This window comes from Chiloscyllium punctatum, chromosome 5 (assembly GCF_047496795.1).
Source record: "Chiloscyllium punctatum isolate Juve2018m chromosome 5, sChiPun1.3, whole genome shotgun sequence".
NCBI lineage: Eukaryota > Metazoa > Chordata > Chondrichthyes > Orectolobiformes > Hemiscylliidae > Chiloscyllium > Chiloscyllium punctatum.
This window is the reverse complement of record NC_092743.1, coordinates 88,842,574-89,130,931: the sequence shown is the minus strand read 5'-3', so window position 1 is coordinate 89,130,931 and position 288,358 is coordinate 88,842,574. Positions and strand designations below refer to the sequence as shown.

General features: G+C 43.3%; 2 protein-coding genes across 14 annotated transcripts in view; one reads left to right on the top strand and one right to left on the bottom strand.

The window, feature by feature from the left end:
- LOC140477215 (neurocalcin-delta) overlaps positions 1-81,336 on the top strand; it is a 437,252-nt gene extending 355,916 nt beyond the window's left edge. For 8 of the 13 annotated variants that reach the window (XM_072570713.1, XM_072570715.1, XM_072570712.1 and 5 more), the window contains 3 exons: positions 48,203-48,601; positions 75,309-75,414; positions 78,138-81,336. In XM_072570713.1, the coding sequence (XP_072426814.1) occupies positions 48,203-48,601; positions 75,309-75,414; positions 78,138-78,235 (603 nt within the window). In that variant the 3' untranslated portion in view covers positions 78,236-81,336. Of the gene's footprint in view, positions 1-33,732; positions 33,846-48,202; positions 48,602-75,308; positions 75,415-78,137 lie in introns of all 13 variants that reach the window. The other 5 variants (XM_072570721.1, XM_072570719.1, XM_072570717.1 and 2 more) reach the window with 1 other exon arrangement.
- A 16,316-nt stretch (positions 81,337-97,652) lies between these two features.
- grhl2b (grainyhead-like transcription factor 2b) lies at positions 97,653-250,917 on the bottom strand. Its single transcript, XM_072570711.1, has 16 exons — positions 250,521-250,917; positions 228,545-228,731; positions 228,352-228,419; positions 220,317-220,731; positions 198,764-198,819; positions 196,495-196,651; positions 186,706-186,817; positions 133,783-133,877; positions 119,866-120,024; positions 117,655-117,742; positions 117,411-117,550; positions 114,903-114,940; positions 112,912-113,000; positions 101,929-102,014; positions 100,270-100,334; positions 97,653-98,828 (listed from the first exon to the last, which is right to left on the bottom strand). The coding sequence occupies exons 1-16, from the start codon at positions 250,538-250,540 to the stop codon at positions 98,714-98,716; spliced, it is 1,890 nt and encodes a 629-aa protein (XP_072426812.1). The 5' UTR covers positions 250,541-250,917; the 3' UTR covers positions 97,653-98,713.
- Between the last annotated feature and the right edge of the window lie 37,441 nt (positions 250,918-288,358).

Sequence of the window (288,358 nt, the reverse complement as noted above, 5' to 3'; positions counted from 1 at the left end):
GTGTATGTGGTGTAGGTGTGTGTGTATGTGGGTGTGGGGGTGTGTATGCATGGGGGTGTGGGTGTGTGTGTGTATGTGGTGTTGGTGTGTGTGTGTGTATGTGGTGTAGGTGTGTGTGTGTCTATGTGGTGTAGGTGTGTGTGTGTGTATGTGGTGTAGGTGTGTGGGTAGTTGTATGTGGTGTAGGTGTGTGTGTGTATGTGGTGTAGGTGTGTGTGTGTATGTGGTGTAGGTGTGTGTGTGTATGTGGTGTAGGTGTGTGTGTGTGTGTATGTGGTGTAGGTGTGTGTGTGTATGTGGTGTAGGTGTGTGTGTGTATGTGGTGTAGGTGTGTGTGTATGGGGGTGTGGGGGTGTGTATGCACGGGGGTGTGGGTGTGTGTGAGTATGTGGTGTTGGTGTGTGTGTGTATGTGGTGTTGGTGTGTGTGTGTGTGTGTATGTGGTGTAGGTGTGTGTGTGTGTATTTGGTGTAGGTGTGTGTGTCTGTATGTGGTGTAGGTGTGTGTGAGTATGTGTATGTGGTGTAGGGGTGTGTGTTTGTGTATGTGGTGTAGGTGTGTGTGTGTGTATGTGGTGTAGGTGTGTGTGTGTGTGTATGTGGTGTAGGTGTGTGTGTGTGTATGTGGTGTAGGTGTGTGTGTGTGTATGTGGTGTAGGTGTGTGTGTGTGTGTATGTGGTGTAGGTGTGTGTGTATGTGGTGTAGGTGTGTGTGTGTGTGTATGTGGTGTAGGTGTGTGTGTGTGTATGTGGTGTAGGTGTGTGTGTGTGTATGTGGTGTAGGTGTGTGTGTGTATGTGCTGTAGGTGTGTGTGTGTGTATGTGGTGTAGGTGTGTGTGTGTATGGGGGTGTGGGGGTGTGTATGCATGGGGGTGTGGGTGTGTGTGTGTATGTGGTGTGGGTGTGTGTGTGTGTATGTGGTGTAGGTGTGTGTGTGTGTATTTAGTGTAGGTGTGTGTGTCTATATGTGGTGTAGGTGTGTGTGAGTATGTGTATGTGGTGTAGGTGTGTATGTGGTGTAGGTGTGTGTGTGTATGTGTATGTGGTGTAGGTGTGTGTGTGTATGTGTATGTGGTGTAGGAGTGTGTGTATGTGTATGTGGTGTAGGAGTGTGTGTATGTGTATGTGGTGTAGGAGTGTGTGTATGTGTATTTGGTGTAGGTGTGTGTGTGTGTGTATGTGGTGTAGGTGTGTGTGTGTGTATGTGGTGTAGGTGTGTGTGTGTGTATGTGGTGTAGGTGTGTGTGTGTGTATGTGGTGTAGGTGTGTGTGTGTGTGTATGTGGTGTAGGTGTGTGTGTGTGTATGTGGTGTAGGTGTGTGTGTGTGTATGTGGTGTAGGTGTGTGTGTGTATGGGGGTGTGGGGGTGTGTATGCATGGGGGTGTGGGTGTGTGTGTGTATGTGGTGTTGGTGTGTGTGTGTGTATGTGGTGTAGGTGTGTGTGTGTGTATTTAGTGTAGGTGTGTGTGTCTATATGTGGTGTAGGTGTGTGTGAGTATGTGTATGTGGTGTAGGTGTGTATGTGGTGTAGGTGTGTGTGTGTATGTGTATGTGGTGTAGGTGTGTGTGTGTATGTGTATGTGGTGTAGGAGTGTGTGTATGTGTATGTGGTGTAGGAGTGTGTGTATGTGTATGTGGTGTAGGAGTGTGTGTGTGTGTATGTGGTGTAGGGGTGTGTGTGTGTATGTGGTGTAGGTGTGTGTGGGTGTAGGTGTGTGTGTGTGTGTATGTGGTGTAGGTGTGTGTGTGTGTGTGTATGTGGTGTAGGTGTGTGTGTGTGTGTATGTGGTGTAGGTGTGTGTGTGTATGTGGTGTAGGTGTGTGTGTGTATGTGGTGTAGGTGTGTGTGTGTATGTGGTGTAGGTGTGTGTGTGTATGTGGTGTAGGTGTGTGTGTGTGTGTATGTGGTGTAGGTGTGTGTGTGTGTGTATGTGGTGTAGGTGTGTGTGTATGTGGGTGTGGGGGTGTGTATGCATGGGGGTGTGGGTGTGTGTGTGTATGTGGTGTTGGTGTGTGTGTGTGTGTGTATGTGGTGTAGGTGTGTGTGTGTGTATGTGGTGTAGGTGTGTGTGTGTGTGTATGTGGTGTAGGTGTGTGTGTATGGGGGTGTGGGGGTGTGTATGCACGGGGGTGTGGGTGTGTGTGTGTATGTGGTGTTGGTGTGTGTGTGTATGTGGTGTTGGTGTGTGTGTGTGTATGTGGTGTAGGTGTGTGTGTGTGTATTTGGTGTAGGTGTGTGTGTCTATGTGGTGTAGGTGTGTGTGAGTATGTGTATGTGGTGTAGGTGTGTGTGAGTATGTGTATGTGGTGTAGGTGTGTGTGTGTGTATGTGGTGTAGGTGTGTGTGTGTGTGTATGTGGTGTAGGTGTGTGTGTGTGTATGTGGTGTAGGTGTGTGTGTGTGTATGTGGTGTAGGTGTGTGTGTGTGTGTATGTGGTGTAGGTGTGTGTGTGTGTGTGTATGTGGTGTAGGTGTGTGTGTGTATGGGGGTGTGGGGGTGTGTATGCATGGGGGTGTGGGTGTGTGTGTGTATGTGGTGTTGGTGTGTGTGTGTATGTGGTGTTGGTGTGTGTGTGTGTGTGTGTATGTGGTGTAGGTGTGTGTGTGTGTATTTGGTGTAGGTGTGTGTGTGTGTATTTGGTGTAGGTGTGTGTGTCTGTATGTGGTGTAGGTGTGTGTGAGTATGTGTATGTGGTGTAGGTGTGTGTGTGTGTATGTGGTATAGGTGTGTGTGTGTGTATGTGGTGTAGGGGTGTGTGTGTGTATGTGGTGTAGGGGTGTGTGTGTGTATGTGGTGTAGGGGTGTGTGTGTGTGTATGTGGTGTTAGTGTGTGTGTGTATGTGGTGTAGGTGTGTGTGTGTGTGTATGTGGTGTAGGTGTGTGTGTGTGTATGTGGTGTAGGGGTGTGTGTGTGTGTATGTGGTGTTAGTGTGTGTGTGTGTGTATGTGGTGTAGGTGTGTGTGTGTGTGTATGTGGTGTAGGTGTGTGTGTGTGTATGTGGTGTAGGTGTGTGTGTGTGTATGTGGTGTAGGTGTGTGTGTGTGTGTATGTGGTGTAGGTGTGTGTGTGTATGGGGGTGTGGGGGTGTGTATGCATGGGGGTGTGGGTGTGTGTGTGTATGTGGTGTTGGTGTGTGTTTGTATGTGGTGTTGGTGTGTGTGTGTGTGTATGTGGTGTAGGTGTGTGTGTGTGTATTTGGTGTAGGTGTGTGTGTGTGTATTTGGTGTAGGTGTGTGTGTCTGTATGTGGTGTAGGTGTGTGTGAGTATGTGTATGTGGTGTAGGTGTGTGTGTGTGTATGTGGTGTAGGTGTGTGTGTGTGTATGTGGTGTAGGGGTGTGTGTGTATGTGGTGTAGGTGTGTGTGTGTGTGTATGTGGTGTAGGTGTGTGTGTGTGTGTATGTGGTGTAGGTGTGTGTGTGTGTGTATGTGGTGTAGGTGTGTGTGTGTGTGTATGTGGTGTAGGTGTGTGTGTGTGTGTATGTGGTGTAGGTGTGTGTGTGTGTGTATGTGGTGTAGGTGTGTGTGTGTGTGTATGTGGTGTAGGTGTGTGTGTGTGTGTATGTGGTGTAGGTGTGTGTGTGTGTGTATGTGGTGTAGGTGTGTGTGTGTGTGTATGTGGTGTAGGTGTGTGTGTGTGTATGTGGTGTAGGTGTGTGTGTGTATGGGGGAGTGGATGCATAGGGGTGTGTGTGTGTGTATGTAGTGTAGGTGTGTGTGTGTGTATGTGGTGTAGGTGTGTGTGTATGGGGGTGTGGGGGTGTGTATGCATAGGGGTGTGTGTGTGTGTGTATGTGGTGTAGGTGTGTGTGTGTATGTGGTGTAGGTGTGTGTGGGTGTGGGGGTGTGTATGCATGGGGGTGTGGGTGTGTGTGTGTATGTGGTGTTGGTGTGTGTGTGTGTGTATGTGGTGTAGGTGTGTGTGTGTGTGTGTATGTGGTGTAGGTGTGTGTGTGTGTGTATGTGGTGTAGGTGTGTGTGTGTATGTGGTGTAGGTGTGTGTGTGTGTATGTGGTGTAGGTGTGTGTGTGTATGGGGGTGTGGGGGTGTGTATGCATGGGGGTGTGGGTGTGTGGGTGTATGTGGTGTTGGTGTGTGTGTGTGTATATGGTGTAGGTGTGTGTGTCTGTATGTGGTGTAGGTGTGTGTGTCTGTATGTGGTGTAGGTGTGTGTGTCTGTATGTGGTGTAGGTGTGTGTGTCTGTATGTGGTGTAGGTGTGTGTGAGTATGTGTATGTGGTGTAGGTGTGTATGTGGTGTAGGTGTGTGTGTGTATGTGTATGTGGTGTAGGTGTGTGTGTGTATGTGTATGTGGTGTAGGGGTGTGTGTGTGTATGTGGTGTAGGTGTGTGTGTGTGTGTATGTGGTGTAGGTGTGTGTGTGTGTGTATGTGGTGTAGGTGTGTGTGTGTGTATGTGGTGTAGGTGTGTGTGTGTGTGTATGTGGTGTAGGTGTGTGTGTGTGTGTATGTGGTGTAGGTGTGTGTGTGTGTGTATGTGGTGTAGGTGTGTGTGTGTGTATGTGGTGTAGGTGTGTGTGTGTGTATGTGGTGTAGGTGTGTGTGTGTATGTGGTGTAGGTGTGTGTGTGTATGTGCTGTAGGTGTGTGTGTGTGTATGTGGTGTAGGTGTGTGTGTGTATGGGGGTGTGGGGGTGTGTATGCATGGGGGTGTGGGTGTGTGTGTGTATGTGGTGTGGGTGTGTGTGTGTGTATGTGGTGTAGGTGTGTGTGTGTGTATTTAGTGTAGGTGTGTGTGTCTATATGTGGTGTAGGTGTGTGTGAGTATGTGTATGTGGTGTAGGTGTGTATGTGGTGTAGGTGTGTGTGTGTATGTGTATGTGGTGTAGGTGTGTGTGTGTATGTGTATGTGGTGTAGGAGTGTGTGTATGTGTATGTGGTGTAGGAGTGTGTGTATGTGTATGTGGTGTAGGAGTGTGTGTATGTGTATTTGGTGTAGGTGTGTGTGTGTGTGTATGTGGTGTAGGTGTGTGTGTGTGTATGTGGTGTAGGTGTGTGTGTGTGTATGTGGTGTAGGTGTGTGTGTGTGTGTATGTGGTGTAGGTGTGTGTGTGTGTGTATGTGGTGTAGGTGTGTGTGTGTGTATGTGGTGTAGGTGTGTGTGTGTGTATGTGGTGTAGGTGTGTGTGTGTATGGGGGTGTGGGGGTGTGTATGCATGGGGGTGTGGGTGTGTGTGTGTATGTGGTGTTGGTGTGTGTGTGTGTATGTGGTGTAGGTGTGTGTGTGTGTATTTAGTGTAGGTGTGTGTGTCTATATGTGGTGTAGGTGTGTGTGAGTATGTGTATGTGGTGTAGGTGTGTATGTGGTGTAGGTGTGTGTGTGTATGTGTATGTGGTGTAGGTGTGTGTGTGTATGTGTATGTGGTGTAGGAGTGTGTGTATGTGTATGTGGTGTAGGAGTGTGTGTGTGTGTATGTGGTGTAGGGGTGTGTGTGTGTATGTGGTGTAGGTGTGTGTGGGTGTAGGTGTGTGTGTGTGTGTATGTGGTGTAGGTGTGTGTGTGTGTGTGTATGTGGTGTAGGTGTGTGTGTGTGTGTATGTGGTGTAGGTGTGTGTGTGTATGTGGTGTAGGTGTGTGTGTGTATGTGGTGTAGGTGTGTGTGTGTATGTGGTGTAGGTGTGTGTGTGTATGTGGTGTAGGTGTGTGTGTGTATGTGGTGTAGGTGTGTGTGTGTATGTGGTGTAGGTGTGTGTGTGTGTGTATGTGGTGTAGGTGTGTGTGTGTGTATGTGGTGTAGGTGTGTGTGTATGTGGGTGTGGGGGTGTGTATGCATGGGGGTGTGGGTGTGTGTGTGTATGTGGTGTTGGTGTGTGTGTGTGTATGTGGTGTAGGTGTGTGTGTGTGTATGTGGTGTAGGTGTGTGTGTGTGTATGTGGTGTAGGTGTGTGTGTGTGTATGTGGTGTAGGTGTGTGTGTGTGTGTATGTGGTGTAGGTGTGTGTGTATGGGGGTGTGGGGGTGTGTATGCACGGGGGTGTGGGTGTGTGTGTGTATGTGGTGTTGGTGTGTGTGTGTATGTGGTGTTGGTGTGTGTGTGTGTATGTGGTGTAGGTGTGTGTGTGTGTATTTGGTGTAGGTGTGTGTGTCTATGTGGTGTAGGTGTGTGTGAGTATGTGTATGTGGTGTAGGTGTGTGTGAGTATGTGTATGTGGTGTAGGTGTGTGTGTGTGTATGTGGTGTAGGTGTGTGTGTGTGTGTATGTGGTGTAGGTGTGTGTGTGTGTATGTGGTGTAGGTGTGTGTGTGTGTATGTGGTGTAGGTGTGTGTGTGTGTGTGTGTGTATGTGGTGTAGGTGTGTGTGTGTATGGGGGTGTGGGGGTGTGTATGCATGGGGGTGTGGGTGTGTGTGTGTATGTGGTGTTGGTGTGTGTGTGTATGTGGTGTTGGTGTGTGTGTGTGTGTGTATGTGGTGTAGGTGTGTGTGTGTGTATTTGGTGTAGGTGTGTGTGTGTATTTGGTGTAGGTGTGTGTGTCTGTATGTGGTGTAGGTGTGTGTGAGTATGTGTATGTGGTGTAGGTGTGTGTGTGTGTATGTGGTATAGGTGTGTGTGTGTGTATGTGGTGTAGGGGTGTGTGTGTGTATGTGGTGTAGGGGTGTGTGTGTGTATGTGGTGTAGGGGTGTGTGTGTGTGTATGTGGTGTAGGGGTGTGTGTGTGTGTATGTGGTGTTAGTGTGTGTGTGTGTGTATGTGGTGTAGGTGTGTGTGTGTGTGTATGTGGTGTAGGTGTGTGTGTGTGTATGTGGTGTAGGGGTGTGTGTGTGTGTATGTGGTGTTAGTGTGTGTGTGTGTGTATGTGGTGTAGGTGTGTGTGTGTGTGTATGTGGTGTAGGTGTGTGTGTGTGTATGTGGTGTAGGTGTGTGTGTGTGTGTATGTGGTGTAGGTGTGTGTGTGTATGGGGGTGTGGGGGTGTGTATGCATGGGGGTGTGGGTGTGTGTGTGTATGTGGTGTTGGTGTGTGTTTGTATGTGGTGTTGGTGTGTGTGTGTGTGTATGTGGTGTAGGTGTGTGTGTGTGTATTTGGTGTAGGTGTGTGTGTGTGTATTTGGTGTAGGTGTGTGTGTCTGTATGTGGTGTAGGTGTGTGTGAGTATGTGTATGTGGTGTAGGTGTGTGTGTGTGTATGTGGTGTAGGTGTGTGTGTGTGTATGTGGTGTAGGTGTGTGTGTGTGTATGTGGTGTAGGGGTGTGTGTGTATGTGGTGTAGGTGTGTGTGTGTGTGTATGTGGTGTAGGTGTGTGTGTGTGTGTATGTGGTGTAGGTGTGTGTGTGTGTGTATGTGGTGTAGGTGTGTGTGTGTGTGTATGTGGTGTAGGTGTGTGTGTGTGTGTATGTGGTGTAGGTGTGTGTGTGTGTATGTGGTGTAGGTGTGTGTGTGTGTGTATGTGGTGTAGGTGTGTGTGTGTGTGTATGTGGTGTAGGTGTGTGTGTGTGTGTATGTGGTGTAGGTGTGTGTGTGTGTATGTGGTGTAGGTGTGTGTGTGTATGGGGGAGTGGATGCATAGGGGTGTGTGTGTGTGTATGTAGTGTAGGTGTGTGTGTGTGTATGTGGTGTAGGTGTGTGTGTATGGGGGTGTGGGGGTGTGTATGCATAGGGGTGTGTGTGTGTGTGTATGTGGTGTAGGTGTGTGTGTGTATGTGGTGTAGGTGTGTGTGGGTGTGGGGGTGTGTATGCATGGGGGTGTGGGTGTGTGTGTGTATGTGGTGTTGGTGTGTGTGTGTGTGTATGTGGTGTAGGTGTGTGTGTGTGTGTGTATGTGGTGTAGGTGTGTGTGTGTGTGTATGTGGTGTAGGTGTGTGTGTGTATGTGGTGTAGGTGTGTGTGTGTATGTGGTGTAGGTGTGTGTGTGTGTGTATGTGGTGTAGGTGTGTGTGTGTGTGTATGTGGTGTAGGTGTGTGTGTGTGTATGTGGTGTAGGTGTGTGTGTGTATGGGGGAGTGGATGCATAGGGGTGTGTTTGTGTGTATGTAGTGTAGGTGTGTGTGTGTGTATGTGGTGTAGGTGTGTGTGTATGGGGGTGTGGGGGTGTGTATGCATAGGGGTGTGTGTGTGTGTGTATGTGGTGTAGGTGTGTGTGTGTATGTGGTGTAGGTGTGTGTGGGTGTGGGGGTGTGTATGCATGGGGGTGTGGGTGTGTGTGTGTATGTGGTGTTGGTGTGTGTGTGTGTGTATGTGGTGTAGGTGTGTGTGTGTGTGTGTATGTGGTGTAGGTGTGTGTGTGTGTGTATGTGGTGTAGGTGTGTGTGTGTATGTGGTGTAGGTGTGTGTGTGTGTATGTGGTGTAGGTGTGTGTGTGTATGGGGGTGTGGGGGTGTGTATGCATGGGGGTGTGGGTGTGTGTGTGTATGTGGTGTTGGTGTGTGTGTGTGTATGTGGTGTAGGTGTGTGTGTCTGTATGTGGTGTAGGTGTGTGTGTCTGTATGTGGTGTAGGTGTGTGTGAGTATGTGTATGTGGTGTAGGTGTGTATGTGGTGTAGGTGTGTGTGTGTATGTGTATGTGGTGTAGGTGTGTGTGTGTATGTGTATGTGGTGTAGGGGTGTGTGTGTGTATGTGGTGTAGGTGTGTGTGTGTGTGTATGTGGTGTAGGTGTGTGTGTGTGTGTATGTGGTGTAGGTGTGTGTGTGTGTATGTGGTGTAGGTGTGTGTGTGTGTATGTGGTGTAGGTGTGTGTGTGTGTATGTGGTGTAGGTGTGTGTATGTGTGTATGTGGTGTAGGTGTGTGTATGTGTGTATGTGGTGTAGGTGTGTGTGTGTGTATGTGGTGTAGGTGCGTGTGTATATGTGGTCTAGGTGCGTGTGTGTATGTGGTGTAGGTGCGTGTGTGTATGTGGTGTAGGTGCGTGTGTGTATGTGGTGTAGGTGCGTGTGTGTATGTGGTGTAGGTGTGTGTGTGTATGTGGTGTAGGTGTGTGTGTGTGTGTATGTGGTGTAGGTGTGTGTGTGTGTGTATGTGGTGTAGGTGTGTGTGTGTGTGTGTGTGTGTGTATGTGGTGTAGGTGTAGGTGTGTGTGTATGTGGTGTAGGTGTGTGTGTATGTGGGTGTGGGGGTGTGTATGCATGGGGGTGTGGGTGTGTGTGTGTATGTGGTGTTGGTGTGTGTGTGTGTGTGTGTATGTGGTGTAGGTGTGTGTGTGTGTATGTGGTGTAGGTGTGTGTGTGTGTATGTGGTGTAGGTGTGTGTGTGTGTGTATGTGGTGTAGGTGTGTGGGTAGTTGTATGTGGTGTAGGTGTGTGTGTGTATGTGGTGTAGGTGTGTGTGTGTATGTGGTGTAGGTGTGTGTGTGTGTGTATGTGGTGTAGGTGTGTGTGTGTGTGTGTATGTGGTGTAGGTGTGTGTGTATGGGGGTGTGGGGGTGTGTATGCACGGGGGTGTGGGTGTGTGTGTGTATGTCGTGTTGGTGTGTGTGTGTATGTGGTGTTGGTGTGTGTGTGTGTGTGTGTGTATGTGGTGTAGGTGTGTGTGTGTGTATTTGGTGTAGGTGTGTGTGTCTGTATGTGGTGTAGGTGTGTGTGAGTATGTGTATGTGGTGAAGGTGTGTGTGTGTGTATGTGGTGTAGGTGTGTGTGTGTGTGTATGTGGTGTAGGTGTGTGTGTGTGTGTATGTGGTGTAGGTGTGTGTGTGTGTGTATGTGGTGTAGGTGTGTGTGTGTGTGTATGTGGTGTAGGTGTGTGTGTGTGTGTATGTGGTGTAGGTGTGTGTGTGTGTGTATGTGGTGTAGGTGTGTGTGTGTGTATGTGGTGTAGGTGTGTGTGTGTGTATGTGGTGTAGGTGTGTGTGTGTGTGTATGTGGTGTAGGTGTGTGTGTGTATGTGGTGTAGGTGTGTGTGTGTGTATGTGGTGTAGGTGTGTGTGTGTATGGGGGTGTGGGGGTGTGTATGCATGGGGGTGTGGGTGTGTGTGTGTATGTGGTGTTGGTGTGTGTGTGTGTATGTGGTGTAGGTGTGTGTGTGTGTATTTAGTGTAGGTGTGTGTGTCTGTATGTGGTGTAGGTGTGTGTGAGTATGTGTATGTGGTGTAGGTGTGTATGTGGTGTAGGTGTGTGTGTGTATGTGTATGTGGTGTAGGTGTGTGTGTGTATGTGTATGTGGTGTAGGTGTGTGTGTGTATGTGTATGTGGTGTAGGAGTGTGTGTGTATGTGTATGTGGTGTAGGAGTGTGTGTGTGTGTATGTGGTGTAGGAGTGTGTGTGTGTGTATGTGGTGTAGGGGTGTGTGTGTGTATGTGGTGTAGGGGTGTGTGTGTGTATGTGGTGTAGGGGTGTGTGTGTGTATGTGGTGTAGGTGTGTGTGTGTGTGTATGTGGTGTAGGTGTGTGTGTGTGTGTATGTGGTGTAGGTGTGTGTGTGTGTGTATGTGGTGTAGGTGTGTGTGTGTGTATGTGGTGTAGGTGTGTGTGTGTGTATGTGGTGTAGGTGTGTGTGTGTGTATGTGGTGTAGGTGTGTGTGTGTGTATGTGGTGTAGGTGTGTGTGTGTGTGTGTATGTGGTGTAGGTGTGTGTGTGTATGTGTATGTGGTGTAGGTGTGTGTGTGTATGTGTACGTGGTGTAGGGGTGTGTGTGTGTATGTGGTGTAGGGGTGTGTGTGTGTATGTGGTGTAGGTGTGTGTGTGTGTGTGTATGTGGTGTAGGTGTGTGTGTGTGTATGTGGTGTAGGTGTGTGTGTGTGTATGTGGTGTAGGTGTGTGTGTGTGTATGTGGTGTAGGTGTGTGTGTGTGTATGTGGTGTAGGTGTGTGTATGTGTGTATGTGGTGTAGGTGTGTGTGTGTGTATGTGGTGTAGGTGCGTGTGTGTATGTGGTGTAGGTGCGTGTGTGTATGTGGTGTAGGTGTGTGTGTGTATGTGGTGTAGGTGTGTGTGTGTGTGTATGTGGAGTAGGTGTGTGTGTGTGTGTGTGTGTGTGTGTGGTGTAGGTGTGTGTGTGTGTATGTGGTGTAGGTGTGTGTGTGTGTATGTGGTGTAGGTGTGTGTGTGTGTATGTGGTGTAGGTGTGTGTGTGTGTGTGTATGTGGTGTAGGTGTGTGTGTGTATGTGTATGTGGTGTAGGTGTGTGTGTGTATGTGTACGTGGTGTAGGGGTGTGTGTGTGTATGTGGTGTAGGGGTGTGTGTGTGTATGTGGTGTAGGTGTGTGTGTGTGTGTGTATGTGGTGTAGGTGTGTGTGTGTGTATGTGGTGTAGGTGTGTGTGTGTGTATGTGGTGTAGGTGTGTGTGTGTGTATGTGGTGTAGGTGTGTGTGTGTGTATGTGGTGTAGGTGTGTGTATGTGTGTATGTGGTGTAGGTGTGTGTGTGTGTATGTGGTGTAGGTGCGTGTGTGTATGTGGTGTAGGTGCGTGTGTGTATGTGGTGTAGGTGTGTGTGTGTATGTGGTGTAGGTGTGTGTGTGTGTGTATGTGGAGTAGGTGTGTGTGTGTGTGTGTGGTGTAGGTGTAGGTGTGTGTGTATGTGGTGTAGGTGTGTGTGTATGTGGGTGTGGGGGTGTGTATGCATGGGGGTGTGGGTGTGTGTGTGTATGTGGTGTTGGTGTGTGTGTGTGTATGTGGTGTAGGTGTGTGTGTGTGTATGTGGTGTAGGTGTGTGGGTAGTTGTATGTGGTGTAGGTGTGTGTGTGTATGTGGTGTAGGTGTGTGTGTGTATGTGGTGTAGGTGTGTGTGTGTATGTGGTGTAGGTGTGTGTGTGTATGTGGTGTAGGTGTGTGTGTGTGTGTATGTGGTGTAGGTGTGTGTGTGTGTGTATGTGGTGTAGGTGTGTGTGTATGGGGGTGTGGGGGTGTGTATGCACGGGGGTGTGGGTGTGTGTGTGTATGTGGTGTTGGTGTGTGTGTGTATGTGGTGTTGGTGTGTGTGTGTGTGTGTATGTGGTGTAGGTGTGTGTGTGTATTTGGTGTAGGTGTGTGTGTGTATGTGGTGTAGGTGTGTGTGAGTATGTGTATGTGGTGTAGGTGTGTGTGTGTGGTGAAGGTGTGTGTGTGTGTATGTGGTGTAGGTGTGTGTGTGTGTATGTGGTGTAGGTGTGTGTGTGTGTGTATGTGGTGTAGGTGTGTGTGTGTGTGTATGTGGTGTAGGTGTGTGTGTGTGTGTATGTGGTGTAGGTGTGTGTGTGTGTGTATGTGGTGTAGGTGTGTGTGTGTATGGGGGTGTGGGGGTGTGTATGCATGGGGGTGTGGGTGTGTGTGTGTATGTGGTGTGGGTGTGTGTGTGTGTATATGGTGTAGGTGTGTGTGTGTGTATTTAGTGTAGGTGTGTGTGTCTATATGTGGTGTAGGTGTGTGTGAGTATGTGTATGTGGTGTAGGTGTGTATGTGGTGTAGGTGTGTGTGTGTATGTGTATGTGGTGTAGGTGTGTGTGTGTATGTGTATGTGGTGTAGGAGTGTGTGTATGTGTATGTGGTGTAGGAGTGTGTGTATGTGTATGTGGTGTAGGAGTGTGTGTATGTGTATTTGGTGTAGGTGTGCGTGTGTGTGTATGTGGTGTAGGTGTGTGTGTGTGTATGTGGTGTAGGTGTGTGTGTGTGTATGTGGTATAGGTGTGTGTGTGTGTGTATGTGGTGTAGGTGTGTGTGTGTGTGTATGTGGTGTAGGTGTGTGTGTGTGTATGTGGTGTAGGTGTGTGTGTGTGTATGTGGTGTAGGTGTGTGTGTGTGTATGTGGTGTAGGTGTGTGTGTGTATGGGGGTGTGGGGGTGTGTATGCATGGGGGTGTGGGTGTGTGTGTGTATGTGGTGTTGGTGTGTGTGTGTGTATGTGGTGTAGGTGTGTGTGTGTGTATTTAGTGTAGGTGTGTGTGTCTATATGTGGTGTAGGTGTGTGTGAGTATGTGTATGTGGTGTAGGTGTGTATGTGGTGTAGGTGTGTGTGTGTATGTGTATGTGGTGTAGGTGTGTGTGTGTATGTGTATGTGGTGTAGGAGTGTGTGTATGTGTATGTGGTGTAGGAGTGTGTGTGTGTGTATGTGGTGTAGGGGTGTGTGTGTGTATGTGGTGTAGGTGTGTGTGTGTGTGTATGTGGTGTAGGTGTGTGTGGGTGTAGGTGTGTGTGTGTGTGTATGTGGTGTAGGTGTGTGTGTGTGTGTGTATGTGGTGTAGGTGTGTGTGTGTGTATGTGGTGTAGGTGTGTGTGTGTGTATGTGGTGTAGGTGTGTGTGTGTGTATGTGGTGTAGGTGTGTGTGTGTATGTGGTGTAGGTGTGTGTGTGTATGTGGTGTAGGTGTGTGTGTGTATGTGGTGTAGGTGTGTGTGTGTGTGTATGTGGTGTAGGTGTGTGTGTGTGTGTATGTGGTGTAGGTGTGTGTGTATGTGGGTGTGGGGGTGTGTATGCATGGGGGTGTGGGTGTGTGTGTGTATGTGGTGTTGGTGTGTGTGTGTGTGTGTGTATGTGGTGTTGGTGTGTGTGTGTGTGTGTGTATGTGGTGTAGGTGTGTGTGTGTGTATGTGGTGTAGGTGTGTGTGTGTGTATGTGGTGTAGGTGTGTGTGTGTGTATGTGGTGTAGGTGTGTGTGTATGGGGGTGTGGGGGTGTGTATGCACGGGGGTGTGGGTGTGTGTGTGTATGTGGTGTTGGTGTGTGTGTGTATGTGGTGTTGGTGTGTGTGTGTGTATGTGGTGTAGGTGTGTGTGTGTGTATTTGGTGTAGGTGTGTGTGTCTATGTGGTGTAGGTGTGTGTGAGTATGTGTATGTGGTGTAGGTGTGTGTGAGTATGTGTATGTGGTGTAGGTGTGTGTGAGTATGTGTATGTGGTGTAGGTGTGTGTGTGTGTATGTGGTGTAGGTGTGTGTGTGTGTATGTGGTGTAGGTGTGTGTGTGTGTATGTGGTGTAGGTGTGTGTGTGTGTATGTGGTGTAGGTGTGTGTGTGTGTATGTGGTGTAGGTGTGTGTGTGTGTGTATGTGGTGTAGGTGTGTGTGTGTGTGTGTATGTGGTGTAGGTGTGTGTGTGTATGGGGGTGTGGGGGTGTGTATGCTTGGGGGTGTGGGTGTGTGTGTGTATGTGGTGTTGGTGTGTGTGTGTATGTGGTGTTGGTGTGTGTGTGTGTGTGTATGTGGTGTAGGTGTGTGTGTGTGTATTTGGTGTAGGTGTGTGTGTGTGTATTTGGTGTAGGTGTGTGTGTCTGTATGTGGTGTAGGTGTGTGTGAGTATGTGTATGTGGTGTAGGAGTGTGTGTGTGTATGTGGTATAGGTGTGTGTGTGTGTATGTGGTGTAGGGGTGTGTGTGTGTATGTGGTGTAGGGGTGTGTGTGTGTATGTGGTGTAGGGGTGTGTGTGTGTGTATGTGGTGTAGGGGTGTGTGTGTGTGTATGTGGTGTTGGTGTGTGTGTGTATGTGGTGTTGGTGTGTGTGTGTATGTGGTGTTGGTGTGTGTGTGTGTATGTGGTGTAGGTGTGTGTGTGTGTATTTGGTGTAGGTGTGTGTGTGTGTATTTGGTGTAGGTGTGTGTGTCTGTATGTGGTGTAGGTGTGTGTGAGTATGTGTATGTGGTGTAGGTGTGTGTGTGTGTATGTGGTATAGGTGTGTGTGTGTGTATGTGGTGTAGGGGTGTGTGTGTGTATGTGGTGTAGGGGTGTGTGTGTGTATGTGGTGTAGGGGTGTGTGTGTGTGTATGTGGTGTAGGGGTGTGTGTGTGTGTATGTGGTGTAGGGGTGTGTGTGTGTGTATGTGGTGTTAGTGTGTGTGTGTGTGTATGTGGTGTAGGTGTCTGTGTGTGTGTATGTGGTGTAGGTGTGTGTGTGTGTGTATGTGGTGTAGGTGTGTGTGTGTGTGTATGTGGTGTAGGTGTGTGTGTGTGTGTATGTGGTGTAGGTGTGTGTGTGTGTGTATGTGGTGTAGGTGTGTGTGTGTATGGGGGTGTGGGGGTGTGTATGCATGGGGGTGTGGGTGTGTGTGTGTATGTGGTGTTGGTGTGTGTTTGTATGTGGTGTTGGTGTGTGTGTGTGTGTATGTGGTGTAGGTGTGTGTGTGTGTATTTGGTGTAGGTGTGTGTGTCTGTATGTGGTGTAGGTGTGTGTGAGTATGTGTATGTGGTGTAGGTGTGTGTGTGTGTATGTGGTATAGGTGTGTGTGTGTGTATGTGGTGTAGGGGTGTGTGTGTGTATGTGGTGTAGGGGTGTGTGTGTGTATGTGGTGTAGGGGTGTGTGTGTGTGTATGTGGTGTAGGGGTGTGTGTGTGTGTATGTGGTGTAGGGGTGTGTGTGTGTGTATGTGGTGTTAGTGTGTGTGTGTGTGTATGTGGTGTAGGTGTCTGTGTGTGTGTATGTGGTGTAGGTGTGTGTGTGTGTGTATGTGGTGTAGGTGTGTGTGTGTGTGTATGTGGTGTAGGTGTGTGTGTGTGTGTATGTGGTGTAGGTGTGTGTGTGTGTGTATGTGGTGTAGGTGTGTGTGTGTATGGGGGTGTGGGGGTGTGTATGCATGGGGGTGTGGGTGTGTGTGTGTATGTGGTGTTGGTGTGTGTTTGTATGTGGTGTTGGTGTGTGTGTGTGTGTATGTGGTGTAGGTGTGTGTGTGTGTATTTGGTGTAGGTGTGTGTGTGTATTTGGTGTAGGTGTGTGTGTCTGTATGTGGTGTAGGTGTGTGTGAGTATGTGTATGTGGTGTAGGTGTGTGTGTGTGTATGTGGTGTAGGTGTGTGTGTGTATGTGGTGTAGGTGTGTGTGTGTGTGTATGTGGTGTAGGTGTGTGTGTGTGTGTATGTGGTGTAGGTGTGTGTGTGTGTGTATGTGGTGTAGGTGTGTGTGTGTGTGTATGTGGTGTAGGTGTGTGTGTGTGTGTATGTGGTGTAGGTGTGTGTGTGTGTGTATGTGGTGTAGGTGTGTGTGTGTGTGTATGTGGTGTAGGTGTGTGTGTGTGTGTATGTGGTGTAGGTGTGTGTGTGTGTGTATGTGGTGTAGGTGTGTGTGTGTGTGTATGTGGTGTAGGTGTGTGTGTGTGTATGTGGTGTAGGTGTGTGTGTGTATGGGGGAGTGGATGCATAGGGGTGTGTGTGTGTGTATGTGGTGTAGGTGTGTGTGTGTATGGGGGAGTGGATGCATAGGGGTGTGTGTGTGTGTATGTAGTGTAGGTGTGTGTGTGTGTATGTGGTGTAGGTGTGTGTGTATGGGGGTGTGGGGGTGTGTATGCATAGGGGTGTGTGTGTGTGTGTATGTGGTGTAGGTGTGTGTGTGTATGTGGTGTAGGTGTGTGTGGGTGTGGGGGTGTGTATGCATGGGGGTGTGGGTGTGTGTGTGTATGTGGTGTTGGTGTGTGTGTGTGTGTATGTGGTGTAGGTGTGTGTGTGTGTATTTGGTGTAGGTGTGTGTGTCTGTATGTGGTGTAGGTGTGTGTGAGTATGTGTATGTGGTGTAGGTGTGTGTGTGTGTATTTGGTGTAGGTGTGTGTGTCTGTATGTGGTGTAGGTGTGTGTGAGTATGTGTATGTGGTGTAGGTGTGTGTGTGTATGTGTATGTGGTGTAGGTGTGTGTGTGTGTATGTGGTGTAGGGGTGTGTGTGTGTATGTGGTGTAGGGGTGTGTGTGTGTATGTGGTGTAGGTGTGTGTGTGTGTATGTGGTGTAGGGGTGTGTGTGTATGTGGTGTAGGGGTGTGTGTGTATGTGGTGTAGGGGTGTGTGTGTATGTGGTGTAGGGGTGTGTGTGTGTATTTGGTGTAGGTGTGTGTGTCTGTATGTGGTGTAGGTGTGTGTGAGTATGTGTATGTGGTGTAGGTGTGTGTGTGTATGTGGTGTAGGTGTGTGTGTGTGTATGTGGTGTAGGGGTGTGTGTGTGTGTATGTGGTGTAGGGGTGTGTGTGTGTGTATGTGGTTTAGGTGTGTGTGTGTATGTGGTGTAGGTGTGTGTGTGTATGTGGTGTAGGGGTGTAGGTGTATGTGTGTGTGTATGTGGTGTAGGTGTGTGTGTGTGTATGTGGTGTAGGTGTGTGTGTGTATGGGGGTGTGGGGGTGTGTATGCATAGGGGTGTGGGTGTGTGTGTGTATGTGGTGTAGGTGTGTGTGTGTGTATGTGGTGTAGGTGTGTATGTGGTGTAGGTGTGTGTGTGTATGTGGTGTAGGTGTGTTTGTGGTGTAGGTGTGTGTGTGTGTGTATGTGGTGTAGGTGTGTGTGTGTATGGGGGTGTGGGGGTGTGTATGCATGGGGGTGTGGGTGTGTGTGTATGTGGTGTAGGTGTGTGTGTGTATGGGGGTGTGGGGGTGTGTATGCATAGGGGTGTGGGTGTGTGTGTGTGTATGGGTGTGTGTGTGTTTTGGGGTATGGGTGTGTGTGTGTGTTTCGGGTATGGGGGTGTGTGTGTGTATTGGGGTATGGGTGTGTGTGTGTGTATTGGGGTATGGGTGTGTGTGTGTGTATAGGGGTATGGGTGTGTGTGTGTGTATAGGGATATGAGTGTGTGTGTGTATAGGGGTATGGGGGTGTGTGTGTGTACAGGGGTATGGGGGGGTGTGTGTCTACAGGGGTATGGGGGGGTGTGTGTCTACAGGGGTATGGGGGGGTGTGTGTGTACCGGGGTATGGGGTGGTGTGTGTGTATCGGGGTATGGGGGTGTGTGTGTATCGGGGTATGGGTGTGTGTGTGTGTATGGGTGTGTGTGTGTATCGGGGTATGGGGGGGTGTGTGTGTATCGGGGTATGGGGGGGGTGTGTGTGTATCGGGGTATGGGGGGGTGTGTGTGTATCGGGGTATGGGGTGGTGTTTGTGTATCGGGGTATGGGGGTGTGTGTGTATCGGGGTATGGGGGTGTGTGTGTATCGGGGTATGGGTGTGTGTGTGTATCGGGGTAAGGGGGGGTGTGTGTGTATCGGGGTATGGGGGGTGTGTGTGTATCGGGGGGTGAGTGTGTATCGGGGTATGGGGGGGTGTGTGTGTATCGGGGTATGGGGGGTGTGTGTGTATCGGGGTATGGGGGGGTGTGTGTGTATCGGGGTATGGGGTGTGTGTGTGTGTATGTGGTGTAGGTGTGTGTGTGTATGTGGTGTAGGTGTGTGTGTGTATGTGGTGTAGGTGTGTGTGTGTATGTGGTGTAGGTGTGTGTGTGTATGTGGTGTAGGGGTGTAGGTGTATGTGTGTGTGTATGTGGTGTAGGTGTGTGTGTGTGTATGTGGTGTAGGTGTGTGTGTGTGTATGGGGGTGTGGGGGTGTGTATGCATAGGGGTGTGGGTGTGTGTGTGTATGTGGTGTAAGTGTGTGTGTGTGTATGTGGTGTAGGTGTGTATGTGGTGTAGGTGTGTGTGTGTATGTGGTGTAGGTGTGTTTGTGGTGTAGGTGTGTGTGTGTGTGTATGTGGTGTAGGTGTGTGTGTGTATGGGGGTGTGGGGGTGTGTATGCATGGGGGTGTGGGTGTGTGTGTATGTGGTGTAGGTGTGTGTGTGTATGGGGGTGTGGGGGTGTGTATGCATAGGGGTGTGGGTGTGTGTGTGTGTATGGGTGTGTGTGTGTTTTGGGGTATGGGTGTGTGTGTGTGTTTTGGGGTATGGGGGTGTGTGTGTGTATTGGGGTATGGGTGTGTGTGTGTGTATTGGGGTATGGGTGTGTGTGTGTGTATAGGGGTATGGGTGTGTGTGTGTGTATAGGGATATGAGTGTGTGTGTGTATAGGGGTATGGGGGTGTGTGTGTGTACAGGGGTATGGGGGGGTGTGTGTCTACAGGGGTATGGGGGGGTGTGTGTCTACAGGGGTATGGGGGGGTGTGTGTGTACCGGGGTATGGGGTGGTGTGTGTGTATCGGGGTATGGGGGTGTGTGTGTATCGGGGTATGAGGGTGTGTGTGTGTATGGGTGTGTGTGTGTATCGGGGTATGGGGGGGTGTGTGTGTATCGGGGTATGGGGGGGTGTGTGTGTATCGGGGTATGGGGTGGTGTTTGTGTATCGGGGTATGGGGGTGTGTGTGTATCGGGGTATGGGGGTGTGTGTGTATCGGGGTATGGGTGTGTGTGTGTATCGGGGTAAGGGGGGGTGTGTGTGTATCGGGGTATGGGGGGTGTGTGTGTATCGGGGGGTGAGTGTGTATCGGGGTATGGGGGGGTGTGTGTGTATCGGGGTATGGGGGGTGTGTGTGTATCGGGGTATGGGGGGTGTGTGTGTATCGGGGTATGGGGGGGTGTGTGTGTATCGGGGTATGGGGTGTGTGTGTGTGTATGTGGTGTAGGTGTGTGTGTGTATGTGGTGTAGGTGTGTGTGTGTATGTGGTGTAGGTGTGTGTGTGTATGTGGTGTAGGGGTGTAGGTGTGTGTGTATGTGGTGTAGGTGCGTGTGTGTGTGTATGTGGTGTAGGAGTGTGTGTGTGTGTATGTGGTGTAGGTGTGTGTGTGTATGGGGGTGTGGGGGTGTGTATGCATGGGGGTGTGGGTGTGTGTGTGTATGTGGTGTTGGTGTGTGTGTGTGTGTGTGTATGTGGTGTAGGTGTGTGTGTGTGTATTTGGTGTAGGTGTGTGTGTGTGTATTTGGTGTAGGTGTGTGTGTCTGTATGTGGTGTAGGTGTGTGTGAGTATGTGTATGTGGTGTAGGTGTGTGTGTGTGTATGTGGTGTAGGGGTGTGTGTGTGTGTATGTGGTGTAGGGGTGTGTGTGTGTGTATGTGGTTTAGGTGTGTGTGTGTATGTGGTGTAGGTGTGTGTGTGTATGTGGTGTAGGGGTGTAGGTGTATGTGTGTGTGTATGTGGTGTAGGTGTGTGTGTGTGTATGTGGTGTAGGTGTGTGTGTGTGTGTGGGGGTGTGTATGCATAGGGGTGTGGGTGTGTGTGTGTATGTGGTGTAGGTGTGTGTGTGTGTATGTGGTGTAGGTGTGTATGTGGTGTAGGTGTGTATGTGGTGTAGGTGTGTGTGTGTGTGTATGTGGTGTAGGTGTGTGTGTGTATGGGGGTGTGGGGGTGTGTATGCATGGGGGTGTGGGTGTGTGTGTGTATGTGGTGTTGGTGTGTGTGTGTGTGTGTATGTGGTGTAGGTGTGTGTGTGTATGGGGGTGTGGGGGTGTGTATGCATAGGGGTGTGGGTGTGTGTGTGTGTATGGGTGTGTGTGTGTTTTGGGGTATGGGTGTGTGTGTGTGTCTTGGGGTATGGGGGTGTGTGTGTGTATTGGGGTATGGGGGTGTGTGTGTATTGGGGTATGGGTGTGTGTGTGTGTATAAGGGTATGGGTGTGTGTGTGTGTATAGGGGTATGGGTGTGTGTGTGTGTATAGGGGTATGGGTGTGTGTGTGTGTATAGGGATATGAGTGTGTGTGTGTGTATAGGGGTATGGGGGTGTGTGTGTGTACAGGGGTATGGGGGTGTGTGTGTGTACAGGGGTATGGGGGGGTGTGTGTCTACAGGGGTATGGGGGGGTGTGTGTGTACCGGGGTATGGGGTGGTGTGTGTGTATCGGGGTATGGGGGTGTGTGTGTATCGGGGTATGGGGGTGTGTGTGTGTATGGGTGTGTGTGTGTATAGGGGTATGGGGGTGTGTGTGTGTATCGGGGTATGGGGTGGTGTTTGTGTATAGGGGTATGGGGGTGTGTGTGTGTATAGGGGTATGGGGGTGTGTGTGTGTATCGGGGTATGGGGTGGTGTTTGTGTATCGGGGTATGGGGGTGTGTGTGTATCGGGGTATGGGGGTGTGTGTGTATCGGGGTATGGGTGTGTGTGTGTATCGGGGTAAGGGGGGGTGTGTGTGTATCGGGGTATGGGGGGTGTGTGTGTATCGGGGGGTGAGTGTGTATCGGGGTATGGGGGTGTGTGTGTGTATCGGGGTATGGGGGGTGTGTGTGTATCGGGGTATGGGGGGGTGTGTGTGTATCGGGGTATGGGGGGGTGTGTGTGTATCGGGGTATGGGGGGTGTGTGTGTATCGGGGGGTGAGTGTGTATCGGGGTATGGGGGTGTGTGTGTGTATCGGGGTATGGGGGGTGTGTGTGTATCGGGGTATGGGGGGGTGTGTGTGTATCGGGGTATGGGGGGGTGTGTGTGTATCGGGGTATGGGGGGTGTGTGTGTATCGGGGTATGGGGGGGTGTGTGTGTATCGGGGTATGGGGGTGTGTGTGTGTATCGGGGTATGGGGGGATGTGTGTGTATCGGGGTATGGGGGGATGTGTGTGTATCGGGGTATGGGGGGATGTGTGTGTATCGGGGTATGGGGGGGTATGTGTGTATCGGGGTATGGGGGGGTGTGTGTGTATCGGGGTATGGGGGTCTGTGTGTATGGCAATTATGTGTATATTGGGGTCTGTGTGGGTGTTTAGGGGTATGGGGGTGTGTGTGTGTACAGGGGTATGGGGGGGTGTGTGTCTACAGGGGTATGGGGGGGTGTGTGTGTACCGGGGTATGGGGTGGTGTGTGTGTATCGGGGTATGGGGGTGTGTGTGTATCGGGGTATGGGGGTGTGTGTGTGTATGGGTGTGTGTGTGTATAGGGGTATGGGGGGGTGTGTGTGTATCGGGGTATGGGGTGGTGTTTGTGTATCGGGGTATGGGTGTGTGTGTGTATCGGGGTAAGGGGGGGTGTGTGTGTATCGGGGTATGGGGGGTGTGTGTGTATCGGGGGGTGAGTGTGTATCGGGGTATGGGGGGGTGTGTGTGTATCGGGGTATGGGGGGTGTGTGTGTATCGGGGTATGGGGGGGTGTGTGTGTATCGGGGTATGGGGGGTGTGTGTGTATCGGGGTATGGGGGGGTGTGTGTGTATCGGGGTATGGGGGGTGTGTGTGTATCGGGGGGTGAGTGTGTATCGGGGTATGGGGGGGTGTGTGTGTATCGGGGTATGGGGGGTGTGTGTGTATCGGGGTATGGGGGGGTGTGTGTGTATCGGGGTATGGGGTGTGTGTGTGTATCGGGGTATGGGGGGGTGTGTGTGTATCGGGGTATGGGGGTGTGTGTGTGTATCGGGGTATGGGGGGATGTGTGTGTATCGGGGTATGGGGGGATGTGTGTGTATCGGGGTATGGGGGGGTATGTGTGTATCGGGGTATGGGGGGTTGTGTGTGTATCGGGGTATGGGGGTCTGTGTGTATGGCAATTATGTGTATATTGGGGTCTGTGTGGGTGTATGTGTGTGGGGGCTTCTGTGTATAGGGGTATGGGCCGGTGCGTGGTGGTGTGTATGTATAAGGGTGTGTGGTTGTGTTGTGGTGTTTGTGGGTGTATGGGGGTGTGGGTGTAGGGGTGTGGGTGTATAGGGGTGAATGGGTGTGTGTGTGTATATATAGGGGTGTGTGTGGGTGTATAGGTATGGGGGTGTGTGGTTGTGTGTATGGGTGTGAGGGTGTGTATAGGTATGTGGGTGTATAGGGGTGTATGGGTGTGTGTGTGTGGGTGTGTATAGGGGGTGTTTGGGTGTGTATAAGGGTGTGTGTGTGTCTAGGGGTATGGGTGTGTGGGTGTGTGTGTATAGGGGATAGGGGTGTGTGTGTATAGGGGTGTGTGTGTATATCGGGGGTGTGTATATTCGTGTATAGGTTGTGTCTGTGTGTATAAGGGTGTGTGTGTATAGGGGGTGTGCATGTATGTATGGGGGCGTGTGTGTATATGTGTGTCAATAGGGGTGTGTGTGCGTGTTCGGATGTAGGGGTATGTGTGTATCGGGGTATAGGGGTGTGTGTGGAGAGGGGTGTAGGGGTTTTGTGTATATAGGGTGTGTGTGTGGAGAGGGGTGTAGGGGTTTTGTGTATATAGGGTGTGTGTGTGGAGAGGGGTGTAGGGGCTTTGTGTATATAGGGTGTGTGTGTGTATAGGGGTGTAGGGGCTTTGTGTATATAGGGTGTGTGTGTGTATAGGGGTGTAGGGGTTTTGTGTATATAGTGTGTGTGTGTATAGGGGTGTAGGGGTTTTGTGTATATAGGAGAGGTGTGTGTGTTTGTGTGTGTGTATAGGGGATGTGTGTGTGTGTGTGTGTGTGTGTGTGTATATATATAGGGAGTGTGTGTATAGGGGATGTGTGTGTATAGTACAATGTTGGTCACCTGTAGTGTGACATGAACCCAAGTTCCCAGTTAAGGCCCTCCCTATGGGAACGGAACTTAGCTATCAGCCTCTGCTTGGCCACTTTCCGTTGCTGCCTGTCCTGAAATTTGCCTTGGAGGATGGTCACCCGAAGGTCCGAGGTCGAATATCCTGGACTGCTGAAGTGTTCCCCAACTGGGAGGGAACCCTCCTGTCTGTTGATTGCTGTGCGGTGCCCATTCATCTGTTGCCGTAGTCTTTGCTCGGTTTCACCAATGTACCATAGCAAAGGCTACAGCAACGGATGAATAGGCACTGTACAATAATCAACAGACAGGAGTGTTCCCTCCCAGTTGGGGAACACTTCAGCAGTCCAGGATATTCGACCTCGGAACTTTGGGTGACCATCCTCCGAGGCAGATTTCGGGACAGGCAGCAGTGAAAAGTGGCCAAGCAGAGGCGGATAGCTAAGTTCCGTACCCATAGGGAGGGCCTTAACTGGGAACTTGAGTTCATGTCACACTACAGGTGACCAACATTGTACTATACGCACACGCACACACAGGCACACGTATACACAGACATGCACACTCCTACAGACACACACATCCACATGCATCCTCTCTCAGACTTGGAACTCTTTACACTCACTCACACACGCATGCACACACACATACACTTTCTCTCTCAGGCACTCACAACCCCCTACCCCAGACACACACACACACTCCCACTCCCACACTCTCACATGCACCCTCTCACAAACTCAGACACTTTATACTCTCATACACACACACACATACACTGTCTCTCACGCTCACAACCCCCCACCCCAGACACACACACACACACACACACACACACACACACACACACACACATACATACATTTGTGGGGTGAATTTGTACTTGCAGTTACATTGTACTTTGCTTAAAAACTGCATGAATCCTTGTAAGAATCTGTTAACACTTTTTAAATTAGAATCAGTCTAAACATTATGGCAAAGACAGGGAACACAGAGGGCTAACACCTTCAACATATTGTCTGGCTGACACCAATTGTTACAGTTAGCCTGAGAATGTAACTTTTAAAAAAAAGTTTTGTGATTTACATATGAAAGAAGTGAAACTATCATGGTCATTCTAACAGATGAGAGACTCAACAAACAATCAAGGTATTTTTCGATGTATAATTTCAGTTACATCACACTGTAAACTTTTGCTATAAATTCAGTGTCTTACAATTGTGTACTCCACAACCACCTGATGAAGGAACGGTGCTCCGAAAGCTAGTGCTTCCAATGAAACCTGTTGGACTATAACCTGGTGTTGTGATTCTGGACGCTGTTTTTCTAAAATGTTTGGGCTTAAAATAAAGAAGTGAAAGCACATCTGTTGGTTTGTTTCTGTAGGTGCCATTTGATTATTGTTTTCCAATCAGGACTGTTCTGAATGCATTTGGTTGACTCAAATTACTTTCAATTTGAAATATACAGTCTGTAAGACACATCACAACCCACTGACACAACTGCATTTAGCAAATTACGTTCCCTGGAGCATCCGTCATTTCAATTGTTCCACCAATGTGGCTGTCCCTTCAGCTGCCTATGTCCTAAACTCTGAAATTTTCTTATTTAATCTCCAATTCCTGATTTCACTTTTAGGATACTCTTGTAATCCACCTCTTTTACCAAGTTTATGGACATTTGACAAAACATCACCTTAAGTAGCTTAATGTTTAGTGTTGGTAACATTACTATAAACACTCCTATAAAGTACCATGGACCTTTGTACGATGTTGAGGGGGCTAAATAATTGTATGTTATTGTTGACAACAGGTGGATCAATGGAGAATAGGGAATCCTCTTTGCCATTAGAAATCAGAAATCACATTTATAACGGTGTTGTGAATTGTCCATTTATAAAAACCATATGTAAATAAAACCGTATTTCTATAAAGGGCAGCTAGTGCCCAGTGTAAGTTGCAAATTTACCTCTCTAGAACATAGAACATTACAATGCAGTACAGGCCCTTCAGACCTTGATGTTGTGCTGCCCTGTGAAACCAATCTGAAGCCCATCTAACCTACAGTATTCCATTCTCAACCATATGCCTATCCAATGACTGTTTAAATGCCTGTAAAGTTGGTGAGTCTACAACTGTTGCAGGCAGTGCATTCCACACCCCTACTACTGAGTATAGAAACTACCTCTGACGTCTGTCCTATATCTATCACCTCTCAATTTGAAGCTATACACCCTTGTGTTAGCCATCACCTTCCCAGGAAAAAGGCTGTCAATGTCCACCCGGTCCAACCCTCTGATTATATTATGTCTCAATTAAGTCACCTCTCACCCTGCTTCTCTCGAACGAAAACAGCCTCAAGTCACTCAGCCTTTCCTTATAAGACCTTCCCTCCATACCAGGCAAGACCCTAGTAAATCTCCTCTGAACCCTTTCTAAAGCTTCTATATCTTTCTTATAATGTGGTGACCAGAACTGTACGCAATACTCCAAGTGCAGCTGCACCAGAATTCTGTACAGCTGCAACATGACCTTGTGGTTCCGAAACTCAATCCCTCTACTAATAAAAGCTAACGCACTGTATGCCTTCTTAACAGCCCTATCAACCTGGGTGGCAACTTTCAGGGATCTATGTACATGGACACCTGCTCATCTACACTACCAAGAACCTTACCAGTTTCTCAGTACTCTGCATTCCTGTTACTTCTCCTAAAGTGAATGATCTCACACTTTTCAGCATTGAACTCCATTTGCAACCTCTCAAACCAGCTCTGCAGCTTGTCTGTGTCCCTCTGTAACCTACAACATCCTTTGGCACTATCCACAACTATACCGACCTTTAGTGTCGTCTGCAAATTTACTATCCCATCCTTCTCTCCCTCATCCAGGTCATTTATAAAAATGACAAACAGCAGTGGACCCAAAGCAGATCCTTGTGGTACACCACTAGTAACTGAACTCCAGGATGAACATTTCCCATCAACCACCACCCTCTGTTTTCTTTCAGCAAGCCAATGTTTGGTCCAAACCGCTAAATCACCCTCAATCCCATGCCTCTGATAAGGTTCCCCATGCTAAGCTCCTGCACAAAATACAAACGCCTTACTGAAATCTATATACGCCACATCAACTGCTTTACCCTCATCCACCTGTTTGGTCACCTTCTCAAAGAACTCCGTAAGGTTTGTGAGGCATGACCTACCCTTCACAAAACCATGTTGACTATCTGTAATCAACTTATTCATTTCGAGATGATTATAAATCCTTTCTCTTATAACTTTTTCCAGTATTTTACCCACAACCGAAGTAAGGCTCACTGGTCTATAAGCAGAGCGGTGCTGGAAAAGCACAGCAGTTCAGGCAGCATCCGAGGAGCAGGAAAATCGATGTTTCGGCCAAAAGCCCTTCATCAGGAATACAGGCAGAGTGCCTGAAGGGTGGAGAGATACATGAGAGTAAATGAGATTTATCTCTCCGCCCTTCAGGCACTCTGCCTGTATTCCTGATGAAGGGGTTTTGCCCGAAACGTCGATTTTCCTGCTCCTTGGATGCTGCCTGAACTGCTGTGCTTTTCCAGCACCACTCTACTCCAGAATCTGATTTCCAGCATCTGCAGTCATTGTTTTTACCTCACTGGTCTATAATTACCAGAGTTATCTCTACTCCCCTTCTTGAACAAGGGAACAACATTGGCTATCCTCCAATCTTCTGGAATATTCCAATATTCTCCAATATTCTGGAATTATGATGACATAAAGATCAAAGCCAAAGGCTCAGCAATTTCCTCCCTGGCTTCCCAGAGAATTCTAGGATAAATCCCATCTGGCCCAGGGAATTTATCTATTTTCATACTTTCCAGAATTGCTAACACCTCGTCCTTGTGAACCTCAATCCCATCTAGTCTTAAGGCCTGTTTCTCAGTATTCTCCATGACAACATTGTCTTTTTCCAGGGTGAATCCTGACAAAAAATATTCATTTAGCACTTCCCCTATCTCCTCTGACTCAATGCACAACTTCCCACTACTGTCCTCGATTGGCCCTAATCTTAGTCTAGTCATTCTTTTATCCCTTATATACCGATAGAAAGCTTTAGAGTTTTTCCTGATCCTATCTGCCAACAACTTCTCATGTCCTCGCTTGTCTGAGCTCTCTCTATAGGCTTTCCTGGCTACCTCATAACTCTCACCCTAACTGAGCCTTCTCATCTCATCCTAACATAAGCCTCCTCCTTCCTCTTGACAAGAGATTCAACTTCTTTAGTCAACCATGGCTCCTGTGCTTGATGATTTCCTCTCTGTCTGACAGGTACATACTTACCAAGGACACACAGTAGCTGTTCCTTGAATAAGCTCTACATTTCTATTGTGCCTATCCCCTGCAGTTTCCTTTCCCCATCCTATGCATCCTAAATCTTGTCTAATCGCATCGTAATTGCCTTTCCCCCAGCTGTAGCTCTTGCCATCCGGTGTATACCTGTCTCTTTCCATGCTAAAGTAAACATAACTGTATTGTGGTCAGTTTCACCAAAGTGCTCACCTACTTCCAAATCTAACACCTGGCTGGATTCATTATCCAGTACCAAATCTAATATAGCCTCGCCCCCTATTGGCCTGTCTACATACTGTGTCAGAAAACCCTCTTGCACACAATGGACAAAAACTGACCCATCTAAAGTACTTGAACTATAGTATTCCCAGTCAATATTTGGAAAGTTGAAGTCCCTCTGCTCTTTTTTTCTATTCTTTTCTTTTTCATGTCCATCCAGCTTTTAGAATCATAATTTATTTAACTGAAACTGTTGTATAGAAGGCATTCACAATGACTGGAGTTTTGCCATACTTGCCTACCATTCCCTTGCTTTCTTATTCCTCTCTCAGATTAAAAAAAACAAGATGACAAATGAAAATGCCAGATGCTACCAGTATAGTCATGTAGGTGTCAGATCATAATTCTGAAGTGGGAGATCATGATCTGACTGTGAATATGTCAGTAAAACTGATTTTATTGTTTTCTTTGTGTTACTGAACAGATTAAAAGTAGAAATATCATTAACTAACTGTAAAGGAAGAATGACATTCTTGTCAAGAGATTGGAGGTATGCTGTATTGATGCAAAATGAACACTGAGTTTATAAACATTGTCTCTTCCTCTCCTGCCCTCCCTACAAGCTTCGCACACACCATTCACCCTTGTGCAGCTCACCTAACTGGTCATTTTCACAGCAAAACTTTGAACAGTGATTTTTGAAATCCATTCAAATTCATATTTAAGTTCACTAGCTCCAACTTTATTATGTGACAAATGCATTTTATTGGACATTACCATTATGCAATAACCTCCCTGATATATTCCTATCTAGGAACCATACTGCACAGGTAACCCGTCCTTAGCCTTATCCCATTTTAGAACCTGGCCTACTGTTTCCCCATTCCCACTGTAGCCTATCATGTTCTGTTTATTCAACATTGAACCAATACATTTGGAAAAGTCTTAAAATAGCTAAAAATATTCACTTTTTTTCACCTTTGCTGGTTCTGAATAAAAAAACAAAAGCTGCATTTACTTCTCAGAAAAGAGGGAATTTTTGCTTTTCATACTTCGACAAATTTACAGTCAATGAACGATTCCTACACCAGGTGACATCTTTTAGAACAGGTGTCAATTAATTTCTGTCTAGATTGTTGCATCTGACGCTTCATCCCAAGGTAATGTTCCTCCTGCTCAATGTTCTCATCATCTTCCTCAAATGATTCTCCACCTGTTCAGAGTCCATTACATCCCCACTTGCCTGCTCAGGTCGTGCAGCGCACAGCTTATGCAGTATACTGGCTGGGCTATGCTGTGAGGCCTCCAGATCAATTCAGACATCAAGACGTCTGAGGAGGTATGGTTAGTCGGTTTGTGGATGACACCAGAATTGCTAGTGTAATGGACTGTAAAGGTGGTTATCTAAAAGTACAACGGGATCTTAATCAACTCGGCCAATGGGCTGACACGTGGCAGATGAAGTTAAATTTAGATAAATGTGAGGTGTCGCATTTTGGGAAAGTAAACCAGGCAGTTAATTGTAGGGCCCTGCAGAGTGTTGTTGAACAGAAGAACCTAGGTATGGAGATTCATATTTCCTTGCAAGTACCATCATATTTAGACATGCTGGTGAAGAAGGTGCTTGGCATACATGCCTTCATTGGTCAGAGCATTGGGTATAGGAGTTGGGACGTCATGTTGCAGCTGTACAAGATCTTGGTGAGGCTACTTTTAGAATACTGCGTACAATTCTGGTCACCCTGCTATAAGAAGGATGTTGTTAAACTACAAAGGGTACAGAAAAAGTGTTTTCCCCCTGGACCGTTGGAGACTGAGGACTGACCATATGAAGGTTTATAAAGTCATGAGGGTCATAGGTAAGGGAATAGCCAAGGATATTTTCCAAGGGTAGGGGAGTCCAAAACTAGAGGGCATAGGTTTAAGTTGAGAGGGGAAAGATTTAAAAGGGACCTGAGGGCAATTTTTTAAGACTGAGGGTGGTACATGTATGGAAAATGCTGCCAGAAGAAGTGAAGAGGCAGGTACAATTACAACATTTAAAAGACATCTGGAAAGGTATATGAATAAGAGAGTTTTAGAAAGATGTGGGTCAAGCACAGGTAAATGGGACTAGCTTGGTTTAGGAAACCTGGTCAGCATGAACAAATTGGACCAAAGGGTCTGTTTCTGTGCTGTATGACTCTAGTGGGCTTATCATCTACTCCATTATGGCCCTGGATGACAAATGTAGTTTGTGGTTTAACAGACTCATCAGTCCCAGAGAGCCCTCATCAGCTCTTGTCTCCTAAAAACCATCCTTGTAAGATGTCAGGCCCTTGAAACAAGATAGAAACACAAGCCTTCTCAGAAATATAAGCATTATGGCAATTCCAACTGTATCTCCTGCAGGCTTCTAAGCTGTTTTATCACAGATGACTTGTACACTGATGAAATTGACTCCTTTTCTTGTTGTGGTTCTGTTCGCCGAGCTGGGAATTTGTGTTGCAGACGTTTCGTCCCCTGTCTAGGTGACATCCTCGGTGCTTGGGAGCCTCCTGTGAAGCGCTTCTGTGATCTTTCCTCCGGCATTTGTAGTGGTTTGAATCTGCCGCTTCTGGTTGTCAGTTCCAGCTGTCCGCTGCAGTGACCAGTATATTGGGTCCAGGTCGATGTGCTTATTGATTGAATCCGTGGATGAGTGCCATGCCTCTAGGAATTCCCTGGCTGTTCTCTGTTTGGCTTGTCCTATAATAGTAGTGTTGTCCCGGTCAAACTCATGTTGCTTGTCGTCTGCGTGTGTGGCTACTAAGGATAGCTGGTCGTGTGATTTCGTGGCTAGTTGGTGTTCATGAATGCGGATTGTTAGCTGTCTTCCTGTTTGTCCTATGTAGTGTTTTGTGCAGTCCTTGCATGGGATTTTGTACACTACATTGGTTTTGCTCATGTTGGGTATCGGGTCCTTTGTCCTGGTGAGTTGTTGTCTGAGAGTGGCTGTTGGTTTGTGTGCTGTTATGAGTCCTAGTGGTTGCAGTAGTCTGGCTGTCAGTTCAGAAATGTTCTTGATGTATGGTAAAGTGGCTAGTCCTTTGGGTCGTGGCATGTCCTTATTCCGTTGTCTTTCCCTTAGGCATCTGTTGATGAAATTGCGGGGGTATCCGTTTTTGGCGAATACTTTGTAGAGGTGTTGTTCTTCCTCTTTTTGCAGTTCTGGTGTGCTGCAGTGTGTTGTGGCCCTTTTGAACAGTGTCTTGATGCAACTTCTTTTGTGTGATGGGGTGGTTGCTTTCGTAGTTTAGGACTTGGTCTGTGTGTGTGGCCTTCCTGTATACCTTTGTGGTGAATTCTCCGTTCGGTGTTCTCTGTACCATCATGTCTCGGAATGGGAGTTGGTTGTCCTTACTTCTCTCTAGTGAATCGGATTCCTGTGAGTGTGGCGTTGGTGATGGTACAGAGAACACTGAATGGAGAATTCACCACAAGGGTATACAGGAAAGCCACACACAGACCATGTCCTGAACTACGAAAGCAACCACCCCAACACACAAAAGAAGTTGCATCAAGACACTGTTCAAAAGGGCCACAACACACTGCAGTACACCAGAACTGCAAAAAGAGGAAGAACAACACCTCTACAATGTATTCGCCAAAAACGGATACCCCCACAATTTCATCAACAGATGCCTAAGGGAAAGACAACGGAATGAGGACATGCCGCAACCCAAAGGACTAGCCACTTTACCATACATCAAGAACATTTCTGAACTGACAGCCAAACTACTACAACCACTAGGACTCATAACAGCACACAAACCAACAGCCACTCTCAGACAACTCACCAGAACGAAGGACCCGATACCCAGCATGAGCAAAACCAATGTAGTGTACAAAGTTCCATGCAAGGACTGCACAAAACACTACATAGGACAAACAGGAAGACAGCTAACGATCCACATCCATGAACACCAACTCGCCACAAAACGACACGACCAGCTATCCTTAGTAGCCACACACGCAAATGACAAGCAACATGAGTTCGACTGGGACAACACCACTATTATAGGACAAGCCAAACAGAGAACAAGCCAGGGAATTCCTAGAGGCATGGCACTCATCCACAGATTCAATCAATAAGCACATCGACCTGGACCCAATATACCGGCCACTGCAGCGGACAGCTGGAACTGACAACCGGAAGCGGCAGATTCAAACCACTACAAATGCCAGAGGAAAGATCACAGAAGCGCTACACAGGAGGCTCCCAAGCACTGAGGATGTCACCTAGACAGGGGACGAAATGTCTGCAACACAAATTCCCAGCTCGGTGAACAGAACCACAACAACGAGCATCCGAGCTACAAATCTTCGCACAAACTTTGACTCCTTTTCTGTTCATGAATCATCAACCATGTTATGAGATGGCAATCTTGATGCAACATATTTGCAGGTTATGGTGCTCTGCACCTGAGGGAAGCCAGCTATGTTGCCAAAGCCTACTGCCCGGCAGCAGTACTGACTTTGTCATGGGAAGATGAGATGAAGGGGTGTGAGGTGGCGCAAATTAGTTTGTAACATTTATGTGTTGAGGATTGTGTGATCACACACAGGTGGATCCAAGTGAATACTTGGAAGCTGACAACTACATAAAGATTTAGCACAGCTGTAACCTTAAGGCAACTGTTAGAATGCCACCCATTCCTTCATGTGGCTAATTCCACTCAAGCAGTTGGCATTGTTCTGTGATCATGCCCTGGAACATCCTCAATCTACAGTGACGCTGCATCTTGCTTCTCTGAGGAAATGGCATTAAGGATGAACAAATCTAAGCCTGTTGTGTCATCTCTATATTCTGAAGGAACCTTTAGCTGCAACTACTTCATAAGGAGGCTAGTTGCCATCAGCTGGAAGTTGCTGTTGATGCTGAACTTTTACTTATTCACCCGTGAGACAAGAGTATCACTATTTATTGCCGGACCCTAGTTGCCTTGAAAAGGTGGTGCTGAGAAGTGCACATGCTGGTGCATCTAGTTCTCATCCATTTCTCTCCCCTTTCATTGCACTGCAGCAACAATGACAAATACCTCTTCTGTAGCAAGATCTATCAGTCACACCTACAATCAAACTGTGTGGGGAATTTCAGAAGCTGAACAGGTCATTAGTAATGTGGCAGTCAGCATTCACATTACTTGGAATAGCATGGTGTTCCATACAATGGGACATGGAGCCCCTGATGAAGAAGGCCATGGTATGAATCTTTCACATAGGGATTGATGCCACCCTCTGTGGATGGGAGTCCTTTAGTGCTGTAAATTGCTCTGTATATCTGCCAGGTGAAGTTCCTGAGACATTGTGGCTGGCAGATGCCCCAAATTCTGGGCTTTGTCCTCTGTGAACCTCAAAACTCTACCCAGAGTTGCTGTCATATTCAAATACATTAGTGTGAGATTATTTGCTGAGGTCAGGTAGCTCATTCTTGCAGTGATCACTGCAACAGTTGCAGCACCCATAATGTTACTGCCTAATTACTGGAAATTAAATTTTCTTTGCTAGGTATTTAACATTAAACAGTAATATTGAGAAATTCTCAGTAAAATATTGGAGGGAGCAGAGTGAAGGTTTACCAGGCTGATTCATGGGATGGCAGGAGTGACGTGAAGAGAGACTGAATCAGTTAGGATTGTATTCACTGGTTTTTCGAAGACTAAAGGGGGAGTCTCATAGATACTTACGAAATTCTAACAGGACTAGACAGGGTAAATTCAGGAAGAAGACTGGGGTGTCCAGGAACCAGGACTCGCAGTTGAAGGATACATGGTCAGCTGTTTAGAACTGAGATGAGGAATTTCTTCACCCAGGGCATGGTGAGCCTGTAGAATTTTCTGCCACTGAAAGTAGCTGAGGTCAAAACATTGAATGTTTTCGAGAAGGAGTTCTTAGGCCTAACTGAATCAAAGGGTAATCGGCAAAATTGGGAACAGGATACTGAATTGGATGATCAGCCATGATCAGATTGAATGATGGAGCAAGCTCAAAGGGCTTAATAGCCTACACCTGTTTCTATTAGTAGAGATAGTTATTGAAAATGCTTGAGCAAACCATAGGTATGGAGATCATTAATTAAGGAACAAAAATGTGTAAATGGTATAAAGATACACATCAGTCAAGATCCTACTGAATGGCAGAAGAGGTGTGGGATACAGTTGGATCAGATGCTCTGCAGATATCCTCTGCTCTCATGGTATGTCTGCAGATTCAAGTACACGCCTTGTCTGTCTACAGGTACCTGAGAATGAATTGGGATGACTTTGTGCCCCATAATTGTGGTGAAGCCATGCTTGGACCGTAGGCACCTAGGAGGAACTAAACGTCCTGGCGGGATATCCTTCAAATAGGTGAGAGTGTCATTTCCAGTTTAGCTTGAAAGTGCCAAGCTTATTAATCCCAAAGCTGCTTTATTTTAAGAGCACTCCCCCACCTCCCCTGGAACCACACTGTGCGATTTGCCTTGATGCGACAGTAGTTCCATGGAATGTGTCCAGATGACCATGTGGTATCGCAGCAGATGTAGGCCATTCAGCGTGATCATGGCTGATCTGATAATCCCCAATTCCACTTTCCTGCCTTTACCCAGGCAGACCCAACAGCTCTCTGTGGTACAGAATTCCACAGATTGACTACCCTCTGAGAGAAACATTTCTGGTCATCTCTGCCTTAACCAAGATTTTGTCCTCTAGTCAATACTCTTTTGATTTGTCATAGGGGACCTGCACAATGTAATTTGCCCAATCCCCACAACTCCTCCTAGGATAGCTCTACATGCATCTCATTGTGGAATGCTACGTATCACAGATGACCAGATGGTACAGAACCAACCACTTCATGGGCTTACATTCATTGAGTGATGAATTTGTAAAATATGTAGCGTTTTGTGTTTTTATGGTGACTTTATAATGTAAAGATACAGCAGGCATGTGTCATCTCTTTAAACTTCTAAATAAAGTTAGATTGTAATTGTGGGCCCTTCATCTGAAACCATATCTTCAGAAAGAAAATCCAGCCGAACAAACTGATGTCATGCTTTCCAGTTGTGGGTGTTTCATGCTGGTGGTTCTGTTTTGGGGGCCCAGTTCATGTGTCACTATTTTGCTGCTAAAGAATCCACAGAGACTTGAATGGATTCCAGACACAGCATACTACAAGAATTCTATTTGTAAAAATTCCAAGGCGAATACAAGTCCCTGCTGCTTTTATGTATTGATACACTGAGTGTGTTATGTTGCACTAAATGATGGAACTATTTGAACATTGTCATACAAACTTGTTCAAGGTATTTTTCTTGTAATGTGCCCAAATGCTGGAGCATAAGATAAGCCAAATCAGTCATAAATTGGCAAAATATTTTAAACAGATTTTGGTAATTCAAGAGGAATACATGAATTTAATCAAATTATGGCAGGATTAGCTTTTAATCCAATCTGCTTTTTCAGTGTTAGCTGCAGATAAAGGAAACCTTTACCATCCCCCATCAGTCCTGTTCAGAAGACAATGAGAAATTTGAAAAAAACACTCTTAAACTGAAACTAAAACATGAAATTGGATGGACTATTGAAACAGTGTTTGAGTGCACCCTGAGGCCAGCCTACTTGTGCATATGACAAACTAGTTTTGTTCAGTCAGTTGCACTCAAGACAAGAATGCAGGTCACCTTGGTCTGTTAGTCATGTAAGTGAGGCCACTTCTCATCCAAGTATACTTCATGTGTATCTTCACACATACCAGGTCAAAGCAGCATGTTTGGCACCCTACTCCCTCTGCCACAGATGTGGTATGGCAGCAGCATTGCTACCTACAGGATACACTGTAGCAACTAACTAAGGGTCCGTTGACAAAATCCTCCAAACCTCTATTGACATCTGTTAGCCAAAAGTTGCATTTGAGCAACCACCTCCAAGTTATATCGGAAAAGTGTGGTGCTGGAAAAGCACAGCCGGCCAGGCAGCATTTGAGAAGGAGGAGAGTCGATGTTTCGAGCATAAACTCTTCATCAGGAAAGCTTGGAACATCGATTCTCCTGCTCCTTAGATGTTGCCTGTCCAGCTGTGTTTTTCCAGCACCACACTTTTTGACTCTGATCTCCAGCAGCTGCAGTCCTCACTTTCGTCTCCAAGTTATATGTCATCCTGATTTGGAAATATATCATTAGCCCTTCACTGTCACTGAGTCATAATCCTGGAGTGCCCTTAATACCTCAAAGACAGCTCATCACCACATTCTCCGTGACATTTAGGGATGGGCAAATGCTGGCCTTTCAAGTGAGCTCACATCCTAGGAATGGTCTTTAGAAGTTTGGATTTGTCACTTGAGTTGTCATTGTTTTTAGTCGCTGTTAGGGACATGGGCATTGCTAGCTGATCAACATTTATTTCACATCATTAGGGCAGCACAGTAGCTCAGTGGTTAGCAGTGCTGCCTCACAGCACCAGAGACCTGGGTTTGATTCCAGTCTTGGCTGACTGTATGGAGTTTGCACGTTCTCCCCGTGTCTGCGTGGGTTTCCTCAGATGCTCCGGTTTCCTCTCTCAATCCAAAGATGTGCAAGTTAGCTGAATTGGCCGTGCTAAATTGCCCATAGTGTTGAGGATGTTTAGGTTAGGTGCATTAGTCGGGGTAAACATGGAGCCGGGGAATGGGTCTGGGTAGGTTACTGTTCAGAGGGTCAGTGTGGAATTGTTGGGCCGAAGGGCCTGTTTCCACACTGTAGGGATTCTATGATTCTGTTAGTTACCTTTGAGAAGTTAGTTGTGAGTTGCCTTCTTGAACAGTGAAGGAACGGTGATATATTTCCAAGTCAGAATGGTAGGTGGCTTGAAGAGGAATTTGAAGATGGTGTTCCTATTTATCTGCTATGACCCTTGTCCTTCTAGTTGGAAGTGGTCTTGGTTTGGAGGATACTGTCAAGGATTTTGGGCGAATTCCTACATTGCCTGTGATGCATTGTACACACTGCTGCTACTGAGTAGTGGAGGAAGGGGATGCCTGTGAATCAAAGGTGCAGATCAGACTGTAAGTCCATAATTAGAAATGTGATCTATTTCAAAATTCTCCAATGTAGAATAACACAGATGTTGTCATCCTGAATCCACAGCATGTTTATAATCATAATATATAATTTGTGTTGTATTAACATTTAATTCCCCACTGCTTGCCAAAAAGAGGCAGGGGAATAGAAAAAATAAATATCCTTTGATTTTAAACACAACTCCAACACAGTGGGAATTCTTTTTTAAAAATCTTATTTTTATAAAATGAAGCTGTAAAAAAAATGATATTGGATGGACATTGGTATCAGTGTTTGGGTGCAGCCTGGGCCCAGCCCACTTGTGCAAACAGTAATGTCTGGCACTGATTGAATCTTAATATTTCAGTAAGAAAAGCTAGCTTGCTGTATAAATTGCAACAGATTGCAGAGTATAAACATTACCAATCTCAATAAGGGGAAATGGAGCCAAACATGTAGTTCAGAGAGTGACAAGGTACTTAAATACTATATTCTACATGTTCAATGACTTAGCGGTAACTGCAACTTGATTTAGCCCATAGCAACACACCTTTAAGAGAAGGAGTAAATATTTAAGATGGTGAATAGGATGCCAACAAATATGCTGCTTCACATGGAAGGTGTGAAGATGCATGTGCTATGTACTTGGATGAGAAGTGTGCTCAGTTAGGTGACTGTCGGGTCAGGATGAGCTGCACGCTTATCTCGTGTGCAACTGACTAAACAAATTCTGCTTTAAATGTGCACAGCTTTCCAAACTACCACTTAATGTCCTTTTGCCCCAGTGTATACCTATGTAGTAAGTCTCAAACTATTCATTCTGGCAAATACTTAATTTAATGTAACATTCGAAACAAGGTTCTTGCAATATGAAATGTACAGAATATTGTGTTTAAAATGTGTTATCTTCTTGAATAAAACCCTTAATATTAACTATAATTTGTATTTTAATGATCAATTAAAAATCATCTAAGCAGTTTTCAATCCTCCCAACAATCATGTCCCAATTACTGATAACCTTCTGTCTACTGAGTAAATTTGTCTTGCTATTAAAATAAGTATTGTCTTGTGTTGTGGAAAGAAGTGTTTATCAATATCTTTGGATGAAATTGGTTTGTTATGTTTTAACAAAGGTATTAGCATTTTTGAAATAAATGAGTCATCACCTCTGTTAAAATATCTGTCAGAGAGAGTGTGTGTAAACGTGTTACTAACTTCACATGGTGAAGAATCGACTCAAAAATGGGATTCAAACCAGTCATTATTCTCTGATTTATATCAATGTATGCCAGCAATGTATACCACTAGAGGCAGAGCAGTGCTCAAAATATAAATGTATCAGTTCATTCTGAGCCCATTAATCACCTTTTAATATTTGCTGCCAGCATGAGCTCCTGTTAACCAATTGCTTCAAATTGGTGGATTTTTGATGGTTACTTCAATCATTATTTCCTTCAATTTACTTTTCATTGCATGTTTTATATTGGCCCATAAATATAAAACTCCCTTCCCATAACTTGCTGGTAGAATTTAATAGTTCATAATTGTCTCTCATCTCAAGGATCAGATGACATTGGAAGCTGTCAGTTTGGCTTCTTAATGAGAGCTTAATGCTGATAATTACTTGCCTTACTCAGGTCTTGAGATTGCACTTTGTCAGGAATCTATGTGCAGTTTTACATTTAACTTGGCACAGGAGGCAACCTTATCATGTCCTAAAGATGGAACAAAAGGGTTACTAATTCCATAATGTGGAACATTCGCTTTTCAGAACATACTGAAAAGTAACTGCACAGCTTTACAAGGTTTTCAGTGAGACTCACTATTTTATATGAACTGTTATTTGAAGGGCTTCTTCTCCATTCTAAGTACTTTACACTGATTCATCTACTGTGACTCTACTCTGCTTCTGAGTCACTTCAAGTCTTACAGTAACTCTTTTCAGCCTCCAGTCCATCCCCACACTGTGAGCTTCTGACTGTATGCCAGTGAACTGCTGATTTCTCAGTTTCATTTTGCTGCTGTGTAAATGCTAGACAGAAAACATTCTCTCCTGGATTGAAGTTCCATTTCTCAATTGTGACCTCCAAATGTCATCCCTGTTGACTTCTTGTGATTCTAGTTTCTGACATATTCCTCAATCCTTTGCTTTCTGCTCTCCATTGGAACTAATAATAACAATTTCTTCCATCTCCTATGTTTAACACCTGAATACCCTCAGTCACTAACAATCCTTGGATTTTGTTCTAGCTGCAGTCCAAAGCGTAAAATTACAAAAATAGAGTTTACTACAACACTACACAAAACAGAATCCCTTGTGCCTTTCTTCTGTGAAGGTAACCTATTTTTGTGTTCTTAACAGATGGCCTCCCAATGAGAGGAGCTTCAGAGCTGGAAGTTGGTTGAACCTCTGCTGAGAGCAGTTCTGATGGCTGTGTTGAGCTGGCTCAGGGAACTTTAATCCTAGTGACCCTAACTGCTTGGTCCTGGGGCCCAAGCATCATGACTTACCTGTCTGTCGAGCACCAATAAAAGAACGCAATTGCTCAAAAGGCTCCCTGGCAGTCCATAAGGCACTTCACGAGACATCAAACAGCTTCTGATTATGCATGAAACAAGTTTAAAAAAAACGACATAATTTTCCCTGGGGAAAAGATCCATCAAATGGACAGGATCCACAATGATCACCAGATGGAGTTCCCATGAATTGTGCCCATTTAGGCCTTCGAGGCTTTGTGTCCAGCCGGTCGCCTTAAAAAGAGAGTAGTTGATATCAGTAATTTTTAAGATAATGAGATACTGAAACATCATTATGCATCCCCAAAAAGCAGGACAGATACATTTGACATATGGTTTCCAAGGCACTTGTATAATTTGATGAAAGAAACCAAAAGAGAAATGGCTGGAAAAACACAGCAGGTCAGGCAGCATCTGTGGACAAAGCAGAGTTAATATTTTGGGTTCGGTGACCCTCCTTCAGAACTGTTCTTGTTAACAATGCTAAATATTTAGGTGGTGTATATGAATAGTGGAAGGAGTGACAATTGATCTTTTGGGGAGAGGAGGCTGTTGTTCTCCAGAACTATACTACTTATCTTCTCCCTAATGATGCTGCTGAATATGGAGGAGTGGTTGTTCTTTGGTCATCAACTCTCAGTGGACGGGACTTCTGACCCCAAAGTCCTTGGTCCCTAGGGAAAGGTTCTTCATTGATCTGGGTAAAAACAAGGACTGCGGATGCTGGAAACCAGAGTCTAGATTAGAGTGGTGCTGGAAAAACATAGCAGTTCAGGCAGCATCCGAGAAGCAGTAAAATCGACGTTTCGGGCAAAAGCCCTTCATCAGGACTGAACGGCTTTTGCCCGAAACATCGATTTTCCTGCTCCTCGGATGCTGCCTGAACTGCTGTGCTTTTCCAGCACCATTCTAATCTAGACTCTTCATTTATCTGTCAAGAGCCTAAGTGATACATGAAATGATGGGTCATCCCCATTACTTTCACGTGACTCCACCTTAGTGGCTTCACACTTTAAAGAGTTGTGAACAGAACAGCAATAGCTGGATTGGTTAACATGACTTCTGTGGTGTCTTTGTCACTGGCAGTTGTTATAATGACAAGTGGTTGGCACTGCTTTCTCAATCATAAGGTGGTGCTCTAGAATTTGGACTGCGAGATCGGTGGGCTCTATAAAATGCAATAGATTAACAAAATCGATATTTCTGATGACCTTGGTATCTTTTGAAGGAGCTTGTATATTTAAATAACTGTCAGTAATACCAAAGAGATAGAGTAAACATAAAGCGACAGGAGTACGAGTAGGTCATCTGGCCCAATGAACCTGCTCTGCGTTTTAGTATAATTACAGCTGATCATGAGCTTCATTTTCACTTTCCAATGTGTTCTCAAAACCTGTGTTTCCCTGAGAGATTAAAAATATGTTTATGTCGACCTTAAATATATTTGATGGTGGGGCATTAATAACCCCTTGGGGCGGAAAATTCCAAAGATTCATTATTCTTTGCGTGAAGTCTTTTCTCCTCAATGTCAATCCAGATGATTGGTGTATTATCCTGGCACTGTGCCCCTATGTTTTAAATTCCTTGATCAGCAGCTGCAATCACTTAACATTAACAATACAAGCCCCTTCAGAATCTTGTGTGTTTCAATGACATCACACTTCATTCTTTTAAACTCCAAGGGCCCAATTTATTCAGCCTCTCATTATAGGACAATCTCTTCCTCCCATGAATTTATCAAACCTTCCATACAAATTTTATCCTTCCTTAAGTATGGAGTAGTAGTAGTAGTAGTAGTCTAGATATGGTCTCACCAAAACCCTGCACAATATTCAAAAGATTTCATTATTCTTATACTCCAATCGTTTTGTAATAATAGCCAGCATGCTGTTTGCCTTCAGAATTGCAAGCTAACTTTATGCATTCCTGGTACGACACATCCAAGTCTCTCTGTTGATCAATAATTACAAGTTTCACAGTGATGAAAACATATTTCATTTTTCTATTCTTGCAATCAGAGTGAATAACTTCACAGTTTCTACATTATAATCCATCTGCCAACTTGTTGCTCACTCACCTCCTCTGTCTATGTCTCCTTGATCCTTCTCTGCATCCTTTCCGCAGCTTGACTTACTACCTAGTTTTGTGTCATTAACAAACATACATACATCACTTTCTCTTTCCTCATCTGTTATGAATATAAATAGCTGAAGCCAGCATGGAACCATGCAGCACTCCCTGACAATCTGACAATTTGAAAATGTCTTGTTTGCATCACTCTTACCTCCATTCCATTCCTCTATTTATGTCCCATATTACCCCCAGTCTGAGCCATTATCTTGACTAATAACCTTTCATGTGGCATCGTATTGAATGCCTTTTGAAAACAGGGGGTGTAGAACAGCTACTTGTTTTCCTTTGTCTACTTGTTACATTCCCAAAAATCTTTAATGAACTTTTCAAACAATGGACAGGATCTTCCCCTCCCTGCAACTGGTTGGAAAGGTCAGGCAAATGATCAAATGTGTTGGCTCTAGATAGATACCCAACCCTTGCCAATACATCACTGACTAACATCTGGGTGGGAAGGATCAAGGGCAGCTAATGAGCACACAGAGTCTCAGCGTGCTACTGGCCCAGTTACCTGCCCTCCCAGCGGGCCAGGACGGGCTGCCTCCCTGATATAAAAACAAGGCGGTCTCTTTGCTGGGTTGGTATGTGGTTTTCGTCTGACCCATCTAGGGGCAGTTGAAATAGAATGGCCACTGAAAGCCACCAAAAGAAAACACACCACTTCACCATCCCAGTCTTCAGAACATGAATAAACATAAAGCAAATGAAGAGTCTGACGAAGGGTCGCTGGACTCGAAACATTAACTCTGCTTTCCACCAAAAGATGCTGATAGATCTGCTGAGTTTTACCAGTAATTTCTAGTTTTGCTGCAGGCTGTGCAGTCTGGGCCTCTGATGCTCCTGGTGGATGCTAGTGTCTGATTGGCTGGCAGCTTCCAGCAGGCCTCCTCATTTGTGCGGTCTGAGAGTTTGCAATGCTGACGACTTCCCTCCCTGGTGGCAGTGGGTTGGGGTTTCTCACCTTTAAAGACTCCCGCCTCACACTTCAAACAAAACAAAGGAAAATAACAGCCCATGTTATGCTGTGTTCTGCTTTCCGAAGTGTATTATTAAGATTTCCTCAATTGATTTCAACATTGCCCAGTGTGTTATAGTTTCTGGTCTGTCATTCTCTGTTTTCTCTCTCACTTCCTTTCTTGAAAAGTGGTGTTACGCTTGACACTATAATTTGATGCGGCTAAATCTAAGGAGTTTTGGAAAATCTTAGCTAGTACATCAATAATCCCTGCAGCTATCTCTTTCTAGTGTATCATGTTTCAGTGATTTGTCAGGTTTATTGTCATGATTTTCTCTAATACTTTGCCTCCCCATCAATAATATCAATAGTGACAATGATGTAGAGCCATAAAGATGTACAGCATGAAAACAGACCCTTCAGTCCAACTTGTCTATGCCGATAAATCTGGTCCCATTTGCCAGCATTTGGCCCATATCCCTCTAAATCTTTCCTATTTCTATACCCATCCAGCTTCCACCACTTCCATATACACACCATCCTTTGTGTGAAAATGTTGCCCATTCGGTCTCTTTTAAATCTTTCCCCTCACACCCTAAACCTATGCTCTCTAGTTCTGGATGCCCCCACCCCGGGGAAAAGAGCTTGTCTATTTACCCTATCCATACCCCTCATTTTATAAACCTCTGAAAGGCCACCCCTCAACTGCCAACGCTCCAGGGAAAACAGCCACAGCCTATTCATCCTCTCCCTATAACTCAAATACTCCAACTTTGTGGCAACATCCTTGTAAATCTTTTCTGAACCCTTCCAAGTTTCACAACATCCTTCCTATAACAGGATGACCAGAATTGTACACGGTTTCCAAAAATGGTCTAATTAATGTCCAGTAAAGCCGCAACATGACCTCCCAACTCCTATATTCAATGCACTGACCAACTAAGGCAAGCACACAAACAACTTTTTCACCATCTTATTTAACTGTGACTCCACTTTCAATGAGCTATGAACCTGTACTCCAAGGTCTCTTTGCTCAGCAACACTCACCAGGACTTTCCCATTAAGTGTATATGTCCTGCCCTGATTTTCCTTTCCAAAATGCAGCACCTCATATTTATCTGAATTAAACTCCATCTGCCACTTCTCAGCCCATTGGCCCATCTGATCAAGATCCCATTATAATCTGAAGTAACCTTCTTTGCTGTCCACTACACCTCCAATTTTGGTGTCATCCGCAAACTTACTAACTATACCTTCTGTGTTCACATCCAAATCATTTACATAAATAACAAACTGCAGTGGACCCAGCACCGATCCTTGTGGCATACCGCTGGTCGCCAGCCTTCAGTCTGAAAAACAACGCTCCACCACTATCCTCTGTCTTCTACCTTTGAGTCATCTCTATATCCAACTGGCTCGTTCTCCCTGTCTTCCATGTGAGCTAACTTTGATAACCATGAAGAACCTTTGCAAACACCTTACTGAAGTCCATGTAGATCACATCCATCCCCCTGCCCTCATCAGTCCTCTTTATTTCTACTTCAAAAAACTCTATCAGTTTAGTAAGACACTATTTCCCACTCACAAAGCCATGTTGACTATCCCTAATTGGTCCTTGCCTTTCCAAATACATGTGGATCCTGTCCCTCAGAATTCCATCCAACAAACTTGTCCACCACTGATGTCAGGCTCACTGGCTACAGTTTCCTGTTTTTTTTCTTACCATAGTGGCTCAGTGGTTAGCACTGCTGCCTCACAGCACCAGGGTCCCAGGCAACTGTCTGTGTGGAGTTTGTACTTTCTCCTCATGTCTGCGTGGATTTCCTCTGGGTGCTCTGGTTTCCTCCCACAGTCCAAAGATGTGCAAGTCAGGTGAATTAGGTAAAAACAATGACTGCAGATGCTAGAAACCAGATTCTGGAGTAGTGGTGCTGGAAGAGCACACAGACGTTTCCATTTTACTGCTCCTCGGATGCTGCCTGAACTGCTTTGCTCTTCCAGCACCACTAATCCAGAAGTCAGGTGAATTGGCCATGCTAAATTGCCCATAGTGTTAAGTGCATTAGTCAGAGGGGAAATGGATCTGGGTGGATTACTCTTCGGAGGGTCGGTGTGGACTGGTTGTGCCGAAGGGCCTGTTTCCACACTGTAGGGAATCTAATCGAAAAAATAAAACCTTTCTCAAATAGTGGCACCACATTCGCCCACCTCCAGTCTTCTGGCACCTCACCTGTGACTATCAGTGATACAAATATCTCAGCAATCTCATTCCTCACTTCCCACAGAGTACTTGGGTACACCTGATCAGGTCCCTGAATCAAGGGATTTATCCACCTTTATGCATCCATGTTAAGCCATCCAGCACCTACTCTTCTGTAATGTGGATATCTTTCAAAATGTCGCTATTTATTTCCCCACATTCTATATCTTCCATATCCTCCTTCACTGTAAAAACTGATGCAAAATATTCTTTTATATCTTCCCCCATCTCCACACATAGGTGGTCTTGCTGATCTTTAAGACGCCCTATTCTCTCCCTCATTACCCTTCTGTCATTAATGTATTGATAAAATTCCTTTGGATAATCCTTAACCCAATTGCCAAGCCATATCATGTCCCCTTTTTGCCCTCCTGATTTTCCTCGTTAGTATACTCCTACTGCCTTTATAGTCTTCTAAGGATTCACTCAATCTCTTCTGTCTATCCCTGACATATGCTTACTTTTTCTTGATCAAAACCTTGATTTCTCTAGTCATCCAGCGTTCCCTACACCTACCAGCTTTGCCCTACACCTTATCAGGAATATGCTGTCTTTGGACTCTTGTTATCTCATTTTTGAAGGCTTCCCATTTTCAAGCCATCCCTTTATCTGTGAATGTCCACACCCAATCAAATTTTGAAAATTCTTGCTTAATATTGTCAAAATTGACCTTCCTCCAATTTAGAATTTTTAGATCCAGTCTATCCTTTTCCATCACTATTTTGAAACCAGTAGAATTATGGTCGCTGGCCTCCGAGTGCTCCCCACTGACACCTCAGTCACCTGCCGTGCCTTCTCTCCCAAAAGTAGGTCAAGTTTTGTACCTTCTCTAATAGGTATGTCCATGCACTGAATCGGAAAAGTTTCTTGTACACACTTAACAAATTCTTCTCTATCCAAGTCCTTAACACTTTGGCAGTCTCAGTCTATATTGGGAAAGTTAAAATCCTGTACCAAAAGCACCCTAATATTCTTACAGATAACTGAAATCTCCTTACAAATTTGTTTCTCAATTTCCCACTGACTACTGGGGGGGTCTACAGTGCAATCCCAATAAGGTGATCATCCCTTTTTATTTCTTAGTTCTACCCAAAAACTTCCCTGGATGTATTCCCAGGAGTATCCTCCCTAAGTACAGCCGCAATATTATCCATCATCAAAAACACCACTTCCCCTCCTCTTATGCCCCCTTTTCTATTCCTCCTTATAACATTTATACCTTGAAACATCAAGCTGCCAGTCCTGTTCATCCCTGAGCCACATCTCTGTAATCGCTATGATATCCCAGTCCCATTTTCCCAACTATGCCCTGAGTTCATCTGCCTTACTTGTTAGGCCTGTTGCATTGAAATAAATGCCGTTTAATTTTATCAGTCCTAGCTCATTCTCTAGTTTGTTCCTGCCTGCTCTGACTGTTTCACTTGCACCTTTTTCCAACTTACCAGTCTCAAACTGATCTCTTTCCTCACTATCTCCCTGGGTCCCACCCCAGTTTCCCGAACAGCTCTGGCAAAACTCCTGGCCAGTATTAATCCCCTTCCATTTCAGGTGCAATCCGTCCTTCTTATACAGGTTGCTTCTACCCCAGAAGAGAACCCAATGTTACAAAAATGTGAATCCTTCTCCCCTGCTGTACCAGTTCCTCAGCCATGCATTCATCTGCTGTATCCTCCTATTCCGACCCTCACTAGCTCGTGACACCAGGAGTAATCCAGACGATGCTACCCTCAAAAACCTACTTTAAGTTCCTTCGTAACTTCCTATATTCTTGCTTCAGAATCTCATCCTTTTCTCTTCCTATGTTGTTAGTTCCAATGTGTATAACAACTTTCTGTTGGACCCCTCTCATTTGAGAATATTCTGCACCCTCTCCAAGACATCCTTGATCCTGACACTAGGGAGGCAACATACCATTCTGAAGTCTTGCTGTAGTTCGCAGAAACGTCTGTCTGTGCCTCTGACTAGAGAGTCATTTGCTTGGAACCTGGCATACCCCTCGCTACATTACACCCAGTCTCAGTACCAGAAATCTGGCAGTCAGTGCTATATTCCCCTTAGAGTCAATCAGCCCCTACATTTTCCAAAGAAGCATACTTGTTTGAGATAGGGGTAGCCACAGGAGACTCTTGCACCACCTGTCTCCATCTCCTCCCTTTCCTCAAGGCAACCCATCTACCTGACTGTATCTGTGGTTTTTCTCACTTTCTACAACTACCATCCGTCACAATCCCTAGCTCCTGTAACTGCAGCTCCAACTTATCCATGTGATCCAATAAGATTAGCAACCAAACACACATCCTACAGACATAATCATAAGTAACATGTAAACTCTCCATAAACTCCCATGTCTGGCAAGAAGAACACACCACTATACTGAAGGCCATTTTCGATCCTCAACAATCTACAGACCCAGAAAATACAACAGCCATACTGCTCTAAAAAGACACTGCACCAGGCTAACTTAGTACCTATGTTTTATATTTTTAATCAAGAGACAGATCTCAATAAAACAAACAATCAAAAAAGAGCTGTCTATTGTAGCGATACAGAATAAACAGTAAGGTTATACTTTAAAACACACTTAGCTGCTCCCCTACTGTGAACCCTCCCACATAGGTTTCTCCAAGGTGTGCTATGAATTTCGCTGTTGGTTAATTTATCTTGGATGAAAATCAAACAGCAGAGGCAGTAGCTATGCAGATTTAGTGTTGCGTCAGGCAACAGTGTAGCTTTCTTTCCCTTTTGAATCATTTCCCATGTGGTCACTATCATTATCTGTCTTCTTCCTTTTTTAAAGTGCAATTGTTTTCATAATGGAAACATCACCACCTTGAGGTACTCCTCCAAGTCACTCACCATCCTGACTTGGAATTATATTGCCATTCCTTCAGTGTCACTGGGTCAAAATCTTGGAACTTTCTAACAGCATTATGGATCAACCTACAGCACCTCGACTGCACTGATTCAAGGATGTGACTCACCATCTCCTTCTCAAGGGCAACTAGGGAAGTCTATAAATGCTGGGTTGTTCCAGCAATGCCCATATTCCATGAATGAATACAAAACGTTCTTATCAATCTGATTGTCCCAGACTTGTATACAATTTAAAGTTCCTTAGAATTACCTTTGGTAATTAATTCTACAGCATTTATCTGCAAACAAGATCGTTGAAGAAACTAACAATGAATGCTTTTTGCTATAACTCTTAAGAGAAGTGAGAATTTTTTAAAAAATTCTACTGAATTGTAGATATTTATAATCAACCTGATCAGATGTGTGATGCTACACCTCTTGAATGGATGGGACTTCAGCTTAGGCCTTCTGGCTCAGAGGGAGGGTATTCACCTCCATGCCACAAGAGCTGTCTCCTTTGAATTATTATCTGGTGATATAAATTGGATTGGAATAGATCATTACATTACATGTGTTTGACTTGATTAACAGCAATGATGAACTTTTTTGTGGTTTCCTCAACAAATAAAGCATGAAAATGTTTTGAGAAATCTACCTCATTAATTCAGTGCCTTTTTGATCTCCAGTAAGATGTTTCTGCTGATGTGAATACGCAAGAGTTCTTATAGGTAATACTTTAGAAATCTCTCAAATAAAGATCATTCTTTGGTTCACAAATATGAGATTAACTTACTTGTATCCTTCTTTCATTGAGTGGCCCACGGATTATTTTGAGTATTTTTGGTTTCAATTTCTTATTAATCTTTGAAATCATGCATTTACACGTCAGAAATATCTTTTTCCTTGGCAGATTAAATTGGCTCCCACTCTTAACTCTGATTTAAGTCAATGTTCTTTTGGAATTGTTCTGCAGCTGAACATTTTTAAGTTCAAGATGGGGAAGCAGAACAGCAAGCTACGGCCTGAGGTGATGCAGGATTTGCTGGACAGCACAGACTTCACTGAGCATGAGATCCAAGAGTGGTACAAGGGCTTCCTCAGGGATTGTCCCAGTGGGAATTTATCAATGGAAGAATTCAAGAAAATTTACGGGAACTTCTTTCCTTATGGAGACGCTTCCAAATTTGCTGAACATGTTTTTCGCACTTTTGATGCTAATGGAGATGGGACAATAGATTTCCGAGAATTTATCATTGCACTAAGTGTTACATCAAGAGGCAAACTGGAGCAGAAACTAAAGTGGGCTTTCAGCATGTATGATCTCGATGGAAACGGATACATCAGCAAGTCAGAAATGTTAGAGATTGTTCAGGTAACTCTTCATTGCTTCAGATTTGTTATACATTGTAATATATGCTTATTGTATCGATGATTTTGAACTCATTTAATGTCCTTGTGCTCTTTGTCCCTCTTGATGGTCCTGAGCTGGGTTTAGACCTTATGCTAAAACAGCCATATTATAATGCTCCAAATCATTAAAAGGTGTGCTCTTCTTGTTAAGTTAAGACTGTGTGTGTGTGTGTGTGTGTGTGTGTGTGTGTGTGTGTGTGTGTGCGCGCGCGCGCGCGCGCGCATACGCGCCAGATTTGTTAAGGATATATGAACCTCTTGGAAATTCATTTATCCATAAGCATCATTGTCTGATACCCATAGAGATTACTATGACCTCCCATCTTTCATTATCTCTGTTTGAACACTACACTCAGATGCTGAGCAGCAAAAAGAATTAGGGAAATAGAATAAAATGACAGGCGATTGCTTGGTTTAAGTTGCTCAGTAGGTAATTGCTTGAGTTCAGGCATCAAGTTGGTATTGAAAAACATTGTCTCAGTTATGTATGCTTGTAGAATATGTAAATAATAGCCAGAAAAGGTAGGGAAGGTATAAGTGACCAAAACAAAATCATGTAGTAAAGGCTAGGGCTTATTCTATTACTGGTGACAAATAGGCAATGTGAATTGACCCTCCCCCATCTTACAAATGCCAGCTATCATTCCAGGCAGGATGTAAAACAAACTATCAGTTCACTATCATCTGGTTTCAATCCAGTGGTAAATGTTATAATTATACCCAAAATGTGTAAACTGAAATTAAAAATTACAGTAAATGTTTGCTGAGTGTCTGCTTTTGAGATTCAAGTTGAGGCACTTTGTCAGGGCAAATTTGATGGAGCATCTCCTCAGCACATGGCAGTACACCTTACACTGTGTATTCGAGACAGATGTCTGGTATTTTTAAGTTCCCTACTATTACCTCCAGAGCCAGAGTAGGGAATGTGGACTAGGCCATTCTTAATAGCAGGATTTCATTCGGATGTTTTTGATCGAGTTCTTGAATACAAAACCCAAGCAGGAGGAAACACCAGCAGTGGCAGATCGCAGGTCACAACCCTGTGGCTGTTCCCCACCAAAATGAACTGTGAGAAGATACTACCATCAGAAGGGAGTTGAGAAACAGGAGGGAGGAACTGGGTCTGATTGTCTGAGGGCGAGGGCATGTATGGAAAAATTGGCAATTGGGAATACTGGGGGTTTGGAGAGAATCGAGGCTGGAATTACGGGAGACTGAGGAAATGGGTGAAACACTCCAATCGTTCAGGGCCATAAGCAGTGCTGTTAAAAATCACTATCTATGGGGTTGCTGGCTGCTCATGTCACTTTCACAGCTGGGTTTCTTGGAGATATGTGGGGCAGCATTCAGTTTTAAATTCAGCTCCCAGTTTTACTTTGGAGGCTGGATTTTAAATATGCTTTTTCATTACAGGAGGTTCAGTTGACATTTATCTATCAGGATAAACAATAGTCAGAATGTTGGAAACATGGTTCAAGTAAACTTACACTGATCCCCTTCTACTGATGTACAGGGATTAGCATACAGGCCCATGACACCATTGAGCATAAATTTCTGTGTTTTGCTTTTTTTCTGATTGTTCACTGCAATGCAACAGAAATTGCAGAGGGAACTGTCATTTATGCCATTTCTTCAGGATCTTAGTTAATATTTTGACACAGTCACAGTGGACCAATCAAGAGAACTCCTGAGAGAGTTTCCTCTAAAAGCTTGATGTTAAAATTCCAATCCTATTCCCAAAATAAAAAATATAGCAGTCAGGGAGGGCCTCATGTCACCGTACAAGAAACACAGCCCAACCTTTCTATGTTTGTTAGGACCAACAAGGTAATTGACAATGAATTTCCTTGTGGCTTTCTGTGTACATTGTCACAGCCACTAAAGTTACAGCAGTGAAAATATCCTGTAGAAATTCTTCACGATCATTGTTTAATCTACATTAAGTCCATTGTGTTTGAATTGTTTCAATGATCCAATAGATCCTCAGTCTTAACTTTGGGGATGAAGCAGCTTGTAGCTTTAAAAAATACTTCTATGTGAGATGTGGGCTGTGCTGACAAGACTGCATTTATTGTTCAACCTTAATTTCTCTCTGAAGATGATGGTGGACCATACCTTGAAACAAAGCAGATTATTGGGCTGATGGAACTCCCAAAGTTGGGAATCCTAAGAAATTTGACATAGTGACAGGGAATGGAGAGTGATACAAGTTCACATTGGACTGCTTTGTGGCTTGCAGGGGAACTTGGAATTGACGGTGTCCTCATGACTTGGCTGCACTGTCCTTCTCTGAGATAGATGGTGCAGTGGAGGAAGTTTCTGGTGAAGAAATGAATGGAGCACAGTATAATAAAGTTCATTCATGCTTGTTCTTCATGAAGATTTGGTAAAATTGCCATTTAGTTTAGTCTTCATGGCAATTGCAGCCATTGTCGTCTGTTCTTTGATTCAAAGATGATTTCTGTCAGTGTTGTGAGTTTCTGCTGTGGGTATTCATGTGACTGAATAGGCTGATTTTCAACACATGTCTTTAGGCAAATGGGGCAGGATGTCCCACAGATGCATGGGTTCCAGATGCAGGATTTATTTTGTGTCCTTTCCTCCTCTGCTGCTGCTCTGCTGATCATTGAAACATTTGGACTCAAAATATGTTGCAACTTGATAGACAAGTTGTTGCCATTTTGAACAATTGGGTAGTGAGCTCCTCTGAGTTATTAATGCCATGCTTCAAGGAGAGTTTCAATGTGTCTTTATGGTGTTTTCTTTGTCTGCCCCAGAACATGGGCCATCTGGAAGTTGAGAAATAGATACTGGCAGGAAAATACATCTCAAACATCTGGATACATTATTTGGTAGTTGGTTTTATTGGAGTTTTGCCTCAATGCTTGTAGAACAGGCTTCAAGAAGGACACTAGTATTTGATCTATGATCCTCCCATTGAATCCGGAGAATGTAGCAAAGCTATTGCTGATGAAATTCCTCTACAGTCTGTAGTGTAAAGTTTCACTGCTGCACAGAAATGTGATGATGATCATTAATCTGTACACTAGAGCATTTAAAGAAAGGTAGAGAGATCCTTTTTGTAAAACAGTTGTAGGTGGCTGGGCTAGCAGGGCTGATCTGGTATTGGGTTCCCTTGATCATGGTGACATTCTAAGAAAGGTTGCTGCCAAGGCCTGGAAAAGGCTCACTATATTCCAGAGTCTGCCCTTCAACACATGTGGGAGGTGAAATATTTGACAGACCAGGTCTATGCTAATATGGGGTTTGTTTCTCTTTATTCGAGGGCAGGCTAAGTCTCTCCTGAGCAAAACTGAAGAGCTTGGGAAGGCTTGCAAAACCAATGCGGACTGACTAATGACACTGCAGTCATTATGTGCTATAGGTCATGTATGTTTGTGGTGGTCAGTTTAGTTTTAACTGAGGTTAAAGAGTTTCTACCTAGGCAGTGTCTAATAGTCTCACTCGGGGCCTCTTTGAATATTAATAGTCAGAGAGATTGTAAATAGTATGGGGCTACCTCTCAGCCTTAGTTGATACCAGTCCAGACTTAGAAGTGCTCTGTTTTAGGTGTCCCACTCCCAACAGTTGCAGTCATATCATCGTGAAGCAATTATAGGATTGTGAAGAAGTTTCATGGACATCTAAATCTCTGGAGCACAATCCACACAGCTTTGTAATTTACTGAGGCATCGGGGATCAGTTAAAGTGTGTTTGCTTTAATGCAAGGAGTATCAGGAATAAAAGTGATGAGCTTAGAGCGTGGATCAGTACCTGGTGCTATGATGTTGTGGCCATAACAGAAATGTGGGTTTCTCAGGGGCAGGAATGGTTGCTGGATGTTCCAGGGTTTAGAACATTTAAAAAGAATAGGAAGGGGGGAAAAAGAGGAGGGGGGTGTAGCACTGCTAATCAGAGAGGGTATCACAGCTACAGAAGTTACCATTGTCGAGGAGAATCTGCCTACTGAGTCAGTATGGGTGGAAATTAGGAACAGTAAGGGAGCAGTCACCTCATTAGGGGTTTACTACAGGCCCCCCAATAGCAGCAGGGAGATTGAAGAAAGCATAGGTTGGCAGATTTTGGAAAAATGTGAATGTAGTAGGGTTGTTGTAATGGGTGACTTTAACTTTCCCGATATTGATTGGAACCTCCTTCGAGCAGATGGTTTGGAAGGAGCTGTTTTTGTAAGGTGCGTTCAGGAGGGTTTCCTAACTCAGCACATTGACAGGCCGCCGAGGGGAGAGGCCATTTTGGATTTGGAATTGTGGAAGGTCACCATTCTAAAACTAAAAATACAAGACTCAACTCATTCCGATCAGAAAAGGACAAGATTTTGCTTGCTGATTTCATATTAAATTAAAACTTACCAACAAAGTGTTTCATTAGGATAGCAACACAAATTACGACCTTATCTCCACAATCTGTGTTTGATAGAGCCAAGGATGTAATTCCCTTGCATCCATCTGGTGTGCAAGTCTAGGAATTAATCCAAATGATTTGACTTAGTCCAGATGAGATTTATGAATTCTTCATTAGACCACTACACAGAGTACCGTATGGAAGGGTAAAAACTGATGAATTATCTATTGCCTCATTTAGACTGCATTTCATCTTGTACTTCATAATGGAGCAGCGATGATTAAAATCTACAAAAAAATCTAACCATTCCTCTCCTCTGGAGAAGTCGGCAGGGTAGTGGTGGAGGAGTAAAAATTCAAAACAACAAAAGACAAATCAGAAATGTATTAAAAAGGCGGATATTACGTTGGTAAAATTGCAGTTTCTGACTGGACAATTGGCAAGACTGTACATTGTCAAAAGGAAAAGTGCCTAGGACAAAGAAAAACTAAATAATGTACAAAACAAATAGGTCATTCTGCTGATTTATTGAGAGTACAAAGACACTGTTGCTAATCCGTATTTAACAGTATCTTATTAAATGAAAATAAAACATCTGTCCGGAACAGACTAAGTGTTCAACTGTGATTGTATATTTTGATCATAAGATGAGTAGGTCATTCAGCCCATCGAGTCTGCTGTACCATTCAATAAGATCATGGTTGATCTGAGTGTGGCCACAACTCCATATTTTCGCCTATCACCTATAAGTGTTAAGTTCTCTTAACAATCACAAATCTGCCTTACTAAGACTTAAATATATTGAGTGTCCCAAACGCCAATGCTCTGTCGAAGAGAGTTCCATAATAACTGCCCTTTAGGGAAGAAATTCCTTATCACTGTCTTAAATGGGAGATTCCACGATTTTAGATTCATCCACAAGAGGAAATACCATTTCAGTATCTAGCCTGTCAAGCCCCTTCAGAATTATAGATATGTACATCATGGAAACAGACCCTTCGGTCCAACCCGTCCATGCCGACCAGATATCCCAACCCAATCTCATCCCACCGGCCAGCACCCAGCCCATATCCCTCCAAACCCTTCCAATTCATATACCCATCCAAATGCCTCTTAAATGTTGCAATTGTACCAGCCTCCACCACATCCTTTCGCAGCTCATTCCATACACGTACCACCCTCTGTGTGGAAAAAGTTGCCCCTTAAGTCTCTTTTATATCTTTCCCCTCTCACCCTAAACCTATGCCCTCTAGTTCTGGACTCCCCGACCCCAGGGAAAAGACTTTGTCTATTTATCCTATTCATGCCCCTCATAATTTTATAAACCTCTATAAGGTCACCCCTCAGCCTCCGATGCTCCAGGGAAAACAGCCCCAGCCTGTTCAGCCTCTCCCTGTAGCTCAGATCCTCCAACCCTGGCAACATCCTTGTAAATCTTTTCTGAACCCTTTCAAGTTTCATAACATCTTTCCAATTGGAAGGAGACCAGAATTGCACGCAATATTCCAACAGTGGCCTAACCAATGTCCTGTTTAGCCGCAACATGACCTCCCAACTCCTGTACTCAATACTCTGACCAAGAAAGGAAAGCATACCAAACGCCGCCTTCACTATTCTATCTACCTGTGACTCCACTTTCAAGGAGCTATGAACTTGCACTCCAAGGTCTCTTTGTTCAGCAACACTCCCTAGGACCTTACCATTAAGTGTATGAGTCCTGCTAAGATTTGCTTTCCCAAAATGTAGCACCTTGCATTTATCTGAATTAAACATCATCTACCACTTCTCAGCCCATTGGCCCATCTGGTCCAGATCCTGTTGTAATCTAAGGTAACCTTCCTCGCTGTCCACTCCACCTCCAATTTTGGTGTCATCTGCAAACTTACTAACTGTACCTCTTATGCTCGCATCCAAATCATTTATGTAAATGACAAAAAGTAGTGAACCCAGCACCGATCCTTGTGGCACTCCACTGGTCACAGGCCTCCAGTCTGAAAAACAACCCTCCACCACCACCCTCTGTCTTCTACCTTTGAGCCAGTTCTGTATCCAAATGGCTAGTTCTCCCTGTATTCCATGAGATCTAACCTTGCTAATCTCCCATGGGGGAGCCTTGTCGAACGCCTTACTGAAGTTCATATAGATCACACCTACTGCTCTGCCCTCATCAATCTTCTTTGTTACTTCTTCAAAAAACTCAATCACGTTTGTGAGACATGATTTCCCATGCACAAAGCCATGTTGACTATCCCAAATTAGTCCTTGCCTTTCCAAATACATGTACATCCTGTCCCTCAGGATTCTCCTCCAACAACTTGCCCACCACTGAGGTCAGGCTCACCGGTCTGTAGTTCCCTGGCTTGTCTTTATCGCCCTTCTTAAACAGTGGCACCACGTTAACCAACCTCCAGTCTTCCGGCTCCTCACCTGTGACTATCGATGATACAAATATCTCAGCAAGAGGCTCAGCAATCGCTTCTCTAGCTTCTCACAGAGTTCTCGGGTACACCTGATCAGGTCCTGGGGATTTATCCACCTTTAACCGTTTCAAGACATCCAGCACTTCCTCCTCTGTAATATGGACATTTTGCAAGATGTCACCATCTATTTCCCGACAGTCTATTATCTTCCATGTCCTTTTCCACAGTAAATACTGATGCAAAACATTCATTTAGTATCTCCCCCATTTTCTGTCGCTCTACACAAAGGCCGCCTTGCTGATCTTTGAGTTAAAAGGGAATTTAGGGTCACCTTCAACTTCTGGTACATCCTTAAGGTTCCCCAAAGGCATAGCCTCCGATTTTGCAAAGTTAATCTTATATCCTGAAATAGCCCTAAATGAATTGATACATTGTGTCAAATGGGCTATGGAGGTCATCAAGTTCGATAAAAACAGAAGGACATCATCTGCATACAATGTAATCTTGTGTGCCCTCGATCCCACTTCCGGAGCAGTTATGTGGACGTTCTGATGAATGGCCTCTGCCAGCGGCTCTATCACCAACGTAAACAACAACGGTGAGAGGGGGCAGCCTTGCCAACTATTCCTACCAATCGTAAAATTCCCAGACTTCACCCCATTGGAGATGACCGCGGCCAGAGGGTGGCGATATAAAACCTCCACCCACTGAGCAAAGACCTCACCCAACCCAAACTGTTCTGAGACATAAAAAAGATATGGCCATTCCACCCGGTCAAATGCTTTCTCTGCATCTAAGGAAATCACCAACCCCTGAATCAATCATTGCTGACAAACTTGGACCATATTCAGCAACCTTCTAATATTATTAGAGGACGTACGGCCCCTTATAAAGCCAGTCTGGTCCTCTTTAATAATATAGGGCAACACCTTCACCAATCTCAGTGCCAGGATCTTGGACAGAATCTTGAAATCTGAATTTAATAGAGAGATGGGCCTGTATGAGGCACAATCCTCAGGAACCTTCCCCTTCTTAAGAATTAAGGAAATATTAGCTTCTCTCAAAGATGGTTGTAGGCATTCATGCAGAAAGGAGCGATTATACATCTCCAACATCGGCTCTGACAGAATCCCTATAAACCTCTTATAAAACTCACCGAGAAGACTATTAGGACCAGGCGCTTTCCCACTCTGAAGTTGCCTAGCTGCCTCCTGTATTTCCTGAACTGTCAAGGGGGGCATTAAGGAGCGAGGCCTATTCCAAGGTTACCCCTGGGAGGGTCAGGTTCTTTAAAAAGGTCTCCATTTTAGCCCTCCTGTCTTCGCAACCTTCAGATCGATACAATTCAGAGTAAAAGCTCCGAAAAGCCTCATTAATCTTTTTAGCATTGTATGTAAGGACCCTGGCACTGTCTCTGATTGCAGTAATGGATTGGGGAGGACGCTTTTTCCTAGTCAGGTACGCTAAATACTTCCCCGGCCTATCCCCATATTCGAACCTCTGTCTAGCAAAAGCAAGTTCTTTCTTTGCGTTTTGTGTCCGTATTGAATTCAAGGCAGCCCGAAGGGCCGTGATCCACTGTAGATTAGTCACCGAAGGCTACGCAAAATGTGCTACCTCCGCAGCTTTCAACTGTGTCTCAAGTAGATGCTGCTGTTCTTCCTTCTGTCATTTCTGGCTAGCCGAATAGGAAATAGCTAATCCCCTAGCAAAGGCCTTAGCAGTCTCCCATAGCATGGACGGACTACTAGCCATGCCTGAGTTGATAGTCAAGAATTCCTGAAACTCCTCAAAACGTATTCCACAAATTTGGAATCCTTAAGGTGAAAAGGGTCGAAACGCCAGTGCCGCAAACCTAGCCCTTCACTCTTGGCCTTAACCTCCAACTATACTGCCGCGTGATCCGACATAGCTATATTCCCAATTTTACAACCATAATTGAATCCAGAAGGGCCAAGGGAGCCAGAAAGAGGTTAATCCTCATGTGACATTTATGTGGGTTTGAAAAAAAGGTGAAGTCCCTGCCGGTAGGGTAAAGACATCTCTAAATATCCACTAGCCCCAACTCCTCACATAAGTCAGTCACCTGCTTGGCCTGTGAAGAAATAGTTGGGGGCCCACAAGCCATCCTGTCCACTGTCAGATCCAAAAGACAATTAAAATCCCCCCCCCCCATAATAATGTGCCGTGTTCCAAAAGCACCCAACTTAGAGAAAGCACTAATCAAGAATTTGAAGGGATGTGCTGGAGGACAGTAGACGTTTAAAATGCCATATTCCTCCCTATGTATCAGGGCTTTAAGATCACAAACCGTCCCTGCTCATCTTTCACCTGCTCTAATAATGTGAATGGAAGATTTTTCTGGATAAGTACCGCCACTCCCCTCCTTTTAGTAGTAAAGGATGAAAAGAATACTCGGTCAAATTTCAGGTGATCCCCATCATCAAGATGGGGTTCCTGCAACAAAGCGTTATCAACCCTTTCCCTCTTAAGGCTAGAAAGCTCTTTTTTTCCTTTTAACAGGCGAATGGCTTCCCTTAATGTTCCAGGTGCACCATTTAATAAGACACTTAGCCATATCCCCTTTCAGACACCTTTGAACCCCCCGGAGGGAGAACCCTGCTTACAAGGCACCGAGCATAAGGAAATAAACACTCATAGAATCGAAAAACTATACATACAAAAGCTACTCTATCATAGCTATAAACAACTATTACTACCAAAAGACTACAAAGAAAACCAACTATAGAACCTTGAATGGAAGACTCTTGCCCCTGCCCATAGGGGGCACTCCTCCTACCCATCCCCTCCTTCACAACTCCTTCAAACCTGGACTGTGCCCCAGCCTTAGGCCAGAAATAAAAACAAGGAGATGATCCTTAAATCAACAGAAAAAAAGACAAAGTCAGGATGAGCACTCCACCCATCTCTGGCTTCATATCACCCCTACTTGTGACTAAAAGAGCAACAGAACAAACAAAATAAAAAGGGGGAGAGATAACAAAGAACATTCACAAAATTTCCCATCAGAAAATGCAGTTATTAAAAAAAAGGACAACTTATTCCAAAGTCTTTTCCCCCCTTTCCAAAAAGGAAATTATTAGGGTGAAAGAAAGGAATTTTAAAAAAGGAAGGGAAAACATGGGGAAAGATAGAAAAGAGAACAAACATTAATCATATTCTTCAGGCCAATCCATCTATTTTAAAGTGTCCACAAAGTTTTTAGCCTTATCCACTGAGTCAAATGTATAAACTGAGTCCTCGTGGCTGAAACAGAGCACTGCGGGGTAATGAATGCCCAGGTTCCTCAGCCTCTTTTTAACTTCATCGAAGGACTTCCTCTTTCGAATTACAACTGCTGAAAAAACCTGGAAAAACTTTATTTTTGATCCCTTGTACAGCAGTGCCTGCGGATCTTTTCCCAGGGATCTGGAAGCTTCTATGACTTTTTGCTTGTCCTTATGTGAATGGAAGTGCACTAGGACCGAGCGGGGGCGGTGCACTGGGCCTGACCTGTGCACTGTAACCCGATACGCCCTTTCAATCTGCAGCCTGCTGGACTCGATGTGAAGGCCCAAAAACTTCAGCAGCCAGCTTTCAAGGAAGCTAACTAGCTGCTCACCTTCAGGGAACCCGACAATTTGGAGATTTATCCTCCGACCTCGATTTTTGAGGTCGTCGATATGGTTTTGCAAGGCTCTCACCTCTCGCTCCAGCACCTGGATCTGACTGGATGAGGACTCCATCGCAGCTTCCAAGGCCTTCGCTCAACCTTCCACCTCCTCCAGCCTCTCCCTGAGGCCCTGGATCTCCTGCTCATGCTTCTGCAGCATGGATGCGGTAGAGTCATGGAGATGTACAGCATGGAAACAGACCCTTCGGTCCAACCTGTCCATGCTGAACAGATTATCCCAACCCAATCTCATCCCACCTGCCAGCACCCAGCCCATATCTCTCCAAACCCTTCCTATTCATATACCCATTCAAATGCCTCTTAAATGTTGCAATTGTACCAGCCTCCACCACATCCTCTGGCAGCCCATTCCATACACGTATCACCCTCTGCATGAAAAAGTTGTCCCTTAGGTGTCTTTTATATCTTTCCCCTCTCACCCTAAACCTATGCCCTCTAGTTCTGGACTCCCCGACCCCAGGGAAAAGACTTTGCCTATTTATCCTATCCATGCCCCTCATAATTTTGTAAACTTCTATAAGGTCACCCCTCAGCCTCCGACGCTCCAGGGAAAACAGCCCCAGCCTGTTCAGCCTCTCCCTATAGCCCAGATCCTCCAACCCTGGCAACATCCTTGTAAATCTTTTCTGAACCCTTTAAGGTTTCACAACATCTTTCCGATAGGAAGGAGACCAGAATTGCACGCAATATTCCAACAGTGGCCTAACCAATGTCCTGTACAGCCCAAACATGACCTCCCAACTCCTCTACTCAATACTCTGACCAATAAAGGGGTTGGACGTGGGCACGAATCTCCCCACGGATTTCCTCAATCGCAGCTGCAACTTTCAAGGTAAGTCTCTCCATCACCGCAGCCAATTCCTGCGAGTCTTTCAGGTCCCCGGGGGGTTCAGGAGAGGCTGCTGCTGCTGCTGCTGCTGCAGTTTCTGGTGTTGTAGGTGCTGCAGGGGAGTGTCCTCCCTCCCTTTGACATCCTTCCCACTCCCAAATATTAACAAATATGTGTTCTGTAAGGTTTAAACTAATAATTCCACCACATAAGTTGGCCAGGAATGGCAAAAAACACCGGTATGCCTTGGCTGTTTGGCAGAGCTGTCCACAGCAGTCCTACAGAATCGTTGCCATCTTGTCAAGTCCGAGGTTCAGATTTTAATGTATCAGCTTGACCCTTTGATTTCTTTCCTTTGACTGACAGTCCAATTTTTGTGCAACAGATGGCCAGCTCTGTTCAGCTCTAGAGATTTTAGTAATTTAGTTGTGCTTTAGGCTTCCATTAATAGTTTGATGGGGTGGGGTGGGGGGGGGGGGGGGGGGGGGGGTGATGCTCAGGGAATAGGAATAAGTGAGGACTGAAGGTTTGGGTGCCTAACAGCAATTTACAGAAGCAAATTGATATTCCAGTCAATGAAGTTGGCCTTCTAAACTGCCTGTTATGGAAATCTGCTCATGGAGATAGTTGCCCCAATCAGCTTGTTCCTGCCATGTGACCATAAAAATTACATGTTGGACCCAGAATTGAGAAATGGCCTCGCTCATGATTCCTGCATCCAGAATGAAAGTTTGAACCTGATTCCTGTTGAGCCTCTCTGCCAAATATTCTCTCGACACTTCAGATGACCAGTTGGACTTCAATTCAAGTGAAGTAAATTAAGATAATTGAGAACACTCACTACAGACTTTTTCTTGGAGGATCCCAGTGATACAGACATTTCATCCATGTAGGTTATTTGAAAGAATGTTGAATATTTCAGAAGGACAGTTATTCTTCTTTGGCGTCCATTAGAATCTTGTTCAGGGCCAAATGATGTAGAAGTGTAGGATTAAAAGGTCTAATACATTATTCCCACATTTATTCTCACTCTTTTTGCCATTCAGAATGTTTAATGGGGCAGGCTCAGTTCATTGGCCATGCAGCATGGAGAGATAAGCTAGAGGAGGTTGGGGGTGGGGAGAAAGTAGCATAGAGTACAATGGGTGAGTGGGGGAGGGGATGAAGGTGATAGGTCAAGGAGGAGAGGGTGGAGTGGATAGGTGGAAAAGAAGATAGGCAGGTCGGACAAGTCCGGGCAAGTCAAGGGGACAGTTACTGAGCTGGAAGTTTAGAACTAGGGTGAGGTAGGGGAAGGGGAAATGAGGAAACTGTTGAAGTCTACATTGATGCCCTGGGGTTGAAGTGTTCCGAGGCGGAAGATGAGGCGTTCTTTCTCCAGGCGTCTGGTGAGGGAGCGGCGGTGAAGGAGGCCCACGACCTCCATGTCCTCGGCAGAGTGGGAGGGGGAGTTGAAATGTTGGGCCACGGGGCGGTGTGGTTGATTGGTGCGGGTGTCCCGAAGATGTTCCCTAAAGCGCTCTGCTAGGAGGCACCCAGTCTCCCCAATGTAGAGGAGACCGCATCGGGAGCAACGGATACAATAAATGATATTAGTGGATGTGCAAGTAAAACTTTGATGGATGTGAAAGGCTCCTTTAGGACCTTGGATAGAGGTGAGGGAGGAGGTGTGGGCACAGGTTTTACAGTTCCTGCGGTGGCAGGGGAAAGTGCCAGGATTGGAGGGTGGGTTGTTTGGGGACATGGACCTGACCAGGTAGTCGCAGAGGGAACGGTCTTTGCGGAAGGCGGAAAGGGGTGGGGAGGGAAATATATCCCTGGTAGCACCAGGGGCGTTTTGTCCTTGTTACGGTTGGAGGGGTGCCCCTGGTGCTCACCTTCCACCCTGCTAACCTTCGCATAAACCAAATCATCCGCCGACATTTCCACCACCTCCAAACAGACCCCACTACCAGGGATATATTTCCCTCCCCACCCCTTTCCGCCTTCCGCAAAGACCGTTCCCTCCGCGACTACCTGGTCAGGTCCATGCCCCCCAAACAACCCACCCTCTAATCCTGGCACTCTCCCCTGCCACCGCAGGAACTGTAAAACCTGCGCCCACATCTCCTCCCTCACCTCTATCCAAGGCCCTAAAGGAGCCTTCCACATCCATCAAAGTTTTACTTGCACATCCACTAATATCATTTATTGTATCCGTTGCTCCCGATGCGGTCTCCTCTACATTGGGGAGACTGGGCACCTCCTAGCAGAGCGCTTTAGGGAACATCTTCGGGACACCCGCACCAATCAACCACACCGCCCCGTGGCCCAACATTTCAACTCCCCCTCCCACTCTGCCGAGGACATGGAGGTCGTGGGCCTCCTTCACCGCCGCTCCCTCACCACCAGACGCCTGGAGAAAGAACGCCTCATCTTCCGCCTCGGAACACTTCAACCCCAGGGCATCAATGTAGACTTCAACAGTTTCCTCATTTCCCCTTCCCCTACCTCACCCTAGTTCTAAACTTCCAGCTCAGTAACTGTCCCCTTGACTTGCCCGGACTTGTCCGACCTGCCTATCTTCTTTTCCACCTATCCACTCCACCCTCTCCTCCTTGACCTATCACCTTCATCCCCTCCCCCACTCACCCATTGTACTCTATGCTACTTTCTCCCCACCCCCAACCTCCTCTAGCTTATCTCTCCATGCTTCAGGCTCACTGCCTTTATTCCTGATGAAGGGCTTTTGTCCGAAACGTCGATTTCGAAGCTACTTGGATGCTGCCTGAACTGCTGTGCTCTTCCAGCACCACTAATCCAGAATCTGGTTTCCAGCATCTACAGTCATTGTTTTTACCTCATTGGCCATGCAGTGTTTCAACATGCTGATCCTTAAAGGAGAAGCCTGATTATACATCAGAACACTTTACGTACTTGTCTCTGACCACGTTCAGTTCTCACTGCTCTCAGTATGTGCATATACAAAGGTACAGCAAATTGCTAAGTCTGTACACCCAGTAGCTTTCAACCTGGAATCTATACTCTGCAGCAATGATTACTTCAGCACTGAAGGTCGATTTATAGCCAAACACGTTTTTAGAGAAATCCACATCCAGCATTGGGGAAACATGACTGCTTCGAATATGTTTTTGCCTCCTCTAAATTTTTATGTTTTATTCCAGTGCAGTTGCTGTTAAAGTAAAGTCTACATGGTGTTATAAGCACAATGATTATTATGTTATTAACATTTCGCCAAATTCATCATTGTCTAAACAAAAACACAATAGCAATGTTTCTTTAAGAGCTGACAGTATGTATTGAAAGTTTGCAACTTGTGTAACCAGCTAAGCCCAAACCATTTCCTTTCCCAGAAGGAGTATCAACGCTGAACAGTAAATGATTCCATATTGTGATCCAAATTTTTCCATACACTAATTTTTGTTTTATTTGTCTCTCCCATTTTGTCTGGATTATCCTCTTTAAATATGAGTGGAAATAAAAGCTCTAGATTCTATGGCACGACTTGGTTCTTGCTCTGTGAGACATCACGGTCACATTTCAACACGTTGTTGCACGGAACAGAGGTCACTTCTAACTGGTGAGACTTGCTCACTGGGCCTCAGTAATATTTTCCTAGTTTGGTGCTACAAGCACGAAATTTCACATTTTTTGCATTAATTTCTGGCACAAAATACTGTGCAAGGTTTACATTTGCGGCAGAAACACTGGGTTTATGTCCTATTTAGGCCCCAATGGAAATGAAGGCAAGGGGAAAATATCCTTTCCTAGCAAGAATCCAATCAAACAAATAAAGGGTTAAGACTTTGTTTCTGCTTTTGTTCTTCCTCCTACTTCACCTTACTCCACACACCTTGCCCCTTGGTTAAACTTTTCATTGTTTACCACTCCTGCCACTCCCAAATCCACCTCCAGTTTTACCCCAAAATGTACAGTTTTCCTGCCATTTTCCCTCCGGTTCTGTCTTGAAAACAGCTTACTCTTAATGATATCAATGTTCAGGTCAGCTCCCATTCCACCTTTTCCAGTGGCCATCAGATGTCTCTCCTTCTGTCTCTCCTCCATATTCACCACCTTCTCCTTCACTGCTTACCAAGCTCATGTTTACATCCCTCATCATCAAATTCCCAATTCTTTTCCCACATAAGCACCTTCTGCATTCAACCCTGGGAAATAAATTCTACTACAAGTTACTTAAGGCATTACATTCAAACAGCCATTGCCTGGCCTTTGACCTTGCAATAGTTGTTCATAGTTTTACTGCTCCCAGATGTTTGAACTACTCCCCATCTTCACTTTTGATGCACTGGCTCTCAGCCAAACTTTTATCCTCTCACATTTTGATTCCCATGACATCAGCCACCCAGACTTCACTTGCTCAAGTCCAAGGAGTGCAGACTTGAGTTCATCTTAGACACAACTGGTGTACCAACAGGAACTGATCTCAATGCATATCGAGTGCTGTTGGGTCTCCATCTCCTCTCCTCTAAGATCACCATACTTTTTCTCCAGGTTTCTTTTCTCCACTGTCTAATGGTTGTCTAAGCCCTTTTCCTGACTCCGTCCTTACTTTTTAAAAAATGCATTTATGGGATAAGGGCATCGCTGGTGAGGCAAGATTTGTTGCCCATCCCTAATTGCCCAGAGGGCATTTAAGAGTCGACCACATTGTTGTGGATCTGGAGTTACACGTGGGCCAAACCAGGTAAGAATGGTAGTTTCCTTCCCTAAATGACAGTCATGAATCAGATGGGCTTTTCCTGACAATCAACAATGCAAGACACATATGAGGAACACCAGAGATCATTGTATCTAAGAGGCCCTAAGTTGCTTCTGCAGCTTGCTTTTGCCTCCATTATCATCAAAGTCCCTTCCTCTTATAGCCCTGATGCTGCATATCCCCTAATACCTTCCTTGAGATTCTTCCGGCCATGAACTTGCTCTTGCTCCCATGAACTCTTATCGGCCAAACTGTTGTATGTTGTAGCACATGACACCGTGTATTGATTTGAGCCTTAGTCACCATTTAGCACTGGCAGCCCTCCCAGCCACCATTTACCCGAGCCTCACTGATATCTAAAAGAAAAGTATAAGAACATAAGAAACAGGAGCAGTAATAGATCATTAAGCCCCATCGAGCCTGCCCTGCTGATCTGACCCAGGCTTCTTTTGTGTCCTCTCCTGAAAGCTGTTATCTCCTCAATATTTCTAAGTTCTGTCTCCCTCCTGTTTAGATATTTTCGGTGATGTAGCCTCCATCACTCTCTTGGGTAGAGATTTCAAGACATTCACTAATTAGTCCAAAAAGAAATTCCTTTGCATCGTTTTAAATTAGAGATACAGAATAAAAAGACAATGCTGCCTAGTGAGAGATTCTCCAACTGATGGAAACATTGTCTAACATCATTATGATGAATACTGTTTAAAACTGTACATCCAGCTCACCTATAACCGATTGTAATCACCGTCATTCATACTGAGCTCCAGTATTCCACCAAACATCACCAATATTCATGATTAGAAATCATTCACTGTGTATAATCCTCCTAATGCAATGGCTAGAGTGTAGGAAAAAGTTTTGTATGCCAGCTATTTGGATTTCTAAAAGATCATCTTGCAAAATATATGAAATTACAAAGAAGTGAGAAGTATAAAGGAAACATTAAGAAAGAAAAGGGGAAAAGAAATAGTGTTAGATTGTTGAAGATCAATTATCTCATCCCTAGAACACCACTGCAGGAGTTCTCCAGGGTAGTACCCCAGGCCCAACCATCTTCAACTGCTTCATTAATGACCTTCCCTCAATCAGAAGGTCAGTATTGGAAATGTTCACTGATTGCGCAATGTTCATCGTCATTCATGACTCCTCAGATACTAAAGCATTTCATATCCAAATACAGCAAGATTTGAGATAAAAAAGTGCCAAGCAACATTTGTTACTATACAAGTACCAGGCAATAACCATCTCCAACAAGAGAGAATCTAACCGTTGTCCCCACATTCAAGGGTCTGAGCATTGCAGAATCCCCCACTGCCAAAATCCTGGGGCTTGCCATTGACCAGAAATTGAACCAGACCAGCCATATAAATACAGTGGCTACAAGAATAGGTCAGAGGCTAGGAATTCTGTGGCAAGTAACTCACCTCCTAACTCCGCAATATCTGTCCACTATCTACAAGGTACAAGTCAGGAATATGACAATACTCCTCACTTACCTAGGTGAGTGCAGTTCCAACAATAGTCAAGAAATTTGACACCATTCAGGTCAAAGCAGTTCATTCGAATGGTCTAGCACTTTTTATATTCACTCCCTTCACCACTGACACGCAGTGGTAGCAATGTGCACTTTATACATGATGACAACTGACCAAAGCTCCTTTGGCAGCAACTTTCAAATGCACAATCTCTGCCAAAGTCAAGGGTAGTAGATACATGGGAATGCCACCACCTACAAGTTCTGCTCCAAGGTATTCACCATCCTGACTTGGATGTATATCACCATTCCTTCAGTGTTGCTGAGTCAAATTCCTGGAGCTTCCTTCCTAATTGCACTCTGCACTCTGATTTTCCCAACGCTGCAAGCACTATACCGGTTCAAGAAGGCAACTCTATGATTTTATCTTGTCATGAATTTTTGAAATAGATATGTAACTGCAATATCCTTCAGGATCCTGACCCAACCACGACTGAACAGCAGTTATCACATTTAGAAACTGAAATTTGTAATCCTTTGAAGAAATGAACAAATTATTTTCCATTTGAAAGAATGGTGGCAACTGCCAAATGATAGATTTTAATTATCTTTTACTTGTTTTAGTTAAGACCTTACATTCCTAGTTATCAGTTAAGATCAACAGTAGGGGTAAATAATATACAGCAACTACTGTGTGGATCAGCTAATTAAAACTTCTTTCCACACTCACCTCACCAGGTAGACCAGCTCAATTAATGTTATCATAGTTATCCTGCAGCCTTTAGAAAGAGGCATTGAATGATGTCACTTACAGTGCAAGGACAATGGAAACTTATTGGTGTCATTCTGCTGTTGGGAAAAATGTCAATATTCAAAATATTTTTCCTTTCCCAATGCAGTGTGAATGGTGGACTGCAGATCACTCTGTTCACAGCCATACAATAAGATGGGTTCTGTGAAAGATTTCCTCTACTGCTCCATACTGTCTCTGTCCCTTACAGCAGCTAAGGGACAGTGAGAGACGATAGTTACTGACCATTTATCTCCCCTGCAGCACTTAGGTTGTCAGGAAGATGACTGTCTATCATTGACTCCCTTCACTGACACACAGTGGCAGCGGTGTATGCAATCCACAAGATGCATTACAGCAACTCACCAAGGGCCTTCTACAGCAACTTCCAAATTCATGACCTCTACCACCTTGAAGGGCAAGTGCAGCACCTACTAGTTCCCCTCCAAGCCACACGCCATCTTGACTAGGGACTATAACGTCACTCCTTCACTGTCACTGGCATCAAAATCTGCAAGTTCTTTCATAACAGAACCATACTCCAACTGGATTGCAGTGGTTCAAGGAGTGGCAGATGGAGTTCAACCCTGTCAAGTGTGAGGTTGTCCATTTTGGAAGGACAAATAATGCGGAATACAGGGTTAACGGTAGGGTTCTTCATAAGGTGGAGGAGCAGAGGGATCTTGGGGTCTATGTTCATAGCTCTTTGAAAGTTGCCACTCAGGTGGATAAAGCTTGCAAGAAGGCCTATGGTGTATTAGCGTTCATTAGCAGAGGAATTGAATTCAAGAGTTGTGAGGTGATGTTGCAGCGGTACAGGACCTTAGTAAGGCCACATTTGGAGTACTGTGTGCAGTTCTGGTCGCCTCACTTTAGGAAAGATGTGGAAGCTTTGGAGAGAGTGCAGAGGAGATTTACCAGGATGTTGCCTGGAATAGTCGTACGAGGATAGGTTGAGAGTGCTAGGCCTTTTCTCATTGGAACGGCGAAGGATGAGGGGTGACTTGATAGAGGTTTATAAGATGATCAGGGGAATAGATAGAGTAGACAGTCAGAGACTTTTTGCCCCGGGTACAACAGAGTGTTACAAGGGGACATAAATTTAAGGTGAAGGGTGGAAGGTATAGGGGGGATGTCAGGGGTAGTTTCTTTACCCAGAGAGTGGTGGGGGCATGGAATGCGTTGCCTGTGGGAGTGGCAGAGTCAGAATCATTGGTGACCTTTAAGTGGCAATTGATAGATACATGGATAGGTGTTTAAGCTAGGACAAATGTTCGGCACAACATCGTGGGCCGAAGGGCCTGTTCTGTGCTGTATTGTTCTATGTTCTATCACCTTCGCAAGGGCAACTAGGAGCAGGGACTCAATGATGGTCCAACCAATTATGCCCACATTGTATGAAAGTAAAAATGTTATGACATAAATCTAATTTATCTGGATTGTCAAAAGGTCCATAATAAATGCTCCATAAAAACTAATAGTAAGGCCAGAGAATGCAGAGTTGGGTAGAGTGGATTGCTAGCTGGCTTCAAGCCAGAAAGCAGAAATTGTGAGGAAAGAATAGTTATTTCAAGTAGCAGAGCATGGGATATTCCACAAGGATCAGTGCTAGACATATTACTAGACGTACAATTTACATCAATTTGGAACCAAAATCACTATTTCAAATCTGAAGATGACTCCATATTGAAGGGATTTGTCAATAAGGAGGACTGCATCAAATATCAGAACACTAATAAACTTTACAAATTGATTTACAAATCATTAGTAAATGAAGTTAAATTTGAGATCGTACATTTTGATAGGAAGAATAGGGAAGTCATTTATTCTTGGAATGTGCAGGTCTCAGTAGGATTGAAGAACAAAAGGATCTCAGAGTACAAATACAGAAATCATTAGAAATTGTTCCACAGCTTAGCAAGACCATAAGAAAAATAAATGAAGCACTTGCTTTTGGGGATGGATAGAATTGGGGAAAAAAGAAAAGTTGAGCTCAACCTGTCTTGCACCTTGCATTCCATATTATAAGCAAGATATAAAGGCACTGTAATCTAATCTAATCTAATTTACAGGGACAGTACCAGAATTGTGTACCATAAAGGATTGACAGGCCTACTCTCTTAGTAATAGAAGGCTGAGGGGTGTCTCCATTAAAATCTTTAAATATATGAAAGCTTTTGTGAGAGTGGAAGCTGAGAGAATGCTTTGTGTTCTTGGGGAAGAACATGACCAGAGATTGTCATTATAAGAGAATTATCAAGAAATCCATTGAGGAAATTCAAAATAAATCTCTTCAGTTAAAAGTGATCAGAATATGGAATATACCACAGCAGGGAGTAGTTGAAGAGAATATCATAGATACATTTAAAGGAAAACTATACATGCAGATGAGATGGGAGTCAATGAGTATAAAAGTAGAGAAAAGCTGGGAGGAGGCATGACTGCTGCATAAACACTGGCATTGGGTCAAATGGCTTTTTCTGTGCTGTACATTCTGTGTAATCCTATGTAATTTAACAATTTCATGCGGTATAAGTTTAGTAGGATGCCATTTATTTCTCAAATATAAGCACAAACATAGTGCCATCTTCAGTCTAGAAACAAAAAACAATAATTGTGAATCAGTGTTTTAGTACAGTTCTTGCTTCAAATTATGAACAGGCAAAATTATGTTTTGCAAAAAAACACTGAAACTGTATTGTTGTAATGCAACAATATGTGTCAATGCATACCAATGTCCATTGGTACACTAATTTCTGCTGTCTGAAAAAGTTTAACTTTACAGAGCCATATAACGAAATAATAAATCCAATGATCAAAGTCTTGGTCAAAGTGGTAGGTTTTAAGGAGTATTATAAAGGAGCAAAGTGAGGTATACAGACAGGTGTGTAGGAGCAATTTTCCAGAGTTTGGGGCCAAGGTAACTTGAAGGACAGCCACCAGTGTTGGAGCAAATGGAGATATTCAAGAGGCCAGAATGAGGGGAGTGCTGTGATCTTGAGAGGTTTGTGGTGCTGGAGCTGTTTACAGGGGTAGGGACAAGCGTGGCAAATGAAAACAAATAGGAGAATTTTAAAATCATGGCAATGCTTAACAAGGATCTGCTGTATGTCAGCATCCAACATAGGAGTAATATGGGAATAGGACTTGGTGCAAGTTAAAATATAGAGTTATGGAAGTCTATAGCACAGAACCCTTTGGCCCATTGTGTGTGTGCTGGTCAAAAACAACTATCTCACTATTCTAATTCCATTTTCCAGCACTTGGCCCATAGCTTTGCATGCTTTGGCGTATTTATCTAAATACTACTTAAATGTTACGAGGATTTCTTCCTCTACTTCCCTTACAAGCAGTGAGTTCCAGATTCCCATCACTCTTGGGATGAAAACATTTTTCCCCCCATTATCTCTAAATCTCCTGCCCCTTACCTTAAAGGTATGTCCCATGGTCATTGGTTCCTCTAACAAGGGAAAAAGTTTCTTCCTGTCTACCTTAGCTATGCTTCTCAAGATTTTCTATATTTTAATCATGTCCCCCTCAGTATCCTCTGTTCCAAGGAAAACAGTCCCAGTTTATCCAATCTCCCTTGATAAATAAAACCCGTTAGCTCTGACAACATCCTGGTAAATCCTTTCTCCCTCACCAGTGCACCCTCACTAGTGCAATCATAATGCTCCTATAATGTGGATTCTAGAACTGCACAATACTTTGTCTGTGGCCTAACTAATGTTTATACAGTTATATAGACAGCAAAGGTTTAGTTGACCTCAAGTTTACAGAGTGAAGAATGTGAGAAATCTGCCAAGAGTGGATTGAAATAGAATATTGAGGTAAGAAAGACGTAAATGAGGGTTTCAGTAGCGGATCATCTGAGATTGGTGTTACAATCTACGTACACACTGATAACTGGAAGTTCAAATTTTGTTTAAAAGTTAGTAACTGTAAGGGTGACACAGCAAGATTTCACATTATAAGAGTTTTACTATAACAAAAGACTAAAAACATTATTGACGAAACATTATTTTGGTAGGCAACTTATATTTAAATTACAAAACAGAACATTCTCTTGTTTTCTTTTAGCACAGTTGAAAACATGCTTCATGAATATACTTTATACTGTCTATCAAGTAGACCTTCAGTTCTCCCGGACTTGTCCAAGGTGATTCTTAGCTCCCAGAAGTTTAATTATGGGCTGTGTTTATTGGCAAAACCACTGTTACATATAGCAGTCTGTGAGTTTGAAAAGTGAGAGAGCTGCACTTTGAATGAATGTAGTTTAAAAAAGAAACGACGGAGACAATTCTGCTAAAATTTGTTCCAAGCAGCAAGCAAGTAAACAAACTGCAACAATTTCAGTGACTTAAATTTTAAACTAATTGTAAGATTCATGAAAAATGGCAACCATTATAATCCGTCTCTAAATGTCTTTACAAATCGTACTTCTGATGGCTGCTCAATCACCTAGGTATAGTGTGATGTTAACCTAACTCGGAGGCTATATTATGATTGTAACTGTGTATTTAAAGATCTTTTAAGTTGAATTACTTTCCTTTCCTTTGCAGTCATCCTATCTTTGTGTTAACTTTTTCTGTTGATTTGCCTTTTATGTTGGACCTCCACTTAATCTACTGACCCTTTTAAGTTAACCTCCCTTCTGGGTTCAGGCACCCTTGCCAGCCACTTCCCAGTTCAGTTGCATGAGCTGGTGTGGCTGCCTCGTTTGATGAGGATAATGGGCTCCGTTAGCCTTCATCACTAACACTGTAATCTATTAAGTAGTGGAAGCCTGAGCCCCTCTGATTGTAAGTGTTGTTGAAGTACTCAACATGGTAAGTTTTCATTGCACAGTTGCTCACTGGTTAGCACTGCTGCCTCACAGCACCAGGAACCCAGGTTCGAATCCACCCTCAGGTGACTGTATGGAATTTGCATAGTCTCCGTGTCTGTGTGGATTTCCTCTGGGTGCTCTGGTTTCCTCCCACAGTTGAAAGATATGCAGGTTAGTTAGACTGGCCATGCTAAATTGCCCACAGTGTTCAAGGATGTGCAGGCTAGATGGATAGTCATGGTAAATACAGGGTTACAGCGATAGGTTAGAGATATGGATCTGGGTGGGAGGCTTTTCGGAGGGTCGGTTTGGATTTGATGGGCTGAATGACCTCCTTCCACTCTGTAGGAATTCTGTGATTGCATCCACATTTATTCCTATGAGTAATACCTTTAGAGGCAGTGGTTCTAATAAAACAAATTGCTGTATCAGGTTCTGTCCTCAAATCTATTTAAACACCCTTGATGTGAATTTGAAAGAAAACTACTTAGCCTATTGACCCTATTCATTTGGTGGAATGTACTTCATAGCAGAGAAGCATATGAGATACACTTTGTATTTTGCATATTATTCACTCTTGGTGAATTGCTGAGAGTCTTTAGGGTGAAGAATGTCAGTAATGGACAGCAAATGATTATCATTAGCTAGCATCAGCCTCATGCCCCCTGAGGGTCACACACAGGCAGAGCCAGCAACAGTACCATTCTCACTATATTCAGCTCAATGTCAGGTAAGTGCCCCCTACTACACCACTGGGAGGATTTTCTTGACCGAGTTCTCTGAAGTGCAGTTCAGCCAATCTGAATTGAATCAGATGTTAAATTTATTGTATGAAGCTGAATGTGTAATTTTAAATGGGGGCAATAATTTCTTCCTGATGTGACAAGAAATCTTAGTGGCCGCCCTTCCACAGCCTTTTTGTCACCAGTCTTACTAAAACAAAACCAGAAGGACAAGGAGCTGCAACAGAACAAAGGAATCCACAACCCACTAGCACTCTTTTTAGATTGCGTTATGGAACATGAATGGAAACAGGTTAGAGCATTAAAATACTCACTCGCAGAAGATCGTGAGTATCTTGCAGTAATGATATTGTGATAAGAATTTGTTCCAGAAAAATTGTAAGTTCTGTTACTCAAAGCACATCATTGAGGTTTTGGAGTGGGATATCACACCCTTAGGTTTAGAATTGTGCTTCCATGGGAAGCATTGTGTAAATTATAAAGAGCAATACAGCAAACTAACAAGCCCTTTGGCCCACCAAGATTGGGCTGAGAAATGGTGCTTTTTTAAAATAAAAACCTCCTACCTGTATGTGGACCATGTCTATTCCCTGTCTATTTATGCATCTCTCAAGATGCCTGTTAAATGTTGTTACTGTATCTGCTTCTGCCACCTCCTTTGGCAGTGCATTCCAGGCACTAACCACCCTCTGTATAAAAAGAACTTGCCTCTCACATCTCCTTTTACCTTAAGCCTATGTCCCCTAATAATTGACAATTCCACCCTGGGTAAAAGACTCTGACTCATATTTATCCCTGCCTTTCATAATTTTGTAAACCTTTTTCAGGTTGTTGCTCAACCTCTGAAGTTCAAGTGAAAATAAACTGAGTTTGTCCAATATCTCCTCATTGCTAATACCCTCCAAACCAGGTAACATACTGGTAACATCCTGGTAAACCAAACCTTCCACATTCTTCAGGTAGTGGGGCGACCAAAACTATATGCAATATTTCAAAGGTGGCTTAACTAAAGTTCTATACAGCTGCAACATGACTTGCCAATTTTTATACTCTGTGCCCCGACTGATGAAGGCAAGCATGCCATATACCTTCTTGACCTTTTATCTTTTGAGGGAAATGTAATTCTCAATGGGTTAAATTCACAAAGCAGCAGAGTTAGGAACAGTAATTCAGATTTCAGAGGAGACATCTACTTCAGAGTAATTTAGATAATTAAAGTTGTTTGGAATTCCAGTGAATGTTCACACATATTGAGATGAGCTCAGTGTGAGGATAACTGCTGAGAATTGGTTTTGTGCTGCAAATTCTATGCAGATCTTTATTTTAGTAATGATGGATTTCTGTGAGAATGGATCATTAATTGTAGTTGACAGGTTTGAGTTTCTGAGTGGGAGATGGAGTGACAATCACAGTCTTTCACTTCTGCTTGGGAAGAAGAAAGAAGATATTTGGTCAGCCAGACAACAAGGCTTGGGAAGAAGCCTAGATCAGAGTGGTGCTGGAAAAGCACAGCAGGTCAGGCAGCATCCGAGGAGCAGGGAAATCGATGCTTCGGGCAAAAGCCCCTCATCAGGAATAGAGGTTTCCAGCATCTGCAGTCCTCACTTTTGCCTTGGGAAGAAGCCTTGCCTAGCAAGGAAAACCCTGGTGATATCAAACCCAGAGCTAGTCACAAACAGCAGGCCGAATAGGAATAGTTAAGAGTAGTAGAGAGAGTGCAGTGTATGGTTCATTACTTTTCTTGTTCTCTTGAATTCAGGCATTTTGATGAATTGAGGTGAGATTTGTTTATAATGGTCTTTCAGCACTTAGAGCAATGTGATTTTGTCTCTTGGAAATACTTGATGGTGTCTGATATTATTGTCTAATGTGTTTGAGATAATTTTTTTATGCTTTCCGATACAGTTGGGGCGGCACAGTGGCTCATTGGCTAGCACTGCTGCCTCACAGCGCTAAGTACCTGGGTTTGATTCCAACCTTGGATGACTGTCTGTGTGGAGTTTGCCACATTCTCCCCAGGTCTGCATGGGTTTCCTCCCACAGTCCAAAGATGTGCAGATTAGGTGGATTAGCCATGGGAAATGCATGGTTACAGGGAAAGGTAGGGGAATGGGTCTAGGTTGGTGTGGACTCGATGGGTTGAAAGGCCTGCTTCCACAGTGTAGGGATTCTATGATTCTATAATATGGCTGTTTTTACACTTAAAAGCTGACCTTATCTCACCAATGCATTTCTGGCTACCTTCAGTATGATTGGAGAATCATGAATAAGGCTGCATGTGAAAGTGCAAATACTCAGCTGATCAAATATGAAGTGCAGAAGCATCAAATTCAATTCAAAACATTAACTGTTTCTCTCTCCACAGATGCTGTTAGATCTGCTTAGTATTCCCAACAATTTCTGGTTTCATTTCAGATTTTCAATGTCTGTAGTACTTTGTTTTTATGTCAAGCTCAGATCATGGATATTATTGTTATGCTCCTAACTTTTATGATGATATGATTTGATATTGGGAAACATTGACCCATTAACAAATATAGTCCCTTGGAATGCTTATGGTCGTGACTCATCACAATATAACAAAGCAATATCCAAGGCAAGGCCAAAGCTTGTAATAGGGAGCAGATTGCTTTCATATTATCTTAGCCTCCAAAAGGAAGTGAAAATATTTTCATTCAAGTTTGTATTTAATGCATCAGCACATAACTCAACTCAATATTAGGCTGATAGACCAACTCTGCAGCAACTGATGAATGTGAACCTGTGTCAATGCAAAACTGCTAGATGTACTTTTTAAAATGTTTTATAGGCAATCTATAAAATGGTTTCTTCTGTGATGAAGATGCCAGAAGATGAGTCAACACCTGAGAAAAGGACGGAAAAAATATTCAGACAGATGGATACCAACCGAGATGGTGAGTTCGTGAGTTCTACAATAATCTTGTGTCTTTATCTCTTACAAAATTTCACCAGACATCTCATCTTTATGATCTATTACATAAGACATGACACTGTCAATAACCTACAAGTCAACATTTATTGACTGATGATGTTTATACAATCTCTGCAATTAACTTGGTTGATATCACTGATTAAAAACAGACCACAAGTAATTTGGTGCTAGAATATTCAGCAGTGTTGGTTGAAAATACAACCCTTTATCCATAGCTCTCTTCATAATAGAGTATTTATAGAATATGCGACTGTGCATGGCACTTACCTTTTACAGCAAGTATCTTGGAGAACTCCCAAAGGATGTGTTTAAAAGGGGAAGCAAAACATAAACTTTAACTTTATACATTTCTTACCAAAGTGACTAGTTGAAGAACATAAAATAAATGCTAAATATTTCAGTTCCATTTACACATGCATGAATACAATATTATTAGCACTTTTTAACTTCACCATAAAAATTCCTATCTGGGCTGTTTAAAGCTGTTGTTGATTCAGTGTTTTCTAAGCACAAACTAAGACTGTCTGAAGTAATGAGTGCATTAAAATAGCACAGAGGAATTAAAAGTGTTTTTATTTTGGTAGCCACTGATATTACTTTACCTTGAAAATTATCATTGCATTTAATATTTCCTTCTGTCCTGCTGACCCTTTAATCTATCTGGCTATCTCTGATGCTTAGGCTCAAGTTGCTATTCTTCAAAAGTGTGTTAGATGCTGAAAGATTTTATTTTTCTCTCCACTTTTGTCTGCATTTCCTGAAGAGCTACAGTATTAGATTATTTTCAGTAGCAGCTTAAAATAACTTTTTTTATATATAGATGAGCCTTTGGGCATTGACAGATAGGTCCATCATGAGGACAAACGCTGTCACAGTGGAACCCACTGATTACTTATCCATTGTTAACGCATGGACATTTTCTAGTCGTGGTCACTGAATAGCAGTCAGGAGTAGCAAATTTCCCATCGTGAGCACAGCCTAACTGAGATTAATTTGGGCCAGCAATAGGGATATTTTGTCCTGTTTAATCAGTTTTACCAAGCTTTTAGAAACCAGGGACTGTCAGAAAGCCAGTGTTGTCAAGCAATTTATTTGTGGACTAATAATACAGTTGAGTCTGATATCTTGTCTGTGAGCTCTGGTGTCTTTCTCCGTAAGCCATCCTCATACATCAGTTGTAACAAGGAGCACTGAAGTTGGTTATCTTTATTAGCTCCCCAGTCTGGGACATGGACATGACCCTCGCATGTAAATCTGTAATGAAAAGGATTCCAGCCTCTGGTGACTGTACAAACTCCACATAGGCATTCTCCCTGTGTCTGTGTGGGTTTCCTCCGTGTACTCCGGTTTCCTCCCACAGTCCAAAGATGTGCAGGTCAGATGAATTGGCCATGCTAAATTGCCTATAGTTTTAGTCAGAGAGAAATGGGTCTGGGTGGGTTACTCTTCAGAGGGTCGATGTGGACTGTAGAGAATCTAGTCTAATCTAAAAAGAACAATGAGAGGAGAATATCCGCAGGAGTTGAATTGTTATTTTCCAGAATGTACTTCTCAACAAATTTATTACACAGCAATGTATTTTGATAATGTAGACTTTCATAAGCCTTTACTGATATGATTTTATTTTAATATAAGCAATACAGTCTTGTTGGCTGATGAACTTCAATACAATTCCAGAAATTGCACTCAAGATAATGATGAAAGATGTGGTATATTTTCCAAACCAAAAGACGGCTGAATCAGTCATTTCTTCGTATTATAAGCTAATAAACAAGTTGGATTGATATGTTAAAACAGTTTACATTCGAACACTCTTCTCTTGATGGTTCAGCCATTTAGATATATTACATCTGTCTCTAAATTTACATATTTTAACCTTTCCAGCAACTGAAGCCAATTTGTGCCAGATTGGCATCATTTTGATTCTATAAATAAAACACTCATTGCTTTTCAAAGAACCAATTTGGCTTTACACCTCAAAACCAAATGTCTTCATCCTGACCAATCTGATGATGAAAGAACCTGCCTGTTAATTTTTCACACCCGGACTGCTATTTGAATTTGTGTTGAAAAAAACAGTTTCCATCATTACTGCAGTTACTTTTTAAAAATGGGTTTATCCAATGTATCCACAGTGATCTGTGATATATAATATTGAGGTAAGCTAAATCATCGGAACTGGAAACATGCGGAAAGGAAATAAAGCTGAGAGGAATATGTGCCTGTAATGGTTACATCTCTCTCCAAAGTCCATTATTATTTCCAGTGTCAGCCCCGAGTCTTTGCATGTTTTTCTCATGCTGTTTTGTACCTAACTCTACAATGCACTGACCTACATGGAGACTGTGGGAGATCTTCCACCTCACTCTTGACAGTTAAGTTTTTTCAGCTAGTTATATGGATTAATTCACAATGAAAGAGCATGAAAACCATGTGGCATTAAGATGTGAGGGATGAAGTGTTGATTTAAGTGCAGATTTAGGCAGTTCAGTGGTGAAAAACATTTTGCTGAAATACACAATTAGATCTGATGTCTCGAGAAATGTAGTTCTTGTTATTGAATATTTCTTTAAAATAAAAATGCTGTATATATCTTGTTCCCATTCATCTGTACTTTCCATTTTTCCAGTCTGCTTGACTACTCTTAAATTATCTATGTTTAGATATTCTCCTTTTTTTTTCTAGGAAAGCTATCCCTTGAGGAGTTCATCCGAGGTGCCAAAAGTGATCCTTCTATTGTCCGTCTCCTTCAGTGCGATCCCAGTACTGCTGGGCAATTCTAATTCCAAAATGAAGAATATGACATTTAGTGTGACTGTGTTTCTGCTTCCTGCAATTACATCACCAGTGGCTTGGCCACTTGTTTGTGGCTGAACATGCCATCTTTTAGCCCTGTTTGCTTTTTAATTCTGAATTTGTAAATGGCTGTTTAATTAATTAAACACTGTGTCTGGAATTATTACAGAATTTTTTCAGCTGTGTGAATATATTGTTACAATGATTGTAGTTACTTTGAACAGAAATCTTTTAGGTATTTTTTAAATTTGGAATAGAGAGGGGATAATTTATAAAGGATTTGATTTTGTTTTTCTGTAACCTTGTGCCTCTTAGTTGTGGAACTAGAAGGAATAGATAATTACGTTTGTGAGAGATGAGCCCTAGCAGATCAAATGCTGGTTACTTTTCATCCCATTACATTCAAATAGAAAGAAAAGCAAGCAGCACATAGTTTGGTGAATGTTTATGTTGTGACCTTGTGTGAGAAATGTTAATATTCAAGTATATTAGGAGTCAGTCAAATCCAGTGTTTTAGCATTAAGAGGGTGAATATAAATCTGAGATGGAATTCCTCTGGAGTTTATAATTAGGATGCTCAATATATTAGAGTTGCTAAACCCAAGTTAAATGAAATTCTAGTCTGTCAAATTGAAAGATGTGGAAGGGAAATGTATTCTGTAAAACTAAAGCTCTTTGTGCTTTGTTATGCAGTCAGTCCCTGTTACAGTGCACACAAGGTGAATTCTTAAAGTTTGACAGCAGCATAAAATAGACAACAGCAAGGTAGTGTACCTAACCCCATTTTCCTTCAGATTACATTACAGTGTGGAAACAGGCCCTTCGGCCCAACAAGTCCACACCGACCCGCCGAAGCGCAACCCACCCATACCCCTACATTTACCCCTTACCTAACACTATGGGCAATTTAGCATGGCCAATTCACCTGACCTGCGCATCTTTGGACTGTGGGAGGAAACCCACGCAGGCACTGGGAGAATGTGCAAACTCCACACAGTCAGTCGCCTGAGGCAGGAATTAAACCCCCGGGTCTCTGGCGCTGTGAGGCAGCAGTGCTAACCACTGTGCCACCGTGCCGCCCACTAAAAGTTGAAAGCTTTCCAAAGGGAGTTGTGATCAAGTGTAGTCTAAAATGAAGATAACAAAAGTTTCTTAGACCAGGGCATGCAGATACAATACTGTATCCATTTTAAAATCATTTATTCTGTCCTTATTTTTAAATAGTACTTTAATTTTGTTCTACTATTTATGGTTAAATAACAAAACTTACAGCAACTTGCAAGTTGGAGGATTGATGTCTCTTGGCATGTTGAGGAATTGGGAGATATTGAGAAGTTATAATTCCACCACTCATGGGAGACTGCAATTAGAGTTTGATTAGTTTACAGAGGAAGGTCTGCCATAACCGTGAACAGCAGAACTTATAATGGAAGAGGTAGTGCATAAGTCGTACATGTACATATTTTAATATAGTTTATAGGACACTATACTGCAGGCTTCACAATAACACACAAATAATTGTCTCCCTTAAATAATGCTGGTAAATGTCTATCTGCAACCTTAACAAATCTTTTTTCTTGCTTTTAAGTTTAATCTTCCAGAGAATGCCTTGCAGTTCATAACATATCTTCACATCGTAGCATGACTATTTTCCTTATTGCTATTTACTGTTTCCTCAATACAGCTTACTAATGGGAAAGTCTCATGAAGAATATGCACAGACGATTGAGAGAACTAAAAATGTAAATACCATAGATCGTGCCAAAAAGTGACCCAACCTTTTATTTGTTTTAGAAGTCATGCTTTTCTATGTGCTCAAGTTACAAGTTGACTTTCCCAAATATTTCCCTATGAAATGCTATACTTGCATTAGTGATTGGCCTAAATTTTTCATCCTCAGAGTGATGTGTTTTCCTAACTTTGAAATATATAAGTTGGGATGGGAAATCAAGTAGATAATGCAAAGGAATCTAACTATCTCTTACCGTGCCCACATGGAGAGGACCATGTAAGACATGGTGAAAGAAGTGGGTCCTGCAGTTAAACAAACAAAGCTCCAGTCTGTTGCCAAGCTAGGGGTGGTAACATTTGCTAACTCAGCAAATAACTGCTACAGCAAGGAAATTCTGTATTGGTGAAAAACTGATGTGAGAATAGAAGAAGGAGGATCTGACCTACAGAAGATGCCCAGGACCAAATATGCCTTCAGAATAGGGACCAACTACTGGCCTGATTTTGACCAATATGCATCGGAATGGGCTTCTAGAAATCATCAAATTGTTTATGCCAGCACCAGAAATGTAATTTGTATACATGCACTGTGTATATATGCAATGCTGCAAGATTCTCCGACCAACATTTAGTTGATGTGACTATGTTATGGAATAAAAACTGTCTAGTATAGTGGTAGAGGGACTAAGTCACTTGGTGCTTACCCAAAGAATGGATGCCAAAATGGCCTGTTCCCAGCAATTTGTCATCAAAAAGTGGCAAAATCACAAATACCCATTGGGTTATGTTAGGAACATGGGCAAAATTTCAATGAAACTCAAATGCCAGTAGCCAAACTGCAATGGAAAAGTTATAAAACAATTGATTCCAGTGGAACTTACAAGTCATGAGAAGACCAGATTCACATACTATCCTGCAATGATATTAAAATACTTGATAATTTTCAAACTTAAAACCATGCCAACTCTCAAGTTCCCTGCTTTCATTTACATCCTTGACAATGGCTGGATAGATGAAGATTGAATATAGTTATGGAATAGTCACATTTGGAATAGATATCCCAATGGCCTATGTCAATATTCAGATTATTAGTGTGAGACTTGTTCAATTCCCATATGACTGGTGAGATCAGGTATCTAACTTAGTTATATACCCAGCCGGGGCAGAGTGTTGGGTTATGATTGACTTCCATACTTCAGCAATTCAATGCATGACTCACCATGTTCACGGTGGATGGTTGATGGACAGAAAAACCTTTGCAAAGCGCGGGGAAATATGTATGTTGCTCCACTTGATGTTTTGTGTGAATTCAGTATCAAGTTGTGAAATTGAGTGTCATTAAATCATTCAAAAAGTATGGGAGTGATTTTATGTGGAGGGGTGGTGAATGCCACAACAGAGTGAGATCCTTACAATGATGCCACAGCAATGGTGACTGAGAATGAACATTGGTAGATGCTGAAAACTATGAATTTAATGGTTTTAAAACATTTTGATAGTGGTTAGAGATATTTTTGTGCAATTAATTCACTAAATAATCCCTGTCACATTAAGCTAATATAAATTACTGGTATTCTGCTGTTTCTCACATTCAAAATAGCAACCGCCTACACCAGGCTTTCATACTTGCCATGTAAAAAAAACCTTTCCTATCTCTAAGGCTTCACAGATCGACTTGTACAACACAATCTACAGTATGCTCAAGTGCACAACCAGGAAAACAACTTGTGTCACAATTCAGAAACTTTAATTGTGTAATGGGTCAGTGTACAGAAAGCTTTACACTGTCATTGTGCAGAAACATACTTTTCCTGCAATGGTCATCTCTCTGATCAATTAACATTCAATCACTAATGCTCAACTATCCTAACCAATAGATCAATAGTAAAGTAGCCTGGGAGGTTTATTTGTCTTGAATTGAGAGTTAGTTGCAATCAAAATCTTAGTTGAGGAGGAAAAACAAACTGTTGTCAATTAAAGCATAACTAATTTATGCAGATCACCTTCACTGAGAATCCAAGATAATTGACCAAACTAACCAGAAACTTCAACTGATATTGGTCTGTATCTGGTTGTATGTATATGAGGGATCCAAGTACTGAATTGCATTTACTAATGTTAAGATAGGTGTTCTGTGTTGGCATGCAACACCAAGGGAGAAACACAAGTAATTTACAAATTAATTGGTTTCTGTAGTTTATGTTTTGCAAACAAAATCATTTGGTGTGTGTTTTGAAATATACAGTGTTCGAAGTGTTAAAATGTCTCACTACAATTTCAAGTGGTTGCTGCTGTTTCTATTCCTTTAATTGAATTGTGGGCAGAATCGCCTCATCACGATTAGCATGTGCTATGTTGTGTAAATTTCCTGCAACATCATGGCATAAAAATAAGCAAGGTTTGTGTTGTGATTTTGTTTGCATGTATATTCTTGAACTTAATGTTTTTTATGTTCTATTCAAAATAGAGAAAAGAGTTTCCTTTTATCTCCTGTGTCATTTGGGTGTAATTTCCACTTGTATATTAGATTAGATAATCTGAAGTTTTACAGTGTATAGAATTCCAATCAATTGCTTGCTTTAGGATTACATTCCATTCCCTATGTTGTGGTGTATTAGCGAGACAAAGTTGGTGAATCTCTTGCTCATTTTGCTAGAAGTTATATTATTATAAAATGTATGCACCTTCGTGTGCTGTAGTGTATGCAGAAAATCAGAGGACAATCCACTGCCTGTCTATGAAATTCATTTTGCAAGTATTGAATTGCAAGGAAAATTCAATTAGCCACTTTTAAACTTGCAAGGAATTTCATCATTGAAGATTAACCTCATATTGCATATTTCATAAGTATTGGATAAGTTTTGATCATGTTAACAAATTCATGCTGATTCACAATGATGATGTTAAGATCAGATTAAGTGAAACTGTTCTATTGTTTCTACACACACAAATATTAATATGCCTATATAAATGAGTTCTTAGTTCATCTGCAATAGGAAGGTTATTTCCATAGTGCAACTGTATTCTAATGTTAAAGAAAGGAAATTGGTATTTGAAGATGCAATCTGAAATAATCACAAACTACTTATTTTTAATCTTGCTGCTGGTGTTCTGATTACTAAGATTATGAAAACGTTTCTGGATTACATATTTTGAGAAACCTACAATTAAAGGGAAAGGTCAACTCTGCTTTTGAACTGAATTCCTGAATGTTTTATAACATGATGTGGTGACAAATAATATGGTGGTGGTCTTCAAACAGGATATCTTTCAATCTTGAAATATGTTTGAGAGAATTGAGAAGGCACTTAGGTTATGTTAGATTAGATTAGATTCCCTACAGTGTGGAAACAGGCCCTTCGGCCCAACCAGTCCCCACCGACCCTCTGAAGAGTAACCCACCCAGACCTATTTCCATCTGACTAATGCACCTAACACTATGGGCAATTTAGCATGGGCAATTCACCTGGCCTGCACATCTTTGTGACTGTGGGAGGAAACCAACGCAGACACGGGGAGAATGTGCAAACTCCACAAAGACAGTCACCTGAGGCTGGAATCGAACCTGGGACCCTGGTACTGTGAGGCAGCAGTGCTAACCACTGTGCCACCCCTACTTGAATGGCAGTACAGAGGCAAGGACAGAAATTGGTGGAAATGCTCAACAGGTCAGGTGCCTCTAACAAATGAGAAATAAGATTATGTGAGAAGTTCATCACCTTTTGTCAGAATGCAACAGAAAATCTCGTCCTGCTTTTGTTTCACATTTCCAGCATCTGCGGTATTGAATCTGTGTTAGTGATTGTCTACATGGAGAGGTGAGACCATAAGACATGGGAAACATTCAGGTCTGCTCAGCCATTCACAAGATCATGGCTGATCTGATAATCCTCAACCTCATTTTCCTGCCTTGACATGTTTGATGACACAGCCTCCACAGCCCTCTGGGGCATGAATTCCACAGATTATCTATTCTCCGAGAGAAGAAATTCCTCCTCACCTCTGACCTAACTTGGTAAACCTTTATTTTGGGATTATCATCTCTAGACCTCTACTCTCCCAGAAAGGAAAATAACCTTGCAGCATTTATCCTGTCATTCTCCCCCCACCTCCCAAATAAATCCTTCATGTTTCAATGAAGTTACCTCTCATTCTTCTAAACTCCAAGGAATTGTGGGATGATGATCAGTAATGACCAAGGTCAGTGAATGATGTCGGCTATTTTAAGCATCCGCAGTAGCACAGTTCCAGGCAGTGATGGAAAGCAAAGTACAGTTTTACAGTCGCCTCTTTATCCACCGTTTTTACATTTTTACATTAACATTTTAGCACTACGTTGTCACATGGTTGTATCTGTTGTACACACATTTGTATGACGTCTATCCTGGAGAAGGAGGAGATGGTTTAAGCACTTGCTAAATGCTGGCTATTACTCCTAACGGGATTAGAGCATCTGTCCGGTCTGAGCTTGCATAATTAAGAGGTGTTTGTCCTTGTGCCTTTAAAGTTAGTAATGTTCGTAAAAATACTAGACCTGTATGATATAAATAAATGAGAAATTACACATGTACTAAATAAAAGTATAGAGGATATTAAACTGATCTCCCACAGCTAGGTCATGAGATTTCATTTACTATTACTGGTTTTGGCAGTTCTTACACGTTCATTCATGCGCTGTTTGGATAGTAAGTTTCTTAAAGAGAGTAGCAGTCCGATTTAATGTTTATTTAAAAAGTATAAATCCATATGTTAGTACAAGATGGTAAATCTAAATAAAAGGTAAAAATTGTTAGTACAGTGTTGGAGAAGTTAGTTGCGTATAAGGAAATTTCAGAGAGATAAATAGCAGCAGACTGTAGGGACATGTTAGTGGAGAAAACTGCTTGATGTCCTGCAACCTATTCAGGTCCCGAGAAAGGATTCATAGAATCCTTATGGTGTGGAAACAGGCCATTTGGTCCAACAAGTCCACACTGACATTCTGAACAGTAACCCACCCAGACCCATTCCACTATATTTATCCCTGACTAATGCACCTAACCCACACATTCCTGAACACTATGGGCAATTTAGCATGACCCATTCACCTAACCTGCACATTTTTGAATTGTGAGAGGAAACCGGAGCAACTGGAGGAAACCCACGCAGACACGGGGAGAATGTGCAAACTCCACACAGACAGTCACCCGAGGCTAGATTGGAACTCTGGTCCTTGGCGCTGTAAGGCCGCAGTGCTAACCACTGAACCACCAGGGGCTAATTAATATAATCTTTCCATGAGTTTTGGAGATACGACAGTGGGGTGGCATTGTTCTGAGTAGGTTATAGTATTAACACTTATTCGGGGTAACCTTTGATACAGAATCAGGTCTGATTGTTCTTTGTAGCATGGGGTCAATAAGAATTGAAAGATGTAAAAAAAACAGTAATGGGTTAAATTTATGTTTAATATAGCTTGTAAGAGTAAATGTACGCCAAAAATGCAGTTTTATGAATGAATGAATGGAAATGCGGTATAGAGTGCTTGTAAGTGAGTTAGGAAAGAGAATCATAATACAATATCTCTCAGAATACAAGCCCAACCTGCATAACTTCTCTTCATGATCCCTCCAGCCTTGTGAAACTTCTGGACTGCCTCCAATGTCAGAGTATCTTTCCTTAAATAAGGAGCCCAAGCCATTGTTTTCTCAACGCGATCTGACTACTCTCTTGCACAGTTTTAGCAAAGTCACACTACTTTTCTCCTACACTCCTTTTGAAATAAAGGCTAACATTCTATTTGCTTTCCTGATTACCTGCTGAACTTGGGATGCTAGCTTTTTGTGATTCTTGGACGAGCACTCTCAAATCCCTCTGTTTTGTAGCTCTCTGCCAGCTTTTTCTGCTTAAATAATATTCAGCTCTTCTCTCCTTCCTGCCAAATTTCAGAACCTCATATTTTGCCATATAATATTCCACATGTCAAGATTTTGCTTATTCACTTGACCTGCAAGACTCTTTGTGTTATCCTCTTCTCTTGCCTTACTACTTATTTTTATGTCAAATGCAACCTTGGCTATAATTCTTTCCTCATCCAAGTATATGAATTAAAGGTTGCCATCCTGAAAATGGTTGACTTGCTCAAACTACTACTACTCTTTTAAAATAAATGATTTCTAACCAATAAGAAACATAGCAACAAGTCTAAGCAATTCAACCTCACAAACCTGTTTCACCATTCAAGTAGACAGTGGCTAAAATGCATCACCTCATTTAGCCTATATCTAACCTTGCATACTCAAGGTAATGCAAGCCTAACCTCAAGCAACCTGTGTTCACACTTTAACTTTCTTAACACCGAAGCAATTCCAGTGAATCTGTGCTGCAGCCCTTTGAAGTTACAATATACTCCTCCTGAGGTTCAATAAAAGAGTTGAATATCATAATCAAAATGAAGTCAAATCAGAACTTCCTCCAACTCTAGCATGACGTTTGCCACTGTATTTCAGTCTTTTTGAGCTTAAAGTCAATGTCCCATCAATGCTTTCATTAATTTTTGTACCTGTCCACCAGTTTTAGTAATATCTGTTCATAGATTGGTAAGTCCATGCTCATTTGTAGTTTCCTCCTTTATCATTTAGAAAATGCCCTAATCCAGCTATTAAATGCAGCAGTGCTACCCTGCTCCCTGGCAAATGCCACACAAGTGTTAAGCAATAACCATCTCCAACTGGAGACCTATCACCCCATGACATTCAAAGGCATGAACATGGTTGAATCCCACTGCATTATCAACCTGGGCTTTGCTATTGACTAGAAGTTTAGCTGAGTATAAGAGCAAATCAGGCTGGCATTTCTGCAGTGGATAACTCACTTGACTCCCCAAAGCCTGTCCCCTATCTACAAGTCACAAGTCAGGAACGTGATTGAATACTGCCCACTTTCCTGGGTGAATGTGGCTCCCCAAGGAGCTTGGAACCATCCAGCGCAAAGCAGCTTGCTTGATTTGGACCACATCAACTACCTTACACCCTCATTCCCTCCATCACTGGTGCACAGTGGGAACAGTGTGTCTCATCCCCACGATGTACTGCAATAACTTAGCAAGGCTCCTTTGACTGTTTCTAAATTCTAGCCTATTATTATTTTGCCAGTCAATCAATTTTTCTCAATGGCTGACTGTTCAAATCCTACATTTTTTGTGCATACAGGCTGAAATTTGTTATTTGCCTGTGGCAATTTGAAATAAGATGGACAGCACACAAAATTGGTACATCCACCACATTGCTATGGCCACAGGCTCTCATGCGACACCTTTCTCTGTAACATTGTTCATTGGGGCCAAATAGCAGGCAGCCCTTCCCTTTTATAGACCCTGATACTTTAAACATGAATTTACAATAAGGCACAACAGGCCTAATAACCTAATTAGAATTGTCACTGACAAGAAGTATGTCGCACCAGAATGGGAAAGACTTCGGTGATGTGACTTTGAAGGATTTAGTCAAACAACTGGAGGCCAGATGCACACATCTATATTTCAGACCCAATGCACTGTCATCGCTTCCCCAACAGAAAACCCTGGATTCGCCACTAATCCTTATACAAATATCCTTCGGGGAAAGAACTCTGCCAAGTAAGGACAGCAAAATGATTGATTCTTAACGGCCTCAGATTGTAGGGCAGTTACTGATGGGCACTAAATGCTTACTTGCTCAGTGATACTCACTTTGCAAGGAACAATATATAAGAAAGGAACTTCATCCACACCCTTGTCATACCACTTGCATGCACATCACTATCCATCATTACTGATCTACATTCCCTAATCAAACTGACTTCAGGTCAAATTTGATGATGGCTAGAAGGAGGGGAGGGGTGTGCAAACCCACTTTGGAGTAAGTGAGACCCAGGGCCACACCTTGTCAGTGGTAGGCACGGGGATGGTTGTCCCTATTAAGGGCTGTCCCCACAAAACCTGCTAGCTACCCAGGGGGCCAGCAACCTGACAACAACACCCCACAACTTGCTGAGGTCACTGCTGGGATTGCAACCACAGATTGAGGGCATATTGATGACCAGGTGCCCTCAGAGGTAGGTAGGTGGGCTCTGAGGATGTAGGAGCCAGTTCAGCAGGCTCAGATGGGGCTGTGGGAATTGCTAAGAGTTTGGGTGCCATTGCCTTGTCATTGCCACCCAGTGGCCCCCCTTTTCTGGAAAGAGAACGCCCTAATAAGAAGGAGCCTGCCAGGAGGGAGAATCTCCATCCTCTTTTAGAAGGTTGCCCAATCCCTGGAATAGGAGAGGTATACTACAGGATTGGCAGAGCTGTATCCCCCCTTGCTCTCTGCCAAGGCTCCCAAATAGGGTTGTTGGATGAGACCTTGGAATTACTAACTCTGAGGCAGCAATCGAGACCTTGATTCCTGACAGCTGTGATACCCCTTTAATTTTTGTTTTGTTGGTGCCTTCTGTCGAACAGCAAAAATCAGGTCTTAGAAAGCAAAGACAGCCTTTTCTGTTGATTCCTGAAAAAGGGCTTATGCCCGAAACGTCGATTCTCCTGCTCCTTGGATGCTGCCTGACCTGCTGCGCTTTTCCAGCAACATATTTTCAGCTCTGATCTCCAGCATCCGCAGACCTCACTTTCTCCTTTTCTGTAGAGAGCCAATTTTCCTTCATTCAATAATCAGGATCAGCTTGCATCAACAATCAATGCCATATATCATTAATAATCAGGATCCAATTACATTTCCAACTGCGTTACCTATCATCAGCCTGTTGCTTCAATACTCAGGAAATAATTGCATCAGGAATCAAGATAATAATATATTCAAAATCAGAATTATTTCAATTAATAAACAGAACCCTACTGCCTCAATAGTCTAGATCCAGTTATGGAAATAGCAAATTTCCAATTATGTCAGTAACCATGATCTTAAAGGTTAGTGCAAAATGATCCTCTCCAAAGTCTGTTCAGCATCTACAAATCACAACTCAGGAGTGTTATGCAATGCCCAGCACTTACCTGAATGAGACGTATGACACCATCCAACTAACAGCAGCCTATCTGGTTGGCAACATATCCATTACCTTCAACGTTCACTCCCTCCACCACTGACTGTCAGTACAAGCAGTGTGTACCATCTACAAACGCATTACAGAAAATCAAAAAGTCTTAGTACCTTCCAAACCATGACCATTTCATTCTAGAAGGACAAGTGCAGCAGATACATGGGAATGCCATCACCTGCAAGTTCCCCTCCAAGCCACTTGTCGTCATGACTTAGAAATATACTTGGAAACTGTTCCTGGGTCAAAGTACTGGAACTCCCTCCCTAACAGTATTTATGGGTCTATCTACAGGACATAGATTGCAGCAGTTCATGAAGACAGTTCACCACCACCACCATCTCAAGGGCAACTGGGGATGGGCAATAAATGCTGACTCAGCCAGGAATGCCCATATCCCACGAACAAATTTTAAAAAGCAGAGTCCAAAGATATGAATAAACCATATTTTAAAAGTTAATCAGTGAGGTGTTGCCTCAATAGTGTGGATCTTATTACATTAATCAGAATGCTCTGACATCAGTAACCCAGGATTCAGCATACTAATAATGAAGCTCATATCATTCATGCTGAGTCCAAGACTCCTGTCACTTTATGATTCAGGATAATACTACAGTCCTTTTCAGCAATCAGCACTCCCACACCCACACCCACACTCCACAACGGCCCAAACACCCAGGGTCAAGAACTGAAGCCTACTGGAATTACACCACCACCCTACCACCAAAGGTCAAGAACTGAAACCTGCCTGTTCTACCCCTCTCCACACCTCTCACTCCTTCCTTCCACCCTACATACCCCTCAGGATCAAGAACTGATGATCCCCATCCCAAACAACTGCAGTTTCTTCACTATCTTAACCCCCTCCCTGGCTTAACAACTAGTGTAATCCCTTGATTTTCATCCTGGAGTTGCACAATTGAAGCATTAAAGAGGTGTTCTCAGGTAAAAGGTTGTGAAGTTATACTAGGACATGGTCTACAGAATTACAGAGCCATGTGTGACTAATGGTGCTGAGGACCCCGAGAATAATGGCAATGTGCACCTCTCTGCTAATTTATTTACTATCTGTACTGAATATTGCATTTAAAGAGATCCCACTGATATTGAACATGCACCAAAGCCTAAAAGCACCCAAATAAAAATCATCAAATTTCATTCATGCCACTATTTTTGTTTGATACAGCAAAGTCAGTCATTATTGCTTTTAAACCTTCTGTAACTGTACAATATCATTTTGGCTGTATCAGAGGTGGGTTATGGAAGTGTTAATAACTGATATTCCTCTTTTAAATAAGATCTCTGGCAACTGAACTAAAAATATTCCTCATAGTCATAGACTCATTTTGTGAAGAAATCAAATACCTCCGTGGAAATGTTTGTCTTTCTCTAAAATCTAGTTTATGTTGGCCCAAAAAAAACTGTACTGATTGGTTTTGTTTGTAAGTTCACGTTGTTCAATGTATTCTTGTACAGGACTTCACAGGAGCTTCAAACATTTGTAGCTAATATTAACTATACTGCATACAGAGGTGATATGATGCCAAACATTTTGGCAATGTTGTTAACATGCATCTGGGGAGATGAATGTATTACATGCAGTTCAAACTGACTGATTGCTATCATAGGACATACCTAAAGCTCTTTATTATATGCAGAGAGTTTGTCCTGGTTTTGAGAGCGATCTTATGAAGTGTAAAATTAGAGCTATCCATATTTTAGCACCATGGGTGAAAAAGAACTGAGATTGGCATTTTTTGTGACTATTTAATACTGGTCCTTCAGTGTACATCATCTTGTTTGTATGATATCCAGTTTCCCGTACAGTGGTATACATTGCATTGCCATAGTCTGCCTGATATACATTTCCAGAGTGGGACATGTTGTATTGCCATAGTGTATATGATTATATAGCTTTCCATAGATTGATAGATATTGACTTGTCATAGTGTGCATGATATAAAATTCCACAGCATGGTACATGTTGTATTGCCACAGTGTGTATGATATAAGTTTCCATAGGGTGGTACATGTTGCATTGCCATGGTATGTATGATATACAGTTCCATACCCTGGTACATGTTCCAATGCCTTGGTATGTATGATACACACTGTGGCAATACAACATGTACCATTGTATGGGAAACTGAATATGATGTCACATTATTCTGGTTGTTACCTTGCAGATGTTGTAAGTCAAACGGCTGCAAAGCTCATTGATACTAAGTACATATGTTCACCAGCAGTGTATTAAATGCCCTTTAATGCTTCACAGTATGACATAAGTGTTAAGCTGTAATTATTGACATTTTTCCTAAGGCTCAATTTTAATTAAATATCATTATGTATGTATTTTACAGTTCCTTTTCTATTTTTGATTTTGGCAGACGTGTTAAAACAGATGCTCAGAAAGCATTTTGTGGCACTTAACATGATTCAGTGTTGAACTGAGTAGTGTGCACAAGAGAAAGGCAAAGTTTTACCTGTACATCCACTAACGTCATTTATTGTATCTGCTGCTCACGATGTGGTCTCCTTTACATTGGGGAGACTGGACGCCTTCTTGCAGAGTGCTTAAGGAACCATCTCCAGGACACCCGCACCAATCAACCCCACCGCCCCCTGGCCAAACATTTCAACTTCCCCTCTCACTCTGCCAAGGACATGCAGGTCCTGGGCCGCCTCCACTGCCACTCCCTCACCACCCGATGCCAGGAAGAAGAACGCCTCATCTTCCACCTCGGAACACTTCAACCCCAGGGCATCAATATGGATTTTACCAGTTTCCTCATTTCCTCTCCCCCCATATTACCCCAGTTCCAACCTGCCATCTCAGCACCACCCTCATGACCTGCCCTACCTGTCAATCTTCCTTCCCACCTATCCGCTCCACCCTTGTCTCCGACCTATCACCTTCATCCCCACCTCCATCCACCTATTGCATTCTCAGCTGCCTTCTCCCAGCCCCAGCCCCAGCCCCAGCCCCAGCCCCAGCCCCTCCCATTTATCTCTCCTCCCAAGAGGCTCCCTGCCTCATTCCTGATTAAGGGCTTTTGCCCGAAATGTTGATTTTCCTGCTCCTCGGATGCCGCCTGGCCTGCTGTGCTTTTCCAGCACCACTCTAATCTTGACTCTGATCTCCTTTTGCCTAGGTGATACACATACCAGGCTTATTAACACATTAGGAAGACTGAGAAACCAGCACCTCACTGGATACTGGCACCTGGTGTAACTTGAATAAATGAAGTGGTCAGTAGTGATCCCATGGACTGCATGGACGAACAAACAGCAAAGAGATACAGAGGAATTTATAAGAGCTGCAAAAAGGGAATGCAAGATGAACCTTGGAGAGCTATCAAAGCCAACAGCACCATGCTCCATCAATCTCAAACATGCACCGTCAGCCAGCAGCTTATGTGGCGAGCACACTGCATGTGCAACAAGCAAGCAGCCGTCTCTCAAAGTCTTAGGGGAATAGTGCTCACCCAAGTCTATAAAGGCATCTGTCACTCAGGGGGTCCTGCCTCAGTAAGTCAAGGTCAGCCTCTGATATTAGTCCATGATTGTTCATCCAATTGGGATTTTCTCAGCTGTGAGTCCATGCTTCTGCTCTCTGGGGAGTGAGTCACAGTTAATTATGTGGCTCCACAGCAGCAAATCCAGGGGAAAGTGCTGACACGATCAGGGAGATGTGCAGCCATTGTCTGGGAGACAATCCTCGAGTGTGGAAGCAGGCCATTTGACTCATTGAGTGTATCCAGAGAGCATCCCACCCAGATCCAAACTTATACCTTGTATCCTATTTCCCATGGCTAACTCACCTAGCCTGCACATCATTGGACAATTTAGCATGGCCAATCCACTTAACTTGCATATCTTTGCTCATTGGGAGGAAGTTGGAGCACCCAGAGCTGTATCTCCATGCAGACACAGGGAGAACGTGCAAACTTCACACTGACAGTTGCCTGAAGCTGGAATCGAACCTGGATCCCTGGTACTGTGAGGCAGCAGTGCTAATCATTGAGCCACCATGCTGGGCACTTCTCATCCAGGGCTATCCAGTTAGGTCATTCAACCATGGGTCACAGTCAATCAATTCATCAGGGCTGTCCGCAGAAACTTAAGTGAGTTGGGGGGGGTTCATGTGGGTCCACGGTTACAGGAGAGAGACTCTGTATTTATTCTTCAGGATCAGGGACGACAGGTGGCTGGAAGGGAGAATGGCAACTGTGAGGGGTGGAGGTGCAATAGTATCTGCAAAGAGGGGAATATAGTAAAGCATGATGGAAAAGAAGTCATGCAGGAAGGAAATTTGTCTACGGTCAGGAACACCCTGGCTTTAAAGGGTGGAGGGGAGGGGTGGGAGCAGGAAGTGCATTTGGCATGGTTACCTCATATATCAGGAGCTTCTGGGGAGGGAGGAGTGCAGAGGGTGGGCAGGTAGAGGCTCTTGTTGGGTAGAGCTTAGGTGAGGAGGTACGGAGGGGTGAAGCCTATGGAGTTCACAGAAAAGACCAAAAGGAAACAGATCTGGATGTTCAAGGCCTAACCAATAAGTGAGATGGAGAAAATGAAAATTTGGCCTGTGGCTTCCAATCTCCTTCCTTCATGATGAAAATCAAAATTACACAATAGAGAAGAAAATGGCTGCGGCCGCACGCAGAGTGGGCTGGAGACGTACCTTGACTTTTGAGGGAAGGGGCTGCAAGACCCACCAATGTGAAGCCTTATAGAAGGCACAAACATTATACACAGACACTGGTACCATGCAGACCTTGGGGGGTCCCTGAACACTGGTGATCTCAGATTCTGTTGGCTTCTTGTTGCTGTACATCATGCTGCCCCAGACAGCACTGACCAGCTCATTCACATCAACACTTTTGGATGCTGAGGCCAAGTCAAAATAGTGATGGCTGATTGTGAGGGCCAATGGTGTTAGAACTCACAGCCCTGTACACAGACTGTTCCTCTTGCCTCCAGATGCTGCAGTAGATTCTCAACACAGACACCGATCCATGGTACATCCTGCATGGACATTGAGTTAGGTATCATCCTGGCACACTTACATTGGCAGATACTCAAACACACTGATATAAGGTCAAAATAGTGCAATTTATAGATCATGGAATAATGCATTGTCATCCAGGTCACTAAATTGTCCTCAATAAGTTTTCTGCTCCCTCCCCCTTCACTACATCACGTTGTACTCCTTGGTTCTACAGGGTGGGTATGGGGAACAGGCTCAGAAATGAGCCTGTCACATGTTGTTCCCTGGCGATCCCAAACAATGGCCAGGATTTTCAAATTTATCCTCAGATTTTGGCCGCATGCACCCATCCATCAGGAATGAGCTAGCCAGCCTGATTGAGCAATTGGATAACCTCACTCAGTGGGATCACTTCATGGGACAGTGATGTCTGCGCCTCCTAATCAGAGGCTGGCATCAGCAGAACTCAGCAGGGCCACAGCAGAAGCCATGACTGGTACCAGGCCAGCAAATCCCCAATATGAACTCTTTCTGGGATGAGGCTTGCAGGGAGAGGGGTGTCAGAAATGAGGGGCAGTGGCAGCTCTCAAAGGCTGTGTTCCTGCCTGGGTTGGAGTCCCTTGGCCAAATTTGTGCAGATTTGGGCCCCAGAAAAAAATCTGACGGGCTGCCCTCACTGGTTTACTAGTCAGGAAGGCTGACTCTCACATCCACCTGCAGCTAAAATAACTGCAGCTTGAAGTGGGTTTAGGCTTTCAAATCGTTATTAATCTGCTTTCATCGATGGCAGGTTACAAAGTGTAACCCTGGGCACCTGCTGCCCAGAACTTAATTACTGAGATGGATAATCAGTCTTTCTTTATCATGTCAGAAAAGCAAATTTTAAGAATCACGATTTATTGAAATTGAGTGCTCAACCTCTGTCGTTTTAAAATGATTGTATACTTTCAAATGTTATAGTTTAAGATACTAAATGGTCCTTTGTAGTTTTAATTAGTCTTTTTAGATGTTTTAATAAATCGCCTGGGCAGTTTGGACTTGAACCCAGAACTTACAGCTCAGAGGTAGGGACACTATCACAGTGCCACAAGAATCCTTCAGGAGAGTCTCCGTAGCCTTAAACTGTACTAAATTAGCCAAAGCCAGCTCATGTGCTAATGGCCAAATGATCATTCTTCCAGTGTAGTTGGGCGGTGCACATGGAAACTTTTGCTGAATCCCTCGTGGTATTATCACTGGACTGTTCATGTTCGGGGAATCGGAGTTCAAGTCCCAGGTGGAATTTGAATTTTAAAAATCTGGAATTAAGAATCTAATAATGACCATGAAATCCTTGTTGATTGTTTGAAAAACTCACTTGGTTCACAGATATCCTCTAGGGAAGGAAACGGTCATCCTTAGCTGGTTTGGACTACATATGACTCCAGACCCACAGTAATGTGGTTGGCTCGGAGCTGTCCATTGGGATGGGCAATAAATGCTGGAGTAGCCCGCATCCCATAAATGAAAGAATTTTTTTAAAAGTTCCATGGGATAGGAAACTGAATTTTCCACTGGGCAATTCCTCTAACCCTTGATCCCTCCGAAAGTATCCATAAAAATCGGACACTTTTAGACTAACTTAAAGTAAAATAATTATTCATGAAACATTAACTCGAGTATTAAAGTGACCTCATATTTATCTCACATACCCGCAACTGCACCATGCACATTTACACCTGACCCTGACCCTGACCCTGACCCTGACCCAGACCCAACATCCCTCCAGGGACCAACACACTGATTCCCTCAGGACTTGACTCAGGGGACCCAACACACTCCACTCCTCCCAGAGACCAACACACCCCCTTGTTCCAGACCTAACCTTCCCTTCCCTTGAGTCAGCCGCTGGAGTAGATCTCCCTCTCCATCAGACTCAGCTTGACCACTCAACACCCCTCCCCCACTCCTGGACCAAACCCCTATTAAAAATTGAAACCACAGTTACCAGAAACTGCCTTATTTGACTATCTGCACCTTTAACATTCTTACCACATTTTACATCTTCTTTAACTCTCTTTATCCTTCAGGCCAATGACTTCCTCCCAATCTCCAGCTCTCGGTGTATCCTCCACAGCCAGTGTGTTCTCATTTCTTGACTCTCCTTCCTTGAGCTTCCAATATTATGTCCAAATATCTATCCCCAAAGCAAACGCCTAGTTTTCTACAGGATCATGAGAACGTGAAGTTTTATTGTTTTGAACAAAAAGTTAAAGTAAGAAGAACACGTTAAGGAAATACTTGAACCAAATCATTTTCAGGCATCATTCATACAAAATGCCTGATTTTGTACTATGTCCAATGGCTAAAATGGTTCGGCTGGAGCAGAGATTCATATCATAAGATGATAAATAGGAACTAGGGCATGGCATTTAACTTCTCAAACCTGCCACACCACTTAACACGATCATGGAAGATCTAACCCAGGCCACAATTCCTTTCTTGAGCCAGGTCCTATAATCCTCAACTCCTCGATATTTCAAGTATCTATTTACCAGCTCCTTAAATACTTTCCGTGATCTAGCCTCCACAACTCTCTGGAGTACAGAATCCCAGTCATTCACTACTCTGTAGGTGGTGCTAATCAGTCTAAGATTTCTGAAGTATGTACAGTCAGCTCAGAGAATACTTTTCAATCAAAGGGTTAAAAGAAATGTCTAAGTCAGAACACAGCAGAGGTGCTTTTGAAATGAACTGGTCATTTCACATTTACATAACAGTACTGGCTTCATTTAAATGACCTTTTTGAATGCATATGCAGTTTTGATTAGGGTAAACAGTGGCAATGTTCAGTGAGCTAAGAGACAGCACTGCTATGCGACAATGTTTCAGCTTTCAAACTTGACAAAAACAGAAAGGTGTGAGATGGGAGAAGAGAGCAGTGAGGGAGAATCAGCGAAGACCAATGTAAGAGAAACAAAGTGATGGTGGACAAGGGGTAAAAGCAATTGGAGGAGGTGAGGAGAGTGGGGAGGAAAACAGGAAGGAATGAAGAAGGTTACAGTGGCATGGTGCCTCAGTGGTAAGCACTACTGCCTCTCAGTGGTAGGGACCCAGGTTCAATTCCAGCATCAGGCAACTGTGTGGAGTTTGCACATTCGCCCCGTGTCTGCGTGGGTTTGCTCTGGGTTTCCATCCAAAGTCCGAAGCTGTGCAGATCAGGTGAACTGGCCATGCTAAATTGCCTGTAGTGTTCAGGGATGTGTACGTTAGGTGCATTACTCAGGCGTAAATAGAAGGTAGGGGAATAGGTCTGGGTAGGTTATTCTTCAGAAGGTCAGTGTGGACTTGTTGGGCTGAAGGGACAGTTTCACACTGTAGGAATTCGATTCTATACAAATGAGCTAGGGAAGTAGGAAGGGGATGGAGAGAAAATGAAGGTTAAGATGAGAAGTGAGGGGAACAAGAGGAGGATACAAGGAGCAGAAGTGGCAGAGGGGTAGTGGCTACAGAGTGCAAGGAAAAGGTGACGAGGAGTGAATAATTAGCTGTTGTTTGAACTTCTGAATCTAAGTATCTATACAGTCATCCAGGGAGGTTAGGATTGGTCTTCTTTACGATTACCTCTCCCAATGTAGAAAAAGTATACACATCTATTTACATTTGGAAGTTTATTTTGCTTTTTAAAAAAAATGTACAAAAAATAAAATACAACTGTCTTTTTATAGTCTGAAAAGACCCCGAATCCCATTTCCAAAAATATTACCTTGTCTACAGTTTTTTTTTCACAATTTGTAAAAACGTTCAAGTTTCCCAAGTCCTTTAAATAGCCCGGAGAGTAGTTTATACAGTCACTGTGTATAATCTCAAGATGTCTTTCAAACTTAATTATATAGACAAGAAGGAAACAGGTTTTATATTAAAAAATAAAAATACACAACTACTGTACCATGAAAACCCTCAACCCAAAGCATAATGGCAGTAAACATGCCTTATGTAAAATTTATATTGCACATTATAGACATTTTTACAATTATATATGCTATTTCTATTTCAAGTTAGTGTCAAGTTCTACTAAAGATGTTGTTACTGGTCATCAAAGCTACCTAAAGAACCCAAGTAAAAACACAGATATCTCTGTGCGGCCTGGAGTGTTGGGTGAATGCCAATTTCATCACATATGCATTTGACTAAAATGCAATCATTTGGAGAAGTTCCCATAATTACTGTAAAAGGCAATGGAACATATCTTATTGCTCTCCTGTTGGAGTAAGCATTACTTTTTCATTTCACAATCCTGTGTTCTGAGGTGTTGCTGGATGCATCTAGTGTCGATAAACCAGTATGTGATTAAACTGGAACTGCCTATCAGCATGACAGAGTAAGAGAGGGCGTTACCAGGCAGCATTGTATCAAACATCCAGTTAATAGCTAAAATTTTGCCATCCAGGTACTATCACGATTTTGCTTATTCTGAAGTCTTTGTGATGATAATTTAGTTCCATAAAAATAGTCAATATTTATATATGAAGTAAAACGTGGGAAGAAATGCCACTTATGCTTCATCGATTTCTGAAGTACGTCCACTTGATTGAAGCAAACTCCTCTTCATCAGTCATTCATAGCTGGCCAGTGGTCACGTTTAGGTCTCCAAGATTGTCAAATTGTGATTCATCTCTCGAAGAAGGATTGTCTGTCGGTGGATTTCAAAACCCTGTTAAATTTCAGTCAGTGTGACTTTGAAGCTTTCACCCAGATTTTCAATGTTGAGGATGAAAGTATCTTCATTGGAGTAGTGTTCAATGATGTTGTCATCCATATTCACCAAAATTCTAGGATGATGGAAAAAAAGGTTAATATTCAAAAGAAAACCTCTTTCATTTCCATTTCTAACCCATCCAATGCTCATTCTGCATGCAAGGCCAAAGCATCTCTTTATAAAATACCATTGCTATTACTACCCCCGTTACCACCACTACCTCCTATAGTAATGCCAATGGTATGTCATCCTGAGGCCAAAGCCAATGCTCTGAAGATATGGGTTCAAATCCCACCATAGCTGCCAATGGACTTCAAATTCGATATTATCGTTTAGATTAGCTGAATAGGTCCATTAGTAAATGTCTATGTTCTATTTTGTGGTCCCCTTGTGACATGTGATACTGTCCCTACCTCTGCACCAGCAGATCAGAGTTCAGGTTCCACCTGCTCTAGAGGGGCACAGTAACATTTCTGAACGGGTTGAGTAGAGAATGTCTATAAGTAGTCTCAGTGACCTTGACTCTCATCGACTGTTGTAAAAATCCATCTGGTTCATCAGTGTTCTTTAAAGGAAGGAAATCCACCAACCTCACCCCAAGGTCAATAAACGCCAACCTCACCAGTGACGCTCCCTCCCATGAAAGGAAAATTACATTTATTTTTGTGTAGTGCTTTGTAAGCTTTTTAGCTTCAATACAATTTTTCCTCTGTAAATTTATAAGGTATAAAAAGCATCCCCAATCACTTCAGCAACATTAGAGCAAATGGACTATCAGATGAGCTTCTACCACTAGCTGCTAATAGTGAACCAGTGTAAAGCTGCCACAATGGGTCAGTGTATTAGAGCACATCACTCAAGAAGTACAGGTCATTCTGTTATAAAATGCGTTTCATCAAAGCAAATCCATTGTAACGTGATTGACAAATTGGGGACACTGTTTCGACAGCGCAAACTTTTAAAATGTGTTGGCTGTAACAGGATTACATCGCCAACACTTTAGGCGCTGTTTCTAAAGCACAGTTTTTCTATAATGCAGGGTTGCATAAGAATGCAACCATCGTGTTATAGAAGAACAGACTGTGACAGTAAAGTGACTTGGGAAATAAATCTCTGCAGCAAAGCTTCAATTCAGTGTGACATACCCTAGGCTCACCAAATCCAACTTAAAAATAAATTGTGGCAAATTATATTGCCACTGTCCTCTGTAGGATCATTGAAGGCTAATTCAAAATAGATAATCCCATGTTTCTGTATCTTTGTGATGGGGTTCATGTATGGCAATTATCTATAACCTCTCAGATTTTAATACAGAAAACATCCAGGAAATCATTGCCAAATTCCTGCTTGGCAAATGATGCCGCTGATTTCTTGAACCTGTGATTTATTCCAGAACAGTAATTAGGTAAGAGAATGCTGTTAGTTGTTAGTTTAAATTCTTGCTTTTGATCATCAAGACATTCAAGTTTCCTCCCACCTTACTGGTTGCCATTTTGGATTTAAGTGTTCCTTACCCTTTTTTACTTTTCTTGTAAATCTTTCCAATCTTTTCTGGTGGAAATCCATACTTGTCCGATAACTAGCAATGCAAAGACAAAGGAGGTACAATTAACATTGTTTGTTAATTAATTCTTTAGGTCAAGCTGTTCACTTCGAAGATTAGTGCCTTTGAAAGTAAAATATACTGAATTCTTTCCAAAATGGACAGCTTGTCTCCTGGGTCCAGCAGGAAAATGAAAAAATTCCAAGGAAGTTTCAACACTTAAATACAACAAATCTTACTCCCAACCACTTCTGAGTGGAGAGCAGTGTCCTCTATTTTCATAGCTTTCTTCTTATACTTCTTAATCATTTAGCAATCTAACAGAGAAATGGTGAGCTAAACTTACTTAGCAGTTCATGCACAGGACCTGATATTGAAGTTGGGTTAGAGAGTGGGTGGGATGGGTCTTAATGATCAAGCCTTGTGTTAACTGGGGACGGAGGGTTTGAGTTATAAAAATAGGCTGGAAATACTGGGACTTTTCTCACTGGAGTGTAGGAGGTTGAGGGGTGACCTTTTTGAGATTTATAAAATCACAGGGGGCATAGACAAGGTGATTGACAAGAGTCCTTTCCCTAGGGTGGGAGAGTTCAAAACTAGGGAGCATATTTTCAAGGTGAGAGGAGAAAGATTTTAAAAGGGACAACTTATTTTACACAGAGTGAGTCGTGTGTGGAATGGACTGTGAGAAGAGGTGGTGGGATGCAGGTACAGTTGCAGCATTTAAAAGACATTTGGGTAAGTACATAAATAGAAAAGGTTTGGAGGGATAGGGACCAAATGCAGGCAAGTGGAACCAGCTTAATTTGGGAATATAGTCAGCATGGACTGGTTGGGTTGAAGGGCCATTTCCATGTAGTATATCTCTGTAAAGCTTCTGGAATCCCACCCATTCCCCAGTCAGAGACCACTGGAGCTATGAATGGGAATGTGGGAGGATGGGAAACTGTCAGAATGCCATCCCACAGAACTGATCTGGTGGGACAAAGAGAGTGATGGAAGAAGGAAGTGTGATACAGCTATTCAAAGAATCAGGAAAGGCTGGGAAGTCCAGGGACTCTCTGGAACCTGGCCTGTGGGTATGGGACCCGGCCTGTGGGTATGGGACCCGGCCTGTGGGTATGGGACCCGGCCTGTGGGTATGGAGGACTCCTTTGGTCACACACAGAGTGCTGACAAGACATTTTTAAGGTAACTCAGCCTCTCCCTCATGTAGTCCTGCTGCTGGGCTCCAAATAGTACAACATTATAGCGGACCTTTGATTACCACCAAAGCATTATCAGGCAAGATCTTTGACTTTACAATCATTCCTGTAGTGGAAACCTTGGCTGTCTTGAAAATGAAGAAAGATAAAATGGTGCAGAGAGCAACTGAGGTCAGTGACTGTAGTTCAGTAAAAGCCCGTAAGCCAAGACAGGCCAATTTCAGCTCCTTCTACACATTGTTCTCTCCAGATGAGGAGTTTAAAACCACAGTCATACACTCACCTCTTTCTACTTTTGCCCTCAGTGCAGAAGCAGCTGACATTAGTTACGCCAACATGCATCTCACTGCCTGCACTGGGGCACTCTACACTTGGGAATTGAGCAGCTCCCCGATTTCAAAATAAACACAAAACTACCAACTTACTGCATCCATCAGTCCCTTCATAGTCGGAGACTTCAGCATCAAAGCATCAAACACTTCGTCTGACTCTTTCCGGACATACAGCAGGACTAGAAACACAAATGTTTCAATGTTAAAATGACACTTGTATGTTTATCTCAGTGTCACAGTGCAAAAAACTCAAAGTTCATAAATAATTTGATGAAATTCTGCTCCTGGAGTGAAGCCTTGCTAACTGGAGCACCTGTCAGCAATTGAAAAATGGCCTCTCCTTCATTTTCTGCCAATTGAATCTAATTGATGGAAGATCATGTGGTACAGATGTCCAAATTAACAACGCACACTGCCGGTAAGTGAGGCTCTGTAGCAAAGACTCTAATCTTGTAAAATTAGCCTGAATATCCTTTGATCACAGTTTAATCCCTGGATTCAGTCAGTATCCATCCAAACTAACCACAGACTGGCTGAGATTACACAACTCAGTAATACAGCATCGAGTTGAACTGCAATGCTCTCTCTCTCTCTTTTCCCTGACATGCTTCAGTAGTAACAGCCCATAAATGAGATTGAAGGAGGAGAATATTTATGTTAAACTAATCTCTTCCCACTTTAGGACAGGCTCACTCCTCTCTTGAAAGTGCTGTGGTTTATCAGCAGCCATTCATCCAATTTATTGATTTCGTAACGCAGAAAGAGACATCTGGTCACAAGCAAGAAACACAAACTGTGAAACGGAGATTCGCCAGATTGATCCCTGGGCCGTTGGGATTGTTTTATGAGAAGAGATTGAGGAAACTGGATTTGTAGTCTTTTGAATTTCAAAGAATGAGAGGTGACATTGAAGCTTACAGCATTCTTAAAGGGTATGACAGGGTGATAGGATAGTGACAGGATCTTTCCCTGGCTGATGACTCTAGAACCAGGGGCAATTATTGCAGGGTAAGGGCACTTAAGCCTGAGGTAACAAGGAATTTCTTCAGTCAGTGGGTGACGAATCTTTGAAATCCTCTCACCCAGTCAGTGTGAAAGTTCAATGTTTGAGCAGACTGAGGACTGAAATTGCTGGAGGTTAATGACTTTAAGAGACATATGATAGTGTGGGAAAATGATGTTGAGGAACTGATCAGCCCTGATCTACAGTGGCAGGACAAGCTCGATAGGTTGAATGACATACTTCCTAAACAGGCTACACACTGAAAAGTGGCCTCATAGTGTCAGTCAAAATTACAGCCTTCACCTCGTCCAGATGTTTGAATTTTGAACCTTTACAGTTATAAAAATATAATGTAGCTGCAGAATGAAGGATGGGTTCTGGTCCAAAGACTAGATCAAATAAGAAATATAGACTTCCATTTATGAGGCCACTTGTAAGTAAATTTGAATTCTCATGGCTCTTGGAGGCTGGGAATGGGGAGAGGCTGGGATAATCTGGTCCGGACAGCTCCCTGACACATTAGTCCCACTTGGGAACTTTCATACTTTTTAAGAACGTTAACGAACTAGATGTGTTTTTACAAGAGTCCACGGATGATCACCCTTATCACTATAGAGGTTAACTTTCAACTCCAGGTCCTATTAAGGGAATTTAAATCCCATCAGCTACCCTGGTGGGATTTGAACCTGTGGCCTCAGAGCATTAACCTGAAGCTCTGCATTGTGAATCCATTAAGCTACCAGGGCCCAATTAATACCAGTAGATCAGAATTTGGTGGTCATTCTGCAAGCATTACAGCGACCCCTCCCCACCCACGTGTGGTGGTCACCAAGTCAATGGAACTGCCTTCCTAATGGCACTGTGGGTACACCAACACAACACAAACTGCAACAGTTCAAGAAAATGGCTCACCACTACCTTCACATGGACAACTGGAATTGGCAATATTGGTCAAGGATTCTAATGTCCCAAGAACAAATAAAGAATGGACATGGCAGGATAGGAATGGCCCTCTGGTTGTATGCCAAAGGCTCCAGTCCCCAAGACAGGGCAACAGGAAGGAAGGACTACATCTATGGATTAAACAATACCACCAAAGGGATTTCTCCTCCACTCATAGGGACCTACCCATTTATGCCAGAAAACATATTATTTCCATGCTAAGGCACTTCCAGATCCTGGCATCCTCCTACTTCTCCCTGCCTCAGCAGCACCCCCATTACCCAGTGGAACTGCAAGGCTCCAGAGCTACTAGGTCCCTGATTGGGTGGCAGGACACACTGGGGTGGATACCAGTCAATGGGAGGGAGCAGTGAAGAGACCAGGGAATAGCAGCGGGGAATGGTCAGAAGCAACAAAAAAAATGGGCAGACAATTGGCAAAGAGAGCAGGGGGGATAGGATGGGAGAAAGTGAAAGCAGTGGGATGAACCAAAGAAAGAAGGGAGGCAAGTATCAAGCAAAGTGAGGAGGAAAGCAGTGAAGGAGAGGAAAAGAGAAGCAAGCAGGGGTGAAGAGAGGGAGAAAGCAGTGAAGAAAGCAGAGGAAAGTGGAGTCACAGGGAGATAGGATAGTGATGAAGGCATTTAGTATGAGCTTTGAGTAGAGGAGTTGGGAGGTCATGTTGTGGCTGTACAGGACATTGGTTAGGTCAGTTTTGGAATATTGTGTGCAATTCTGGTCTCCCTCCCATAGGAAGGAGGTTATAAAACGTGAAAGGGTTCGGAAAGGATTTTCAAGGATGTTGCCAGGGTTGGAGGATTTGAGGCATAGAAAGAGGCTGAATGGGCTGGGGCTGTTTTCTCTGGAGCATCGGAGGCTGAGGGGTGACCTTATAGAGGTTTGTAAAATTATGAGGGGCATGGATAGGGTAAATAGACAAATTTTTTTTTCTGGGTTGGGATAGTCCAGAACTAGAGAGCATAGGTTGAGGGTGAGAGGGGAAAGTTATAAAAGAACCTAAGAGGAAACTTTTTCATGTAAAGGCTGGTGCATGTATGGAATGAGCTGCCAGAGGAAGTGGTGGAGGCTGGTACAATTACAACACTTAAAATGCATCTGGATGGGTACATGAATGGGAAGGGTTGAGGGATATGGGCCAAGTGCTGGTAAATGGGACTAGATTAATTTAGGATATCTAGTTAGCATGAATGAGTTGGACCGAAGGGACTGTTTCTGTACTGTACATCTCTATGAGTCTATGAGAGAGGGAAGTGGTAGAGAGGGGGAGAAAAACAGTGAAAAGAGAGAGAGACGTGGGGGCAGGTGGTGAAAGTAAGATGAAGAAAGAAGCATTGTGGGGGAGGGACAGGGTATGGGAGGTGGGAGGGTCAAACATGCATGGCGGGCAGGAACAAAGCAGAGAACAAGGTAGGTCTGATAAATTAAACTGCATTTATTTCAATGCAAGGGGCCTAACAGGGAAGGCAGATGAACTCAGGGCATGGTTAGGAACATGGGACTGGGACACCATAGCAATTACTGAAACATGGCTCAGGGATGGCCAGGACTGGCAGCTTAATGTTCCAGGATACAAATGCTACAGGAAGGATAGAAACGGAGGCAAGAGAGGAGGGGGAGTGGCATTTTTGATAAGGGATAGCATTACAGGTATATTGAGGGAGGATATTCCTGGAAATACATACAGGGAAGTTATTTGGGTGGAACTGAGAAATAAGAAAGGGGTGATCACCTTATTGGGATTGTATTATAGACACCCTAATTCACAGAGGGAAATTGAGAAACAAATTTGTAAGGAGATCTCAGTTCTCTGTAAGAATAATAGGGTGGTTATGGTAGGGGATTTTAACAAATTCCTCTCCATCTAAACCCTTCACACTATAGCAGTCCCAGTCTATGTTTGAAAAGTTAAGTGTGTACAAGAAAATTTTCTGATTCGGTTATGTGGATGTAGCTACTAGACAAGGAGAACAGCTTGACCTATCCTTGGAAAATAAGGCAGGGCATGTGACTGAGGTGTCAGTGGGGAACCACTGTGGGGCCAGTGATCATATTAGTTTTAAAATAGCAATGGAAAAAGATAGACCAAATTGGAGAAAGCCCACTTTTGACGGTATTAGTCAAGAACTTTCAAAAGCTGATTGAGGGCAAAAGTTCACGGGTAAATGATGGCTGAAAATGGGAAGCCTTCAGAAATGAGATAACGAGAGTCCAGAAACAGTATATTCCTGTCAGGGTGAAAGGGAAGGCTGTTAGGTATAGGGAATGCTGGATGACTAAAGAAATTGAGAGTTTGCTTAAGAAAAAGAAGGAAGCATATGTCAGGTATAGACAGAATAGATCGAATGAATCCTTAGAAGAGTATAAAGGCAGTAAGAGTATGCTTTAGAGGGAAATCAGGAGGGCAAAACTGGGACATGAGATAGCTTTGACAAATAGGATTAAGGAGAATCCATAAGGTTTTTACAAATACATTAAGGACAAAAGGGTAACTGGGGAGGGAATAGGGCGCCTCGAAGATCAGCAAGGTGGCCTTTGTGTGGAGCCTCAGGAGATGGGGGAAATACTAAACAAGTATTTTGCATCAGTATTTACTGTGGAAAAGGATATGGATGATATAAAATGTGGGGTAATAGATGGTGAAATCTTGAAAAACGCCCATATTACCGAGGAGGAAATGCTAGATGTCATGACATGCATAAAAGTGGATAAATCCCCAGGACCTGATCAGGTGTACCCTAGAACTCTGTGGGAAGCTAGAGAAGTGATTGCTGGACCTCTTGCTGAGATATTTGTATCATCGATAGTCACAGGTGAGGTGCCGGAAGACTGGAGGTTGGCAAACGTGGTGCCACTGTTTAAGAAAGGTTGTAAGGACAAACCAGGGAACTATAGACCAGTGAGCCTGACCTCAGTGGTGGGCAAGTTGTTGGAGGGAATCCTGAGGGACAGGATGTACATGTATTTGGAAAGGCAAGGACTGATTAGGGATAGTGAACATGGCTTTGTGTGTGGGAAATCATGTCTCACAACTTGATTGAGTTTTTTGAAGAAGGAACAAAGAAGATTGATGAGGGCAGAGCAGTGGATATGATCTATATGGACTTCAGTAAGGTGTCAAACATGGATCCCCATGGGAGACTGATTAGCAAGGTTAGATCTCATGGAATACAGGGAGAACTAGCCATTTGGATACAGAACTGGCTCAAAAGGTAGAAGACAGAGGTGGTGGTGGAGGTTGTTTTTCAGACTTGAGCCTGTGACCAGTGGAGAGCCACAAGGATCAGTGCTGGGTCCACTACTTTTCATCATTTATAGAAATGATTTGGATGGGAGCATAACAGGTATATAGTTAGGAAGTTTGCAGATGACACCAACATTGGAGGTGTAGTGGACAGTGAAGAGGGTTACCACAGATTAATGGGATCTTGATCAGATGGGCCAATGGGCTGAGTTTAATTTCGATAAATGCGAGGTGCTGCATTTTTGGAAAGCTAATCTTAGTAGAACTTATACACTTAATGGTAAGGTCCTCAGGAGTGTTGCTGAATAAAGAGACCTTGGAGTGCAGTTTCATAGCTCCTTGAAAATGGAGTCGCAGTAGATAGGATAGTGAAGGCGTTAGGTATGCTTTCCTTTATTGGTCAGAGTATAAAGTACAGGAGTTGGGAGGTCACGTTGCGGCTCTATAGGACATTGGTTTGGCCACTGTTAGAATATTGAATGCAATTTTGGTGTCCTTCCTATCGGAAAGATGTTGTGAAACTTGAAAGGGTTCAGAAAAGATGTTGCCAGGGTTAGAGGATTTGAGCTATAGGGAGAGGTTGATTAGGCTAGGGCTGTTTTCCCTGGAGCAGAGGTTAAGGGGTGACCCTTATAGTGGTTTATAAAATCATGAGGGGCATGGATAGGATAAACAGACAGTCTTTTCCCTGGGATGGGGGAGTCCAGAACTAGAGGGTATAGGTTTAGGGTGAGAAGGATAAGATATAAAAGGGATGTAAGGGGCAACGTTTTCATGCAGAGGGTGGTACGTGTATGGAATGAGCTGCCGAAGGAAGTGGTGGGGGCTACTACAAATACAACATTTAAAAGGCATCTGTATGGGTATATGAATAGGAAGGTTTTGGAGGGATATGGGCTGGGAACTGGCAGGTGGGACTAGATTGGGTTGGGATATCTAGTCGGCATGGACAGGTTGGACCGAAGGGTCTGTTTCCATGCTGTACATCTCTATGACTCTGTGACTCTAAGAGAGTGGTGATGACAGGACTGAGTGGTGAAAAGTGTGAGAAGAAATTGTTGGAGAGAGTTCAGAAAGGAATGTGTAGATAAAGAGACGTAGTGGCAGCAGGAAGAATTAGTGAAGAGACATTCGGCAGGGAGGGAGGTGGCAAACACACAGTTGTGACCCTGGCTGCAGAAGAAAGCAGGGGGCTAATCCAGGGGGCAGCAGATGTTTGACTGAACCTTATGGACAGGTCGGGCTATTCATGGAATTGATGAATGTAATTCATGTTCCCCGCAGACAATGAGCTGAAAACAGCCACCCAGAATGGAATTCTTGCCACCTGTGTCAGATGCTGGAGAGCAGCTGGTACCCGCAGAACTATACCTCAACCCCTCAGGACATTAGACAAACAGCACATCATCCTGATGAATGTAATCAAAGCTTGTGGCAAAGAAACTGTTTGCCTTTAGAAAGCGATAGGACAGCTGTTGAGGAAATTAAACAAAGTGGAGCTTGCAAGAGCTTCCTGATGTCATTATGAGTAAGTAGATCAGAGATGGAATTAAATGGACAAAGAAAATTGGAGATGAAGATGAAGAAAGCTCTGGTCTGTGTTTGGTTAGTGGATATAAACACTATCTTGAGCACTTTTTCTATCATCTTTGATTCAGTGTTCAATTCTTTGGCTGGGGTCCCCTGCCAGTTCTACCCCAACTTTGTGAGGTGTGTTCTAGTTCCAATCAGGCTGAATTTCTCCAAACTTATTGTGGTACATTGATGACTCTATCAGTGCCACTTTCTACTCTCAACTGAAAATGGAAAGGTTTGTCAATTCACTTCCAAGTTCCACCTTTCTCTCCCATTCACCTGATTGGCCTGTCTCTTGATTTCACGGACTGCAGTTTGGGATTGACCCTTCATTAATGCTATAAGTCCTGACTCCCACAACCATCTTGATTACATTTGCTCATTCCCCCGTTTCCTCTAAGGCCTTTGTTCCATTTTGCCAGTTTCGCTGGCTCAATTCTCCACCTTGGTCTCCTGTGGATTTCAGCAAAGCTCTGCACAAGCTTGAGGAACAACACCTCAATCTTCCAATTACAGCCTTCTGGACCCAGCAACTTCAGGCCATCAACTCTGTCTTCCATTTTGACTTTTTTTTTTAAAAACCAAGTATCAGTGTAACAATTGTTTTCATGTGCTTGCTTTCAGACACAGTTGTCCATTATTCTACAATTAACACTCCCTCTGGATTAGCCTTTTTTTTGTTCACTGTACAATCACCATTCATTTTGCCCTTTCTTCCATTACACTTTTGTTACTTAACCTCTCCTACAGGGCAACCTAGCCTTGACTTTCGTTTTGGTCCTACTTTATCCACTTCTTTCTCAAAAACATAAAACCCAAAATGTTTCTACTTTCCTTCAGTTCTGAAGTCACAGCTTGTTTTTAATTCATTCATGCGATGAAGGCATCCCTGGCTAGGCCAGCATTTATTACCAATCCCTCAGAGTCAACCTATGGATCTGGAGTCACATGTAGACCAGACCAGGCAAGGATGGGAACTTCTTGGATTCATGGTCATCATTAGACTCTTAATTCCAAATAGTTACTGAATTCAAATTCAGTTTCTTTCGCTACAGATGCCATCAGGTCTACCAGGTTTTTTGAGAACTTCTAGTTTTTATTTCACATTTCCAGCATTAACAATAGTTTTATACAAGCTCATTAATAATCAGTACATTATGTACTCAAGAGAAAACAGATGCTTGCATCAGAATGTGACTTCAGAAAGACATTGTGAACTAAGTCAGGTCACAGAGTTATAGAGTCATAGAGATGTAGAGCATGGAAACAGACCCTTCGGTCCAACCCGTCCATGCCTACCAGATATCCCAACCCAATCTAGTCCCACCTGCCAGCACCCGGCCCATATCCCTCCAAACCCTTCCTATTCATATACCCATCCAAATGCCTCTTGAATGTTGCAATTGTACCAGCCTCCTCCTCATCCTCTGGCAGCTCATTCCATACACGAACCACCCTCTGTATGAAAAAGTTGCCCCTTAGGTCTCTTTTATATATTTCCCCTCTCACCCTAAACCTATGCCCTCTAGTTCTGGACTCCCCGACCCCAGGGAAAAGACTTTGTCAATTTATCCTATCCATGCCCCTCATAATTTTGTAAACCTCTGTAAGGTCAGCTCTCAGCCTCCAACGCTCCAGGGAAAACAGCCCCAAGCCTGTTCAGCCTCTCCCTATAGCTCGGATCCTCCAACCCAGGCAACATCCTTGTAAATCTCTTCTGAACCCTTTCAAGTTTCACAACATCTTTCCGAGAGGAAGGAGACCAGAATTGCACGCAATATTCCAACAGTGGCCTACCCAATGTCCTGTAGAGCCACAACGTGACCTCCCAACTCCTGTACTCAATACTCTGACCAATAAAGGAAAGCATAGCAAACGCCTTCTAAACTATCCTATCTACCTGCAACTGCACTTTCAAGGAGCTATGAACCTGCACTCCAAGGTCTCTTTGTTCAGCCACACTCCCTAGGACCTTACCATTAAGTGTATAAATCCTGCTAAAATTTGCTTTCCCAAAATGCAGCACCTCGCATTTATCTGAATTAAACTCCATCTGCCACTTCTCAGCCCATTGGCCCATCTGATCAAGATCCTGTTGTAATCTGAGGTAGCCTTCTTCGCTGTCCACTACACCTCCAATTTTGGTGTCATCTGTAAACTTACTAACTGTACCTCTTATGCTCGCATCCAAATTATTTATGTAAATGAGAAAAGGTAGAGGGCCCAGCACCGATCCTTGTGGCACTCCACTGGTCACAGCCCTCTAGTCTGAAAAACAACCCTCCACCACCACCCTCTGTCTTCTACCTTTTGAGCCAGTTCTGTATCCGAGTGGCTAGTTCTCCCTGTATTCCATGAGATCTAACCTTGCTCATCAGTCTCCCATGGGGAACCTGTTGAACGCCTTACTGAAGTTCATATAGATCACATCTACTACTCTGCCTTCATCAATCATCTTTGTGCGTTGGAAATCATGTCTCACAAACTTGATTGAGTTTTTTGAAGAAGTAACAAAGCCATGTTGACTATCCCGAATCAGTCCTTGCCTTTCCAAATACATGTACATCCTGTCCCTCAGGATTCCCTCCAACAACTTGCCCACCACTGAGGTCAGGCTCACCGGTCTATAGTTCCCTGGCTTGTCTTTACCGCCCTTCTTAAACAGTGGTACCACGTTTGCCAACCTCCAGTCTTCCAGCACCTCACCTGTGATTATCAATGATACAAATATCTCAGCAAGAGGCCCAGCAATCACTTCTCTAGCTTCCCACAGAGTTCTCGGGTACACCTGATCAGGTCCTGGGGATGTTTCCACCTTTAACCGTTTCAAGACATCCAGCACTTCCTCTTCTGTAACCTGGACATTTTGCAAGATGTCACCATCTATTTCCCTACAGTCTATATCTTCCATATCCTTTTCCACAGTAAATACTGATGCAAAATACTCATTTGGTACCTCCCCCATTTTCTGTCCTTGAAGGGGACGGATTATTTCCTTCTTAACAACAAGCACGATATTCCAATGTTCATTCGATATCCAACTGAATATCAACATCTACAGGGGCCTGAATACATTCCAAAGTCAAATACAACTAAGTCACTTGTGACGACATCACTAATCCTTCCAGGAGACTCCATGAGAAATTTCACAACACACACTCCGGAAAATCCAGGACAATGAGTCTTAAAAGACCTGAGTCTTGGATAACAACAATTATATTGGAACCAGATCATCAGACCACCACATGCAACAGAAGCTGCCAGCTCCAGACCAAAAATTTCATCTCACATTCTCCACACAAAGCTTGTTCCGAGCTCCCAAAGGGGATAATGCTGGGCAGTCACTCCCATAATACTACATGTGCTTTAGCTAATAGATTAGGCAATAATCTACAGGGCTAACAAGAATGATCTCTACTTCTGACCTTAATTTGTTTCCCCTCTTCTCCCTCAGCTCCACTCTGATCTTTTCCTCTACTTCCTTCCTCTCCTGCAGCTGAGCTCCCACATCCCAAACTGTTTACCCCTCCTTAGGTTTTAGTGTAACAACCTAGCTGCAGCTTCTCCTTGTCTTTGAAGTGCCTAATTCGAAGCAAATCAGTACAATCTATCCCTATCCCATCATGTGCTGCATCAAAATGTTTTGAAAAGAAGACCAATCCTTTCCTTCTCTAACTATGTTATCCTTTGGTCAACCTTCTTGAAAACAAATACTTAAAACAACTTCATGAATACAATTAATATCTTTCATGTTTAAAAACAAAATTGTGATAATAGAGTAACTGTCATTCATTTCAGAACTTCTATTTTAGCAATTCTGAAAGAACAACAGCGATTGGATTGGAATGCAGCAAGCCAATGGCTAATTAACTATTTTGGAAGGTTACTGACAGTTTTAAATGATCAGATCATCCCAGTTCACAAGGAAGTCTTGTTCGTAGATCGTTAAGGTTCGGCCATAATGGCTACTGATTTACCATAGATCTTTGCTGAAGGTTGTGCAAGATACTTGTGAGAACCGCATGTAAAGTGCATAAAATGTAGTTTAAAATTTCTCAAGTGGCTGTTGTCAAAGTTCACAGAGAACCATGTCTGCGATTCACAGATGTAATACCACGACCTGGCAAAACTCAGTGCAGTTTGATAACTCCCAAATAAATGCAGTTCAATGGATCACAACATCATATTTGCTGTGTGGTGATATTTTGGCAACTTCCACAGATAACCCAGATACAAGATCCTCACAGCACCATTTTAATCTCAAAAGATGATAACAATGGAGGTCAGGAAAGCACCTTTTTTATGGATATCCTCTCTTATTTGTTTGGCAGCCGTTGGGGGATACTCATCTTCTAATGATCGGAACAACCTTTTTACAAGGACACTGCGAAAGAAAACACACAAAAATCCCAAGTCCACCATGGAACAACATTCAGTTATATGCAAACATTAAGTGTTCATGTAATGACAACATGACCTTCACACAAAATGAGAATGAATTAGGGAAGATCATTTGGACCTTCTTACTTCCTGTACTCAGTGTACAATCGTAGTATCCTGAACAACTTTTAATTCATTGCTATCATGTTAAACGATAGCTGTCAAGCAATCCATTTCATGCACTTATCATTTGGTGAAGAAAAACAGCTTCCACTGTTCCAACTGCAGAGTCCCTGTTTTGATTTCTTTACAATTGACACTGAACGTGCATTTAATTACCAAGGAAGCATATTTCTTCCCTTCATGACTTAATACTGTGAGGGTGTAAGCATAATAGGTGGGGACTAACATGTCAGTCCCACTCATAACTCATCAAATTGTTAAAAGCTAACAGACAAGTATGGGCTGGTTTCTTGGCACATCATTGGCCTTGACTCTAACATCCAGGTCCCCAGTCTCACCTCCATCCAGCGGAGGTGGATATGGAGCATACTGTTGGCAGGGAGGGGCCAGACAGGTGAAATGGTTGCCAAGAGATTGGCACTCACCTGTCAGTCAGTGACAGCACTCTGAGAGAAGTGCTTTAAACAGCAGTGCATCATCCCAGTGTGACTGAAGCTCTTCATTGTAACTGATCAAAGCCTTCCCAGGTTATCAGTTTCTCTGAAGAAGCTCTCCTTGCTGAGCCAGGTACAGGTACAGTGTGGAAACCAGGCAGCATTGGGAAAGAAGGAATTCACAGCTGAAAAGACATGCAGCTGTTTTTTTAAAAATCACTTCAACTGCTTTCCTGCCAGATCGATAGGGTCCCACTTTCGAATCATGCCCCAACCCAGAGGCCAACCTGAACAATGAGCACACGTCCACTAACGGGGAATACACTGAGTAACCCCCCCTTTACCCACCTCCACTAACGGGGAATACACTGAGTAACCCCCCCTTTACCCACCTCCACTAACGGGGAATACACTGAGTAACCCCCCCCCTTTACCCACCTCCACTAACGGGGAATACCTTGAGTAACCCCCCCCCTTTACCCACCTCCACTAACGGGGAATACACTGAGTAACCCCCCCCCCTTTACCCACCTCCACTAACGGGGAATACACTGAGTAACCCCCCCTTTACCCACCTCCGCTAACGGGGAATACATTGAGTAACCCCCCCTTTACCCACCTCCACTAACGGGGAATACACGGAGTAACCCCCCCCCCTTTACCCACCTCCACTAACAGAGAATACACTGAGTAACCCCCTTTACCCACTTCCACTGGCTGGGAATACACGGAGTAACCCCCCCCTTTACCCACCTCCACTAACAGGGAATACACTGAGTAACCCCCTTTACCCACTTCCACTGGCTGGGAATACACTGAGTAACCCCCCCCCCCCCGCCCACCTTTACCCACTTCCACTGGTGGGGAACACACTCTCCCCCAGCGGCAGGGACCACAGTGATACCCCTTCCACTGGCTGGAAACGTAATAAGCATCACCTTCCATTGGCTAGGAATACACCGAGCATCTCCCCCACTACAATCAACCGGAAGGGAAAATTCTGCCCATTCATTGCAAGAAGCCATTTAAGAGACCACTGGTCTGGAAGTGTTCACATTCGTGACTGTCATTCTTACAGATAATTGTAAATTCTGGAATCCCACATAGTAGTGTTATTTCTAGTCTCCATAATCGCCTGGGCATCTTTCCTTTTTAGCAATTAGATACATTTTATCTTGTTATTCAGATACTGTTGCAAACCTTGGGCTCAGATTGCTGAAATTCTCCAGAGCTCAGCAATTTGAACTTGCAGACAGAAGAATAGACACAAAAACAAATCAAAGGCTCACCCTTCTCTCTCCATGTCGTCAGTGGTGACACTGTACATCTACAAAAAGAAAGAACATAATTTCAGAAACCTGACCAAAGGGAAATCTGTCTTTGTACTAAAGTAGAAGTAAATTTCCAAGATTGCACCGATCAGCTTGAAACCTCCTTACCATCCATAATTTACAGTTCTGTCTTTTCTTATAAATGTCACTACTTTGAGCCTTTGTAGTTCACCCTCTTGCTATTTTCTAACAATTGAGCATGCACGTTACTGGCTCCACTTCACTTGTACAGGTTTACACAATTCAGAGGCTGGGAATCCTGCAGTAAGGAATTCACCCCCTGACTCCCCCAAACCCTTGTCCACCATCCACAAAGGCATGAATCAGGAGTGTGACGGAATCCTCCCCACTTGCCTGGACGAGTGCAGCTCCAACAACACTCAAGCAGCTCAGCATCTTGTTGGTCATGCCATCTCAAGCATTCACTCCTCCACCACCAGTGCACAGTGGCAGCAGAGTGCACCAGATATAAAAGAAAGTACAGCAACTTGCCAAGCTTCCTTCGTGAGCAACATTCAAACCTGCAACCTCTACCACTGAGAACAGCGACAGCAGATGGCACACATAAACACTATCACACAACATTTCCCCTTCGTGTCACACCCAAACTTGCTTGGAACTAAAACAAATAATGCTGGAGAAATTGAGCAGATAGGCAGGCTCCATGTAGAGTTAATATTTCAGGTTAATGATTTTTCATCAGAACGGTTCTTCGGTGTACTGGTCACTGTCACCACATCATACCCCCAGAATTCTTTCCCAATCGCACTTAAGTTGTATCGGCAGTGATTCAAAACAGTGGCTACCATCACTTTCTCAAGGCAATCAATACTGAGCCAGCCAGTAACACCCACATCCTAGAAATTAATTTTTAAGGTCTTCCAATAATTTATGTGCAGGCAGATATCATCCACTCAGGTTTAGCATTCTTGCACACATATAACAAACACTCATTTTGAGACTATCAGCCATTTTATTTAAAACCTTTCGAATCCGTATTGTATTTAAAGAAGACTAGTATTTGGTCCTTCTGGTTTTGGTATATGACAATAGCAAGACAAGGCAAATCATCTCAAAATGTGGCAGAAGGTGAGAATGTAACATGGCTTTTTGCTCTTCACAAACAACATTTTCCCAAAAGACGTTTTTGTGTATTGCAATCCCTCCTCCCCTTTAAAATGTACAAAGGGAAATGGACCAGCAATGTAGGAATGACTCGATGCTCCCTCATTACTGAGCTCGTTTATAATAGATGTGAGTGAACTGTGCAACATCAGTTCACTGGACAGGTCACCTCAGTCCTCAGGGGAGTGACTCCAGGAAACATCCTTCAATCCTGAGGAGCTTGGAGGAGAACTGAGAATTGGCAGAGAAACTGGAGCAAGGGTAGTGGAAGAGGCCTGGGATGATGGGCGAGTAGGAGTAACAGCACCCAATTCTCTGACAGGTAAAGAAACATTCTGGTCCTTTGTGGCTCAATGAATCAACCAAGTTACTTCCCTGCTTAAATAGCAGGAAATCCTCAAGTTAGTTTTGCCCGAGTGCAGCCAATTATGGCACAGAGTGCATAGAGAAACCAATCATGAAAAAGGAGTCTCTAGTAGATGCTTAGCCCTTACTGGCAAATGGACTGATTTCATGGATTAAATTGTCTTTTTTAATCCTTCCTTAATTAACAAGTGGACAGTCCTCCTCTGACCAGAAACATAGGCACATCTCTTGCTGAAGTGGAAGGTGGAAAGTACATGTACACACACACACACCACACACACACACACCACACACCACACACACCACACACCACACACAAATATTTCTTCAGCTCTGTCCACGGGTTTTTTTTAAACAAAAGGCTAACTAACACAGAAATGCTGTTTATTATTCAAATTCTTCATCCTTTTCCCTGGACTCCTGTTAGTCACAGGACCCAGGGCAAAACACTATCCACTTAGCCCTCTTTATCCATTCCACCAGACATAGAAAAAATAAAATCGTGTTTTTCAGAATAGACTGTAAGAAGAAGGTGTCTGCATAGGAACAATGAACATATTAGCTTATTCAAAAGACATGTGCCTGTGGAATGTGGCACTTTTAAAAACAGTACTTTGCAAACAGACAATGATTGACTTTTCCAATCATGAACAGTAGTTGATAAAAGCTCAGGAACCACAATAACTAGAGTGATTCTTAACTTGACATTCCACCCCTTACTCCTCTCCCAAACAAATACTTCACCGGTTCACAGCATTATTGCGTTATATAATGTGACAATGGAGATATATAGATTAAAATATCTTCAAACACTGACATTATCAGCCAACCAATTCCATCCCACAGGGAAATGGAAAGACAACTGGAGAAATATAAATGCAGAAATTAAGCAAGCATTACTGTTCCATTCTTTAAAACCGAAGATGCTCAATGATGACTGTGCTTCTCAGGGGATGCAGGGGCAATTGCTTTTACCTGCCCACTCCTCTGCAGGTTCCCAAAGTGAATGTCTGGTATGAAGAGCACTGGCTGGGATTCCAGGTCAGTCATTGTCTTGAAGAAAGTAGCATCATTCCTCTTCTGCAAGGTTGCACTGTTCAGTTTACCTTCTGATGCTGAATATGGGGAGGAAACAGATGATTATTCCAAAGGAATAAAGAGGTTAAAAAATACCTTTTCAAGTCAAAATAAAACAAAATTCATGACTGAATTGGCTTACAAGGGTTTACTTGATTTGCTGTTCCCGCAGCTTTTCCTTTCTTCCGGTTCTGTTTCCGCTCTTCATCTCGGATTTTCCTCTCCGCTCCCTGCAGAGAAAGGATCTGATAGAAATCTCTGGACAACAACGGTAAGGCAATGAGTACCAAGCCACAGGCTCTATTTGGATCTAAAGTATAGAGACTTATTTTTAAGAATCAAAATTTTTGAATTATTCCTCTTCTCAAAAGTGGTTCACTTGAGCCTTGCAACTATAGCAGAAGCTAGGAATGAGCCAGTACTTGCAATGGTGTGAATGAATTAATATAGACAGTGTCTATTGGTTAGTGCATTGGATTAGCAACTCAAAGATCATCATTTCACATCCCAGTGAGGATTTGTTAACAAGAATCAGATAGGTTGTGCCTATCATTAGAAAAGGTAACCACAAAAGCTGACGTACTGTCATAAAAAGCAAATTAGTTCAAAAATAATGAGTCACACTTTTAAGACAGAGATCTGAGGGTAGGGGATCTGTGGAATTCCTCACTGCAGAGAACTGAAGGGGCAAGCTCATGAGGTATATTCAAGGCTGAGTTGGAGAGTTTTCTTTATCTGTAAAGGAATAAAGGTAGAAAATGGAGTTGAAGATTATCAGGTCAGCCATGATCTCCCTCAGTGGCTGGGCAGACAGGATGGGCTGAATGGCTTACTTCTGTTCTCTATGCCTTACACACTTACCTGCCATATAATTTCAATCCCACAATATGACTTTTGAAGTGATTTATAAACAACCACTAAAAGAAATATTCAATGGACCATTCAGGAGATAGTGGATTAGGCAATCAACACTTGTCTTCATTGATGTTTAGGGGTTATTGGTGCCAAAGTTCAATGTGCAGTCCAGCAAGGAAGATCCAGTCAATGATTTACTTGCAGAGACATATCAATCAGCTAACCTTCCATTTCTCCACTACCATCCATTTTCCCATTGGCAGGAACAACCCAACAAATTTGGGGGCACAGTAAAATGCAGCCTCATTGAATACTGACAGCTCTGTGACATTTCATACCAATTAAAGAAAAGATCAAAGAAGCCTCTTGCTAATTTCTGCCTCCTGCCTAAACTACTGCAAAAAAGCAAGGGTATGGTCGAGAGTAAGGAATTTCAATTATGCACTGATAATGAGCTGATAAAAAAATATTAGAAGGCACATTTATTGGAACATATAATGCAAAAATAGGATTAGGAGCAGGGCATTCACCCCTTTGAACCTGTTTGGCCATTCAACAAGATCACGGCTGAGTGCATTTCACTTCCCTTTTCTGCCTGACCCAACCACACTTGCACACTAATTCTGACTCTCTTTTAGACCAAAGATCTGTCCATTCAGCCCTTAATACGTTTAATGATTCAGGCTCCGATGCTAAACATCACCAACTTTGTGGGAGAAGAAATTCTTTCTTATTTTCATCTTAAATGGCTGGCCTTTTATTCTGAAACTACAACAGGGTTAGGGTATACCCACAAGCTCTAGGATCCCCATAAGGGGTAAATCTGTATTACCCATACAGGCTCACTGTCACATTTTGTTTTATAATACTTAGGTGAAATGTCTTCGGCTGTTTTATTATATGGAAGGTGCTCTAATACAAATAAAAGTTGTTATTTTTACACTGGTGTATAGCACACAAACAGAATTATGGGAACAACTTGCTTGAATTATAAAGACTCCTGAAGATGGTAAAATTAATTGAATTCTTCATTGGAGTTTCATCTGTGTCACTGCAAAACTATCAACACTAGATGGTGCTCTCTCATTGTTTCAATAATTACAAAAAAAAACCTGACTGCTCCAATTCATTAATAGCTTTAGTCTCCATAAAGTCCATTATGAAAACTCAAATATTTGTGCAGGATTTACTGTACAATAGTGTACTGAAAATGGATAAGCTGAAGGGGATCTTAGTTTCAGCAAGCAAATAAAATATGCTTAAGAAATGTTTAAGGCTCGCCCAGCCTATAGGATTAGAACGCCAATACATTTCATTTTGACAATCATCACACAAGCCATTCTTCCCCTTTGAGAAGAGAACTCCTGACGTGTATCTGCGATTGCACAAGAGCCTTCTAATGATAATAAACCTGTCGTTCCTAAACAATGCTCTGGGAAGTTGAGAAGCCTTTTTTTTAAAAAAAGCAGCCCCTTCCAGCATGCTTTGTGAACCACACCTTGTCACAGAACACTTTGATCTGGCAGTAGGCCCTGTGGATGGGTTTGTTGCTGCGGTTGTTGTAGCTGTAGGTGTCGATTTGTATCATAAGGGGAAGTCCTTTCACCCCCTTTTGTGAGGAGAAGTCAGTGCTGAGACAATTCACGGTGATGAATATCTGGAAGAGAAAATCAGGAACTTAAATCATCCGCAACTGGTGTATACTGTACTGACAAAACACCGGCATTGACCAATTCAATGGCTCCCTAGGCAACAGACGCCACCCATTAACAGCTTACAAAATGAAAAGAGCGAGATGGGTCCTGCTTGTTTAGTAAACATTACAATAGGGTTTCATGTTGCACAGTGCAGGTGCAATTCGGCTGTGAGCAGCAGGTCAACAAGGAGTCAACTCTCCTCACAAGGAAGGCCTTTCCCCCACTGGAACCCCCAAACTGATGGTTTAGTCTGAAGCGCACCACTGCAACCTCCCACAACCATGAGACAGGATTAACATCCTCACCTCTCGATAGTCACAGGTGAGGTGCTGGAAGACTGGAGGTTGGCAAACGTGGTGCCACTGTTTAAGGGCGGTAAAAACAAGCCAGGGAACTACAGACCGGTGAGCCTGACCTCGGTGGTGGGCAAGTTGTTGGAGGGAATCCTGAGGGACAGGATGTACATGTATTTGGAAAGGCAAGGACTGATTAGGTGTAGTCAACATGGCTTTGTGCATGGGAAATCATGTCTCACAAACTTGATTGAGTTTTTTGAAGAAATAACAAAGAAGATTGATGAGGGCAGAGCAGTAGGTGTGATCTATATGGACTTCAGTAAGGCTTTCGACAAGGTTCCCCATGGGAGACGGATTAGCAAGGTTAGATCTCATGGAATACAGGGAGAACTAGCCATTTGGATACAGAACTGGCTCAAAGGTAGAAGACAGAGGGTGGTGGTGGAGGGTTGTTTTTCAGACTGGAGGCCTGTGACCAGTGGAGTGCCACAAGGATCGGTGCTGGGTCCACTACTTTTTGTCATTTCCATAAATGATTTGGATGCGAGCATAAGAGGTACAGTTAGTAAGTTTGCAGATGACACCAAAATTGGAGGTGTAGTGGACAGTGAAGAGGGTTACCTCAGATTACAACAGGATCTGGACTAGATGGGCCAATGGGCTGAGAAGTGGCAGATGGAGTTTAATTCAGATAAGTGCGAGGTGCTGCAATTTGGGAAAGCAAATCTTAGCAGGATTTATACACTTAGTGGTAAGGTCCTAGGGAGTGTTGCTGAACAAAGAGACCTTGGAGCGCAAGTTCATAGCTCCTTGAAAGTGCAATCGCAGGTAGATAGAATAGTGAAGAAGGCGTTTGGTATGCTTTCCTTTCTTGGTCAGAGTATTGAGTACAGGAGTTGGGAGGTCATGTTGCAGCTGTACAGGACATTGGTTAGGCCACTGTTGGAATATTGTGTGCAATTCTGGTCTCCTTCCTATCAGAAAGATGCTGTGAAACTTGAAAGGATTCAGCAGAGATTTACAAGGATGTTGCCAGGGTTGGAGGATTTGAGCTACAGGGAGAGGCTGAACAGGCTGGGGCTGTTTTCTCTGGAGCGTCGGAGGCTGAGGGGTGACCTTATAGAGGTTTACAAAATTATGAGGGGTATGGATAGGATAAATTGACAAAGTCTTGTCCCTGGGGTTGGGAGTCCAGAACTAGAGGGCATAGGTTTAGGGTGAGAGGGGAAAGATATAAAAGAGATCTAAAGGGCAACTTTTTCACGCAGAGGGTCCTACATGTATGGAATGAGCTGCGAGAGGATGTGGTGGAGGCTGGTACAATTGCAACATTTAAGAGGCATTTGGATGGGTATATGAATAGGAAGGGTTTGGAGGGATATGGGCCAGGTGCTGGCAGGTGAGACTAGATTGGGTTGGGACATCTGGTTGGCATGGACAGGTTGGACCGAAGGGTCTGTTTCCATGCTGTACATCTCTATGACTCTCCCAAAATAAGGGCCTGTACTTTGGGGCTTCTCATATTTGGAATTAGAATTTGACCTCCCTGTTGAGAACTCCACAAATCGAACCCTGTAAGAGTGAGTTGAGGAGGGTGGATCCATGTGATGCAACTGAAAATAGATTTGTTCAATTGAGATTGTATTTACATTAGGTCAAAAGTCACACCACACCAGGTTACATTCTAACGCATTGCTTTGAAATCACACAAGCTTTCGGTGCGCTGCTTCTTCATCAATTGCTAGCACCCGACGAAAGAGCAGTGCTCAGAAAGCTAGCATTTTCAAGAAAACTGTTGGATTATAATCTGGTGTCGTGTGATTTTTGACCTTGTCCAACACCTCCACATCAGGTATTTACACAGTAACCTTATAAGTCAAGCTATGCTGTTCTGGAAGTTGAAGTGGGTGCTAAGGTTGTACTCTGTATATACAATGATTTCCAACCTCACATTCATTTTAGGGACATAGGACCAAAAGAAGGCCATCCAGTCTTTCCAGTCTATCCCATCATTCAATGATGTGGGGATCCTATCTCAGCTCCACTGACACACCTTGGATTCACAATCCTAAATACATTCACTGATCAAAAGTCAATCTCAGTGTTTAAATTGGACATTAGAGTAAGGTCAACAGTTCTTTAGGACTGGCGTGGAGTTTTTTTAGATTTTCACTACCCCCTATACTGTAAAGAAGTGCTACCTGAACAATACATCTCCAATTTTATGCTCATTCTCCTCGTTCTGGATTCCCCTATCAGAAGTTATTCTCTATTGTCTCTCCCATTCCTATTTTTGATACTTTTCTGTTTTTGCCTGCTGTCTATAGAGAAGTACAGCATTGAGACATACAGAGGTAACTAAATTAAAGGCAGCAGGTAATGATAGTATTGACCCTAGGGACGAGTATTAATCATCACCGTCCAAAGTGTTCACATTCAGGGATTACTTCTTTGAATTATAATATTGCTGCTGTCACTTCAGTATTTAAGAAATAAACAGCAATAATAACTTAGACAACAACATTATGTTAATAAAATATCTTCAGATGCCTCACATAATGCTCTCAAATAACACTGCCCAAGGAGATATTCAGGCCTGGACGAAGAAAACTTAACAATATGCCAAATCGGAACACAAGCTGGCCATTCAGCCTCTCGAGCCTTCTTTAGATTCAATAACATCATGCCTGATCTGACTGCGGCTTAAAGTTCATTCTCTTGCCTGCACTCCCCTCCTCCCCTGTTATACCTCGGAGTCCCTTGAAGATCAAAAATTAAATGAAGATATTTATTTGCTTGCTGAGGTACAGAATTCCAACGATAAACAATATTCCTTCTCATATTTGACTTCAATGGGAGATTGTTATTCTGAATCGATGCCTCCTGCTTCTAGATAACTCTATGACAGGAAACATTCTACCTGTCAAGCCCCTTAGAACCTTTAGTTTCAATAAAATCCCCTCTCATTGTTCTAAAATGCAGTAAGTATGGGTCAAAAGAGACTTTTCATGCTTGGAATCAACCTAGTAACCTTCTCTGAACTGCAGGCAAGAGTGGCTCTCCTTAAATATGGAAACCAAAACTTTACACAGCACTCCAGGTACTGTCTCACCAACTCTGTCCAGTTGTAACAAGATTCCCTTCTTTTATACTCAATGGCTCTTTCAATAAAGCCCATATTCCTGAGAGCCCTAATTACTCATTGTGCCTGCAAGTTAACTTTTTCGTGATTCAATGTAGGAAGACACTCAGATCCCTCTGCACTGTGGCCCTCTGTATTTTTTCCACTTAAAAAAATGTTTGGCTTTTCTACTCTTCCTACCAAACTGGATAATTTCATATTTTCCTACTGTATATCCCATCCACCAAAACGTTATCCATTCTTACAACCCCCCCCCCCCCCCCGGAAACTCTTTCAGCAGACTGATGTCTCAACATCTCAACTGACCAACATACACATGCCTAGGCAAAACATGTTTAGTAGTATGGGATGTTTTTCTTTTTAAAGAAAGGAGGATTTGTTATGTCTCATGGTCAGTATACAATTAAGGGACAGGCATTATCCACTGTATCATAGCACATGACCTGAGGTCACATAGACCATATACTCCTCTTATCTTGGATCAACTGAAGCATGGCACACTAGGGAAATATGCTTCTCTTTTGTAATCTAAGAGTTTACATTCACATAGGCACTCATGTACATTATAGTTAGTCGTAATAAATTTGTTATATTCTTCAGTACCATGTCCAGTTTCTTATGTCACAGGAGTTGAGCATTTCTGCATCAGATAGAACACCCTGTTAGATATAAACTCATAAGAAGTGGGTATGCACCAAGAAAGGAATGTGAAGTATACAGCAACTGGCAGCCTCCTAGTAACTGGTACAGTTTGTAAATCCATCTATGTAAAACCACTCTATTTAGAGGCAGCATGGTGGCTCAGTGGTTAGCATTGCTGCCTCACAGCGCCAGGGATCCGGGTTTGATTCCAGCCTCGGGTCTGTGTAGAATTTGTATGTTCTCCCCGTGTCTGTGTGGGTATCTGCCGGATGTTGTGGTTTCCTCTCTGTCCAAAAACATGCGGTTAGGTGGATTTGTCATGCTAAATTGTGTGCAGAGCTATGTAGATTAGGTAGATTACTCATGGAAAATGCAGGGTTACAGGGATAGAGTAGAGGGATGTGTCGAAGGTGAATGCTCTTTGGAAGGTCGGTGTGGACTTGTTAGGCTGAATAGCCTGTTTCCACAGTGGGGATTCTATTTAAAAGATGTGTCTCAGTCCCTGTTTGTAAGGCAACCTTGCAGAAACAAGTCATAGGGATCCAGTGGCCCTCAAAGTAAAATGGTGAAGGGCTGAATGATGTCAAGGTTGGTCTGAGTGCAGCCATGTTGATGTGGTGAGGCCAGTGGCTTCTTAATGTCAACTTGTGTGAATGAAGGATTGTGGAGGATGGTTCCCATGGAGAAGACAGGGACATTGCTCTGAGGAAGCTGTTACATACTGGGTATGACACACATTCAGTGAGCTGCAGTCACCAGGGTCCTGCTCTGATTAACACCTTGGGGATTTGTGCCCAGTTTTTCAGTGAAGGAGAGAAGAATTGGAAAACGCAAGTAATTAAGATGCAAATGCATGGAAATTTGGTAGTCCATTGATCAAGGGCAAGATTCTGAAGTGACCATTTAAGACTGGAGGGGAAAACTGGGAAAACGTTTCTCTATGTTAAGAATCCAATGTCTTCATTCTCACAATACTTTCTCACCTCTCTTACCATTGCTCAAGCCACACCAGAAGCAGAAAATTCTGCCCTATGTATCCTCCTCACAACTTGCTTTCCCATCTATCTTTGAATTGTTAACACATTTGGCGATAAGACACTAAGTTCCTTCACCCAAGTCATTAAAGTAGATTGCTGGAAGGTTCCAGTACTGATCCTTGTGGTATTCCTAGTTACTGTTTGCCACCTAAAAAGTCCCACTAATCCTGACTCTGTTTTCCATTTTTAGTCCATGCCCCTTCCAAGTTAACATATCGCTCCCAACATTATGAGCTCTCATATTGTGTAGGAACCATTTATGAAGCACCTCACTGAATGCCTTTGAAAACCCATATGCAGTACATCAACTCACTCCCCTTTTTGTGGTCTGCTTGATTTGCCCCAAAAGTAGACAAATAAATTAGTTAAAAATGTTTTCCAATTCAGAAAACCATGGTGACAGCATATATACACTTTTAGAATGCTTCATTAACAATGGATTCCAGCATTTCCCCCATGAACACTTGTTAGCCTAATTAGACTATAGTTTCTATTTTCTATCTCCCTTCTTTCATGAACATGATTGCTACAGTCACAATTTTCCAATTACTGAGATCTTTCCAGAATTTAGGAAATCTAGGAAGATTACAACTAAAGCACTCACTATCTCTACAGTCAATTCTTTTAAGATCATGTGATGAAGGGCATCATTTCCAGGGCACTTGACAGTCTTTAGTTTCTTTCCTTTCCCCAGCAACTTTCTCCAGAAATTGTGATTCTTGGACTGGGAAAATCAGGTTGGTAGTGGATCCCAAGGAAAGGAATTTGTGGAATGTCTATGAAACAATTTCTTTGGAACAGCTTGGGGTAGAGCCCATTAGGGAAAAGGCAGTTCTGGGGTTTGGAGATGTGTAATGAGGCAGACTTGATTAGAGAGTTTAAGGAGAAGGAACCCCTAGGGGGCAGTGACCACAGTATGATAGAATTCACCCTGCAGTTTGAAAGGGAGATGCTAGAATCAGATGTGACTGTATTGCAATTGAGTAAAACATGAGGGAGGAGCTAGCCCTGAATTGATTGGAAGGGAAACCTAACAGGGAAGATGGTGGAGCAGCATTAGCAGGAATTTCTGGGGGTAATATGGAAGGCACAGCAGAAATTCACCCAAGGAGGAAGAACGTTCTAAGCAGAGGATGAGACAACCATGAGACAAATGAAGTCAAAAACAGCAGAATAGCAAAAGAAAAAGCATACTACATGGTGAAGATTAGTGGGAAGCAGGAGGATTGTGAAACCTTTAAAAACTAGAAGATAACTAAAAAGACCAGTAAGGGCGAGAAGATGAAACATGGGAGTAAATTAACTAGCAATATAAAAGAAGATTGCAAGAGTTTTTTTTAGATCTCCAAACGGTAAGAGACAGGGAAGACTGGATATTCAACCACTGGAAAATGAGGCTAGAGAAGTAGAAATGGGGAACAAAAACATGGGAGAGGAACTGAATGAGTACTTTGCATCAGTTTTCACATCGAAAACACCAGCTATATACCAGAACTTCAAGAGTTGGGGGCAGAGGTGAGTGTAGTTGTCATCATTAAGGAGGTACCGGAAGGTGTGAAGGTGGATAAATCAGCCAGACTAGCTGGACTACACCAGAGTTCTGAAGGAGATAGCTGAGGGGATTTTAGAAGCATTCAGATGAGAGGTGATCTTTCAGGTATTACTGGAGTCAGGGAGCTTCCCAGAGAACTGGGAAATGGCTAATGTACCACCCCTGTTTAAGAAAGGAAGGAGGCAGAAGACAGGAAACTATAGGCCGATTAGCCTGACCTCGATTGTTGATAAGATTTTAGAGTCCATTATTAAAGATGTGATTGCATAGTACTTGGAAGTGGTGTTAATTTAGGACTGTATCAACAAGGCTTCGTCAACTGTCATGCATGACAAATCGATTAGAATTTTCTGAGGAGGAAATGAGCAAGTCAGAAAAATGAGAGCCAGTGTGTGATCTATTCCAAAAGACCTTTGACAAGTTGGCACACAGGAGGTTGCAAATAAGAGCCCATGGTGTTAGAGGCAAGGTATTGGGGTGGATAGAGGATTGGCTGACTGGCAGAAGTCAGAGAGTAGAGATAAAGGGATCTTTTTTAGGATGGCAACTGGTGGCTAGTGGAATTCCACAGGGGTTCTTGTTGGGACCACAACAATTCATGTTATTAGAAAAAAGTGGGAAAACAATGTTTCAGGTCAATATGAATTCTGGTCATAAATTCAGGACAATGACTTACTTCCTCTTTGCAGAGATGCTGGCTGGCCTGCTGACTGTGGCAGCAGTTTAAGTTGGAAAATCATTGACCTTGATGTTATTCTAATTTTAGCCCTTCATGATTGAAGTATTTGTCCACACAAGTTGAAAGTACCCATTTAAAAAAAACTCATCATTCAAGAATAATAGGAATTGAAAAATAGTCTTCCTTTCTGTTTGTTTCCTGGTTATAGCTTGGGATTGTCACCAGAAACTTGTATAAAGTCAACTTTATAGCTCACAAAAGAAAAGCACAGTAAAGTAATATGATACTCTTTAACTATCATTGAAGACACATTTCAACTTCCAAAAAGGACCTCTAAAGGGATTGCTTGCTAAGCTCCTTGAGCTCATAAACAGCTGAGAAAAGTGAGAACCCAAAAAATCAAGGCTCAGTTTACTCTGGGACATTGTGCATATTTGTAAAATTTAGTCGACAACCAAGAAGTCCACTTTTGTTGGTTGCCATCAGCTTTGACTTTCTTCTGATTGTTGCTACTTACAGTTGGATGACATGATTAACCCAATTTCCTGATTAATTGCTCAAGGCAGCTCAGAGCAGTTAGTGTGAAAAGCAAAGCTTGAACATTCATCCATCGATGCTGTGTCAAAGAATATTTAAAGATTTATAGCACAGCCCATTGTGCACAACCCACTTAGGAAGAACAATCTTTGTACCTGCCATATTTCGCCAATGTGTGCAAGTCAATGAAACATTGCTATCAGGTAAGAGAAGCAGCATCCTATGTCAAATACTCACATATTTGAAAGGAACGATTGAAAGCGCTAGCTTTGTTAATAATATGTACCTGACAAACTTTCTTCCTGCAGTAACCTTTCAAGTCAGTTCAACTATGACTGTATCCTAGCAACATGAAATGTCATAGTAAGTTTAATTGTAATGCTTAGTCATGCAGACAATACCTGTCTGGAGAGCTAAAGTGGAAGCTTAAAAGTTAAGCCTTATTTTAAGAACTGGATTTAAATGCACTAGTTTTGTTTAAATAAATTGATAATTTGATTAGCTTGTATTTTGAACAGCTATGGTCCAATATCCATCAATGGTGTTACAAACTATTTTTGTATAAGCCTGTTCAAAAACTTAAAAGTCAATAAAGAGACCACTGGCTATCCATTTACCAGAGGAATGCTCAGTCAATGGCAGTTATTTAATACTATCAAAACACAACCCTTCCCTTAATGGCCTAAATGGAACAGATCACAAGAGGAGGGAGTTGATGACAATAGGGACGTCTGTCAGTTTGACAGCTCTGCTTCATCAAAAACTAGGACATGTCCGACTGGGGCTTTCACAGGCCTTACATGTGTCACTTCAGCTATGCATTCTGTCTTAGTGGAAAGCATGATGGGTTTAACCCATTGACTTGAAATTTCAGAGTGTCTTCTGGATGTGGTAAATATTAGCTTCTTATGGAAATTCAGAGTGTGGCAAGTCACAGAAATAGCTAATTATTCTGAAGTGTATGTACCTTGCTTCAAAAACACTCCAACACACCTTTAAATGGGTATAATGGTACATTTCTGTTTCTCTTAGACACTAACAACTCGGAGATTATATGAATTACTCCTGAGTAATGAATTTCCAATCCTGGTCACATAATTTTATGCCATGAAAGGAAACAATTTTCTGCCAAGACTCTAAGCCAAGTTGCTCTACGAGAATTATATTTTCTCTGATCCTATTATTGTAATGAGATCAAATTTCCTGTCCAGCTTTATTGGTTCCTTGTCAAATGTGAAAAATAACAAAGCAGCAATCAATCAATCCTGTTTGAAAGGCAGAACTCCCCAGTGCTGCCTAAAGTTGACCCATTCTCTATTTAGAAAGGCCTTCTTAATCATAGCCATTGAATACCTGACAGCACTAACATAATGGTAGCTTACATTTTGGCTCAAGGTGAATGACCTTCCATCAAGTTTATTCCGACATGGTCAGAGAGCAAATATTGAAAATAAACTCTTTTAGAGTAGAATCATTTTGAGGCAACAATTTCCTCCGAGTTGCTCCTGCTCCATTGTTGTAAAAGAGACCCTCTTTATAAATGGACACTGAATCTCCTTCATTTTGAGTTACGGTGACAACAAAAGACCAACTTATACAGTTCTTTTTATTTCCATTTGAATATTTGCTGATGTGATAACCCAAATAGTCCTTTGACTTCACCTTTCAATTATCATTGCTAGGTGTGCAGATATAGATTGACTAAGACAATATAACAAAGCAAGGCTAAATATTGGCCAGGACGCCAGAGTTAACTTTCAATGGGCTTTTTCAAAATCCTGTGTTGGGATCAGATCGAGTGGATCTGTTGGAGAGACAGATAGAAGCGATGAGGAATTTGCAACAGCAACAGTATGTGATGGATGGCAGTTATAGGAAGGGGGGAAAGTCTCAGATACAGTCACATAGATGGGTTAACTCCAGGAAGGGTAAGAGAGGTAGGCAGCTAGTGCAGGAGTCTTTTGTGGATATACCCATTTCAAACAGGTATGCTGTTTTGGAAAATGTAGGGGGTGATGGATTCTCAGGGGAACGTAGCATGAACAGCCAAGTTTCTGGTATTGAGACTGGCTCTAATGCAACGAGGGGTACGTCGGCTTCCAAGAGATCAATTGTGTTCGGGGATTCTGTAGTCAGAGGTACAAACACACGTTTCTGTGGCCAATAGAGAAAAACCAGAATGGTGTGTTATTTCCCTGGTGCCACAATCAAGGATGTCTCAGAGAGGGTGCAGAATGTTCTCACGGGGGAGAGGGGTCAGCAGGAGGTCATTGTCCACATTGGAACTAATGACATTGGAAGGGAAAAGATTGAAATTCTGAAGGGAGATTACAGAGAGTTAGGCAGAAATTTAAAAAGGAGGTCCTCAAGGGTAGTAATATCTGGATTACTCCCAGTGCTATGAGCTAGTGAGGGCAGGAATAGGAGGATAGACCAGATGAATGCATGGCTGAGGAGCTGGTGTATGGGAGAAGGATTCACATTTTTGGATCATTGGAATCTCTTTTGGGGTAGAAGTGACCTGTACAAGAAGGACGGATTGCAGCTAAATTGGAAGGGGACTAATATACTGGCAGGGAAATTTGCTAGAGCTGGTAGGGGGTGGGAGCCAGGGAGATAGTGAGGAAAGAGATCAATCTGAGACGGGTACAGCTGAGAACAGAAGTGAGTCAAACAGTCAGGGCATGCAGGGACAGGGTAGGACTAATAAATTAAACTGCATTTATTTCAATGCAAGGGGCCTAACAGGGAAGGCAGATGAACTCAGGGCATGGTTAGGAACATGGGACTGGGATATCATAGCAATTACGGAAACATGGCTAAGGGATGGGCAGGACTGGTAGCTTAATGTTCCAGGATACAAATGCTACAGGAAGGATAGAAAGGGAGGCAAGAGAGGGGGTGGGAGTGGCATTTTTGATAAGGGATAGCATTACAGCTGTGCTGAGGGAGGATATTCCTGGAAATACATCCAGGGAAGTTATTTGGGTGGAACTGAGAAATAAGAAAGGGATGATCATCTTATTGGGGATTGTATTATAGATCCCCCCCAATAGTCAGAGGGATTGAGAACCAAACTTGTAAGGAGATCTCAGCTATCTGTGAGAATAATAGGGTGGTTATGGTAGGGGATTTTAACTTTCCAAACTTTGACTGGGACTGCCATAGTGTTAAAGGTTTAGATGGAGAGGAATTTCTTAAGTGTGTACAAGATCCATTTTCTGATTCAGTATGTGGATGTACCTACTAGAGAAGGTGCAAAACCTGACCTACACTTGGGAAATAAGGCAGATCTGGTGACTGAGGTGACAATAGGGGAGCTCTTTGGGGTCAGTGACCATAATTCTATTGGTTTTAAGATAGTGATGAAAAAGGATAGACCAGATCTAAAAGTTGAAATTCTACATTGGAGAAAGGCCAATTTTGATGGTCTTAGGCAAGAACTTTTGAAAGCTGATTGGGGGCAGATGTTCACGGGTAAAGGGACGGCTGGAAAATGGGAAGCCTTCAGAAATGAGATAACAAGAATCCAGCGAAAGTATATTCCTGTCAGGGTGAAAGGGAAGGCTGGTAGGCATAGGGAATGCTGGATGACTAAAGACATTGAGGGTTTGGTTAAGAAAAGAAGGAAGCATATGTCAGGAAAAGACAGGATAGATCGAGTGAATCCTTAGAGTATTCACTCTAAGAATACTCTAGAGTATAAAGAAAGTAGGAGTATACTTAAGAGGGAAATCAGGAGGGCAAAACGGGGACATGAGATAGCTTTGGCAAATAGAATTAAGGAGAATCCAAAGGGTTTTTACAAATATATTAAGGACAAAAGGGTAACTCGGGAGAGAATAGGGCCCCTCAAAGATCAGAAAGGCAGCCTTTGTGTGGAGCCTCAGAAAATGGGGGAAGATACTAAATGAATATTTTGCATCAGTATTTACTGTGGAAAAGGATATGGAAGATATAGACTATAGGGAAATAGATGGTGACATCTTGCAAAATGTCCAGATTACAGAGGAGGAAGTGCTGGATGTCTTGAAATGATTAAAGGTGGATAAATCCCCAGGACCTGATCAGGTGTACCTGAGAACTCTGTGGGAAGCTAGAGAAGTGATTGCTGGGCCTCTTGCTGAGATATTTGTATCGTTGATAGTCACAGGTGAGGTGCCGGAAGACTGGAGGTTGGCAAACATGGTGCCACTGCTTAAGAAGGGCTGTAAAGACAAGCCAGGGAACTATAGATCGGTGAGCCTGGCCTCGGTGGTGGGCAAGTTGTTGGAGGGAATCCTGAGGGACAGGATGTACATGTATTTAGAAAGGCAAGGACTGATTAGGGATAGTCAACATGGCTTTGTGCTTGGGAAATCATGTCTCGCAAACTTGATAGAGTTTTTTAAAGAAGTAACAAAGAAGATTGATGAGGGCAGAGCAGTAGATGTGATCGATATGGACTTCAGTAAGGCGTTCTACAAGGTTCCCCATGGGAGACTGATTGGCAAGGTTAGATCTCATGGAATACAATACAGGGTTCTGTATCCATTTGGATACAGAACTGGTTCAAAGGTAGAAGACAGAGGGTGGTGGTGGAGGGTTGTTTTTCAGACTGAAAGCCTGTGACCAGTTGAGTGCCACAAGGATCGGTGCTGGGCCCTCTACCTTTTGTCATTTACATAAATAATTTGGATGCGAGCATAAGAGGTACAGTTAATAAGTTTGCAGATGACACCAAAATTGGAGGTGTAGTGAAAAGCAAATAGGGTTAGCTCTGATTACAACAGGATCTAGACTAGATGGGCCAATGGGCTGAGAAGTGGCAGATGGAGTTTAATTCAGATAAATGCGAGGTGTTGCATTTTGGGAAAGCAAATCTGAGCAGGACTTATACACTTAATGGTAAGGTCCTAGGGAGTGTTGCTGAACAAAGAGACCTTGGAGTGCAGATTCATAGATCCTTGAAAGTGGAGCTGCAGGTAGATAGGATAGTGAAGAAGGTGTTTGGTATGCTTTCCTTTATTGATCAGAGTATTGAGTACAGGGGTTGGGAGGTCATGTTCGGCTCTACAGGACATTGGTTAGGCCACTGTTGGAATATTACATGCAATTCTGGTCTCCTTCCTATCGGAAAGATGTTGTGAAACTTGAAAGAGTTCAGAAAAGATTTACAAGAATGTAGCCAGGGTTGGTGGATTCGAGCTATAGGGAGAGGCTGAACAGGCTGGGGCTGTTTTCTCTGGAGCATTGGAAGCTGAAGTGTGACCTTATAGAGGTTTACAAAATTATGAGAGGCATGGATAGGATAAATAGACAAAGTCTTTTCCCTGGGGTCAGGGAGTCCAGACTAGAGGGCATAGGTTTAGGGTGAGAGGGGAAAGATATAAAAAAGACCTCAGGGGCAACTTTTTCACGCAGAGGATGGTACATGTATGGAATGAGCTGCCAGAGGATGTGGTGGAGGCTGGTACAATTGCAACATTTAAGGGGCATTTGGATAAGTATATGAATAGGAAGGGGCTTTGAAGGGATATGTGCCATGTGCTGGCAGGTGGGACGAGATGAGGTTGGGATATCTGGTTGGCATGGACGGGTTGGACTGAAGGGTCTGTTTCCACGCTGTACATCTCTATGACTCTATCTACTTGAGGGATAGGGATGTCTCAGTATAACATCTCACCTGAAAGATGTGACAGTACAATATTCCCTCAGACCTGTCTTGGATAATCAACCTATATTTTTTAAGGTCTAATACTGGGACATGAACCCACAATCTTCTGACTCTGCGTTCAGTGACACCAACTAAGACTCCCTACTAGTGAAGACTGCTCCTCAAAAGTAAACTCACCTTGGCTTCTTCATTCACATCCCATGTGAAGGAGATGGCATTGTAGGCAATTTCTTCAATGTTTCCAATAGTGTTGAAACTCTCTTTGTAATCAGCTGAAGGAAGGGTAGAAAAGGAAAAGAGACAAATGTTAAAAATACTCACCAAGTAAAGCATCAGTGTGCAAATTAAGACAATTGACTCCCGGTTTCGGTCATGACTAACATTTAAAAAGACGACAGGTTCTTCTGGAGTTTCCTTGAGATCAATAATCCAGTCAACATCTAGGCCCATACACATCATCAACTCCTGAAATAATGACCATGGGATTGATGGAAAAACACAATTGCTATTGTAGTGTCCGTCAGGGAAGGGGAACTGTCATTTCTACATGATCTGGCTTTGTCAAGTGTTGCTTAGTTACACGATATTTATTATCTTTATGGCTTCTGAAATGGCCCCATCAGTAGCTCAGAGTAGTAGCTAGAGATTTTTCTTTGCTTCCATCACTTACATATCTCAACAACAGTTTCTTTTAAAGTAGCATGTTGGCAATCATTGCTCATGTTATCAATCAATTTATAAGGAAGCTAAAAATGTTTTAAACATAATTGAATGGACGAGCATGGATCACAATTTTAAAACCGAAGCTTAATGACAACAAGCACTCTTTTGTTCTGAGGATTGCCAATTAGATGACAGCATCCCAGTTTATTCAGTAAGGAGTAACCTGAGACAATAAATGATGTTACATTTCATTGCACTTTACCTACACCACTAGCTGGTACAATAGTTCAGTGCTAGCAGTGCTACAAATATTGCAGGCCAATATTCAGATAGAAAGTTTCATAAACAAGGAATTAGGATAGTTCCAAGCAACAGATTAATTTGCCAACACTAATCATGTTTCTTTTATTAACTCCAGGCATGGGGCCTCCACTACATTATCTGGAAGCCTATTGCACACAGAGAGTCAAACAGCACGAAAAACAGACTCTTTGGTCCAACTTGTTCACATCAACCATGTTTCCCAAACTAAAACTAACCTCACGTGTCTGTGTTTGGCTCATATCCCTCCAAACCTTTCCTATTCATGTACATACCCAAATGTCTTTAAAGTATTGTAGCTGTATCTGCACCTACCACTTCCTCGGGCAGTTCATTTCACACACGAACTACCCTGTGTGTGAAAACATTGTCCCTCAGGAACTTTGTAAATCTTTCTCCTCTCATTTTAAAAATATGGTCCCTAATTTTGAACTCCCCCACCTTCGATAAAAGACCTTTATTCACCTTATCTACACCCCTCATGATTTTGTAAACCTCTTTAAGGTCACCCTACAATGCCCTACACTCCAAGGGAAAGATTTCGATCCAGCCTTTCCTTCTCACACTAGGAATAAAGGAATAAGAGTAGAACCTCTAGCCCCTCGAATTTGTTCCATTCAGTGAGATCACAGCGGGTCTGGGACCCAGCTCCAAATAACTGCCTTTACTCTCTACAGCAATAACATTGCTAGATTTTAATTAACTGATTTCAGATATAAACTTAACAATTAGCCAAGTATTATTCACAGAAGAGAATTCTTAGCATTTACTACCCTTTGTGTGTAAGTATTTACCAAGTTCATTCCTGGAATATTTAGGTCTAATGTTTAGATTTTGCCTCCCCAATCAGTGAATGTAGCTTTTCTTTATCGATCTTAATTCCGATAACACCATGATAACTTAGACCATATCACTCAATTCCAAGCAATATGACTCTAGTTTCTGGAATATCAATTTGCAGTTTACAGCTGGAGTCCAAGGTGATGTTACATTTCATTGCTAAAATCTACACTGTACATCCTCCAAGACCAATGTATCCTTCTCAATGTGTGGTGCCCAGAACTGCTCAAGGCTGAACCAGGGATCTGCATAGCTGAAGTCTGAATTTGACCATCTTGTAAACGAGCCATCTAGATACAAGGCCAGCATCCGAGTAATGCTTTGGTTATTTCTGTGTCTCGAGTATGGTGCTGGAAAAGCACAGCAGGTCAGGCAGTATCTGAGGAGGAGAATTAATGTTTCGGGCAAAAGCCCTTCGTCAAGAATGATGCTTGTGAGCTAAGGGGTTGGAGAGATAAATGGGAGAGGGAGTGGGTGTGGGGAGAAGACAGCTGCGAATTCGATAGGTAGATGAAGGTGGGGGTAAGGGTGAAAGGTCAGAGAGGAGGATGGAGCGGATAGGTGGGAAGGAGATTGGACAGGTAGGACAGATAGGACAGGTTATGAGGGCGATGCAGAGTTAGAAGGTTGGAACTGGGGTAAGATGAAAGGAGGGGAAATGAGGAAACTGGTGAAATCCACATTGGTCCCATGTGGTTGGAGGGTCCCAAGGCATAGATGAGGCATTCTCCCTCCAGGAGTCGGGTGGTTAGGGCTTGGCGATGGAGGAGGTCCGGGACCTGCACGTCATTGGGGGCGTGGGAGGGGGAGTTGAAGTGTTTCACCACAGGGCAGTGGGGTTGGTTGGCACAGGTGTCCCTGAGATGTTCTCTGAAGCGTTCTGCAAGTAGGCGTGCTGTCTCCTCAATGTAGAGGAGACTGCATCGGGTGCAATGGATACAGTAAATGACATGTGTGGAAGTGCAGGTAAAACTCTGATGGATGTGGAAGGTTCCTTTGGAGCCTTGGACGGAGGTGAGGGGGGAGAAATGGGCACAGGTTTTGCAATTCCTGCGGTGGCATGGGAGGGTGCCAGGAGGGGAGGGCATGGACCTGACAACTGTCGTGAAGGGAAGGTCTTTACAGAAGACAGATAGGGTTGGAGAAGGAAATATGTCTCTGGTGGTGGAGGCTGTAGGTGGTGGAAATGGCAGAGGATGATGCAATGTATATGGAGGTTGGTGTGGTGGAAGGTGAGGACCGATGTGGGGGGGGGGGGGGGTCGTGTTCTGTCCTTGGTGTGCATGGATAGATCGGGTTCGAGGGCAGAGGCAGGGAAGTGGAGGAGATGTGCTGGAAGGGGAAATGCGACCTTTGAAGAAGGAGGCCATCTGCTGTGTTCTATGGTGGAACTGGTCCTTCTAGGAGTAGATGCGGCAGAGGCAGAGGAATTGAGAATAAAGGATAGTGTTTTTACAGGAGGCAGTGTGGGAGGAAGTGTAGTCCAAGTAGCTGTGGGAGTCAATAGGTTTGTAGAAGATGTCAGTGTTGAGTCGATCACCATTAGAGACGGACGCCTGGAGGAAGAATGCCTCATCTTCCTCCTTGGGACCCTCCAACCACATGGGATTTCACCAGTTTCCTCATTTCCCCTCCTCCCACCTTAGCCCAGATCCAACCTTCCAACTCAGCACCACCCTCATGACCTGTCCTACCTATCCATCTTCCTTCCCATCTATCTCCTCCACCCTCCTATCCGACCTATCACCATTCCCCCCACCTTCATCTACCTATCACTATCTCAGCTACCTTCCCCCCCCCCCCCCCCCCCCCATTTATCTCTCCACACCTTTGGCTCACAAACCTCATTCCTGATGAAGGGCTTATACCCAAAATGTCGATTCTCCTGCTCCTCAGATGCTGCCTGACCTGTGTGCTTTTCCAGCACCACACTCTCGACTCTGATCTCCAGCATCTGCAGTCCTCACTTTCTCCTATTTCTCGGTGTCTGTCAATGGCTTTTTGATTATGTATGTATTTAGACACCCACATTGTTGGACTTCAATTCTTTCTTGCTTAGCGAGTTTTGAGAAGTAGCAGAGACTCAAACAAACAGTTCTGCCAACCATCCAACCCAACCTTTGTCATCACTAAACAAAACAAATTAGAGGAAACCTTCAAGACCATCAATAATATCCTTACTGGCATAATATCCTTACTGGCCTCCTCACTAAAGAGGAGGAAAACAACAACACACTGCCATTCCTAGATGTCACAGTAGAGCGAACAGCCAATGGGCAACTTCAAACCAGTGTCTACAGGAAAACAACACATATGGACCAAATATTGAACTACAGAAGCAATCATGCCAACATCCACAAATGAAGCTGCACTAGAACATTATTTCAGCACAGAGGATCTACACAGAGCAGAGGAAAATCATCTATACAGTGTATTCAAAAATGTACCCAATCCGCAATTTCTCAGCAACAAATCCAAACAAGCAGACAAAATGCATCCAGAAACCCTAGCCACTCTCCCTACATCAAAGGCATCTTGGAAATGACTGCCAGATTACTCAGACCCCTTGGCATCACGGTAGCCTACAAACCCACCAACACACTAAAACAGCAGCTAATGAACTTGAAAGACAACAAGCAAAACTGATGTCATTTATGAAATACCTTGCAAGAACTGTAACAAACACTACATTGGATAAACAGGCAGAAAACTAGCCACCAGGATACATGAACATCAACTAGCCACAAAACAACATGACCCTCTCTCACTAATATCCTTCCATATAGGTAAGGAAAGACACCACTTCGACTGGGACAACACATCCATCCTAGGACAAGCCAAACAGAAACATGCACGAGAATTTCTACAAGCATGGCATTCCAACCAGAACTCTATCAACAAACACATTGACTTGGATTCCATTTACCATTCACTGAGGAAAAAAAAACAGAATTGACATCGCCATGAAATGACATCACCACAGGAAATGACATCACCAACCCAAATATATAAATAGAAAGCAGGAAACACAAGCAGTGCTTCGTCCAGAGGCTCACTGAAGATGTTACCTCTTATGGTGATGAAACGTCTGAAAATGAACCTACATCCAGATTCTTTCTTGCTTTTCAACATTTAGAAGCTACACTGAACAGTATAATCCAAAGTGGCTGGTCTACATTAAAATTCATACGTCACAATGTTGAAAATTGACAATCTATCAAGTTCTCACCATAGTTTGATACCTGTATTGCTTACAATGTCACGAATTGTTGTGACTTGTTGTCCAAACATCCAAGTTCTGATGAAATAGATGATGGTTTGAGACCACAGCACTGATGCTTGCAGCAGGCCCTTCATTTCATCCCAGTAACTGGAGTACCCCACTCATTATCCACACTCACCATCTCCTGCCATCCGACAGTTTTCTAAACAGGCAACTTCATCATCAACCAATAGTCTTTTAATGAGACACCTTAGCAAACCTTAGTGGGCGGCAAGGTGGCACAGTGGTTAGCACTGCTGCCTCATAGCGCCTGAGACCCGGGTTCAATTCCCACCTCAGGCGACTGACTGTGTGGAGTTTGCACGTTCTCCCCGTGTCTGCGTGGGTTTCCTCCGGGTGTTCCGGTTTCCTCCCACAGTCCAAAGATGTGCAGGTCAGGTGAATTGGCCATGCTAAATTGCCTGTAGTGTTAGGTAAGGGGTAAATGTAGAGGTATGGGTGGGTTGCACTTCGGCGGGTCGGTGTGGACTTGTTGGGCCGAAGGGCCTGTTTCCACACTGTAATGTAATCTAATCTAATCAAACCTCTTTGGAAGACTACAAATAACATCCATAGCCATAGCCTGTCCACTACCTTTATCACATCTGCAAAAATAAATCTCATTAAGCTTTATCCACATTTTATAAATTAGATTTAACAAGGAGTACTGAGTCTGTCCCTGATCATCTCAACATCTTCAAGGTGACCAGCCACTCCATCTTTAATGCTAAATTCTAGTTATACCTAACAACAGACCTTAGGCTCACTGTTCTCCAAATCCTGGGTTTTTTTCTCTCGCTCTCCTTAAAGCACAGACAAAATTTTTCAAAATCAAGGAAAACTCCCACATCAAGAGAACCACACAAGACTATAGAACATAGAACAGTACAACACAACATAGGAACAGGCCCTTTGGTCCACAAAGTCTGTGCCAACCATGAAGCTATTGTAAATTAGTCCTATCTGCCTGCACATGGTCAGTCTCCCTCTATTGCCTGCTTGTTCATGTGTCTGCCTGAATGCCTCTTAAACTTATAATAACGGTAACCATGATATTCTCATCTACATCCTTCAAAACCCCAAGATGGACTGCACCTGGTCTGTTGTTTAGCTTATATTAATCTTTGTCAGCCTTGTCCCTGATTCAACATTAGCTTCCATGGCCATGCTGACTCATTTCTCTATCTCAAATGATTGTACAAACCAATTATTCAAAATATCTAATTAGCTTCTTATTTTCACAAAATAATCATAACCAGTTTTCAAGCTCCCCCTTCCCCATTCCCAACATTCTACTTCCCCGACCCCATACTTTTCATCCTCTCTCCTTACAGCTCTCTCAATCTGTTCTGTCAATCTTTGTCACCCTTTGGTCAGAATCGATGCTACATCTTGTACTTTTTGTCAGATCTTTCTTTTAGCCTTATATTGTTTGCTATTTCTTTAGCAGCCGTTAGCAATTTTAAAATTTATCAAATAGAGCGCTTGTCCCCGATTGGATTGAATCTGTATCACCAAACAAATCTTCTGTTGTTCACTCTGAGTTTGACCATATTATGATCATTATTTGATAAATATTTACATACTGTTAGGCTTGTTAATTAAATCTGGTTCAGTACTCATTACTAAATCTAATATGCTCCCCTCATTGGTCCAATAGTATATTATTGCAGAAAATTATTATATTACTCCTTTCAGGAAACTCACTACCTTTCAATATATAACAATCTGCTTATCCTAACCTACATGAAAAATAAAACTGCAATTAAAATCACTTTGCCCTTGTTACACGCTTACGATAAACTCTACATTTATAAATCCACAGCATGCATTTTATTTCCCAGAATTCCTACTTTTGGTCAGAATGTGTGCTACATCTCACAATTTTTGTAGAATGTTTCTTTTAGTTTTATGTTAGGCTTATCATCCAGTCAGACATGACATGCTTTACCAGGCTGTACCTTTGTGTTGAAAACCTGTAGTTGCTTATGGAAGAGGGGGTCCATCCAGGTTGGGCGAGGATTGCCTGGAGAAGGGGAAAATCCTTGTTCTTGGGATGGAAGATGGGTGCAATCAGGCAATATATTGTCATTAAAGAAAAGAGTATACCTGGGATCAGCGAGATGTACTCCTGTGCCTCCTGGTTTACAAACTGTTGATATTTACTTAATCCCCAACCCTCCCCCACATCTCCTTCAAGATGTTGGCTTTTGACAAGAGCTGGGTAACCAGGCTAATGTTCACTCCGATGGGATTTTGCAAATCTTTTCCCCTGTTTGAAGCTTAAAAAAAATTCCCAATTCAGTTAGCAACGGGAAATGGTTTGTTGAAGGGTTGGCTAGGGGAGGACATCTATGAAACCAGTGGGTATGGGAGCCATCATTGCTACTTTGCAGCTCACCACCCCAAAATTTCAGCCCGAGCTCCTCCCTTGGGACCTGACCTCCACTGTGGGGAAACCTTGCACTACAACATTTAAGTAGCTTCTTGGCAGCTGGTTGACCACTTATAGAGTCATAGAGATGTACAGCACGGAAACAGACCCTTCAATCCAACCTGTCCATGCCGAACACATATCCCAACCCAATCTAGCCCCACCTGCCAACATCCAGCCCATATCCCTCCAAACCCTTCCTATTCATATACCCATCCAGGTGTCTTTTAAATGTTGCAATTGTACCAGCCTCCACCACATCCTCTGGCAGCCCATTCCACACATGCACCACCCTCTACGTGAAAAGGTTGCCCCTTAGTTATCTTTTATATATTTCTCCTCTCACTCTAACCTATGTCCTTGAGTTCTGGACTCCATCACCCCAGAAAAAAGACTGTCTATTTTCCCTATCCATGCCCTAATGATTTTATAAATGTCTAGAAGATCACCTCTCAGCCTCCGATGCTCCAGGGAAAACAGCCTTAGTCTATTCAACCACTCCCTATAGCTCAAATCCTCCAACCCTGGCAACATCCTTGTAAATCTTTTCTGAACCCTTTCAAATTTCACGACATCATTCTGATAGGAAGGAAACCAGAATTGCATGCAATATTCCAACAGTGGCCTAACCAATGTCCTGTACAACCGTAACATGACCTCCCAACCTCAGTACTCAATACTCTGACCAAGAAAGCATACCAAACGCCTTCTTCACTATCCTATCTACCTGTGACTTTATTTTCAAGGAGCTATGAATCTGCACTCCAAAATCTCTATGTTCAACAACACTCGCTAGGACCTCACCACTAGGTGTATAAGCCCTGTTAAGATTTGCTTTCCAAAATGCAGCACCTCACATTTATCGGAATTAAACTCCATCTGCCACTCCTCAGCCCATTGGCTCATCTGCTAAGATCCCATTGTAATCAGAGATAATCTTCTTTGCTGTCCACTACACCTCCGATTTTGGTGTCATCTGCAATGTTCTGCCCCAATTAAACCAGGAAGTCATACAGTTTGTGACCAGGCATTTTCGGACTTTTAAAACATAGAAACATAGAAAAAGAAGCAGGGGGAGTAGGCTTTTTGGTTGTTCAAGTCTGCTCCACTAATATGGTCATGGCTGATCATCCAAATCAGTTTGTTATTCCTACTTGTACCCCTCAACCCCCCGCCATGGCTAGCTGAAGATGATACTGGACTAACTGAATCCAGAGTGGAACATGATGGACCATAGCTTTATTGCTCTTTTTGCTTACTATCAGGGTCAGTCATTGAGCACATTCCCAATAGGCTGCCAAAGTACAAAAAGATGCTAAAAATTATTTTTACACAAAAGTGTGTACTACAGTGGCACTACTGGAGCAATTTCACTACAAACATTAGAGAGAAAGATTCATCCCTTTTATCTCAACAAAGCCCCTACAGACACTCAAACCTCAGTGAAGCCTCGAACTTTGTGCTGAAGCTTGTTGCTCACCTGGCGCAAATGTAATCCGTTTCCCTTTTGACAAATTTCTATACAATTACTCGATTCTATTTTCTTTAGCTAATGTATCTCCTTGAGAATACTTAATTGGTCGACATCCACAAACATTCACCTTGCCAACCACTGATGTTCAGTAGCAGTAGTGTGCACCATCTATAAGATGCACACTGCAGAATCCCACCAAAGCTCCTTAGTCAGCATCTTCCAAGCTCACGACCCACTGTCATCTGGAAAAATAAAGGGCAGCAGATACATGGGGACATCACCACCCGCATGTCCCCCATCAAGCCACTCAATATCCTGACTTGGTAATATAACACCATTCCTTCAGTTTTGATGGATCCAAATCCTGGACGTTCCTCCCTAACAGCATTGGAGGTCCATCTATAGCTGTCTGAACTGCAGCAGTTAAAGAAGGTAGTTCACCACTAACTTCTCAAAAGCAACTAGCGATGAACAATAAATGCTAGCTCAGCTAGTGATGTCCATCAGAAAGGAAACTGAAAACCAGCTGCCAACTTAGTTCATTTATATCTGAATATAGATTCCTTAAATCATGTCTTCAACAACCTTGTTGGATAAATTCCCTTCTGACAACTCCACAGCTTTCTGCTTTTGAACCTTTCTTCTCAGAACTTTATCCCAGTCCTAACTGCTTGGAGACTGCTACTGACACCAATTCTGTTGTAATGGACCTCTTTTCTCTGAATGAACCTTTCTCTTGTTCTCTCTCTCTCTCGGTTTTAAAATTCAAGTCAGCCAACGCTTTATCAATTATTTTCAAAGGAGGCTTGCTGTTGGTTTTCAGCGTAAAAGATCCCCAAGGAAACAATGATTATAACGTGGTCAAATTTAGCATTCAGTTGAGAGGGAGGATCTTGGGCCAAAAACAACTGTACTAAACCTAAATAAAGGACACTACAAAGAAACAAGAGAAGAACTGGTTGGACTACACGAGGAAAGGCTTTAGCAGGAAAAGCCAGTTGAGGAACATTTGAAGATGTTTAAGAAAATAGTTCATGGTTCACAGCAATGAAGAAGAATTCTAGGAAGGGGATTAGCCAAACACGGTTAACCAGGCAAATTAATGATAGGATCAAATTGAAAGAAAAACATACAATGTGGCTAAACTTAGTGGTAAGCCAGAAATTGAGAAAGCTTTAAAAACTAACATAAGACAACCAAAAAAAACAATAAAGAGGAAGGACTATGAGAACTAATTTGCAAGACAGCTAGAGCTTGTTTAAACATGTAAAAGAGAAGGGAGAAGCCAAAGTGGCCATCCGTCCCTTAGAAAATGAGGCTGGAGAAATAATAATGGGGAACCATGAAATGGCACAAGAATTGAATAAGTACTTTATATCAGACTTCACAGTAGATGACATAACTGGCTTTCAAAAAGCCATGGCATGGTGACTCAGTGGTTAGCTCAGCTGCCTCACAGCGCTAGGGATCCTGGTTCAACCCCAGCCTCGGGCAACTGTCTGTGTGGAGTTTGCACATTCTCCCTGCATCTGCATGGGTTTCCTTTGGCTGCTCTGGTTTCTTCCCACAGTCCAAAGATGTGCAGGTTAGGTGATTTGGCCATGCTAAATTGCTCATAGTGTTTAGGGATGTCTAGGTTAGGTGCATTAGTCAGGGAAATGTAGAGTATTAGGGTAAGGTAATCAGTATGGGTGGGAATACTCTTCGGAGGGTCACTGTGGACTTGTTGGGCCAAACGGCCTGTTTCCACTCTGTAAGGATTCTATGATAATAATCAAAATCACTAAATATTCAAGAGTCAAAAGGAGGAAAGTTAATAAAGATGATAGTATCTCTAGAGAAAAAGTGCTAGGGAAATTAAAGGGGCTAAAGACTGAGAAGTCCCCTGGACCTCATGTGGATGCATCCTAGGATTTTAATGGAAGAAGATTCTTAGAGGACCTGAAAGGGTAAATGTGGAAAGGTTGTTTCCCCTTGTGGTGAGTCCATAACCACAGAGCTTAATCTCAGAATAAAGGGATCACACATTTAAGACAGAGATAAGGAGAAATTCTTTCTCTCAGACAGCAGTGAGTCTGTGAAATTGTTTACCACAGAGCTTGTTGAGGCTGGGTTGTTAAGCATATTCAAGGCTCAGATCAGCAGATTTTTAATCAGTAAGGGAATCAAGGGTTATGGGGAAAAGGCAGATTAGTGAAGTTGAGGATTATCAGGCCAGCCATGATCTCATTGAATGGTGGAGCGGACATGATGGGCTGAATGGCCTACTTATGCTCTGACATTTTATGCTCTTATGGATTTCTCGTAAATGCTTTTTAACACAAAATGACAGTAAAACACCAGGGCAGAGTCTTGCAGAACAAAAAGTGAAATCCAGTATTTCCTCTGCTTTAGAACCGACATTTCCAAAAAAAAAACAATATGATGAACTTTGATCAGAGTAACTGAGATGGTTTCATTCAGAAATGAACGCGCTGCCACTGAGCCAGCCTAGCACTATTTCATAGTACACATCAGAATATGCCTTTACTTAGAAAAGGCCCTACTTTGCTTCCTTAAGATATGATGATCTCTCGTACAGAAACAAGTTGAAGATGTATGTACTCAGAAGAATAATTCTATTAACAATTTGCAATAGTTTGACAATTTTGCATATTATTGGGTGACTTAAGGCTTTTCATAGAAAATTATACCATGGAAGGTGGCCAATTCTGTAAGTGCCAGCCTAATTCCACTTTCAAACCGCTGTCAGCTGTTAAAAGAAAGTGGAAATCTATCGGAGTTGGCCTCAGCCAGGAGTTGGGTGATTTATTTTTGGTAATTATATTAAATGACCAGCAAGTCATCAACTGGACATAATTTAAAGGATAAGGGATTGCCAAGTTTATTAAAATAATCTATCACTAATTTCTGCGAGTATGTGGGAGAATCATATTTATCAAAACAAGTTGCTCTGCATATCCCACTCAACAAGTTTGTCTACTAATAACAATGACCAGTTTAATATATGTAGAGTCACTAATTCATTGGAGACTGCATGTTACTTTCAAAAATCTAAGTCAACAATTAAAACTCCTGCTCAAGCGAATGTATTTTACACTGTAAGAGCTGAGCATAAAATTGGAACTTTAAAACAAAAACACAAAGCTGATAACTACACCTGAGTGGGCTAATACAAATGAGCTGTGACTGAGTGAGCCCATGATCAAACAAAGCAGCTTGCTCCTAGCTGGCAGTATGTTAGCTGATTATATCAGGAAAGGTCCCGTTAACCTTGAACAAAGCCAAGCAAAGCTGGTTAACAATTCCTGAGGACCACAACTTCCTGGATGCATTTGCTTTGATGCTTCCCCAGTGCAAGATAAACATGAACAAATATAACCATAAGAAGCCCCATTTGCATTATTGCGGAAAGCTGATGGCAGACCAGATATAAAAGGGATCATGTTCCAGAGCTGACCGAGGTAGGAGATGTTTTGTTTCTTCTCCATCAGCTTTTACTGCTCAGAAACTGAAGCGTGGCAAAACGTTTCTTCACATTGTTTTTGGTCGGCCTGCAGAGGACACAAACAAATTCTCACCATCTCTGGGTGACAGTGCTTCATTATATTGTGGTCTTATCAAGTCAGGTTATCCACAAACTAAACAGTCAACCAAATTAACCTCCACAACCACCTGATGAAAGAGTGGCGCTCCAAAAGCTTTTAAATAAATCTGTTGAACTATAAACTGGTGTGGTGTGACTTTTAACCTTGTCCACCCCAGTCCAGCCCTGGCACCTCCAAGTCAGATTAAGATCAGTATGTGCCCAGCCACTGATATATACAGTAACCAGTTACTAAAACACATAGCACTGAGCCTCCTGATAGCTCAGTCAAATAGGATGTCAGTAAATGACTCACAGAGACTTAATTGGTTTTAAGTTTTATCCTTGATCAATGCTAAATTATATGTTCCCACCTACAATGTCTTAGGTGTTCCCTAGAATACCAAACTTTCTTGGTTTTGAGGGGGAGAAATTAAATTAGGGTAGTTTGCTGCCCCAACTTGTTATCAAGCTGGCTGCAATGGAAGTTGCTGGACACACTTTCCTCATTCCTGAAGAAGGGCTGATGCCCGAAACATCGATTCTCCTGTTCCTTGGATGCTGCCTGACCTGCTGCGCTTTTCCAGCAACACATTTTCTGCAATGGAAGTATCTATGACTGGCCACTGGGGAATGTTCATCACCACAGGCCAGGGCCTAACAAGGAGCCATTACCTTTAGGAAGATGGAGGAAGGAGAAGAGAATTCAAAACAAAACATTAAAACCTTTCATGGTTCAATAGAACAGACAACCAACCAGCCAATCCAGATGCAGGTTGCATTAGTTCATTTATACCTTGCAAATAGTAGGGCTGGACAAAGTTAAAAATCACACAACACCAGGTTATAGTCCACAGGTTTATTTGGAAGTACAGTACAAGCTTTCAGAGAGTGTCGCTCCTTCATCAGGTAACGAGTGGGATGTTACAGTTTCTGCGACAGGAAGGATAGAAATCAAATGCAAACTGCCAGAGGCACATATAAAAACAGACATGTGGCTTGGATTACAAAGCAAAATTAATAGATTCTTTGGTGTTATTTCAATAATAAAGGTAGCATGTAGAAGAGAACCAAAGAACTGCAGAAAAGGCATCATGGCAACCAAAAGCTTCTCCAAAGAGTTGATTTTAAAGAGGATCTTCAAGTCAGAAAGGAAAGCATAGAGGTGTTTCAGAACACGCAGGTAAAGTTTCAAATATCAGGTTGAAGGTGGGGTAAGGAAATACAAGAAGTCCAGAGAATCTGTTGGGGAGAGGTGGCAATTAGTGGTGGTTATAGAGCTGGAGGACATTGAAAAGGAAGGCAGAGAATTGCACTTAACACGCTAATCAGCTAGGAGTCATTGTAGGTCAAGGACGACTTTGTGGCAGGATCAGTAATGGGCAGAAGATAATAAACATTGTTAATGATTAACTTCTTCCAAGTATTCACAAGGAAAGGCATGAATAACATTCCCTTCACTAACATTGATAATGTTCATAAAATTAACTGTCGCTACCTCTGGAGCAGGTGGGACTTGAACTCGGACCCTCTGCCCAGGGGTGTGTAATGACATCTCTGAACAGGTTGATTTGAAAATATCTACACAAAATTAATGACCAGTATCAGCTAACATGGCTCAAAACATAGAAGTCTTCAGAGATAGATGGCAATCCCATGTTAATAACAGACGCATTGGGAAATTCTGAGTGTGGATCAGAAATGACTGAAAAATGTTCGTTTATCGGAGTTGCAGCAAATTGGGTGTGCCTTTGGAGTCACTGTTGAGACCAAAATGTTTTGTAATTTATGGAAATGATTTGGATTTAGAAACTCGATACAAATGGCCAAAATGTGGAGATGATACCAAATTGGGGGTAGAAATTCAGAAATCACACAGAGTTGTGTAAAACATTGAAGCAGGCAGAGCAATGGATGATCAAAGTTAATGTAGAGAATGAAAAGGACTACACACAGGAGGAAAGCAATATCAAGCACCTCATGAATTAAGAATCGGGTAGGACTCTTGCTAGACTCTGCACTCAATCAATGCAGGGCACCAATCATCAAAACATGCTGAATTATACAACCAAGGTAGTAAAATACTAACTGAAGGAAGTCAGAGATCAGACTTTGGCTACTGAGGCCATTTGTGACTTCAACCTAGCAAGTTAAGGCCTTTGCAAAAGCCAAAATGAGATTTGTTAGTTCAGTTGGCCCTGCCGGGTTTGGTTTCCCTCCTTTGTGAAGGGTACCCTGCTCCCTTCCTCCAATTTGCAAAAAAATGGGATGTCAAAAATAGGGGCAAGATTTGCCTATCTGGTTCCAGCTAGCTATTTCTAAAAGGTTTGCAGAGTCTTCTCCATGGAAATTGGGCCCATTACCTCTAGTCGGCTTGAATAATATGTTCAGTTCTTGTTATTGAGACATAAGAGATAGTGCAAGAGAAGTGCTGGACATGTGTCTTACAGCAATTAAAAACTGGAGAAAATGGGGCATTTTGTGCTGGAAAGGAGGTCTTCAAGAGATGATCTCATACAGACCAGATAGTTTCTTAATGGAATGGAAGAGATCAAATTAGTCAGTAATTTCAAATTAAATTGGGGGAGTACGTCAAATGAAAATTATCAAACCAGAAACAGACAACCCAAAGATTAGCAACAGGAAAAAGTGATTAATACATGGAATGGACATCCAGATGGTGGAATTACTTAAGCAAACGGATGCTTCGTTGACAGAGAATTTGCAGGAACTAAGATGCACTGAACTATCTCTTACTCTGTCATAAATGGACGATCAATGTACAAGTGAGCCAGATTTTCCAGGGCAGTCCAAGATTCAATTCATTTTTGTTTTCAGTCTTGGCTCAATAGTAGTATTGTCAATTCAAGAGGTCCAAGGGGTCAAGTGTTACTCAATAGCGTAAGCACATAATGAGGTTGCCACCACTGCAAAGTGATAACTTTCAAATGGAACGTTACATCAAATGCCCCACCTTCCTCCACAGGTAGACATTAAAACATCCAGTGGCACTTTGAAGTGGAACAGGAAAGTCTTTCTGCTGCCCAGCATCAAGATTTATCCTTCAATCGACATCTCTCATCCAACATGCAGTCTGTTCTGATATAATGCGATAGTTCCATTGCTGAGCAATCCCGCATTTTAAGAAAATCGCATAGAAGTGGCACCATTTAAACTAATAGGACCCGAACTGTGTTATATCTAATACAGGTAAGGAAATTTCACATTCTACAAATAATGGTCTAAATTCTGCAATCGCATTATAGCCAATTCTCATTGAAGAAACGTGGATTATAGCAGAACCAACAATACCTGCTCATTTGCCTGCTTGTGGGATCTCGTTGTCTGCAAATTGGCTGTTGTGTTTCTGTATGTTGCATCAATCATTGCACTAAGCACTTAATTGGGTGCAAAGTTCTTTAGGATTTTCAGAGGTTGTGAAAGTTACTCGAACACATCTTATCTATCTCATCCACATGCATCTCCCCTCAACAATCTGTAAACACAATGTACACAGACAACAGCCACCACCTTTCTTGACCTGTCCAATGTCTCTAAATCGTGTCACTTTTCTAGGCTTTCTGTACCCACACCGCCCTCAAAGTCTCTCCCCACAGGGTTGCGAGCATTTCAGCCATTGCCTTCTGGAGCCCAGCAATCATTCACACTTTCAGGTAGGGAAAGCTGGTAATAAAACAAAAGTAACTTAATATTTTTTTTAAAAACCATTCACAGAATGTAGGCATCACTAGTTAAGCCAGCATTTACTGCCCATTCTAATTGCCCAGAGAGCAGTTAGGAGTAGAGCACATTGCTTTTGGTCTGGAGTCACATGTAAGCAGAGAAGAACAGATTTCTCTTCCTTAAAAGGATATTTGTGATAAAGATGGGTTTTCACAACAATAGATAGTGGTTACACGGTCACCATTAGGCTAGCTTCATTTCCATTCTCATTTTCTTTTACTGAATTCATATTTCACCATCTGCCATGATGGGAATCGTACCCATGGCCCCAGAACAACAACATACACTTTTGGATTACAGTACTAGCCAGTGACAAGCTGATAATGATATATTTAAAGGATAGTCAAAACTCCAAAGTGTTCTGCAATTTCATTGCCCTGGAATCAACTGACAGATTAAATACGGCTGGAGAATTATTATCCTACTATGGGATGGGTTGGCATAACACTTTCCATTGCGATGAGGGATTGTTATCTTACCAGGTTTAACATGAATATTATAGACTGCCTAGAAATGTACATGATGGCATGACGCTGCACCAAACTGAATTCCTGCCTCCGGCGGAACTCCTAAGGACATGTTCTTCATAATGGACAACACAGATTCCCCATGTTAAAAAAGTTAGAAATTCACAGTAAGTTATTAGGTTACTGATTAATTTTGGCCTTGCAGTATAGAACCAGAGGACTCAATGTCATGCAAGGGCCTATGACTGCTAGTGATTTCAGCTCTTAACGGTAAGTTTTACTGACAGTTTAGCAGACTGCTGTGCTGTAATCTTTAAAAAGCCATAATGTTTCATTTAATAAGATCGCATGGATCTAACTTACATTTAAACTTTGTATTTTTCTCTCAGGAAATTTGTGATGAAGCTGTGCATGTATAAATACATACAAAATTAGACTTGCTGTTTTTAAATGGACCAATACTGTACTATAACATTTGATGACAATAATGGTTCAATTATGTTTCATTTTAATTACAGTTGAGGAAACACTTAATTTTATGAGTTTTGTTTTCAAATTGAAGAGGCATTAATTTTTCTAAATGTAAAATTAAGAGCACAGGTTGTTGTGCCTCAGAAATTGACCCGAAGGTTCCACTGCATTCTAAGAATCTTCTGTGAAAGATAACTCAGTAAATAAAGGAGATCATAACTGGGAGGGTAAAGCAGCCCTGCTCTGTACCTCAACTCAGGTATTCAGTGTTTGGGACATGGTACAATATTCAACACGCAGACAAATCACAGGTGCTCCCTAAACACTCAGGTACATTTGTAGTAATTTAGTAAGACAGGAATAAGCAGGTGGTTTCCAGCCTAGAGTTAATTACCAGGCAGCTGTTAGAGTTCTTGGGGGTCGGTTAGCTCAGTTGGCAGAACTGCTGGTTTGCAATGCAGCGATGGCTCAATTCCTGCATTGGCTCTCCCTCTCAACCTTTCCTCGTGTCGGAGGTCTGATGACCTTCAAATTAAACCACCCCAGACAGTTCTCCCTTTCCGGAACTGTGGTGACTTTACTCTTTTTCAGAGATCCACAGAAGGTGTTCAAAAGAAACCTCAGAGCTCTGTGTTTCTTCTCTTTCATCAACAACACAGGGGTCATTGGAGACTCAGTGCTCCGGAATTGGTGGGATTTTGGGTGAGCGGTTGCAGTGTAGGTGGCTTGTAAACAGTGGTCACCTCACTGCCTGATGTCCACTCCCACATTGATTGCCTTGGATTAGCATACCCACCTCCCACTCCTGTCCTCCACTCGAGGTGACAAACATAGAACATAGAAAAGTACAGCACAGAACAGGCCCTTTGGCCCACGATGTTGTGCCGAGGTTTAATCCTAATGTCAAATATGGTAACTTAACCTACGCACCCCCCAATTCACTGCTGTCCATGTGCATATCCAGCAGTCGCTGAAATGTCCCCAATGACTCTGCTTCCACCACCACAGCAGGCAACGCAACGCATTCCATGCGTTCACAACTCTCTCTATGGGTGGCACAGTGGCTAGCACTGCTGCCTCACAGCACCAGAGACCCGAGTTCAATTCCCGCCTCAGGCAACTGTTTGTGTGGAGTTTGCACATTTTCCAAGTGTCTGCGTGGGTTTCCTCCGGGTGCTCCAGTTTCCTCCCTCAGTCTAACAAAAATGTGCAGGTCAGGTGATGTGGCCATGCTAAATTGCCCGTAGTGTTAGGTGAAAGGGTAAATGTAGGGGAATGGGTCTGGGTGGGTTGCTCTTTGGAGCGTTGGTGTGGACTTGATGGGCCAAAGGGCCAGTTTCCATACTGTAAGTAATCTAAAAAAAAAGAACCTACCTCTGACATCTCCTTTATACCCTCCTCCTAATTTCTTCAAACTATGACTCCTCGTACCAGTCAATCCTGCCCTGGGGGAAATTCTCTGGCTATTGACTCCATATATTCCACTCATTATTTTATACACCTTGATCAGGTCTCCTCTCTTCCACCTTCCCTCCAGAGAGAAAAGTCCGAGCTTATTCAACCTGTCTTCGTAAGGCAAGCCCTCCAGTCCAGGCAGCAGCCTGGTAAACCTTCTTTGCACCCTCTCCCATTTTCCAGCCGTCCCTTTACCTGTGAACATCTGCCCCCATACAGCTTTCGAAAGTTCTTGCCTAATACCGTCAAAATTGGCCTTTCTCCAATTTAGAACTTCAACTTTTAGATCTGGTCTATCCTTTTCCATCACTATTTTAAAACTAATAGTATTATGGTTGCTGGCCCCAAAGTGCTCCCCCAGTGACACCTCAGTCACCTGCCCTGCCTTATTTCCCAAGTGAAGGTCAAGTTTTGCACCTTCTCTAGTAGGTACATCCACATACTGAATCAGAAAAAATGTCTTGTACACACTTAACAAATTCCTCTCCATCTAAACCTTTTTGATTTTAGATTTAATTCAGTTTCAGATTTATATCAGATAAACAGATTTTTATTAAGCAAGGTATCAAGGGATATGGACCCAAGGCAGGCATATGGAGTTAGGCCACAAATCAGTTATGATCTTTATGTCTGTCAGATCTGGCTCAAAAAGCTGAATGGTCTACTCTTGTTTCTATCTGAACTGTGGATTAAATAGCCATTTATCTGAAGTTAACTAATTAAAAGCAGTTTTGCAAAATGGTTAACAAATAAACTGAATCAAACACTTGTGACATCTAACTGGGTCTTGTTATCAACAATAAGAAATAAATTACCAATAAAAGACATCTCAAACATATGAAGCTACCTACCTAGTACATGATTGATTGGTTAGTGCCTATGTAAATAAACAACAATCTAATTAATGGAAGTTAAACAGTTAGCACAGCAAGGCTACAGTCATCATGGTTCAACAAGGTTCCTAAAGAACAATAGGAACAAACACTGTTAAACAAATCATGTGCACTTTAAGTCATTTTAGATAAACGCAGTGTTTTTTGAAAACAGCACGCTTGCCTTAAAAGTGCATTTAATTCAGGTTTCTGAGAAATACAATGAGTTGTTGGACAAAAACACGGGTTTTTTTTCTATTCTTTCTCCCTCAGACTGTTTGTCCTTTTCCATGTTGTTAAGTAACTTTGCAAACTGGAGTTTTATTTCCATCTTTAAACCCGTGCTGGTGAATGGTGAAGACAGACTTCCTTTGCTGTTATGGGTTCCGGCATTATGCCATTGACATTTTTAGTATGATTCCTATGAACTACTTGCTGATTAGCTTCCCACCCCACTTTTCAATTGATTTCCTAAAATTGTTCTATCCCCAGTGTGGAAGCAGTTTTTACTGGCCTGCTGGTGAACAGCCATTTAGTCTCACCTAGCCTAAAACCCCTTGCCCTGGGTGGCTCCTAGCCTGCTAGAACATTCTGTAACAACAACATAGCTTTTCCCACATAGCTCCTGAATTGTTTATCTGCAGACACCTGTTAAGCAAAATAACAATCCAGCCAGATGTTATCAATGAGTGAATGTAGTATCTGGAGTGTGTATTGAGTCAAGGTCTGAAAACAATAGCTTGTTACGTACAGTCCTGCGAAACTGTCAGCTCAGCATCTGTCGTAATATATGGGTCTGCTGCGATCAGGAATGCTTTGGAGTAGCACCGGACCACGATTATGAAAGGTGTGCTTCCCATGATATCACGTAATAAAGTTCGTCAATGCTCAAAGTCGGAGTCTGGAGAATTTTTTCCACAATCTGGCGTCAGTCAACAGGATCCCTTAATTACGGGATTCTGAGTGAACCTAAAGTATAAAGCAGCTGCCTGTGTGACCCTAACCTGAGTCCATTTGCTGATCCCAAGTCTCTGTGACAAGGCGGGACCAGGAAGACCACTGCCATAGGGCAGAAATCATTTTAAGGCAACCGTGAGGGATTGATGACAGCGCCAGTTTTTGTTTGTCTGTCTTTGTGTGTTTGTTGTTCATTTCTGCATAGGTCATAGATCTGCGCTTTGGAACTGAGGAAGCGATAATGAGGTTGATGACTTCTAAACATAAGAATGACGGGCCAGCCCCAGGGCCAAGTAAACCATGTCCTGCTGAGAAGGATGGCCCATGCCCATTTGTCCCCATGAAGAAAAAGCAGAAGTGCCACGGTAAATATGGTCAATGCAAAAGGAAGGTAGGAGACCCCCTGGTGCTATCAGGGTCATTGGCTGATATTGTTCGACAATTTTATGTTATTCCTTTCACTTCCAACCATTCTTGGCAGTGTGGAGGAATAGAGGGATCTGGGTGTGCAAGTACATAGATCCCTCAAAGTTGCCACCCGAGTGGATAGGGTTGTTAAGAAAGCATATGGTGTTTTGGCTTTTATTAACAAGGGGATCAAGTTTAAGAGCTACAAGGTTTTGCTGCAGCTCTACAAGTCCCTGGTGAGACCACACTTGGAATATTGTGCCCAGTTCTAGTCGCCCTACTATAGGAAAGATACAGAGGCTTTGGAGTGGGTGCAAAGAAGGTTTACCAGGATGCTGCCTGGACTGGAGGGCTTGCCTTATGAAGACAGGTTGAATAAGTTTGGACTTTTCTCTCTGGAGGGAAGGTGGAAGAGAGGAGACCTGATCGAGGTGTACAAAATAATGCGTAGAATATATGGAGTCATTAGCCAGAGACTTTTCCCCAGGGCAGGATTGACTGGTACGAGGAGTCATAGTTTGAAGATATTAGGAAGAATATATAGAGGAGACGTCAGAGGTAGGTTCTTTACGCAGAGAGTTGTGAATGCATGGAATGCATTGCCTGCTGTGTTGGTAGAAGTAGAGTCATTGGGGACATTTCAGCAACTGCTGGACATGCACATGGACAGCAGTGAATTGGGGGGTGCGTAGGTTAAGTTACTATATTTGACATTAGGATTAAACCTCGGCACAACATCGTGGGCCAAAGGGCCTGTTCTGTGCTGTACTTTTCTATGTTCCATACAGGTGGTTCCACGATAACTGGCCTAATGGAGGCTCCTTCAAATTGGAAAAAGATTGATTACTGGAGGACATACATTGAGGGTGGGTCCGGCCACCTCTCCTGTGATAATGATTACGTGCTCCAGTGTTTAAATAAATTTAAAGAAGATGCGAAAGGCCATCAGCCCCATAAAAATAAAGGTCGCCATCAGCTGCCCAACAATCTTTTGACTTCTGGGCCCCCACCTTCTGCCCCACCACCTTATACCCCTCAGTATCCTAAAGTTCACGTCCCCACCTCGGACCCTGACCCTCTTATGGTGGAAATTGTTGCTTTTGTCACTACTCTTCCTCCAGCTCAACCCCCGATAATCCCCCTGGGAATTACCCCTTCCACGAGCAACCAGGGGCCTTGGGGAGGGCAACACTGGTAAACGGGACCAGGAAGAATCCGACTCCACTGTCACCTCCGCTGCCAGGTATGCCCTCCGCTCGAAGACAACGTCTTCCACAGATCAATATCCTGGAGTAATGATCTGTAACACACCTCTTGACAAGCCTTGGACCCATGCTGAGGTCCGTGGCATGCTCCAAGACACCTCTGATCCACTCAAACGCCTGACACTATTTTATAATTGACCAATACAAATCTGCAGTATTTACAATTGTTTGCCCCAAGATGTCTACACTTTGATGTGTCTGGCTTACAGAACCCACTGGGCAGCCATTAAAGCCTCCCTGGTGTTCCCCTCGACACCGTGGGCATCAGATGCCCGGGAAGGGTGGCTTCAGGCGACCGTTAGGCCTGCAATTATGACAGCAGCACAGCAAAGTTATGTGCTAGGAGAAGGTGAGGACTGCAGATGCTGGAGATCAGAGTCGAGAGTGTGGTGCTGGAAAAGCGCTGCAGGTCAGGCAGCATCTGAGGAGCAGGAGAATCGACTTTTTGGGCATAAGCCCTTCATCGGGGAGTTTTGCGCTGTCTACAAAAGCTAAACGGGCCTATGCTTAATTTCCTTATTCGCTTTAAGGAAGTTTGGAAATCATCTGCAGGCATCCCTCTCTCAGGAAATGATCGTTTAGCGGTCCAGACACTTTTCAATTGCATGCAGCCCTGCCAGGCCCAGACCTTCAAATCCCATAACGTCAACTGGCAGGAAATAAAATGGGATCCCCTCCTCACTGCCCTTACCAGTATGGATCGACGGAGTCTTTTCGATTATAAGAAGGAGAAGGAGGCTTATCCCCGATTAACACAGGCACAAAATCAGGGACAAAACCGGGGACAGGGATGGCAACGTACAGATAAAGGCAAAAGACAGATGCAGAGCATGTGGGAAAATAGGCCACTAGGCGTGAGAATGCTGGTCCAGTCCCCCTCAACATTTGTCACAACTTCCCCGACAGTGACAGCCTCAACAGGCTGCATTCACTCTTCACGACCCTTTTCTCCACAGCCCTTGGGGTGTCTAGGGGTGCTGCATGAGAAAGGTTTTGCAGGCCGCCTCGATATAACTCTCCCACTCCCCGTCGGAAACACCCCATGATGGACGTTGAAATGGGGGGGGGGGGTCGTTGTGTCTCGGTGGATTCCAGAGCCACCTAATCATCTGCACCTCCCTCAGCGGCCCTTCCTCTCAGCTCCAACACACAGTTTCCACCGTGGGCAAATCCGGAGTGCCCATGGTTGAACTCTTCTCGACCCCCTGTTATGGTTAGTCGGTTGATGGACCCAACACTGTTATAATCTCTCCTTCCGAGGTAAAAACAAGGACTGCAGATGCTGGAAACCGAGGAGCAGGAAAATTGACGTTTTGGGCAAAAGCCCTTCAAAAGGAATAGAGGCAGAATGCTTGCAGGGTGGAGAGATAAATGAGAGGAGGGTGGGGATGGGGAGAAAATAGCATAGAGTACAACGGGTGAGTGGGGGTGGGGATGGAGGTGATAGGTCAGGGAGGAGGGTGGAGTGGATAGGTGGAAAGGATGATAGGCAGGTAGGACAAGTCATGAGGATGGTGCTGAGCTGGAAGTTTGGAGCTGGGGTGAGGTGGGGGAAGGGGAAATGAGGAAACTGGTGAGGTCCACATTGATGCCCTGGGGTTGAAGTGTTCCGAGGCAGAAGATGAGGCGTTCTTCCTCCAGGCATTGGGTGGTGAGGGAGTGGCGGAGAAGGAGGCCCAGGACCTCCACGTCCTTGGCTGAGTGGGAGGGGGAGTTGAAATTTTGGGCCACGGGGTGGTGTGGTTGATTGGTGCAGGTGTCCCAGAGGTGTTCCCTAGAGCGCTCTGCTAGGAGGTGTCCAGTCTCCCCAATGTAGAGGAGACCACTTTGGAAGCAACGGATACAATAAATGATATTCGTGGATGTGCAGGTAAAACTTTGGTGGATGTGGAAGGCTCCTTTGGGGCCTTGGATAGAGGTGAGGGAGGAGGTTTGGACACACGTTTTGCAATTCCTGCGGTGGCAGGGGAAGATGCCCGGACAGGAGGGTGGGTTGTTGGGGGGCGTGGACCTGACCAGGTAGAGACAGGAGGGAATGGTCTTTGTGGAAGGCAGAAAGGGGTGGGGAGGGAAATATATCCCTGGTGGTGGGTCTGTTTGGAGGTTGCGAAAATATCATCAGATGATTTGGTTTATGCAAAGGTTGGTAGGATGGAAGGTGAGCACCAGGGGTGTTCTGTCCTTGTTACGGTTGGAGGGGTGGGGTCTGAGGGCGGAGGTGCGGGATGTGGACAAGATGTGTTGGAGGGCATCTTTAACCATGTGGGAAGGGAAATTGCGGTCTCTAAAGAAGGAGGCCATCTGGTGTGTTCTGTGGTGGAACTGGTCCTCCACTCCTGGGAGCAGATCCGGCGGAGGCGGAGGAATTGGGAATACGGGATTGCATTTTTGCACATGGTAGGGTGGGAAGAGGTGTAATCCAAGTAGCTGTGGGAGTCGGTGGGTTTGTAAAAAATGTCGGTGTCAAGTCGGTCATCATTAATGGAGATGGAGAGGTCCAGGAAGGGGAGGGAGGTGTCAGAGACGGTCCAGGTAAATTTAAGGTCAGGGTGAAATGTGTTGGTGAAGTTGACAAATTGCTCAACCTCCTTGCGGGAGCACGAGGTGGTGCCAATGTAGTCATCAATGTAGTGGAGGAAGAGGTGGGGAATGGTGCCGGTGTAATTACGGAAGATGGACTGTTCCACGTAACCAACAAAGTGACAGGCATAACTCCAGACCAAAGGGGTAGGCTACGTAGAACAGTCCACAGAACACACCAGATGGCCTCCTTCTTTAGAGACTGCAATTTCCCTTCCCACGTGGTTAAAGATGCCCTCCATCGCATCTCATCCACATCCCGCACATCCGCCCTCAGACCCCACCCCTCCAACCGTAACAAGGACAGAACCCCCCGGTGCTCACCTTCCACCCGACCAATCTTCGCATAAACCAAATCATCTGACAACAGTTCTGCCACCTCCAAACGGACCCCACCACCAGGGATATATTTCCCTCCCCACCCCTTTCTGCCTTCCTCAAAGACCATTCCCTCCTGTCTCTACCTGGTCAGGTCCACGCTCCCCAACAACCCACCCTCCTGTCCTGGCATCTTCCCCTGCCACCGCAGGAATTGTAAAACTTGTGCCCACACCTCCTCCCTCACCTTCATCCAAGGCCCCAAAGGAGCCTTCCACATCCATCAACGTTTTGCCTGCACATCCACCAATATCATTTATTGTATCCGTTGCTCCCGATGCGGTCTCCTCTACATTGGGGAGACTGGACACCTCCTAGCAGAGCACTTTAGGGAACATCTCCGAGACACCCGCACCAATCAACCACACTGCCCTGTGGCCCAACATTTCAACTCCCCCTCCCACTCAGCCGAGGATGTGGAGGTCCTGGGCCTCCTTCACTGCTGCTCCCTCACCACCCAAAGCCTGGAGGAAGAACGCCTCATTTTCCGCCTCGGAATACTTCAATCCCAGGGCATCAATGTGCACTTCACCAGATTCCTCATTTCCCCTTCCCCCACCTCACCCCAGCTCCAAACTTCCAGCTCAGCACTGTCCCCATGACTTGTCCTATCTGCCTATTTTCCTTTCCATCTATCCACTCCACTGTCCTCTCTGACCGATCACCTCCATCCCCACCCCCATTCACCTACTGTACTCTATGCTATTTTCTCCCCACCCCCACCCTCCTCTTATTTATCTCTCCATCCCTCAGGCACTCTGCCTGTATTCCTGATGAAGGGCTTTTGCCCGAAACGTCAATTTTCCTGCTCCTCGGATGCTGCCTGAACTGCTGTGCTTTTCCAGCACCACTCTAATCTCTCCTTCCTGTCCGGTTGTCCTTCTTGGCCGCCAGATGCTTTACAAGCTGAACGCCTCCATTTTTTGCTCTTCACAGGGTCTCACCTTGGAGCTCCCTGACTCTAATTACCCCTTTTTATAGGCCGCCATGAATGCTCTTCCACCTCCGTCCTCTCCTACTCCTTCACTGTTTGCATTGACATTCCTGGGCAGCCACTCTTATCTTACCTCTTTCCTCCCACATTTGTTGCATACCCCACTGTCCCCCAACGCTGCCTTCTTTCGTTGGATCATTCAGATAGTGCAGTGAAGCTTGCACAGAAAGCAACCTGTCACTGACCTTACTGACCCTGACCCATGTTATTCCACTATTGCAGACCCCACCTCAATCTGCCTTCCACACTGACATTTTATTACGCTGGTAATGAAGGATTAGCTGCTGAACTTTGGTTCAATGCCGACCACCAACCGCTTTTCTGAAATAACCCTGCCTCACTTTCTCATGTTTCAATCATTGTAAAGCCCTGTGGCACCTGAAGGATTTGGGGTCCATGGTACATAGACTCTGCAGTCTGCCAAAAGAATTTAAACCCCTGGACCCTGCAGATCCCGACTCCATGCAGATTGCCAGCGTAGGGCAGGAGGAGTTTTGCTTGCATTGTTTTCCCTCATCTGAAGAAACTACCTTTACCTTACAGGCCCTGCCGCCCGCCCTCTCCTGTGACAGCCCCTTATTACTCAATAATGTGCCATTATCATTATGGGCACAGCACTCCAATGATGTAGGCCTAGTCATATTGGCTCCACCTCATACAGTCACTGTGAAACGTGGGGTCATCCTACTGTCTATTAGACAGTACAATTTGTCACCAGCTGCCAATGAAGGTATAAAACCAGTTATTGATTCCCTCCTACGGCAAGGCATTCTGGTGCCTACCACTAGTCCCTGCAAAACTTCTATCCTCCCTATTCCTAAGCCAGGAAAATCATTACAGTGGAGATTTGTACAGGACTTATACAGTCAGAGTTATAGAGATGTACAGCGAGGAAACAGACCCTTTGGCCCAACCCGTCCATGCCGACCAGATATCCCAACTCAATCTAGTCCCACCTGCCAGCACCCGGCCCATATCCCACCAAACTCTTCCTATTCATATACCCATCCAGATGCCTTTTAAATGTTGCAATTGTACCAGCCTCCACCACTTTCTCTGACAGCTCATTCCACACACGCACCACCCTCTGCATGAAAAAGTTGCCCCTTACGTCTCTTCTATACCTTTCCCCTCTCACCCTAAACCTATGCTCTCTCGTTCTAGACTTCCCCAACCCAGGGAAAAGACCTTGTCTAGTTTCCCTACCCATGCCCCTCATGATTTTATAAACCTCTATAAAGTCACTCCCTCAGCCTCCGTGCTCCAGAGAAGACAGTCGTAGCCTATTCAACCTCTTCCTATAGCTCAAATCCTCCAACTCTGGTAGCATCCTTTCTGCGGGCAGTCAATGTCATTGTTGTCCCCTGCTTCCCAGTGGTGCCTGACACCAATGCTATCGTTACTAGACTCCCACTTGTGTTTCCTATCATTGCTCTCTGCTTGGCCGTTTTCTCCATTAAATTGTTAACAGTCAGGTAATACCTTTTTGCTTTTACTTACGGCGGCCCCCAATATACTTGGAAACAGCTTCCCCAAGGATACATGGAGATCCCCACTGTGTACGCCTCCGCGGTACACCAGACCCTGAAAGACCCCCACCTGCCATGTAAAAGCACCTTGGTTCTGTATGCTATTGATTTATTAATGGCCTCCAGTACACCTGATGCCTGCATGTATGACACTGTTGCATTGCTCCGCTGTCTGGTTCAGGATGGACATAAAAGGTCTCTGTTGAAAAGATGTAGCTCTGCCAAAAGACAGTTCAATATCTGGGCTACAAACTTTCATACAGTGTCAGAGCAGTGTCCCAAGATCGCATCGCAGTCATTGTTAAGCTCTCTCTTCCCACTACACAAACTGAACTTTTGTCAATTTTGGGCATGGTGAATTACTGCAGACACTGGATACCAGACTATGAAGTCATTGATGCGCCTGTCCACCAGGCGTCCTCACCAAACCAGCTGACCCAGGTGAACTGGACACCTGAAATGGCACAAGTCTTTCAGGAACTCAAATGCTTAACCTCAGCGCCTGCTCTGGGCATCTCTGATTATATGCAGCAGTTTCAGCGTTACGTTAACAAAACGGTGGGATATGCAGATGGATGAGGATCTCCGATGCCCTATAGCCTTCTTTTCTGTCCAGATACGACCTGTTGCAAGGGGGATGCCGGCCTGTTTACGTGCTGTGGTAGCTGCTGCTGTAATGGCAGAAAAGTCCACCCCTATTGTACTCGATTATCCTTGCACAGTTTCCGTTCCTCATTCGGTCTCCCTGCTGCTTAATTCAGCAGCAACTCAGCACTTTACAGCATCATCGAGAACTGGCTTTGAGGTCGTTCTACTTTCTCGCACTAATCTTACGTTTCAGCATGTGCCCTGCTTTAAACCCTGCCACCCTTCTCCCTGTTATACAGTACTCCCCGGCAGAGGACCATGATTGGCTGCATGTAGTCCCAGAAGTTGTCACTCTGCGCGCCTGACCCCTCTGAAACTCCGTTAGACAACCCAGACATGATCCTTTTCACAGACGGCTCCTCTTTTTGGCCCTCAGATCACCAAGTGCTCACTGACTATGTGATTATGCACACCTTTTGAAACCCTTGAATCCACTGCGCTGCCAGAAGGGACTTCTGCGCAAGCAGTCCAACTGTTTGCCCTTACCAGAGCCTATATCCCGGCTGACAAAAGGTCTATTAACATTTACACCGATTCCAGATATGCTGTTGGAGTGGTACATGATTTTGGAACCCTGTGGAAGCATAGAGGATTTATTGCCTCTTCTGGAAGGTCCTTGCAGCATGCTTTGCTCATCAACAATCTTACAGGCTGTTATGCTCCCCTCTGCCGTAGCTGTGATAAAGTACTCCGCCCATACTGTCACTGATGACCCAATCGCCCAAGGAAATGTTTGCACTGACCAAGCTGCTAGACAAGCAGCTTTAGCTCCCACTGTCTGGGCAGTATAGTTCCAAAGGCACGGAAGCAACAAAGGTTTTAGATAGAGTACAGAGAATACAGGGCGCACAGCAACATGCTTCACAAGCCAAAAAAGACAGCTGGAGGTGCATAAGAGCTAAGGAATAGACAATAGGTGCAGGAGTAGGCCATTCTGCCCTTCAAGCCTGCACCACCATTCAATATGATCATGGCTGATCATCCTTAATCAGTATCCTGTTCCTGCCTTATCTCCATAACCCTTGATTCCACTAATCCCCTTTATGGCAAATGATGCATCCTGATAGAAGCTTCATTTGCCCTAAAGCCTCCTTGCATGTTCTTGCACTGGCCACCCATGGGGTTGGCCATGCAGCAAAAAGGAGGGATGATACATGCAGTACAACAAAAGTGGTACACACCAGGCTTTGCCGCATCAGCACAAGTGCTACTTTCAAAATCTCTCATGTGTCTACAAAATAAAAATGCTAAACCTTGAGTAAATTATGGTCATCAGCCAGTCCCAGACAGACTCTTTAATCATTTACAGATTGATTTTGTTCACATGCCAGTGAAGCAAGGTTTTGAGTACATGTTGGTAATTGTTGACACATTTTCTAAATGGGTAGAAGCCTTCCCCGCACGGAAAGACGATGCTAGAATAATGGTCAAATGCCTCATGAAAGATGTTGGAATTCCAGGAAGCATTAACAGTGACAGACACTCACTTTACCGCAGCAGTCAGAGACAATGTTAGTGTAGCTCTAGGCATCACGTGGCCCATATCCCTCTAAACCCTTCCTATTCATAAACCCATCCAGATGCCTTTTTAATCCTGAGATCCTATATAAATAGAACTGACTATTAGCAAAAACAAAATGGCTTACAATTTGACCAGGATGGTTCAAAGAAGTTTACATAGCAAATTACTTAAGTATTGAGATCAGAATGCTCTTGAATGCATGCAGTTAGTTGATCTGGACTGGTGGATTGCAGGACAATGGGTCACATAGTGTCAGTCTTTATACCTGTGTCTCATTAATCCGAGGTAAAAACAATGACTGCAGATGCTGAAAACCAAATACTGGATTAGTGGTGCTGGAAGAGCACAGCAGTTCAGGCAGCATCCAACGAGCAGCAAAATCGACGTTTCGGGCAAAAGCCCTTCATCAATCCTAGCTCACTGATACAAACGAGTGGTGTATGTGAATCTATCCAACTCCAATATAAATGTAAACTGACGAGCTCATGCAAATGTCTTGGACTGATGAAGTCACAATAGACTGAGTCATGCCAGTTTAGAAGCAACTTGTTGAAACATGCTATTGGAAGTACGTATTGCAAGCATGTATAGACACAGGCACTGTCTTCTAAGTAAAACCTGGAGATATTGTTCAAGCATAATGAGTTTCTACAAAAGTTGCTCTTTTTACCCATGTACACCCCAATTATTTTTCCCCTTTCTTTCCCTCCTCCACTAAAGCATTGTGACTATTTTTGGAAGGCAATATAAAATGCCAAAAGCACTCTTTGTGTGTATCCCAAAAACGGTGAGTTGTGTGGGGGAGGGGTTCAAATGAGAGCTAAACCCAACCCAAAATAATGCCTGCATCACACTAGAGTTTGCGTTGATGTGCCTTAAATTAAGGTGAGTCAACAGCACAGACTGGGATGAACAGGAAATATTTCTGACCCATATGATAGATACTTCTCTGTTACTAAATCATTCTTTATAGCAAGCATCCTATTAAAATATAAATTCACAGAGTATTAAAACCTACTTAAAATGAATGCTATCAAATAAAAATTGCAAAAGCTGTGGTTAATGCAAGTGGGCAGGAGATTTCCCGAATATTGCATAAATTATCATCCTGCCACTAAGCTGTCTTACTCTCAAAACAGCATTGATAATTATTCAACTCACTGAGAGTTAAATCAGAAGTTAAAAGGTTTTTAAATGATGCTGTCACAGGTTGTCTACTGTGATTCTGAATAAACTGTCAAGATCTAGCCTTCTGCTGCAAAGGCTCACTGAGTGATTGCCTGCAAGTTGGAGCATGAGCCATAAAAATCAAGTTACTTTCAACCTCCCAAAAGCCCCCACCTCCAGTCTCTGATCAATGTTCATCTGCGCACCTGAACTGTCAGCATTCCCAAATTTTAGGGGAATAACTAAGTGTTTCTCAGAGGCACAACAGGATGCAGCTTATATTCAAGGAAGTTATCTTAAAAAAAGACATTTAAGCTTGAAAACACAGAGATAATTGATAAACCTGTCAAATTTAGAGAACAGAGCTCAGAGGGCCAGATTTTAGCCATTCGAGGTGGAAATAAGAAGGTGGTTTCAATTCTGGGTCATACCACAAACCCGGAAGTGACTGCCTCTTTGACAGGGTCTGAGAGTTAATTCCTTACGAGATTCATCTGTCATCCAATTAGCCAGCAATGGTGCAGGAATGGAGGCCGATCAGTCAAATCACAGGCATTGATGATACATTTCACTGCTGTTTGCTAACTAAAACATTACCATGAAAAGTTAAAATTTCTCACGTTTCAGGAGGGCAGGAGCCCAGGATAGTAGGCTCATAATGCTTTTATTTACAAGAATTAGTGACAATGATATAATGTCTCAGCCATGCCCAGCCCCTTTAATGGTAATGATTGCATCTTCTCACAGAGATTTTCCTAACCAACATGTTCAGAGATGGTATGACATGTCTCTGGAGGAGGTGGGACTTGAACCTGTGCCTCCTGGCTCTGCTCCACGACAGCCACTTTTCTCCTGCCCTCTGGCTCAGTTCTCATCTGGTCAAGGTCAGGAAATTCCAGAACCTGACTGGGTTGAATTGCATCTGTATGTCCTGGAGATTTGCTCTCTAAATTTGACAATTTTGTCAATTACCTCTCCACTTCCAAGCCGGTAACTGACCAGAGATCATAAAATTGCCTCCTTTTGCGCAGAGTGAAAAGTCAGCATTCCAACTGATCAAGAGGGTTTCCCACCCTGAGAGCTGGCCTGTGAAGATTCTGAGTTCTGTTTTTTCAGTCAGCATCAAGATAGATTGCTGAGATTCCAAAGAAATTCCTGTGTAAAACTTAAAACTGCAGACCTGATCCTCCCCAGGCATCCCGTTTCTAACAGGAAAGTTACACTGGAGAAATTAGCTCAGGGAGAGGGGCACAGATCACGGCTCTCCATCTCTAGTTCCACTCTCCTGGGGATGACTTTGCAAATAAAATGGCTTGTGATGCCTTACACTGTTGAATATCCTGCTAAGACTAAGGTTTTCATTTGAGTCAGTGGGAAAGAGCACGAAGAGTGTTCACTAGCCCCAGAGTAGGTGACATACTCAAGAGCAGTCACAATGTTATGGCCTCACTTAGCTTCTTAAAGTCCAGCCCAAAACCCAGACAGAATGTGGCCACAGCGGTTTGCAACTGGACATCTATGCCCACTTGTTTTACCCAACTTTAAATCTCTGTGATCTAGTTAGTCTCAGAAGATCAAAAAAATGTCAGATAGGGCTGATCAGGCCTGTCTGATTTGCATTCAATTTATAATTGAGCCTTGCTCAATCTCAGAAAGGATTAGTAACACTCATCGAAGGAGCAAAATTGCATCAAATGGATGGTAAGATCCAATTAGTCTGTACCTCAGGAAATAACACTTGTAATTGCAACTGTAGTTGCAGGGGAAAAGCCATTCCCTTTTGGTGGGTTTTGCCAACCCTAAAGTCAGCAATGCTGCTTCATATTACTTACTGAGGTAGCAACCCATGTATGGCTGTCATTGAGCAATAGCAGTTCATGAGGCAGTAACATGAGCAGTTTATCGGAGATGACTACATACCCTGTCCCCACTGAAAGAACTGGCTTGCCCCACTTTCAGTTCAGAAATTGTAGCTCCATCAATTTAAAATGACAAGAGGATTTTTTAAAATGGGAAAATATGAGCAACATTTATGAGTGCACGTAGGAGCAGGGTCTACTTACTGCAACATCTGGGTGGATCTGTGAGCAAGTTGTGACAGGAATGCACTTTCTTAATGAGAGAAAAATGTACAAACAAACATTCATTTTGTCCATTACACAGCACCAAAATCTTCTGGCAAAACTTAGACCTATTATTGATTTGCCAGTGCCTGCCATAGTCAGGTAGTTATATACGTATTGATTTATCAATAGCAACAGGTCCTACAACTTAATTGTAATGTCTAAATTTGGCCCAAAACTATCTTAAGGGTTTTTTTTTGCAATCTTCGATTTAAACTGCAGGATTACTAGTTGATACACATGCTAAGTTTCAGTATTTGTCCACTCATTTATACCTTCAGACTGATGACAGTCTCAATCTTGCCTCTTCTGCTTCTCTCACCTCAACTCCTCTTCATGCTTCATACCTCTTACCTCTTTATTCTCTTTCATGTGGGTTTTACAGTGTGTTTGAGAAGAGAAAGGACTGACTACAGATGTACACTGCAGTGGGAATGTGGTTGTGGGTAAGATTACACCCTCAAGACTCCAGAGCCCCCTCTTTCCACGTGATTTTGCCTGACTGTCCCCACCTGCTCACTTTCAATTACCCAAATAGATCAAAATGACAACAGAAAAGGCTGGGAATGCCCAGCGACTGCAAAGTGAGAAACTGAGTTAACAGTTGAAATTATCAAAATGTGGCGATGGGCATCTTCCATGTCACTATACCCTACTGCCATTAGTGAAAAGTCAGTGGATTTACCTCCAATTAGCCAATGACATGTTCTCCAATGGGCTTCTCACCCTATTGTGAACAGAAGTTCTGCCCTACTGGAGATACAAGGTGCACAGCAATTAGAATATGCACTTATGAGAAGGTAAGTGTTGTTTTCTGACCATTCATGGATGAGGGTCACAACAATGAAAGAGAAGAACGACATAAACAGGTTGGCGGCTATGGGGTGTGGGTGACAAGGGATGTCGGAGGCAAGGGCAGAGGGGTAGCTAGGAGTGTTCCCCTCATGGATGCCCCCAAGATTGCAGCAAGTAGCACTACAACAATCCCATGCCCCTCCACTCCCAAAACAAAACCCCAAATTCAGCAGACAGATGGTTCTGTCTTCCCTTCTGGGAAAGCTATCACATTTCTCACCTGCCAGGTCTGCAGGAAATTGAGCTGACAGTGGGTTGAAGCCCCGAAGTGACCATTAATTGATCACTTAAGAGCCAGAATGGTAGTGAGCCAGGAAGGTCGATCATACACCTTACCACCCAGAATGTGTTTGCCGATGTGGCAGGAATATGGTGGGTATCTCACTAGTGCCAACCTGTAGAATTATTTGCCATCCATTCCACCACCCATAGGAAGGGAAACATCCTGTCCAGTGTTTGTATGTATCAAAGAGTCTCACAAAAGGTCATCAATTTGAAACTCCATCTTTTGTGCACAAGTGCTGTCATGTTATTGTATACACACCAGGCCAGTGAATCTTTAAAGACAGTTACATAATATTACAACATGATACTCTGGTATGAAGTTACTCACTTTCAGTCACTCCCTACTCAGCTTAAAGTCAATGTAGTGTGTTCAGTCAGTCAGCTACATACATGAAATGTAAGCACAGAACCTAGACTATATGGGGAGGCAATGGCCTAATGGTATTATTGCTGGACTGTTACTCTAGAGACCCAGGAAATGTTCTGGGAACCTGGGTTCAAATCCTGCCATGGCAGGTGGTGGAATTTGAATTAAATAAATATCTGGAATTATAGAGTCTGGTGATGACCATGAATCCATTGTCAATTGTCAGAAAAACCTATCTGGTTCGCTAAAATCCTTTAGGGAAGGAAACTGCCTTCTTTACCTGGTCTGGCCAAATATGACTCCACACCCACAGCAATGTGGTTGACTCAAAAGTGTCAGCGCCACCCTCATCCCATGAATGATTTTTTTAAAATCCAAATTTGACAGTGCAAAACATTATAAAAGGTTACTGCTATTAATAAACTTCAAGGTAGCTGTCTCAAAAAAAGACTTTTTGGTATATGTAAAAACACAGATTATGAGATAATGGCAGTGGTGTTTGACCCAAGAAACTATGTCATAGTGACAACAAGTGGGCAACAGGAGCTGGTGGCAGCCAATAGTGACAGCAAACTCATGGTAGATAATTCAAAGCAATAGCAACAGTGACAGTTGTGAAGAGTTCCTCTCCTAACAGTCATTACTCGTCACCTAACCTGAGTTCAGAGTGAAAGTTACAATTACAACCAAGGCCAAAGGCAAAACTGAACTGAAATGCAGAAACTGCAACATAGGAACTGTTGCAAGTAAATTTTCTGTCTCAAAAAAAAAGGAGGCTATTGTGTGTCCAATTCAACCGGCAGCAGTTTGCAAGAGACTCTCTCATGTGGAAAATTGATCCCAGATTGAAATAGAGCCAAAAACAGTAATAAAAAAACAAACTATTTTTCATATTACCTATGCAGTCATCCCTCAACTCTGCCATTTTATTTTCCTCAGAAATGGCACAAAACTAGAGACTATACGTCACTCCAATACATTTTCATGCTATGAATGCCATGTGCAGCTAGAATTTCAGCTATCTTAAAATAAAATAATATTTAAAAATTAGTCTGGATCACTAAGGAGTTGATGAGGAAGGTACGCAGTCAAACTCCCAAGTGTTTTGGGAAGCAAAGGATGAAGAAGCATCATATCCTCAAGTATTTCTAATGACAAAAACAAAAATCCTGACATTTTCCAGATTTTTGAAGAGCATCTTAGAGTCAACTTCAAGCCAGATATGGTTGAGTTCACATCATACAAGGAAAAGCCAGATAAAACAATCAATTTATAAGCAGGTATTGACAAAAAATATGTGTCATAGAGTCATAGAGATGTACAGCATGGAAACAGACACTTCAGTCGAACCGGTCCACGCCAACCAGATATCCCAACCCAATCTAGTCCCACCTTCCAGCACCCGGCCCCTATCCCTCCAAACCCTTCCTATTCATATACCCATCCAAATGCCTCTTAAATGTTGCAATTGTACGAGCCTTCTCCACATCCTCTCGCAGCTCATTCCATACACGTACCACCCTCTGCGTGAAAAGGTTGCCCCTTAGGTCTCTTTTATATCTTTCCCCTCTCACCCTAAACCTATGCCCTCCAGTTCTGGACTCTCTAACCCCAGGGAAAAGACTTTGTCTATTTATCCTATCCATGCCTCTCATAATTTTGTAAACCTCTATAAGATCACCCCTCAGCCTTCGACGCTCCAGGGAAAACAGCCTCTCCCTGTAGCTCAAATCCTCCAACCCTGGCAACATCCTTGTAAATCTTTTCTGAACCCTTTCAAGTTTCACAACGTCTTTCAGATAGGAAAATCAGAATTGCACGTAATATTCCAACAGTGGCCCAACCAATCTCCTGTACAGCCGCAACATGGCCTCCCAATTCCTGTACTCAATACTCTGACCAATAAAGGAAAGCATACCAAGCACCTTCTTCCCTTTCCTTTCTATCTGTGAATCCACTTTCAAGGAGCTATGAACCTGCACTCCAAGGTCTCTTTGTTCAGCAACACTCCCTAGGACATTACCATTAAGTGTATAAGATCTGCTGAGACTTGCTTTCCCAAAATGCAGCACTTCACATTTATCTGAATTAAACTCCGTCTGCCATTTCTCAGCCCATTGGCGCATCTGGTCCAGATCCTGCTGTAATCTGAGGTAACCCTCTTTGTTGTCCACTACACCTCCAATTTTGGTGTCATCTGCAAACTTACTAATTGTACCTCTTATGCTCGCATCCAAATCATTTATGGAAATGACAAAAAAGTAGAGGACCCAGCACCGATCCTTGTGGCACTCCACTGGTCACAGGCCTCCAGTCTGAAAAACAACCCTCCACCACCACCCTCTGTCTTCTACCTTTGAGCCAGTTCTGTATCCAAATGGCTAGTCCTCCCGGTATTCCATGAGATCTAACCTTGCTAATTCTTCTCCCATGGGGAACCTTGTCGAACGCCTTACTGAAGTCCATATAGATCACACCTACTGCTCTGCCCTCATCAATCTTCTTTGGTACTTCTTCAAAAAACTCGATCAAGTGTGTGAGACATGATTTCCCACGCAAAAAGCCATGTTGACTATCCCTAATCAGTCCTTGCCTTTCCAAATATATATACATCCTGTCCCTCAGGATTCCCTCCAACAACTTGCCCACCACCGAGGTCAGGCTCACCTGGCTTGTCTTTACCGCCCTTCTTAAACAGTGGCACCATGTTTGCCAACCTCAAGTCTTCCGGCATCTCACCTGTGACTATCAATGATACAAATATCGCAGCAAGAGGCCCAGCAATCACTTCTCTAGCTTCTCACAGAATTCTCGGGTACACCTGATCAGGTCCTGGGGATTTATCCACCTTTAACCGTTTCAAGACATCCAGCACTTCCTCCTCTGTAATGTGGACATTTTGCAAGATGTCACCATCTATTTCCCTACAGTCTATATCTTCCATATCCTTTTCCACAGTAAATTCTGATGCAAAATATTCATTTAGTATCTCCCCCATTTTCTGTGGCTCCATACAAAGGCCGCTTTTCTGATCTTTGAGGGGCCCTATTCTCTCCCTTAATGTATTTGTAAAAACCCTTTGGATTCTCCTTAATTCTATTGCCAAAGCTATCTCATGTCCCTGTTTTGCCCTCCTGATTTCCCTCATTAGCATACCTCTACTTCTTTTATATTCTAAGGATTCACTCGATCTATCCTATCTATACCTGACATATGCTTCCTTCTTTTTCTTAACCAAACCCTCAAATTCTTTAGTCATCCAGCATCCCCTATGCCTACCAGCCTTCCCTTTCACCCTGACAGGAATATACTTTCTCTGGATTCTTGTTATCTCATTTCGGAAGGCTTCCCATTTTCCAGCCGTCCCTTTACCTGCGAACATCTGCCTCCAATCAGCTTTCAAATGTTCTTGCCTAATATTGTCCAAATTGGCCTTTCTCCAATTTAGAACTACAACTTTTAGATCTGGTCTATCCTTTTCCATCACTATTTTAAAACAAATAGAATTATGGTCACTGGCCCCAAAGTGCTCCCCCACTGACACCTCAGTCACCTGTCCTGCCTTATTTCCCAAGAGTAGGTCAAGTTTTGCACCTTCTCTAGTAGGTACATCCACATACTGAATCAGAAAATTGTCTTGTACACACTTAAGAAATTCCTCTCCATCTAAACCTTTAACACTATGGTAGTCCCAGTCAAAGTTTGGAAAGTTAAAATCCCCTACCATAACTATCCTATTATTCTTACAGATAGCTGAGATCTCCTTACAAGTTTGTTTCTCAATTTCCCTCTGACTATTGGGAGGTCTATAATACAATCCCAATGTGGTTATCATCCCTTTTTTATTTCTCAGTTCCACTCAAATAACTTTCCTGGATGTATTCCTGGGAATACCCTCCCTCAGCACACCTATAATGCTATCCCTTATCAAAAATGCCACACCCCCTCCTCTCTTGCCTCCCTTTCTATCCTTCCTGTAGCATTTGTATCCTGGAACATTAAGCTACCAGTCCTGCCCATCCCTGAGCCATGTTTCTGTAATTGCTATGATATCCCAGTCCCATGTTCCTAACCATGCCCTGAGTTCATCTGCCTTCCCTGTTAGGCCCCTTGCATTGAAAAAAATGCAGTTTAATTTATTAGTCCTACCTTGTCCCTGCCTGCCCTGACTGTTTGATTCACTTCTGTTCTCAGCTGTACCCGTCTCAGATTGATCTCTTCCCTCACTATCTCCCTGGGTCCCACCCCCCACCTTACTAGTTTAAATCCTCCCAAGCAGTTCTCACAAATTTCCCTGTCAGTATATTAGTCCCCTTCCAATTTAGGTGCAATCCGTCCTTCTTGTACAAGTCACTTCTACCCCAAACGAGATTCCAATGATCCATAAAAGTGAATCCTTCCCCCATACACCAGCTCCTCAGCCATGCATTCATCTGCTCTATCCTCCTATTCCTGCCCTCACTAGCTCGTAGCACTGGGAGTAATCCAGATATTACTACCCTTGAGGACCTCCTTTTTAAATTTCTGCCTAACTCTCTGTAATCTCCCTTCAGAATCTCAACCTTTTCCCTTCCTATGTCGTTGGTTCCAATGTGGACAATGACCTCCTGCTGGCCCCTCTGCCCCGTGAGAACATTCTGCACTCTCTCTGAGACATCCTTGATCCTGGCACCAGGGAAACAACACACCATTCTGATTTTTTTCTCTGCTGGCCACAGAAACATCTGTCTGTACCTCTGACTACAGAATCCCCTAACACAATTGATCTCTTGGAAGCCAATATACCCCTCATTGCATTAGAGCCAGTCCCAATAGCAGAAACTTGGCTGTTCGTGCTACATTCCCCTGAGAATCCATCACCCGCTACATGTTCCAAAATAGCATACGTGTTTGAAATGGGTATATCCACAAAAGACTCCTACACTAGCTGCCTACCTCACTTACCCTTCCTGGAGTTAACCCATCTACGTGACTGTATCTGAGACATTTCCCCCCTTCCAATAACTGCCATCCATCACATACTGTTGCAAATTCCTCATCGCTTCTATCTGTCCCTCCAACAGATCCACTCGATCTGATAAGATTCGCATCCAACAGCATTTATGGCAGGTATAATCCGCAGTAACCCTTAAACTCTCTTTAAACTCCCACATCTAACAAGAAGTACATATCACAGCAAAGGCCATTTTTGCTCCTTCACAAACTACAGACCCAGAAAATAACACCGTCTTATTCCTCCAGAAACACTGCCCCAGGTTAAATTAATAGCTATAGCTTATATTTTAAGTTTAATCAAGAGACTTATCTCCAAAAACATATAATCAAAAAAGAACCCACTGTACTCACTAATACAGCCTCTCTCTTGGACAGACTTAAAACAACAATTAACTTATCTGATTCTGTGTTGTGAACTTCACCCAACAGTTCCTCCAAGATTAGTTGTGAATTTCACTGTTTGTTAATTTTCCCAGATGCACTCCGATGTCCAGCGATACACAAATTCAAACAGCAAAGGCAGTAACTGCGCAGGTTTTTTCTCTCTCTCTCTCCTGCACCGTCCTCACCATGTGCTTCCATTGTCTGCTCTTCTCCCTTTTAAAAATGCTGTTGTTTTGACTTTTTTTTCTAAAGTTCCAAAACAATGCAACAGCATATAAAACATTAATTGTTGCTCCTGGAATTCGAGGAAATCACCTCCAACACCTAAAATACCCTCAAAATAAAAAAGGAGCAGCTCTTACAGCCAGAAATTTTTCCCATCCTCCATCTTGGATTACCCAGAATCCGTGAAATTTGATTTGGTCAAAGCAAACTTGGATGAAAGGTTTATGGAACTGATGATCGCCTCTCCATTAAATTCTACAGAAAGGCATATCTAGATAAAACTATAATTGAATCACTACTCAGAGGAAGGGTGCAAGTTCAAAGTAATTTCTACAGGCCGGCAGCATCTTCAGGTGCTTGACTGCTGTCATCAACAGGACGAGTAAAACACTCAAATCTTGTAAGAATAGTGGCTTGCCTCTCCCATCAACAGTGTTCAATGTTTCATGACACATGCAAGCTATGTTCTACAAGAGGATATTGGGCTAAGATGTTCAAGAGTCACCCAAAGTGTGACACAATGCTCCACAGCAGCATGTAAAGGATAGCAAGACAAGGAACCATGTCAAGGATGTTTCCCAAAGCTCTATCCAATGTCCACAAGAATATCAACAATGTCCCAGAGGTAACAGCAACATTACAGCTTACAGGTCCCAGTCAGAGAGTATGAGTGGTCAACATGGATGCTGTCTGAAAAGCTGAAGCTTTTATGTGAAAAAGAAATGAACATTGTGTGCTATATACCAAAACCGATACTGGTGCAAGTGCAAGCACCATCCATTTATGTGTCTGAGTGAATATGTAATCATAAAACGTAGTCATGACACAATGCAGTAATGATCTCAGGCTTTTCAGAGATGCTTAGGCCTTCATTGAAAGATTTAATCCAGGCATTACGACAACACAGGTTACGATTCAATGAGTCGATTTAATCTTGTTATGATGAAATAAGATTTGAATTTTTTTTATTTAAAACTTTTTTTTTACTTGAAACCTTCGATGCTGGGAAAGAAAATTGCAACTGAGGGGAAATATTTTCAGATACATGTGGAGCAGTTGTCCTTGCAAGGTGATACACTCTCACAATTAAGCAACAGACCGGTGTGCCACATTTTGAGAAAAACACAAGGACATAAATAATAAGAGCAAGAGTAGGCCATTTAGCCCACCAATCCAACTGTGATCTCAAAATCACTTTTCTACTTCCCTCCCGTAATTCTGAACAACAATTTTGTAAATAACTATTCTGTCTAACTGAGCTTGGATTATATTCAATGACCACACTTCTTCTGCTCTCTGGGGAAGAGAGTCAAAGGACATAGGTGAGGAGAATGTCTTCTTTCAGTCACAATTGGGAGATCCCTTATTCTTAAACTGTGCTCAATGGTTCTAAATTTCTCTAGGAGTGGGGAACATCACCTCAACATCTACCCTGTCGAGTTTTATGTGTCTCAAATATTAATATTGCAAAGGCTCATTGGGAATAACAGGTTCATCCAGTACTTGATGATTCACAATGAACTGCATGCTTAACATACCACGATTAATATGTAATAGGTGATTACGCACTCGGTCTGCTGTAAAAGACAGCTGCCTTAACTTCAGTAGAAAAGCAAATGGAGTCATGTTGTTGTACCTGTATCACTAAGGTGTGATTTTTTTTAAAAATACAGCAATCCCAGTGACAATATAAACTCAAGGTATGATCATTTTAACTGATGGTCCCTGGCAAAGTGGTTTCAATGTCATTGATCAAAGATTTGTCTGGCTGTTTGTTTCATCTGAGGAAGCATGCTGCTGTGGACTTGCCTGGTTGATCTGGGTGGGTGGCTGTCAGCTTGAGAACAAAGCCTGTTGGCTGACCAGGCCAATTGCCTGCTTGTGTAATCTAATTACATTCCCAACAGCTCCAAAGTGGCAAGTGGAGGGCTCTCACGGTCAACATACCCAAGTGAAACCTGCAAGGGAGCACAATGATGCTGGGATTGTAATACAGCATCACCTTTAGAGTCTTTAACCCCCTACATGAACCCAAATCTGCCTTCTGTTGGCTTTCAAAATTCACATGCTACAGTTTTCGAACAGCACTGCACAAAAATGGCATTGAAACAGCACGCCACACCCCCAGTACTGTATAAAATGGCATATTTCCATAGCACCAGAACCCCAGGGCATAAAATATAACAAACTCAGGAGTACAATTTTGTGAAAGTATTCTAAAGAATCAATGTCCTCTTGAAAATACATTTGGAAAAAGGAAAAGCTAAACCAAACACATGATTCAATAATCATGTTGAAACACATGCTTACATCACAAGTGTGGTTAGGAAGGACATGCACAGTTCTTCCCAAACAAAAAGATAATTGTTTGTTTTCAGCCTCGTTTTAGTTTCTTCCCCAGTTGAAAGAGAAATGTTTTCACAAAGACAAATACACTTTTGAGGAACTCACTGTAGTGAGAAGGAACCTGAACTTCTGAAAAGGAATGTCCATGAGAATGAGCTGCTCTTTTTAACAAGGCTACAAGGTTGTACTGCAAGAAAAATATTCTGATCTATGGATATAATTTGTCACAAATCAAATAACTCCACTTTGGTACTGATCAACAAAAAATGAACATCCTAAACATGTTAAAACGCACAGTGCAGGAAGCGAATACACAGTAAATATTCACAATGTTTATCCTATGTGCCTGCACAGATTTAATCTAAGTTTTTAAAAAAATTCTTCATGAGGAACATGTGTCAGAGATCTATAGCATAGGAAACAGCCATTGGTCCATCGTATCTACGCTGATCAAAAATAACAACCTAACTACTCTAATCCCATTTAAAGTCCTACAGTTGTACAGCATAAAAACAGACCCTTCAACCCAAACTGTCCATGTCAACCAGGTTTCCCAAATCCCTGAATTAGATGCATTTGGCCCATATCACTTTAAACCTTTCCTATCCATGTAGCTGCACAAACGTCCAAATGTCTTTTAAATGTTGTAACTATATTCGCTTCTACCACTTCTTCTGGCAGCTTGCTCTATATATGCACTATTTTCTTTGTGAAAAAGGTGTCCCCGGTCCTTTTAAATTCTTCCCCTCTCACCTTAAACCTAGTTCCTCTGGTTTTGGACTCCTCTCCCCTGAGGTAAAGATCTGGTCTAGTTACTGTATCCATGCCCTTCATGATTTTATAAACCTCTATAAAAGGTCACTCCTTAGCTCCTAAGCTTTGGGAAAGAAGTGCCAGCCTATCCAGCCTCTCCTTCGAACTCCCAGTCTCGGTAACATCCTGGTAAAATTTTTTTTTGCACCCTTTTCAGTTTAACAACATCCTTTCTAAAGCAGACTGACCAGAATTGCACACAGTACTTTGACTGTGGCCTCACCAATGTCTGTACAGCTGTAACACAATGTCCCTACTCTTGTACTCAGTGCTCTGACTGATGAAGGCAAGCATGCTAAATGCCTTCTTCACCACCCTGTCTACCTGTGACACCACTTGCAAGGAACTATGTACCTGCGTCCCAGGTCCCTCTGTTTGACAACACTCGCTAGGTAGCCCATAGTCTTGTAGGCCTTGCCATTGCAAGTGTGCATCTAGCTACTACTAAAATGTTATGTACATTAGAGGCAGTGAGTTCCAGATTCATAGGATCCTGGGTAAAAATATTTTTCCTCACATCCCCTCTAAACCTCCCACCCCTTACATTAAATCTACAGCCCCTGGTCATTGATCTTTCCACCAAGGGCAAAAGTCTCTTCCAGTCTACAAAGCTAATGCCCCTCATAATCTTAAATATCTCAGCCACCTCCGTACTCTACCCCCAACCCCCAATCCCACCATCCAGCCCACACCCCAACCTCCAAATCCCCCCAAGTCTCCTCTGCTCCAAGAAAAGCATCCTCGGTCTATCAAATTTCGCTTCATAATTAAAACTCTCCAGCTCAGGCAACATTCTGGTAAATCTCCTGTGCACTCACATCCCTCCTATCATGTGCATTCCAGAATACTCTGCTGCTAGCTAGGTTCGCATTCCTTTCCATTTATAATTGCACTTGAAATTTTCAAGAAACTATTGAATATAATCTTCAGTCTCTTATCAATCTAGTGTGTGCAGTTCACTACAGTTAAGGCCGAGTGATAGAAACTTGACAAGTTCCATTTAGCCACAAGTTAACTACAGTTTTACACTGAAAGCTACTTATTGCCTCTGGAATGTTCATTCCAATAAAAAGTTGTGTATAAAATTTCTACTGACACGACAAAGCCACCTCATGCTAAAACTACTGTGACTTAATCTCTGCTATTCAGCTATAGCAGCAGGTCAATGTAAATGTTCAGTGACAGGTATTAAGGAATGAAAGCACAAAATTTTGCAACAAACCAGACATTGCATCAAGCTCAGGTCACCTTAGTCCAGTCAAAACTCTCTTCCTGCCTCCAGGAACTGGTATCCAAGTTAGGAGAGATATCCTAAAGACTGGTCATGCAAAAGCTTGACACAGAATCATATCTACCAGTCACCATCCTAGCTTCTTTCACCATTCATGATTATGACCCATGCCACTGGCAGGAGGAAACCAACGTAAGTAAACACACAATGAAAGTGAGTGTCAAAGCTTTCTGAAGTTCTCAATCTACAAGTTCTGACAGTCAGCATTTCCTGTCTACATACTTCCCTATCACTGCCAAATCATTACATCTCCATACTAAATCATCTAACTGTTGTCATGGGAGCTGGTAATATTGCCCAAAACTTAACACTCAAAACTCATCTTGGTGTATAGAGTTAAAATTGTGTCCCATGACTGCATATATCACTAACAAACAGCACTAAGGTTAGAAACAACAGATCTTTGACACAATGGATGGTAAATATAGCCATGCCAGAATGATCCACAACTCAAAAATAAATTCTTTAAATAATGTAGGAGTTGCAAGATGATGACAGATCCCCACACCCACCCCCCCAAACCAATAGATTTAAAAGTCTGACACAGCGCCAGAGTGTGGTTTTATTACCTACAGTCAAAATCTGAGTGAAGGATATTATTTACTAAGATATAATCAAGCTCAGTTCACAGCCAAACATTGTTAAAGGTGCCAACTTTCACATCAGATAATAAACTGACACCCCTTCTCCCTACTCAGATCAAATGAACAGATAATCTTGGATGAGAAAGTTGAGCTAAAGTAAAAGAGGGGCCCAGGCAAAAAGCAGAGGCCTTCCCTTAAGAGTATAAACAATAAGCAATACATTAGCCTGTTTTGGAATCAACACCCACCATGTTGGAAATTCCCTGATCCTTCTCTTACTGTTCTCAGATAAAAGCAAAAGGAAAACACAGGCAGCCCATTTCAAACTGAAGGCAACAAATGAGTTCACCTCCATTGAGGTGAGAAGAATGTGCCGCGTGGTGATAAGTTGAATTTGATCACAAATTTTTAATTCAGGTGGAAATGTTCTGTAATGTATTTTGACCAATGTTGTGAAGGAAGCATATTTTTGGGAGAAAAAAATGCAGCTTTAAACATACACAAAGGGCTAGACTTTATTGGATGCCATACTCCATGCCCACTTGGCAGCAACTTAACATGGTAATTGCTTTGAGGTGAGATAAAGTCCCAGCTCTGAAAGGTGCCAGCCAATTGGTTAGTCGACAGTTCTCTAGTCCAAGTGGTGTCAGCTAACGGCAATGGTCATTGCTGGGACATCGGGCAATCTCACCACAGTGAGCAGATAAGCAGATTCTGGGTATAGGGGTGTCAAAGAAGGATTGTTGAAAGGTCACAATTAACAAGCTTCAGTGGGGGGGTGGAGGGGTGAGGGTATGTATGGTATGTGCTTCTGTTGGAATAGTGAGATCTATAAAAGGAGGTTTCTCCTTGCCCAACGCCAGCTTGGACAGGTAGACCTGGGTCAAAATCCTGGAATTCCATTCCTAACAGCATTGTGGGTCTACCTACACCAAATGGATTGCAGCAGTTCAGAGGTTCACTTTCTCAAGGGTAACTAAGGCTGGGCAATGAGTACTGGACGAGCCAGTGGTGGCCACATCCCATGAGTGAATTATAAAAAAAGTGTTTTGGCTTCCTGATCAACATGAGTTATGAATGTGTAAAATAGCAACAGGAATTGGAATGAGGCTCTTTAGTCGTTAATTGAGAGCATCAAGAGATGGAAGTCCCCTGCTCTTCCTGGCCCCAGTAAAATTTCAGGCAGATCAGTGGGAGCAGGAAGGCTTCCTGTACCCTCCTCAACCTCAAAATCTGTTTATGGGACACAAAAATCCAGCACAGAGCTGTGAGAGAAGAGTGCTTTGTTAAGAATTGGAAGAAGTTATTTTCAATTTTGAAATTTTGCCAGAACGGCGAGGAGAGAAGGAGCGGTGAAGTGAGGGCTGCCAGGAAGGGCGAGTTTTCCCGCATTAAAAGGGACTTACTTTGGGAGTCGGGCCTCCATTTGCTGAGAGGTGCGAGGGAGGAGCGAAGGACTTCTGGGAAGTCATATATTTGTGTGATTGCATTACCCGAAACACTACTCGGGTAGTGTCTCCAACCCATCCTCCTCCTCTAACCAAAACAAAAAGGTTCTGTGCGCCAGATTGGTAAGGTAACAAGTTTATTTTTTATTCCTTATTTTTCAACAGTCTCTTTGGGAATTTAGAATAGTGGGAATGGAGGTGAGGGCAGGTGAATGTTCCTCCTGCAGAATGTGGGAGGTAAACGTCACCACTAGTGTCCCTGCTGACTACATCTGCAGGAAGTGCACCCAACTCCAGCTCCTCGAAAACCGCGTTAGGGAGCTGGAGCTGGATGAACTTCGGATCATTCGGGAGACAGAGGGAGTTACAGGGAGGTAGTCACTCCTCAGGTACAAGGAAAAGGCAGGTGGGTTACAGTCAGGGGACGGAAAGGGAACCGGCTGGCAGTGCAGGGATTCCCTGTGGCCATTCCCCTCAACAATAAGTATACCGTTTTGGACACTGTTGGGGGGGACAACTTACCAGGGGAAAGCAGTGTGGTACAGGGCTCTGGCACAGAGTCTGTCCCTGCTCCTCAGAAGAGAAGGGGGAAGAGGAGCAGAGCAGTAGTCATTGGGGACTCCATAGTTAGGGGGACCGATAGGAGGTTCTGTGGGAACGAGAGAGACTCACGGTTGGTGTGTTGCCTCCCAGGTGCTGGGTTTCATAATGTCTCTGATCATGTTTTTGGGATCCTTAAGGGGAAGGGGGAGAAGCCCCAAGTTGTAGTCCACATAGGCACCAACGACATAGGTAGGAAGAGAGATGGGGATTTAAGGCAGAAATTCAGCGAGCTAGGATGGAAGCTTAGAGCTAGGACGAACAGAGTTGTTATCTCTGGTTTGTTGCCAGTGCCATGTGCTAGTGAGGCAAGGAATAGGGAGAGAGAGGAGTACAACACGTGGCTACAGGGATGGAGTAGGGAGGAAGGGTTTTGGATTCTTGGATAATTAGGGCTCTTTCTGGGGTAGGTGGGACCGCTACATGCAGGATGGTCTTCATCTGAACCAGAGGGGTACTAATATCCTGGGGGGGGATTATTAGCTAAGGCTATTGGGGTAGGTTTAAACTAATCCAGCAGTAGGATGGGAACCAAAATTGTAGTTCGAGTATAGAAAAGGTTGAGAGTAGAGAGGTCCGAAATCAAGTTTCAGGGACGCAAGATGGCACTGGCAAGCAAGAAGTTGGTTTGAAGTGTATCTACGTCAATGCCAGGAGCAACCAGAATAAGGTGGATGAATTTGCAGCATGGGTTGGTACTTGGGATTTCGATGTTGTGGCCATTTCGGAGACATGGATAGACAGGGACAGGAATGGTTGTTGCAGGTTCCAGGATTTAGATGTTTCCGTAAGAACAGAGAAGATGGTAAAAGAGGGGGAGGTGTGGCATTGTTGGTCAAGGACAGTATTACAGTTGCAGAAAGGATGTTTGGGGACTCATCAACTGAAGTTAGAAACAGGAAAGGAGAGGTCACCAAGTTGAGAGCTTTCTATAGGACTCCAAATAGTTCCAGAGATGTAGAGGAAAGGATAGCAAAGATGATTCTCGATAGGAGTGAGAGAGACAGGGTAGTTGTCATGGGGCACTTCAACTTTCCAAATATTGACTGGGAACACTATAGTACGAGTACTATAGATGGGTCAGTTTTTGTCCAGTGTGTGCAGGAGGCCTTCCTGACATAGTATGTAGACAGGCCAACAAGGGGCGAAGCCACATTAGATTTGGTACTGGGTAATGAGCCCAGCCAGGTGTTAGACTTGGAAGCAGGTGAGCACTTTGGTGATAGCGATCACAATTCTGATATGTTTACTTTACTGATAGAAAGGAATAGGTGTATACCACTGGGCAAGAGTTACAGCTGGGGGAAAGGCAACTACGATGCGATTAGGCAAGAGTTAGGAAGCATAGGATGGAGAAGGAAACTGCAGGGGATGGGCACATTAGAAATGTGGAGCTTATTCAAGGAAAAGCTCCTGTGTGTCCTAGATAAGTATGTACCTGTCAGGCAGGGAGGAAGCTTTAGAGCGCGGGAGCCATGGTTTACGAAGGAAGTGGAATCTCTGGTCAAGAGGAAGAAGGCGACTTATATTAAGATGAGATGTGAAGGCTCAGTTAGGGTGCTTGAGGGTTACAAGGTAGTCAGGAAAGACCCTAAGAGAGAGCTCAGAAGAGCCAGGAGGAGACATGAGAAGTTGTTGGCGGATAGGATCAGGGTAAACCCTAAGGCTTTCTATAGGTATTTAAGGAATAAAAGAATGACGCGAGTAAGATTAGGGCCAATCAAGGATAGTAGTGGGAAATTGTGTGTGGAGTCAGAGGAGATGGGGAAGCACTAAATGAATATTTTTCGACAGTATTCACTCTAGAAAATGACAATGTTGTCGAGGAGAATACTGAGATACAGGCTACTAGACTAGGTGGGATTGAGGTTCACAAGGAAGAGGTATTAGAAATCCTGCAGAGTGTGAAAGTAGATAAGACCCCTGGGCCGGATGGGATTTATCCTAGGATCCTCTGGGAAGCCAGGGAGGAGATTCCCGAGCCTTTGGCATTGATCTTTAAATTGTCATTGTCCACAGGAATAATGCCACAAGACTGGAGGATAGCAAATGTGGTTCCCCTGTTCAAGAAGGGGAGTAGAGACAATCCTGGTAATTATAGACCAGTGAGCCTCACTTCAGTTGTTTGTAAAGTGTTGGAAAAGGTTATAAGAGATAGGATTAATAATCATCTAGAAAAGAATAATTTGATAAGGGATAGTCAGCACGGTTTTGTGAAGGGTAGGTCATGCCTCACAAACCTTATTGAGTTCTTTGAGAAGGTGACCAAGCAGGTGGATGAGAGTAAACTGGTTGATGTGGTGCATTTGGATTTCAGCAAGGCGTTTGATAAGGTTCTGGATTAGTGGTGCTGGAAGAGCACAGCAGTTCAGGCAGCATCCAAGTAGCTTCAAAATCAACGTTTCGGGCAAAAGCACTTCATCAGGAGGTTCCCCACAGTAGGCTAATGTACAAAATGCAGAGGAATGGGATTGTGGGAGATATAGCAGTTTGGATCAGTAATTGGCTTGCTGAAAGAAGTCAGACGGTGGTGGCTGATGGGAAATGTTCATCCTGGAGTCCAGTTACCAGTGGTGTACCGCAAGGGTCGGTGTTGGGTCCACTGCTGTTCATCATTTTTATAAATGATCTGGATGAGGGCATAGAAGGGTGGATTAGTAAATTTTCAGATGACACTAAGGTCGGTGGAGTTGTGGATAGTGACGAAGGATGTTGTAGGTTACAGAGAGACATAGGTAAGCTGCAGAGCTGGGCTGAGAGGTGGCAAATGGAGTTTAATGCGGACAAGTGTGAGGTGATTCACTTTGGTCGGAGTAACTAGAATGCAAAGTACTGGGCTAATGGTAAGATTCTTGGTAGTGTAGATGAGCAGAGAGATCTCAGTGTCCAGGTACACAGATCCTTGAAAGTTGCCACCCAGGTTGACAGGGTTGTTAAGAAGGCAGACAGTGTTTTAGCTTTTATTAATAGAGGGATCAAGTTCCGGAACCATGAGGTTATGCTACAGCTGTACAAAACTCTGGTGCAGCCGCACTTGGAATATCGTGTACAGTTCTGGTCACCGCATTATAAGAAGGATGTGGAAGCTTTGGAAAGGGTGCAGAGGAGATTTACTAGGATGTTGGTTGGTATGGGGGGGGGAAGGTCTTACGAGGAAAGGCTGAGGGACTTGAGGCTGTTTTCGTTGGAGAGAAGAAGATTGAGAGGTGACTTAATAGAGACATATAAGATAATCAGAGGGTTAGATAAGGTGGACAGGGAGAGCCTTTTTCCAAGTATGGTGATGGCGAGCACAAGGGGGCATAGCTTTAAATTGAGGGGTGATAGATATAGGACAGATGTCAGAGGTAGTTTCCTTACTCAGAGAGTAGTAAGGGTATGGAATGCTTTGCCTGCAAAGGTAGTAAATTCGCCAACTTTAAGTACAATTAAGTCGTCATTGGACAAGCATATGGACGTACATGGAATAGTGTAGGTTAGATGGGCTTCAGATTGGTATGACAGGTCGGCGCAACATCGAGGGCTGAAGGGCCCGTACTGCGCTGTAATGTTCTATGTTCTATGTTCAACTTGGAAGAGGAGATAACTCGCCAATTATATAATCCGCCTGATTTTCATTTGGAAAAAACAATTATCCTCATTCAGTTCAAACTAATTAAAACAGTCAAAAGTCTGAAATAAAGTAATAACAACATAAATAGAAATGTTCTATTACTACATGAAGATCAATGGCACTGATTGTTTCACTGAACATTCTGGATGAAGGACTTATGCCCGAAACGTCGATTCTCCTGCTCCTTGGATGCTGCCTGACCTGCTGTGCTTTTCCAGCAACACACTTTTCGACTCTGATCTCTAGCATCTGCAGTCCTCACTTTCTCTTCCTGATTATTTCACATCAATCTAATTAAAGCAGTTGCTTTGGGCATTCACTAAGCTGTTAAGTAAAGCAGCTTATTTATTCATATGTGGTCTAATCTCACTAAGTGCATTCTGACTCAGCCTTAAAAGAAATGAGACCATAAGACATAGGAGAACCCTTAATCCCCTTGATACTCAAGAATCTATCTATCTACCTATCTCAATCTTAAATATACTCAATGGCTGGCCTCCACAGCCTTCGGTGGCAATAAATTCCATAGATTCACCATGCTCTGGCTGATGAAGTTCTCCTTATCTCCATTTTAAAAGATCTCCCTTTACTCTAAGACTCTGCCCTCAGGCCTGAGTCTCTCCTGCCAATGGAAACATCTTCCCAACATCTACTCTACCCAGGCTATTCAGTATTCTGTATGCTTCAATTAGATTCCTCCTCATGCTTCAAAACTCCGAGTATAAACCCAGAGTCCTCAAACATTCCTCATATATTAAGCTTTTCATTCCTTGGACCATTCTAGTGAACCTCCTCTCAACCCACTCCAGGGCCAGTATATCCTTCTTGAGATATGGAGTCCAAAACTGCATACAATACTCCAAATGTGATCTGATCAGAATCTTATACAGCCTCAGAAATACTTCTCTGCTTTTATATTCAAGTCCTCTCAAAAGAAATGCCATCATTGCATTTCCCTTCCTAACTACTGACTCAACCTACAAGTTTACCTTGAGAAAATCCCAGACTAGAACTCCCAAGTCTCTTTGCACTTCAGATTTCTGAATTTTTCTCCCCATTTAGAAAATAATCCATTTCTCTATTCTTCCTACCAAAGTGCATGACCTCACACTTTCCCACATTGTACTCTATCCTCCACTTCTTTGACCACTCTCCTAACCTGTCCAAATTCTTCTGCAGCGTTCCTGCCTGCTCAATGCTACCTATCCCTCTATCTATCTTTGTATTATCGGCAAACTTAGCCAGAATGCCCTCAGTTCCTTCATTTAAATCGTTAATGTATAAAGTGAAAAATCGTAGCCCCAACATGAGCCTTGCAGAATACCACTTGCCACTGGATGCCATCCTGAGAAGGACCCTTTTATCCCCACTCTTTGCTTACTGCCAGACAGCCAAGCTTTTATCCATGCTAGCATCTTGTCTCTAACATCATTGGCACTTACCTTACTCAGTAGCCTCCTATGCGACACCTTATCAAAGGCCTTCTTGAAGTCCAGGTTGGGCTCTCCTTGGCCCAACCTGCTCATTACTTCCTCAAAGAATTATAGCAGATTTGCCAGGCATGACCTCCCCTTGATGAAACCATGCTAACTTTGCCCTATTTTACCATACACTTTCAAGTATTCAGAAATCTCAACCTTCACAATGGATTCAGGATCTTACCCATGACCAAGGTTAGGCTAATGGGTCTGTAATTTTAATTGACCAAATTGAAGTGTGTGTGTGCAAAAGGCACAGATATACAATTCAGATTACATGGAAAGGTAATGGTCATACCCTGGTTAATCGTTAGGCCTTTGAGCAAAATTGACTCATCCTATATAGAAGCCCCGCAGATGGTTTACAGAGTGACTAGCATTGTAGTGCTCAAGAAAATATTCAATGCAAGGGTCTAGACCTGGAACAAAACATTTATTTGGACATTTTGTTCCCCTCATTGACTGGTAAAATTTTATCCCCAGCATACTGCAAAAATGAATAAAGGTCCACACTAGGATGAGCACATTGGGTCAGAATTTTAAAATCACATCAAATTTTGTCTAGCAATTAACAGCAAACTTTCAATGACAAGATACTTGTTTTAATTGTGAGAATAATTCTGCAGTAGGCAGGCACCGTTTAGGTAGTCACTTACCAATATCGAGGACTCTTTGTTTGGCAGTGTGCTGTCGAGAATGCCAGTATTTCCAATATCTCAACTGCTCATCGCGGTTCTTATCTTCACTGAATACCACCATTATTACACTCTGGGGAAATGGATTATGCAGATTATATTCATGCTACCTCATGATAAGCAACAAAGCACTTAGATTTATCATTTTTTTCTGGCCTTATATTCTTCTGATAGTTTCCTAATCTGAAGAAAATTACTCCATTCCCACCTACTGTTCCTTACTGCTAGCAGGAAACACAGAATTAATTCTGTGAAATTTTCCAAAAAAGAGAAAAAATGCAAAGGGAGGATTATTAAAGAACATAATTTGTGCATTCCTTCCATTCCATTTCTCATCCTCGGCAATTAAAAGTCTCATTACTCATATTCTACTCTTTCAACAGGAATCTGCCTTTACAAATATGTTTTGCATGCTGTCTATTTGCCTATGACTTATCATTTGCATAGACCTTATATTCAGTTCCACAAAAACATAGCAAGCTGGCATTTTCAATAAAAAACAACACAAAACACTGCATTTACTATCTTATACAATATCCAGGTTAACAACACAGGGTACAAACTGGAGTCTAATGTATGCCTTTGACGTTACAGTAGTATTTAACATAATTACTTACTTAGGACAAGCATACACATCAACAAAAAGATTATTCTCACGCAAAACAACATAATTGTATCAGTAAGCAAATGATTCAACAAATGTTTAATTTCAGCCATAAAGCAGAAGCAAAAAGCTATTGGTTTCAGGCCCTATGTCACTACCAAATAATTTGGGGTTGAGTGACATCACTTGGATTAATGTCTTCCTATTAATTTGGGGTGGTTACAGACTGTTGGAGGAGAAGGTGAAGTCCAGGACCATCCTCAGGCTTAGGCTTTAAAGTAGACGAGCAGGAGGCCAGAAGAGCACAGCAAGCCAGGCAGCACCAGGAGGTGGAGAAATCAATGTTTCAGGTATAACCATTCTTTGGATTCCAGCATCTGCAGGTTTCTTTTGTGTCATAGACTTAAAGGTAACACTATTCATTATATATTAATTTGAAATACTGCTCTTCATAGTAATCATAGCTACACCAAGCTCTCTGACTTATATTCAATAAGAATTTGATTATATTCTTCATGTGTTCAAGTACACATACTCTTGATGTACCTTCCAAAGAGTAGGGAATTCTAGTGTAGTCTGGTCAGGTGCTCGTTCAGTGTTAGAAGTGAGGTGTTTTCGAACTCTGCACACTCTGTGGTATTTATACAGAGTGATGTGCAGCTCCATGATAGCACTGCAACCTTGCTCCAGAGACCAAATACCCCGACACAATGTCTATGAATGCATTAGTTGCTGTGCAGCATTTTCTTCAAAATAACAATCAGTGACCCTTCCAAAAGTTCACAGGCAATAGGAGTTCCAATGGGTACAAATATATCGTACTGTATTAAATAGACTTTCAAAATAGGTAGGTCATAAATGATGGTTGTGGATGGAAAGAAAATGGCACATGTATAATGGTGATCTTCAGATTGACTCTAAAAATATCATTGCACAGCGCTTAGAAAACTTGATTTGGTATCCAATTCAACATTCATTTACTGAGTTGAGAAGAAACTTCTTCACCCAAAGGGTTATGAATCTGTGGAATTCCCTGCCCAGTGAAGCAGTTGAGACGAACTCATTGCATGATTTTAAGGCAGAGTTAGATAGATAAAAGGATGAAGGGTTACAGAGGGTGGGCAGGCGAGTGGAGCTGAGTCCATGAAGAGACCAGCCATGATCTTGTTGAATGACAAAGTAGGCTAAATGAGCCGGATGGCCCACTCCTGCTCCTATTTCTTCTGTTCTTATGTGATGACACTTTATCCTGACAGATCTTTATGTAGAGGTGAGGGAAACCCATTGTTCTCTCAGCACACTTTACCCTTACTCTTTAATTCAGTTTGCCAGCCAAATTACTCAGCAAATCATTAATGGAAAGGATTTTAGTTAAAGGGGGTCAGAATTTCTCAAAAATTCCTGATATTTCAGCAATCACAAGAATGGAGAGGAGACTTGGGAAGGCTGCCCGAGTCTCAGACTCTTAACTGGAGGCCCTGCTGTGAGATCAGAGAGTCTAAACTGAATTGATACTTAGAACATAGAACATAGAACAATAGAGCACAGAACAGGCCCTTCGGCCCACGATGTTGTGCCGAACTTCTAACCTAGATTAAGCACCCATCCATGTACCTATCCAAATGCCGCTTAAAGGTCGCCAAGGGACTTCTCAAGGGACAAGAAGAGGAAGCCATAAGGTGTGGTTCAAGGTGGCCAAGACAATGAGCAGGAGTAATGTGGTCCCTCTAACCTCAGTACAGAGGTTCAAAAAGGTATAAGGACCTCAGGAGAGCAGGGAAGATCAGTGACATAACATTCTCAGGCAATTAATCTCACATTCTGACTTTCTAGGATTTTGTTTCTTGCACAACAGTCCTTAGACCAACAGGCCTTGTAGTTCTGCTCATTCCTCCCTTTCAAGTTATCTCAAGTTCAAAGTCCAAAGATGTGATTGGCCATCCAAGGATGTCCAGGCTAGGTGGATTGGCCACGGGGAATGCAGGGTTACAGGGATAGGGTGGGATGCTCTTCAGAGGGTCAGTGTGGACTCAATGGGCAGAATGGCCTGCTTCCACATTGTAGGGATTCCATGATTCTTCTATGATTCTATGATTCATGTGCCCACATAAAAAACAACCACAGCATGCCCCAGTCATGTTCCACAAATGTCCTTCCCTAACCTTCAGACTATTCATTCTTCAAAATTATAACTCTCTGCTCCATCCTTAGAGGAGAAGAGTGTGCAGAAGTCTAAGAGAGTGGAAAAGAAAGAAATCTTTCAATGATGTCTAGCTTAACAAACCCAGCAACGCAAGCCGTGCCGAAGTATGATAGCTGGAGACTCCTGAAGCACTAGTACTCACAAATGTGGAGAGCTGACCATGTGTGTGTGGAACCTGTCTTGAAGGTCTCATTTCCTTTAAGCTGGATCTCTGTATCCATCTTTTCTGCCCTCTGGAGCAGCACGGGCTTAAGAAGATGGCAGCTAGTGCTGCTCTTCTCACTGCTCATCAGAGTAGCACAGTACAGCTGCATTAGCAGCTCCCTCATGATAATCAAGGCTGACAGCGAGGAAGTGCAAATTAAGATCAACAGAGACTGGGGCGGACAAACTAGAGTTAGAAATTACTTGTCAAACAGTGAGTGAGAAGGAGTGCATGGCTGCAGCTCTTCAGTTCCATGCTTTTATGTTTCCCACAGAGTACTCCCTCCTCTGTTCTCAACTAGACAAATGTGGCATAGTCCACTCTGCTCAGGAAACATACACACTGGGTTCAGTTCTCAAATCATCGAACAGAATCATAGAAACCTTACAGTGCTGAAGCAGTCTGCACCAACCCTCTGAACAGCATTTCACCCAGACCCACACCCCTTACCCTATCACTGTAACCCAGCATTCCCCATGGCTAACTCTCCTAGCCTGCACATCCCTGCACACTCTGGGCAATTCAGCATGGTCAATCCACTTAACCTGCACATTTTGGACTGTGGGAAGAAACCAGAGCATCTGGATGAAACCCACACGGGCTTGGGAAGAATGTGCCAACTCCACACAGACAGTTGCTGGAGGGTGGAATCAAACCCAGGGAATTTGAGGAAAACATTTTTAACTTCTGATAAGTGGTAGAGGCAAGTACCCTCACAACAATTAGGTAGTATTTAGACGGACACTTAAAATGTCATGCCACAGAAGGCTATGGGCCAAATGCAGGAAGATAGGCTGAGGGCAGATAGGAGTTTGATCGCTGGGGCAGACACAATGGCTTGAAAGGCATCTTTTCACGCTGTAAAACTCTATGACTATATTTAAAGTAGAAAATATTCTACCGTACTGGTATTCCTCGCAACGTTTTCAAAACATCACACAGAATTTTAAATATTTTCCAATGTGCTATTGTAAATGTGAACAAGAGAGCTAAAACATTTTATGAAACTGTATGTACCTGGGAGGGTTGGTCTCTGTTTTGCCAACATTTAGAGAACTGTAAACTAATTACTCACAAAATAATATCACCTGGGAACACGGGGCTTTTGGAGAGGAGAATTATGGTGAATATTAATTTTACGTTCAAGGTGGCTGAATGCTACAGGTCAGGCAAATAAACAAATTCCAGAAATTCCAGACACCAAACGTAACTGGGATTCTTGGAAATGTTGCCACTGGAGAAAAGGTAATTACTGACATTTTCACAATTCTAAAAGGATATAGATAAACCCTACCTCAAATTGTGTAACTGAAGCTGGGAATGGAATGGAAACAGAGAGACAGAGGTGAAAAGTGAATATTTTAGATTGAACATGGGTGTGGAGAAATGAGCAAACCTGAGACAAGTTAGATCACTTTTAAACAAAAAAAGCATTCGAACAGTAATTTTTCAAACTTTGGAAATGGTCCAGCTCTCTGCATTCCTAAGCTTCAGAGAAGGGCTTTCCTAGATTCCCCAGCTTGTGTTACATTGTATGGCCTCTGCTGATCAGCACAGAAGCAAGTCTTGGCTGCATTGTGAAGACAGACCTCTCTCTCTCTCAGTGCTACTGAGGCTGTCAACTCGATTACTCTTCTTCTTTCTACTGTAGGAGAAAGTGAGGACTGCAGATGCTGGAGATCAGAGCTGAAAAATGTATTGCTGGAAAAACGCAGTAGGTCAGGCAGCATCAAAGGAGCAGGAGAATCGACGTTTTGGGCATAAGCCCTTCTTCAGGAATGAGGAGGGTGTGCCAAGCAGAATAAGATAAAAGGTAGGGAGGAGGGACTTGGGGGAGGGGCATTGGGAATGCGATAGGTGGAAGGAGGTTAAGGTGAGGGAGATAGGCTGGAGAGGGGGTGGGGGCGGAGAGGACAGGAAGAAGATTGCAGGTCAAGAAGGCGGTGCTGAGTCTGAGGGTTGGGACTGAGATAAGGAGGGGGGAGGGGAAATGAGGAAAGTGGAGAAATCTGCATTCATCCCTTGTGGTTGGAGGGTTCCTAAGCGGAAGATGAGGCGCTCTTCCTCCGGTGTCATGTTGCCATGGTCTGGCGGTGGAGGAGGCCAAGGACCTGCATGTCCTTGGCGGAATGGGAGGGGGAGTTAAAGTGTTCAGCCACAGGGCGGTTGGGTTGGTTGGTGCGGGTGTCCCAGAGGTGTTCTCTGAAACGTTTGCAAGTAGGCGGCCTGTCTCCCCAATTTCTGGATTAGTGGTGCTGGAAAAGCACAGCAGTTCAGGCAGCATCTGAGAAGCAGCGAAATCGACGTTTTGGGCAAAAGCCCTTCATCAGGAATAAAGGCAGAGAGCCTGAAGCGTGGAGAGATAAGCTAGAAGAGGGTGGGGATGGGGAGAAAGAAAGGAGAGGGGGGAGTGGATAGGTGGAAAAGGAGATAGGCAGGTAGGACAAGTCCGGACAAGTCATGGGGACAGTGCTGATGGATAGGAGGCCACATCGGGTGCAGTGGATGCAGTAAATCGATGTGTGTGGAGATGCAGGTGAATTTGTGATGGATATGGAAGGAGGGAAGTGAGGCGGGCGGGCGGGGGGGGGGGGGGGGGGGGGGGTGTGGGCGCAAGTTTTGCATTTCTTGCGGTTGCAGGGGAAGGTGCCGGGAGTGGAGGTTGGGTTGGTGGGGGGTGTGGACTTGACGAGGGAGTCGCGGAGGGAGTGGTCTTTCCGGAACGGTGATAGGGGTGGGGAGGGAAATATATCCTTGGTAGTGGGGGTCTGTTTGGAGGTGGCGGAAATGACGAAGGACGATATGATGTATCTGGAGGTTGGTGGAGTGGTAGGCGAGGACCAATGGGGTTCTGTTCTGGTGGCGATTGGAGGGGCGGGATTCAAGGGCGGAGGAGCGGGAAGTGGAGGCGATGCGGTGGAGGGCATCGTCAACCATGTCTGAGGGGAAATTGCGGTCTTTGAAGGAGGAGGCCATCTGGGTTGTTCGGTATTGGAATTGGTCCTCCTGGGAGTAGATGCGGCGGAGACGAAGGAATTGGGAATATGGGATGGCATTTTTACAGGGGGCAGGGTGGGAGGAGGTGTAATCTAGGTAGCTGTGGGAGTCAGTCGGTTTATAATAAACGTCTGTGTTGAGTTGGTTGTCCGAGATAGAAATGGAGAGGTCTAGGAAGGGGAGGGAGGAGTCTGAGACGGTCCAGGTAAATTTGAGGTCGGGGTAGAAGGTGTTAGTGAAGTGGATGAACTGTTCAACCTCCTTGTGGGAGCACAAGGTAGTGCCGATACAGTCATCGATGTAGCGGAGGAAAAGGTGGGGCGTGGTGTCAGTGTAGCTGCGGAAGATGGACTGTTCCACATATTCGACGAAGAGGCAGGTATAGCTGGGGCCCATGGGTACTCCTTTGGTTTGGAGGAAGTGGGAGGATTGGAAAGAGAAGTTGTTCAGGGTGAGGACCAGTTGTCAGTCAGTCAGAGGGTGTCAGTGGAAGAGTATTGGTTGGTACGGCAGGAAAGGAAGAAGCAGAGGGCTTTGAGTCCTTCGTGATGGGGGATGGAGGTGTACAGGGACTGGATGTCCATGGTGAAGACAAGACGTTGGGGTCCGGGGAAGCGAAAATCATGGAGGTGAAGGAGGACGTGGGTGGTGTCCCGAACGTAGGTGGGGAGTTTTTGGACTAAGGGGGACAGGATTCTCCTGCTCCTTTGATGCTGCCTGACCTGCTGTGCTTTTCCAGCAACACATTTTTCAGCTTCTTTCTACTGTATACAACTTCAAACCTCAGAAGCATGGCTCTGACTGTATTTGAGGTTGACAATGAGTAAGTGAAGATACAATCTCTCTGTGAAAACAGTTAGTTACCTGTTTACAACACACTGACCTTATAGCCAATGGAAGTGATTTTGGTTTTGAGATTCTGTTCGACAAATGCAAATGATGTCCATTGAATTATACCCACTTTGAATGAAAATATTGTGCATTTTCTAAATTGGTTTCTTTTTTTCAATGATGAAATTGAAAAAAAATTGCTCAAGTCGGAGTCATTTTGATCAATTTGTCACAAAAGCGAATTTTATTTTTGGTGGTTTTTTACAACTTCAGTTCTCTTCAAAGTGCTTTTACATCCAGTATTTTGAAGTACTTCTAATGTAAGAAGTATGAAGAGAGTTTTCAAGTAACAAGGTCTCATGAACAGCAATACAATCATGGGCAGATCATCTGGATCATGGCGAAAGTGAGATTGATCAAGAAATAAATATCAGCCAGGGGTACAGGAGAACCGGCTCTTCTTCAGGATAGTGGCATGAGATCATCTTCATTTGCCAGAGAACACAGAACAGTACAGCAGAGGAACAGGCCCTTCGGCCCACCATGTCTGTGCTGACCGTAATAAAGGTAGGAAGGCTTAAGTTTAGTATCTCATTGGCCACTGTAGCATAGGGCCCAGTCAGTGCTGCACTTGGGAGTGTCAGCCTAGAGATGGAGTGAAACTTGAGTGCACATTCTCCTGAAAGTGAGCACCTGACCAAGGCTGACACACTAAGTATATGGGGTCAAGATGTCTCTTTGTGAATTACAATAGGATTGTACTCAATTAGAGTCATAGAGTCACACATCACCTTTGGTTCAACTAGTCCATTCTGAACATAATCCTAAACCAGTCCCACCTGCCTGCTCCTGACCCATTTCCTTTCAAACTTGCACTGAAAGTTTGTTGTTTCAATTTGTGGTCTGTTCAAAGTTGGCTAGTCAATGTTGGCCAGCAATGTTTACATCTAGTATTGTACATATTGGTGGGTTGGGGGGTGGTCGTGAAGGAATACACTGTTGAGTCACTTCATCCATGTGGAAGACACTAGACTGGAATGCAATGAGTGCCAAGTCAGAAAAGTAGTCCAATACAAAGAGGTGGACATAAATGAATGGTTTGGATGTGAACATAGGAGGTATAGTTAGTAAATTTGCAGCTGACACCAAAATTGGAGGTGTAGTGGACAGCGAAGAAGGTTACCTCAGATTACAATGGGAACTTGATCAGATGGGCCAATGGGCTGAGGAGTGGCAGATGGAGTTTAATTTAGATAAATGTGAGGTGCTGCATTTTGAGAAAGCAAATCTTAGCGGGACTTATACTCTTAATGGTAAGGTCCTAGGGAGTGTTGCTGAACAAAGAGACCTTGGAGTACAGGTTCATAACTCCTTGAAAGTAGAGTCGCAGATAGATAGGATAATAAAGGAGGGGTTTCATATGCTTTCCTTTATTGGTCAGAGTTGGTTTGTTGGGACATGGGAGATCATGTTGCGGCTATACACGGTGTTGGTTAGGCCACTTTTGGAATATTGTGTGCAATTCCTATCGGAAGGATGTTGTGAAACTTGAAAGGGTTCAGAAAAGATTTACAAAGATGTTGCCAGAGTTGGAGGATTTGAGCTATAGGAAGAGGCCTAATAGACTGGGGCCGTTTTCCCTGAAGCATCGAAGGCTGAGGGGTGACCTCACACAGGTTTATAAAATCATGAGAGGCATGGATAGGATAAATAGTCAAAGTCTTTTTCCTGGGGTGGGGAGGTCCACAACTAGAGGGCATAAATTTATGATGAGAGGGGAAAAACATAAAAGGGACCTAAGGGGCAACTTTTTCATGCAGAGGGGGGTGCGTGCATGGAATGAGTTACCAGAGGAAGTGGTAGAGCTGGTACAATTGCAACATTTAAAAGTCATCTGGATGGGTAAATGAATAGGAAGGGTTTGGAAGGATATGGGCCAAGTGCTGGCAAATGGGACTAGATTAGGTTGGGATATCTGGTCGTCATGGACAGGTTGGACTGAAGGATCTTGTTTCCATGCTGTTCATCTCTATGACTATGGCGCCATTTGTTTATGAGGTAATGGTCACAAAAGAGTTAACATATGGGCTATGGTGAAGATCTGTTTCATGATCCATCCTCCAGTGCAGATGACTGAACATTAGACTTGCCGAATGAGGAGGACTGGAGAGCGCTCCCTGTGTAGGTGATTGTTACCCAGGCATCAAGTGACTATTATAACACCATGCAGCTAAGATAGTTGACTATCACTGATGCCCCTGGGTTAAGTCCTCTTTCAGGAAGCAAGGGAGATTGGTTGAGGATGTAAATGAGCGGGAGTGATGAGGGAAATTCCAATTTGGAAAGGTTGTTCAAGATGGCAGCTAATCATCCTTGGAGAGAAACTTGGAACCATGTCATATGACCAAACAAGTCATTGTAAACAACTCACACCAGTCTCCATAAAAATAATTAAAATTTCAAAGCCAGCAGCAGAAGCAGAATAATTAATAATGACCATGCAATCATTAATCTTTGCACTCTGAAGGCTACCAACTCATTTTCATCTTTGAAAAAAGTGAATTATTTGAGCAACTGAAGTGAGTGTTGGAGGCCTAGTTGACTTCAGAGCAGAGTCCAATCCCAATTCACATTCTACAGTCATTCATATACACTCCAGGCTGGCATCTCTTCACAGAAATCAGAATCACATTGCACTTCTGAACATTAATTCTGCTTCTCTCTTTGCAGACACTGCTGGACTCACTGAATGTTTCTCGCACTTTGTTTACAGTTTGAATTCTCCTCAACCCAAGAGTGCAATGGTCCATTATACAGCCACCTTCAAATTTTGGTTATTACCTTATGCATAAAGAACAAGGTGAGTTCACATCAATTGCCTAAAAGCCAAAGAGAATCAGAGCTGCTTACCCTCACTTTGCTGATTGGATGGCGAAGGCACTTATTGGCTCCAGTTTCCCTGAGTGTTATGGAATAAAACTGTCCTTTATTCAAGTACGTCATTGGCCCTTCCCCCTGCTTCTGACGTAATGATTTTGTGGCTTCCAACATGTACTGGAATGAATCTCTGGGATAAAGCAAGAGCCAATGATGAGAGGATACACACATACAGGATTCCTACAAATCCAGTCTATGCACATAATGTGGAGTTATACTTTAAAATCCTCCCTTACATGAATTGGCTGTAATTTGTTCAGTCAGCTTGGTCACTATGGCTAGTTATTATAGAGATCTTTGTTAGAATCTCAAATGACAAATGAGATATTCATTTTTTTATTAAATGCAAGATATTAAACCAAGAATACAAGTCTAAAACAAACCAACTTGCAAATGGCTTTGTATAATATCAATGAAGTATTGCCATTGGTAAAAATACACAAACTGCATCAAAGTTAGTTGAGGCTTGGAAAAGCCAGAGCTGTGTATTTAGGGCCATCGGCCTTTCCCTGGAATAGTTCTGAGAAGTGAAAAGAGGTCATCAACTTTGTCCAGGAATTCACTTCCTCAGCTAAAAATTAAAGAACTTATTTCAAAATGGTATGACTTGAGAAAAAAGTTCCAGCACACAGCAGTCGAAGGCAGTTGACTTTTCAGATGCGAATTCTTCACCAGATTCATGGTGACATGCTGCTTCCTCTTCAAGAGCTCATTGATTTACTCTGGGTCATTGGCTTTTGCTGCTTTTTTCAGGGCTTTATCTTTTACTTGTGAGAAACTGATTGCATTTCTCAGGATTGGCGCTGCTCTCCCCACCTGAGGCAACTCTATCTGGAGAACAGGCGAAGGAAGGATTGGGGGGTGGCAAGGGAAACAAAGCATCTTCAACAGTACAGAAAACTGTTCAATACTGGCATCCTTCAATTTGTTTCCTGTTAGATTTCCTTTCTTGAAGCCATTAACTCCTATCTGAGATATCACCTTTCAACACTAGGCACCCATTAATACTACACATATGTCTAGTTATTTCTATTCATGTGGGCATTGCTGGCAAGGCCAGCATTTGCTGTCACTTGAATGGTGTGGCTTTTGAGTTTCCCAACAGGGCAGTTGGGAAGGTTCTACCTTCTAGGAAAGAGAATACTTCACTCTAACAACCCCTTCAGAGAAAAATAATTCCCATCTGATTTAAAAATAAGACTCTGTCCCCTAGATTTAGACTCTGTCACACAAAGGGAACACCCTGTCAGTATCCATCCTGTTCAGTGACCTGAAGATCTTATGTTTTACTCCAATTACCTCTCTCCCAATCCTCTGAGCTTCAATGAGTAGAGGCCTAACTTGTTTCTTCCTAAGATAAGCCTTTCATATCAAGAATGGACTAGAAAAAGAAAAGGCAGAAAAGAACCACAGCACACATGGCTATGGGTCTGAACTCACAGTTCAGCAGTATACTTTCCCTAAAATGGCAGTTGTGAACTAAATGAGCTTTTACATCAAGATATCTTTATTAATTGAATTGAAATTCTGATGCACTGTCGCTTTCTGTATGTTAGCCCATGTAACTTGGAACAGGACCATGTACCACGAAGAGTTAGGTTCTTGTTGAGACAGATGCCTTGAAGTTTATTAACAAGACTGTTAACCCAGCTACAATGTCACATGACTTAACCAGAGTCTGGGTTCTGTGCTTACTGATGTTACTGTACACTACACAGATATAGCTGACTAAGCAAAGACACTACATTGACTACATTACAGAGAGAAAGTGTGAGCAACTGAGGTGAGGTGGATATCTATATACCAGATCAACATATATCATGTAACTGTCTTAAAAGGTACAGGCATGTCCAGTCTGGAATTTTTACCACAACACAACAAATCTCACCAGCTTCCATGGGTGAATTTCATCTCGTATTTCGAGACATTAGCCCCGGCCTCTGGATTGCTAATGCAGTGACATTATAATTACACCCCTGTCTCCCCTCTGTATTTAACCAAACACCTAGGCCACATACCCACTGGATTAGTTTACCTCAGCCAAGGAGACAGAGCATTTCATCCAAGCTTGAACCTCATCTGATGCTTGTAGAAACAGGGCAGAAACATCAAGCCATATAATGCACTGCACCAGTGAATTAACAAATAGGATCTAAAATTCTTACTGAACATGGCATCCAGATATTCCCATAACATTCAGTTTCAAATCTATCGATCCCTTTGGAGATTCCAAATGCCTTACCCTCCTGCATGTTCATAGATGAATTCTTCATCACCTAATGAAGAGTTGTGGTATTTCTGCAGTTAAAGGAAACAAGAAGTATAGCATTAGCTATACATTCAGTAACTGGTCACATAAAATGAAGTTAAAGATTTTAAAAGCAAATCATTAGGAAAGCTTAGACTGCCTGTTCTTCCAGTTAGCATGTAAGTCATCCCATCTTATCATTTGCAGTGTATCAATTCATATTGTGATGGAAAGCACAAAATGAGAAGGAAGAATTTCACTGTCATGCATTGTATACCTCCTTTTCCCATTAGTTACAACAGAAAACAAAAAGATTTCCTGTAGTGGCTCCTGTATCAGTTGGATGGTATTACAGAGCACAGTGCTTATTTGAGACGTGGGTAAAGATCTTTAATGTCTGCGATGTGAGAAGGAGTTTTTTTTGTGTACATCAGACCCAATTTTATAAACGAATCAGGATCTATAGTGCAATTAACTGATTTACTTAAGTGATTAATCAAAAATCAAACAAGGTTATTCACACAATATTATTCACACTATCAATGGCAAAGAGTATAGCCTTACATTACAGCACTTGTAACCCAAACACTTTACAAAGCTTGAAGATACAAACAGACCTGGGAGTTCTATCCAGGATTACCTCAAGGTAAACTTACAGGCTGAGTCAGTAGTCAGGAAGGCAAATGCAAGTTGGCATTTTTTTTGATAGGACTTGAATATAAAAGCAGAGATGTACTTCGGAAGTTCTACATGCTCTGATCAGACCACATTTGGGAGTATTGTGGGCAGTGTTGGGCCTCATATTCTCAGGAAAGATGCACTGCCCCTGGAGGGGGTTCAGAGGAGGTTCACAAGAATAGTCCCAGGAATGAAAACTTAACGTACGAGGAACGTTCGAGGACTCTGGGTCTATACTTGATGGAATTTAGAAGGATGAGGAGCAATCTAATTTAAACTTACAGAATACTGAATGGTCTGGGCAGCATGGATGCTGGGCAGATGTTTTCATTCGTATGAAAGGCTAGGACCCAAGGGCACATCTTTACAGTAAAAGGAAAGCCTTTTAGAATGGAGATAAGAAGAAACGTCTTTAGCCAGAGAGTGGTAAATCTATGGAATTCACTGCCACAGAAGGCTGCGGAGGCCAGGTCATGGAGTAGGTTTAAGATGGAGATAGATAGATTCTTGATTGTCAAGGGGACCAAAGTTATGAGGAGAAAATGGGAGAATGGGGATCAGAAACTTATCAGGAGTAAGTGAGGACTGCAGATGCTGGAGATGAGAGCTTAAAAATGTGTTGCTTGAAAAGCGCAGCAGGTCAGGTAGCATCCAAGGAGCAGGAGAATTGACATTTCGGGCATGAGCCTGAAGAAGGGCATAATGCCCGAAATATCGATACTCCTGCTCCTTTGATGCTGCCTGACCTGCTGCGCTTTTCCAGCAACACATTTTTAAGATGAGAAACTTATCAGCCATGATTGAATGGCGGATCAAACTCGATGGGGTAAATAGCCTAATTTCTGCTCTTATGGTCTAATTTATTACATTATTACATTTATTTCCCTAACCAAAACCTTTGATTTAAAGTTTAAAAAGGTTTTTTTCCACTTCCCCAATTAAGGTACAATATTTTCTCAAATGCAAATGTTTTTAATCTTCTCTGCTCTCTCTCTCCAAAATCTTTTATTTAGATTATATTGAGAATGTTTTCTTCCCACAGGGGTTGTCATCCCTGTGCAAGAGATCAGAAACTTTTCATGCTAAAATAAAGTTTTGAAAAGTGTGCCAGGGGAAAAACACAGCAGCTGCTGAAAATGTGTTGCTGGAAAAGCGCAGCAGGTCAGGCAGCATCCAAGGAGCAGGAGAATCGACGTTTCAGGCATGAGCCCTTCTTCAGGAAAGTTATGCCTGACCTGCTGCGCTTTTCTAGCAACACATTTTCAGCTCTGATCTCCAGCATCTGCAGTCCTCACTTTCTCCTCAAAAAACACAGCAGGTCAGGCAACATCCAAGGAGCAGGAGAGTTGATGCTTTTGGCGCAAGTCTTTCATCAGGGATGTGGAAGAGAAGGGGGCTGAGAGATAAACAGGAGGGGTGGGGGGGGGGGGGGGGGGGGAGGTGAGGAGGATGAGGAAACTGGTGAAACAGACATTGATGACGTGTGGTTGGAAGGGCCCAATGTGAAAAATGAGCTGTTCTTCCTCCAGATGTTGGGTGGCAAGGATTTGCTGGTGGAGGTGACCCAGGACTTGCATGTTCTTAGCAGAATGGGAGGGGGAGTTGAAGTGGTTGCCCACAGGGCAATGGGGCTGTTTGGTGAGTGTGTCCCAGAGATGTTCCCTGACATGTTTTGTGGGTTGGCGTCCTGTCTCCCAAGTGCAGACAGTGACTCCCTCGTTAGGTCCACGCCACCCCCCCATCAACCCACCCTCCACTCCTGGCACCTTCCCTTGCCAACGCAAGAGGTGTAAAACCTGAACCCACTTCTCTCCCCTCACCTCTGTCCAAGACCCCAAAGGATTCCTCCACATCTGGCATAGATTTTCCTGCACATCCAAACACCTCATCTACTGTGTCTGTTGCTCTCGGTGTGGTCTCCTCTACATTGGGGAGACAGGACACCGACTTGTGGAATGTTTCCGGGATCAGCTCTGGGACACACACATCAAACAACCCACGACCCTGTGGCCAACCACTTCAACACCCCCTCCCACTCTGCCAAGGTCATGCAAGTCCTGGGCCTCCTCCACTGCCAAATCCTCCACTGACGCCCGAAGGAAGATTGTCTCATTTTCCACCTTGGGATCCTTAAACCAAAGGCATTAATATCAATTTCACCAGTTTCCTCATCTCCCCTACCCCCATCTCATCCCAGACACAACCCTCCAACTCGGCACTGCCCTCTTGAACTGTCTCACCTGTCCATCTTCCTTCCCAATTATCTGTTCCACCCTCCACTCCAACCTATCACCTTCACCCCCCACCTGTATCTACCTAACGCCTTCCCAGCTACCTTCCCCTCAGTCCCACACTCCCTCCTATTTATCTCTCAGCCCCCTTTCTCCCCACATTCCTGACGAAGGGCTTATGCCCGAAGCATTGATTCTCCTGTTCCTCGGATGCTGCATGACCTGCTGTGCTTTCCCAGCGCCACCCTTTTCGACTTTGATTTCCAGCAACTGCAGCCCTCATTTTATTATAAAATAAAATCTCCAACTGTTGAGCTCCAATCTGCTATCATCCAAACAAGTGGTCACTCATCACGATCCAAACCTGACTGACTGATTCCAGTTACAATTTGAGATGAGCATCAAAGCGCTTCATAAACAGCTCCTGTACCCCTGGTGTAAACATCAGAACACCAGAAACACAGCAAAGCATATTCCAAACAAAACCTGACCATGAATTTTTATTTATTTATACAAACTGTATAAATATTGAAAGAAAAGAAATGAAGATTTTACTTTTGACTCTTTTCTCATGCATCACACAGTCATTATTCGTAATTGTTTGACCTGAATGTGATAGTACCCTGTAGGCATGGTCCTTTCAGGGTGTGTCATTGTCTCATACAGAAACACATTTTCGCATATTATCGCCAGAACCTGGGAAAATCCCAATTTTTCCAACAGGCAGGTACAATTGGCAAATTAACTCCACTGCCCACAAAGAGTGGCATTCAGCAAAGCGAGGATTCAGGAAAGGGAGGTGGCAAGGGGGAGGAAGAGTTGGAGAGAGAGATGCAGCAAAGGGGAGGGTCTCAGAAGGAGTCTGCGAATGGTAGGTCAGAGAGGGAGGTGGTGAGTAAGAGCTTGCAAGTGATGGCAGTGGGTGAAAAGGAGTTGTAGATTAAGGATGGAGACAGTGGGTTGTAGGTTAGCAGAGGGGTGGCGAGTGAGAGGTGGAGAGTGATGGAAGTAGAACGTAGCAAGTAGTAGATTATGAAATGGGGGGGCGGAGTTGAGAAAGGTGACAAGCTGAAGATAAGAAACAATAAGTGCAAGGTATATCAGAAGAGTTACTACAGATATATGCATGACTTTCCCCTCCCATTTCTCACCACTTGACCAATTAAGTGCTGATGTGTTTATTCATGTGAAAAATGACTGAGCTAATTTTCTCACTATCCATAGCAATTTTAAAATTAAGCAGCTGATTAAACTCTAAGCAGCCGAGTTTTTTTTTAATTGCCTTTTCCACATTTTTTCTTAATTCAAAAGGCAAGCTTCCTTTCTATTTTAAACTTCTCAAATTGAAATAAAAGAACCTTGCCTTGATCAATTGCTGCCAATTCAACTTTTCCTCCATAAATGACAAGTTACACGATAAAAACTAACAACTGCATTTCCCACACATGGTATTAGAGTCATAGAGTCACAGAAACAGACCCTTTGGTCCAATTCATCCCTGCTGACCAGATATCCTAACCTAATCTAGTCCCATTTGCCAGCACTAGGCCCATATCCCTCTAAACCTTTTCAATTCATATATCTATCCAGATGCCTTTTAAATGCTGTAATTGTACCAGCCTCCAACATTTCCTCTGGCAGCATCTTCCATATACACACCACCCTCTGTGTGAAAATGTTGCCCTTTAGGTCCCTTGTCTTGCTTATGATACTGAACTTAAAGTCTAGATGTTGGGAAACCAAATGTCAATGTGTAAATTTAAAATTATAATGCTTCTTCATCTTCTTCCTTACATATGTTATTGAGACAGAGGAGGCCATTCAGCCCATCAAGGTCTGCTCCAGCAGTCAATGAGATTGTAACTCATCCTGTTAATCCTCAATTCCACTTACCTGTTTTTTCTCCATAACCACCTCCAAGAAAAGAAACTCATCCTCCTGTATCTTAAATGACCTCTTTTTCTGAGATTATGTCCTTTAGTCCCAGACTCTCCCATAAGACGAACCACCTCTCTCCATCTAGCTTGGGGAGGTGATGGCTTAAATGGTATTGTTGTCGATAAAGTGTGGCATTGGAAAAAACACAGCAGGTCAGGCAGCATCCGAGGAGCAGGAGAATCAACGTTTTGGGGAGAAGTCTTAGTCAGGACCAAAACTTTGACTCTCTTGCTCCTTGGATGCTGCCTGACCTGCTGAGCTTTTTCCAGCACCACACTTTATTGACTCTGACTGTTCAGCATCTGCAGTCCTCACTTTCTCCTTGTGGTATTATTGCTGGACTATTAATCCAGAAACTCAGCGAATGTTCTGGAGACCTGACTTTGAATTCTGCCGAAGCAGATGGTGGAATGTGAACACAAAAATATCTGTAATTAAAAATCTACTGATGATCATGAAACCATTGTTGACTTTGGGAAAATTTGTCTGGTTTACCAACGTCTGTCAGGGAAGGAAGCCTGCCATCCTCACCCGGTCTGGCCTACATGTGACTCCAGACCCACTACAATGTTGTTGACTCTCGACTGCCCTTTCAAATGGCCAAGCAGGCCACTCAGTTGCATCGATTGCTAGAATGTCTCATCGAAGGCACCTAGGGCAGGTTATAATGCTGGCCAGCCTGCAATGTCCATGTCCCATGACTGAATAGAAAGAAATCCCGGTCAGGTCCTCTAAGAATCTTGAATGTTTCAATAAGGCCACCTCTCGGATTTCTAAATTTCAATGATTAAAGTCCCAATCTACTCAATTTCTCCTCATAAGACAGTCTCTCCATATCTGGAATCAATCTCGCAAACCTTCTCTGGATTGCCTCCAATGCCAGTAGATCTTTCCTTAGACAAGGCGCTCACAGTATTCCAGCTATGGTTTGAGTGGTGCCTTGTACATTTTTAGCAAAACCTCCTTACTTTTATACTCCACTCCCTTTGAAATAAAGTCCAACATTCCATTTGCCTTCCCAATACCTGCTGAACTTAGATGTTAACTTTTTGTGATCTATGCACTGGCAAATTTTTAGAAGTATTTACACTGTATGGATTGTTGTTGCTTCTGTAAGAGTTACACATCTGCACATCACCTTGATATTGAATGCACATATTAAAATATATTCCATACACAGATGGAGGAAATAAGGGAGAACTTTACTGGAGAGAGTCAAGATCTGCAAGTCTTGCAAACTGTCCTCTCTACACGCAAAGATGAAATAGGTGTTTTGCAACAATGGACAAAAGTATCAGTTCAAGATCGTGGAATCTGTCAGCACAGAAAGAGATCAACCAGTCCATCATATCTCTCTGAAAGAGCGACCAATCAGTCTCCACTCTCCTCCTATTTCCTCATAGCCCTGGGATGTATATTTCTAGCCTTCTGAAAGCTACAATTAAATCTAGTTCCACCACCTTTTCAGGAAGGGCATTCTAGGATCATAGAGATGTACAGCACAGAGACAGACCCTTCAGTCCAACTTGTCCATGCCGATCAGATATCCCGGCCCAATCTAGATCCACTTGTCAGCACACAGCCCATATCCCTCCAAACCCTTCCTATTTATGTACCCATCTAGATGACTTATAAATGTTGCAATTGTACCAGCCTCTACCACACTTCCTCTGGCAGCTCATTCGACACACGCATTACTCTCTGCGTGAAAAGGTTGTCCCTTAGGTCTCTTTTATATCTTTCCCCTCTCACCCTAAACCTATCCCCTCTAGTTCTGGACTCCTCCAACCCAGGGAAAATACTTTGTCTATTTATCCTATCCATGCCTCTCATGATCCTATAAACCTCATGAAAGGTCACCCCTCAGTCTCCGATGCTTCAGGGAAAACAGCCCTAGTCTTCTCAACTTCTCCCTATAGCTCAAATCCTCCAACCCTGGCAACATCCTTGTACATCTTTTCTGAACCCTTTCAAGTTTCACAACATCCTTCCAACAGGAAGGAGACTAGAATTGCACGCAATATTCCAAAAGTGGCCTTACCAATGTCCTGTGCAGCCGCAACTTGACCTCCCAACTCCTGTACTCAGTACTCTGACCAATAAAGGAAAGCATACCAAATGCCTTCTTCACTACCCTATCGACCTGCAACTCTACTTTCTAAATCAAAACATCTCGCTGAGTAGAATAACCTCATCTCTTTCCCACATTCCAATACCATACACACCAACAATTAAGAGAACAGAATGAACTGCTGAAGTTGAAAGGATATAGCAAATTTTTTGACACAAGATACAGATCATAGAATATAATCACCTAGCATTGACATAATGAAAAGTCCTGAAATGTGGCAGCAAGGCTAAGGTAGCACCAATGATTCAGAAATTGACTGCATCAGCAATCATTCAATCAGTACATAAAATTAATGCAAAAGTGAACAAATATATCAGCATGCACACTAAATCAATAAATGATGAGAAACGTGTTTACAACAAATCAGTTCATTTATGGATCATCATGGCTTCCGAACTTACTAAAATAATAAGGGCTAGTGAATACTTTTACATACAACATGGGCGGCACGGTGGCACAGTGGTTAGCACTGCTGCCTCACAGCGCCTGAGACCCGGGTTCAATTCCCGCCTCAGGCGACTGACTGTGTGGAGTTTGCACGTTCTCCCCGTGTCTGCGTGGGTTTCCTCCGGGTGCTCCGGTTTCCTCCCACAGTCCAAAGATGTGCAGGCCAGGTGAATTGGCCATGCTCAATTGCCCATAGTGTTAGGTAAGGGGTAAATGTAGATGTAGGGGTATGGGTGGGTTACGCTTCGGCGGGGCGGTGTGGACTTGTTGGGCTGAAGGGCCTGTTTCCACACTGTAAGTAATCTAATCTAAGTAAAAAAACATAATAAAGTGATGAGCACTCCAACACATTGTTATTGAAGCAACTGCGCATATGTGCAGCTTGTTATATATTTGCATTGCTAAAAAGAATGCAACTTGTCAAACCGTTTCACACATCATGACAATTCATAAGAACATCTTGATAATCTATGAAAAGTGTTAAGCAAAATAATTTCAGTATATCTATTAGCACTGCTGTCTCACAGGGATCCAGGTTCAATTTTAGCCTTGGGCCACTGTCTGTGTGGAGTTTGTACATTCCCTCTGGGTCTGCATAGGTTTCCTCCGGGTGCTCCAGTTTCCTCCCACAGTCCAAAGATATGCAGGTTAGGTGAATTGGCTATGCTAAATTGCCAAAGTGTTCAGGGGTGTGTAGGTTAGGTGCAGTAGTCAGGGGAATTGTTGGGGAATGGGTCTGGATGGGATGTTCTTTGGAGGACCAGTGTTGGGCCGAATGGCCTGTTTCCACACTGTAGGGATTATATGATTCTCAGTAGCCTGTTGGTGAGTAGCTGATGAGTTTTTAGTAAATAGCAAATTTAATAACCTGATAAACAGATGCACAACAGGACAGCCCAGAACCACAAGGTACACACCCTTTTCCATGTGGGAACTCCAGGATATGTCTCATGTCCTGTATAACCAAATATGTAGGAACATTCATCAACTATAGCAGCTCAAGCATTTGGTTTTGGAGCATGAGCAGCATTTGGTGCCATTGTGGTGCATCCATGAGGTTAAGAGTTTTGTGGTAAGCATATTTATAAATGTAGTCAGCCTGCAGGGTTAACAGTATGCAGGAAATGAGGGAATGGGTGACAATCAGATAGTTAAAAATGGCTAGACAAGAATTGCAGAAGATTCCTGAGTGCAGCACACTTTCAACAGGTATTCAGTTCTGAATACTGGGGAGTATGACTGTACCTCTTGGTGTATAGCCAGAGTCAACTCTATAGCTAGTCAGATATATAGAATGTAGGATGAATATAGGGGAAGCAATAGTGATAGGCAATTCATTAGATTTGTGCCTGCATACATGAATCTAGGATGGTATATTACCTCCCTGGTGCTACCATTCAGAATGTCACTGAGCAACTGCGGAGCACTCTGCAGGGGGCGGGGGGAATAGTAAGTAGTCAGGATCCATACCAGTACCAATGAAAAGGTAAAACAAGGGATGCAATCTGCTACAGAAAATATAGTTTAAGGAACCATAAGATAAACAAACAAGCAGGACCACTTGGGATTACCCTAGTACCACGTGCAAGTGAGTATGGGTATAGGAAGATAAAGGTAAAAACAATGACTGCAGATGCTGGAAACCAGATTCTAGATTAGAGTGGTGTTGGAAAAGCACAGCAGTTCAGGCAGCATCTGAGGAGCAGGAAAATCGACGTTTTGGGTAAAAGCCCTTCATCAGGAATACAGGCAAAGAGCCTGAAGGGTGGAGAGATAAGTGAGAGAAGGGTGGGGGTGGGGAGAAAATAGCATAGAGTACAATGGGTGAGTGGGAGAGGGGATGAAGATGATAGGTTAGGGGGGAGGGTGGAGTGGATAGGTGGAAAGGAAGATAGGCAGGTAGGACAAGTCATGGGGACAGTGCTGAGCTGGAAATTTGGAACTGGGGTGAGGTGGGGGAAGGGGAAATGAGGAAACTGGTGAAGTCCATACCGGAACACTTCAACCCCAGGGCATCAATGTGAGCACCCATATGGGCCCCAGCTATGTCTGTCTCTTTGTTGGCTACATAGAACAGTCGATCTTCCGTAATTACACTGGCACCACTCCCCACCTCTTCCTCCACTACATTGATGACTGCATTGGCGCCACCTCCTGCTCCCACAAACAGGTTTATCAATTCATCAACTTCACCAATACACTCCACCCTGACCTTAAACTTACTTGGACCATCTTTGACACCTCCCTCCCCTTCCTAGACCTCTTCATCTCCATTAACGATGACCGACTTGACACCGACATTTTTTACTAAACCCACCGACTCCCACAGCTACCTGGATTACACCTCTTCCCACTCTACCTCTTGCAAAAATGCCATCCCTTATTCCCAATTCCTCCGTCTCCACCGTATCTGCTCCCAGGAGGACCAGTTTCACCACACAACACACCAGATGGCCTCCTTCTTTAGAGACTGCAATTTCCCTTCCCACGTGGTTAAAGATGCCCTTCAACGCATCTCGTCCATATCCCGCACCTCCGCCCTCAGACCCCACCCCTCCAACCGTAACAAGGACAGAACCCCCCCTGGTGCTCACCTCCCACCCTACCAACCTTCGCATAAACCAAATCATCCAATGATATTTCCGCCACCTCCAAACGGACCCCACCACCAGAGATATATTTCCCTTCCCACCCCTTTCCGACTTTTGCAAAGACCGTTCCCTCCATGACTACCTGGTCAGGTCCACGCCCCCCAACAACCCACCCTCCTGTCCTGACATCTTCCCCTGCCACCGCAGGAATTGCAAAACCTATGCCCACACCTCCTCCCTCACCTCCATCCAAGGCCCCAAAGAACCTTCCACATCAATCAAAGTTTTACCTGTACATCCACCAATATCATTTATTGTAACCGTTGCTCTCGATGCAGTCTCCTCTACATTGGGGAGACTGGACGCCTCTTAGCAGAGCGCTTTAGGGAACATCTCCGGGACACCTGCACCAATCAATCACACTGCCCTGTGGCCCAACATTTCAACTCCCCCTCCCACTCTGTCGAGGACATGGAGGTCCTGGGCCTCCATCACCGCCGCTCCCTCACCACCTGACGCCTGGAGGAAGAACGCCTCATCTTCCGCCTCGGAACACTTCAACCCAGGGCATCAATGTGGACTTCACCAGTTTCCTCATTTCCCCTTCCCCCACCTCACCCCAGTTCCAAACGACCAGCTCAGCACTGTCCCCATGACTTGTCTTACCTGCCTATCTTCCTTTCCATTCCACCCTCCTCCTTGACCTATCACCTTCATCCCCTCCCCCACTCACCTATTGTACTCGATGCTACTTTCTCCCCACCCCCAACCTCCTCTCATTAATCCCTCCATCCCTCAGGCACTCTGCCTCTATTCCTGATGAAGGTCTTTTGCCCAAAATATCGATTTTCCTGCTCCTCGGATGCTGCCTGAACTGCTATGCTTTTCCAGCACCACTCTACTCTAGAATCTGGTTTCCAGCATCTGCAGTCATTGTGCCTTTCTATTATGGTAAAAACAAAGAATATGGGGGAGTGGGAGCCTGCGAGTGGGGAGTATTAGATGGGGTCAGACTAAGATGGAATGTAATGAGGTTTAAATTAGGAATACTGTTAGGTATATGAATTCTCTGTAAATAAGTCTGGTAAATAGGGTTGGTAAGCTGTAGGCTCACAAGCTCACACATACATTGTTTGCATAAAAGAGATGTTTGAGAGTAGGTGGACTCTATTGCTCAAATGTGAAATTAATGTAAACATCATCAATGGAACTGCTGGACAAAGAGCCAGACTAAACAAAAGGTGAAAGGATAATATAACTGATGGTGACTTGTGGCCTTAAGTATCACAAATCAGACATTAGTATTGAGGCCTCATCATTAACAATCATAAACCAAAGTATGCTGTAGTCAAGAACAGAAAATATTCTGCAAAGTTTCTTCATTATCTGCAGTTTTGACTGAAAAATGCCAAAATAATTTCAGCAGCTATGTCACAAAGCACAAAATTACACAAACTTGATGTGGTGAAGGGGTTGCAATTGTTTGGGGGAGGTCAGGCACTATGCTGGAGGCTGTTATGGTGTAGATACTGTAAAGATTCCTCACACAGGCACCAGGTTCTTGCAGGTAAAGACGAATGTGCTTACCTCCAAAACTATTGAAGGGGAGCTTCCAGCTTCCCTGATAACTCAGAGAAACCTGCCCAGTTGCTGTGAAATTTCAAACCTGACCATCTCAATATCATTTTTAACATTCCAACTCACCTTCTTGGATCAGGTCACCCTAGCGGCCAGTCCCAGTGCAGGGAGAAAGAATAAAACCAAGATAAAAGGTTTTTGTAAACTTACTCAACATTAAAGTTGCTCACGAGGCGATGTCCAAAAACCAGCAATATTCATTTCTTCATTTCTCTTCCTCCTGAGCGACTTATCTCACTTTAATTCCACTCTCAGATAAATACACTTCTTGTCAGCTAGGTATGAAGCACTCAAGCCAAATGAAACTTTGCTGAAGGTAGTGCTAGCAGATTTCGGAAGTACAAAGCTTTAGTTATGCTCGAGGAATCAGAAACACACCACACTCTCAGCAGCTCTGCAGGAATGGTCAGGTTAATTATAGCCTAAGGTAGATTGCATTTAAACAAAAAGATTCTGTCTAGTGGTGATCCATGGCTTTGTGTACATACCTCCAAGAGGAATTCAAGCTCATTTTATAAAAATAATCATCGGCAATAGCTTACTCACGAACCACTCAACCACAGCAAACCTGTCCCCCATCCATTTCCCCCAACCCTGCAATTTAAGTGTTGTGTAGTTCAATTGTTCAGAAAACACCTCAAAACACTGCTACATCCCCCCACATCATGACTCTTCCTTATCTTGGTCAAGAGTGAAATCATCAGCCCTTTACTTCTACTCTTCCCGTCTCACCATCCAAAGCCTTAAATACTTGCTGGCGATCAGAGTCAAAAACGTGTGGCGCTGGAAAAGCACAACCGGTTGGGCAGCATCCAAGAAGCAGGAGAGTCGACGTTTCGAGCATAATCTCTTCATCAAGAATGCACATTCTTGATGAAGAGATTATGCTCGAAACGTCGACTGTCCTGCTCCTTGTGTGCTGTCTGACCGACTGCGCTTTTCTAGCACCACACGTTTTAGCCTTCTAGAGCGGAGTGTTTGAAAGTTCATAAGCTTCTGAATGAAAACAATTCTCACCTTTGTCCAAAGTGGCTTTCCCCTTATTTTAAATTGTACCTCTGGTGCTTGAGCTCCCCAACCAGGGAAATGTCTTATCTGCATCAGACCCATCTATCCTTTCAAGTATCTTGTAGGTTACAATGAGATCATAGTGGAATGAGTTTAGTTTGGGAAACCTGGTCAGTACGAATGAGTTGGACCAAAGGGTCTGTTTCTGTACTGAATGAATCCAAGACCTCTCATGCTTCAGAACTCTCGTGATTACAGATCCAGTTTGCCCAATCTCACTCCATTGTAACATCCCAGGAACAAGTCTAGTGAACTGTCTATCTATAGCAAAAATATCCTACTTGAGGGGGTCATGACTGCACACAGTACTCCAAACGTGCTTTCAATAATGGTCAGTTTGTAAGTTTGTGGCTGACATGAAAGTTGGTGGATAATGAATAATGAGGAAGAATTACAGAGGATGTAGAAGATTACAGATCAGCTGGAAAATTTGGCTGAGAAATGGCAGGTGGAGTTCAAACCAGAAAATGTGAGGTGATGCATTTTGGGAGCTCAAATGCAACAGAAAATTATACAGTAATTGGCCAGATCCTTAGTAGCATTGGTATACAGGTGGACCTTGGTGTGCAAGTCCATACTCCCTGAAAGTGGCAGTACAAGTGGATAAAGTGGTGAAGAAGATGTATAGCGTGCTTGCCTTCATCGTTCGGGACATTGAGTATAAACACTGGCAAATCATATTGCAATTATACAAGACTGTGGTCAGGTTATAGTTGGGAGCAGTGTGTGCAGTTCTGGTTGTTGCTCTATACGAAGAATGTGGAAATTTTGGAGATGGTGCAGAAAAGGATGTTGCTTGAATTGGACTGTATCAGCTATATATATATTATATATATATATATAAATAAAAGAGGTTGGGGAAACTTGAATTGTTTTCACTAGAATGTCGGAGGCTGAGGAGTGGTCTAATAGAAGTATATAAAATTATGAGGGATATAATAGGGTGGATAGTTGGGCTCTGTTCCCCAGGGTGGAAATGTTAAATACCAGGTGGCAAAGGTTTAGGGTGAGAGGGGCAAGTTCAAAGGCAATGTGCAAAGAAAGTTTTGTTTCAAACACAAAGGGTAGTAGATACCTGGAGAAAGTGAGGACTGCAGATGCTGGAGAGTCAGAGTCAAAAAGTATGGTGCTAGAAAAACATAGCAGGTCAGGCAGCATCCGAGGAGCAGGAGAGTCGATGTTGCGGGCAAAAGCCCTTCATCAGGAACATGAAGGTCTTATGCCCAAAACGCTGACTCTCCTGCACCTGAAACACTCTGCCAGGAGAGGTGGTAGAAGCAGATACTATAGTGAAGGTAAAGAGGAATTTAGACAGATACATGAACAGGCAGAGAATAGAGTCATGGTGGCACAGTGGTTAGCACTGCTGCCTTACAGCGCCAGAGACCTGGGTTCAATTCCCGCCTCAGGCGACTGACTGTGTGGAGTTTGCACGTTCTCCCAGTGTCTGCGTGGGTTTGCTCCGGTTTCCTCCCACAGTCCAAAGATGTGCAGGGCAGGTGAATTGGCCATGCTCAATTGTCCGTAGTGTTAGGTAAGGGGCAGATGTAGGGGTATGGGTGGGTTGTGCTTCGGCGGGGCGGTGTGGACGTGTTGGGCCGAAGGGCCTGTTTCCACACTGTAAGTAATCTAATCTAATCTAAAAGAGTGATACCGACCATGTGCAGGCAGATAGAATTAGTTCAGAATAGTATCATAGTCAGCACAGATATGGCGGAACAAAGAGCCTGTTCCTGTGCTGTAATTCTATGTTGTACCTTGCTCATTAATTTAATAAATTAGTTGATTAGGCTACTTAGGTTCCTTTGTACATATATACTTGCTAATCTCTTATCATTTAAGAAACACTCTACACATCTGCTCCTCTTACCAAATGTTTTTCTACATCATATTCCATCTACCATGCTTTCCCGCACTCACTGAGCCTGTCAAAGTTCCCAGAAGCCACAATGCATTTTCCTGACAACACACATTCTCACCTAGTCGTGACTGATCCCCAAACATGGAAATATTACACGTGGTCCCCACATCTAAACCTTGATATATCTTGTAAACGATTGGAGCCAAGTACTGGTCCTTGTTCTACACAACTAATCAAAGCCTATTATTTATTCTTGCTTTCCATTTTCTATCTTTTTATAAATCCTAATTCATCTCAGTACAATATTTTCTATCCCATGTGCTTCAAATCTTGCTAACCAACTTTTGTGTGGGACTTTAAATAACAACAGGTTCATTGAACATGATTTCCCATTCATAAATTCATGCTATATAATCAGACCATTATTATCCAAGTGCATCTTTATCAGATCCTTTATAACAGATTTAAACATTACATCTCTTGTGGTAGGGTTTCTAACTCTGAGCCTGGAGACCAGTGTAAATGTCCCAGAAGCATATTAATAACATATTTGAACCAGTTAATTAGAAAATATCATAAATTCTAGCATTTTCCCTACTACTGATGCAAGGTTAACAAGTCTGTAGTTCCCCATTTTCTCCCTCCCGCCCTTCTTAAATGATGGAGTGACAGTTGTTACTTTTCAATTTATAGGAACCTTTCCAGAATTCACAATATTGGAGAAAGGTCATCAATGCATCTACTATCGCTATAGCTACCTATTCTTTTGGTGTGCTGATGGAATGCATAGTTGCTGCAAACTATGTAATAATTCTTTAATGATTATCTATTGTTTATCCATCAAATTTGTTAATATATTTTCCTAATCTACTTCAGTCAACTTGGTCCTCACAACTTCATAACATTCTTTGCTTAAATTTAAATCCTGGCTTATGATTGAACTACCTCACTTAAAAACTTAATGTAATATTCTATTGGAATATTCTCACCCATCATCAAAAGTTCTTTAACAACAGATTAGTCATCTAGACTTTTTCAATATATAATACAAGGTATACAATAGTCCATTCCCTGATATACTATTCTAGAAAACGATCCCTAACACAGTCCAGAAACTCATCCTCCAAAGAATTGGTGCTCATTAGTTTTACCCAGGTAAATGTAAATTGAAGTCTCCAATGATTACTGTATTAACCAACCTACATGATTCTCTAATCTCCTCATTAATACCATGCCCAATGCTAGCACTAATGTTTTGTGACCTACAAACAAATCCAATGTATGTCCTTTGCTGCCTTGCTGTTTTTTTTAGCTCCATTTGGTTCCAATCAGAGCTCTTACTTTAAGACTGAAAAGATCCCATCCCTTATAATCAGTGCAACACCACCCATTTTTCCCTTTTGCCTGTCCTTCCTAAATATTGACCATCTTTGAATAATCATTTCAATTCTCCATTTTGCCTCCATCCTGACCTCTGTGTTCGTGCCCTGCAGTAATGGTCTAATGAAACTGAATGCAAGCTTTTGAAAGAGCACCCTCATCTTTTGACTCATCTCACTTCAGTCTGCTGAACTCACTACTGCATTCAACTATTTTAGGCAGCAACTCCCGTCTCTATTCTGATTGAGTAAAAGAAAAGCATTAATCAGATTTTTAAAAAAATTACTTCTTTTTTATTCCTTCACCTTGTCTTCAGATGCCTGTCATCCAGCCATGTGAAAATATGAACAAGGAGAAGGAGTGGCCTCTGAACCCTCTGATCCTGATCAGCCATCTAATAAGATCAAGGTCTATCTGATCATAGTATCATGGAACCCTACAGTGTGGAAGCAGGCCATTCGGTCTATCGAGTCCACACTGACCCTCTGAAGAGCATCCCACCCAGACCCAAACTCTACCCCTTCCCCATAATGCTGCTTTTCCCATGGCTAGTCCACCTAATTTATAAATCCCTGGACATTATGGGCAATTTAACATGGGCAATTCACCTAACCTGCACATCTTTGGACTGTGGGAGGAAACTGGAGCACCTGAAGGGAGCCCAGGCAGACACAGGGAGAAAATGCAAACTCCACACAGTCACCCAAGGCTGTAATTGAACCTGGGTCCCTGACACTGAGGCAACAGTCCTAACCACTGGGCAAGCATGCCGCTCAGTCCACGTTTCTACCTACTCTGGATAACCTTTCACCTTCTCATTTAATAAGAACCTGTCCAGTCTCCCTTAAAAATATTCAATGACTCTGCTAACACCAACTTTTCAGGAAGACATTTCAAAAGCCTCACAACCTCAAAGAAAATTGTCCTCACCTCTATTTTAACTGAGCAAACTTTATTTTTAAACCGTTACTTCTAGTACTTGATTCTTTGAAAAGAAAAATCATCCTCTTCCCATTAAATTGTCAAGATCCTTCAGGATCTTATATGTTTCAATCAATTCACCTCTTGCTCTAAATTCCAACAGATACAAGCCTAGCATGTACAACAGTCATAAATTAGACGGGTAAATCCTCTCTGCACTGCTTCCAGTGCACTTACATCCTTCCTTAAATAAAGTGATCAATACTGTATACAGTATTCCCGATGTATCATCACCAGTGCCCTGCATAATTGAACATTTGTATTCAGTTCACCTTGCTACAAATGTTTTATCATTTTCTGTACCTGCATACTAATCTTTTGTGGTTCATACAGTAGGTCACCCACATCTCTTTGCATCTCCAAACTCTGTAAGCTCTCACTATTTAGATAGGCTTTTGTTACCTCTTCCTGTAAAAGTGGTTGATTCCACATTTTCTCACAGCATTAAGACCTTAAGTTGAGATTCAAGCTATAAGCAGTTAAGGTTGCAACACTGATTCCTGTAGCATACAACTTATTAGTATTTGTCAACCTGAAAATGATCCATTTTTGCCTACTCTCTGCTTCCTGTTAGCTGGCCAATATTTTATCCGATGCAAAATGCTACCCCTGTACCATAAGCTTTTGTTTTCCACAAAAACCTTTGACGTGTTCCTTTATTAAGTGCCTTCTGGAAATCTAAGTATAGTATATCCACTGTTTCCCCTATATCCACAGCAAGTCTATCTTCTTAAATAGCTCCAACAGATTGGTCAAACATGCTTCCACTTTCACAAAGACATTTCAATTCTGGTTTCCTTGAACTTATCTAATTGCCCTGCTATAATATCTTTAATATCTTCAACATTTTCCTCAAGTCATAGAGATGTACAGCACGGAAACAAACCCTTCGGTCCAACCCATCCATGCCGACCAGATATCCCAACCCAGTCTAGTCCCATCTGCCAGCACCTTGCCCATATCCCTCCATTCATGTACCTATCCAAATGACTTTTAAATGTTGCAATTGTCCTAGCCTCCACCACATCCTCTGGCAGCTCATTCCATATACGTACCACACTCTGGTGAAGAGGTTGCCCCTTAGGTCTCTTGAATATCTTTCCCCTCACCCTAAACCTATGCCCTCTAGCTTTGTACTCCCCCACCCCAGGGAAAAGACTTTGATTATTTATCATATCCATGCCTGTCATGATTTTCTAAACCTTGATAAAGGTGCCCCTCAGCCTCCAACGCTCCAGGGAGAACAGCCCCAGCCTGTTCGGCCTCTCCCTGTAGTTCAAATCCTCCAACTGTCAACATCATTGTAAATCTTATCTGAACCCTTTCAAGTTTCACAACATCCTTCCAATAGGAAAGAGACCAGAATTGCACAGAATTCCAACAGTGGCCTTACCAATGTCCTATACAGCCGCAACAATGACCTCCTAACTCCTGTACTCAATACTCTGACCAATAAAGGAAAGCATACCAAACGCCGCCTTCACTATCCTATCTACCTGTGACTCCCCTTTCAAGGAGCTATGAACCTGCACTCCAAGGTCTCTTTGTTCAGCAACACTCTGTAGGACCTTACCATTAGTGTATAAGTCCTGCTAAGGTTTGCTTTCCCAAAATGCAGCAGCTCGCATTTATCTGAATTAAATTCCATCTGCCACTTCTCAGCCCATTGGCCTATCTGGTCCAGATCCCATTGTAATCTGAGGTAACCTTCTTCACTGTCCACTGCACCTCCAATTTTGGTGTCATCTGCAAATGTACTAACTCTACTTCTTATGCTCACATCCAAATCATTTATATAAATGATGAAAAGTAGACCCAGCATTAATCCATGTGGCACTCCACTGGTCATAGGCCTCCAGTCTGAAAAACAACCCTCCACCACCCCTGTGTCTTCTACCTTTGAGCCAGTTCTGTATCCAAGTCAGATGTTAAACTAAACTAACCTGTAGTTCCTGCTTTCAATCTCCTCCCCTCTTTGAATAAACTAGTTGAATTTGCTATCCTCCAATCTAATTGGACTTTTCTTGCGTTCAGTGAGTTTTGGGAAATTTAAACCAATGTATCAGTAATCTCACCAGCTGATTCTTTGAAGATTCCTCTGATAAAATCCAACAGGACCCTGGCACTTGATAAACCACAGCTCAAATTACGTGCTCAGTATCACTTCTGTGGTGATTGCAATTTTCCTGCGTTTTTAACCTTCCTTCCTGATTATTAGCTGCTCCTGAGGTGTTACTTGCATCACTTATAACAAAGGCCAATGCAAAATAAATTTCTAATTAGTCTACCATCTACCATTTCCTGACACATTTTAGAGAGGTCCAACACTCATTGTTAACTCATTCCTTCACAATTTATAGAAACTCTTAGAACCTCTTTTTATTCTCCTCTCATTAACCACCACTAGGAGAAAGTGAGGACTGCAGATGCTGGAGATCAGAGTTGAAAAGTGTGGTGCTGGAAAGTGCAGCAGATCAGGCAGCATTTAACAGCAGGAGAATCAATGTTTTGGGCTTATGCCACAAAAAGACGCAACCCAATATCATTAGTATCCTTACATACAGATGAGGAAGGACACCACTTTGACTGGGACAACACATCCATCCTAGGACAAGCCAAACAGAGCTATGCGTGAGAATTCCTAGAAGCATGGCACTCTAACTGCTACTCAATAAACAAACACATTGTCTTGGACCACATCCACCATCCCCTGAGAAAAAGAACCAGAAATAACACCATCAACTCAAGGAAACCTAAACACAAACAGAAAGCAGGACATAACACCAGTGCTTCACCAGAAGCTCACTGACAATGTTAACTAGTATGGTAACGAAATGTCTGAACATGAACTATCCAGCTCAGCGAGCAAGCTTACATCCAGAAGCTCAACCTGACCTACAAATCATCTCAAAACTCGCTAACAACTTCACAATGTTCGTTGAACTTGCTACAGTTAACTGCGATGGACTTTCATTCACAATTTAGTATTGCTTAAAAGTCTGACATCCTTTGTAAAAAAGAATAAATGACCATACGAGAGTTTACATAGGGGAGATCATTTAGCCCATCATGTCCATGCTAACCCTCTAAAAGAACAATGTGCCTAATCTTATTTCCCTGCAACTTCTTCTGTTTCAGATAAATACCCATTTCCTTTCAGAAGGCTCAGATTGACTCTGCTACCACCATATGGTCATTCGTTCACTCGAGACTGGATATGACTTTCTTCCCTTATGTCACCATCGTTTTTTTGCCAATTCTGTTTGCCCTCCAATTCCTGATCGCTTGCCCAACATGAACAGTTTCTCCCTGTCTACTCTGACCAGATGATAATTGCAAATATCTCTATTGATCTATACGCTCCCTAATAATGCTTCAAACACAGTCCTGAATTCACAACCACGACAGGCAGTGGTTTATCACAGGCTCCAATGCCAGGACGAAATGAGAGTCCCAAGCCCATTTGCCAGCAGCTATTTCACCAAGTGCAACCAATAACTTGGTCACATCGAGGTAGCTCCCCTCTGGCCTAGCTCAGTGAGCGGTTAACAGTTCCAGAGCCTCAAGTGCCTCACTTTGAGATGAAGCAGTCTTGGGGATGGTGAAGGCACACTGATGGAGTTCTGAGAAAATTCCAAGGGTGGAAGAGCCTTCAGAATAGAGGAGAAAGTCCTCTGGCAGGGGGAATTGTTCAGGTGTGGGTGGTGTTGGCTTTCCCTTCACGCAGTCCCTTTGATGGGTTCCAGAGCCTACAGTACGTACCCACCCCAGGTTGCAGCTAGCATAACTCCATGGACAGAGTGGTCTCTGCACCAGGCAGGCCTGAAGAGCAGACTCTAGTCTGTGCAGTTTACTGCTCTTAGTCTCAGCTGAATGGCTTTGGTTGCTGTCAGCAATTGAGTACACACAAGTAACTGTTTACATGTCCACATAGGTGCAGCAATTCTTTTTCTTTTAAAATTTAACATTTATTTTCCCAGCTGCACATTTCCTCAGAAAAGGTTTGCAATAACCCAGATAAGGCAGGAAGGTGCTTCACTTGGAGTAGGAAGGACAGGTTTAAAAGCCAACACCAAACATCACAGTTTAACATGAAACACTATAGTATAGAATTAAAATCAAATCAACACTAATATTAATTAAGGTGTGCAGTTTAGAAGGCAGTCACAAAGACCCCACTTATGTATAACCAACTGAAGATTGTGGTATGGAAAGGAGATAGGAGTGGTGAACATTAACACACCATATATAATTAGTTCAGTTACTGAAAGCCAATATTGTCCTGATGTGACATTAATCCCTGACAATGATAGACAATGAATTAATGAACAATGGGGTCAATGGCTTTTCAGCCTCTTCAGCCTGTTCCACCATTCAGTCATAGCATGGCTTTTTTAAAACCTCAATCCCATTGATCCATCTTTACCAGATACCCTTAGATAATGAAAACCTATCAGTCATACTCTTGAAACATTCAATCACCACAGCCATGTGCTGGGCGGGGGGGGGGGCCCTAATGTATCCAAGTGTACAATATCCTGCAGAAATGAAGCACATTTTGTAAGCATTCCATAAATCTGTAACTTTCCAAATCACGACTTACTTCTGCTATTCCATCCTTAAACGTTTCACCGTAGCTGCTGTCGGGTGTGCTGCGCTGGTCGTCTTTGAGGTAGTTGGTGTGTGTGACAGTGAACACTTCATACTGGTTGCTGCCAAGGTTCTGTTCAAAGATCACCCCTCTCTGTTCATCGCTCTCGGCTCTGCTATAGTGCAGAGTTGGAGTCATTGCCCCTGAGTAGCTGGTAGAGTAACCCTCCGTTTTGATGCTGACCACTGCTACCCCTGCCACTGACACAGGCGCATTCTCAGCTGGATTTGCAGCAAAAGGCTCCCGCTTTGAGGCTTCCAGATGCTCCGGATGTAAAGACAGGTTCACTGGGAGGGACTTAAGAACTTGCACCCGATTGTCATGTACTTCTAGATCGTTCTGACTATCAGCTGACGCAAGGCAATTTCTGATAAATCAAGACACAGGGAAAGAAATGCCATCAGAAGACAAACATTGAAACTAATCCAAACAAAATAACTTAACCTATGCCTACTTAACATGGGGTGGCAGTGACAGAATAAGTTTGCATTCGTAGTTAACCACTTCATTTCATTTAGAATTTATGCACATGCACAGGCTTTCCTTTTTGCTTTCTCTAAACTTGTCAACTTGATCTCCAACTCTTAGCCAATGATTTAAGTTGATCCATTGAGTAAATGAGTTACAACTAGAAAGGTCCCAAGTTCAGTCCTTGGTCGGTGTCAAGTTAGTTGGAGTAGTGGCTCTTGGCATCCATGGTTTGGGAAGTAAACAATAACGAGAGACCACAGGAGTGCTCATGTTTGATGCCCAGTTAATGACTCCAGTGAGAATCGCAGTCAAGGATGAGGCTGGAATGGGGTTTGACTGCAATACTCACCCAGTCTCACCTCTCAGGTAGTTAGTCCTCACTTCCAAAACCCAACTAACCATTAACAACAATGGGAAAGAGAGTGAAAAGAACATTGCTACATTTTTTTTCACAGCACTTACTTCAATCTCGTTCTCTACTATAAACCAGCTTCTTAATCTCCTCATATCCCTCCAACTTCACCTCAAAGGATTGGCAATCTGGTTGTCGCTATTTAATACATAAAGTTCCAGACTGGGAAGTGAATTTGGTACCTAATTAGCTTCTCCTCCCAAATCTATCCCCAGATTTCTTGGAATCCCGCCAATCGTGTTCCCATCCTTACCACACAAGTGAAACAGCTCCCAATAAAGTTATTATTGACATCCTATTTGGCTCTGACAAATACAAACTTTCTCTCCTCATCCTTTTTAGCTTGTTCCAGTCTTTGATGCAGTTGACTTGGCTCAGTGATTGGCCCTGCTGCCTCACAGCGCCAGTGACCCGGGTTCGATTCCAGTCTCGGTCAACTGTCTGTGTGGAGTTGGACAATCTCCCGGTGTCTGTGTGGGTTTCCTCCGGGTGCTCCGGTTTCCTCCCACAATCCAAAGATGTGCAGGTTAGGTGAATCGGCCGTGCTAAATTTCCCATTGTTTAGGGGTAAATATAGGATAATAGGGTAGGGGAATGGGTCAGTATGGACATATTGGGCTGAAAGGCCTGTTTCCACACTGTAGGGATTCTGTGGAAGACTTCATCTTCTTCCAATGCTTCTCACAGTTGTCTAACTTGGTGAATCTGCTCTCATAAGTTTTAAATTGTATTTATCTCACTGCAGCCAGAAAATCATTTGCAATGGCTTCTCTTCTCACACCCACACTTGTCACCCTCAAGGAGGTTTTTTTATTTTCTCATGGGACACTGGCATCACTGGCTGGCCAGCATTTATTACCCAATCTAGTTACTGTAGAGTAGGTATTGGTGAGCTGCCTTCTTGAGCTGCTGCCTTCCATGTGCTGTAGGTAGACCCAAAGGGAATTCTTTAAAATTCATTCATGGGACGAAGGCCCCACTGGTTAGGACAGCATTCATTACAGATTCCTAACTGCCCAGAGGGCAATTAATAGTCAACCACATTGCTGTGGAGTCACTTGTAGGCTAGACCAGGATAAGGATGGCAGTTTCTTTCTCTAAAGGACATAAGTGAACCAGATGAGATTTTCCTGACAATGGATTCACGGTTATCATTAAATTGTTAATTTCAGATTTTTCTTGAATTCAAATTCCACCATCTGCCTTGGTGGATTTTGGACACAGGTACTAAGAACATTCGCTGGGTGTCTGGATTAACCATCCAGTGATAATATCATGAAGCCTACAAAGCCTTAGCTCTCTTTTATTTTTCATCTACCTCGTCCTGCCTCTCAGTAACAGCATCCAAGAGCACAGAGTCGGTTTTCTTACGCACATTGACAACACCACCACTCGAATCTCCCACTATGGCTAGTTGACAGTTGCAAACTCTGGCTGAACAGAATATCGAACATAGAACACTACAGCACAGGAATAGACCCTTTGGCCCACCATGTCTGCACCATTCTAAACCAATCCCATCTGCCACTATTCCCTGCCTGGTCAGATGTCTATATAAACGTTTCTCCTTAAAGGGACAACACTGGCTAGTCTCCAGTCTTCTGGGACCTCATCTTTGGCTAACGAGATTACAAAGATTTCTGTTAAGGCCCCAGCAGTGGCTCCGCCCTTGACTCCTTAGTATCCTGGAATAGATCCCACCAACCCTGGGGACTTACCTATCTGAAAGCTTTTCAAGACACCCAACACCACCTCCTTCTAATTATCAACATGCCCCAGAATATCAACTTACCCCTCCCTAAGCTTACCATCATGCATGTCCTTTTCCTTGGTGAATACCGAGCAAAGTAATCACTTCTTTGGAATCCACACATAATTTCCCTCCTTTTTCCAGAAGTGGACCTGCACTTCCCTAGCTACCCTCTTAGTCCTAATATACATTTAAAATACCTTGGGATTCTCCTTAACCCTGCTTGCCAAGGACATTTCATATTTCCTAATTCCTTAAGTTCTTTCCTGATTCTTTTAAATTCCTCAAAGACCTTGTGTACTTTCAGTTTCTTAAACTTTACATATGTTTCTTTTCTCTTTTTGATTAAACTTTCAATATCTCTTGTCATCCAATGTTCCTGAATTTTGCCTGCCTTGTCTTTGATGTTCATAGGAACATGATGGCCCTGAATGCTGATCAACCAGCTTTTAAAAGACTCCCTTATGGCAGTTGTGAATTTACCTTCAAACAGCCACCCCCAATTTAATTTCTCCAGTTCCTGCCTTGTATGCGTAATTAGCCTTCCTCCAATTTAGCACTTTCAGCTAAGAACCAGTCTTATGCTTATCCATAACTATCTTAAAACTTACTGCGTATGATCACTGTTCCCAAAATGTGACATTCCCCCCGCCCCCCCCGAAACTGAATGCTTCAAGAAATGTCATCACATGTCTTTGCACCTTCAACATCAGCCTCCTACCATTGGCCAGTCAATGTCAATGATTATGAACGGCGTTTTAACATGTCCTGGTCTTAAGTTTTAAAAATCTGGCTATCCTAACATCTTGCAATGATGAAGCAGCTGCACATCTGTAGGACTACACGAGTGCAATCACTCCAAATTTCATCTGATACTTTGGAACATTTTCATTCCCCTTCATGTCAGCGAGATCCTTACGGGTCAGCAATTATATTCTCCAGCCAGTCTGTTGTCAGAAAAAATTATACTTTCTAACGTGGAATATTTTGGGAATAATCATGCATTGTTTGACTCCAGGAAAATTACATTGCTAAAATAGAGACCAGAGACTCAATCTGAAATCTAGAAATCCCATTTTCCCATTGGAATTGTAGAGGTCTACAGCACAGAGAAAAGTTCTTCAGCCCATTGAGACTGCACCAGCCAAAAACAGGTACTGAAGTATTCTAATCCCAAAGTTTATGTGCATTTGTGGTCTATTGAGTTTATCAAATTTAAACAAAAAAAAATGACCAGTGGGTCCTCAAGCCTGCTCTTCCATTCAATGTGTTAGTGAACCTTCAGCATCAACTCCTGTCTGTTCCCCATATCCCTTAATTCCCCCAAATGATCGAAAATCTGTCACAGATCTATAGGTCAGTGCATGAGATATGGATTTACAGGCTTTTTAAATGATTAGTGACAGCCAGGGCAGGGATGTTCAGCATTTTGTCTTGATTGATTTCACAATGCAGTTACACACCTCTAAATCCAGAAGAAAGCTTTGGTTCATATTTTGAGACACTTTCACCAGGCAACAGTATTACCCAAATGTGCACACCAAATGAGGCCAATATTGTGTGTAATGATACAAGTGTATGAGTAGAAATAATTAGAAAAGTAAAATTGCACTATACTTATTCAGAATTTATTTTGGAAGGAATTCCATTGAATATTGGTGATTCGGAGTGCCACTGAACTAGCAACCAAGAGCCCAGGCTATAGATCTGCAGACATTGTTTCAAATCCCACACAGCCAGCAGTGGAATTACTCAAATCAGTTAACAGAATAGGAATCAAAAGCTAATCTCAGTAATGGTGACCATGAAACCACAGTCAATTATTGTAAAATTCTATCTGGTTCACTCATACACTGTTGGGAAGGAAATCTGCACCCTTAACCTGGTCTAGATTACAAATCTGACTCCAGACACAAAGCAATGTGGTTGACTCTGAACTGCCCTTTGCAACAGCTACTGGTTCAAGGGAAAATACAGATGAGCAATAAATGCTGGCCTCGACAGCAATGCCTACATTCCATGAAAGAACGAAGAAAACATAACACAGGTAATTGTAATTAGAAATCACCCATTTTCAAACTTCCAAATTGAGTTCTGAAGGATGATATCTGCCTTGAATTCTGTCACTCTCTTCAGATGCTGCCAGGCCTGTTGTGTTTCTACAGTATGCGTTGCTTTGACTTTAGTAGAACCTATTAGCTCATTGCACTTTTATTGATTAAAGCAGATGATTTTTTGGGAACCAGTCATTGGCTTCCAATTTTAAACACCACATTAAATGAAAGAATGTATTGCAAAGCAAATTACTTATCTCAGTCTTAGTTTTATTCACATCTTGATGATAAAACTTCTCTAGAGATAAAGATAAAGTAAGTGTGAATGGGCCTACTGAATGCATTACTTTGCATTAATACTGATCTTTCGTTTGACTGAAGGCATTAATATCCTTTAAACCATTAACATATTACCACAGTAAGCAGGATATTCACGTAATTTGAATAACAAAGTGGTAATTTTGTAGGCAGTGTTGGAAGGAAACACAGTCTATCCCCACTGATAACCCGAATACAGTACAAACGTTAACCTGTTCTTTTGTTTCACACAGCTCATGCACCTATTAAATACTGTCTACATTCTCTGCATTCATTTTACTTCATACATGGCTATTTTTACCAGGGGAAATGGAATGAATCAGATACATTAGCTGCCCTTCTGACATTCAATGAGTAAATGCAGTAGGTACGCATATGAAAAAGGTAATCAACAATCTATCTCTGCCTTTTAAGGAAAGAAATTCCAATGACCTCAGATGGGCAATCCCCTTATTTTAAAAACTATAATCCCTATTTATAGATTCACCCACATGAGGAGACATTCTTTCCACATCTACCTGGTCAAGTCCTCTCAGGATCTTACATTTTTAAATTAAGTTACCTCAGAGTCATAAAAGCCATAAAACCTAACCTCTGACTCTGTGCAGTTTTACTTTACACAATCCTGAACTTCAGTTCACTGAACTTTTTTTAAGTTTTTGCACTTTAAAGAAATATATAGTTTCTTTAAGTCATGCAATAGATCTTTAAAGACTATCCATTGCCCACGTACAGTCATGCCTTTTTGTATATGTTTTCCGAATCTAATTCAGTCAATTGTGCCTCAGGCTTTTATTTATCCCCTTAGTCAAATTTAACACCCTTGCATCAGAATGAAAAACAATGAGGTTTTTCACTTTGGTAGGACACATAGATGTGCAGAGCATTTCTTAAATGGAGAAAGGTTAGAAAGTATAGACGTACAAAGGGGACTAGGTGGTCTTGACAATAAATCACTAAGGAGGAGAAAGTGAGGACTGCAGATGCTGGAGATCAGAGCTGAAAATGTGTTGCTGGAAAAGCGCAGCAGGTCAGGCAGCATCCAAGGAGCAGGAGAATTGACGTTTCGGCCAAGGGCTTATGCCCGAAACATCGATTCTCCTGTTCCTTGGATGCTGCCTGACCTGCTGCGCTTTTCCAGCAACACATTTTCAGCAATAAATCACAAAGGGCTAACATGCAGGCGCATCAGAGTATTAGCAAGGCTAATGGAATGTTCATCTTTATTGCAACAGGCTTTGAGGACAGGAGGTCTTGCTTAGATTGGAGAGGAACTTGGATAGACATCACCTTAAGTATTGTATGCAGTGTTGGTTTCCTCATCTCGGAAAAAATACTATTGCCAAAGATGGAGAGCAACAAAAGTTCACTCGTCTTATTCTGAAGATGACAGCAAAGTCCTCTGAAGAGAGATTGGCAAAGTGGGCTTGTATTCTCAAGAGTTTCAAAACTTTTCAAACTTCCAAAATATTTAAAAAAGATAGACAGGATGGATGCAGATGAGATATTGCCCCTGGTTGGGGAGTCTAGATTCAAGGGATACAATTAAAAAGGGAGATGGCACTTAAATCGGAGATGAGGTGGGTTTTTTAATACTCAGAGGTTGTGATCCTTTGGAATTCTCCACCCAAGAGGGCTGTGGAAGTTTAGTCTTTGAATATGTTCAAGGTAGTCATTGGTAGTTGGCTGATTACCAGTGACACACAGGGTTATGGCAATGGGGTGAGTAAAAGGCACTGAAGTGTTCAATCAGCCATGATCATATTGAATGGTGGAGCAAGTTCAATGCATTGAATGGCCTACTCCTGTTTCAATTTTATGTAGACCAATAAAGTATTGGCTTTGATTTCAAGCCCATTTATCAAGCTGAATCCAGTTGGAAGGGGAAAGGAAACTGCAGTCAAATCAAGTCGTCATTGTCTTACCAGATCATAGGGCTGCTTGCTCATTAGAGACAGATGGTGATTTAATCTGAGGGCCACCACACCTCGGGAGAGTGCTCATAGTAACCTCAGTCAGTGTGGGAGTTGACGTCAGCATCACACCGGGGTTCTCAAACCAACCCCGTCCAGCCAACTGAGCTAAATCTGGATAGTGACAAGCTTCTCGAGTATTGTTGGAACTCCACCCATCCAGGCAAGCAGGGAATAATTCCACCACACTCCTGACTTGCGGCTTGTAGATGGTGGGCAGGATCTGGGAATTCAGGAGGTGATTTACTTGCGGTAGTATTCCTAGCCTCTGACCTGCTTTTGTAATAAGTTAAATTTTGGTGGTAGCCAGATTTGCACAGTTCACCGATCAGCTGATAGTTGTAGGAGGGGAGATTCCCCTTCGTATGAAAGGTAAAGAGAGTGAACAGTTATGGAGCAATCTAGTCAAACACCTGGTCATGTGAGTGCACTTTGTAGAAAACCTCCTCTTCTGTGAAGGGAAGAAATTTCCATTATTAAGTGTGGAATGATGGTTCACTGTGAAAACCAGGCTGAGTCATACGATACTGAAAAGTCTTATTCACCATAAAAGATAATACAATGCCCAATGTTGGTATCAACGTATTGGTAAAAGCTTGACTGTATTTAATTTGAGTTGTTGCAGGGAAGGGACACTGGCCTGCACTTCTCAGTCTCCCTGTTGATACCATTATGTTGTTCTGATATGCAATAGTCTCACACTAGGCTGAGTCATACGATACACTTGGGCATTTTCCTATATTTGAATAGGCTGTACTCTGTGAATCATGAGCAATCTCTCTTATGCAGCTGCACAAAACCTTTCTGGATAGTGGATGATAGCAATATACTCAGGCAAGCAACACTTTGAAAGAGATGCTCACTTCCGTCTTTCCAAACAGTACTAGGCACCACTGGAACCTTGATCAGGAATTCATAATGCCACCAATTCATCCTTCCCTACTCAACCCTTATCCCGCCCCACATACTCACATGGTCACCAAACCAAAAAGATTGCAAATAAATATACCTTTTTTCTTGGTCATCTGGTGCATCAGCTGCTTTACCAATTGGCATGTGTCTCTTGTCCCGAGGGACCTATAAGAACAGAACAAAATCCATGAATATAGTAAGTGGGGGGGGGGGGGGGGGGGGGGGGAAAGAGTGTTCTGGAAGAGAAGACTGAATGGAAATGAGTAACTAGCATTTATTAACATTCAGACCTTGTAGTAATCGTACAACAATCCTAAGGCGGCAGCACTGTCTTCATCTCCATTGATGCTCATCATTGCTTTTGTGGCAGCTGTCAAGGGGTTTTCGAGGTATGACTTCCAGGCCTCATCTTCACTTGTGTACGCACGTCTGGGATGGAGGTTTGTGTCATTCTGTAATACTACCACCAAGCGCTTACTGCAGACAAAATTAAAAAATCAGCTCAATTGCTGTTCACTTTATCATACTGTGTACACAGTAAGAGAGTGCAGTGGTTATAATAATAGACCCCCAACCAGAGGTCACAATATCAAATTGTAGCATAACAAGTTGTGGAAATGACTTCAAAAAATATAGTCATTTTGAATATTGGCACCAGAGAAAGCATAAAAAAATCAGTACAAAGCCTGCTGGGTTATTTTAAAAGCGATTGCTGCTACCCAAATCGGACTCACACATGATTCCGAACAAACTACTCAGTTGCAAAACCAAATGCATCACCTTCTCAGGGTAACTGGAGGCCAACAATAAAGCATAGGATGTGATTGTGGTGATAAGACTAAGAACAAACATATTAAAGATAGTGTAATTGAAATTTGTCTTTAAATAAGCCTTGTAACGGAAGTGAACAATATTGGGCACACCATATACAGTGATGCCGATAAGACAGTGGCTAATTTGCACTCCTGCTTAAGGAATTGTTCAATCGTAGCAACATTGTATATTGCGGGAACAATACTTCTCGAAATGGTTTACGGTGTATATTAGTGAGACTGGGCTTGTTCACAGAATTTTGCCAACACAAAAACATAGATACTGGAGGTATAATGTGACGACACTTGCAGTAGTGCCCAAAACAAAATTTGAAGAAATCCAGATCAGATATGACTATGAAATTGGGCTTGATCATGCCCATTATAAATGACAGGTGCCCTACCTGATCAATACGGTCTCCATTGTATGTGCATACGTTTCTGCCATGAAATGTGCCAGACAACAGATTGAAGGCATCAGTGGCACATTGTAAAGCCCAGTAAACATGTGCAGGTGAGGTCAGAGTACAATACCAATGCAGCTGCTATTTTGGAGCTCTAAGTCCAAGCTGAACATGCATTAAGCATCAGGAAGAAACTCACCCTCTCCAAAGTTCGGGATTATCAACTACTGACAGCACACCTGCAGGCTGATTTCTTCTAGTTGTTACTGAAATTCTACAAAGAATAGCTTGGGCTGCAAATATGAAAAGGAAGATATGTGAAAAGCAGTGAAGGAAATCTATCCTGACCTCAAGGGTTCTGCACAAACCAGCTACTGCCAGACACAGTGCCACTCCCTGTGATACATCTTTGGGATAATGAGTAGATGTCATGCAGAACTACACAAGTTGTCAGAAGAGGGAGGAACACAAGGGGAACAAGAGGAACATATAGAATTGGGAAAAAAAACAGGAAACCTGGATAGCCCTTTTCCATATGGGAGGAACATGAAGAACTACGAGTAAGATGCAAGTAATTATGATGCCAATTCCTCATTCTATAGAAGACCCACTTTTCCCTTTCTTACTGTTTCTGAATGTATTATCGGCCTGAAATTATAATAAAAGCCAAAGTAAGGTAATCATCTGAGCCAAATTTATACATGAAATCACTACATAGTCCCTACAAGAGTACAGTGACTACACTTACACACTTCCCCTAGGCAGAATAAACGAAAGAAGGATATTCTCAATGACCAGAACTAAGGGTTACAGTCTAAGAATACAAGGTGGGCTATTTAGCACTGAGATGAGAAGAAATATCTTCACCCAAAGAATGGTGACCCTGTGGAATTCTCGGCTTTGGAAGGGGTTGAGGCCAAAACATTGATTATTTTCAAGTAGCAATTGGATATCGTTTTTAGGGATCAGAGTGTGTAAGAGAAAGTGGGAATCAGAATTCTGAGTTGGATGTTCAGCCAAGATCGTGTTGACTGGCAGAGTGAGCTCCAAAGGCCGAATGGCCTACTCCTGCTCCTATTTTCTATGTTCTATGTTTCTAGTGCCTGGCTTCTGTGTGCCTTTTCTCATTCTCCAATTCTGTGCCAACCAACTGGCTGGGTAAAGGTGGCTGAGAAAAGTTAACTTACCAGAATGATTTCAGTGGGGAGACTGCAGATGGTGGGGACATCTTGTAGGACACCTTCAAGCAGCTGTGGGCCTAGAACACCTAGCTTCAGAATGCACCACCACTGGTATGGGCTACAGTAAGGATAGTGCAAAAGTGTCAGGGGTGTGAGTACAAAGGCTATTTTCTTGGAGGAGCGTGGTAGTCCAACAAGCTACCAAAGCTCCCTTTGGGTAGTATTGTACCATCATCAATACTCAAAATTAGTTGGAAGGGCAGATTGCTCCACTACGTTGGAACACAGCAGTCCCCTTTGAAAACTGGCACCTGCGACCATGTTGGCAGCAGCAGCTTGAGACAGAGAACTGGCATCACTTCAATTGTAGTAAGCTGACCTTGAGAGATTTCAGTCTGAGCTGCCACTGCAAGAGTCATTGAATCACAGAGATGTACAGCACAGAAATAGACCCATCAGTCCAACTTGTCCATGCCAACCAGATATCCTACCCCAGTCTGGTCCCACCTGCCAGCACCCGGCCAATATCCCACCAAACCCTTCCTATTCATATACCTACCCAGATGCCTTTTAAATGTTGCAATTGTACCAGCCTCCACCACATCCTCTGGCAGCTCGCACCACCCTTTGCATGAAAAAGCTGCCCCTTAAGTCTCTTTTATATCCTGGCCCCTCTCACCCAAAACCTACGTCCTCTACTGCTGGACTCCCCTACCCCAGGGCTGAAAATGTGTTGCTGGAAAAGCGCAGCAGGTCAGGCAGCATTCAAGGAGCAGGAGAATTGACATTTCAGGCATGAGCCCTTCTTCAGGAATTTCCTGTAGAAGGGCTCATGCCCGAAATGTCGATTCTCCTGCTCCTTGGATGCTGCCTGACCTGTTGTGCTTTTCCAGCAACACATTTTCAGCTCTGATCTCCAGCATCTGCAGTCCTCACTTTCTCCCCTACCCCAGGGAAAAGACCTTGTCTACTTACCCTAGTTATGCCCCTCACGATTTTATAAACCTCTATAAGGTCACCCCTCAGCCTCCGATGCTCCAGGGAAAACAGCTTCAGCCTATTCAACCTCACCCTATCGCTCAAATCCTGCAACCCCAGCAACATCCTTGTAAATCTTTTCTGAACCCTTTCAAGTTTCACAAGATACTTCTGATAGGAAGGAGTCCAGAATTGCACACAATATTCTAAAAGTGGCCTAATGAATGTCCTGTACAGCCACAACATAATCTCCCAACTCCGATACTCAATACTCTGACCAATAAAGAAAAGCATACCAAACGCCGCCTTCACTATCCTATCTACCTGCGACTCTATTTTCAAGGAACTAGGAACCTGTACTACCAGGTCTCTTTGTTTAATAACACTTCCTAGGACCTTACCATTAAGTGTATAAGTCCTGCTCTAATAATTTGCCAATCTAACTAGTCATTCACGCTCAGGAAGGGTTGCCTAACAGGACAACTTTAACTTGTAGCTTTTCCAGATCTTCAAACAGCTATTTGAGAGGGGTTTTTGTTTTCATTCAGAAGAGTTATTTAATAATTGCCTCATTCAGTTCTCCCCTGCCCCCAGCCCAAAATTCTATCTGTAAACCTTCTCTAACCTGGACTTGTCTGTGCCCTCTACAACAGAACCCATAGAAGGTGGGATCATAGAATTCCTGTTAACGAGCACAAAATCCAGTAGGGAGCCTGCTCGTCTCCCTGCCCACTACCACCCTCCAGCTATTGGGATGGGGTGCTGGCCTTGGGTGGCACACTGCCATGTTCCCATAGTAAATCAACTGAGACCTTGAAGTGCAGAGTGGGATATTAGTGCCCCAAAAAATCCAACTCCATTTGTAAACTCTGGCTCACCTGAATAGCTCATGTCCTGTGCCTGGCTGCAACCCACTCCTACATCTCACCGAGCAAGTACCCTATTCAAAGTTTGGGAGAAGATTTGTAGCTCGGGTGCTCGTTGTTGTGGTTCTGTTCGCCGAGCTGGGAATTTGTCTTGCAAACGTTTCGTCCCCTGTCTAGGTGACACCCTCAGTGCTTGGGAGCCTCCTGTGAAGCACTTCTGTGCTGTTTTCTCCGGCATTTATAGTGGCCTGTCTCTGCCGCTTCTGGTGTCAGTTCCAGCTGTCCACTGTAGTGGCTGGTATATTGGGTCCAGGTCGATGTGTTCAACAAACACATCGACCTGGACCCCATATACCGGCCACTACAGCGGACAGCTCGAACTGACAACCGGAAGCGGCAGAGACAGGCCACTATAAATGCCGGAGAAAACAGCACAGAAGTGCTTCACAGGAGGCTCCCAAGCACTGAGGGTGTCACCTAGACAGGGGACGAAACGTTTGCAAGACAAATTCCCAGCTCGGCGAACAGAACCACAACAACAAGTACCCTATATCAGAGTGATCCTCCAACTCTCACAGTGACACTACCTGAATTGTTGGCTGCAAAGGAGGTGATAGCTAGTGATCATGTACTTCATTATTGTTGTCTCCTTGATGTTTTCACCATGTCAGGCTGGATTGTGCACTCTGGCTGCCTGACAGGGTAAAGTACAGGCTAATACTGTGGTTAGGGGAACAAAGAGAGCCAAGAACAACACGCTGATACCGGTGCTTCCCAAATATTTTCCCTTCAGTGACCCCATTTTGAGGCTTGAAATGGTGACCACCATCTGAGAACGATTGGAGCCGCAGGACAGTTGTACAACTGTTGTAACTCGGTCAGATCTCGCAACTCCAAAATTTCAGCTCATGACTGAACTTTGGGAAAGCCTGGTTCGAAGTAGCTGGAGGCTGTGAATAAGTAGGAAGTGGAGGATGAGAAGAAATGGGATGCGAGAACGGCGATTTGTTCTGATGATACTGTTCTCTTCAAGTGTCAAGCCTGCTGCTGAACTTGGGCTCAGCTGTTGTGCTTGCAATAGTGAGTCTGTGACTGACAGCTGCCAGTTGGTGTAAGCTGTGCAATGTGGGTATAAGTGTTAGAACGTGTGAGGGTGCGATGCAGCATTGAGTGTTAGGTATGAACCCTGACTGTTAGAGAGTGTTGATAGGCGACTGAGGTAGGTCATTTTTGAGCAAATACCTTTGAATTAAAGGCCAACTGACAATCTGGCCCTTAAAGGCACATAAGGTTTTTTAAAATTAGTAGATTGAATTAGACCAGAATGACACATGGGTGCAAGGTTAATAGGGTTAAGGTTAGACAAAGGTTAAGATGTTCCACTGTTTTGAGGTCCTTGAGCAGAATCAGACAGCCACAGTTCAACAGTTCTTGATTTCAAAACTTCAAGAATCCATTAAACTAAAAGAACATGTCAAAATTTTTATTTGGAGCTTAGGAGGGTTAAGACTGGAAAAATTAAAGACTTATTACAGTGTCAGACCAAACTCAAAATGTTAACCCCGTTTCTCTCTCCACAGATGCATTCCAAATTTCAGATTTCCAGCAGCTGCAATATTTTGCTTTTAAACTTAAAGAAGTATAAACATAAACTAGGCAGAAGGACAGGTGGGAGAGTAAGAGTGCCAGGAAGGTGAGAGGGCTTACACAGTAGGGAGGAAGCACAGTAGATAATCCACAAGGAACCTCCTCTCAGCTATTCATTCTCACAAGAAATACTAAACCAATTAGGAGAGTTCGAACCTGCATGAAATTAGAAGGTATCATGTTTGGGCTGAAAGATGATTTTAAAAACATTTAGCTATGGAGCATCAGAATCAAACACTGACTTTTCAAATGGTCTGTATGAAAATTGATGTGAAAAATATTTATGCATAAGGAGAAATCTGGCCACAGAATACATGGACTACAAGAAGTAAAACTTCCACTTCGAATTTTCTTGCAAGCAGAATGAAATAAAAGCAAGGTGATCTTGCTTCATCTACACAGGGCATCAACAAGACTTGGAGTACGGTATCCTCCAGTGTCTCCTCGTTTGAGAATGGATGTAAACACACTGGAAGCTATTACTACACCATTACTTGGAATGGATGAGGAAAGTTTGGACTGGTTAGGCTTCTATCTGCTGGTTTAGTGGTGCTGGAAGAGCACAGCAGTTCAGGCAGCATCCAACGAGCAGCGAAATCGACGTTTCGGGCAAAAGCCCTTCATCAGGAAACTGATGAAGGGCTTTTGCCAGAAACGTCGATTTCGCTGCTCGTTGGATACTACCTGAACTGCTGTGCTCTTCCAGCACCACTAATCCAGTATTTGGTTTTCAGCATCTGCAGTCATTTTTTTTACCTTCTATCTGCTGGTGATTAGAAGAGTAAGGGGCAACTTGATTTTGTTATGTAAAAGTCTGAGGGAATAGAAGGGGGGACATTTGGAGACGGCATTTCTTCTTGTATCAAAATCTAGAGCTAGGGTCACTTTGTAAAACAAAGGGTCACCCATTTAAGCTAGAGATAAGGAGAATGTTTATTGTCTTGTTGGATCATAAGTCTTTGGAGCTGTGATCTTCAAAAGGCTGTACAAGCTGATGCTTTGAGTATATTTAGACAGAGGTGGATGAGGGTCTTGACAAGCAGGGAGTTGCAAGGTTTCTGTATAGGTGGGAATGTGGAGTAATCAGATCAGTCAGGGTCTGATTATGATACAAAGTTAGGTAGACAGGCAGGTAGTACTGAGGAAGTGGGGAGGCTACAGAAGGATCTAGACAGGTTGGGAGAGTGGTCCAGGAAATGGCTGATGGAATTTAACGTGAGCAAGTGCGAGGTCTTGCACTTTGGCAAAAAGAATATAGGAATGGACTACTTTCTAAATGGTGAGAAACTTAATAAAGCCAAAGCACAAAGGGATCTGGGAGTGCTAGTCGAGGATTCTCTAAAGGTAAACATGCAGGTTGAGTCTGTGATTAAGAAAGCGAATGCAATGTTATCTCTTATCTCAAGAGGGTTGGAATATAAAAGCAGAGATGTACTACTAAGACTTTATAAAGCTCTGGTTAGGCCCCATTTGGAGTACTGTGTCCAGTTTTGGTCCCCACACCTCAGGAAGGACATACTGGCACTGGAACGTGTCCAGCGGAGATTCACACGGATGATCCCTGGAATGACAGGTCTAGCATATGAGGAACGGCTGAGGATACTGGGGTTGTATTCGTTGGAGTTTAGAAGATTAAGGGGAGATCTAATAGAGACGTACAAAATAATACATGGCTTTGAAAAGGTGGATGCGAGAAAATTGTTTCTGTTAGGCGAGGAGACTAGGACCCGTGGACACAGCCTTAGAATTAGAGGGGGTCATTTCAGAACGGAAATGCGGAGACATTTCTTCAGCCAGAGAGTGGTGGGCCTGTGGAATTCATTGCCACGGAGTGCAGTGGAAGCCGGGACGCTAAATGTCTTCAAGGCCGAGATTGATAGGTTCTTGTTGTCTAGAGGAATTAAGGGCTACGGGGAGAACGCTGGCAAGTGGAGCTGAAATGCGCATCAGCCATGATTGAATGGCGGAGTGGACTCGATGGGCCGAATGGCCTTACTTCCACTCCTATGTCTTATGGTCTTACTGTATGGTGGAACAACCTCAAGTTGAGTGAATGGTTTACTCCTTCTCCTCATTTGAATATTTGTATGTTCATATTTGAGTATTTGATCTTGAGTAGTACAAAACCATTTCCTGTTAGGGTGATGCACACAAAATAACTAACAATTTTTTTGTTTAATTCAGTTAAAACTGGCAGCTCTAGGTCTCAAGACAATCCAACTACAATTAGTATATTATTTTTTTTTAGATTACTTACAGTGTGGAAACAGGCCCTTCGGCCCAACAAGTCCACACCGCCCCGCCGAAGCGCAACCCACCCATACCCCTACATCTACCCCTTACCTAACACTACGGGCAATTTAGCATGTCCAATTCACCTGACCTACACATCTTTGGACTGTGGGAGGAAACCGGAGCACCCGGAGGAAACCCACGCAGACACGGGGAGAATGTGCAAACTCCACACAGAGAGTCGCCTGAGGCGGGAATTGAACCCGGGTCTCTGGCGCTGTGAGGCAGCAGTGCTAACCACTGTGCCACCGTGCCGCCCATAAGGAAAACCAACAGGAATAGAAAGAAAAAAAAAATGAGAGATGAAATGAACAAATGTCAAACTACAGGAAGCAGATTAGTAGACCACAAAAGTACAAATTTTGCAGGGCTTTTCAATTATAGAGATAAGTAGCTAGAGAGGAGGCTTAGGAAGTTCCAGAGGACAGGACTGTTGTGCGTAAAAGTTTTCCCACCAACAGTGTGGTGAAGAGAGGGCGGGATGCACAAAGTTAAGACACCAAAGGGAAAGGATGCAACTCAGGAATAGTGTGGTCGAAGGCCATCAAGAGTTTGAATACAGAGGATTTTTTACATTGAAGTGTATATCAGCACAATGGAGGCAGTGATTTAACTTTGGTCACATTGGAATTTTAATTGAATTAAGCAAAATTATGTTGGCTTTTCTGTAGAAGACCATAAGACACCGGAGCAGAAAGAGGCCAGTCAGCCCATCGAATCTGTTCCACCATTCAAGGAGACCCTGGCTAATCCGATAAATTTCATCTTCACTTTCCTGCTTTTTCCCCATAACCCTTGACTCCATTACTGATTATCTATCGCAGCCCTGAATGTATGTAGTTGCCCAGGCTTGATTAGCCCCTGTGGAAAGAGTCACCCACAAGATTCACATTAGAAGATAAGAATTATACAGGTTCCAGACTCGCATTAAAACTTAAAAATTGAGTTTCTTATCTTTATTCAAAATATAACAGGTTTCAATTATATTGTTTTGCTTTGCTAGAAAAAAAAATGCTTCTGAATATGGTTCATACTGAACTCAAAACATTAACTCTGGTTTTCTCTGCACAGATATTGCCAGTCCTATTGAGTTTCCCCAACATTCCCTATGCTTGTTACCTCAAAATGGAGCTTCCCTTCCAGTCTCCTTCTACCTTAGCAACAGCCACCACTCTCAGCTGGACTTTCAAGGTGCCCTTGCATTGGGCCTGTAGCAACAGGAAGCTGCCTGCAATTCTTAACAGCACAGTGAACGTGCAGCCAGCCATTAGGAGGCCAGCCACCAGGAAAACAAAAGTGCATAGTCGGGAGCCCTGTTTAGTCCTGACATTGGCTCACAAAGCCCACTGGAAAACCCCCTCCTCCAAAGATTGGGCGATTTGCCCTTCCTGACTCAGTTGCACGAGTCAATGATACCACTCCTACAAATCTCATAATTCCCCTCCCGACTCATAGCTCAGATCAGCTGACTCAGCACAACATGAAAGGAACCCTACATCCAACCATTCCACTTAGCTCAATAATGATAAGCCATGAACCATTGGAAAAATAATTAAGCCTAGTATTAATCAACTGTTAACTCCTTAAGATGTAAAGGAGAACATTGATTGAAGCTGATAGAATGGTGAAGGGGCAGGTTTTCAAAAAGCTTTGTTATGCTATGTCTTTAATCATTTTCCATTAAGCTAGGCTGTATTATTCCTCTTCGCCTGCTGAATATACTGCTGATTAGTGACATGGAATAAATGTGCATGTGTAATTACAAGTTAAAAGTCACACAACACCAGGTTATAGGCCAACAGGTTTAATTGGAGGCACTCGCTCTTGAAGTGCTGCTTCTTCACTTCTTGCATAGGCAACTTCCACTGCTTTCTAAAGAGACAACCACCTGATGAAGAAGCAACTCCCCAAAAGCTCGTGCCTCCGAATAAACCTGTTGGACTATAACCTGGTGTTGTGTGATTTATTTTTAAACTTTGTCCATCCCAATCCAACGCTGGCACTTCTACATTTGCCCCAGTAATAGATGTTCCCATGAGTGAGAGCTGACAACACAACATTTCCTGATGAAGGGCTTTTGCCCGAAACTTAGATTTCGCTGATCGTTGGATGCTGCCTGAACTGCTGTGCTCTTCCAGCACCATTAATCCAGTAACACAACATTAAGGTCTGGCAAGAACTTGGCAATTTCACATGGATATTTAGATTTCCAAGTTGCATTTTTACAATATCAGGGCAGCTAACCATATTAAAGTGGCATTAAAGGAAAATCCAGGCAAGAGACAATGGAAAAGCATTGGTAAAACACATCATGCTACAACAAAGGGTAGCCATCTCAAGCTGATACATTTTTGGAGATTCATCACATGACATCCGCCCAGGCAAATAGCCTTTAGCCTGCCTACAGCTACCTGACTCCAGCTAGCATAAGTCAAATAAAGGAAACTGTTTAAAAATAAAAGAGTAGTTTTTAAGTAGCATTGGGGCTTTTCTCCTCTGTTACTCACAGCTAACTGCCCCGAAGGTCTAGACGATGAAGGTAGCACTGAACTCTTGAGAATATGCAGGTGAGACAAGACCTGCAAGTCTAGTTAACATTGGGGGGAAAGTAATGGGCTTCAAGAGGACATAGATTGTCTGGTGAAATGAATGGATACGTGGCAGATAAAATTAGTGCTGTAACAGTGTGAGGCTCTATATGTTGTTAGAAGCACGAAGAGAGACAATATATGCTAAATTAGGCCAGTGGTTTGGTGGTAATGCTACTGAACCAGTAATCTAAAGGTCTTGACTCAGGGCCACAAACTCAAATTCCATGACAGCGGCTGATGGAATCTGAATTCAATTAATGAATAAACCTTGTGTCTATTCTTCTTCAAACAGCAATAGCTAAGGAGATATTTGATAAGGGTGTCTGACTCTTAGCTACCCTTTGGGCAATTAGGGATGGGCAACAAATGCTGGCATAGCCAGCAACACCCATATCCCATTAATTGTTTTAAAAGACAACTCACTTAATATCAATCAATGGTGAAACCTCAGGAACCGTGTTGAGATCAAACTAATATATCAAGGATTTAACTGGAGTAAATAAAAATAAACCATTTCCAGTGCCTGAAAGATTGCAAGAGGGATAGGTTTAAGGTCATTGGCAAAAACCAGAGGCGACGTGAGTTCAGTGCAGTGTTCAAACAGATCACCTTTTTACAATAGCAAGGACCATTACATGATGTGAGACTTACAACTTTTTTTTAAAACAGTAAATGCTCCTGAAATGTGGAGATGATCTTTAGATTGTCAACATGCAAAGTCATCTAAATCCTCCTCCCCTTAAAAATTAGGAAGCACTCTGTGTCATGGAGCTGAAAAATGTCAACCTGTGAAGCTAATTCAACATCCATCCCTTTAAAAACTAAAACAAAATTCTGTCAACATGAGTAAAAAAAGCAAATCCGCTCTTACAGTTATAATAGCTATTCTTGACATCAGTGTAAGTGTTATATAATGACATCATTATCAATACTTGGTCACTTTCCACAATATATAGTTTTATCCCTGTAGGTGGTTCTAAATTCACTTACGATTCAGATTAAAAATGTTATTAAAGGTTTAGTTGTCTTTGATGTGGTGTTATTGATATCATATTGATCATGGGATTAAGTACTTTGGGTGGATTTACAAGTTTTGAATGGGCTTCCAAGATGCAAGCGTCCTTTCTTAAATTAGAAAGTCCATAATAGATGTTGAGAGCTTTGTTGGATAGTGTGTAATTTTGCTTTTTTAAATGTCGATGGGATATGGGTGTTCATTATCCATCTTTTATTATCCAGCATTTATTATCCATATTTAATTCCCCAAAAGGACAATTAAGAATCAACCACATTGCTGTGATCCAGACCAAGTAAGGATAGCAGATTTCTATCCCTGAAGCACATTAGTGAACTAGCTAGATTTTTACAATGATTGGTAAGGTTACATGGTTGCTTTATTACAAATACTTACTGAATTAAATTTTAATATCATGGTGAGTTTCAAACAGATATCGCAGAACACTTAGCCTGGAGTTCAGGATTACTACTACAGTGACAGTCCCTTGATACAATTATCTGCCCTTAAGGTTGTAAGGTCAACAGGTAATGGGTGAATTGGCATAAATTAGCACTGGGGCTATAAGGAGCTATTAGAGTGGATGAGTGACATTGAGCAGATCTAAGACATAAATCGATCGGTATGTGCAGATAGATCATGGCAGAAAAAGCCAATCCTTGTTGATATATTAATACAGTACATGTATAAATAAAGACAAACATATTAAAAGTGTTAATAGTTATTATGTCAATCATTATAATGCATCAGTAATTTCGGACAATATTATACCACATGCAGGTCCAATAGGAGAAAAGGTTCTCTTGAACTCTTGTTATATCAAACGTTTAAATACTGAGTGTACAAAACCCAGTAATTCTTTATTAATTTATAACAATATGGTTTCTAGCTCTCTTCTATTAAAGACATGCATACCTCAGTTGTGATATTCATGTTATTGATGCATTCCCAATCATAATTCCAGTCTGAGATCCCGTAACCCTTTAAAAATTCTACCCCAATTTTTTACAAAAGTATTATAGGCTATCTAAGGCAAAAATTCTAACTCTTCAATATAAATTGACAAAACTGACAAGAAAAATATCTGATATTTAGTGACACACATCATTCTCTGAACAAGAGTCTGAATTTTACTAGCTGTCATCCCAATGAGTAACATAGAAGCTTAATTGCAGGGAAATCTATAATCTAATGTGGTGCAAAGAATAGAGACGCTGATTTATGTGAACAGACTGTTTCTATACTATCTAATACGCTCAGGTCAACTGCACATCACTGCTCATTATGCCAAGAACCTGGTTCTATAGGAGTCGTAGCGATATTTCTGTAGCAGTAGCAAAAACAAATAACCAATACCTTACCCCTTAGAATCAAAGAATCAACTGAACCATTGTAAAGAATGCCCTATCTCCCACCTGCATGGGTTCCATTTTATAGTTTCTGGAGGAACCAACTTTAATGTCACAATAACCTTATTGTCCCAAAGCCAAACAGCTATCTACAAATTAGCTTGCTACACGCATCAATTCAACTGACACCATTGAAGCAAGGTTGCATCAACACCTCTCCTCCCTCAGTATTGTAAGAAATCAAATCTCCACTCTAAGCACCACACTTCGTTGCTGGGTTACCCATCAAGGAACATTTTGAAGCCGATTTTTAATTTCACCAATGTCCCTCTCTTCTGTTAAAGGTATTGCTCATTGTAGAAATTCAGTTTTGAAAACTCCAGATATCCCTCAATACTTTGAGATCTATTTATTGGAACGGAGCTTGTATACTTTTAACACAGAATGTTTCAGAGCCAAGATCAATCCTGTCTTCACCAAAGGATGCCACACATACATTTCCAAACCAGATCATTGGGTAACAATGAACAGCAGACAGTAATGAATGCGGGAAAGAAGTTGATGCAATACCCTTACTGAGATGAGCTCCTGTAATTAGCATTGATTATACTCCTACTCTACAACTTACTTTAGGAACATAGGAACAGGAGTAGATCATTCAGGCTGTTGAGCCTGCTCCACCATAAATTTGTCTGTTGCAAAACTTAGATCCAAGATTACATTTCAAGCCTGAAGGGGAAACCCCATTGCATTTCAGGTCCAAAATCTTAATCACTCAGCCATGACAACTGCAATTCTCACTGAACCACAAGGAAAACTAAGGCTGTGCTAGTGTAACGGTAAACAAGTAGGAGGTTGGAAGAACACAGCAAACCAGGCAGCATCAGGAGGTGGAGAAGTTGATGTTTCAGGTATAACCCTTCTTCAGGAACTATCCAGTTCCCCACCACCAATATTCTCCTCCACCTTGCTGAACTGTGCCTCATAGAAAGCAAAATAATAATAAAATCAAGCACTTTTAGGAGACAATTAGAAGGAAGATACAGCTCAATTGTAATACATTCAAAAGCCAACTACAGAAATGTACTGTTTAAGATCTGGAAACAGCTTGATGATTTTCCCAGTCAAGAATAGAGTTTAACAAAATCATTATGGATGAGGATGACGATTCACCTCAATTTAGGACATACATTTGAAAAGATCCTAAAGTCTTCCTATTCTAGTACCCAGCTGTTTCTTAAATAATTCCAGGGAGTTTTTCCTCCATAACTCTATCTGCAAATTCACTTCATTTGCTTCCAATCTTTGATTAAAATAACTTCTAAATACTAATACTCTCTTTGATTTTGATAAGATAAAATTAGTGTCACGTTCTACATTTTACAATTGAAAATAGTTTTCAGATTTACCTTTCCCATTTTATCATCCTGCAAATGTCTGAATCATCAAATCTCAAACACTTACATTCAAGCTCAAAACTTGCCATTAGTCTTATTATTTAGACCATTGACACAAACCAGGCCTATGGCTGTGTGAACAGATCTGAACACAGTTCACAAGGCAAGGTTTACTAGAGCTTCATATACCTTGGAAGTGATGTAACCTATCCCATTCTTCAGATTACGCAGGTCAAGATTCTGTTAGCATTGCTGAATCCTGTTCAATTTTATTCATACCTATCTTAATAGAATACATGCCTTGTCCAGTTTTCCTTCCTATGTGCAGTACTTTACACTTATTCAAAGTAAATAGAATTTGGCTTTGCACTATCAATTCACACATTTTATTCTTGATTTATTCTGTAACTTCTGAACAACATTCCCAATTTCAATGTTGTTCCTGGCTTAGACTACTCAAAAAATTGACAATTATACTTTTTAGATACTATCTTTTGTAGTCTCCTTTTAGTTTCTAGAATACATTAAAAATCATTAACATCACTTAGAAACATTAGTGGCCTCAACTCTGGCATCCTATTCAATACTCTGGTTCAACGTTATTCTTCAAATAGCCTCACTATGGTTTTTACCAATTGGCCATTTATCTTATCTATTTACAAGATTTACCCCCAAAGCTTTGATTCAATTAATATTATTTCTTGAACTTACACCAATACTATTTGGAAGTCAGGGTACAACACTGCACAGCACTCTCCATTGTCCAACTGGATTAAAGCTAAAAGGTAAAGTTGCCATAGTCCCAGTCTCTCATCAGAGAGAGATAACTGGTGGTGAGTTTAACCTAAAGGTCACCACACCTCAGGCAAGGGGTAAGTTTGACAATTTGGGACCTTTGTGGTAACCTTAGCCAGTACGAGAATTGAATCTGCGCAGTTGTTGTCATTCTCCATTGCAAACCAGTCATCCTGCCAACTGAACTACTAAGTTTCACTATTTGAGAGTAAATGCCACCATTAAAAGCCTGACGTTCAACGCATAGCCGATGCTTAATTATTTATCTTCAGCTAAAGATGAACCCCAACAACCCTTGTTATAGAACACTTCATTATTTGGCGTCGGGGGTTCCTGAGCTAAAGAGAGAAAAGATTCAACATTGTTCAGGTACATTACTCAATGCTTGCTAAATCAAAGCATTTAAGCTGAATTGGCCTCCTCACTTTCTTGCCCACTCCCTCAAATTAACTGTACAGGGCTCACAAAAGAACTGCTATAATAACATGCTTACTGGCTACTGGCATTTATGGAACCAAACTCCACTGTGAGTCATTAGTTTCAAGAATGGGGGAAACAAAAGCAGTACAAAAACAAAATCTATAGCGATTGATATTACAGTACAGACACAATGAACCCGTCAGTTTAGTAATGTTGGCCAAGAATCATATATGTCAATTTTCATTCTTGACATTTTTGGTAGATCACCAATAACTGGGTGACACAGTGACTCAGTAGTTAGCACTGCTGCCTCATACCGCCAGGGACCTGGGTTCAATTCCTGCCTCGGGCGACTGTCTGTGTGGAGTTTTGCACATTCTCCCTGTGTCTGTGTGGGTTTCTTCCCACAATCCAAAAAGATGTGCAGGTCAGGTGAATTGGCCATACTAAATTGCACCTAACACGATGGGCATTAGTCAGGGTAGGGGAATGGGTCTGGGTGGGTTACTCTTTGGAGGGTCAGTGTGGACTTATTGGGTCGAAGGGCCTGTTTCCTTACTGTAGGGAATCTAATCGATCCCTGCTTTTTGACCACTGAAATATTTTCTATTCATCACTTTGAAAAGGAGGTACCAGGATGCATATGATGCATTTGTGACCTGATCACAAACAGTACTCAAAATGCACAAATCACATTTCCAGTGCAATGCCTACTTGGGAAAGGATTCTCAATATGCAATTAAACTGGATATTTTTCAGAGGTATTCTTGTACAAACCACATTGTCCTTGAAGCTTACAGTAAAAGAATTGAACAAAAATTTGATACTTTTCCCCCTATTGATTTTACTTTACCCCAACCTTTTGTCTCAAAATTGGTACTCAAATGCATTATTGCCTATTTGCCTAATTTAACCCATTTTATATGCAATGACAGAAACTTATTTGTAGTGCTACCTCCATATTGCAAGGAAAAGATATTTTAGCAAATACAGCTTAATAAAGCTGCTTCAATTATATGTACGTCAGAACCGTTAAACTCCATAAGAATGACATCCATGATCAACTGTGGACAGGCATTTAACTGAACTGCACTCATTTTAAAACATTATTCATTTAGTTATGGTATAAATGAAGAGCAACTTTTATTGATTTTCTCCAAATTTACCCTGCTTGTTCGGGTCACCTGGTGTTTAAAGCTAAAAGTAATATTTCCAAAAATAACTTTAACTCAACAATAAAAATGAACTTTATATTATCATAGTAAAACCAGAACATGCTGGAAATAATCAAAAGGCCAGACAGCACCCGTGTAGAGAGAGGAAAAGTCATGATTATTGACCGGAAACACTAACAACATTTCTCCGACTGTAGATGCTCTCCGACCTGGATATTTTTAACATTGGGGAAGGTGAGGACTGCAGATCAGTCGAAAAATGTGGTGCTGAAAAAGCACAGCCAGTCAGGCAGCATCCAAGAAGCAGGAGAGTCAACGTTTTGAGCATAAGTTCTTCATCAGGATTCCTGAAGAACAGCTCACGCTCAAAACTTTGACTGTCCTGCTCCTCAGATGCTGCCTGACTGGCTGTGCTTTTCCAGCACCACATTTTTTGACTACTTTTAACATATCCTGTTTTCAATTGCAATTTTCAGCATCTGCAGTATTTGGCTCTTCGCTATCCACTTATGGACAGGATGCTGTTATGAGTCTGCTCTGAAATAGATAAGCATGCTAGCTTTCAGCATGTTCTAGTTTTGTTCTGTCATTGTGATGTATCAGTGATTCTGCTATCTTCAAGTACAGTCTGCTAGTTTATTGTTGTAATAAATCAAATTGCTTAAGGGTGTCAATATGAGAAAAGAAATCCAGTATCAAACAGGATGGACACAAAGAGGTGGAATCAAAAAGTTTCAAATCACCCTCTATTAACCTTCTGCAGGGCTATTTAGAGATTTGTTCCCTTCCCTCTTTCCTTTTTATTTCTTCATTGGAAATTATGTCTTGGGGATGAGGTGACATAGTGGTATTGTCACTAGGCTAGTAATTCAGAGAGCCAGGAGATTTGGAGACCATATTTGAATATCACCACAGGAAATGTGACATTTGAATTCCACTCATAAATCTGAATTCAGAAGTTAGCTTATTGGCGAGCATTAATGCATGGTCAGGTCACGGTGAGATCATCAGGTTTACTAATTTGGAGATCAACCCTAGTTCAATGAAGAGCACAAGAAGGCATGGAAGACATGAAAGACATGACAGATACACTTAAAACTAAGATGTCAACTTGTGGAGTTTTAACACAGGAGTACTTGCTTGTCAAACAGCAGAAGCAGCATCTGATAGACAGGTTTAAGTGATCCCACAACATGTTGGTCAGACCGGAGCTCTGCTGTCCTGCCATATCCAGTTATGAATTGCATTGGACAACTAAACAACTAATAGGAGGAGGCAACTTTACAAATATCCCATCTAATGGTGAGGGAGCCCAGCACAGCAAAGACAAGGCTGAAGAATTTGTAAACATCTTCAGTCAAAAGAACCAAGTGGATGATGCATCTCATCCTCCCCCTGATATCCCCAACATCTCAGATGCCAGTCTTTAGCTGATTTGAATCACTTCTTGTGATATCAAAAAAATGGCTGAAGGCATTGGATATTGCAAAGGCTACAGACCCTGACAACATCCAATAACAGTACTGAAGACAGGTACTCCAGAACTTGCCACACCTCAACCATGCTGTTTCAGTACATGTACAACACCAGTACTGCCTCTTGATACTAAATGGCATTATCATTTCCAAATACCCCGCTAATCCCAATCTGGATTAACATTAACCAAAATTTGAAAAGGAGTAGACATTTAAATACAAGAGCTGGTCAAATTAATTACTTCCCATCTTCCCCAAAGTCTGTCCACCATCTACAAGTTAGAAGTGTGATGGAACACTCTCTACTTGGCTGCATGAGTGTGACCCTAAGACGAGCAGTGTGCTCAAGAAGAGCAGTAGTGCCTAGGGTGAAACATCCATTTGATTGGCATCCCATCTACTACTTTCAACTTTCACTCCTGATGCACTGCGGGAGCCATGGTGTACCATCAGTAAAATGCAATGGAGCAACTCATCAAGGTTCCTTAAACAACACTTTGTAAACTAATAATCTTTACAAATCTAGAAGGATAAGGGCAGCAGATGTTTAGGAACACCTGTTAATTCCTTGCAAGACACACATCTTCCAGAGTTAGAAATATATCACCATCTCTTCACTGTGGAACACACAAAGTCCTGGAACTCCCTCCCTAATAACACTGAGGTTATCTGTAAACTCCAGGGATTGCAGTAATTTGGGGCAGCAGCTTACCACTACCTTCTCAATGGCATTGAAAGATGGGCAATAAATGCTGGCTTAGCCAACAATGCCCACATCCCACAAACAAATCAAAAAACTTGAGGTTCCTGCAATCTTAGGACTAGACTCCACACTCGTTTAAAAAGTAGATAATAAGTCTATACAATGGTGGTTGTTAAAGCAACTATCAACCCCTCTTCCCACACCACCACACCATAAACAAACCTGTTGTTTCTAGAGAGAGCAAGATATCAACAAGTAATTGTTGGCTGGGATCCACTACTATGTGATAAAAAGGGTTCATTCTGTAAATTGGTAGCCAGTGAGAAGCACCTGCAGCAAGAAACATTCAAGTGACTCAAAGCCAAAGCCAGTCGCAATGATAGACAAAGTCCTAATTTTGTTTAAAAACCCTTCTGCATAAGGAAAACCTCATCTATCCACATGTTCTTGGACCTGCCTTGCAGATCTCCAAGCAACCACGTAGTAACTTTTTTTTCTGATAAAAGTCAAAATATTTACACATTAATTATGAGTCTATCAGCATATCCCTAAAAGTAAATCAAGAGTGAATACAATCTAATAAATTGTGGATTTCAAAAATGGTGAAATGCAAGTGAATAACATAAGTGAAGGTTGCACCTAAGACAGTGGAATTCCTGTTAAATAAAAAGAACTGAGTGATATGAGCCTTCAGTAGCTCTGGCTGGATAAAAGCTGTTTGCTGAAACAACCCATAGAGTCGACCAGAGAGAAGAGCAACCAGAAGCCAGAGGGAATTTGCATGTTTTGGAAAATAGTCAGTCATACAGCATGGAAACAGACCCTTCACTCCAACCAGTCCCTGCTGACCATAATCCCAAACTAAATAGTCCTACCTGCCTGGGCTTGGCCCACATCACACCAACATTTCTTGTTCGCGTACTTATCTGAATGTCTTTTAAACATTCCAATTGTACCCCTATCCACTACTTCCCCTGGAGGTTCATTCCAAACATGAACCAGTCTCTGTGCAAAACACATTGTCCGTCATGTCTTTTTAAAATTTTTCTCCTTTCACCTTAAAAACATGTCCCCTAGACTTGAAATTCCCCACCTTGGGCAAAAGACACTTGCTATTCACCTTATTTATATGCCTCAAGATTTTATAACCTCTATAAGGTCAAACCTCAATCTCTTACACCCCAGTAAAAAAAGTCCCAGCCTATCCAACATCTCCTTATAATTCAAACCCTCCATTCTCAGTAACATCTTGGTAAATCTTTTCTGAACACTGACCACCTTAGTAATATCCTTTCTATAACAGGGCAACCAAAACTGGATACAGTACTCCAGAAGAGGCCTCACCAATGTCTTATACAACCTCAAGATGATGCCTCGACTCCTATCTTCAACGGTCTGAGCAATAAAGGCAAGTATGCTTAACCATCCTGTCTACATGTGATACAAGCTTCAAAGAACAATGTACCTGAACCCCTAGCTGTCTCTAGAACAAAGTAACTCTGAAGGATTAAACTGCATTTATTTCAAAGCTAGAGGTCTTACAGGTAAGGCTGATGATATCTGGGCATGTTTGCAAGCATAGAGTTGGGATATCATATCTACAATAGATAATTGGCTGAGGGATGGACAGGGCTCAGTGTTCCAAATTTCAAATGCTATTGGAAAGATAGAAAGAGAGGCAAAAGAGGAGGGGAGTAGCATCTTTTATTAAGGAAAATATTACTTCTTTAACTAGACAGGATATTTCGGCGGGATCATCCAGTGAAACTATATGGTAGAAATTACAAATAAAATAGGGACAATCATCTTGATGGGACTGGCTCCCCAATAGTCAGAGGGAAACTGAGCTACAAATATGTACAGCCATCTCAGATATATGCAAGAATAATAGTTGTAATAGTCAGGGTTTCAAATTACTTCACGTATGGAAGAGGGTGTGTATGTGTTGATCTCTTCTCATTTTAAAAACATTAGCAAACTCCATTAACAAAAAGGCTGGATAGGCTGGGACTTTTTTGACTGCAGCCTGGGGTTTGAGAAGTGATCTGATAGAAGTTTATAAAATAATGAGAGGCATAGATAAGAGTTAATGGCAGTTGTCTTTTCCCTAGGATGGGGGAATTTCAAGACAAGGGATCATATTTTTAAGGTGAGAGGAGAGAGATTTGAAAAAAGAAATGAGACATTTTTTACACAGAGGGAATGAACATGTGCAATGAACTTCCTGAGAAAGTAGTGGATGCGGGTCTAATTACAACATTTAAAAACTTTTGGATAGATAAATGAATAGATAAAGTTTGGAGGGATATGGGGCGGGAGCAGGCAGATGGGACTAGTTTAGTTTGGAATTATGTTCAGCATGGACTGGTTGGAATAAAGCGCCTGTTTTTGTGCTGTATGACTCTGTCAACTTGAAGGGGGAGAAGACAAGGATGAAACAGGGGAAGGGTGATGTGGGGTGTGGGGGATGAGGAACAACGTGAGGCAGGAGGAAGAGAGAGGGGCATCGACGGGGGGGGGGGGGGGGCAAGAGTGAGGAGAGGGAGGATGATGAGGTGGTCGAGGTTTTTAGGTGGGAGTGAGGGGTGTAGGGGAATTGGGTCACGTGGGGGGTGGGTGAGTGAGTGGAACGAAAGGGGTTGAAGTCGAGTTGCAGAAATAGGAGCCTGGGACCAGGGCAGAAAATGCAGCCGAGTTACAGGTGAGGGGCCCGGCGGAAAAGTGCAGCCGAGTCCAAGGTGAGCAGCACAGGTCCTGGGGGAGTCGGGTGCCTCATAGCCCCGCCCCATCCCCAACACCCGCGGGGGGTACAGACCATTGACTCAAGACCAAACTCAACCAAGTTCACCTCCTCGGTTGGGGAGGGCGCAAACTCAGTTTGAAAACAGTATTCCCCCCCCCCCTTTCCCATGTCCCAGCAGAAAATGGCCGATGGTGGGGGGGGGGGACATGGAAAACGCTCTTTGTATCATCGGATTCCAGGATGATCGCTTGAAAGGATCTCAAAGATATGTTGATAATAATCACAAGTTCGGGTCTGGTGTGTGGATAAAGACACTGGTTTGTCGAGTTGAGAATTGGGGGGGGGAGGTTGGTTGAAGACAAGAGACCATTAAAGATAAAGCCGAGGATAAAAGAGACAGACAGAACCAGTATGTTCACTTACTTGTCCGTCTCCTGTGACATATTTCTCCGGCTCCTCTTGCGAAACTGGACTTTCAAGTCGGTGCGGTACGGTCTGGCGGCAGAACCTGAGCTACAGGTAATTCCTCTTTTCGACTTTCTGCAGAACCGGTGCGATGAGTACAGTCCCACGGTAACCCTGCTCTACATGAGACTTGCAGGGCTGCATAAAGCGGGGGGGGGGGGTGAGAATAAAATCAAAACCCCTTTACTCAAAAAAAACAGACTACACCATGGGTGGGCGCTAAAGCAATGTATGATTAGGGAATTTCCAAAACAAAAAGCAAGCGTATATACAGATATGTGGAAAAATTCAGATTTCAGTTGGGTGAGGTGCTGGAGGTAAAAGTTGCGTTTTTTTTCCAGGCTGAGCGCTTTCAGATTCCAGGAGGCGGTACCGACGTCGAAACCAGGTAAGTGACTGGATGAAAGGTGCATCGATCCGCCCACCTCAACTGCACATAGACTGAATCAGAGACAGTGAGGTTACTGTACCTGAGAGGGAGAGGGAGCCAAGGGTGTTTAATCGGAGAGAAATGTCGCAAATTCAGGCGAATTCAGATTTTGACACCAACGCCAGGGGAATCGGAGAAGAGGTCATATGGAAGTTTTGACACCAAGTAGACCGCTGGAGTCCGGATTTTGTTTGCTAAGTTGAAGGAAACAACATGAAGATAGAGCTAAGCAATTAAGATGAAGTTAAACAACTGAAAGAAAATAGTGTACCAGTGGAAATAAGTGCCCGGAGAGGGATTGCAAGTACTGTTTGTTGTAATAACATTACGCAGGTCTTCCTGAAAGAACATGTCACAGTGTAACATGTTGAGTGTGCTTGGAAATTTGAAAGGGTGCATTGGTGCTCTTTGTTATGTGTATCAGTAGAAATGTATTGTTACTTATTGCAAAGTACTGTACTTCTTGGTTAGGATTGCAGCATAATTGTTAATCATTCAATTGGTGTATCAACACCATGAGGTACACTGTCAACCACCTTCTGCTCTAACACATGTTAGCACTGCAGTTGACTTGAAATTGAATAAAATCATCCCATGAATAGTTTTACAATTTTAATTTTTTTCCAAAGCTAACAATTTGGGGAAGTTTCAAGGCAGTAACTTAATTTCAGAATTCAGATGACAGTTATCCAAACCATCAGTTTTAACACCACTTGATTAGATTACTGCTCTGTGATTACACAAGATACTGTATCCATTATTCACCTTCCAAGTACAAGCTTGTATACATGGCAGTTGTTAGCTTAAGAGATATGGGTGATAGTCAATCTTTGGTACTTATTCACACCTTTTAACAAAGCCACATTTGAAATGTTATTTAAATTAAAACAGAAAATGCTGGAGAAACTCAGCAGGTCTGGCAGCAACTTGGAGAAAGAATAGAACTAACGTTTTGAGTCCAAAGACTCTTATTCAGTATTGTGTGTTACTTAACTGTGCAGGTCATGAAGAAAATACTTAGGTTTGATCTCTCGTCTGTAATAAGCTATTTGGAGAATGACATCAATTATTTGTAAATGTACTTTGCACAGGAAGTGGAGGAAATGCATCAATGTTTTCCCCACCTGATCGCTATTCAGTAGCTTCTGAAAATTAAATATTTTTGTTATAGCATTAGAAACAAAAACTAACAAGTATGGTCTCTGTCAAGAGAAGTAACTTGTTCTGAAGTGCCCCTTAATATTCATCTTTTACCTAGTTGTGGTAAAATGAGTCATTTCAATAAGATACCAGTGTGCTGGTCAATCCTGAAAATGTGTTGCTGGAAAAGCGCAGCAGGTCAGGCAGCATCCAAGGAGCAAGAGAATCGACATTTCGGGCATGAGCCCTTCTCCTGCTCCTTGGATGCTGCCTGACCTGCTGCACTTTTCCAGCAACACATTTTCAGCTCTGATTTCCAGCATCTGCAAACCTCCCATTCTCCTGCTGGTCAATCCTGTCCAAATATCAGTTATTGTGCTCAGCAGAGTAGGGGATGACATTGAAACATAAGTGGTGAAATTTATAATACTGTACTGTAATGTGGGAGAGACAATAATTGGGATGTTTGGCAGAAAGCGTAAGAGAGGTAGGAGCCATTACCACAAAAACACTAACTATCTGACAGTTCAAACTATTGGAATTTCCGATCAAAGTTTTAGTGTTGTGGCCCTGGGGAGTCAGCAATGAAAGTTAACTTTGGAAGAATTGTGAGTAAAGGGCAAAGCAGTTGATAAAATAAATAATAAGCACAATATAACAAGGAAGAAACTGATTATATCCAGGGCTTAACAATAGAGAAACCGGACAATATTATATAAACGGAGGTGAAAAGTGTGGTGCTGGAAAAGCGCAGCAGGCCAGGCAGCATCCGAGGAGCAGGAGAATCAAGGTGTCGGGCATAGGCCCTTCTTCAGGAATGAGGGTGGTGTGCCAAGCGGGCTGAGATAAAAGGGGGAGGGGTGCTGAGAATACAATAAGTGGAAGGAGGTGAGGGTGAGGGTGATAGGCCAGAGAGGGGGTGGGGGCGGAGAGGTCGGAAAGAAGATTGCAGGGCAAAAGGGCGGTGCTGAATCCGAGGCTTGGGACTGAGATCAGGTGGGGGGAAGGGAAATGAGGAAGGTGGAGAAATCTGCATTCATCCTGTGTGGTTGGAGGGTTCCTAGGCGCTCTTCCTCCAGGCCTCTTGTGGCCAGGGTGTGGCGATGGAGGAGGCCAAGGACCTCGAGGCAGTTGGTTTGATTGGTGCGGGTGTCCCAGAGGTGTTCCCTGAAACATTTCACAATTAGGCGGCATGTCTCCCCAATGTAGAGGAGATCGCATCAGGTGCAGTGGATACAGTAAATGATGTGTGTGGAGGTGCAGGTGAATTTGCGACGGATGTGGAAGGATCCATTGGGGCCTTGGAGGGAGGTGAGGGGGGAGGTGTGGGCGCAAGTTTTGCACTTGCAGTTGCAGGGGAAGGTGCCGGGTGTGGAGGTTGGGTTGGTGGGGGGTGTGGACCTGACGAGGGAGTCGCGGAGGGAATGGTCTCTCCGGAACACTGATAGGGGTGGGGTCTGTTTGGAGGTGGCGGAAATGACGGAGGATGATACGATGTATCCGGAGGTTGGTGGGGTGGAAGGTGGGGACCAGTAGAGTTCTGTCCTGGTGGTGATTGGAGGGGCGGGGTTCAAGAGCGGAGGTGCGGGAAGTGGAGGAGATGCAGTGGAGAGCATCGTCAACCACGTCAGAGGGGAAATTGCAGTCTTTGAAGAAGGAGGCCATTTGGGTTGTTCGGTAGTGGAATTGGTCTTCCTGGGAGCAGATGCGGCGGAGGCGATGGAATTGGGAATACGGGATAGTGTTTTTACAGTGGGCAGGGTAGGAGGAGGTGTAATCTAGGTAGTTGTGGGAGTCGGTCAGTTTATAGTAAATGTCTGTGTTGAGTCAGTCGTCCAAGATAGAAATGGAGAGGTCTAGGAAGGGGAGGGAGGAATCTGAGACGGTCCAGGTAAATTTGAGGTCGGGGTGGAAGGTGTTAGTAAAGTGGATGAACTGTTCAACCTCCTCGTGGGAGCATGAGGTAGCGCCAATACATTCATCGATGTAGCGGAGGAAAAGGTGGGGGGTGATGCCAATGTAGCTGCGGAAGATGGACTGTTCCACATATCCGATGAAGAGGCAGGCATAACTGGGGCCCATGCGGGTGCCCATGGCTACTCCTTTGGTTTGGATGAAGTGGGAGGGTTGGAAGAGAAGCTGTTAAGAGTGAGGACCAGTTCAGTCAGTCGAAGGAGGGTGTCAGTGGAAGGGTACTGGTTGGTCAGTGTGAGAGGAAGAAGCGGATGGCTTTGAGGCCTTCATGATGGTGGATGGGAGTGTATAGGGACTGGATGTCCATGGTGAAGATAAGGCGTTGGGGGCTGGGGAAGCGAAAATCATGGAGGAGGTGGAGGGCGTGTGTGGTGCCCTGAATATAGATGGGGAGTTCTTGGACTAAGGGGGACAGGACCGTGTCAAGGTATGCAGAGATGAGTTCGGTGGGGCAGGAGCAGGCTGAGACAATGGGTCGGCCGGGGTAGTTGGGTTTGTGGATTTTGGCCAGGAGGTAGAAACGGGCGGTGCGGGGTTGTGGGACTATGAGGTTGGAGGCGGTGGATGGGAGATCCCCTGAGGTGATGAGGTTATGGATGGTCTGGGAGATGATGGTTTGGTGGTGGGAGGTGGGGCCATGGTCAAGGGGGCAGTAGGAGGAGGTGTCCGCGAGCTGGTGTTTAGCCTCAGTGGTGTAAAGGTCGCTGCGCCAAACTACCACTGTGCCTCCCTTGTCTGCTGGTTTGATGGTGAGATTGGGGTTGGAGTGGAGGGCTGCGCATTGTGAGGGTGAGAGTTTGGAATGGGTGAAAGGGGAGGACATGTTGAGGCGGTCAATGTCGCGGTGGCAGTTGGATATGAAGAGATCGAGGGCGGGTAAGAGGCCAGCTCGGGGTGTCCAGGTGGCTGGGGTGTGTTGGAGGCGGGAGAAGGGGTCGTCAGAGGGTGGGTGAGAATCCTGGTTGAAGAAGTAGGCGCAGAGGCGAAGGCGGCGGAAGAAATGCTCAATGTCTAGCTGCGTGTCGAACTCATTGATCCGGGGGCGTAGGGGGATGAAGGTGACGCCTCTGCTGAGGACTGATCGTTCATCCTCAGAGGGGGAGGTCTGGACAGATGGTGAAAATACGGCAGGGCTGGGAGCTAGGACCTGGTGTGCGGCTGGAGATGGGAGTGGGGGCGGAGATCGATGTGGGGGCGGAGATCGACGTGGGAATGGCATAGCGTGTAGTGTGGTCCTTGAGCAGGTGAGTGACGTCACTGGGGGCAGAAATGGCTGCGGCGACGGCAACTCCAGGGGCGGAAGTGGCGCGCCGGGCAGAAACGGCGCTGGTCCCGGTTGCTGTGGATGCAGCAGCGGCCGCGTATCTGTTGGCAATGGTCTTCCTGGCGATCGTGGAGGCGGTTGTCTGGACGGCGATTGCGGAGGCTGCATGGTCGGTGGTGGCTGTTGTCCGTGCGGCAGTGGGGGCCCCTGTAAACACGCCATCCCATATTCCGAATTCCTTCGCCTCCGCCGCATCTGCTCCCAGGAGGACCAATTTCACTACAGAACAACCCAGATGGCCTCCTTCTTCAAAGACCGCAATTTTCCCACCGACATGGTTGACGATGCTCTCCATCACATCTCCTCCACTTCCTGCACCTCCGCCCTTTAACCCCGCCCCTCCAATTGCCACCAGGACAGAACCCCACTGGTCCCCACCTTCCACCCCACCAATCTCTGGATACATCGTATCATCCTCCGTCATTTCCACCACCTCCAAATAGACCGCACCCTTATCAGCGTTCCAGAGAGACCACTCCCTTCATGACTCCCTCGTCAGGTCCATACCCCCCACCAACCCAACCTCCACTCCCGGCACCTTCCCCTGCAACCGCAAGAAGTGCAAAACTTGTGCCCACACCTCCATCCTCACCCCCCTCCAAGGCCCCAATGGATCCTTCCATATCCATCGCAAATTCACCTGCACCTCCCCACACATCATTTACTGTATCTGCTGCACCCGATGTGGTCTCCTCTACAGTGGGGAGACAGGCCGCCTACATGTGGAACGTTTCAGGGAGCACCTTTGGGACACCCGCACCAACCAACGCAACTGCCCTGTGGCTGAACACTTTAACTCCCCCCTCCCATTCCGCCAAGGACATGCAGGTCCTTGGACTCCTCCATCACCAGACCCTGGCCACACGACACCTGGAGGAAGAGCGCCTCATCTTCCGCCTAGGAACCCTCCAACCACACGGGATGAATGTAGATTTCTCCAGCTTCCTCATTTCCCCCACCCCCCCACCCCTTCTTTCTCTCAGTCCCAACCCCCGGACTCAGCATCACCCTCTTGACCTGCAATCTTCTTCCTGACCTCTCCGGCCTATCACCCTCACCTCCTTCCGCCTATCGTTTTCCCAGCGCCTCTCCCCCAAACTCCCCCCCTACCTTTTATCTCAGTCCGCTTGGCACACCAGCCTCATTCCTGAAGAAGGGCTATGCCCGAAATGTCGATTCTCCTGCTGCTCAGATGCTGCCTGGCTTGCTGCGCTTTTCCAGCACCACACTTTTCAACTCTGGTCTCCAGCATATGCAGTCCTCGCTTTCTCCTAATATTATATAAACAAACAAGTACAGATGATGTAAGTCTAAAACATTAGTGGAAATTTCTGGAAGCATTCAATACAGCAGGAAGAATTCAGAAGTGTAAAGATAATAGTGCAGTAACAGTGGGGGATTTCACAAGGGATGAATGCACTTCCACCTAGGAACCCTCCAACCACAAGGGATGAATGCAGATTTCTCCAGCTTTCTCATTTCCCCTCCCCCCACCTTATCTCAGTCCCAACCCTCGGACTCAGCACCGCCTTCTTGACCTGCAATCTTCTTCCCGACCTCTCCGCCCCCATCCCCTCTCCGGCCTATCACCCTCACCTTAACCTCCTTCCACCTACCGCATTCCCAACGCCCCTCCCCCAAGTCCCTCCTCCCTACCTTTTATCTTAGCCTGTTTGGCACACCCTCCTCATTCCTGAAGAAGGGCTTATGCCCGAAACGTCGATTCTCCTGCTCCTTGGATGCTGCCTGACCTTCTGCGCTTTTCCAGCAACACATTGTTCAGCTCAGGATTTCAACTTCCCCAGTATTAACTGGATAGACAGTGTGAAAGGCCCAGAGGCCCAGGGGTTCTTAAAATGTTACCAGGATAGCTTTATAATCCAGTGAGTAGAAAGAACTGCAACAGGGGGTAATGCTGGACCTAATTTTAGGGAATGAAGCCAGGCTAGTGATAAATGTAGCAGTGGGGAAACGTTTAGGTAATCAGATGGACCAATGGGCTGAGGAGTGGCAGATGGCGTTTAGATAAGTGTGCAGTGTATACACTTAATAGGAAGGTCCTAGGGACTGTTGTGAAACAAAGACAGCTTGGAGTGCAGGTTTATAATTCCTTGAAAGTGGAAGCACAGGTAGACAGGATAGTGAAGAAGACATTTGGTACACTTACCTTTATTGGTCAGTGCATTGAGTATAAGAGTTGTGCAGGACATCGGTTAGGCCACTTTTGGGATACTATGTCCAATTCTGGTCTCCCTGCTATGGGAAGGATGTTGTGAAACTTGTGAAAGGGTTCAGAAAAAAGTTACAAGGATGTTGCCCAGTTTGGAGGGTTTGAGCCAGAGGGAGAGGCTGAACAGGCTGAGGCTTTTTTCCCCTGGATTGTTGAAGGCTGAGGGGTGATCTTATAGAGCTTTATAAAAACACACAGGGCATGGATAGGGTGAATAATCAAGGCCTTTTTCCCTGGGATAGGGGAGTCCAAAATTAGAGGGCATAAGTTTAAGGTGAGAGGGAAAATATTTAAGGGACAACTTTTTCATGCAGAGGGTTGTGCGTGTGTGGACCGAGCTGCCAGAGGAAATGGTGGAGGCTGGTACAATCACAACATTTAAAAGGCATCTGGATGGGTATATGATGAGCAAGGGTTTAGAGGAATATGCGTTAAATGCTGGCAAATGGGACGAGATTAAACATGTGTGGTCGGCATGGACAAGTTGGACCACAGGATCTGTTTCCATGCTGTTCAACTCTGACTCTAATTCCGTGCAATTTAAGGTAATTACGGATAAAGGCCAAGATAGACTGGATGTAAAGATCCTGAACTAGGTGAAAGCCAATAAAATAAGACAGGACAAAATTGTGTGGGAGCAGCTGCTTGCAGCAACATTGGTGCAATGGGTGTGTTTCAAAAGGTAATAGTAAGGGTGCAGGGCAACATGTTCCCATAAAGATGAAGAGTAAGACCAGAATGTCCAGAGAACCCTGGATGTCAAGGCATTTACAGGATTGGATAAGGAGAAAGAAATGTCACATATAGTATATACCAAAGGCTCAAAGCAATGGAAATTAGGGGCAAGAGAATAATTAGGGAAAGAGTACGTTCCATTAGGGACCAAACTGGCCAATCTGTGTGAAGCTGGAAGACATTGCTGAGGTTCCAAATTAGTACTTCGCATTTGTGTGTACTGTAGTGAAGAATGATGTGGATATAGAAACAAGGGAGGGTAACTATGGTATACTTGAACAAATTAGCATTGAGAGGGAGAGAAGAGGTATTAGTGATTTCAGCAGGCTCTTGAAAACGGATGAATCCTCAGAAGTAGACAAGATGTATTTCTCTTTACTCTTGTGGGAGACGAGAGAGGAGATTGCATGGATCCTAACATCCATTTTCAAATCCTATCTGTCCAGAGGATGGGTGCCAGCAGACTGGAAGGCAATTGATGTGGTACAATTATTCAGGAAGGATGTAGTGATAAACTAGGAAACTACAAGCCAGTAAGTTTATCATCTGTGGTAGGGAAATTATTGTGGGGAAAAGAAAATCTGAGGGTCAGATTTAATCTCAACTCGGAGAGACAAAAATTAATCAAAGATAGTCAGCACGACTTTGTCAGGAGAGATCACATTAACAAATTTGGTTTCATTTTCTGAGGAGGTGACTATGTGTATAGATGAGGGTAGTGCAGATGATGTAGTCTAAATGGTCTTTGTTAAGGCTTTTGATAAGGTTTCGCATGGAATTGGTTAAGTAGCTAAGAGATTATGGAATCCAAAATTGGCCTAGTGGCAGGAAGCAGAGGGTGGTGGTCAAAGTGTGTTTTTGTGACTGGAAACCTGTGTACAATGATGTACCACAGGGTTCAGTGTGGGGTTCCTTGCTATTTGTTATGTATGGTTAATGATCTAGAAGTGAATGTAGGAGGCATGATCAGTGAGTTCACAGATGACATGAAAATTTGTGATGTGATAAATAACGAGGAGAAAAGCCTTAGACTACAAGACAATGTAGGCAGCCAGGTCAGATGGGTTGGTCAGTGACAAATCGAATTTCATCCTGAAAAGTGTGTGAGATGATGTATTTTGGAAGGACTAACCAAACAAGGGAATACAGTATAAATTGAACAGTAGGACCCTAGAAAGTACAGAGGGACCTTGGTATGTATGTCCATAGATGTTTGAAGGCAGCAGGGTAAGCAGATAAGGTGGTTAAGAAGGAAGGTGAGATACTTTTCTTTATTAGTCAATAACTTTGAACACAAAAGTGAGGAGGTTATGGTGAAGCTGTTTACAATGCAATTTAGACCACTGTTGGAGTACAGTGTGGCCACACTACAGGAAGGATGTGATTGCACGAGAGAAGGTGCAGAAGAGACTCACCAGGTTGTTGTCTGGCTAGAACAACTCGGCTATGAATAGCGACTACATAGGCTGGTGTTGTTTTCCTTAGCGTGGAAAAAGATGAGGGGGTTCTGATTGAGGTGCACAAGGTTCTGAGGGAAATATTGGGTGAAGCCTTTACCCTTAGGAGAGGGGTTAATAATCAGGGGTTCGGTTTTAAGATATTGAGGGAATTTGAGGGAAACCTCTTTTCACCCAAACTTTTGTAGATATCTGGTATTTGCAGCTCTTGAAAGATCTTAGGGACAGGAACCCTCAAGACATTTAAGAGCTGTTTAGATGAGCACTTGAAATACCATACCATACAAGGCTATGGGTCAAGTGTTAGAAAATAGGATTAGAATAGATAAATGTTTGATGACCGGTATAGCCATGATAGGCTGAAAGGCCTCTTTCCGTGCTGTTCTCTATAACGGGCCATGTCATGGAAGAAACACAAGTTGACGTTTTCAGACATTGTTAGCTGAAGGGAAAAAATGCTTTTCTGATGTACCTGAAATATTAATTTGTGTTCTGTCTGTGAATGCTGCGAAATCTATTGAGTATCTTCAGCACTTTCATTTTGCATTTCCAGCACACATTGGAATGGGGGATAATCAGAAACAAATAATTAGTTTATTATAGGCAATAAAATTTCCCTGAATCCTGCTCAAGATTGCTTTATTAATCATGTAGGGTCAGATTTCTTCCTGGATGATAAATGTTGAAAAATTTGCAAAACCAAGTTCAAATATTTCATGTTACAGAAACTGTTCAAAGAGCGAGTTGCTAAATAAGAATAAGGAAGGTGAGAATATAGTACAATATTATAGAAAGCAATCACAGTTCATTTCCTGTGCAGATATTTGCAAAGCTAAAATACTGCAGATGCTGGACATCTGGAGTAAAAGCATAAACGTTGGAAAGACTCAGAATATCTAGCAATACCAGGTCATAGAGTTATAACATTAAGTATCTCTCCATGGATGCTGCCATGCTGGCTGAGTGCTTCTAAAACATTCTGTTTGACTTGATTCAAATTTATTGATAAGATGGAAGGTGCTTAGCTGTAGTCAAATAAATTAAAATGGATCAGGCATGATATACAACATTATTAACATTTACTATGTTGAAAGCCTAAATTTCCATTAACAAAGAAGAAATCTACTTACAAATTAAGAAAATCATATTCTGGTAATGCAGCACGTGAATGTTTTAAGAAGAATTCCCCCGATATAAAACGTGTCCAATGTATTTTCTGAGTCGAACAGCTCTTTTCCCCTCAATTCTGTAACCTACCTGTCCTGTACTTGTGTTGGGCTGCAGTGTCATGGATGCCAGTATTGAATAGACGTAACCTCTGGCTGATTCTTTCTTCACCAGTCTATATGCTCTAAAACCACGTGTGCATCTCAAAGCAGCTAACACTGCTCAGAATACCAAGCAGATCCAGTACAATCCTGCTCTTCTATAGTTCAGTCTGATATTGGGTATTTAATTAGCAGAGGAGTATGATGTCAAATTTCTGTTTAAAAATCATCTAGTATTTCATCTTCAACCATTTTATATTTTCATCCCTTTTCCTCCCCAAGGGACCAATTAGTGGTGTTTTCATTTTTCCATTTTCTCCCATTGTTCTTCTGGCCAAGGCATGTTCTGATGCTGCACATGAATAGCTACTTCCCATCTAGAGTAAGTGGCTAATGGAACATCTGTTGAACAGCAGCTGGGAAGTCTTCTAAGTAAGCAAATATTATGGTCACCTATTCTCAGTCATGGACAGTAATTTACACAGTTTCACTTAAGAATGAGTTGCTTTTGCCACAGGCCAAATGATGTAAGTCGCCTACCTTGTTACCAAGTACCACCTTTAAGGATGCTTCCCCACCAAAATGCCTTTCATATCCTCAGGCCATCCCAAAATATTCATAGCCTTTTGAAAATGTGGTCTCTGCACCTTGGCTTGTCACTTCATCTTAAAGGTACGCAACAAGCCCCTTAATTGGTTTGCATTGTATTTTTGACACTTTCATGTGTAGTAGAGTTATGCGAGTATATGGTTTCATGGATGCTAATCAATGGTGGTGTTATGATAATGTCACTGGACTAGTAATCTAGAGCCCAAGCTAATGCTCTGGAATGTGCATTCAACTTCCATCATTTAAATTCGGAATTTAAATTCAGTTCATACACCTGAAATTTAGGTAACCTTAGTTTTGTGGTCAATTCTGAACCACCACCACCACCACCGCCACCATTGATTGTTGTAAAAACCATTTTATTTACTACTCTTAACTGACCTCTGGTTACTAGCCAATTCATCAGTTCAGAAGAAATTCACAATTGGCAACGAATGTGATGTCTGCAGCTCACGTAACTTCCAACTTCCTCCATCCCTGAGACACACGGCATCATCTTCACACTGACTGTGGTCTCTTGTCTCTCTTCATTCTTTCCTCTTCCAGCTCCACTGCAGTAGAGTCTTGAGGCATCTTGACAATCTTCTCTTGAACTACTTTTTTTTGTAAAATCTCTAAGCCTTCTAAGAACTTCTTTCCGGCCGTGCTCCCACTGAACTCCTGCAAAACTGCTTGCTGTTCATTTTCAACTAGAAGCACAATTTTAAAGCTGTATGTTGTTCCACCTGATATCACTTTTCTGTTCCAGAGTCTTGGTTGAACCCAACAGTGACATGGGTTTTCACTCTGTGCGATGAACAACTATACATTTATATATGTTTTTTAATATAAGCAAGGAGAATGTTATGGAAATTTGTAGCTGTAGAGTGAAAAAATGCTAAACAATTCATTAGAAGGATGATATACTATTTAAAGTACCAGCAGCAAATTACAAATACAGCCACCGAGGCAGCGATTGGAAAGAACAAGAGAGATCACGCAAGCTCACTTAAATTAGATTAAATCATTGTGAATATCCATTAGTTGCCTTGACTGAAAGTGGGATATATTATCATCACCATTGTGTTTTTTATGAACAATAAAGTTTTAAATTTATTGAGGGATCTCATGAAATGCATTTGAGGCACCTAACACTATCGTTTTGGTGGTTTTGTTCAATCCACACGGTAACACCGTAGAGTACAAATGTTTTTATTGATCGATCAAAAGGCATTCTCCATGCTAGAGAAAAGTTATTGTTGCTGGAATCTTACTGAGGCCATGTCCTTATCTTGTACCTTCTGTAAGATTAAAGTTAGAGAGAAAAACTGCAGCTTACTATAAACTGTGATCAATGCCCTACTTAAGACCTTCCCCACACCTCCACTACTTGCCTTTAAACAACCGCCAAACCTCAAACAGATCATTGTTCGTAGCAAACTGCCCGGCTCTCAAAACAACTCCATACAACCCTGTCATGGTGGACGCTGCAAGACGTGTCAGATTGTGGACATAGATACCACTATTACGCGTGGGAACACCTTCCACCTTGTACATAGCAGGTACTCATGTGACTCAGCCAACATTGTCTATCTTATACGTTGCAGGCAAGGATGCCCGGAGGCATGGTACATTGGGGAAACCGAGCAAAGGCTACGACAACGGATGAATGGGCACCGCACAACAATCAACAGGCAGGAGGGTTCCCTCCCAGTTGGGGAACACTTCAGTGGTCCAGGACATTCAGCCTTGGACCTTCGGGTGACCATCCTCCAAGGTGGACTTCGGGTCAGGCAGCAGAGAAAAGTGGCTGAGCAGAGGCTGATAGCTTAGTTCGGTACCCATAGAGAGGGCCTCAACTGGGACCTTGGGTTCATGTCACATTACAGGTGATCACCATTGCACTACACACACACACACTCTCATATACACACGGACACAGGTACACACAGATGTGCACACAGCCACCCACACACACTCCACACATGCACCCCTCACAGACTTAAGACATTCTGCACTCACCAAACACACACACACACACACACACACACACACACACACACTTTCTCACACTCACAACACACAAACAGACAGACAAAGACCCACATGCACACATATATTTTTTGTGGGGTGAATTTGTACTTGCAGAGTTACATTGCACTTTGCTCAAAAACCACATACATTCATGTAGAACTCTGAGCTCAAAAACTGCATGAATTTATGTAAAACTCTGTTATCTCACTTTTTAGATTGGAATCAATCTAAACATCAGGTCATAGACAGAGAACACAGGGGGCTAACACCTTCAACATATTGTTTAGCCATCACCATTGTTAACAGCTAACCCGAGAAAGCAACTTTTATAAAAAAAGGGTTTTGTGATTTACACATGAAAGAAGTGAAACTATCACTGTATTCTAACAGATGAAAGGCTTAACAGACAATCAATTCTTCAATGTATAATTTCAGTTACATCACACTGCAAATTTTTGCTATAAATTCTGTGTTACGATCGAGCCCTCCACTATCACCTGATGAAGGAGCGTCGCTCCGAAAGCTAGTTTGCTTCCAATTAAACCTGTTGGACTATAACCTGGTGTTGTGTGATTTTTAACTTTGTACACCCCAGTCCAACACCGGCATCTCCAAATCATAACTCCTTAAGCCTGATACTCTACTGGGGGCAATGCCCAGTATTTCAAAGGCTGGGCTGCAAAGAAAAACACATGGGATGCAGCCCAACTCTGCTTCACAGTTTCAGGACAAACAGTGCACAGTTTTTACGTACATTTCAAAAATACAATATTGGATGGTGAAAGGTGGAATTTGAGATGAGAAACTATTATGTTCATACTCTTGCCCTCTCAATACATAAAGATAGGATCAGGTTAGTGTGTGGAATGAACTGCCAGAGGAAGTTACAAGTACAGTTACAACATTTAAGATATATTTGGATATGTACATGAATAGGAAATATTTAGAGGGATATGGACCAAACGAAGGCAAATGGAACTAGTTTAGTTTGGGAAACTTGGTTGGCATATATGAGTTGGACAGAAGGATCTGTTTCTGTTCTGTATGACTCTGACTCTATCAAATGATGACTTTTGTCCTAAAAAACTTTAAAATTACAGAGAAGTGTTGTACTTAGTCATGGATTTTTTTAAAAAAGTCATTCAAGGGAATGTGGGCATCGTTGGCTGGGCCAGCATTTATTGCTTATCCCTAATTACCTTGGGGAAGGTGATAGTGTGGTGTCTTTTTGAACCATTATAGACTTTGGGGAGTAAAGACAATGCTATTAGAGTTGGAGATCCAGGATTTTAACCCAACAACAATGAAGGATCAGTGATATTGTTCCAATTCAGGACAGAGTGTAGTCTGGAGGGAAATCGCAAATGGTGATGTTCCATGTATCTCCGGCTCTTGTCCTTCTAGGTGGTAGTGGTCATGAGTTTGGAATGTAAACTGGGCCAACAATCCCCACAAGTAGTGAGACTGAATGAGGTGGTGCTATTAGTAACTGCTTAGCTGGACCATTTACCAATCAAACACACTCAGCATTATGGCTAAGAACAGTAAGCAATCATAACTTCTCAAATATCTTTCTTCTCTCGAATTTTCCTTCGATTTCAGCTGGACCCACTGCTGTGGAGAATGGAGACTGTCCAAATGGCCCATGTCATCTGTCTGAAATTGCTAACATGGGGCGGTTTGTTTAGAAGGAAGCAAGTGCAGCCTTGCCATACGTGCATCAGCAAGTGCCAGCAGATTGGATCATGGGTTTGCCTGATTTGACGCAGGGTTTTGGAATATGGACCCCACAGCTCCACTAAGCTCATGCACTGTCTCCCTGAGTTGAATTTGTGCTGACCAGCACCTCGTAGCATACCAGAGCTTCAAGAGAGTCAAGGGGCAGAGGTGAGTGTAGTAACAATTACTGAGGAGGTGGTGCTGGAGAAGCTGAAAGGTCTGAATGTCAATAAATCACCTAGATCAGATGGACTAGATACCAGAATTCTGAAGAAGATAGGTGAGATTGTAGGACACTGGCAAAGATCTTTCATGAATCACTGGAGTCAGAGAGGGTCCCAGGGGATTAGAAAATAGCTAATATAATGCTCCTGTTTAGGAAGGAGAGAGTCAGAAGACCAGAAACTATAGGCCGGTAAGCCTGACCTCGGTTATTGGTAAGATTTTAGAGTTTATCATTAAGGATGAGTTTGCAGAATACTTAGAAGTGCATGGTAAAACAGGATTGAGTCAGCATGGCTCCATCAAGGAGAGGTGATGTCTGACAAATATGAGAATTCTTCGAGGAGGTAATGAGCAAATTTGACAAAGGAGAGCCAGTGGGTATGATCAGTCTGGATTTTCAGAAAGACTCTGACAAGACACCACACAGGAGACATACTAAATAGGATAACAGCACAAAAGGCAAAGAGTGGGGGTAAAGGAGCATTTTTCAGGATAGCACCCAGTGAATAGTGAGTTCCACAGGGGTCAGTGTTGGGACCACAACTATTCATGTTATGCATTAACAATCTGAATGAAGAAACTGAGGGCATTGTTGCTTAAGTTTGCAGATGACATAAAAATAGGTGGAGGGACAGGTAGTATTGAGGAAGCGGGGAGGCTGCGGGAAGACTTGGACAAGCCAGAAGAGTGGGTGAAGAAGAGGCAGATGGAATACAGTGTGGGAAAGTGTGAGGTTATGCTCTTTGGTAGAAAGTTTAGAGGTGTACATTAATTTCTAAATCAGGAAAGGCTTTGGAAATCTGAAGCGCAAACGGATTTGAGAGTCCTAATTCAAAATCCTTTTAAAGTTGCCCTACTAGTTCAGTTAGCAGTTAGGAAGGCATATACAGTGTTTAGCATTCAATTCAAGAGGACTAGAATAAAAGAGAAGAATGCACTGCTAAGCCAGGGTGCTGGTCAGTCTGTATTTGGAGTATAATAAGCAGTTTTGGGCCCCTGTATCTGATGAAGGATGTGCTACCCTTGGAAGGGGTCCAGAAGAAGTTCATAAGAATGATCCCAGAAATGAAGGGCTTGTTATGTTAGGATTGGTTGAAGATTTGGGCTCCATACTCAATGGAGTTTAGAAGGATGAGGGGGATCTCAAAGTAACATACAGAATACTGAGAGGCCTGGAGACAGAAGATGTTTCCACTAGTAGGAAAGAGTAGGATCGAAGGACGCAGCCTCAGAGTGAAGGGATGACTCTTTAGAACTGAGATGAGGAGGAATCCTTTCAGCCAGAGTGTGGTGAATTTGGGGAAGTCATTGCTACAGAAAGTTTTGGAGGCCAAGTCATTGAGTGTCTTTAAAACAGATAAGTTCTTGATTAGTATGGAGATCAAAGGTTATGGGAAGAAGACAGGAGAATGGGTTTGAGAAAAGTGTCAGCCATGGCTGAATGGTAGACCAGATTCAATGGCCAAATTCTGCTCCTATATATCTTATGTTCTTATGGTGTCCAGCACAAAGGGTCAGCAGTGCAACTTGCTGGTGACGTGATGTTGCCTCCTTCTGCAAAGTTTGTGTAAGTATTGGGCGGTGTTATTGGAGGTATTGTGGTGAGTTGCTGGATTTGGGAGGGAGTGTCATTACAGTCTAGCAAACAGCACGGTGAATTTAGTGATCTGTCCACACAGACTGAAACAGGTGTGGTGACTGTGGTTGCATAGCCTCTTGGTTTGTAGTATGCTGAGGAGAAGCAGCAAAGACTGCAGACAGGGGGATCTCGGGGTAGAGGAAAGAAGGAGTCCCTGGGATGCCATTTTAAGCTAATTCACCAACCCTGCAATACCATCTTCCTGAACTTGTGACCACCTATGGGATCTGGCTCTAGAGATACTGGCACACTAGGTGTCTCACCTAAAGGACTGCTATTCTAATGGTTACTAAAAGCACAGACAGTATTTTTATCACAATCCTGTCAGCCAGCTGCAATGTAGGTCAAGAACCACCAGTGAGACCCAGAGGGAGATTTTGAAGAATTAAGTGATTAGCTCCAGGACCCCAATCCAATTGAAGACAGTGAGATGGAGACTATCCAGCACCTGTTAGAATGACAGCCCCACAATCGGTGAGCGAATGAGAGGACGCTTCAAGATGGAGGTCCACCCTGAACACTGTCCAGTATTTTAAAAGTTAAAAGTCACACAATGCCAAGTTATAATCCAGCAGGTTGGACTATAACCTGGTGTTGTGTGATTTTTAACTTTGTCCACCCCACTCCAACACTGGCTCCTCCAAATCAATATTTTAAAATCTAATGTAGTCAGAGCTGCCAGACCAGCATTGTGGAGAGTAAATCTTTCCAATCACAGAATTGTTAAGTTGGGGTGCACAGTGGCTCAGTGGTTAATGCTGTTGCCTCACAGCACCAGGGACCTGAGTTCGATTCCCACCTCAGGCAACTGTCTGTGTGGAGTTTGCACATTCTCCCTGTGTCTATGTGGGTTTCCCCCGGGTGCTCTGGTTTCCTCCCACAGTCCAAAGATGTGCAGGTCAGGTGAATTGGCCGTGCTAAATTGCCCATTGTGTTAGGTGCACTAGTCAGGGATATTCCCCTACTAGGGTAGGGGAATAAGTCTGGGTGGTTTACTCTTTGGAGGGTTGGTGTGGGCTTGTTGGGCCAAACGGCCTGTTTCCCTACTGTAGGGAATCTAATCTTAGTGCAGAAGGAGACCAGTGGGCCCACTGTGTGTGTGAAAAGCTCCAAAGAATGACCTATGCCACAGCTCTAACCTTCTGGCTCTAACCTTCTGGCAGAAGGAGTGAAGTTGGGAATTAAAAATTAAATGAAGTATCGCCCAGGACTCCAGACTGCCACCTGACCTGGCTGGAGGTGGATTCCCCAGGCTTCAACCTTAGCAGCGGCACCAGAAACTACTTAGTGGATGTGAAGAGTGTCTGTAAAAAGCACCTTTGTTGGCTGCCCACCATTGACATGTTACGACAGAGCAGCACATTGGTTGAGAGCATAAAAGTTGCTGATACAGCACCTCTAGATTCCAGTGAAAATATATTGCAGCGTGTCATTGTCTTTCCCAACAGTACCATGGTGAATTTTTGCCTTCTTGTCAAAGTCGTTAAACTGAGCCTGAGAGTGCATTAGTGGTGGGCAGTGGGGAAATTGAAGGTACAAACCAACCTTGGCCTACTGTGCTCGGTGTTGGTGCTCCAGCGTAGCCAAAACCTGCTCCCACACCTATATATTTTCCTTTCCTGTATAATACGACTATGGCCATTAAAGCAAGTTATATTGAAAAGCAAGACTGAACTGTCAATTCACATCTATAGTTCTCAAACCACAGGTATGATGTTATATTCCCTACTAACCACATCTCCTACACACCGTCAGGAGGGTGCCTAGACAGCCTGCACCCAGGCAGAATAAGTCATGTGTTGTTGTAACCTTTCTCAGACAAGATCAGTGACTTAACTGTACTGCATGTGTGGCAGAGGAAAAAGGTTAGTGAGCAACCTTTGTACCCTTTCTTTATTCTGAAGGAAATGGGGAAAATGTACCAAGCAAAGGCATCTGATGGTCTGAGCAGTTCATTGTGAGATAACAAAAATGTTTGACTTTTAAAAACATCCTGTTCGAAATAACTGAAAATTAGAATGGGGGATGTACAGTCAGTGCACAGTAGCAGAACCTTTAGAAAATTATGCTGTTCACAGCTAGCATGGAGGGATAGGGTCTCCAGATACTCCTGAGAAGGATATTCATTCTAATTATTGTTACGCATTCACATCATGCAGGCAATATGTTTCTTACAGCAGAGGGATGTCTGGTGCAGCAACAATCCCAAACTATTGAATTGGCAAATAGAAACCTGTATAAATAAGTGCCTCTGGGAAGCTGCAGATTCCTGATTCCTCACATTCCTTTGGCCATGTCATACTCTGAGCTCTGGAATGGAGTCTGTGGAAAAGTGCAAGTCTCAACACAGACCTTCACAGAAACAAGTTGCAGGCAAAGGGATCTGAATGCACAATTTGATTTCGTAAGTTAATAGCAAGTCATTCAAATGCATCTTCAAACCACAGCAGAGTTCAGATGTTCAGCATGAGCACAAGACCCAATCCGCAAGTGGGTTTCTGATTGTTCTATCTGAAGAACACAGGCATAGAATTTGCAGAAAAATTATAATTAATCTGTCATGATAAACATCCTTTGGCCAATATTTCTCCTCCAGTGAAGGCATTCCTTCCTCGGCTACTATTTTATTGGCACATGCCCATCTAATATGTAGCCAATACGATTATTTGCATGTAAACTGTTTGACAAAGTGTGCCATGGCCACATCTAAGCACAGTTGTCCATCCATAGTTGACAGAGGGTCTTAGAACCTTAGAATCAAATAGAGTAAAATCAGTACAGTGTGGAAACAGGCCCTTCAGCCCAACATGCCCACACCGACCATCCAAAGAGTAACCCACCCAGACCCATTCCCCCCTACCCTATATTTACCCCTAACCAATGCACCAAACCTACACACCCCTGACACTATGGGCAATTTAGCATGGCCAATTCAACTAACCTGCACATTATTGGACTGTGGGAGGAAACCGGAGCACCGGGAGGAAACCCACGTAGACACGTGGAGAAGATACAGATTCCATACAGTCGCCCAAGGCCAGAATCGAGCCCGGGTCCACGGTACTATGAGGCAGCAGTGCTAACCATTGTGGATAATCTTAGGACTGAGAGGCCATGACTGATTTTCTCCTCATGTTGAAGTGTTGAGCTCACAGTAGTATACGTGTTATGAATTATAGTGAAATTTAGACTCTGTTGTTACGTACGTAACACGATTATTTATCTGAGTAAACATCAAGAAAAGAAATTACTGGTTAATCTGAATTTGTAGTACCATTGGAAAGGAATTTGGAGAAAAAAACACAAATTTAAATAACATCTTATTTGTCTACAAGATTCTCTAAATCACTTTTTATTAATTATAAAATATTTAGAGAACTCTTTGCTGTTCTGATAGTGCTTTGGAATATTAACAAAAATTTAAAACAAGCATACTGAACCTTTTTTGTCAGAAGAGCCACTTTGTCAACGAAAGACTGTCTTCATACTGCCCTGGACCTTCATTCCTGGTATGTGCATAAATCATGAAATGGAAATTCATCCAACAGTGCCATTATATAGGGTAGGCTCCCAATTGAATTCCCATTATAAAAGGGCAAGGGGGGGAAAATCAGAGAAGCCATTAATGCACTATCAGTAAATGTGTTTCCTTTTTGTGGAGCACATCCAACAAAACAGAAGTCAAAGTAGAGGGAGACAGTGAGACTATTGGCAATCTCCCATCGGTCAGCCACGTGGAAGCACCACTGACCATGTTAGAGAGAAGGAAAATAATCAAAATGCCAAGCGTACTCCTCTGTCAAATTTTACAAGCAGGAGGAGGGGAGAGATGAGGGCAAATGTGAGTCAGATAGGGAAGCAGCGATATGCCTGATCACAGCCATTTTTCACAGCCTCAATCCCAATTATGGAGGAAGCTGGGCTGGATTGGTCAAATAGCAAAACTAATGAAGAGAGCTGCCATAGTCATTGAAGAATCACAGCAAACAAAGCCTGTGATGTTGTCATGTATATTGTTTGAGTATTGTGTTTTTCATTGTGTTAATAGGTCCTTTCAGTTCTTGATCAAGAATCCAATCCTAGGTAATGGCCTGAAAGAATCTTCTTTCTACTGATTATAAGTGATCTGCGTTAACGGATTACCTAATTGCCTCCACCCGTGCTATCTGGACCACTGCTCCAACGGATAACTCAATGTTATGAATTTGGACTGACTAAACAAAGCTGATCTGTGGTATTTAGGTACCTTTGTTCTAAGCACTGTATATACCCCAAATAATATTGTTTCCGATACATTTCTGTTTAAATAAACAAAGATGTTTACACACATGGACAGGAATGTTAGCAGAGTACTGTATTTTATTGCTAGAAGAAGCAATCCATTTTCTTTTTAACTCTTGGTATCTGCAGAGGAAAACAGAAGGAGTGTGATTTTATGAATTTTTGTTAAAGTGAAAAGCAGATCAATTTGTCAGCTCATCAGTGTTACATTCAGTTAACATTTAGAATAAAAAGGCCTAAAAGCTCCTTCCACAGCCTCATCTTCTGGAAGCCAAAATGACTGGCAGTAGATTTGACCGTTATTGTGAGACTAGTCCTTTTATGATCCTCCAGCTGCATACATTGAGGCCCATTTTAGATTGCTGCACTGCTAACTCAGCACATACTCTGCAATAAAATCCTCTTGTTCAATGTGAATGCTGGAAAGGTCTTTTACGTTGGTGACAAAGTATAGGAAACATCAAACATGACTCAGCCTTTCCAAGTCATCAATCAACTGCATCCCATTTGTTCTTAAATTCAGCAACATAATCCAATTTCAGTATTCCTCTCAGCAGTCATTTCCACACATTCACCGCCCTCTGTGTAAACACATTCAATTTAAATTATTCGTCTCTTTCTGACCTTCAGTCAGCGCAACCTTTAAGGTGTGACAACTAAAAGCATTTTTCAGGTTCAATTTATCCATCCCTATCTTTGAGTCTTGAATACTTCAGTAAGATTTCCCTCTGCTTTCACTTCTGGAACCATAATGTCCAGATTTTATAGCTTCTTCAGCTCAAGTGTCTAAAACCTGATGCAAATTTACTCACTCTTTGATGTTCGCCTGTACAAGGTCAAAAAAAGTCTCAACAGCAATTACGTATATGGAATTGAACCAACATGTTTTAGAAACTCACTATCGTGAATTGGAACTGCTACTATAGCCCTCTCTGTAGGATCTTCCTCATTTACTGATGCTACATTCTGGGTTCACAGTTTTAGTGATCACTAATACCCTGGATCTTTTTGTAAGTTGTGCCATGAGTGCATTTGTGTCTGAGCCTTCAGAGGCCAGAGTGACTAACTCAGGAAAGAAAATAAGAGTCAGCTTGGCATGAAGTTACCTTGTGAGTCTGTGGACTATAAGGAATGCTGATGAGACCTTTGGTGGGTGTTCTCTGGCCCACGGGTACTGGGGGAAGCACCTGTCTGGAAGTGTGGGAAGGGTGTGTACCCTCTCAAACACTCAAAGCAGAGGGTGACTGTCTATACAGGTGAGTGGGTCACTGGGAGAACACCACATTGCGTGTTTATAGGTATTTATTTGCAAACATCATGAATGTTGGGGAAACAGAGGGGACGAACAAGAAGTCTCCAAATCTGTGGGCGACATGGTGGCTTAGAGGTTAGCAATGCTGTCTCACAGCACCAGGGACCAGGGTTTGATTCCAGCCTTGGGTGATTGTCTGTGGGGAGTTTGTACGTTCTGTGTCTGTGTGGATTTCTGCTGGGTGCTCCGACTTCCTCCCACAGTCCTTAGATGTGCAGGTTAGGTGGATTAGCCATGGTAAATGCAGGGTTACAGGGATAGGTGGAGGGCTGGGATGTTCATTGAGGGTCAGTGTGGACTTGATGGGATGAATGGCCTCTTTCTATGCTGTAGGGATTCTATGACTCTTCAACCACAGATTCAAAACTGGAACGAATAGTGTCCAGGTAGCAAACAATCCAGGACACAAGATAACCACCTCAAATAAGGGGCAGTTCCACAAAATCCAGGGCTGCTGGTCACTTTGTCTGAAATGCCACCTGCCAGCCTCCTCCAATCCTCTCAGATCTTTGTGTTGTTCTGACTCTGAATTGCTAGATCATCCCTGATTTTCACTGCTGCACTATTGGTAGCCATGCTTTCAGCTGACTATACACTTAGCTCTTGGACTCTCTCTCCAAATCTTTCAGCCTCTCTTCATATAAATTGCTTCAATTGCTTGCTGTCAAATTTGGTTTGATGATATTCCTATGAAGTGCCTTGATATGTTAATATGTTAAATATATAAATGTATGTTGTTGAAAATAATAAATTCCATGAGCCACTTGAACTGTTTCTGTGATTACTTATCACCCTTAAATATAATGTAAAATATTTGTAACAGATGGGTGGTATCTGTACAATGCATTGTACAGTAAACATCATGGAGTAGTAAGGAATGTAAGACATGATTCTCTGGTGGGATGACATTGCTCCAAGCTGGGCTGATTGGGAGAAAAGACTAGGCACTTTGTCATTGGGATGAATTGAAACATTAGAGCATTAAGAAGACACTAATGTAGTCGTCATGTCACTGGCTATTGCTGTCAGAACACATCTTCAAATGGTTGAATTTAAATTCAATCAATAAAACTGGGCTGATAAACTAGTTTAAGGGTGACTACAAAACCAAAATTGTGAAAACTCTTTGGAGAAGAAACCTGCCGTCCTTAGTTGGTCAGACCTTTATGGAGGGAGTTGATGTACTGAAAATATCACCAGGTTAGTAATCAAGAGGCCAAGACTAGTGGTCTTGGATCAAAACCCACTGGGGCATCTGATGGAATTTAAATTCAGTTACTAATGACCATTAAGCCATTGTTGACTGTCCTAAAAACCAACTGGTTCACTACTGTCCTCCCAGGAAGGAAATCTGCCATGCTTACCTGGTCTGGCTTATAAGTGAGTCCAGAGTTACAGCTGTGTCATTGACTCTTAATTGCTCTCTGTACCACTGCTACTCAGTGGTATCAAACTGCTATGAAGCCATTAAAACAAGAAACTGGACACACCACTTGCCATTGAGTGAGGCACAGGAAATGACAACTAGTCGTGTTTATCCTGAAAATTCCTTTTTACCGTTACCTGGGAGCCAGAACCAAAAATGGTCCCACAGTCTAGTCAAGCAATAGCCTGACATAATCATACTCATGGCATCATACATAGTAGAGATTGTCCCTGATAAAACTAACCCTGGATATGTTATGTCCCACCAGCAGGACAGGCCCAACAGAAGCTGCAGCACAGTGTTAAATGATCAGGAGGGAGTTGCCCTAGGAGTTCTTAATATCGATTCCAGATGCCATGGAGTATGATATCAAGTTAAACATGGGCAAGGAAACTTCCTGCTGATTACCAGCTACTGATCCCCCTGTTCTCAGCTTCACAGACTCCTCACGTTGAACACCAATTGGAAGATGCATCAAAGATACCCTCCAACATGTTATATAGTACCTGAAGAGGTTACATTTCAGACAGATAGAACATTCTGAGGCTCCCCACAGGGACCAACAGCAGGGGTAGAAGTTTTTTCAACCACAATCTACTCCTAATTTGGAGTCTTCTTTCTGCCTCCTTCTAGGGCAACACGGTGGTACAGTGGTTGGCACTGCTGCCTCACAGTGCCAGAGACCTGGGTTCAATTCCCACCCCAGGCAACTTTCTGTGTGGAGTTTGCACATTCTCCCTGTGTCTGCGTGGGTTTCCTCTGGGTGCTCTGGTTTCCTCCCACAGTACAAAAATGTGCAGGTTAGGTGAATTGCCATGCTAAATTGCCTGTAGTGTTAGGTGAAGGGGTAAATGTAGAGGAATGGGTATGGGTGGGTTGCTCTTTGGAGGGTCGGTGTGGACTTGTTGAGCCGAAGGGCCTGTTTCCACACTAAGTAATCTAAAAGGGCCTATACCTCAGTGATTAGAGTGCTGGTCTTGTAAACCAGAGGTTGGGAGTTCAAATTCCACTGGGCCCTCTTTACACTTAGCCTTGTTTCCAGCCCCCATTTAGTTTCAACCCTTGGTCATTGTCAAGATTTGGGTGTGAGACTGAGGTGTACAATGTTCAAATCGCACAACACCAGGTTATAGTCCAACCAGCTTTTTTTTAAGCAGGTGGCACAGTGGTTAGCACTGCTGCCTCACAGCAACAGAGACCTGGGTTCAATTCCCGCCTCAGGCAACTATCTGTGTGGAGTTTGCACATTCTCCCCGTGTCTGCGTGGGTTTCCTCCGGGTGCTCCGGTTTCCTCCCACAGTCCAAAAATATGCAGGTTAGGTGAATTGGCCATGCTAAATTGCCCGTAGTGTTAGGTGAAGGGATAAATATAGGGGAATGGGTCTGGGTGGATTGCTGTTTGGAGGGTTGGTGTGGACTTGTTGGGCCGAAGGGCCTGTTTCCACACTAAATAATCTAATCTAACCTAAAAAAATATGCTATCTGAATTTTATTTCCTGTCTGTAACTTGCCTAAACTGTCTTGAGTGACTCCCAAACTGTCCTGAGTTAATGCAAGACTGTTTTTCAAAAAGGGAGAGGTGCAGACAGTAAGAAACCGGTCATTGGGAAATTGTTAGAATTCATTCTTAAGGAAATAACAACAGGACATTTGTAAAGACAAAATACAATCCATCAGAGTCAGCATGGTTTTATGAAGGGCAAATCATGTTTGACTAATTTGCTAGAGTCCTTTGAAGATGAGCCACAGGGATCAGGCTCAACTGCTTTTCGTCATTTATATAAATGAGTTGGATGTCACATTGGAGGTATAATTAGTAAGTTTGCAGATGACACCAATATTGGAAGTGTAGTGAACAGCGAAGAAGGTTACCCCAGATTACAATGGGATCTTGATCAGATGGGCTATTGGGCTAAGGTGTGGCAGATGGAGTTTAATTTAGATAAATGTGAGGTGCTGCATATTGGAAAAGCAAATCAGAGCAGGACGTATACACTTAACATTATGGTCCTGGAGAGTGTTGTTGAACAAAAAGACCTTGGAGTGCAGTTTCATAGGTTCCTTGAAAGTGGAGTCACAGGTAGATAGGATAATGAAGAAGGTGTTTGGTGTGCTTTCATTATTGAACAGAGCATTGAGTATAGGAGTTAGGAGGTCATATGGCGGCTGTACAAGGCATTGGTTAGGCCACTTTGGAATATTGTGTGCAATTCCAGTCTCCCTCCTATTTGAAGGATGTTGTGAAACGTGAACGGGTTCAGAAAAGATTTACAAAGATGTTGCCAGGATTGGAGGGTTTGAGCTATAGGGAAAGACTGAATAGGCTGGGGCTGTTTTCCCTGGAGCATCGAAGGCTGAGGGGTGACTTTATAGAGGTTTATAAAATCATGAGGGGCATGGATAGGGTAAATAGACAAGGTATTTTCCCTGTGGTGGGGGAGTCCATAACAAGAGGGCATAGGTTTAGGGCGAGGGGGGAAAGATATAAAAAGGACATAAGGGTCAACGTTTTCACAGAGGTGGGGATGCCTGTATGGAATGAGCTGCCAGAGGAAGTGGTGGAGGCTGATACAATTACAACATTTAAAAGGCATCTGGATGGGTATATGAATAGGAAGGATTTGGAGAGATATGGGCCATGTGCTTCCAAATGGGACTAGATTAAGTTAGGATATCTGATTAGCATGGACAAGTTGGACTGAAGGGTCTGTTTCTGTGCTGCATATTTCTATTACTCTGTGTAGCAAACAGTGTGGATAATGGGAATCCTGTAGATGTACTATATTTTGATTAGCATATGGTGTCGCTCAAAAGTTAATACACAAGATAAAATCACATGGGATTAGGAGTAATTTATTCACTTGGCTAGAGGAGGTATGGGGTCGGACAGGGGGAGCACAGAGTTGGGGGTGGGCGAAGACTCGCGCGTGGTGTGCTGCTGCCTAGTCTCCTGAACGGGGATCGGACTTATCGAGTGTTAATCCCATTGAACTGATGAGGGGGGGGAGAGGGGGGGGGGGGGGGGGGGGAGGAGTGAGTGGAAACTTCAGTAATGCTGCAGGTCCCTTACACACAAGAGTGTGTCTGATCAGAAACAAATCCTGAGACAGAGAGAGGGAGCAAGGCAGACAGAGCGAGGAAAAAGAAAACTTCAAACCCTAGAGGAGAGGCATTGAATCAATTAACCAAATAATCAATTATCAGAATGAAATAGTGCCCGCCCATCTTGTTCGGATAATTGAGGTTTCTCTGTACTGATAACATTAAAAGCCAATGACGCAGTTTGATTCTTTGGGGGTATAAGACTGGGAAACATTAAACCGTTGGGAGAGAACTGCCAAGCCACCAGCATGTACAGACTGCCTGAAACACAGCTCTCTTAATGGTACATTTATCCATCAACAACCTGTGAAAGAGAAATCCTAAGAAGAAAATCTCCAGAAAAAGATACAAAGAGAAGATTCGACAGCTGCCTGGTTTTGAAATTTGAATTTTTGGTAAATCTTACTTGGGGATTTTATTGGACTAGTATTGTAGAACGGGAAGGTAAAAGTTACATTAGAAAAAGGAGTTGGAAATAGTTGTTAGTTAATCTCTGTTATACCTTAAGAAATAAAGTTGTTAATTTGGACTTTAAGTAGTTCTTGGCCACTCGAATTTTCACAGATTACTGCACGGGATAAATCTTTTCTGTGTTGCTGGTTTAAAATTAACAGAGGGGATTTAACCTGTGTCATAACACAATGCAGGCATATAAAGTACTATAGCCATATTTGCATATGACACTAAAGCAGGTGGGAAAATAAGTTACAATGAAGAAATAGGAAATATACAAATGAATATGAAAAGGTTAGGTGAATGGGCCAAGATGTGGCAGATGATGTTTAATGTGGATAAGAATGATGTTCTCCATTCTGGTCAGAGGAATAGAAAGGCAACAAATTGTTGTAATGGAGAGAAACTTCAGAGTGCTTCGATGCATGAATTGCAGAAAACTTGTATGCAGGTACAGCAAGAATAAGGAAGACAAATTAAATTTTAGAATTTATTGCTAAAGGAATACAGTATAAAAGTAAAGAGCTAGACTGCACCTGGAGTATTATGTACAATTTTAGGAGACCGTAGTTGTATTGGTGGCATTTGGAAGAGCTTCGCTAGATTGATTCCAGACATGAAAGATTTGTCTTAGGAAGAGAGATTGAACAGTTTAGGCATATACTCTCTGGTGTTTAAAAGAATGAGAGGAGATCTAATTGAGTTATATAAGATGCTAAAGGGGATTGACAAAATAGACATAAAAAGGACGTTTCCTCACGTGAGGTAATCTAGAATGAGAGATTATGGTGTTAGGCCTAAGGATAGCTGCTTTAAAACAGTGATGAGGAGAAATTGCTTCCCTCACAGGATTGTGAATCTGGAATTCATGACTCCAGAGTTCAATGGATGCTGAGACACTGAATAAATTTAAGGAAAAGTCAGATAGATTTTTAATTTAGTAATGGGCTGAAATGTCATGGAGAGTGAGCAAGAAAGTGGAGTTAACACCGAAATGAGATCAACCATGGTCATGTCAAATGGCAGAGCAGGCTCGAGGGGCTGAATTGCTTACTTCTCAAGGTAAAAACAATGACTGCAGATGCTGAAAATCAAATACTGGATTAGTGGTGCTGGAAGAGCACAGCAGTTCAGGCAGCTTTATTCCTGATGAAGGGCTTTTGCCCGAAACGTTGATTTCGCTGCTCGTTGGATGCTGCCTGAACTGCTGTGCTCTTCCAGCACCACTAATCCAGTACTTGCTTACTTCTCATCCTAGTTCTTATGTTATTATTTTCTTAACCACTGAATTTTAGCTGTACTGCAAGATAAGTAACGGAACTACAGGAGAAAGGCTCTTAAATCCCACGAGCAGTTACACAGAATCATGGAGATGTACAAGCACAGAATCAGACCCTTTGGTCCATGCCGACCAGATATCCCAAGCCAATCCAGTCCCACCTGCCAGCACCCGGCCCATATCCCTCCAATCCCTTCCTATTCATATACCCATCCAAATGCCTCTTAAATGTTGCAATTGTACTGGCCACCACCACTGCCTCTGGCAGCCCATTCCACACACACACCACCCTCTGCGTGAAAACATTGCCTCTTAGGTCTCTTGTATATCTTTCCCCTCTCACCCGAAACCTATGCCCCCTAGTTCTGGACTCCCCCACAAAGTCTATTTATCCTATCTATGCCCCTCATGATTTTATAAACCTCTATAAGGTCACCCCTCAGCCTCTGACGCTTCAGGGAAAACAGCCCCAGCCTATTCAACCTCTCTCTATAGCTCAAATCCTCTAACCCTGGCAGCATGCTTGTAAATCTTTTCTAAACCCTATCAAGTTTCACAACATTTTTCCGATAGGAGGAGACCAGAATTGCATGCAATATTCCAAAAGCGGTCTAACCAATGTGCTGTTTTGCCGCAATATGATCTCCCAACTCCTGTATTCAATAACCTGACCAATAAAGGAAAGCATACCAACTGCCTTCTTTGCTATCCTATCTACCTGCAACTCTACTTTGAAGGAACTATTAACCTGCATTCCAAGGTCTCTTTGTTCAGCAACACTCCCTAGGACCTTACCATTAAGTCGACTTTAGAGTGGTGCTGAAAAAGCACAGCAGGTCATGCAGCATCCGAGGAGCAGGAAAATTTACATTTCGGGCAAAAGCCCTTCATCAGGAATAGAGGCAGGTTCCTGATGTGCTTTTCCAGCACCACTCTAATCTAGACTCTTGTTTCCAGCACCTGCAGTCCTTGTTTTTACCTTACCTTTAAGTGTATAAGTTCTGCTAAGATTTGCTTTCCCAAAATGCAGCATCTTGCATTTATCAAAATTAAACTCCATCTGCAACTCCTCAGCCCAATGGCTCATCTGATCAAGATCCTGTTGTAATCTGAGGTAACCTTCTTTACTGTCCACTTCACCTCCAATTTTAGTGTCATTTGCAAACTTATGAACTGTACCTCTTAAGCTCACATCCAAATAATTTATATAAATGACAAAAAGTAGTGGACCCAGCACCGTTCCTTGTGGCACTCCACTGGTCACAGGGAATGATCAGTGACCAATCTGAAAAAAATCCTCCACCACCACCCTCTGTCTTCTACCATCGAGCCAGTTCTGTATCCAAATGGCTAGTTTTTTTTAGACTCCCTACAGTGTGGAAACAGGCCCTTTGGCCCAACAAATCCATACTGACCCTCTGAAGAGTAACCCACCCAGACCCATTTCCCTCTGACTAATGCACCGAACACTATGGGCAATTTAGCATGGCCAATTCACCTGACCTGCACATCTTTGGACTGTGGGAGGAAACCGGAGCACCCGGAGGAAACCCACGCAGACACAGGGAGAATGTGCAAACTCCACACAGACAGTCACCCAAGGCTGGAATTGAACCTGGGACCCTGGTGCTGTGAGGCTGCAGTGCTATCCCTGTATCTCCATGAGATCTAACCTTGCTAACCAAACTCCCATGGGGAACCTTGTCGAACGCCTTACTGAAGTCCATATAGATTGCATCTACCACTCTGTCGTCATCAATCCTCTTGGTTACTTCTTCAAAAAACTCCATCAAGTTTGTGAGACATGATTTCCCACGCACAAAGTCATTTTGACTTTCCCTTATCAGTTCTTGCCTTTCCAAATACATGTACATCCTGTCCCTCAGGATTCCCTCCAACAACTTGCCCACCACCGCTGTCAGGCTCTCTGGTCTATAGTTCCCTGGCTTGTCCTTACCACCTTTCTTAAACAGTGGCACCATGTTAGCCAACCTCCAGTTTTCTGGCACCTCATCTCTGACTATCAATGATACAAATATCTCAGCAAGAGGCCCATCAATCACTTCCCTAGCTTCCCACAGAGTTCTAGAGTACACCTGATCAGGTCCTGGGGATTTATTCACTCCTGTGCATTTCAAGACATCCAGCGCTTCCTCCTTCACTTCCTTGCAACGTAAATCTACCCAGGGCTGCAAACAATGGGAATAGTCAAACTGCTTTCACAGAGAGCCAGGATCAGCTATTCTTTAATTCTTCTCAATTAATTTTTGAGCCGTTTCCTGCTAGGTCTAATGGAGGTATGCACTTTCACTTTGCTTCAGGGAAGAATACTCATTACAGAAACAATTGAATATTTAAACAAAATAAAGCAAACAGGTTTCAGTAAGAACCACTAATCCAAAGATCTAAACTAATAATAAAGTAAAAGAAATGTGGATGCTGGAGATCTGAAAAAAAATTGCTGGAGAAACTCAGTAAGTCTGGTAGAACCAGTGGGAAGAGTTAACATTTCAAATCAAGTGATTCTTTGTTTTAGATTAGATTACTTACAGTGTGGAAACAGGCCCAACAAGTCCACACCAACCCGCAACCCACCCAGACCCATTCCCCTACATTTACCTCTTCACCTAACACTATGGGCAATTTAGCATAGCCAATTCACCTAACCTACACATTTTTTTGCATTGTGGGATCTTGACTCAATAAATGTTGGTAGGCAACTTAGTGTTGTAGTCAAGCCTGAGGAAAAGTTCTGAAAGTTGTGGTGGCTCAAAGAACCTGAGTGCCATTAGTAAATCAGTATGGCTGAAACTCGGATTTGTGCAGTCTCTGCTTAATGTAACTGGGAAAGATTGGAATGCAGGGAAAAATAACACAAGAAATATCCAGCTTGGTGAAACAAGCTATTGGTGAAAAGCGGGAGTTGTATCAGAGAATAAATGCTGGAGTAGAATTTTCAAAGTCAGTGGAAGCAAGGACTCAGGAATGGCGAGCAATTGACTGGAGAAACTGTGGAGCAGTCCATGATAGAAAGGCTTTTGAGGGGAAGTTTCAAGACCAGATTAGCAAAAGTGAAGAATTGTAATTCCTTGTGAAGTTTAATGATATTTGATAATTGACCATATAATTAACGAATGTGGGAGCTGCTGAGAAATCTGTATGATCTATCTTGATTGCATTTGATCTTTGATATGCAGTGTACAGTGTTGAATCACAATACGTTACCCTTTTTTACCACATGTCAATTCTTGGTGTAAGCACACGTATTGTAGATATTGTAGATTGTATGACTGTTTTAACTTACTTAGTAAAATAGTATTCTTTGTTCAAAATTGTGCAGTCTTATGGTTTTGTTCTCTTAGTAAATCCCCAAATGTTATGCTTGTCTTCTATAAATGCAGTATAAAGGTTACTGGCCCTCAGCCAGATTGTTACAAAAATTGCTCATCCTGTCGAGGATCATAACATGACATTACTTGTCAGGTCTGGGATCATAACTCACTCAATGTCATTACCATAAATGAATCCCTCACTATCAATATTCTGGGTGTCACCATCACCAGAAACTGAACTGGACTAGCCTTATGACTGCTGTAACTACAAGAGCAGGCTACAGGCTGGGAATTCTGAATCAAGAATCTCAGCTCCTGACTCCTTAAAGCCTGTCCACCATCTGGAAGGGGCAAGTCAGGAGTGTGCTGGATTTCTCCCCACTTGCCTGGATGGGTGCAGCTCTAAAACACTCAGGAGGATCATCACTGTACACAATAAAACTGCTCATTTGACTGGTACTCCATCCACCACCTTAGATATTCACACCCTCCACAACCAAAGCAGAGAGGCAATAGTATGTACTATCCATAAAATGCATTCCTACAATTCACCAAGGGTCCTTCACCAGCACCTTCCAAACCTGTGACTTCTACCATCTAGAAGGACAAGTGCAGCAGGTCAAGTGGTATACCACCATCTGCAAGTTCCCCTCCAAGCCACTCACTGTTCTGACTTGGAAATATATCACTATTCCTTCACTGTCACTGGGTCAAAATCCTGGAACTTCCTCTCTAACAGCATTGTGGGTGTCCCTACATCTCAAAAATATTTCCTGTTCAACAAGGCAGCTCACACCATGTTCACAAATTAGTGATGGGAAATTAATGTTGGCCAGCGAAGTCCACGTCCCATGGACAAATCAAAAGAATTTTCGCTGTCAGATAAATCTGCAAATGATGGTTAAGCACAAACACTCAGAGCCTGTGACCATGGTATCTATTACTTCCTACATCTAGGAGCAGCTAAAAACAAGATAGAAAAAGTCAAAACAAATACTATCTAAAGTAGCAGGTTCAACTCACACTTTGCTAACCACTGTCGCCTTTTGGTATCTTGCACTGGTAATTGGTGCAGTCAGACAACCAGGGAGATGGTGGTGATATTGTGCAGCAGTCCTGAGTCAAGGGCACATACACTTTGCCTATAACTGTATGGCACATTAGTCTGTCACCTGTACCACGTGACCTCAGTGATCAAGCCAAATACGTGGCATCTGCAGCAAAAAGTACAACAGATCAGAAAATCTTAGGGGGTAGTGTACACTGAAGTCCACAGGAAAACCACTGAGTCATAGGGTTCCAGCATAGTTAGTCAAGGGCAGGCATAGCCATTCCAGACTTTGGCCATGGTCAGGCAGTCAGTCAGAGTGGTGTTGCTCTGGGGGTCACAGTCAGTCCTTCATCTCCGTTGGAGCCAGAGAGCAAGATATTGTATTTAATCTGCCAGAGTGGAGGACATCATGAAATGTCATCCTGCAGTGCTGCACAGTCTTCCTCACTCTGGGGATGGCACTGACTGGTGATATCCAACCATGCTGGCATGGTATGGTGATGTGGCTTCCTCCACCAGTGCTCTGGGGAGAGGACTCCTCTTCACCATCCCATCCACAAAGGACTCCAGGGCCCTCTCAGAGAAGCGTGGTGCCAGCCTCACCCTCTCCACCATCTCTTCTCACTTTTTCCACAACTGAGCAAAGCAGCTTCCAGATGATACAGACACACAGCAGGCTTTGGAAGATGGCACAGCTGCAAAGGATGCTGGTCTTAGAGAGAACGTCCATTGAGTGGCGAGTTCCTCAGGATAACAAGTGGTCAGATGGGCTGGAAATCAGATGTGATTCTCAAGCAACAAGTGGTGAGTTTCGTAAGAAACAGCAGGGAAACTGTCTTGGCTTCATGTTGAGAAGCCCCCTACAGAACTCAACACAACCTTGCATTTTGTCAAAAAACAATAAGATTCAGCCCATACACTAAGCCAGCAAGAAGGATTGATGGCAGTCAATTTACCTGAAGCATTCCAGATGGTTCCAGCAGAAACCACTGCAGGCAGTGATGTGTCCAAAGTGAAAAAGAGCTAACACATGTATGATATTCTCCTGAGGCCCAGCACCAACGTGAGTACCCAGGCCAAAGGTTAGTGAGGGATGGGGAGAGAACAGCACGGTTGGGGTTACAGGGAAGAGGGGTAAGGGTGAGAGTGGGTATCTGTATCAGGGCAGTGGCGTGTCTACTTCCTGAAGGCATGCGCCTCCCCCCTCCCCATTGGCTGCATTAATTTCTATAGCACTGCTGAGCTCAAGGACCTCAATAGTGGTCGGGGGGAGGAAGGTGGGTGGCACGGTACAAAGCTTGTGCATTGCCAACCCACCACATGGGGTTGGATGCAGGAAAAGAGTGGGGTTCCCACCCACTCACCTGATTAAATGACCCCTGCTGCCAAACTGACTTTGAAGGAGGGCATTAACTAAGTTAAAAATCACACACCGGGTTATAGTCCAACAGGTTTAATTGGAAGCACACTAGCTTTCGGAGCGACACTCCTTCATCAGGTGATTGTCGCTCCGAAAGCTAGTGTGCTTCCAATTAAACCTGTTAGACTCTAACCTGGTGTTGTGTGATTTTTAACTTTGTACACCCCAGTCCATCTCCAACTCATGGCATTAACTAATGCAGTGTTTAAACTTGATACTCTCTCACCAGATCATTTACAACTTTTATAGTGGCATTTTGCTTAATGTTAGATTCTGAAAACAGTACTCTTGATAGTTTGTGATTCTGCTACTTGCACAAGTGAGCTGTGCAAAAAAGCTGGAAAAAGAGTTCAAGCAATTCTCATCAGATTGTGTTAGTGATAGCTGGAGGACCTTGCATCAGGCTTCAATGACATCATCCTTAAAGTGTAGAGACCTAAAGCTGAATAGACAACTTCAGAGTGCAGCATGACCCTTCCCCCAGCACACACATACAAATTACAGCTCAGACCAATCCTTAGAATTAGGCTGTTAATTATACAGTAAGCACCGTTCCATCAAGGTTCCCATAATCATTGAAATCCCTTCCACAAAAACAGAAGAACACTCAGTACTAGGAAATGGTATATGGTGACAAATGTAGGTGTTACCATCACTGTTGATTATTATGTTAATTGAAACTGTCTATGCGACCTTTATTGCAGCATTAGCTGAAAATTGCTAACCAATCTATGAATATAAACACTGTTCAGTGTAGGTGAATGGTGAATATAATGTTTTAATCACTGTGTAAGTGAAACTACTTCTCACAATCAGAAGATAAAAAGCTCAACACAAACTATTTATGGATGAGGAAGACCAAGTCATTCGATTTAATCATTCTGTACAGAAAGACCTAAGAAGCCAACATTGCTGCTTGAAACTTATAATTTAGTAAAATTTAGTTTATATAGCTATAAAAAGGGTTCTGCTGGTGCAGTGGTGTTAGCTGTACCTCTGAGCCGGGAGATGTGGGTTCAAATCCTACCTGCTCCAGAGGAGTGTCTGAGTAGTTTGTTTTTTGTTTAAATTACCTATACAACTGTAAGATCACCTCTCAAAACAGAGGATCAGTTTCACAGCTGTTTACTGCTTTGGTATCAGGGACTAAATGCCTCCTTTTTTCACTTGATGGTTAGAGCAGGACATAGTACTCAAGGTGCAGTCTGATCAAAACAAATGCAGAAAAAGCAGAGTTGGACTAGCTGAGCAGATCGTACAGCTGGTGACACTCACCTAGGCATTTAGAGAATATTCGATCACGTTTCTGACTTGTGCATTGTTGATGGTGGCTTTAAGGAGTCAGGATTTGGGTTGTTTATCTTGGAACTCCTAGACCCTAACCTGCTTTTGTGGTCACAGATTTTAAATGATTGGTCCAGTGCAATTTCTGGTCAATGGCAACCCCCATTGAAAGTGAGGGATTTGGAAATGATAATGCCATTGAATATCAAGGGGAGAGAGTTAGATTCTTTCTTGTTGAAGATGGCCATTGCCTACCACTTTGGTGGGTAGCATGTTACTTGCTACTTATCAACTAAATGTTGTTTAGGTCTTACAGCCTATTAGCGGCAACTGATTCAGTTTCTAAGAAATTGGGAATGGTACAGAATACTGTGCGACTTTGCTGAAATGTTTGTATCATCAGTAGTCACAGGTGCCAGAAGACTGGAGGTTGGCTAACGTGATGCCACTTTTTAAGAAAGGTGGTAAGGACAAGCCAGGGAACTGTAGACCAGTGAGCCTGATGTCGGTGGTGGACAAGTTGTTCGAGGGAATCCTGAGGGACATGATGTACATTTATTTGGAAAGGCAAGGACTGATTAGGGATAGTCAACATGGTTTTGTGCGCGGGAAGTCATGTTTCATTAACTTGATTGAGTTTTTTAAGTCATAGTGAAGAGGATTGATGAGGGCGGAGCGGGCCACATGGTCTATATAAACTTTAGTAAGGCATTTGACAAGGTTCCCCATGGTGGATTGGGTAGCAAGGTTAGATCTCATGGAATACAAGGGCAACTAGCCATTTGGAAACAGAATTGGCTCGAAGGTAGAAGACAGAGGGTAGTGATGGGATGTTGCTTTTCAGACTGGAGGCCTGTGGCCAGTGGAGTGTCACAAGGATTGGTGCTAGGTCCATGGCTTTTCGTCGTTTATATAAATGATTTGGATGTGATCACAGGAGGTATAATTATTAAGTTTGTAGGTGACTCCAAAATTGGAGGTATAGTGGACAGTGGAGAAGGTTACCTCAGAGTACAATGGGATCTTGATCAAATGGGCCAATGGGCCAAGGAGTGGCAGATGGAGTTTAATTTAGATAAATGCGACGTACTGCATTTCGGAAAAGCCAATCAGAGCAGGACATATATACTTAATGGTAAGGTCCTGGGAAGGGTTGCTGAACAAAGAGACCTTGGAGTGCAGGTTCATAGTTCCTTGGAAGTAGAGCCACAGGTAGATAGGACAGTGAAGAAGGCATTTGGTATGCTTTCCTTTATTGGTCAGAGCATTGAGTATAGGAGTTGGGAGGTAATGTTGTGGCTGTGCATGACATTGGGTAATTTCCTGTACAGGACAGTCCCAGCTTCAGCCCTACACTAGGTCCTGGCTCCCAGCCCTGCCGTGTTTTCACCATCCTCCAGACCTCCTCCTCACTGAGAACAAATGTTCAGTCCTCAGTAAAGGCCTCACCTTCATCCCCCTCCACTCCCGGACCAATGAATACAATATGTGTTGTGACATCAAACACTTCTTCTGCCACCTCCGGGCTTACATTTTCCAACAAGACTTCCGCCCACCCTCCGATGACCCTTTCTCCCACCTCCAACACACTCCATCCACTTGTGCACCCAGTGCTGGTCTGTTACCCATCCTTAATCTCTTTATTTACAAATGCCGCCATGACATAGACTGCCTCAACCTGTCCATCCCAGTTCACCCACTCCAACCTCATTTTCTCTGCTCCAACCCCAATCTCACCATCAAACCAGCAGACAAGGAGCAGTGCAGTGGTAGTTTGGCACATCAACCTCTACACTGCTGAAGCCAGATGCCAACTTGTGGACACCTCCTCCTACTGCCCCCTTGACCATGACCTCACCTCCCATCACCAAACCACCATCTCCCAGACCGTACACAACCTCATCATTTCCGGGAACCTCCCACCCACAGCTTCCAACCTCATAGTCCAGGAATCCCGCACCATCTGGTTCTACCTCGTACCTAAAATTCACAAACCTGATTGCCCTGGCTAACCTGTCATCTCAGCCTGCTCCTTCCCCACCAAACTCAACTCCTCATACCTTGATGCCATCCTTTCCCCTGGTCCAGGAACT

Bases quoted from the DNA above. Each gene is read 5' to 3' on its own strand.
- grhl2b (XM_072570711.1), bottom strand. From the start codon at position 250,540: ATGTCACAGGAGACGGACAA. The intron at 120,025-133,782 runs GTGAGTTTACTT...TTTCTCTTCCAG, and splicing joins ATGTGAATGAAGAAGCCAAG to ATATTCATCACCGTGAATTG. The intron at 117,743-119,865 runs GTGTGGTTCACA...CTTTCTCTGCAG, and splicing joins TCAAAGTGTTCTGTGACAAG to GGAGCGGAGAGGAAAATCCG.